We start from the raw sequence: 288,358 nt of genomic DNA on the forward strand, positions 1-288,358 counted from the left end.
GATGAACACATCAAGAACTTTGGACATGAAATGGTGGGTCTTTCCCTAATGAAACAAGAAGCACTCCTCTAAAAAAGCATCAACATCAGCATCAAGAAGATGGACATGTCCAAGGGCTCTCACAAGGAATATATGAAATATGAGATAAAAATGCTAGAATCTGTGGCCCTCATGATGCTCAAACTAGATGAACACATCAAGAACTTTGGACATGAAATGGTGGGTCTTTCCCTAATGAAACAAGAAGCACTCCTCTAAAAAAGAAAGCTAGTTCTACCAGTGTAGATGAATGTCAAAGGAAACTATGAATATGTTCCAACCATGGCTGAGAAAGTACTTCTCATTTTGGAGAGCCAGCTATTATGGAGAAAAAAATGGTTCAATAAATGACACCAAGATGAGAAGACCTACAGAAATGTGCCCCAACATCTCAAAATCGACCTGACATACTATCCGATCTCAAGACATCGATCTTGAAAGACATACTACACTTGGAGGAGCTGGCGGCCTTATGTTCTAAACTATCCAGCCATTGCCAAGCCACCACACAACCATAAAACATCAGAAGATTATATAGTGCATACTCTAAAAGCAGTAACCACTCTCATGCGGATGTGGCAAACCTCAGCTATCATATGTTGTGCAAAATTGCAAAGATGATTCTTACTTGCATTGAAGCTTTTGAAGATATAGAAAAGATTGAGCACCCTTGAGGGGTGTTCCTCGAAGGCACTGAGGGTATCAACTAGAACCTGGAAACTGAAGCCCCCTCCAAGAACATCATTACGGGGATGTACACGTGGTTGATGTTCCTCCCATCTCACTACATGCAAACCTTTGAGGAAGAATTCATGATAGGTTTTTTCGAGATGGACTCCACCATCTTTAACCCTCTTACCAAAGACCCGCAGGCTCGGTATGTTGCCTACCAAAGTACACTGTTAAACAATTCGTTTAAAGACCTATCTATCAAAGCTAACATTATTGCAAGAGCTGTGAAGTTCAACCAGATCACCAAGACACTAGAGAAAAGACAATTTGACTGTTGGAGAGTAGCAAAGACTTGCATGGGGATGTGCAACGACTAGGAAGGGGGGGGGGGGGGGGGAGTGTTTGGTTAATGCAGCTAACGAGCACCCTCCTAGATGACCACACCTTGTGCAAGCCCCAGCTTTTGATGTAATCTATCCTAATTCTTCTAAAAAGCCTTGTAAAAGAGTCCATAAAATTTTGGGCTGAATGATGTATACTCTGAGTTGTATTCTTTTGTCATGAGCCAAAGCCATATGAGCAAGCCATAGGCCATTTAAAAAGCCCTAGGTATAAAGCTCAAAAAACCCTTAGTTCGAACATCATTGTAACATTATCTCAAGTTTTGAAGAGATTTTGTATGTCCGACTATGGGCAGCTACTCAACAACAACTTATAATCAATTTTCCTCATGATCTAGTAATCTAAATTTGATTCTGTGAAGTGCATTGTGTTCCTTGTCTCTTTCTTCTTCAAGTAAATATAATCATTTTCAAATTTTTTGTGGTTTGTGACTATGTGTCTATGAGCTATATCTGCAGATTCGAGATCTTAACTGACTATTTTTTGACATTTTGACCGTAGGAAAGTGACCTTAAGGCGACGTATCTAGACTATTTTGTTGCGATTTTTGTGACCTGGACCATGATGGATTGGGATATTTTGTACCTCCTCGGATGATCTCCAGAATTACTAGCTTAGTTCCTTTAGACCTAGTATAGCTTTCCTTAAAGTTTCATGACGATCTGAGTACGTTTAGTCAACAAAATGGCTTGATGACGGAGTGGCGAGATAGAAAATAGATGGGTTTTCTGATTGAAGAGTGATGGGTTGCTTGTTGTGCTGATGCTATTGCTTGCTTCTTGACGTTGACACCCTCAAAGAGTCTCCATGCCCCATAGGTGTCACTTCCCTAAATATTGACATTATGTTAGTGCCAGATAGCTATGCTATAGAAGTCCATCACAGTGACCCACTAATAGAGATCAAGCTTTGAGGACACAATATTAATTGTGGCCTGCATCAAAAAGCAAAAAATGATGTGATTGTGTGAGCAAGATAGCAAGCATGTCTCAGAGTGGAAAAGGGAATTAAGGGCTTGGGGAAGGAGAAGCCAAGCATCATTGGATAGTTTTGTAAGAGAACATCCAATGGATTAATTATGAAGCTTGCCATTTGCAAGCTAGCCAAAGGAGGGGCATCAAGAGCATCAATGGTTTGAGAGGTTCTCATGAACTTCTTGGAGAATGTCATCCAAGACGCCCACCAAATTAAGCATGCTCTCGTTGCCTACAAACAATCAATCCTTTTGTACATGACTAAGTGCTCATGAATTGGCTGTGGTTGTAATCTGTTGTCCATATGTATGCGTGGTTTTGTGGGACTCTTAGCAATGAATGTACGTCTACGTAGCCAGTTGGAATAGAGTGTTGGGCTTCACCAAGAGCAAGAGTAGGAGTAGGAGCCTAGGGCTAGAGCAAAAGTGAGAGCGAGGGAGCAGTAGTGAGGGAGAAGAGTAGTTGGGGTTTCTTTATGTAGGTAGAGCATGAGACTTTTGTCAAGGGAAATAACACAAGGAGTTTCATTATATTTCCTACCCAAAGATTCCCATTATGGTAGGATTTTTCTAGATTTAGTCGTTTGACTTCTCCCGTGCTATTAGAGAATTCATTTTTCCTAGTTACTTATATGTCCAAAAAGATTTATTTTTTCCAAGTAATCATCTTGAAAGCGATGGGAAGTTTGAACCCCCCCCCCCCCCCCCCCCCCCCCCTTATTTTTTCCAAGTAATCATCTTGAAAGCGATGGGAAGTTTGAACACCCCCCCCCCCCCCCCCCCCCCCCCCCCCCCTCTCTCTCTCTTTCTTCTTGCAGCATGCACACTCACAAAAGATTAGATCATGATATCATGATCACCTCTTACTTGATTCTTACAGTTTCTTGCAGAATGCACACTCACAGTAGATCAAATTACGATATCATGATCACCTCCTACACCCACTTTAATAGCACTCGTCTACACTCACATTCATGACACTTGCATATGCCCACATTAGGCCTACCCACCTACACCAACAACAACAACTAATTACATGTTAATGTGCATCACTTGTAGGTGCACCTTCGACCTGCCCACTTGCTCCAATGGCAACAAATCATGTGGTTACATGCATCACCTATAGGTGCACCTCTTTCGACCCACATGGGCAAGTGCGTAGTAGCTCGACTTGTAATTTGTGTGGCTAGTTTGCAATCTTGCATTTAATAAAATATTAATAGGACACACTAAATTCAACTTGAGCTTATTGAATGTCAAAGACTCCTTGATTAAAGAAAGGACACAATACATTGAATGATGATATAAGAGATTGGGGACTAACACATGCAACTTACCACCCAACCATGCCCTATATAGGCCCTTGGCCATGCTATTTATAGGAGCCCCTTTTATTGCATGTCTATCATGTCCCTTGGCCTGCCCAGTCTTACCCTAAGCCTAACATTACTCCCCCCTTGGAGAAATGTCTTTGTCCTCGAGAATAAAAGTGGTGATATCTTCATAAGAACACTAATTATTTTCACAATGACATCCTTCATGGATCCAGCTGTCCATTCAACCGGAACATAGTTTAATAGGAGGTTCAATGAAATCAAGAAGAACATCTTGATTTTCCACACTGGTAAACATGAAACACAATTTCTTGCAACATTGCTGAGTAATCAACAATGTTATGAAGAACCAACTTGATTAACTTTAGAGATCGAAAAAGTGGATTAAATAAATTGTACAAAGTTTAGCCAACATACCTACAAGTACCCAAACCAAGCCATGACCTTTATTAGTGATTGGTAGACCCACAATTAATCTCATAGAGATACTACACATAGAGTGAAAAATGTTGTATCCATGAATCTGCATACCACTCCAAATCAGCCTTTGCTAAACACAAGGGCCATAATACCTAGTGTGCATGCATTTAGCAAAAATAGATATAAACATGTATATATATATGACCATACTTGCCAATGATTATGGCTAACATTGTGCATAGGAAAAGAACTAAGTACCTTCCATGTAAAATCCATGCTAGCATATTTGGACCATAATAGAATGTGCAAATCAATCACACCTAGGTACCAATCAATCATACATAGGTACCAAATGAAACATGTTTATTAACAAAACATGGTTTTGCTACATGTGTAAATAACCATCCATCAAATTTTTTTAAACAATACTTGTAACCTTAACAAGTTTTACTAAGTATCCAAAAAATTTTGGCCACTGAAATTGTTCCTGATACGATGTGCTCAAAATGGTGTAAGAAACGGATCCGACCAGCACCTAGAGACTATATCAAGACCCATAATTGAAATAACAGGCGCCAATGTCAGTCCCAAAGGCTCATATTCTCCACATGTGGAATATGTCTCATATAAGGATGTCCAAAAAATTACATCCATCAAGTACGAGATGTACTTATGTGTAGAGATAGCTGTAAACACTCAACGACATGAGTGAGAGGGACCCTCATAACTCTTGCTCCACACTCTCTAAACCAAAGACCATGTTTCTCCTCTTGTGAAAACATATGCCAAATAAAAACCCTACCATGTAGGTCCATAACTGCATAGTGCAAAAATATATTCGGGACATTACGACCCAAAATTCTTTGCTCCTATATGACCTTGTCACGTGTTTGAAGAGAAAAATGGATAAAAACATTCAAGTTTATACATCTTACAAGGAAAATTCAATCAAATCATTTGAAAAAATGAAATAAAACCAAATCATATGGGTACTTGGAGGTTGAACATAGCCTTCACTTACCCGCAGTCAAATGCATAGGACCAAAAATCCTACTTGAAAAGACCTAATATGTCTTTGACCTATGAAACACTAAATTAGAAATTAGTGAAAAAAAAGCAGTATTGAACTGGTAACCTTGGGTGTTGCCTTTGCAATCCAAACCCCTTGGTTAGAATCTACAATGTCAAGCCCCTTGGTTAGACTCTACATAAAAACTAATAGTCAACGGTGACCAACATAGTCTGTCGTGTCTAATAGTGATTGTCAACTTGGGAAGTTGAACTTGTCCATCACTCCTTAGCAGATTGAAAACTTCTTTCCTTGAAAGCACAACTTGGATGAGATCAAATTGTGACCCTTAGTACCTATGAAGTGATTGTGTATTAGCTGTGTTATACTCCTGAACATACTACTCCTAAAGACACAACCTCATACTGCAAAAGACGTACTCTCTTTCAGCTTACGAACAACCTCATGCATGTACCAATAAACCCGTCCAAATCTTGTTGAGTTAGAATCTTATTCAAAATTGGATTGTGAAAGAATCTTATATCTCCATGAATAGAAGTTGATCTACTAGCCTCAATTCTTCTTGAACATAGTAGCTAATGTAATAGCAAAAGAATGAACAAAGATTCAATGGAATGAATCCCATTATACTGGCATGACATGCATGTATATCATAAAAATAGTGTGATAAGCCCTTGGTTGTGATAAGCCCTTGGCTTCAATCAATTTGAGCCAATGCCATACGTGCCTTGCACGATTGCACATGCATGGATACATCATAGTTCGTCGTTTCCAAACATAAACTATGAGCTTATATCCTCTTATTGCCAAACTTGTGTGCCATTATCCTTGATCCTTAGTCAATGGATAGTACTTTGGTACAAAAAAGAAGCCTTGCTTCATGATAAGTCTGCCAAAGCACTATAATTTGCACAGTAGAGAAATATTTTTTCAAATGAAAAGTTAAAGATATAAAAACAAGTAGAACTAGAAATTGTCTAACCTTGTCGCCCCTCTAAGAGCAGTTGCCTTCGATTGAATCTTGCTTGTAGCCATGTATGCTAAAAAAGTTAGAGCTATCAATGTACCTTGCATGTCCTCATGGCTTGGTTTATACCAAACTCCAAAGAAAATTAGACAGGCATGTTGCCAAGTTTTCCCAAGTTCATATGCTAATAGCATATTCCAAACTTTGGAAGCTTATAGGCAATATGCTCTAAAGTGAAGCCTTGCTTTGCATAATTCCATTGAAAAGATGAGAGAGAACATAGTATGAGTGCTCATAGCTAACATGTGCTCCTATTGACACACAACATGTCAAAGAAAAATAGTATCGACCTTGTCAAGCTTTCATAGAGAATCGGCCTTTCCAAATGATCAAATGTCATCTAACTGTAAACTCTCTTGACGGAAGAAACATTTTCTTGTCAAGTTGGCACTGTAAAAATTTTGGCAGGAGTAAAGAAGCTCAAAATTTGAAACTTAAATTTAACGTATTACCAATTTTTTTAAATGACCACCCTTGGCATTGGAAGTTGTAGCACCCTGTAGTATGGTTGTTGTCGTTGGATTCAACTCATAGCTATTCCTACCGATGCACCCAATGCATTTATACAGATGGGGAGCCGTGCTCCTAGAAAGCTTGCTTTTTCCCTCCACTTGATAGTACAAAGAGGATATATCAAAGAGATATTGGCCGACTTAATACACAAGCCGGTTCTTGAGCATCCTTGTATGGATCCTTGCTCCCTATTTAAAAAATGACCAATGTACTGTGATGCATCTTATGGCATTCTCATACTCAACAAAGTTAAAACAAATTTAACCATGTTGATTGTCGACCTTGTCAAGTAAGATACCATGTTGGAAGCATGAAAATATCTATAGTAATTACAAAGAGAAAGCATACATGAGGTGCCCAATACTATTTGCATGCACCCATTGCCAATTACTGTTGAAAACCGGTCAGATTTGGCTTGCCAAAAATGGTATGATCATGATTGCATCGAGTTTGAAAAACTTGCCTAAGAGCCATGCCCTAGTAAATCTAAAACTCCAACTCGAAAGAAAGATGCATGTCAGCCTCTTGGAATTGTAATTAATGATTGGCCTTGCCGATTCCCTTTGTCGTACAAGACACAGGCCTTGCTTGTACTTGCCTTAATGCAACAAGATAACTTACCAATTGTTTTTTAAGACTCTTGATCCTTGTGGAAGAGCCTAAAATTATCAACTTTATGTTGATACTTACTTGCTTCCTGTGTCGAGGAAGTCCCCAATGTTGCAGAACTTGTCCTAGTCATTGCCCATTGTAAATTCTTGTAATTAAGTCTCAATTCCCACGGGTTTTTTTTTGATTTTAGGTCAAACTCTGGACTCTGGTGAGACTTACAACTCAATTTTTTAGTTTCTTTTCAAAATTTGCTAATCTTAACCCTAATTCGCAAATTTTATCGCGTGAATAGTGTCCTAACAGCCAAATCTTACTTAAAATTTAGTTTCGAATTGAGTTTCTTAATGGTCTGTTGGGTTTTCATGATTTTTTATCATTCGATTTCTCAAGGTTTCACATGTTTCGTTTTTTGCTCTTTCCTGCAATTTCTGATTCGTTTGTGCATGTTGTGTGACTCCGTTAGATTTTTTGCTTTTTTCTTTACGCCTCCCTTTTTATTTTTATTATTTTTTGTGAGATTTTTAATTTTCTAAATTTTTTGATATTATTAAAGTTTTTTGTTTTTTAATGGATTTGTTTGTAACTTTTATGTTTTTTATGGATTTTTTAAAAAGGTTAAATGGATTTTATGTTTTTTTTTGTGATTTATCTATCCAAATTTTGATTTTTTAATGAGTTCTCTATGAAGTTTTTGATTTTTTTTGTGAATTTTTAAAGTTTTTTGGTGATTGATTTTTTTAATGACTTTTTGATGACTTTTTTTGTGAATTTTAAAATCTTTGTTTTTTATTTTTCTATGAATTTTCTATCTATTCTTTATTTTTGGGTTTTTGCATTTTTATTATTATTATTTAATTATCTTAAAAATCTTTTTCTTTAAATTATTTAAATGAATTTTCTCCTTTTTTTAAATTAATTTTTTAATTATTCTTTTTTTGTGTATTATTTATTTTCTAAACTTTTAAAAAAATTCTTTTTTAATTTTATTAAATAAAACCATTACTAAATATTAAACAAAAAAAATTACCAAGTAACTAAATTAAATGAAATTTAAACTAAGGCTATTTTTACTTGCTCCACTGTCAGCGAGGATGGCGATGTGGATGGTGACGACTTACTTCCTTATCAATCTTTATCTTCAATGAATGTATTCAACTCAATCTTTAACTGCAACTTCCTTGATTTTGTGTTGATCACATTCAACAACGCCAGTAAAGTGTCTTGTAAGTGCCCAAACATAGAGTCTTACATACTCACAAAAAGCCAATACATGACCTTCCAAGCTCCTTGGTTCCAATCTTGTCCAACTTCTCGCTAACAATCTGGTTAAGTTTATCATTGTTGAACGACATTTTTTAACGCTTCACCAAGTCTCTAAGTAGCCTGCTAAAAATAGTTAATTACCATCAGTAACCACAATTTGCGTACTTACACATGTTTCACAATACTAAATAGTATTTGTGAACATTGCAACCAAAACGAAACCCTCTGCACCACCAAAATGTAGATCTACAGTATCTCAAACCTTAGCGTTTTTGCATTCAAATGCACTTTGATTCCAAAAGGAGGACCGAATGGAAATTTGGTTGCACTGGACGAGTCCTTAGAATTGAGACAAACCCAAGACACACAATCTCCAAAAAGGAACACCTCAATCATAGATCGTTTGATGATGGTTCCCGAAAATCAAACACGACTTCTTCTGTTGCTTTTGCTTGTTGTTCCAACCTCCTTATACACAACCAGGCTCTGATACCATGTTAAAAGATAGAGAAGGAGAGATCTCAAGCTCTTGCAAGCAAACGCGCACACACACACACACACACACACACACGGAGTCAAACCTTCTACTTTTTCACTTACTCAAAATAAGAGGTCTACAAAGCATAAAAGGAAAAATAAAACCAAAGGGAAAACTAGTACAACTATTTAGTGTGAACCGCTAGTGAGTGAGCCAGATGGATAAGTGTGCCATCACTCCAGTATAGGTAGATCAAGTTGATGTAACTATAATATCGCTGGCAAAGATATGTGTATCAACCAAGGCGCGTTAGTGATGAAGATTATAAGTGATATTCATCTAAGAATAGTACATGTCGAGTTTGACATCTCAACATGAATGGTGACTATGTTTTTAGTAAAGTTTTATAGATTTTTTCTTTGAATTTTGGTATTTTTAATAAGGTGAAAATTCTTGTTAAGTTTTCTAATAATAATTATGCAATTTTTGCATGGCATTATTGAACATATTAGTGCTAAGCTTCGAGAGTCTTGCTATGTCTAAGCATGTAAACCAATCCTCCTAACAAGCTAAAGAAGAAGATTAAAGTAGTATCTAAAATTGACTTCGTGTGTGAAGTAATCCAATTTGATAGTACTAAATTTGTTTATTGAATTATTTGGGCTGTGCAATGCATTAGAGATGACACATCCATTGTGTATATTCCTTTGTTATAGCAAGCAATTGTGTATTTATGTAGGTATGCCCTTTAAATGTGGTGGAGGAGGAGACCATCTTACTTAAATACTTCGACTTGGAGATAATTGGGATATGTATTCACTTTTAAAAGCTAGTTACTAAAAGATTAAGAGAAAAGAGAGCTCATTTGTTGACCAAAAGAGAAGCTTGAGCGTAGACAAAATGAGTGAGGTGGTTGGTTGATAGTGGGAGGGTTACCATTGAAAGAAACTCGATAATGAGTTGACTTTCAATCAAGTGAAAATTGTTTCAATGTAAGGGCTGAAGTGTAGTTGAAACTATATCGAACCTTATTTTATGCTATTTGTTCTTTGATTGATGATTAAACATTTGATTATTGTGGATCAATTCATCTATTATCTCTTTTGAAATGATGGCATCTTTTTTCATTTGCAAAAGACTTTGGTTCAATGCATTATTGCAGTCACCCTAGAGCATGAGGTTGTGACAATAATTTCAAAGAGAAATTTACTTGATTATGAGTAGTTTACTATTATTGGTGAATACATGCGATGCATGCGACAATAATTTTAAAGAGAAATTTTCTTGATTATGAGTAGTCTATTGTTATTGGTGATTACATGTGACACGTATCATGAAAAGGGTCCAATGTTTCTTCCAATAAGGCTGTTGACTATATTGATTAGCGTAATGTGTACTCTAATGGATGATCCATAAGAGATGTAAAAATGATACATTGATTGGTTAAAAAGCTAAAAATTTGTTCATAGTGATATATAGATGAATTTCTATTTCAATATATACAAAATTTTTATATGTATTAAATTTTTATGGACGGTCATCTAATTCTCTATATTAAAATTTATTGGACTCTCATCTAATTTACTAGATATACTACGTAGAAATTGTTCCATTTTTTCTACATATCACTTTCTCTACTTATGTTAGTGTCTATTTAGAAAAGAATGTAGAAAATTCTTTTTTTTTTGTAATATATAGAGTACCCATAGAGAAGGTTCCAAAAGTCCTTGTTTGATTAGAGGTGGCCCATAGATCAAGGGAGGTAAAGGCCAATCAAAATATCTTGAGTATATGATTTGATTGTAACAAAAGAAATCGAGCTCTACCCTTCACCTAGAGAGATGTATACGAAGTCTGGTAAAGTGTGATCATAAAATCTTGAGTATCTGATTTGAATGTAACAAAAGAAATTGAGCTCTACCCTTCACCCAGAGAGAGAGAGAGAGAGAGAGAGAGAGAGAGAGAGAGAGAGAGAGAGGTCTTTTTGTCTGAAATAGAGAGACATTGTTTGTTTGTTGCCTAATGCAAGCTCATCAAATTTAGCATAAGAGGTCCTTTAAACGGGATTTACAGTGTTAATTAGAGGTGGGCGTCTAGGTATCCAAAAGGCTACCTTTTTTTGAAGTCTGGACATATGTATAGGTCATTATTCCTTGCCCAAACGCCCTAAAAATCTTATGGGGGTGTGGAGCATAGATGAGTTACTTTTCTTAGTTAGTGCATTTTGTAAGGATACTCCATTTATCTTTTCTTCTAAATAAGTATGCTTCATCATGGATCGGGGGTTGATCCCAATCGCTTGATCACTCAACTAGGACTGGCCTAGTTGATCGATCAGGTACCCTTCAACTTTATTTGCCACGGGATGTTGTCAACAATCCCAGTTGAGAGAGGGGCCATTACGCAATCGAGGTGATCGATCAATAGAACCTATTACCAGGATGTCAAGATTAGTGGGATAAAAGCTAATCTTGAGATGCCACAACTAATTTCGGAACCCCCCCCCCCCCCCCCCCCCCCAAAGTGTGATTCATGCCCTCAGCCCTAGGCCGAGGGCCCAAGGCCCTAACCAACATGCCTCCATACTTTCACTCGAGGGATGTGAATCGAAAAATAACTAACTTAACTCGGGATCTTGACATTAGTTTTTATCCAGACAGATCACCACTCATAGATTAAGCGACTTAGCTCCTTTGGCATGGGGACCATTGATTGCACGAGAGAGAGAGAGAGAGAGAGAGAGAGAGAGAGTTTAAATAAAAGGTGTATGAGGTCAAGTAAAAGAACTTGTTTTAAGTAAATTTTAGACAAAAACTATGTAGGACAACGTTTCTTTTTCTTTTAGGAAGTAGGTTTGATCTACTCTTCGGAATAACAATTAAACACATTAATAAAAACGACTAGAAGGAACAATAAATTCTTGAAATTAGGGTGACAAAAATAACAATAGAGAATCTTTTGATGCTTACAAAGGCATAAAGGACTAATGAATAGTTGCCTACTAAAGGCCTTAGTATTCATATGGATGGAGGTCATTTAATTTTGCTTGTTTGACATGTGTCCCTCAAAAAAGCTTAAAACTCTCTCTCTCTCTCTCTCTCTCTCTCTTATGTCCTTTCAAATGCTATTTCCCAATGCTCCATTCAGTTGTTTGGAAATTGGCATGCCTAAAAAGAAAAAAGCTTAGAGAACAAAAAATTAAAGAGCATGTCTAGTTCATGATGTAAAGTATTGATTCCAATTTTTTTTTTGATATTTTGATTTATAAAATGTCTTTTCATTTAAGGACTTAACAAAGATTCATCTCATTAAATTGTTTTATTAATTTTTTGTTTGTTAAGTTTATCTTTTTTTTGAAAGCATTAAAATTAAATCTATCTTTTTTGTGTGCAAAAATCACAATTGTGAGTGGATTATATTAACATAACCAAAAAATTACAAATTTTTGCCATGCTTGTGACGAGCCATGACAATTGCAAAGGGTCTAAATGCACCGATTATAAGGGAAGCCACCCCTAAAATAGGAAAGAGCTCACACGTTTATCCAAGGAAGTCCACTTTGACACCCAAGGCCTTGCTCCACTCAACAGAGTTTATATGTTTCCCAAAGGCAATGATTGTCCCCCTGCTTTCTTTTGTTTTAGTTTTTCAATGTATTTTTATATTTTTATATTTCTTTTTCATTTTGTTTAGTTTTTAAATAATAATGTGCAATGTGTACCTTTCACCTTATTATTTAAGTGGAGTCTTTTCTAATATATAAACCATTTGTAATTTTGTATGCATAATGAATAAAATAATTTATGTTTTTATTTTATTTTTTTCATTTTAGTTTGTTTTTGAATGATAATGAGTAATGTGTTCCTTTCATCTTTTTATTTAAGTGGAGCATTTCCTAATATATAAACCATTTGTGATAATGTATAATAGATAATATAACTTTATATTAAAACACAATAAAAATTCCATGTGATTGTAGGCACTAAGTTGAACTTACTTCCATAAATAAACCATTTGTGATTATGTATATAATATAGATAATATAATTTTATATTAAAACATAGGAAAAAAATCCATGTGGTTGTAGGCACTCAGTTAAACTAAACCTCATCCTTCCCTTAACTTAGCAGGCCTTAGTGCCTCCCCCACCTTGTTTCATATAGATGCAAGTAAGGATCTCTCTTTCTCTCTTTCCAACATGGCTATTGCTCAAGAAGATCCAACATCTTCAAATTAGAGATAAAATGCCTTTTTAGTAAAACTCTTGGAATAAAAAATAAAATAAAATTCAAGTAGGTTAAGGTGGATGTGGGGGTGTTCGATACCCAAGGGCATCTTTTCAAACTGCCTCGAGATTCTTAGCCGTCGATCCACCTAGCCTCGACATCTGCGCCCGCACCGTCGATTTGTCAAGTCGCGCAGTGCAGCACATTGCTGGCCACGTGGACGACGCTTTCCGATCCCGCCATCTTCACTACGACCTGCTAGCTATGGGAGAGGCAAGCGAGGCTGTGCTCAAACATGAGCAACTCTTTAATTATTTGCACCAGCTTCTCATTCAGGCAAGAACATATAAATACCTATATATTCCTTCTCTTACATGGAAAAACTTTAACAAAGTCGACGTCTGTTACTGCTGCCACTAGATCGAGGAGCAAACAGGTAAACCTGATCTGGAGTTGCGGGAGAAGCTTGAAGCTTTAAGCAGAGAGATCACACGGTCTCCTTCCTCTGCTGCTGCACAGCTGGGTGATGTATGATCCTTTTCTCTTCCTATATGCTTCTATCAGAAATGGAATTTTTGGACTCTGCACATACCTTGTTGTTTGCACAAGTGTGTATCTTGCTTCGGTGGAAGTTGTCAAAATTTGCAGTCATATATAGGAATCAATTTATAGGAGGTATACGTGCATGATGGAGCTGATGGATATATTGTCTTGTGGGTGAGCATGATGGAGCTGATGGTTATACTGTCTTGTGGGTGACTACCATGGGTCTATACCTTGCACTTTCCTATAAGGGTGGATTTGGGCTTATCCTCGATTCATCAAGGTATATCAATTTATAGGTATACGTGCGACGTCTTCGAAGTTATTACCTGGTGGAGGTTCAACCCAAAGACGATATATATAATAAAAAGGCAAGTTTTCCAATTTTAGAGCACCATATCCTTGCACTAGCTTGCGTTTTGTAGCAATATTCCATCAGCCAAGAGGGGGTAATCTTCTCAACCACAACCAGCCCCTCCGTGTGATGATTGCATTTCCAACTTAAGTCTTTTGTGCCTCTTTGCAGAAAGATAGAGTTTGCATGCCTATCTTACCTTTCACATTGGATGTTTGACGATAACTAAGACATAACGTATAATAACATAACCACTAACGTATTAAATGAGTTAGCTAAGGTGCAAAGATGTAGTCGTTAAACGCGTCATGTCAGCCAAGGTAAAGGGGCAAGCAACCGTGAGGAGAACTATTATGTGTTTGCTCTTTTATGTTTGTATAACATTCCCTGCTTCAAATAAATCAATGGTAGATGCCTGTGTCAAGCATAGAACAATCATTTCTCTATATGCTTGGTCCTACCATGAAACACTGGTTCCTTGCAATAGCTATACGATTCTGGCTGTCCAAATAAATTATGGTGACATGCTATAGAAAACTATCACCAAAAGTAACCTCAGAAGTCAAATACACTCGCATGCGGCACTACAAGCAGTGTGATACTTGGCCTCTGTGGAAGTCAAGGCAACTGTCACAAATTGCTGACCTGTTAAGCCATTGAAGAAGGGAGCCAAACTGCAGATCTTAGCTGAGGAACCTAAACCCTAGAAGAAGCAGCAGAAGAAGTTTTACCAACTTGCGGGACACGTCCGATGGGGCCAAAGTGACCTAAAGGGATTAAATAGAGCAGGACCACAACACACTATTGCGTAGCAATTGATGACGTGATAGGCGAGTACGGATGTCTGATGCCCAAATTTTGTGTTGATATGTTGACGTGACAGCTTGTACGGATTTTTTCGTTGACTGCGCTAACGTGACACTTGTATGGATTTTTGTGATTTTCGTTGGACAGCTTTTAGCGCCATATGCTTTTGAGCTTAAAGCTTTTCATGCCAAGGGCCTTCAAATATGAGCCAAGGGCTCATTCTCTGACACTCTTCCGTGTAAAGGTGCAGAGCGCGAGTACCGGCATTGTACTGAGTTCAAGCAATATAAAGAAATACCGAAAGGGGCGCCAAGGTTTGGGGCCAATGCTCTCTTGTGGTGGAACTCCGCGAGTCCCCGTGTCGTGTGTCGTGCATCTCTTTCAGTTCAGTTATTATTTGAAGTGCTTAAAGTTATTCAGTTTGTTCTTCTCCGTTGGCACGTGGTGCCGGTCCCTGTGACAGTGGTGTCAAAGCTTTAGGCGTGTGCTTTTATAAAGCATACTGGGCCCACCAAAGAGCAGACATAGCAATTTATTAAAGAATCTTCGTGTCCCGACCCTGGATTCAGTAGCCACTCTCAATTGATAAAGTGTATATCTGATGGCAGAAAGCCATCGATTCCCCACTAGAGTCAACCCTCAAGAAACCTTCTGTCCCACGGATGTTTATTGAAGATGAACTTGATGACGCCCTCGAAAGACGAGTCAACCAACTGTTGGGGGCGAAGAAGCAATGGAAGAAACGCAACAAGGGAACTGACTACCTTGGCTATTTGGGCCGTCAATCTTCTTTTGCGAATGCAAGAAAACAGAAGAAACATGTACGCTTTGAAGTATTGTCCAGTTCATCCTCATCTTCTTTTGATAGTTCAGATAGCTCTTCCTCTTTTGATATGAAGGATGAGGATAGAAAGAGCAAGAAACGACGAAAGAACCAGAGATTGGGAAAGAACAAGAAGAAGGCCAAGAAAAAAGCAGACCGTACCGTAGATCCAGATACTTTTTTGACAATTTTGACGAGGATTCATCGTCTTCTGAGAGTTCGGAGTCCGAGGACCAGATGTTTTATTGTTATAGAGCAAATTAATATGACTTTCTCGAAGACAAGAATAAGAAGACCAAAGAATTCAAGGAAGGTAGACAAGCAATCAAATTTGATACTTTTTCAGGGTTTAGAGATGCCCATAGAGCCCTTGCCTTCATTCAGCAATTTGACATAGCTTTTTCTGGAGGGTGCTACTCAAAGCACTCAAAAATTAGAAGGGTGGCATCTTATCTGAAAGGAAGTGCTCGGATGGTGGTCCACTCTTCTCTTACGAAAAGAAGCGCCGACCAAGTCCCTTAAATTCAAGTGACTTTTTATTTCCTCTTGACTCACTTAGGAGTACGAGCGCAGTGTGTGATTATAGCCTGGAATCATCTTTGGATGACTAAGTGATTATACACTTTGGATTCATTCTGCGAAAGGTTTTGGGGCGCTTTTCTACCTGCCTCTTTCTTCAAAAAGATCAGTTTTAAGCAGCAAATCGAGCGGTTTTGCTGTGGACTTCCATAACTTCGTTTGCATTGTCAAGGGTATTTAGGGCACGAGGACTTTTACATCATGCCTTTGGAAGGGTGTGACGTCCTCTTAGGAATCCCTTGGTTCCACAAGAACAATAGAGTGGTCGATTATAGGGCCATGAAAGCGACTTTGAAGAATGAGAAGGGCAAAGAAATTGTACTTATGTAAAATTGAAGGGCGAGTCTGTCCCACTTGTATTGGCTTTGACCATTTCCAAATTAATGACATCCAGTCTTTTTGTTTACTTGATTTTCTTGAAAGAACTTAATGATGAACAACGATCAAATGTCTGAATTGGAAAAGGAACGACAATAATTTCTGCACACTCAGGTTGATTGTGTCTCTGAAGGCCTAGTAGGCGAGTTACCTCCACCTCGTCCTGAGGACAATACAATTGTTTTGATTCCCGGAAGTACACCACCGAACCGGCCATCTTACCGAGTTAGCCGAGCCCAAAATGAAGAAATAATGAACCAAGTAAAAGAACTTGTAAAAAAGGGTCTCATCCAACCTAGCACTTCACCTTTCTGGTATTGCTAGTATTAAAGAAAGACGGATCTTGGAGGATGTGCATTGACTATAGAGCTCTCTATAAAATCACCATCAAGAACCAATTCTCTATTCCAAGGATCGATGATATACTTGACAGATTACAGGGATCTTCTTGTGTAGCAGAATTGATCTAACGAGTGAATATCATCAAATGCGAATTGCTCCAAGGGATGTCTACAAGACAGTTTTCCGAACAACATTTGGTTGGTAGGAATATTTGGTTATGCCTTTTGGACTTACGAATGCTCCAACAACATTCAACTGAATGATGGATATGATTTTTAGAGAATATCGATCTTTTGTGGATACTTTCTTTGCCAACATTATAGTTTGCAGAGCACAAACATCATCTGCTTACAGGTCTTTCAAGCATTGTGGAAGCATAGATTGGTTATCAACGCGAAGAAGAGTGAATTTTTCTTGCCCGAGATTTTCTTGGGGCACATCGTCTCAGCTGAAGGAGTACAGATGGACCTGGCCAAAATTGAGACTATTCGCGATTGGCTTGACTTGAAGAATGTTCATGAAGTTTGAAGCTTTCTGGGCTTGTGCTCTTATTATTGGTGGTTCATTCGAAAATTTGTAGAGATAGCCTCTCGTTTGCATTTACTGACTCAGAAAGGAGTCCCTTTCACGTGGGGGCCGACAGAGATTACTGCTTTTTAGACTCTAAAAAAGAACTTGACTACCGGACTAGTGTCGGCCTTTCCAGACTTGCAAAAGCCATTTGAAGTTTGCTTGTGGGTGTAGTCTGGGACCAGTTTTGATGCAAGAAGGCCATGTCATTTGTCACAAGATGGGCACCACGTGCCAATAGAAAAGAACAGACTGAACAGACTTTTAACACTTCACTGACAACTAAACTGAAAGAGAGAGACGACACGCGACACGGAGTGGCGGAACTCCACCCCAAAGAGTATTGTCCCTAAACCTTGGCGCCCCTTTCGGTATTTCTTTTATATTGCATCAACACTGCACAAGCCGGTAATCTAGACTCTGCACCTTCTCCAGGAAGCATGCCAGAGAATGAGCCCTAACCTCCTATTTAAGGGCCTTAGGCCCCAAAAGCAGTTTACAGTAAAAAGCCTTCGAACTCAAAAGCTTCTGGTCCAAAAAGCAATGCCAAAAGGTGCCAGCGTAATTTACTGCAATCCGTACAGCTTGCCACGTCATCAGCCAGTGCAAAACTCGGGAATCCGTACAGCCTACCACGTCATCATGCCAGCGCAATTTTCAAAAATCTGCCACGTCATCAGCAGCTACGCAATTTTCAAAAATTTGTTGTTGCTTTTGCTTATTCTAGGGTTTAGGCTCCTCGGCCGATAGCTCCGTTCTTCAATAGGTTGACATGTCAGCAGTTTGTTACATCTCCCCTTCTTGAAAGAGTAATCGTCCGCGATTACAACATATCTGCAAAACAGCTCAAGTTAGCTCAAAAAAAATTCCGAGGGATATTCAATTTGCTCTATTTGTTAAGGAGTTAGCTTCTCCTTTCGGCTCTTTTGATGAAGGAGTTAGCTTCTCCTTTCAGCTCTTTTGATCAAGGAGTGAGCTTCTCCTTTCGTCCAGATCGGAACTCTTGATATTCCGGCGTAGTAAAATTAGCCATCACACCCAGACCGTACTGATCTTCCACGGGTGTCTTGATGCACTAAAATTACATACCCAGGCAATCTCATCCAATTAGGAATATTCAGTGGTTGGCACATCACAATGCAACACAAATGCTCACATATGCATATTACAAGACATAGAAACATAAAGCCGCCGATGAACACTCCTCCTGCATAACCTAACAAGGTCCAGGCCGGGAGATATTCAACGACTCCCTCGTCACTCCTCCCGCATAACCTAAAAAGGTCCGGGCCAGGAGATATAGAGGCCTTTTAAAACCAAACGTCCCCCAGACCGCAGCCTGCGTTTTTTGGAGGTGGTGAGAGTAACTACGCTTAGACTTCTTAATACCTCTCCTGCATAACCATCCAGGTCCGGGCTGGGAGTCAACAACAATTATTTTACAAGCATACAACCAAACGTTCCCCAGACATCGCGTCTGCGTCGTTCGGAGGTTCAAACAATAGCAAAACAACATTTCTCACTACTCCACCCGGGAGTAAAATCACGAATCATTAAAACCAGTATTAAAACCAATGTCGAACATTTTAAATCGGCACCAAGACAAGTTCAAAACAGATACCATCCATTTCAAACAAATTTTAAACAGGATCACCAAACAAGTTCTCAAACAGGTTTCAAACTTAAAAAGCAATCTTGACATCAGTCGAGCTCGAAAGTTCGACTGACTTTTCATCCTGGAACCTGCACCAAAAATTAGGGCTAGGTTCATTCCATAAGGTCGTAGCCGAGCACAGCATGGTCCATCAGCTCTTGGGCAAACAATGTTTCTTTGGCGGCGATGGTAGTCCCAAGATAACAATCGCACTGAACCTCTGAGGTTATCAACAAGAGACACCTGTTGAGAGATGTCTAGAAATTTCAAGTTATAATCTGCTAGGGTTCCCATGGCAAGCATTTCAAAATACCCCACTCTGCAAGAAGTTGCACTCCGAAGGAAAATGTTAGAAACCATATAACTTAGGGCAAAATTTTTCTTGAAAGCTTGCCAAATACTTGGAGTATACTGCTTGGTAGCTATCAACATTTGCATGGTACTTTCTCTGAGAAAAACAGCAGCTTGAAATAAATCTTGAATCCTTCTCTTGCAAGTGATCTTAATGGCTTATGCCCTGTAAGACATGAGCGCGCACGATGCGCGATGAAGTAAGGGTGGGAGTGGCTAATAAGCCCGGGGTCTGAGCACGAAGCTCAATTCCAGAGTTAGATTCCAGAAGTCTCTGGTTTGCTCTGTCCGCTCGAAATAAATCTTGAATCCTTCTCTTGCAAGTGATCTTAATGGCTTATGCCCTGTAAGACATGAGCGGAGAAGACGCGAGCGCGCACGATGCGCGATGAAGTAAGGGTGGGAGTGGCTAATAAGCCCGGGGTCTGAGCACGAAGCTAAATTCCAGAGATAGATTCCAGAAGTCTCTGGTTTGCTCTGTCTGCTCTTTTGTGGGACTCGTATGCTTTCAGAAAAGCACACGCCTGATGCTCTGATACCATTGTCCACAAGACAGGCACCATGTGCCAATAGAAAAGAACCGGCTGAACAGACTTTTAACACTTCAATGACAACTGAACTGAAAGAGCGAGACGACACGCGACACGGAGTGGCGGAAATCCACCCCAGAGAGTATTGGCCCAAAACCTTGGTGCCCCTTTCGGTATTTCTTTATATTGCATCAACACAGTACAAGCCGGTACTCCAGACTATGCACCTTCTCCAGGAAGCATGCCAGAGAATGAGCCCTAACCTCATATTTAGAGGCCCTAGGCCCCAAAAGCAGTTAACAGTAAAAAGCCTTCAAACTCAAAAGCTTCTGGTCCAAAAAGCAATGCCAAAAGCTGCTAGCGTAATTTACGGAAATCCGTACAGCCTGCCACATTATCAGCCAGTGCAAAACTCGGAAATCCGTACAGCCTGCCACGTCATCATGCTAGCGCAATTTTCCGAAATCTGTCACGTCATCAGCAGCTACGCAATTTTCGAAAATCTGTTGCTGCTTTTGCTTATTCTAGGGTTTAGGCCCTTCGGCCGATAGCTCCGTTCTTTAGTAGGTTGACACGTCAGCAGTTTATTACATCATTGCTTATGAGAGCAGATGTTTTCACGTTGTAGCACAGATTTATGAGAAAGAGCTATTGGCAGTTATCCATGCTCTTACACAGTGGCGACACTATTTACTTGAAGCTGATTTTACAGTCTTTACAGATCATCAAAGTTTACGCGACTTCTTGTCGTAGAAGCAGCTTTGAGAAAAGCAGATGAGGTGGGCTAACATATTGTCACAGTTTCATTTCCAGATAGTCCATGTATAGAGACAAAAGAACTTAGTGGCATATGTGTTGTCTCGGAAGCCCTTGGTTCTGGTAATTCCGTGATCCATCTTCGAATTTTTGAGGGCATTGTAGAACAGTATGCAAGCGATCCTGACTTTGCCGACATTGGATACAAAGTGGGGAGACAGTTACATGCTATTCTATACGAGACGGCTACTTGATGCGGAAAACGATGTTGTGTGTTACACAGCCGTTGAGGGAAAAGTTTTGATAGAGTGCCACTGTCCACCCTTTTCAGGCCACCGCGGCATAGATACCTACTGCTATTGGCCGAGGCTTCAAAAGGGTGTGGACAACTTTGTTCGCAGTTGCTTAGTATGCCAAAAGGTCAAATTTGACAGGCATAAGGCACCAGGACTTCTACAGCCTTTACCCGTTCCCTCTCGCCCTTAGGAAAGCATTGCTATGGATTTCATTTTTGATCTTCCCAAGACTCAAAGTGGGCATGATGGGCTTGGGAAGATCATTTTTGATCTTCCCAAGACTCAAAGTGGGTATGATGGCATTTGGACAGTCATTAACAGATTTAGCAAGCAAGCTCACTTTATTCCAGTAAAGAAGACGGTCAAGCCCGATCATTTGGCGAGACTGTTCACAGTTTTTTCGGTCACATGGCATGCCCGAGTCGATAGTCTCGGATAGAGATCCCCAATTCTTAAGTTTGTTTTGAAGGGAAATCTGGGAGAACATTGGCACGCGGTTGCAATTCTCATCCTCATTCCACCCACAGACAGATGGGAATCTGAGATAGCCAATTCAGTGATTTTGGATTTATTGAAGTCTTACATTTTAGATCAAAAGAATCAATGGGAAAAGTACTTGCCTTTGGTGGAATTTGCCTACAACAACACGGTTCACTCTTCGATAGGGAAGGCGCCATTTGAGGTAATCGAAGGTGCTAAGAAGGTTCCTCCCTTGCTAAGCACCAAAGACAATATTTTTGAAGCGGATCAATACACAAGGGATTTGGACAGTGCTTTTGCCAAGGTTCGCGAGGCTCTAGAGAAGTCTCAAGCACGGCATAAGAAGACAACAGATAAACATAGATGCAACTTGAAGTTGAAGGAGGATGATTGGGTGCTCTTACGCTTTGAGAAGGCATGCCTAAGGAAACGACAGGGAAAGGAGCGGCTTTTTCCAAAGCTCAACATGAGGTATTATGGCCCTTTCTAGATTCAAGAAAAGATAAATGATGTATCCTTTAGACTAAAGTTGCCAGACACTTGGAAGATTCACAATGCTTTTCATGTGTCTCTTGAAACCTTTTAAGGGTGAGGTGCCAATTGACAGGGAGCTTGATGAGCATCCTGAAGTGGAAGAGAGCGAGGAGATACTTGTTCCAGCATAGATATTGGCTCACAACGAAAGGAAAGTGAAAGGTAAAGTGATTCGGCGGTTCTTAGTGAAATTCAAGAACTATCCCGCATTGGATGGGAAGTGGATAAAGGAGGAGGACCTAACAGATTCTCCTAAGATATTGAAACTTTACCTTGAGGCTTTTGGCTTAGCTGCATCTTTTCCGAAAGACCCCGCAGATAAGCAGGGTTGAATCTGGTGCAGACGAGACTGCACAGAGGGGAGTCACTCCGCTCCTTTGTCACAGATTACCTAGATGGAATAAAGTCACTGATTTTCCTATGGATTTCAGGAATAATGATGTGCTGACAATATTCTGCTGTATGAATTTATGAATAAAGAAATTGAAAACAAATGCGATTACTAAATACGTTGCTAGGAATCATGGTCTTAGATCTGGATGGAATTTTATGAGATTTGATTTGGATATGATCAGAATGTGCATTGATTGAGTCGTCTTTGTGCAAGTGCTAGATTTGTGTCGTCTAGTGCGTCTGTCACAAGACGGGCACCACGTGCCAATAGAAAGGAACGGACTGAACAACTTTAAGCACTTCGAATAACAACTGAACTGAAAGAGAGATAGACGACACGCGACACGGAGTGACGGAATTCCACCCCAGAGAGTATTGGCCCCAAACCTTGGCGCCCCTTTCGGTATTTCTTTATATTGCATCAACACAGTACAAGCCGGTACTCTAGACTCTGCACCTTTGCCAGGAAGCATGCCAGAGAATGAGCCCTAACCTCATATTTAAAGGCCCTAGGCCCCAAAAGCAGTTTATAGTAAAAAGCCTTCAAACTCAAAAGCATCTAGTCCAAAAGCAAAGCCAAAAAGCTGCCATTGTAAATCACGATAATCCATACAACCTGCCACGTCATCAGCCAGTCCAAAACGCGGAAATCCGTACAGCCTGCCACGTCATCATGTCAGCGCAATTTTTGGAAATCTGCCACGTCATCAGTTTTTGCGTGTGTGCGGGTCCTGCTTTATTTTAGTCCTTTATGTTACTTGGGGCCCCATCGGACGGGGTCCCCATAAGTTGGTAGGACTTCTTCTTCTGTTACTTGTTCTTCTTAGGGTTTAGGCCCCTCGGCCAACATCTGCAAGTTGGCTCCATTCTTTAGGCTTTGACACGTCAGCAATTTGTGATAGCGTCGATACTTAGAGTCGGTGTCTACAGAACTGGTTTATGGTCTCTGTCTGTTTGTGATCAGACCCAAAGTTATAAGTTGTTTAACTTATAGGATCTCATCCGATGGGGCCCTAGGGACACTAGAGAAATAAAGAGAGAAAATCGAGTGGAACCCGCTAACGTGCCAGCTGTACGGACGCTCCGCAAATCGCGATGGCTGACGTGGCAGGCCGTAGGACGCTTTGCATTTTATGGGACTGTACGGAAATTCCGCAATTAACGCTGGCAGCTTTTGGGGCCAATTGCTTTTGAGTTTGACCATTTTCATGTAATTGCTTTTGAGAGCCCTCAGGGCCTTTAAATAAAAACCCAGGGTCACTCTCTTGCTCAGTTTTGGCTGATGAGTTGTAGAGCAGAGAGGACCCACGGGCATTGTAACTTTGCTCAAGCATTAATATAAAAATAAATACCGAAAGGGGCTCCAGTCTTTGGGGCCAATCTCTCTGGGCACGGAACTACGTTGGGCCGTGTCGACTCTATTGAACTGTGATTAAAGTGAGGTATTTTTAAGTGATCCTCTCGTGTGTCGTGCTAGATTCTCGACTTGGGGCGCCCAAGTCTGTTACATAATTCTCTCTTTTCTGGGTTTTTGACTCTTTTTTCTCTTTAAATGGTTGTGGTCTTTTAGTCTAATGACCACCCTAACTCCCTTGGTCCGTCCTCTCTCCCTATCTCTCACTACGGAACCCCTTTCTTTTAAACCCTGATCCCTTTTTCTCTTTATCCCCAATCCTACTTGCTCCATCTCGCGCACCATGGCGCTTGATGTCATCATAGATTTGCGCATATTTGATTGCTTCATATAAGTCTTTTAGATGAAGAGGCTCAACGCACTCAAGATAATCATTTGTGAGGCCTCTCTTGAAGCCTCGCAATGTCTTGAATGCATCGATTCCTTTCAACTTGAGTACTAGCTCTCTATAGTCAGAAATGTATTGAGTTAGGGGTTTGTTCTCCATCGAGCACTTGTGCCATAACTCCCAGTTTCTCTCTTCTTTGTTGCCTTGCAAGAATTCCTTTCGAAAGATTATTTTGCGGCAATGCCACGTGCCCGGCCTCTTCATTGGGTGGTGTCCCTTCGGGATTGCACTCGAACCTCTTCATGTGAAAGGATGGTACCTCTTCATGGCACCCTTCGCATACGGGTGTGTCGCTTCGCGTGTGTGCCCATTCACTCAGCAAGGGGCTGAATTCCCTTGGTTGGTTGCTGCATATCCAAAGGGCACCTCTTCGTGAGAGGGCATCAAGGAAGCCACCCCTTCCCAAAGGATCGCACAGGCTGAAATTCTGAAACGCTGGCTGCATGCACCCTTTTGCTGGAGACTTATAGCATCTCATGCTCTCCCAAGCATCACAATTCCCAAGTGGCAGCAATTCCCAAGCGGCAGCAGTGTTTGACAATTTCTTGCGCTGGCTGAATATTCCATGCTGCTGAGTTCTTACGCTGTTGTGTTGTTTTTTACGCTGGCTGAACATTAAGCTTTATAAGTTATTATAAGTGACCAGCCCGTCCCAAATTTGGGGTGACCGGCCAAAAGAGGTGACTTATTAACAAAAATAACAACATAACGTAAGCATGGCTGAATTTTACTCGTGGGCCCCCTTGCTGAATTCTTACGCTGCCTCTCCTGTGTGCACCTTCTCTGCGCAAGACATTTTGCACACATGGCCGATGCGAACCAGTACACGGGATTCCCCGATGAAATTTTGCGATTGAATTTTCCCTACACATGAAGTGTTCGTGATTCTAGATTCTCTAGAGCAAAGATCATAATTATTCTAGATTATTACCCGACCCTAGAGCCGGAACCTGTTCTAAACATAATTTTCGCTCTCGGAGTACCCGTCCCAAAACCTGTTCCCAGAACGTGCTCCTGCACGTGTTCGTTATTCCCTTTGAGGCGTAACCATGCCGAATTCTCAGGACGGAGGTGGTCTGACGATGCCCTTACTCTTATCAAGGAGCAGATGGCCACACTTTCCACAAGCCTCGCATCACTTCACACTCGCTTGGATCAGATGCAGACGCAAAACAATTCCCGGAATCGTCCTACAACTTCTCGGACTACACATGCTGATTCAACACCTTCTTCCGAAGCTTCGGTGGACGAACCAAACAAACCAGATCCAACTGAGGAGGTAGACAATCGCGAACTTCAATTACTTCATAAAATTTTTAATGCTGCATAGGATGTTGAACCATATAATGGTCACCGCGACAAGCGCGTGTTGGACCAATGGCTGTTCAAAATGGAGGTTTACTTATCAAACACAGATTTAGTAGAGAGTAAAAAAGTTGCACTTGTTAGTTCTCTACTTAAGGACACAACATTTCTTTGGTGGCAATGACGGGTTGCTGATGGTCAACACACACCTTCTTGGGATAAATTCCGGCGTGCTATTCGCAAGGTGTTCGAGCTTGCCAATTTGGATTTTCATGCCTGGTCCTCTCTTCGCCGCCTGAGCCAGACAGGTTCTTTGGCTGCGTACATCACAGAGTTCCAAAGGCTAACTCTAGAGATAGAGACCCTTAGTCCCTCTGATAAACTTCACAGCTTTGTCGACGGACTCGAACCCAACCTGAAGGAAGATGTGCACAAATACAACCCTACCACCTTGGATGCTGCAATTGCCTATGTGGAGCGTCTTAGCGATAATCGGCGCCCTACACGGAAATTTCTCCTTGATGACATATCTTCAAATAGCGCTCACTTTTAACAGCACGAGCGCAGAGAAAGCATGAATCTCAATTCAGACAACAAGCCACAACACCTTATTCAATTTCAAGGTTCTATTCTCAAGATCGACAATCTCAAACCAGATCTTCTTGAAATGTTCCTCCACTTGATTGTGGTAAAGGACTTGATTTTTCTCAAGATCGGCATTCCAATACTCAGCAAGGCTCTTCGTTAAATGTCCAAAGAAACTAAATCCGTCTAATTTGAAAAGAAATTCCAACGCGAAAACATCATCGAATTCTGAACAACCAGATTTTGCCAAGCATAAAGGAAAATGTGTGGTCAATACGATTCGTGTCTCAGAGGATACGACTATTCTTATGAAGCATGCTCAGTGCAATTCTTCAGTTTAGGAGCCTCTCTCAAAGCAAGTTTTGAGTTTTGTTGGAACTCTCAACGGTCGTTCCATCAATGTTTTGGTGGACAGCGGATGTTCGAATAATTTCGTCAGTACTCAGATAGTGCAACAGCTTGGCTTACCAACTCAAAAGACATCTCACTTATATGATGTGGAATTAGGAGATGGATCAATTTTGACTTGTAATCAGACAGTTTGACAATTGCAGTTCGGTATTCAAGATTATGCTAATCAATTGGATTTCGAAGTCATGCCTTTATCTTATTACGACATGATTCTTGGTTAGCATTGGTTATTCCAGTATGATCCCGCAATTAGCTTCCGAGGACATACTATCAATTTGTTCAAAGATGGACATGCGGAACGAGTGATTCAAGCCTCACGTGTATAAGTCAAACAACATGATACAGTGGATTATGAAACGAATATGTTTTCCGATGCGGACACAGACATTATTATTGATGAATTTTTGAATTCATTAACTTCTCATGAATCAATTGATGAAGACAAATATGATCTCAAGCAAAAAGTTTTTCCAAGTGATACTTCGTTACCAGACAAAGATAAGGACATAGTTGCAGATTCTGAGTCTAAAGACGACTAAGCTTTCTTTGATTCTTTGTTGGATGATGATATGTCAATTGCAAGTCATGAAGTGACAGTTATTGGAAGATGATTACAGTCTCAAGCCAAAATCCTCTCCAATGATTACTAAAGTTGAAGTTATCCCATCTGAAGAGTGCCTTGGAAATATTTCCTCTTCACCAACTATTTCGCAGTTATTGGAAGGTCTTAAACCAGAAGTCGTACATCACGCAAAGGATTTTGAAGATCAACCTCTTGTTGCAGTGAATAATGCAATGACATGGGATTTAGCAGTCAAAGCAAAAAGGTTTCGCAAGAAGTTAAGGTTCAAGTCCGATAAACCAAAAATTTAAAATTTTCGAAGATTCAATGCTTTTCTAGAGTTCTATCAATATCAAAAGTAATTTCTTTGACACGGGCTCTCATTTTAAATGGGAGGGAATGTCACGATTGTGACTATGTTAACAGTATTACATCTACTCCTAGTTGCAGATACGTGAAGTGCCATGCCAAGGAGGACCCCTACGCTTGGATGGTCACACCCCTTCGCCCAAAAGATGTCTCTTCGCTAAAAGCCACACTCCTTCGACGACTGGTCACACCCCTTCGCTCTACGGGTGCGACTCTTCGCCCAATGGTTGTAGCTCTTCGCCGAAAGGATGTGTCTTTACGTCTAAAGTCACGTCTCTTCACTAGGAGACATGTCTTTTCATTTTTGTCTCTTCTTCTCCTATATAAGGAGCCCTTGTATCACACATTCAATGAATCAACACAAAGTCTTGTAAGTCATGTTTCTTAGTACAATTCAAGTTTATTAAGTCTTAATCATGAGTTTAAGTACTTAATTAAGGATTAGTACCTAGAATCCTTACACTCTTGGCGTTTCAATTTTTTTTTGACCGACGACGTTGGAGATACCTCCCTCCCCCCTTGCCGGCATTAACTTCCCCATCCTCTGCCTCTAGCGTTTTGGAATGCTATCTCGGTAGCCCTTGGCGACGTCGTCCTGTTATTCTCGTGCACTCGCCTGCAATGATAGGTGCTTACTCCCTTGGCTGCGCTGTCCTCCTAGCATTTTAGAACATTGCCTTGGCAGCCCCTTTGCGACGTTGTCCTACTGTTCCTCAGCGTTTTGGAACGCACTTGCAGGTAGCACTAGGATCCAAAGCTTCCTTTGACGACGAGGATCCCTCATTTGCCATGCCCATTGTCGCTCATTATCTCATGGTGTACTAGCGTTTTAAAACGTTGTTACCAGAGGAGTGGTTGGGACCTTATGGCAACAAAGAGGGACTTGCTGCCATTGTCTTGGATCAAATTGGACGGGCAGTGCCGAGCTTTGAGCGGCCAATCAATGGGATTTTGGAGCGGTTTGGAATTTTGAACTTAAGAGAGGGTTTCAGAGTTTGCAGAGCCCACGTCATTTGGAGCTCTCTGTGCAGAGGAGTGGAACGGCTTGGAGGTTTATTTTGCGGCTTGGTTAGTGTGGCCATCTCTTGGAGTGCGAGAAGGTTTCCCAGATTTCCAGATCTTGCAACTCCAACATGGCCCCCCCTTGCTCGAGCGCCAGCGATAAATTGAACGGCAATAACTACGCTCATTGGAATTTGATCATGCGACTTTCGTTTTCACGGAAAGGCCTATGGGAAATTGTCGACGGCTCGGAGCCCCGTCCTACGAGGGTTCCCAAAAACAGGTACACCCGCCTTCAAGATGACGAATATCTCAAACCGTGTGTCGATTGGGATGCTGCTAATGCGAAGGCAATGTCGGCCATTGTGGAATCTCTTACAAAGGACATTTCTCCAGCCATTCAGACTTTGAAAACTGCCAACGATATGTGGTTCAAGCTTGTCGGAATGTTCGATCGGGATTCTACGATGTGAGCAGTCACCCTTTTTGGACAATTATTTGCCATCCAGTTTCCATGAGGAAGTTCCATGCAATCATTTCTTATAAAGGCTAAAGTTATTCACGATCAACTATCGGCTATGAGAAGTGCATTGACGAGTACTCAGTTAGCTGCTTTCGTTCTCACGAAGTTGCCTGAGGCGTGTGAAACGGTGTTTAGGACACGTTGGCTGCAAATTCCGAAGGAAAAGCTGGAATTTGATGATCTCAGCTCTTTTCTTATTGAGGAGGAAGCCGTGTTGATAACTCAAGGCAAAATTCAGATTTCCAAGATAGGTGGGGAAGCATTTGTTGCTTCGGGTTCCAGAAAGAAGACCAAGAAGCGTTGTTACAATTGTGGAAAACATGGTCATTTGGCTCAATTGTGGAAGGCAAAGACATAGATTCTACAAAGGACAAAGGTAAAAGCAAGCATGAGGAGGAAAGCAGTGATAGTGGCTCAAGGAAGGACAACAAAGTGGCTTCTACACTGGCACGGACTCACGCCTTCTAGTCACATGGAGCTTGGTGTTGCCACCAGCTTCAGCCAGAGAGAGGCTTGTGAGTGGCAAAGAGGGGCAAACAATGCTTAGTATAATTAATCTGGACCCTTGTGTTGGAGTTCAAGTTATCGGTGTTTGAACCTGTGGGTCGGAGTTCACATGCATCTGGCAGGGAATCAATCAGATGTATCTAAAACACTATTGATGGGTGCACCAATCCATTGTTGTTGGTCTGATCATGGACAGGATGTGTTCCACAGTTCATTATCTTGGAGTTTTTTTTTTTTTTTTTGTACGTGATGTGTTTACAGTTCACGAACGAGGATTCTTGGACATACTGTGGTCTATAGTTCAGATTTTCTGAAAAGGCAACTGATGCTCAAGATGGCATTCTTCTAAGGTACAAAGTTGAGGGTAGAAAATCCGAAGTGTATCTAGCAAGGACCTGTTGCTGGGGTGTCCATGGTAGCTTCTTCATCGACTTTGTTCACTATGAGTTGCAGAGAGGGAATTTTGGCATCTCAAGTGAACTGCCTAATGTGAACCCATTATTTATTTTGGCTTTTTAGGTAGTTATTTTACTTATTTGTCAAAGAATAGGTAGGGCAATTTACCGAGGTTGGTAAATATGCAACCCCTTGCCTCCATTGTATTACACATTCAGTTATTCATTGCCAAGTTTGATTGGTTCAGGAGACTCTCTCTCTCTCTCTCTCTCTCTCTCTCTCTCTCTCTCTCGCGTGCTCACTCTCCTCGGTCTATACGCTTCCATGTCATCGACTTTGACAGCCTCAACCCTAAAATAAAGCAGATCACACACTCAAACACAACTTGTGTAAAAGTTGATGACGTGGCAATTTGTACGAAATCTGCGAACTACGCTGGCTGCTGATAATGTGGCAACGCTGTACGGATAGCCCTCTGGGCGCTAGCTTTTGGACCATATGCTTTTAAAGTACTTCTTTTCATGTAGCTGCTCTTGTACATGACAAGGGCCTTCAAATATGTTTTGTGGGCTCTCTCTCTGGCAATCTATTGTGTGGATAAGTAGAGCAGAGTTCCTAGAGCTGGTACTTTGTGGAAGCAATATAAGAAATACCGAAAGAGGTGCCAAGGTTTGGGCCAATGCCTTCTGGGAGTAGAACTCCGCCGCTCCGTGTCGTGTGGATTCTGTGTGTGTGTGTGTGTGTGTGTTTAGTTGTTTTGAATTGCTAAACATCCGTTTTAGTATGCCACGTGGGAGGTCAGTGCAAAATGCTGAATCTATTGTTTAGCTCTTATGCTTTTGCTAGTTAGGGTTTAGGCTCCTCAGCCATGCTCTTCAAGTCGGGTAGGGTTAGGTTTTTATTTAAAAACCCTAACCCCTTCAGTTTAGGCCCCTCGGCCACACTTTCTGGGTTCAATTCTTCTTGTCCTCTCAGCCAGTTCCTTATAGTTGGGCACGCCCAGTCACCAACTTGTGACATCATGTTGCTATCCTAGCACGAAATGACCACCATGATGTCGTCAACTGCTATGTTCTGTTGCCACCTTTAAGTGCACTTCAATAGTGCCATGTTAGCAAGTAGTTGTCCACTTAGTGGCAACTTCCTAGCTGCCATGTATCGTCTGTCTACTATGTCATCTCTACCATAGCCCACGCCACCAACCGCTGAGGATTATTTACAAAGTATGACAAGTAATTCTCATGCATTTTAACTATGAGCACCTTATAATGCTTTGATACCATGTAAGAATTCAGGGTAGAGAGTAGATAGAAAGAGAGTTCAAAGTAGAGAGTAGATAGAAAAGACATTAGAGAAACAATGGCAAATTGCACAATATAGGGAACTCAAAACCTCTTCTCCATTGGGAAGTAAGGTACAATACGATGATGCTGTCCACCGTGCGCTCTTAAAATCACGATGGAAGAATCAGGATCCAAAGGATATCACGCATTGAGCATTAGTAGTCAATGGATGTTGATTGGTTGTTGGTAATGGCCTGAGTTGGGTGCTCACCAAAGTTAGTGATTGATGGTGATTGCTCAGGATAGTGCTCAATGCGTACTCAAGGCTCCTAATACTTCATGAGAGAACTGTGGAATAGACTAGAGATAGAAGAGAATGATACTGTGAGTGAAGGTTTTGTGAGTGATAAAGAGAGAAAGGAGGCTAAGACCAGATGGGGTCCCAACCCCCCTCTCTAGAGAGGTATTTGCTTTAGAGTGCACTACTAGAGCTTGAGATGCTGATGGGATCTTCCGGTAGATGTTGGATCTGAGAGGCTAAGGGCTGAAATCTGAAAATGCTAGGGGAATTGATGGGATGTGCAACTGACGACGAGGCTATGGGCTGATCTACTATTGTCGATATCAAGGGTGCTGATGATAGGTGCAGAGGATGGCTGGAAACTGAAAAACGTTGGCTGTTCTGAGGGCTGAATCTGAAGTGACTGGTTGGATCGGTGATGGCTTGATGAGGTTAGGGTTGAAAACTGCTAATGCTAGGCCTGATCTGGTGTTGTGGGGCTAATTGGGAGCTGTGAGCTAATGCTGGGCGAAAACGACATGGGTGCTGGATGTGCTAGTGAAAAACACCAAGTGGTACCTGTGCTGCTGGGTACTGGTATTGCAGGTACTGGGATATGAGTGGAGAGGTGACGCCCAAGGTCACCTATATAGGTAAAAGTAGCTAGGTCGAGTAGGCTCATAATAAAACCCACGACTTGCTAAAATGCTGCTATATGTCACTTATGATAATAAGCTATTAAACTCTCTTATAAGCGGTGCTTTTTGTATGCAGATACTACCTAGGCTGGGTACTAATGATCTGTATGGGAACACCCTCCAATGCCTACACCTAGCAAATACTGGTGGTGCTCATGTGCAATCAGAGGGTATGCAACGATGTTTAACTGCCTGGGCATCATGCAACTCCTGTGTACAGGCTCACAAGGGTGTCGGAACACTTCCTAGGCTATCTTAAACCCTAGAAATAGGAGTTACAACTTGTCCACATGCACATAGGGTTAGATGTGCATGTGACAGTGACATGCACAATGGCTTCATATGGGGACCTTGCAATGTACACAACACATAACATTGTAGGCAAAGCTGAGAGGTGGGCAGTGTACACAAACATACCACTTGCACTATTTGCCTTGAAAGGTGAATCTTTGTTCTTCACTTTTGTTATATAGGATTACAACTTGAAAAATTTGGGCTAAGAGCCGTGTTTGAGCCATAGATCCTTTCTGCTGTACTTTCCACATAGTCACAAGGGTGCATGAGGCAAATCCACTACCTTTTTCTAGATAACAAAGAAAGTGCTCAGCTGAGCTACATGAAGCCCCGCGGTAACTGTTTTCGTTTAAAATCTTGAAGTGTCATCGTTTCCCTCCAATTGTTAGCTGCTAGCTTCAAACTTTTTAGGGACCAAGAAATGTTAAAAAGTATGGACTATCTTAGTCCATTAGCTTTTCTAGGTAGCAAAGGAAGTTTCTGACACAATGCCATTGATGCTCGATTTTATTGTTTCTTTTCATTATTTTACCAGATAGAAATTGCACAAGAGCTTGACAAGCTATCAGCAAAGCTCGACTTCGTAGAAGAACGAATTGCTCCAGCTGTAGTTGACCCAGAAGTTCAAAACCTTTTGAGTGCAACAGCGGAGCTATGGATACCCACAATTACAGCTTCTTCACAAGACAGAGTTTCCATTGCTGCTGCCTCATCAAACATCAATTCAAGTGACAGAAGCAGCTAGGAACTTGGAAGGAGTCCTATTTTTTTAATGCTTCATCAATTAGAAATTCTGGTTATTTAAATAGAGCTTCACAATTTGAGGTTGGAGCTGTCAAATATCAATGAGAAATTCCGGTTATGTAAAGAGAGCTTCATAATTTGAGGTTATAGCTGCTTGAAATGTCAGAAGAACTCTGTTGAAATTTCATACTTTATTTGAGGTGGGAATCATCAAACATTGGTGTGTTGCTATTGAAAGACCCTGAAACCAATTATCTTCTTGTTGTATTAGTTCTTTCCATCGAATGCTGCTATTTAGTGCTAGGTGTCATTGTGGCGGAGTTTGTTCTACCTCTCTGGAGTTTTGACAGAAACTCGGTACGCAGATCTTTGTATTTATGTATGCTCGTGTGTGTATGTGAGTGGGGCGTGTGTAGGCATTTGTTTGTAGTTAGTTGTAGTCTCCCATGTGGTCAATGATGTACATTAGGGGGAATGTTGTACTGGTCATAGCATCTTGTGATGGGGTCGATTTATTGAGGCCGACCCTCGTTGTAAAGTATTTGTATTAACCCTTGAGGAGGGAGACTCCTCCACCTCAACTGAATGCTAGCATTCATTCATTGGAGGTAAATTGCATTGTGAAGGTCGTGCATAGACTGCTGAACATTCATCAAGTTTGTTTTCAATTTGAAGTTATATATGCAAGTGACTAGCTGAAATACACCAAATTATGGGAATATACCAGATTCCCTCTCATAAGCCTCAATAGATGAAGTTGCAATATACCAAATCACCAGGCTGTTTTACAAGTATGTTAGTCTCGTTTTCTGTGTGTGTGTAACAATGTACGCTTCTAGTTTTATGATGAGAAAACAATGTGAACATCAATTCAATCTACAAGCATGCATAGTTTTTTCCATGCTCGTCTTAATTAGTTTATTATACTTTCATACTCGTATGGATTGCCTATGATATGATCAAACATGCTTACCATGCATCATTTATTCGATGAGTTGAGAAATTGTCTAATTTCAACCAGAAACAATTGCCAATGGCATGTGCTAGCTTTTAAAGCAATTGCTATCATTATTTTTGCACTGCAACCAATATATAATTGCCGTAAATGCGACATTCTTTTGCCCCGGCTGCAAATGCATGCAGCCACAAGAGCTAGCCTCTCGCCAACACGCCTCCACGGCTGCACACTAGCAACACTTCTCCCGTGTCAAGGCAAGCCACGCCAGATGGTAATCCACATATCGAGAGGGGTTGGCGAATTCCTCGGCTTGCTCTTCAAAAGTGGGTGCAGCGGGCCCATTGGCGCTCTCACCTTGAGCAAGACACACACAACAGCCTTGAGTTGTGGCTTCAAGCGGCACTATTCAATGAGCGAGACTAAAATTCTTGAGGTTACTTACTCGCCAGTGGTTTTCTAGCATCCACATCCTCGTAGCCCTAGTAGGAATTCACAAAGCATTTCAGGTTTATGTGCCTACAAAAATGCTTCAGGACATTGTAAAGCCCTAGTGGTATGTGATGGAGGGCTCACAAGTGCGGTGCACTTCTTAGAGCGCAAGAGGTCCTTGATGAGCTTTATGTTTGCAATGTTGTCTCATGGAGTGCATTGTTTGCATGATATGTCCAAAATAGGGTCAGGGTCAAGAAGCTCTAGGTTGTTTTTAGCACGTATAGAGATAGGCGGCGCACTTCTCAAGACGCAATAGGTCCTCGATGAGCTTCGTGTCCGCAATGTTGTCTCATGGAGTTCATTGATTGCAAGATGGGTAGTATGCATGTCAAGTGTGGTGCACTTCTCAGAGCGCCATAGAGAGCATCACCAAGAAAACAATAATATTTGCTACACAAGCAAACATAGAGGGGAAGAGAATAAGTATTTCTTTTGTGAGCTCACTTAAAGACTGTGCTAAGAAGAAGGATTTATACCAAGGTAGTAGGATACATGCTGGTATTTGTGATAGTGGGTTACTTGAAAAGAACACATAATTAGGCAACATGGTAGCCAATATATATGTTAAGTGTGGTGCACTTCTCAGAGCGCAATAGGTCCTTCAAGAGCTTCCTGTTCGCAATGTTGTCTCATGGAGTGCATTGATTGCACGATATGTCCAATCGATGCAAGATATGTCCAATAGGGTTAGGGTCAGGGAGCTCTGGGTTGTTTTTAGCAGATGCAGAGAGAGGGCGGTGCACTTTTGAGAGCGCAATAGGTCCTCGAGAAGCTTCCGGTACGCATTGTTGTGTCATGGAGTGGACTGATTGTAGGATAGATGGTATGTATGTCAAGTGTGGTGCACTTCTCAAAGGGCATTATGTATGTCAAGTGTGACGCACTTCTCAAGTGTGGTGAGGGTCAGGAAGCTCTGCGTCGTTTTCAACAAATGCAAAGAGGGAATCTCTCCAAATGCAATCACATACACTTGCACCTTGAAGGAATGTGGCATTACACAAGATGTTGATATGGGCAAAAGAATTCACGATGATATTGTTAGTCAGGGGTTGTTGAAAGAAAACATCGTGCTTGGCACTGCCTTGGTCGCAAGGGTGTCTCTCAAGATGCATCTGCATAGAACACTAGTGAAGGCGATGCCGTTGTAATAGATACATGATGGTGCTTCAGAGCGTAAGAAATAGACATGTGAATAGCAAAGAAATAATACCCATTCCATTTGCTCACGAGTCCTCTTTTATAATGGTGTGTGGGGACAATGATCTTGGCATGGTCCATGCTTCCATCCTAAGAGGTTCAAAGTGGACTTGACGTTGGGTGAACGGTATAAGAGAAAATGCAACTTTTTTTATTTAATTATGTGATCTTTATGATATTGTGGTGTGAGGAAGAATAGACCAAAACATGCTTGCCTTAGGCAGCCCTTAATATTGATAGGAGGTGAGAAATACAATCGAATATAAATACAATCGAATATTGATAGGAGGTGAGAAATACAATCGAGTGCCATCTTCTTGGCTTACACTTGGCTTGTCCGCCCAAGCACCCACACGCTACAGTATTAGGATAGAATTTGAAGCTCTAGCATTACCCAGTTGCCATGCTTTAAATCAAGGGCGACCTTCCATTAGCAACTAACGGTGGGTATGCTTTTCCATGCTTGAGGGTGATCGATCATGCTGTAGGGCTGGACGCAACAATCCTTCCGCAGCCTGGAGGAACTAGGGCTCTACGCTCTTGAACTCCCGAAAGCCTGCATTTTCGTCCACCTTCACACGCTTCACTTACCCATCGTGCGTGAGTAGTCCAACGCCAAAAATCGTTTTCTGTGGATTCCATTGGGAAAGCTAAAAACCGAGATAACAACTAGACTAATGAGATAGCTTGCAAATGAGATAGAATTAGCACATGAGGTCGGACGGCCGCCGTACGACGGTTCCTTTATTCCAAGAATATACTCCGACCGACCGACGATATTGAGCACATGATAGTCGGTCGGCGCCCTTTTGGTGCCCGGCCGTCAAGCCGCCGGAGGATTTGAGCACATGGATAGTGGCCGGACGGAGACAATAAGCCCATAGTCTCTAAAAAATATTTAGAGTTTTTTTTTTTTTTTTGTAGTTGCGTAGACGCGTGCTAAGGGGGAGATCCACTCCGTCAAAGTCACCTGGTATTTGAACCCAACCCCTCCGCAGGCCATGCACACATTCTCCTCGAAGGTTGCCCATGCCTTTCAAGGATGTAGGGTAAGGGAGCCAATTTAGAGACGAAATTTTTTGACCCCCAGGTTAGATACATATCCACCCCCAATTTAGAGGCAAGAAATTTGGCATATTCCAAGAATCTTACTTATGTGTCTTGTTGTGATTTGCTGAAAAGTGTACCATTACTGGGTCTTGAGTGTCTCTAATGCTTCAAAATGCCTCAAAAGCTGAATTGTTTCAAATGGAGCATTCAAATAAAATCTAAAAAATATTAATTTTGGTATCATTTGATTCACCTTTTCATGAAGAATCTCGTGCAATGCGTAAATAATGAAAATGATGAGATTTGCAAAATCCCCCCCAAAAACATCACGTTTCCACAAAACGCCTCTAAACTGGCTCCCTTATCCTAATGCTTTTTTTTTTATATAAATGGCATGCAAGCATACGTCAATCAAACAGCACACACAAACAAACAAACAGTGTAACACATGAAGCCATAAAACACGCAAAACAAGCATGTGAAACAAGAATATGAAACAAGCACATGATACAATATGCACACACGTAGAAACATGCAACAATGCAAAAAATAAAAAAGTGTACCGTCAGATCCAGCTTCCTGCAGAACACAAAAAAAACAAGTCAGTTTGATTCATCCAATGAAACAAGCACATGATACAGTATGCACATACGTAGAAACATGCAACAATGCAAAAAATAAAAAGTGTACCGTCAGATCCAGCTTCCTGCAGAACACACAAAAAAAACAAGTCAGTTTGATTCATCCAATCAATGCACACATAAAGATTTTCACTCTTAATTTTGCGCAATTCGCCTATTGAAATCCGTATATACTGTTGTGCGCATTCTTAGGCTTGCTGCGCGCTGACGCGTCATCGCACGCCACCTCAAGGCCTCCTCCGCATTGGGGTGTGAGTCGATTTGCTCCATAGGCTCCGATTCACCCTTCAATTGCACAAAATTGTGCAATACGTAGCAAGCGCTAATAACCAAGGGAGCTTAACCCTACCCTTCGCAATATGTCTATCAAAAACATTCATTTGTGGCAGGTCTTGCCCACCTTTGGATTTATAAGCATTGAGAAGAAAACTCGTTGGCTTATGCGCTGAATTCCCCACAATATACGGCCTCACTCTTAAGCCGCTCACTTCTAGAAGAGGCATATTTAAAACCTCGTTCCGCTTCATTTGAGCCTATATTGTAGATCCCTTGAAGACTGTGGAGTCGTGTGTTCCTCCTGGTGCACTACAAACCACATTCCAAAATATTTTTTTGGAGTCAACAATGCCCTGAAGAAGAATGCTGTGGAATCCATGGCGACTAACATACTGTGCAGGAAAAAATTCGCCCTGAGGCTTACGTGCAAGCTTTTTGTGAGTGCCATCAACTGCACCACACATGTTCGGTAGATCCGTAATGTCCTGAAAATATTCTATGATCTTTGCTAATCGCCTTCCCGAAGGCGTCTCTAAGTGGGTCCGGACAAGCATCTCTTGAGTGGTGAGTGCTCTAATGATAAGGTTGGTGTACTTTCTAATGGTAGAATCTCCCATCCCAAATAATTGACATAATGTTCTTGCGGAATGGCCATGTGAAAGTCTCCATAGCACGCAACCAAGTGCTTGATCAGCCTAGATGGGAACCCTAGACCATCCATGCACATCACGACACGTGAGATGGGGCAAGATCAATTCTTTCAGCTCATGAAATGCCTCGTAAGATATCCTATAATACATCCTAAAAGTAGCTTGACAGTTTAGTCGCCCTGATGTCCAAATAGCTGAGTGGATGACATTCCAAAATGTCACCTGCCTAGGGAAGCACCACCACATCCGTGGCTCCATCCCAACCAAACCCTCCTCTATCAAACCAAACATGGATGCAATGGAATAGACTACACAACCAATCAAACAAAAATACATAGACTGCATTCTATGCCTCCTACGATCCTGCCCTGGGTCTTCCTCACTAGGGGAAACAAGATGCAATTTTAGCAACAACAAAAGAAGCAGTTCAGCTTCATCAATATCATCCATCCTACATTTCCCAAAAACAAAATAACGCATTAAAAAATAATACCAAGCAAAACTGTGATTCCATTTAATTCCTCCCTCCCTCAAAAACAATTTTACGGCGATTAGTAAAGTACCTTAAGTTTGGTGAAAATCTTTGCGAGGTCCAGTTGAAATTTTATGTACATCTCCATTCGTCGAGCCTCCTCGTCCATCTTGAGCTTCAACAATATTTCCTCTTGGGCAGCCCGCTCCTTCTCGCACTCTTTCATTGTTTTGGCCATCCCTTTCATCCCCTCCTCGAGCACTTTGGCAATAGATCCTAGTGATGTGCGTTTGGGCTCTTTCACTTTTTGCGCTTTAACTCCAGGAAGGTCATCGACCTGAGGGATTCGTGTTGTATCCCCTGCATCCACTGCGCCTGCCACACTCGCAGTCTCCTCTACAATAGTCTCACCCTCGCCTCGACCCTCGCCCCCTGTCTCCCCACCAATCTCTCCCTCCCCCTCATCCTCTCCATCATTGCACCCATCTCCCTGTTGAGTGCCCTGACTCCCTTCTTGAGTGCTTTGCGAGCTAGCACTATCAAAGGCTCCGGAATCCCCACACATCGTGGAGTGGATGACCACAAAGTGTCGACCACCTCGAAGTATTCCCATGCGGACCTTACCCCCCCAGTGGTTGTTGTTTTATATTTTTCTTTTTTATATTTTTTTCCAAGAGTGTCTATGTGGTTCCTGACCTGCTCTGGTGTAAAGGTGCCAATTACCTCATTGTTTAATTGCAATGTAACTTCGTCCCAGTCTTTCGGTCTCAAATTGCCTTTGTTCACATGAGACCATTGATCTTCGTAGTGTTTAAGCAAGGTCGATGTTGCGGTCTCGTCCCACACTAGTATCGCCACACGAGGGCGTTTAGCCCCCTTGGTCGACTCACTAGATGAGGTCACAGGAGGACACAATGGAACAATAGATGGAACAGTGGACAGAAGAGAAGGCCTAACATTCAATATGGGCATGGTCATAGAAGCCCCCATGCGAGGAGGCCTGAAGCCTTGGGGAATCAATAGGGAAACTGATGTAGGTTGGGGTCTTGGGCGTATGAAGGAAACACTCGGAACAACACTCGGCTGGAAAAGGGGGTCGGCTGTCTCAATCCTATGTTCTCAATTGACTGACCCTCATTCAATGAGCCCCCCCAACTATCCTCTTGAAGAAACTGCATAAACCCTAGGTCTTCGTTCAATTGGGTTTCAGACATTGTTTCGTTACCACCCAACCCACTAGTCTCTCTCGAAGGAACACTCTCTTGGCTGTCTAACCCTCCCTCGTTAACTCTAGCCATTCGTTGACCACCCCTAGGTCGCTTCAGGATGCGTGCATTGTAGTGACTCATTGGATTTTGGCCTGCAAATATCCATTCATAGACTCAAGAAGGAATAGATGCAAGCATCTTATTGGGAGACCCTCTTCTTAAACCAAAAGACAATCTATTGGAATACATGCTGTCTATTTAGTTCTTTTTTTTTCTAGAAATGCATAACAGAGTACTCTTAAACTAAACATTAAGCTTGAGGTGCAATACTCCTTAGCAATAGTTTTTTTTCTGGATATGCAGTACTAAACTAAACGTTAAGCTTGAGGTGCAATACTCCTTAGCAATAGTTTTTTCTGGATAATTTATTTGTTAGCAGAAGTTAGTGACTCTGTGTGTAAGAAATGCACAAAAGACACTTACTTTCTGGAAAAGCATAAGTGTGTGTGTAATCCCGAAGCAAAGCGTGTGTTTGGGGGTGGGGGTCAAATAAAGTACCTTGTTAATTGGCTGAAGCGAGCTCGTGAAGCTATAGAAAATGTTGCACGCATGTGTGGAGAACCGAAACCCATAGCTGCATATGAGCGCTTTAGCCGGCACAGGGATGAGGAACCGTTGCGCAAGATTGCTTTTGATTGGCCAGCCAAATATGGCATGGTTGGTTGGAGTGGGAGAGGCCTAACTCCTCTCGGCGAGCGGCCAGCAAAAAAGGGCCTGCCACGTCATAAAAACTGAAGCCGGCCGGAGCTTGAGAGAGAGATTACTTGAAATTCTTATTAGAGAAAACTTGGATTCTCAAATGGGTCCTATAAAGAGGTTTGACTTTGCCTCTTTTGTCCAAAGTGGATAACCCGGTGAAGTACATAAACACTTTGTCAAAACCCTATCAACTAACATATCATTGGAAAGTTCTTAAAAAGTAGGTTCTAAATCTTCAAACTCCGACAAATTTGGAGTTGATTTGTAAAAGTTATGGCCTTCTCACTCAAGCTGAAATATGAGAAGAGATTTTATTTATAAGACGAAATTGTCACATCAAAAAATGAAATCTTCTACAATATAAGAGATTGGATGGCATGCTATATGTTAATAGATAGATCTCGATGAATACATTTTAAATCCAAAAGGTCCGACAAGTTTTGATTTTATTTGTAAAATTTTTACCGTGTACCCGTTTTGGACAAGAAAGAGAAAATCAAAGTCTTTATAGGGTCCATTTGAGAGTCCAAAATTTCCCTAATGGTAGTGTGGACGTATTTTATAGAGAGAGAGAGAGAGAGAGAGAGAGAGAGAGAGAGAGAGAGAGAGAGAGAGAAATGAAATTAAATGATATACTAACGTCTTCAAGAGGCCAAAATGACCTATAAGACCAAACCGTTACAAACTAGCGAATCTGATACCATGTCTAGGTTCAAAAAAGAATGAAACTAGAAGTGCTACTAGCTAGAACTGTTTGGGGGTATATGTGCTCATTGAATCCATCCTCATATGCATTTTGGATGTGAAGACAGTATGGCTCGAATCCTCTACTGTAGTCTCCATCTGTGAAGCTCCTCTCCTCAGTCATGGACGTCTCGATCTCCCTAACTCCAATGCTCAGTCGATGAGCGTACCGCGTGTGTGAGTCTGGGCTAAGTTTTGCAGTAGTGACATCTCCTCTATCTATCTAGTGTCTGGTGTGAATAAATCAGTAATCTGTCTTTGGGATTGTCTCTCTCCAGATATCCTCTATAAATTGTCTTTGTGTCTATGTAACTCAAGCAAATACAATTCAAGACATCTCTTGTCCTGGTAGCTCATGATTCTGTAGAAAGGTCCAAAGCCTTCTTTGAATAGACAGTGAAAGCGACCCCGTATCTCGTAATACACTATGCATTGACATACATAATACATCTTCGTCTTTGGTTGTGTGTGGCATAGGCGGCATATATTGTTGGATGTTGGTATCCCTCTGAATCTATCAGTCTCAATCTCGAGTTGGTGAGAAGATGTCCGTATTTGACCAATGGCACACCGTAACCCATGAGATAGATGTGTATCCATGTAGCTAGGTTGAATCACAAATCTATCCCTTCAGAGTTGGAGAACATGCTCTCTATAGAAAACCATCTTTGTGACCAACTCTTGTGCTGCCTCTATTCATGTCCTCCTAGTATCCAACTGGATCAGGTCCTGGCAGATGAGTCTAGTAACCTCCATCCAAGTAAGAGAGTGTGATGGTGCATCAAGGGAGTACTAAAAGGGCCATAAGTTGTCCATGCTGAAGCATGTATCTAGAACCATGCTGACATTTGTGCATACCAGCATGATGTGTCTCCCTACGATCCTAACTTTTTGAAGTACTCAAGGGCTAATCCGGCATATTTGTCTCTCGCAATATCCCATAGGCTGTGTATGAAGGAGACTAATCTAGTAAGCGTCTCTATCTCCATAAGAGGGGTTGCTAACTCCGCTCTAATGATCTCATGTGGAACGGAGGCCTTGGCTCTTACCACTTTAAAAATCATAGATACCAAGGGCCTCTCCATGCCTCTCCACCCATCCTGACCCATAGAGGGTCCCCAAACCTGAACCCCGTAGAGTATAGTTGAAGCTACCAAGGTATCAAAGAGCCAAAGTTTTGTTTGGGGTTCCTCTAATTGAACATGCAAACACATCCTCTCCAATCCTTTTAAGGCCGCATACACTCTGGTCAATCTAGTCTTGATGCTCTCTTTAAAGAAAACCTTAGCCTAGTGAAGGCTACCCTAAGATAGGTGTATTCTCTTGACAATAAGTGAATGTAGGTGTTGATCTCCTGATCCACTAGGTGTGGTGTTAAACACCATAAAGTTGGTTTTACCAAGTTTTACAAACAATCCGCTATCCTCCGCAAAGCTATATAATGCATCCAAATGTGCTGCATACCCTCTGATGAGCCAGAAATCAACACAATATCATCAGCATATAACAACAGTGGAATCCATGTCCCTGCTAGCTGGGCACCTCTATCACCCTCTCTGTCAATGTAATTCGAAACCTCATCTATATACATAACAAATAGAGTAGGGGACAATGGACAACCTTGTTTCACTCCAATAGTGGAGTGAACTAAGTCATATATCCCCTCTGGAGTACGTACATGTCCCATCATTGATTTGTATGAGCCATGATTCCCCAAATCAACTCATTGGACACTCCAATCTCATGTAGTGTGCGCATCAATCTGGCTCTGGGCACATGTCAAATGCTTTTGCAAAAATCTACAAAGCTACAATATATCCGGCTCCCATGTGCCCTACCCTCCTCAAGAGTGGAGAAGCCTCTCCTGAAATTGGCCTATCCCGTTGACTGTATGCCCTCACTCTTTGCCCATCTGTTCAACTGCTGCTTAAGGATAGATGCATAGAATCATGTCAATGTGTGTCCAATCATAATAGTACGGTAGCTTCTAGGCACAATAGGATCCCTTGCCTTGAAGATAGGCAAAATAGTAGACGCGAGAGAGAGAGAGAGAGAGAGAGAGAGAGAGAGAGATTTGTATGCATATCTTTTGATCATGTCAATCCTTTATGCTTGAGAAAATGAATTTTCTTCTTGGCATGATATGATCATACATAACATGAGAGGAGCAATCATTTTTGGGTTTGAGGGATTTCAAGAATCCTCAATTTAAGCAACAGTATGAGAATGCCTTACAACTAATAAATATGTTTTCTCTTTGTCATAAATATGCGTATGTTTTTTCCTTCTTGCTTGATCTTTTTAGCTGAAGCAACGAACTTTGTTCTATAGTTATGTCAAAGGTACGATTGTAGGAAAGATAAGTGATCAGACAAGTTCACCACTAGTGAAGTTATGAAGGAGATTATTGGTTCTTGGTTTCTCAAGCCCTTGTTAAGAGTTAGTCACAGAGATGGAGAATTTTGATGCCATATTGCAGGAACATCAAACTTTTGGGTACGGAATTTGACGTTGTGGTTTGAAATGCATGATGTAAACGAGAAGAAAAAAGAGAAAATAAAAAAAACCTAAGCATGAGTGGTGGCATAAGTTCAATTTTTCAAAACATGTTATGTGTGGTAAGGGAGACTACATGAAATGTTTATGGTGTGAGAAATATAATCATAAGGATCCATGGATAAGTGAAAAGGTTGTAAGGCTATACAAATGAGTGTATATGCAAGCATAAAAAATGGCAGCAGTCTAAATTTATAGCCTTGAAATTTTTTAACAAAGAAGAAAGATAGATTAATAGGATTAATATAGCTTAGAAGAGGGTGATCACATGTATGAAGTCGATATACTTCAGTGTAAAAGAGGATATAAGGTTATATAATTTTGCTTTTGCATTAGATGTACCATGTATGCCTATGTGAAACAATTATTCTTTTTATTTGAATGTAATAGTTAAGAAAAAAAGCTTCACTTTTGCATTTTCAAAAAAATTATGAGGTTGTGGATGCAAGCGAAGTCTATTTTATTTGTTTATGGTTTATCAATTAACAAATAGGACCCTTGAAAAGCATTTAATCATCTATGTGTTTTTGGACTACATAAGTAGTTCTTAGATTTTGGGTGCATCTATGGACCATTGGATAAAGCTTGCGGATTAGTGCCACACGGCAAGCTAATGACAATAAACTTTTTTTAATTATTGCTTTAAGGCCCTTGTGAGAGGGTGTTGACATTTGTGTACCTCTCTCTTTAAAGAGAGGCATTGAGTATTGTGTCAAACATTATTTTTTATGCTTTTGGAATATATTGTAATCTAATATGTTCACATATGAAGTTCATCATCCATGAACAAGGTCGGCCACCAAATTCCTATGACAAGAATTGCTTTTGCGTTTTATTAGCAGAAAAATGTCAACTTGCTTGTCCAGCATGAGCTTGCTCAAGAATCAAAGTGTATTCGTTTTTTGTGGTGCACGTTTGCAATTGGTTGTCCTTTGCTCTTTTGTAGAGGTGATCCTCAATCAACATATAGCTTTCAACTTGTGTTTGAGTGGATTTCATTCTCGATCTAGTCAACCCCTATGGTAAAGTTCCATTGGTCAAGTAATCCACAATATACGAGCTCCACTTAGGTGCAACTGCAACTCTAAACAATGTTGCATGTCTTGTAGGTGCCTGAGTTACACAAACATTACATAAATTAATGTAGTCATGTACACTTCTCTGCATTCTCAACTAGTAAACACCAAGTCGCATCAAAACTTTAAACTGTTTCCCACTTTGTCATTATGAATTCCCGTGGTTTGCACATGAGATTGACTCAAGCACACGCCTTTCTGTGTTGGATATATGCATAGCCTCGGTATACCATCATCATCTCTCTGCTTGTGTAGTCTCTTCCAACTAATGAGCATTAGCGATCGTGTTTGCTCAATGATTGATGGCTATCACTCAATTTGTAGTGAACCAATGGTGAGCAAAGGTATAACATGTTTATGCCACCTTAGCACAATTTTAATATTGAAAAGATAAGAGTCTTGTAGGTCATTTTCAACTCCCTTGGGTGCTTCTCCATGAGTCAATCTTGACAAATGGTCAACCCTCTGATGTGTGATTCCCTTTTTGACCACTCCGATAAAATCAAACTCAAGTAATACGATAAACCATCAAACAATACGTCTTATATTGCAAGGTTTTTTCACCAAGTATAAAAGTTCTTGATGATCCACAAAGAACAGAAACTTGTTCGTGAGAAGGTAGTGTCTGAACTTTTTTACAGCATAAATAATTCCTAATCCTTCTCTCTCTATGGTCGTATAATTCTTTTCTGCACTATTAAGTTGTATGTTGGAGTAACAGATGGGAAAATCTATATTTTTTTCTCTAAGTTGTGCTAAAATGCATTCTATAACATATGTTGATACATCAACGTGGACATAAAAGATCTTTGTCCAATCAAGAGCTTTCAGAATTGGAGCAGAAAGAAATCTCTGCTTCAATAACTGGAATGCTTTCTCACATTCGTTGGTCCACTCAAATTTTGTGATCAGAGGGTGAAGAGGTTTAACAATGATTGCATACATATAAATGAATCTTTTATAGTAACCGCAATGGCCCATGAAGGCTTGTACCTCCCTGAATTTTGTCAGTCTTGGTAGAGAAACAATCACTTGAATTTTTTCAAGATGAGTGGAAATGCCAGGGGGACACATGTCAGAAGGCTATCACTTATGCTTCCTAAATCCTATTGGCTAAGCGTGGAGAGGTCCAATGAGGTGCGAGCAAGAGGATTTAGCAAGAGGGGTTGGCCAAGAGAGAGAGGGGGCTGATTTTTCAAAGGCATTATTCCACACACACTCACACTAACTCATGTGTGAAGCAAGAAGACTCTCTCTCTCTCTCTCTCTCTCTCTCTCTCTCTCTCTCTCTCTCTCTCCTTCTCAAGCTTTAATGGAAAGCTTATCACCTGATCCAAGCTTGTGAGAAGGGAGGCCTACACCAACAACTCTTGGCTTTGTGATGCAAATCCAACCAAGAGCCAAGCTTCAATGCATTCTCATTCCCTCTACCATGCTAATTACTAAGCTATGCTATGCTAATATGAGTGATTACGTGAGGAGATGTACTTCTTTCTTGTAAGACTACCCTTCTTCCTCTCAATCTATCTCATACCCCACTAGCTCTCACCATCTTCGAAGGTGTGTGAGGTCTTGGGTCTGAGACCGTGAGGGAATTGATGTTGCATTTTATAAGTGTTTTCTTAGTGCTTGAAGCTTCCATATTCATTACACTAGCTAGTTATTGAAGGAACACAAAGAATTGTATTGTAAAATGTCTCTCTTGATGGGGGAAACCTATGATACAAAGCCTTTTGGAGGGGGGACCGGCTCCATGAAAATTCGGTCCTCAACTGTTGTCAATAGCTTAATTTCTCTCTCTTTTGAAGTATTGTTCATCCCTATCTAACTAGGTGTTATGCTTTTTGTTGCTCTCTCCAACCAAGCACTCTTGCTATTCTCATTAGGAATCTATTCTAATGAAATGCTCACTATATCTATGCTATTTTCCGCTACATGCAAGTTACTAGGCCATTAAATGTTACATGCAAGATCACTAGCATCATGTAGAGTCAATTTCAAACCTGCTTCCATGGGAGTGGCAATAGGTTTGCAATCCTCAAGTCCAAACTTACATAGCAATATCTCTATGTACCTTTTCTGACACAAGGCAATACCACCATCACACTGCTTAAACTGTATACCCAAGAAATGATGCAATAGCCCCAAATATTTCATCTTGAACATAGCATTCAAATCAGCCTTAAGTTTATCAATATGTCTCTCATTTGGTCCAATGATCAGTAAATCATCTACATAAAGAACCACAATAAGAAGTACATCACCCTCATGCTTTACATACAATGTGCTTTCTATTGGACTATTACAAAAGCCTCATTTGAACAAATGAGTGTCAGTCTTCTCATACCAAGCACGAGGAAATTGCTTCAACCCATACAAAGCTTTGTTACATTTGCACACCTTATCCTCTTGCCCTTTCTTGAAAACCGCGAGGTTGCGTTACATAAACTTCCTCAAATATTTCACCATTTAAGAAAGCAGTAACAATGTTTGACTGATGTACATCTCAACCAAAATGAGATGCCAATGCACGTAGAAAATGCACAATAATCATACGGAAAGTGGGAGAAAAAGTGTCTTCATAATCTATGCCTTTTTGTTGTGTGTAACCCTTTGCAACAAGTCGAGCCTTATAGAAGCGATCAATCTCACCATCCGGCTTGTAATTCAACTTGTAAACCCTTTGTACCAATGGCCTTTTTGCCAGGAGGCAAATCACATAAAGTCCATGTCTCATTTTCTATAAGTGCATCATATTTTGATTGCATTGCAGCCATCCAATTTTTTGAATTTTGTGCTTTATCAAAAGACAGAGGTCATCAACATCATGTAAGCTAGACACAACCAAAGCATAACAATCTGATGCATAAGATGCATGGCGAGATCCTGAACGAGTACAACTAGACAAAGGTGAATCCACTTTACTATCATGCAAGGTATGCACCAGCCATTTAGGAATACCTCTAGCTTGCTCATTCTCAGCCCTTTCCTCATCAAGTACATCATGTATATCTGCATCAATAATAGGCTGATCTCTAACATTTTTAGAAACCCCCATAAGCTATACATTTTCCTCATTGGAATTTACGTTCGTACTTCCACCACTGTAAAGAGGCAACAAAGTGTCATAAATGTCTTGTGAGCTTACATTACTATCTCTAGTAAATGACAGCAAGGGCTGAACAGAATCTTCCACAAACACAACATCCCATGAAACCAGAATACGCTTTGTTTGTGGATGATACGACCTATAACCTTTGCTTTTAGCACTATAACCAACAAAATTACATTTGACAGCCTTATCATCCAATTTTTTGCGATTGTTTGTGGCACCAAAGCATATGCCAAATAGCCAAAAACACGCATGTGCTAAATGGAGGGTGCCCATAGTACATTTCGAAACATTTTCAGAAATTGTTTGAAGCATATAAATACTTTGGACTTCGCTTTAAGTGGAAATACCCATGCATGCCTGGAGTAATCATCAATGAAAGTCACAAAGTAAAGGTAATTGCCCAAGGACGGAGTTTGCATGGGTCCACAAACATCACTATGCACAAGTTGCAACCTGCATCCATGTGGCCCTAATTGAACCATCCTTTGGAAACTTTGAACGCTACATCTTACCCAAAATGCAGCCTTCACAAACGTATTTAACAGGTGCTTGCAACCATATCAAATTTTTGCAAACGCAACAAACTTGCAAAATTCAGATGACCAAAACGTGCATGCGAAAGTTTTTCATTTGAAATAGCCTTTGAATCCACAATTGTATTTTCAAAATTCTACCCACACTTGTCATATAAAGTGAGCTTATACAGCCCACGGTATAAAATGCCAGATGCAACAATTTCATCAATGAAATTGAGATTATGTATTGTACATCTATCACCCACAAATTTGACTACAAGACCAAGTCTAGCAAGTGCAGATACAGATAAAAGATTCTTCTTGATCCCAGGTACATAAAGTGCATTAACAAGTGTGAAAGAACTACCATTTGTAGCAGTAAGCACAATCTTTCCAACTCTCTGAACCGGATAAGAGCCATTGTTGGCACAAGTAACTGAATTCCCATAAGGGACAGACTCAAGAGAGGTGAAAAAATCACGATGTGAGGTAGTGCTTTGTAGCACCACTGTCAGAATACCACTCATGTGAATCTGCAGCAACTGACATGCATGCATCATGGACAGCAACAAGATTATAGATACACTCTGCACAAAAAGCCCATTCTGCATCAAGATCATCATCACAGTCTCCTTTCACCATCACAGTCTCCTTTCACAAAAGACTCAACAATAGTTGCATTTGTAGTGGAACCACCCTCTTTCTTCTTAGCCTCTTTGGCCTTCAACTTAGGACACTGCTTGATCAAGTGATCACTAGCTTTACAATAATGGCAATGCATCTTCTTTTTGGCCTTATCACCAAAATTTCCAGAATAATTGCTGCCAGCAGAAGCATTAGAAATAGACGATTTTCCACTCGCAGAAGAAACATGAGACGTGGTTGCAATACTGTTACCACCTTTTCTTTGAGCAACAATAAAGGCATGTTCAATTGCACGTTGTCTAGTCCTATTTTTTCTGGAAAGTAACTCTTGCAACAGCAATGTGCATAATGCATCAAACTTGAAAACTTTAGGATTTCCTTGGGTCATAAGTCTCCAAGTACTAGCAAAAGTCTGGTAAGAGTTTGGCAAGGCATCAAGAACAGTCTGCACAAGGGAACTGTCTGAAATGACTTCACTTGCAAAAATAAGTTGCTAATTGATATCCTTGACACCAGCAAGGAAAGTGTCCATGTCATCTTCCTCATTCATAATCTTCAATTCCAACTCTTTACGCAACAATGCAATTTTAGCCTCATTTGCGACTTGCATAAAGACTAGCCAGAATATCCCAAGCCTATTTAGCAAATTTTAATGGTGCACGTCACAGATAACACAATCAACACATGAGCATGCACATCCTTTACATCCCCACGAGCTTGTTCTACCGTAGGCAAAACAACTCTAACAGCAGCAATCCTTGCAGCAAGACCTGCAACATCCTCAACATCGCCTACATCCTCAGAACCAGGGCATACATCAATGCCTTGCACAATATTCTAGACGCCCTTTGACACAAGAACATGTTGCATCATGTAAGCCCACATATGGTAATCGTCCCCATCTAATATGTCCTCAGCAGCAAACATACATTTTGAACACATTAGTGTTGTTGTCGGCCATGTCGAATGCCTGCACCTGATGTGAAAACTGCCCAAAAAGAGGAGAAACAAAGTGGAAACAACACGTCCTATACAACACAAACCATAGAAGATTGTAAGGGACATGTTATGCAAAAAACAACATTGATAAAAATTCTGCACAAAATGACAAAATAGCCTGTGCAATACTGCATGTAATGGAAACGGAGGCTGAAATGATCCCCAATCAAAAATCTGAGCAGACTAAGCTCTTTAAGCTTACCCAAAATTTTTGTCAACCTGCAAACGCTCGCCAAAGCTCACAAAAATTAGAGAAAGTGAGCAAGCGTGTGCTATAGCTGCTGGCGACGACTAAGCCCGGGAGGATACAACCTGCTCTGATACAAATTTTTTGAATTAGGGTTTCAAGAAAACACACATAGCTTGGAGAAGATGAAGGAATCTCAAGGCACACAACAAAGTGTTTTCTTAGTGTGCAATAATGTAAAGATAAGTTAGCCCTAGAGTGATGGGCGTATATACAATGTACAGAGGAAAAAACCTCCTAGAGAGGGTAAAATGCCCCGGCAGTCCTAAGTGTGTTCACACACATCACTACCACATGTATATGGTAACAGACTCCAAAGAGAAGGCAATGCAGAATTGTATGAAAGATAGAAGCTAGCCAAGGTTGACTATCACCACATAACTTGCATTGTTTTGAGAAGTATGCGAGTTGCATACGAGGATTCAAAAGATGTGGCACTAGCTTCGGCTTATTTACGTCGACTGCAGCAGCAATGGGACACAATATGGAATGTGCAAAAGGTGAAGAGATAACACATGAAGGCATTGGATGCAGAGTCACTTCTAAAAAGAGTGCACAACCACTGCATCGTTTGGGCAGCCAAATGTTACACAGATAGTGGCAATTATGCGCACTGTTTACAACTCCATGTGTGCACATCTCATCAGCATCACACACGAGGCATTAATTGAAGGAAAAATGATTGGTTTAGGGAACTTTGGTGAATTAAAAGAGTACAAAACAGGAGGATTTCTTTTCTTCCTGAGCACATAACATATTGTGGGAGGTTGTACGAGGGAAATAGTAGCTTCAATTTTGAGAGCTTTTCAACAGAGTAGGGCATGCAAGTATTTCACTCAAGCATCAAGTGCATTGCTTTCACGAATGAGTCACCTTGGACTACAATATTTATTTACTGTATTGGTGGCTCGCTTGGCAACATGCTCTTGAAGGTGCCCTTCAAATATAGTGAATTTTCCAAAGCGATGTATCGCTTGGATCAAGGGTGGAAAAAGCCCCCCAGCTTGACATGTGACTAAGTCAGGAGCATCTTGCCAAGGTCAAGGAGGTAGTGATGAATATGTCCTAGATTATGCATGCTCTAGTGGATGGCATGGAAGTTGCACATATGGTGGGCATTTTTCACACTGACCTACGTCCATTTAATGCAGTGTTGGACTTCACTAAATATTTGAAGGCATGCATCGACATCATTTGCTTAATTTTGTGTATGAGGTAGAAAAAAACCCAGGAAAAGGTGCCACATGCTCAATCTACTGCGATCAAGAGAGACAGAAGTGAGGATGGCTGGTGCGCGAGTGATACGATTCCCTTCTTGAAGATGCTTATACTCCGGCAAGTGATGTTTTTGCTCTAATATATTTACCGCAAGTGCTATAGGATATTTACTGCAAGTGCTATATGACTTTTGGAAGGCTGTGCAGGATATTTTGGAAGGTTGTGCAAGATCTGTGGATGGGCAGTAGTATCCATGAAAAAGCCACCATGGAACCTATACTTTATAGCGCCAAAAATTGGATGTCCCTACCCGCATTGTGAAGAGAGAAAATGTATGATGCAAGTGGCAGAGTTTCTTAGATCAATGAAGACTGAGTCAGCAAGGGTACAATGTCCGCTAGTCGAACTCTCTCTGTCGTTTAATTAATTTTGTAATTGAACATGGTTTTTATGTTTGAAATATGTGGTCAAGATAATTTTAAATGTGGTTAAGATAATTTGTTTGGTCTCATCTTTGAGGTGTACTTGTCTTTACTGGATGCTTTCCACTGATTATTGCATTCTATCTTACAATCTTTGAGGCCAAGGATCAATTTGTCTTATGTATTAGTCTTTCATTCATTGAGATCCTTATATCATCTATATTTTTGTAGATATGGCAGATGAACAAGATAACGAGCATCGTGAGTTGGCTAGAAAGGCATATGAGCAACTTTAAACTCTCGCACAGGGTTTGACTGCACGTCAGGCAACTAGAACGGATTGCAGATTGTCAAAATGGGCAAATCCCAGGCCCAATAGAGTGACATAAACAAACAGGTCACAAAGGTTATGATCAAAGAGACATGGCCGCGCCCAAAAGGTGAGATCAAGAAGGGAAGATGGAACGTGTCAAGGTGCCAAAATAATGACATCAAACTTAACGTTGAGCCAATCTTCCTGGAGGTGTACGGCCATCCACTCCATAATGCAGATGCAACACTCTACTTCGCTAAAATGCTTTATATGCATTTTACCTTGGATAGTCCAATGGACTTTGCGTTCAGAGATGTCACCGTTAGCACCCATGATAAATGACATTCACAAGACAAGAGTTTGCTCTTATGGTGGAAGGGGTTGGAATGGAATTGAGCAAGGTCAAGGAAAGTATGGGGTCAAAGCTTGTAGAGAAAGAGCACGAAGTAGTGAGACTATCGTAAGCACAACCCCCCCCCCACCCCCGACCTACCACAACGTTTGAAGTGCAACTTAACAAGCTTAGTTAAGATGTGCAAGGCCTATCTCAACATTTAAATCCTATACGCCAAGGCAATCACATCTCCCAATTTCTAACGCATCTTGAGATTGTGGGAGTCTCAAATGTGGCTAGCAATTCCTCCACCAACCAATGTCCCCTATGCTACAAAGTCTTCGACGGTTGGAGCAGCCATTATATGTTGCCATGTGGACACTATTACCATCTTTATATGCTTGGTGAGGCAAATGCAAAATATGTCCACATGCGCATTGTGCGGTGCAACAATTAATGAAAGCCTTTATACCATACTTGGCATGGCCAATGAATACAAACCATCGGGGTCACAAGAGGCAACTCCTAATGTACTTCAAAAATCTATTCCAAGACAAAAACTAATTGCAATCTTTTACTAATATGACACTCTTTTGCAAATTCAATGAAATTGTTGCTTAATCTTCATTGTCATCATTTTCCAAGATTCTGTCATCTATGTCTACTTTGTTGCATGCTTGATTGAGCTCGTATGAGTCAATATCAAGATTTTCATCTATAGCTCAAGGCTTGTGCATAGCACATGTCCAACGTCAATGTGTTTGTCTTATATATCATTGCAATATAAATAGAAATCTCATTTACCTAATATTCTTAGAGTTTAAGTGAAAAGCAACCACTTCTATTTTTGGGTACATGCATGAAAATCGCGTCTTCGGGCGCGCCACACCTCTTCAGTAGGAATTAGCTTCTTGACTCTTCACGAGGAAGACGATGCTACTTGATGCTAAGTTTGCAGAAAAATCAGCTTTGTACTTGGAGGGCCAGGAGGCCAACCTACACAGGTGTGAGCAGGCTCTTGAGACTTTTTGTTGTGCATCAGGCGCACTGATCGACTAGAGAAAGCTAGTGGCTTTCTCGGTTGGCAGTGCTCCTACGCATGATTGGCTGCCAAGTGAGGGTTTTAGATGGATCCCCCCAGGGATTTAAGTTTTCTATTTGGGCTCTCATGCTGTCTTGGACTTGTCTTCTAAGCAGCAGATTGCTCCCCTCCTTCTGTCCATCAGGAGGAAGCGGTTACATTGGAGCTCAACACGACTTTCTTTGGCAGGCAGAGTTGTTGTGGCCAACCAAGTGTTCTTGGCTACTATGCAGTCCACTACATCTTGTTTGATCTTTTTGAGTTCCTGTATCAGCCACATAGAGAGGCTTATCAGGAATTTCCTTTGGTCAGGACGCAACACTAAGATAGCCCGGGCCAAAGTGGCCTGGTAGGTCATCACTCTACCTTGTTCTCAGGGGGGGGGGAGGGGGGGGGGGGGGGATCATAGACCCAACACAGCAGAGCAAAGCCCTTCTTGGGAAGTTTGTTGTAAGAGGATTGCTTTTAGGGGAGGAGCTGTGGAAGGAGTTTTTGCTTCAGTGGCTTAGAGCTAGAGTGCCTCAGGCTGGAGGCCCTTGGAGACCTTCCATCAAATGGATTCTCACATAGATGTGCAGTAGGCTTGAGAAGGAGATTGGAGGACCATTTTGCTATGATCCTGCTGTCACTCCTGGGAGCAAGGGAGCAGCTGCGAAGAGGCCTGGATCAGCACCAGCCTACTTGCATGGAGGAGTGCCTGAGACAACCCCTTGTTTGGAACCCCATGGTCAACACTTAGAGAGGCCACTTGGTTGGTAGTAGGCTCATGTTTCTTGGGGTCCCATGGCAGAGGGGCATGCACTTTAGGTGACTGGCTACAGTTCTCAAGTTTGTCAGAGGTGCTTCAGAGCATCCAGCTACTACAGGGCAGGAGAGGGGTGCAGAGCATGTGTTAGGACATCATAGAGGTAGTACCAGTTGAGTGGCATGCACTTTAGGTGACTGGCTATAGTTCTCAAGTTTGTCAGAGGTGCTTCAGAGCATCCAGCTACTACAGGGCATGAGAGGGGTGCAGAACATGTGTTAGGACATCATAGAGGTAGTACCAGTTGAGTGGCTTACACCTCTCGAGTCATCACAACACCCATGCGATTGGAGGTCCTCATCGTATTTTGGGCTTGCTCAGAGATTGTATCCTCCATGTTTTTTGAGCTCCACAGTCTTAGTAGAGGCGCCATTCTCCTCAGTTGACCATCCAGGTGTCCATTTCTTCCACTACACTGTTCTACTAGGACGTCACATATTGGCAGCACGGAGAGTAGCACGAAGAGAGGCTCATCCTACTGTAGCACCTCATTGGCAGGAGGAGGGTCTCACAGCTGAGTTCTTGTCAGCTTTTTGGGCAAGGTTGTGGAACACTAGACAACTGTGGTGAGTCACGTTGTTCCAATGGTTGGTTGTATATAAAGCTACATCAGTGGGGAGTTGGATTGTACATAGTGGACTCTCGGCAACATGTGCAGCTTGTGACCATCCTTTGGAGAGTCAGTGTCACTCTCTTTGGGACTTCCCTATGGCACATTAGGTTTGGCTTCGGGTCCTTCGTCTGATGCCAGCTCTTTCCACAACACGACAGTACACTTGGGGGGTGACTGCTTGGTCCACTCTCATGGGCGCTACATTACAGTTTGATCTATCTTCCACCAGCAGGTTGATAGTGATACAGGGGGGTTGACCTACACTCCAGCGTGCTACAGAGCTTACTCCACATGAGTGGTGCAGTGAGAGAGAGATGTGTTGGGAGCTCGTCTGTGGCTTGACACTCTGATTCATCTGGCGAGCCCGCTGCTTCCGCATCTTTGAGGCTCACCTTGTACCACCACGTGTTCCTTTGACTCTGGTGCCCTGGGCCTTTCTTCACCATGGTCCAGGGTGTGCTTAGATGGCACTACCATCCACCAGGGTGGCTTTTCCCTCCTCCCATCTCTTGATTTAGCCTCATTGTACATATGTTGTTTTTTCATTGGGAGAGTCTCCCCTTATGATTGTTGTAGCCCTCTCTAGTAGAGGTGGTTGTAGCCCTATGGGAAGTTTCATTATCTAATAGAAGGATCTTTTTCTAAAAATAAAAAAAAGAGCCCGGCAATGCAATCCAAACGCACTATTGTCCGCCAAATTTGAAGTTAAAATGCTCAAGTTATGCCATTCAAAAAAAAGCAAAAGCTGGTGGGACTGTGGCCACAAGCCCATTCTCGTTGGTGTAGAGAGTATATTCCAAAAGCATCTTTGACTCTAAGGGGCCCTTTTGGGGTTCATATTTTCCCTAATGAAGCCGCTCATTGCAAAAGTTGTGTGAGTATAGATGTGATCACAACATAAATTATGTTATTGACACGTTTTATTAATGTGTTCGCGCATTTGTGAACACGTTAATGAAATCCATGAAGGCATACCAAGCTCGGGCATCTCTTGGCATCGGTCTGCATCGTTTGATAGCTTCGGTATAGAGCGAGGAAGGGAGAGAGAGCATATCGGCTCTCCTCTGGTGTGCATACAACATCGACTACTGCATTGATTCAGCTTTCAACATTCTTCTCGGTAGCCTTCACATCGACTTGGCGATTTGGTGTCTATAGCATTGGTGCCCTTGTGTCTGGTAGTGAAAGACGACATCAATGTTTTTTATCTACTTTGACTTACCTAGAGATAGATCGAGCGCTTATGTCCGGTAGTGAAAGACAACATCAATGTTTTTATCTACTTTGACTTACCTAGAGATAGATCGAGCAAGAGTGGCATCAGCTCGTCTCCAGTCTACATTCGGAGTGACTCAGATCCTAGTATCTTCTCGGCAATTTGGCTTTGACATTTCTCCATTTTCCAGCCTTAACAAAACACTTTAGACAGATACGGCTTTGATGGACCATTCCAAAGCAAATTTCCCACAAGTGCATTCAGCTTGGACAATGTTTTTGACCATGGGCGCCTAGTTGTTCTGCATGTCTAGGTTTTGGTCGACAAGTTTATCAAGCGATGAGGTAGTGTACACCAGCTTCTATGCATTTTTCTCATAGGTTGCACATTCTTTCCAGTGCATATTATGGAGCACACTTGGTATTGCTCATGTATGACAGTGTGGATCACTCTAGAGACTAGTTTCAACATGGTTTTGTGCAGTTTTATTCTATGTTTGCTTATGCAAATATAGCATGAGCTAGGTATATCTTGCAAGTGGAAAATCTGTAGGTTTACAAGGTTTTTTTGGAAGATCCAATTGTCCATAGAGATACTCATTTAGGAGTGAGCTAGTTTGCTAGGGTTTTGACAAGTTATGTATACCACAAGTGGATTTGTTTACTAAAACATTGAGTGTCTATTCATGCTTTATGTAGTTTTGATGAGATGAGCGGTCATTAGTTATCAGCTTGACTATTCCCCACAACCCTTTCTTCATTGATTAATCCTTTATTTTGGTCCATCATGTGTGAAACCCAACCTCATTGAATTTCTTAACTCCCTTCTCCTCCACTCTGCAAATGTAGAGGGTTCTTACCTTAGGAGACTCTCCCAAAGCTAGTGTCTATAGCCTCTTACAAAAGAACAATTACAAAGTCATCCCCAAATGTGATAAATATGAAAGCACACATTTCAATGTTATTGTGCTTGGTTGAAAATTTTGGATTTTAATCGGTTTGGAGAGAGAGAGAGAGAGAGAGAGAGAGAGAGAGAGAGAGAGAGAGAGAGAGAGAGAGAGAGAGAGAGAGAGAGAGAGAGAGGACATTCCCCTTCTATGTGAAGAGCCTCTTCACCTTGAGGTATAGTCATCCATTATGATAGATGAAGCCTTTTGCTTTGGGGTTTGCTTTGAATCCTCGTTGAAGTTCCTTTTGCACTTCGGTGTTGTTGAGAATTGACCCTCCACCTTTGTGGGAACTACATCTACGTAGGAGATGGCGCTTTTGGTCTTTGAGAATAAATCCCTAAGAAAGCTTGGGTTTGCCAAGAGACGTTGTGGGAAATGGCCCTTAGGCAAAGGAACTAGGGAGCTTGAGACTTTGTTGAGGGTGCTATGCACAAGGGAGTGTTACCATATAGACCCAAACGGGGAATAAAGGCTTTTGAAGATTGACTTCATGTCCGATTACTACCCAAAAATTCCTATGCGCATGAACGCCCCTAGAGGATTTGAATCTCCTCTTCAATTTGGTTTGGCACTAATCTATAGGTTTGTCCATGCTTGCCAGTCTAAAATCACAGTGTTGAGGCTTGAGCACATGACCTCACACCACAAATGGCCAACTTACATAAACCAAGCCGCCAAGCCCGTTTCCTTGGCGTGGAATCATGCCCACACACTGTTGTATTAACCTCATGTACTCCAAAGAGAATAAAGCATTCAAATAAGTAATCTAATGGGATCAAGTGAATGGTTCGCAAAAGGGAGAGTACACACACATAAGAAATTGTGGAAGCCAAGTGATGAAATTCACAATTATGGTGGCATTGAATGTGAGAGAATCAATCCTTTATTCACTAATTAGATGCAAATCCTAAATTCAAGTGTTAAGAGATTTGAGTAGCAATCATCAAAGAAAAAGAAAGAGAGGTGTTGGATAATCTAGCAAGGAGATTTAGGCATCTACATACACAAATCCAAGATCTAAATGAACTAGGGGATCCTATGCTAGAGAGAGATTAATCTAGTAATTAATTAGGAGGAATTTATCATGGGTTTGATACCATTTTTAGACATCATGGAGGATAAAATGGAGAACTATTCATTGCATTAGCACAATAATCAACACTTAATCACACACGTAGAGTAGAGTGTATATGCAAACTCGATAACTAGATTGATTCAGAGTGAGTACAAAGAGGCTCATTATATAGAGCTAGTGTAGGCCTCTCATTGCCATCATAGATGACATCATAAAGAGCTCCAAATCAGCTCAATTCCACTTGTGAACTCGTGGGTGCCCTTGAAGGCCTCTTTAGGGACCCTTTTACTAATTCTAGATGAGTCCAAACACTCTAGAATGCACCTCATGGGTACCTACACACTATAGGTATCTTTTCCACATGCTACCACATGATCCCATGCCACCTAAGCATCCAATAGACAAGAGGTGCTCCACACATAGGATAAATTCTGTAAACTGTAAAGTGCATTCTAGGAGACAACATTCAAGACAATAAAAACATCAACTATGCAAGTGCACAATTCCTTTTTTTAATGCAATTATGTATATTATTTGATGTTATAAAAGAATATTTTCATTTTATCTAGTTGGAATGAGTGACTACATGCATGGAGAGTTACTAAACAATAGGGATTGCATGTGACATCGTATCACATCCATTGAAAACAGTCTAGAGCTTTCTTTGTGAGCTCTTGCTGGATATATCTTCCTATAAGTGCATTTCAAGAGACTAAGTTTGGAGAGAAACCTTGCTCCACACTTTCTAAAAATAACCACATGGTTCAAAGACCTTCCTATCCAACACATTTTCTTTGGGATTTTATTTTTGCAAGATATGTCAACAATTACTTGTGCAAGAGTTGTTGACTCAGCAGTTGTTGACGAACCATCTCATCATGAGCTTTCTAGATCATGTCAAGTTCTTGCATCATGCCATGTGCCTTCAAGATGCAAGCATATTTAATCCTGTGAGGATAACCCAAATCTTCCTCACTCTTGCCATGTTGACCAATATGTGTAGTATGAGCATTCCAAAAGACATTTAGAATTAAATGATCAGCAAGATCTTGTTGTGCCTTCTTAATATAAGCTACACTTGGTGTACATGTGGTACATCTTTTCACCAAAGTTGATCTAACAATTCTATTATGAATTTGATTGCTACATGCATTCAAGTGAAAACGGCATCCCAACTTGTCATGGTTTTGTAAATACATTTTTGTTGGTGTACATATGAACAACGTTACCCAACATGACCTTTCTTTTCAAGAGCCATTGAATACTATATGCTTTCAAGATGTAGGATTTGGTGATCGTGAAGGCATGCAAGGTACTGTTCTTTGTTCAATGTAATTGAATATTTTTCCCTCATCATATCAAAGCATATTTTGACCCTTACCCAATAGATGGGCACGGTTTTGAAAAATTTGTGAGAGAGGAGAATATACTAATATTTTCTCTCTCTCTCTCTCTCTCTCTCTCTCTCTCTCTCTCTCTCTCACACACACACACACACACACACACACACACACACACACGGGGTGTCCACTAGGAAATACTCTCTCTCTCTCTCTCTCTCTCTCTCTCTCTCTCTCACACACACACACACACACACACACACACACACACACACATACACACAGGGTGTCCACTAGGAAATACTCTCTCTCTCTCTCTCTCTCTCTCTCTCTCTCTCTCACACACACACACACACACACACACACACACACACGGGGCGTCCACTAGGAAATATGTAAGAGCACGTACAAACAAAATAAAGGATTTATAATTAGGTACATTTACAATAAAATGTACTTCCCATAAAGGGTTTTTTAATAGAGAAAGTGAAGATTTTCATACATAAGGGTTAGTTTTTTACAAAAATGCATACATAAGGGGTACATATAATACTTGAAAATATATAGAGAAGAGATTATTTAAATACCTCTTGTTTGCACGTGCTATATGCATGTTTTACATAGTGGACACCCCAGTCACACACATTTGTAAATATAGTTGTCATTCTATACTCCTAACCAATACTTACCTCAAGTGACCTTCTCATAAATCTTGGACTTCTTCTGGATCTTGGGCTCATAAAACTTTAAGAGTTGAGGAAACCGATGAGCTCAGATTATGAAAGAAGTACTCTTTTGATACTCTAAAGAGGTTATTTGTATTCCATGTTTATTTAAAAAACTGTTACTTTTTGGTTAACTTTTAGACTACTAAAGTTTTATTAAAGATATTTGTAGTCAAGCTAATAATTTTTAAGTTTTGACATGGATAACAAATGATAGGCTATTTGGCACCTATAGTATGTATTTAATTAAGGCTAACAAAATCTATTGTTTGTATATAGATGCAAGTGAGAGTCATATCCTTGCTTACAAATGTTTACGCTTGCTGCAATCCAACCTTGAAGATGAAGACCTCATTCATCCACATACTTAATTCTTGTCTTTATGTATAAGATAATTGGAATGATTCTTCATTTTGACTAAATTGTGCAAAAATGATTTGAGTACAAATTTTTTTGTGCAAGTTCAATCCTGTTGTTTTGAGCCAACTGTGTTTTGAACATGGTGGTCTTTTGTGTCTAAATAATCTAGTTAAAACCACACACACACACACACACACACACACACACACTCTGTGGTACTTTAGAACTCCTAGCTTAATTTTAAAATTTCTCACTTTCAAAAAAAGTCCACACATGGTACTTAGCCCATCTAAAGAGACCTCTTGGGGTAGGGTTTTTTTTTCCCGTGATGAGTATCACACACACACACACACACACATACACACATACACACACACGTACTTTTAAAAACTGCCCTTTTTAACAAATCCCGAGTTTGCTTAAACGCTTGGGATTCTATTGAAATCTATTGCCTAATATCTCCACCATGGGACATAGCCCTTGTAAATAACTTGAGTACTGCATCGTGTTACTACCTCGGGCTTACCCGACCGTGAATGCATTTGGGTTGCCTCTTCATTACACCTCGCAGGCAGCCCCACCATCCCTGCTGTGGATCTCCCCACTCATGGAAATCTACACGCAACATGGTGACTGCCCTCCTTCCTCTATTTAAAAGGTGAGGGCACATCTCTACCCCTCACTTAGCTTTGTTTGTGCTCTGTTTTTTTGCATAAGGAAAAGTGATTGCGTGACTGTATCTCTACTGCATCAAAGCATGGAGCCCTCAACTCAAATAACAGAGGTCGGCATCTCTTTTTCACACCTACTGTATGGCAACATGTTTTTTGCTCCATCAGAAGGCACGGTACATTGTGGGGGATTTTTTGACATCACAGTAAGTTACAATGGGTTATATTTTTTTGCAATGATTTAACCCCAATATTGGGGTTCTTATCTGTGTTGTGTTTTTTTCTGTTGATGATGCCGTATTGGGAGGTCTTTTTGATACAGCGTACTATCTACTATTGTGGTTTAAAAACTGGCTTCTGTATCATAGTGTAAACCTTCCTTTTTGGAGTTTGGACCACTTGTTTAGTTATGGTTTTTTACCCTGGCTATTGGTACAAACATACATGCGCACTAATTTATTTGCAGACCGCTGGCTAACTGGTGCCTCATTACACGGGTTATGGCTCTATGACTGGTTAAACCATGGTTGTTCATTGATGGTAAAAGTGGAAAATTGAGCAGAAAAGAGAGGGGCTGCTTTACGTTTACATTGGCTTTTGGAAGGGACTTTGCTGCCGCTTTACTGAGCTTGGCAAATACGCTGTTGGCAGTAAAACCGAGCCTACCTTGGAGGCTCACTGAGAATCAAAATATTGTGGGTTTTACTTGATACTGTCGTTTTCTTTACATAATTTTTAGAGCACCATCAATAAGATGCCTTGACTAGCCTTGATTATTGGATAGCTATGGGTACTTACATGAGTTGGAGGTGTTTATTGCGCACTAATTGTGATTGGGTGGTTACATACATGGGTGGTGATGTTTCTTGTGTCTTACTGTGCACTGTTTTTTGCACACTATGGCAGTTCTTGGTCTCAACACTAGTAAGGTGAGGTTTTACATTACACTTTTTTGTATTCACTCAAGCAGATGTTGCTCCAGTTATAGCTTTGGATATTGTTATGATACTAGTACTTTAAACATGGTATATCTTTTTCCTTAAAAGACTTCTTGGTTCGAAGTAAAGCCTGGCTTTTATCAGCACTCCTTGTTACTTGGATTGCTTAGAGAAGTATGTGGTAAATGATGTACAAATTGAGTGATGAATTGGAGTCCATTCACAAAGATGGGTATCTAACCTTAAAACAAGTTTTAACAAGCTTGATACTTTATAAACACCATAAATGGAAAAAAAATTAACTTCATTTAGTGGAGCTTTCATAACTGATAAAACTATTGAAGGGGGTGATTCAGACACTTGGATTACAAGGGGTGATGGCCTTCTAATCAAAATGATACTCTTTTATTAGAAACTTTGGGATTCTTTTAAAGAAAATGAGAGGAAAATATTTTTTCAAAAAAATACTATGGACTAAAAAGGTTTGTAAGATGGACATGGATAACAACTGGTATACTCCATTGATACCTGTAAAACACATCCAAGGCTAACTGAATTGTTGTTTTGTTTGGATGGATGCAGGTAAGGACTCTATCTTATCGTGGAAGGTTTTTTTTAACTTTGGCAAAGCTGTCCTACATTGGATTACACACTCACTTACTATTCGGGAAGTTCATCTACTATCTGTTTACTGGAATGGGACCTCATTCTTACAAACATTGTACAAAAATAATTCTAAGATTGAGTTGTTTTTGTACTTATCTTTTTGTTTTTCCAAAGCTAGCTGTCTTTTGAATGTAAAAGTTCAATTATGTCTTATTATTTATGATTGAAACAGCTACACACACACACACGCACACACACACAGTTTTTTTAATCAATTTTAGTGATTGTTAAATAGTGAAATGTCTATAGATAGATTTAGGGAAGTCAAAGTAAGAAGCTCTTTGTTACTTTAAAACAGATGAGACGAGAAGGGCTATGCCTTGTTTTTAGTCCATGCTTTTACTTTCAAAGCATATGCCTTATGCAAGACATTCCCATAGGTGAGATAATTCACAAAGAGAAAACTAGTCAGGGTGGTTGTAGGAAGGTGCCATGCTTGTGCAAAGGAGGCACAAAGGGCAGAAGGGGGCATAGAGGTTGTTTTGGCAGATGAAGGAACCTTAAAACTAATGAATTTTCTTAAAATAATACCAATAGTATACCTTAAATAGACCTAAGTGATTGATGTCTAGTGCACATTAAACAACCATGGTTTTTCCCTCCTATCTCATCAATTGAAAAATTGAAAAACCTCTCTTGGACATCTCTTGTTGAGTATATCCTTCTATAAGTGCATTCCAAGGGACTACATATTGTGATGAAAAATTTCGTTCCCACTCTCTAAAAATAGCACAATCCCTCCCAAACTTGCTATTGAAGAACATATCCCGGAGACAACGTATTTAAAGAGAGAAAATTTTGGATGGTAAAGAGTACACGAGGAATTTAAATTTATGTCACAAATTTGTTTAGATAAACTACAAAGAGTGAAATTTAGAATGAAGGAATCTTTAAGGATTAAGATTTATGGTTCACCCAAGTGTGTTGGAGCTAGTTACCCTAGTGATTCCGAGAAGACCGAGCCACTTTTGTAGGTGTGCCACTGCTATGAGTTTACAAATGAGGTTATTTGCCTTATCCACTTGCCCTCATGCATATTTACATTTAGTGCTTTAGTTTACAAATGAGGTGATTTGCATTGTCCACTTGCCCCCATGCATATTTACATTTAGTGCTTTAAATCTTTCCCTCTATACTACCTCTCACTTTAGCTTCCCCGTGCCTCGTGGCTCTAATGCTTCAAAAAGAAGGAGATGTTCAGAGGGCCAAAGGCTGCTACATTTGTAGTCAAATTCCCTCAAAATTCCTTTCTCCTTAACAGAGAAAATATATAGTAGAATAGAGTTGATAGATTGCTAGTTAGGATAGCAGTTTGTCAGTTGACCTTGGGAAGATCGAGGTAATGGCATCCAATCTGTGTTTGGGAAAAGTGTGTCTCATCTTAGCATTGCACTGGGAGGAGAATGAAAAGAAAAAATTCCTTTTAGATTTTGAAAGAAAATAGTGTATATATAGCCAATAGTGTAGTTTAATTTGCACAATTTTTTTCATGGAAAGTGGCTTGAAGAGTTTTGTATGTTTGGGATAAAGGTTTTTTTAAGACATTGTATCCAATACCACTTTCTCAATCATCAATACCTCAATCCACTTATGGGCACAATATGAAGAAGCATGTGGACTGTTATACCAACTTAGTTGAAGTATTTTTCGCAAGCCCATATTTGATCTTAGAGAACCATCTTATGTATGATTTCCACATGAATAAGCCACCTTGGGTGGTTTAGAGAGGATGTGCTTGCACATGCAAATTCAAGAGCCTTACACAAAAGCTCTGGTTATTTAATATGCTAGTCACATCCTCCCTGCTATATGGGCTACAAATTTGGGGAACTAGCATCGATCACCAAAGTAGGATGGGATGAACCTTTGATGGTTGAAGGTTGATGGAGAGAAATTTGGTTAGTATGATAATTTAGATGATTCAAAGCAAAACTATAATTCCCCATGAGATTGTCAAAGCATCAAATTGGAACCAGTCATACCATAGGTAAGTCCACTCAATGGATCACGCTCATTATTCATGACTTGTGCAAAATTTCTAGACACATTTGTTGCATGGGTTGAAATGTCATATTGACTAGATACACATCTCCTCACATCAACTATAAATAGAGACTTGTAGATACAATGAATTACAACCAGACTATTGTCCATGCCGGATATGTCAGCTAGCACCAAATTTCTAGGAGCACATGAGTCTCTCTCACGAGGAGATCAAAGAGGATTTTCATAATCTATTTGGGAGGTATTCGGACCTCTTTCCATAGTTATGGAATATCAAATGCAGATTTGTCTTGTTTTGCCTTTGGTAGAGATCCAACAACCCAAAGGGATCCTTTTGAGTAGGTGCAACATAGAGTCATATGAAAAAAAAATTATACCTCATCTAGATTTTTCTTTAGCACAAAGTGATATCCCATGAGATACCCTTATTGGTGACACAGCTAAGCACTTACTTACATTGAAAAGCCCCAAGCTAGCATGAAATCTAGCACATTATTATGAGTGACTTTGCGAGCCCACTCAATGTCTTCTTCCAAAGTAGTTTGATGCTATTGATATAGATACCACATACATTGACAACTTACAAGTTCAACACATTCTTATTAGGGATCGCATGATGCCAACTAAAATTTTTACCCCTCCAAAGGAAGTTATTGTTGTACTTAAGAGACCTCGCGGTTGTTCATTGGTGGATGATTATCTCTACATAGTATTACCTTTAATTCCTTTTGACATATAGATTTCAATGTTGAATGGTGGTTTGCATGCAGGAGTGTATGTAGCATAGCCTCTTGGTTTTGTAGAAAAAAATATATGCAAAATGAGAAAGTCTTTATGGTTTGAAGCAAGCTCCACATGCTTTGCATGAAAAGATACATGCTTAATTGGTTGCACATGGTTTTTAAAATAGTCAAATCGAGCACTTTGTATGTCTAGCATGCAACTATATCATTTCTAATCATTGTGCTCTATGTTGATGACATGTTTCTCACTCGATCAAGTGAGGGACTTATTGCTAATTTTAAGGTTGATTCAAATACCTCTATTGAAATGTCAAATTTGGGTCTTTTGCATCATTATTTGAGCATAGACTTTAACAAAGTTGATGAAGATATTTCTTTGTGTCAAAACAGTATATATTGAGACATTGGTGCATAGGTTCAGTCTTAAAGTCTACAGCCTCTTGTTACTTTTATGCAGACACGTTTGAAGCTTATTAGTCTTGACAATGTTTGAATGGTGAATCCCCCCAGGGTTGAGCAAGAAGTAGCCTACAATGCCTAGGAAAGACAATCTACAAGAGAGGTCAAATTGGCATATGAGCCTACACATGACAACCCTACTACACTTTTCACACAGGATATGTCTCATGAGAAATTGAAGCCTTTCACCACCTTTGGCTTGAGAAGGACCTTAGGAGGACTCCCATAGATTCCACAATGTGTGACGTCAAAGACAAGGCCATGCAAACATGTTTTAAGTGGAGGAAGGTTGTGTCCATAGAAGCAAGAATGTTGCACCTTCCAAATCTAGTAGGAAAATGTGCTAGCTATAACATGAAGTGTTATTTCACAGCCTTATCATTTAATTTTCCTCATTGTTTCTTAGGCACCAAATCATAATCCAAGCAACCAAAGATAGGCAAATAAACAATACATGTCTTCTTGTTGCCTCATATGGAGTGACAAACTACAATACCTTCGTGGGACACATGTTTACTATAGATGTATCACAGGTGATAGCCTCAAGCCAAAATGCATATGGCAAAGCTTGCTTTTGATAATACATTGGGCCCATCTCCATAAGTGACCTATTTTTCCTCTATGCATTGCCATTTTGTTGTTGAGGGTTCTATGCATGGGCGTAAGTGTAGGGAGATCTCCATGAAGTCTATCAGCAATATACATTGATATCGACATATATAGATAGATAGTTTGATGAATACATCAAAGGACTACATTGCTAGCATACTTTTTGTAATTCTCATGTTATATCACTTGAAATCCAATCTTTAATATTTCAAAACCTAGACCCTTTTGATATAAATCACCTTGAGTTTATTTGTACTCACATGTTGTCGTTGAGGAGCACCTAATGAGTACTTCTTGATTTTCATTGTCTCTTATGGTGCTAGGTTTACTTGAAGCTTAAGAATAAGGATAATTCCATGAAGGTATATTGAAATAACTTGATGCTTAAAAACACAAAAAAGAGTTTTATTACACAATAGATTTAGCCGTTGTTTCCAAAGAAGCATACAAAGCCTTATATGTAAATAGGGGGTATATTAATTTGTTTCACTAAAACTCTCATAAGTGTAAGTAGGGGGGTCATAATTACCTTATACTACTTATAAATAGGGGATTCTACATGGATGTCTTATCCCACGACTTGCCACAAATGCATTGAACTCTTTTGATACATACTTTTCCCCTCAATCACAATAGAGGTTTCTCACAGTACAAGCAAATATGTTGTCAACCATAAGCAAAAATTACTCGAAGCAAAAAAATACTTTGGACTATGCCTTAAGTTGATATACCCATGCATACCTAGAATAGTCACTATTAACAGTCATGATGTACAATTGATTCCCAAAAAATAGAGTATGCATCGAATTACTACTTTGAATATTGGTAAGTGTCAATTTGCAAGTAGCCCACACAAAACCATCCTTAGGAAGCTTGGACTAATGCAATTTTCCCAAATAAAATATTCACATACATGCTTCAATGGTGCCTTAAGAGGGGGCAATGAAGCAACCATATTAGGTTTCCACAAAAAAAAAAAAAAACTGGTAAAGCTCAAATGACCAAAACTTTCATGCCAAGTTTTGTATTCAAAGTAGCCTTCAAATAGAAACATAAAAATGTGAAATCTTCCATACATTGCATACAAACATTGAGCTTATACAACCCATGTAACAAAATGCTAGTTGCCACGATAATAACACCAAATTGAGAACATGCACACAAATTTGACTACTAGATCATTATCAAAGTACCACATTGGATCCACAAATCACGCAATACATGCATCATGAATAGAGTCTATACTTGAAGAAGTGTCTGCAATAACAACATTGTCTCCTTCTTGTGTGTGTCTTTAGCTTCAAGCTTAATACATTGCTTGATGAGATTATCATTTTCCTGATATAGTAATGGAATTTTATCTTCTTCTTGCCTTTATCACTAGACCTCATACCATTGCTATTTGAAGGAAGCAACACTTACTGCAAGAGCATGCCTACTACTCAAAGAAGTATTGGAGGTGGGAACAATGCTATTCTTCTCTTGTTGATTAGCCACAAATTACTTTTCCACGACATGCTGCTTAGACTTGTTTTTTCTAAACTAGGCCTCTTGTAGCAATACAAGACCATCAAACTTCACATCATCAAGCTTATATTTACCACAAGTCTCTAGGTGGAGACAAAAGTCTGACAATGTGGGAAAGACAACTACAAGATTTCATGAAAAAATAAAGAAGATGAACGAGAAGCTCGAGAGCACACAACACAGAAAGTAGCACTGAATGCATTAATACAAATATAAGGTTTGCCCTAGAGTGGTGAGTGTATATCAAATAGTAAAAGAAGACATTCAAGCAAGGGAAAAATGTATCGACAATCCTAAGTGTGCTCACACACATCACTACCATAGTATGGTCACAAATCATGTCCAAGGGATGCGGTGAACATGAGTGTCTAGGGAAGTGCCAAACCCTAAGTGATCATTCCACAAAAATAAGTAAGCTCACAGCATTGCAAAAAGCTTTGAATTTCTCAAGAGATAGAGCCTTTGTGAAAAGATCAACAAGGTTGTTCTATGTAGCACATAAGCAAAGCTAACCTCTGCTACAAAGCGTCTCCCCTTGACATAATGCTAATGCACCTTTACCTGCTTTGGGAAAGGATGGAACATTGGGTTCCTCCCAACTACCAGAGGACTTTGAGTATCGGTGAAGATTGTAGTGGTAGAGCATTATCCAACAGCAATGTCATTCAAAAGGCATTTAAGCCAAACACACTTAACAATAACTATGAAAGTCATGTTGTGCTCAGCCTCACATTTAGAAGTAGCCATCGTAAGCTACTTCTTGCTCAACTAAGATATGCATGAGCTATCGAGCATGAAACAAAATGCACTAGTGGACACTCCTACGTCATAGTAACTAGCCTAATCCCAGTTTGGAAAAGCATGTAGATATGGTGACAATGATCCCTCCTTGAGATATATAGTGCCACTTAAGTAGTGGAAGGTATGCTTAGCTATCTTCCTATGTGTAGATCCTTGGCTATGCTCAAAGGCGAGAGTGCATATTGAAGATCTAGCCTCGTAATGCATACATGAACCATGCAACCAGCGGGTGCTCATAAAGAGTGATATCAAATTAGTCTCTAACATTAGGAAGACTAAGCTTCAAACCTGCCTCCATAGGAGTAGCAATAGGCTTATAATTTTCGGGGCCAAGTCTATGCAACAATATTTGAAGTTTTCCTTTCGCTCCTCCTCTCCATACATTGCTTAAGTGTGACTTGTGATCTTTCCACTCTAACCGATTTCTCCCTCTCTATCCTCGTTGCTCTACAGCTTTCATTTGAGCAAAGCGGGTTCACAACATATTCCCATCCACTTGACGAATTCCCTTTGCACTTGAATAGACTTAGAAACTAAGTCTTGACCGCAAATTAATTTTGAAATTCTCCCTACCTTATAACTAAGAAATTATTCAACGAAGTCTTCAATTTAATACATGCAAGCCTCGTTGGTAACTTCCGCTCCTCCTTCACAACCAAGAAAATCAAACATTCCTTTTTTCAATAAAAAAGGTAAAAACCCCTTGTACAATATCTTATATGGGCTATCACCCCACTAGGAGATGCTTTATTATGATAAATGATCTGAATTCCAAAGGAGCTAGCTTGGTTGGTTGAGTACTTGTCCGCCGTGACTCATGGATTTGAGTGCAGCCAAGCAACCTTGGTAGTGCTCATGGACGATTTGTGAGACATCGCGCGGGAAATTGAGATTTGCTACAAAGAGATAAACGATGTCAAATTGGGCCATTGCTTTGCTGATTCATTCTTGTTTGGAGTCCAATATCGTATTATCAATATGAAAATTATTTCTTTGTATTTTGTTGCTTCTCAATGCCAATGCACAATTATGGATGTATTTGTGAATGCCATCATCTATCGTTGTTATTACACGTGTGTGTGTGTGTGTGTGTGTGTGTGTGTGTGTGTTTGGATGATAGCCACGATCTTCGTTTTCTTGCTCTAGTTCTCCTAGCATGTGTGTTCTTTTGTATTGATCTCGCTCTTTCTCTCTCTTCCATGTATTGCTCACTTTTATGCTCGAGAGAGAGTTGGCTTGCAAACAAATCTTGAATACCTACCCCTTACATGCTTGATGCAACATTTTTGGGTGATTTTTCAAACAATCAAAAATGATTTGCAAAATGAACACAAAATTAGCAGTATAGGTTGATGATGTTATTAACATTGAATGCCTCATCATGGACTAAGTAGCTCAAGTTAGCAAGTTGTCTTGTTGTACTGCTCCAAAGGAAGGGGGGGGGGGGGACCCTCTAGACTTTGTGGAAAGACTCTCGTGTAGGTCATGCTAGTCCGTACCTAAGCAATCATACTCATTTCAATAAATGCTGTGTGCGCATGTTTGTGTTTGTGTCAGAGAGAGGAAGGAAAAGAAGAAGAGAAGTCATAGGAACAATTCCAAGAGCCCTTATAGATCCATCCATGCAAAGAGAGAGAGAAGAAGAAGAAGAAGAGAGTTTTAACGTCGTAGGAAACTATCCCAAGAGACCTTAAAGATCTAGCCAATGAGGAGAGTTGAACTAAAGACCTGTTATTCAAGAGAGAGAGAGAGAGAGAGAGAGTCCAGCATTCCAACAACTCAAAAGAGAGGCTCATCCATCCAATGAAGTCTTCCTTCCATGAGAACCAATGACAAGAGTTAATACTGAAGTGTTCTAGGTTATTGCATCTCATGAAGTAATCAGGGCTTTTTCTGAGAGAAAATTAGATACAAAAAGGTAGATCTTCCACAATTGGGGTCCTGGTAACTGGCATTGTTTGCTCTTTGCTCTTAGTCTTAAAATTGTTGGACAGTCTTTAATTTCGTTTCATCCGGCCGGTTGACTGCATGTTGATGTCTGTAACGTTCTAACGTTTGATGTGGACATTTCTGTATGACAAGCAACTTTTAAGATCCGATCTGAAAACCTCGTCCTTGCCACTAAAGGTACGATCTGCAACATCCTTCTTCCAGCCATTCATGGGAGGAAACTGCTGCACACGCTTTCACGTCTGAAGTGATCAGAAAGCAATCCATTGACGATCACTGCATTGGCCCAGACTGAAATTGCTTCTTGGCATCTAGAACTCTCACTACGCCACCAATGCCTAGACATGAAGCCCACATGACCATCATCCAGCATCACATTTGCATTCTGTAAATCTTTCTTGTAGTGCAGGTTTCATTGATATCATCCACAGTGGGCCCTCTGAATTGTGAAACAAGAAAATCGTGCTTCTCCTTGGTCGCCCGTTCTTCAGTATCCAGACTTCACGAGTTCTTTGGTTGTGACTGTTTGTACAGTCGAGTATAGGTCTTCTCCAGGTCTTCCATTGTCCAGGCATCATTTATGCTCAGTCCACCTGTACACGGCAAAAGAAACCACTCACCCTTGAACGAACTATCATGAAAGAGACATCAGACCTGGTCTAATGCCAAAAGAACATAGTGATCATACCTATTTTCTCACGTCGTAAGCTTGTTAGATGCGCACAGCTGAAATACAAAATTCAACATCTCTCTCTCATAGGTTTATATCGTTTCATTTCATCTCTCTCTCTCTCTCTCTCTCTCTCTTCCTTCGTAGCTCAAGTTTCTTGCATCCCTCACTATTTTGTACCTTTGTATTGACTAGAGAGTCTCTAGTCTTTCCCCCACTTTCACTTTCACTGCAGCATTTTGTTTAGGATGTTAGTCTCTCTCTCATAGGTTTATATCGTTTCATTTCATCTCTCTCTCTCTCTCTCTCTCTTCCTTCGTAGCTCAAGTTTCTTGCATCCCTCACTATTTTGTACCTTTGTATTGACTAGAGAGTCTCTAGTCTTTCCCCCACTTTCACTTTCACTGCAGCATTTTGTTTAGGATGTTAGTCTTTCCGGCACACAGACTTTGTATTAGATTCACCAGTTTGTAACTTGTTGGTCTCATAGGTCATTTTGGCCTTTTGTAGACGCTAATATATCATTTCACTCTCTCTCTCTCTCTCTCTCTCTCTCTCTCTCTCTCTCTCTCTCTCTCTCTCTCTCTCTCTGCAAAAGTTGGGCTTTTATCCCTTGCATCACATAAAATTCGACCTTAGGTCAATATACAAGAATATGGAAAACCCGTAAAAGATATACGGCGACATCATGGGGAAAACACCCATACAACCACAGGATATATTGATGATAGGAAACAATCAATCATGAGGATAGTATAGAAGGTCAAACTGGCCTAGGGAAGCCTACACAAATGTGCCAAAAGCTCTATCCACCTCTTGCATGTAGCGAAACCGTTTTGTCCAGTAGTAAATAAAATGATATGAAGTACCTGCAGGAAGAACCCTTCTGATCAAACTAGGATGAGAAAGTGAAAGCTCGACTGCTGCTTTGTGGATTTCCGCAAAGCCTTCGATACAGTGCAATGAGACGGGCATTTCCAACGTTTGCACTCACTTGGTATACCATTAGATAAGACATGGGGCATTTATGCACTATATCAGCAGATATTTGGGAGAGCTTGATGCCCAGGACTCGGGAGGTATGTCAGAGATCGTTGCTAGGACTATTGGGGTTAAGCAAGGATGCCCACTCTCTCCCACATTGTTTGGATACACCTAGATGAGGGTAGCCAACTTCATTACATGTGGTGGAGGCCACGGAGTTGACTTGGCAGGCCCTCCAGTCCATATTATGTTGTATGCTGATGATATTATATTGGTTTCGGAGTCTCTAGGAGTATTACAGCAGCACCTGCATGCATCGATGACTTTTGTGCACAGAGAGGCCTCACAGTAAACCTTGCAAAGACCAAGGCCATGATCTCACACACCTCGAGACAGGGTAGGAGCCAGGCTACCTTCGCTCTTGTCGGAGGTCAGGTGGAGGTGGCCACCCCAGATGTATATATTGGGGCACTTTTTCTACGGCCGCCACACGATTCACTATGGGATCGGCAGCTAGGGCCAGGTTGATCCTGGGAAATGCTGCATTGGCTATGTTATAGAGACAGTGCCCCTAGGCCAGCATAACAGCGAAACGCGTTTCAGCAGGCCTGAAACGCGAAACGGGTGAAACGGCCGAAACGTTTCACCTGCAAGGTGAAACGCCTGGAGTGAAACGCCTGAAATAAAAAATTTCCTTTAGAGAATTTGGCCATTAAATATTTATTTATTTATTATGTATTTGCTATTTCAAGGTTAACATAGTATGTGTTTCTATTCACTGCACTATGAACACCTATTTTGTCGATACATAACTCTATATATACACAAAATTGGCGTTTCGGTCAAACGTTTCAGTGAGGCCTTAGCCTAGAGTGAAACGTTTCGGAGGCCCAGACAAAAGGGTGGCTTTTTGACACTAGTCACACCTACTCTGATGTACGGAGCCACTGTATGGGTGCCAAGCCTAGCCACACACTAGTGGACACAGATAGAGCCACCCCAAGTACTCATGATGGCACGTATGATAAACAGTATTCCTCCAAAGATACTATATTTCAGACAGCACTTCATGAGCATTTCCGAGGATGAGACCCAGATACATTGAGGTTTCCAAACCACATGGGTCGAGGGTGGCGATTGGCCACCTCAAGGTTTTGTTAGATCGCCTTGAGATAGAGACTGGCAGAGCATTTCGGATCCCTAGAGACGAGAGAATATGCAGACTATGCAAAAAGGAGGTGGGTGGTGAGCAGCGGGGGGAGGCGGAGGATGAGGAGCACTATGTATGCAGCTGCAGGGCCTACATTGCCATTAGAGAGACATACCCCACCCTTCTTCGGCGAGCAGCACTCCCTCCACCGTCTCGAGTCAGAAGACCAGCGCGTGCTAGGGAGGTTTATACCGGAGATTCAACGATCGCACAGAGAAATGTCTTTGCAGGTCCAAACGGTACTAGGCGGGGGCGTCAGACACAAATCACTGCATGACCACCGCACCTCCAGCATTCGCACAGCAGGGAGCTACCCTCCAAAGATCAGAGACAAGCAGAGCCAGCAAGAGACAGAGAGCACCTGGATTTCGGACATCTCGTCTCTACCAGCGAGAGATGACAGAGATCAGAGACCAATTCCAATTGCACAGCGCCTGCCTCAACTCAAATCAAGCCCATGCATATTCTTCAGGGAGTTGCTGACACCCCCATCTTTGATGTATACCATACTTCACACCCCTAGTGCAGTACAGGATGGACCTAGCTAGAGTGCACACGATACTTGTATACCCTTTGCATATAGTCACACATTCTGAGCTCCAAGTAGTAAAGCACCATCCTCCCTCTACGTCAGAGTTACCACAAAACAGGTTTCTAGGGGGGAGGAACGCCGGAACGGCGTTCCGGGGGTGGGGGATCCTCTAGAACGACTCGGAACGGCTGGCCATTTCGGACAGCCTGGCCAAACCGGAACGGGGCTACCGGAACAACTCGGAACGGGTCCAGACGGCTTGGCAGTAGTCAAAAATGGGCAAAATTTCGGGGCAGAATTTTCAGCTCCCCCTTATAAAATGCATCCCGCCCCCCTTACCTTCATAAGTGACAATGCACACAAGGTCGCCACAAGCTCTAGCCTCCAAGTATTATGTATCTCCTCTCTCTCTCTCTCTCTCTCTCTCTCTCTCTCTCTCTCTCTCTCTCACGCAACAGATTGGTCTCATAGGTCATTTTGGCCTTTTGAAGACGTTAATATGACATTTCATTTCATTTCATCTCTCTCTCTCTCTCTCTCTCTCTCTCTCTCTCTCTCTCTCTCTCTCTCTCTCTCTCTCTCTCTCTCTCTCTCTCTCTCTCTCTCTATGCGGGCTCTACATGTGAGGGTATGTCACCAGCGTGTGACTACTATCTATCCTTTTTGTTGATTTCTTTCTTATTATTTATATTCTTTCACTTTTTGGAAACACCCCTCGGGAAATCTAACTGCCCTGCATTGCATAGCTAGTGTGGAACTGTCCAGAGGAAGTCCAGGCCTGAGGGCAAGAGAGCACTAAGGTTGGACAAGGACTATGGTTAGCCAAACTGGGGTCATTGACTAGCCAAAGTGGAATCCTTTGCTATAGAGCCTACATTTCAGTTATGGGTGTGGTTGCAGTGTACAAAGGGGGTCAGATGACCTAGAAAGATACAATGGCAGCATCTCCTAAAATTTAGAGAACTGCTATTTTGGGACCTGAAAATGTCTTCGCGTCATTACGTGCAGTTTGACATGGGGATCATTTTGTTACTCTGTGGCCAAGTCAACAGAGGCTGCAGGTGAGATATTTTTAGACCCGAGGGTCTAAAGCGGGAAAATGCACAAATAAGTGACACTTGGCACTCTGAGGCCAGTTTACTACTTATAGAGAAGGCATAAACGTGATTTTCAGCTGTGAGCTCATTTTCAAGTTTCCTGTAACAGGTTAAGAGCTATGGAGTGCTTGCTTTCCCTCCTATGTACAGTGCGGTGCCAGGAGTGATGCCCTGCACGCTACGCACTGCCCTCTCTCTCCCCTATGGCAGTATGTTATGCCCCTCTAGTGGGCTTTTCAATTGACCAATGTACAGTTGTGTGGGTTCATGCGCGATTGCCGAGGCAAGAGCCTCTTGCACAGGTACTGGATTAGCTAGCGGCTAATCCCCCACAGGTACAGGTGAATTCGGAGAGGTTTCACGCCAGAAATCTCGTCCGATTCAAAGGGCAAGTAGCCCTACAGGTGCGGGAGCTCGAGGACTTGCTACGGATGCGACCAGCACGCGAAACGGAGCCCGAAACAGTAAATTACAGCCTGCTGTGTATTTTTGCAGGTTTAGGGTTTTGCCCCTAAACGGTCTCTAATACCCCCAGGAGGTTTGGGGACGCGAGGGGACTGCTGTGCAAGTGATCTGGCGCATTTTCGGGGCCGAAAACAGAGAATTCAGCGTGCTGCAGATTCTCGCCAGGTTTTGCAAAGTGCCCGTATGCGTCGGGAAAGTCGTTCAATGAGTGGGAATACTGACTGTGAAGGGTCCTAGTACAGTTATGCTGCCGAAATCGGGCTGGAACAGTTGAAATTCGGCCAAGCTTGTGCGGGGCAGCTTATAGGGAACCACAGCGTTTATTCCCTGTTTTAAGCAATAAAGAAATACCAAAAGGGGTGCCTAAGTTAGGGGCCAATCTGTGTTGGTCTTCTCATACAGGTGCAATCTAGCAGCCTGTATCCCTTTCCCCTTTGTTGTGTCTTGAAAGTACAGGTAGAATAGACGACTAATAATGGGTGAAAGCTAAATCAAGGTTTGAAGTAAAGTCTACCGCCCTTTTTGAAGTTAACAAGCCGCTTTTAGGGTAACTGGCCTCAAGGACATAAACAATGTGGAAAAAGAGGTCACAATCCTCACATCCATGATGGGGGTGGACAAGCCTTCACACACAAAGGCACGGAGAGTGGGCAAGAAGAGTGGTGGCCCGGGAGAATCTTCAAAAGAGAGAGCTCTCATACTACGCTTTCCCTCCTTGGAAGAGAAGAAGAAATTCCTGAAAAAGAGGCCTACTCTCAACAAGACGGGTATTTTCCACGGTGATGATCTCTCTCTCTCACAGCTTGTGCATATGAGAGAGGTAATGCCAGAGATTACGGCGGCAAGGGAGAAGGGAAAGACCGCCTTTTACAGAAATGGTTGGGTGGTGATTGTAGAGCGGCACTCTACATGACGGTGTGAGACCTATGGGACCACACTGAAGATGGCTACTTGGCAAGAAGAGTGGTGGCCCGGGAGAATCTTCAAAAGAGAGAGCTCTCATACTACGCTTTCCCTCCTTGGAAGAGAAGAAGAAATTCCTGAAAAAGAGGCCTACTCTCAACAAGACGGGTATTTTCCTCGGTGATGATCTCTCTCTCTCACAGCTTGCGCATATAAGAGGTAATGCCAGAGATTACGGCGGCAAGGGAGAAGGGAAAGACGGCCTTTTACAGAGATGGTCGGGTGGTGATTGTAGAGAGGCACTCTACACAACGGTGTGAGACCTATGGGACCACACTGAAGATGGCTACTTGGCAAGAAGAGTGGTGGCCCCGGAGAATCTTCAAAAGAGAGAGCTCTCATTCTACGCTTTCCCTCCTTGGAAGAGAAGAAGAAATCCCTGAAGAAGAGGCCTACTCTCAACAAGACGGGTATTTTCCTCGGTGATGATCTCTCTCTCTCACAGCTTGCGCATAAGAGAGATGTAATGCCAGAGATTACGGCGACAAGGGAGAAGGGAAAGACGGCCTTTTACAGAGATGGTCGGGTGGTGATTGTAGAGCGGCACTCTACATGACGGTGTGAGACCTATGGGACCACACTGAAGATGGCTACTTGGAATGTAATGAATCTATGAGGTTGGACGTTGGTGCCTTTGAGGATAGTTTCAGAGAGGGACATTGTGTTCTTCTTAGAGACTCATCAAGCCCCTCGACAGCTTATGCCACACGTGGTGGGATACAACGGGAGACAATCCACAAGACAGTCGCGAGATCTAAGCATGGGAGTAGAGGTTCAGGAGGAGTAGCATTGCTATTTAGGGAGGAGTTACAACCACTACTACATATTGTACGGAGAGATGATCATGCTAGATACATGTGGGTGAGGCTATGAGCTGACACATGCCAATTTCTATAGATTGCCATATGTTACTTCCCCCCTAGTACATCATCATATCCTGCACCCAGAGGACAGTCGCCTTTCTCTATACTAGATGATGATATATGGGAGTTTTCTAGGGATGGTGATATCATCCTCCTAGGGGACTTCAATGCCCGAACGGGCAACTCTCAGACAATCTTCTACGACACTTCAGATGAGATGCTTAGAGAGCTGGATGTAGGTGACTTGGGGCTTCATAGATGCTTACCTTAACGATAGAGAGCAGACGGAGTATGGGAGATACCTCACGGAGATGACGACCACACATGGGTTAGCCATACTTAATGGCTTACAGCGATTTGCTGGAGCAGCCGGTTTCACATGCTTTCCACACAGACACGGGGCAAGTACAGTGGACTATGTTATGAAACATCTGAGCTTTGTTCCTTCTATTCAAGATTTCATAGCGGGAGCCAGACTAGGGGTGTAGCAGTGGATCACGTTCTTTTCACATTGTCCGTTTCATTTCAGTATAGTACAGCCCAGACATCACGAGGCACGTCACATACCCGTTATACATTTACACCAGAGACTGACTCGGTTTATATAGAGGAGATCTATAGCCTCTATGCACAGCTAGTCCTGGTCTCTCAGTGGAGGAGTGCACCACTTTACTGACTGAGACACTGCATGGTGCAGCATCAGAGGCATACCCACACACTCAGCCGGGTTGGAGGCGACATTCTCGGAGCATGCCCCAGAATAGTTGGTATGATGAGGAGTGCAAAGAGATGAGAGCCCAGCTCCAGAGAGATCTTCTTTTAAGAGTCATCACTTACACACAGTCTCGAATTGCTTCCCGACGCCTCGTGTGACGGAAGGAACGAGCTTATTTACCCAGATGGAGCGAGACTTGTATCAGTTGTTCTTGAGTAGAGACTCAAGAGAGGCATGGCGATTCTTTCATGAGCACTCTCCTCCCCCAGTGATTACTTCTCCTGATGTGTGGGGTCAGTATACGACATCGTTATATACAGTTCTTGGACAGGACCCCCTTCCAGATCCTACAGAGCCATGCCCACCTACCAGCACCTTCTTTACCACTGAGATGGTAAAGAGAGTCATTGACAGGATGAGGACCAGCAAGGCATATGATCATGATGGTCTAGTAGCAGAGCACTTTATACATGATAGAGATATGCTGGTAGAGGTTCTTGCAGTGTTGTTCAATCGTGCCATGTGTGAGGGGTTACCTGAGACTTGGAGGTTGTCTACTAATGTGCCTATCTTCAAGGCAGGTGATCCTACAGAGCCTGGGAATTACCGCACTATTATGGTTGGACACACATTGGCACGGTTGTATGCATCCATTCTTGAGCAGCAGGTGAGTAATTGGGCAGAGGGTGAGGGTGTACGAGCAAAGGGCCAGGCCGGTTTTAGGAGGGGTTTCTCCACTCTTGATCATATTCTGACACTCAGAGCCATCATTGAGGAGGGCAGGTCACATGTGAGACGGATTTATTGTAGCTTTGTGGATTTCCGCAAAGCATTTGACATGGTACCGAGAGCTTGACTGATGCACAGATTGCAGGAGATGGGAGTCCCCATAGTGTTCATTTGGGGGATTATGGCTCTATACAAGTGATAGGACATGTACGCACCCCAGAGGGGATATCTGATTTAGTTCACTCCACCATTGGGGTGAAACAAGGTTGCCCATTGTCTCCTACTATATTTGGTATGTATGTTGATGAGGTGTCAGATTACATTGACAAAGAGGGTGATAGAGGTGCCCAGCTGGCAGGGACGTGGATCCCATTGTTGTTATATGCTGATAATATTGTGTTGATCTCTGACTCACCAGAGGGTATGCAGCGATAGTTGGTGGATGCATTACACAATTTTGCAAAGGATAGTGGATTGTCTGTAAACCTTAGTAAAACCAAGCTTATGGTGTTTAACACCACACCACAATGGATCAGGAGATCAGCACTGACTTTCACATATGGTCAGGAGATTGTAGAGTATACAGATGCATACACTTACCTTGGGGTTGTCTTCACTGGATCCAGGTTTTCTCTGAGGAGAGCAGCAGAGACTAGACTGACTAGAGCTTATGCGGCCTTGGGAGGCTTGGAGAGGATGTGTTCGCAGGTCCAGTTCCAAGAACCTTGGACAAAGTTATCGCTCTTTGATACTTTAGTAGCCTCAGCTATGATGTATGTGGTGCAGATATGGAGACCCTTTGTAGGCCAAGATGGTTGGAGACGCATGGAGAAGCCCTTGGAATCTATGATCTCTCGACTGATCAGAGCCAAGGCCTCCGTACCCCACGCTATCATTCGAGCACACCCAGCTGCCCCTCCTATGGAGATTGAGACGCTTACCAGATCAGTCTCCTTTGTGCACAGCTTGTGGGATACTACTAGAGATAGATATGCTAGACTGGCCCTTGAGTCTTCCAGACAGTTAGCTCTTCAAGGGGACACTTCATGCTGGTATGCACAGATGACATCATGGTTTCAGATGCATGGCTTCACCATGGATAGGCTACCCCCTTTCCAATACTCTCTTCAGACACCCTCGATGTCTCTTACACGAGTGGAGATTACTAGACTCATTCGTCAGGACCTGATCCAACTGGATACCAAGAGGGCATGGATAGAGCCGCCACAGGAGATGGGCACGAAGATGGCTTTCTATAGAGAGCATCTTCTCCACCTCACTGGAGATGGGTTTGGGATTCGACCCAGCTACATGGATACACATATGTCTCATGGTTTGCATTGTGCCATTGGTCAGATACACACATCCTCACATCAGCTCGAGATTGAGACTGGTAGATTAAGAGGGATACCAGCAGACAATAGGATATGCCGCTGATGCCAGCTAGAGCCAGAGACAGAGCTAAATTACATATGTCATTGCACAGTACTATAAGATTCGGGACCGTTTCCACTGCTTATTTAGAGAGGGTTTTGGTCCTCTCTAGGGTCATGACTTATGAGGATCAGAGATGTCTTGGGCTATATCTACTAGAGTTACACAGATATAGAGACACTTTACTGGGGAGAGCTAGAGAGAGAGAATCCCAGAGACGGATTACATATTTCTTTTCACTAGATATGGGACACCTAGAGGAGCAGCCATCACTGCACAACTCGGCTCACACTCATTCGACCACTACTCGCACTCTCATCGACCGAGCACTAGAGCTACGGAAATCCAGATGGCCATGATTGAGGAGAGAGGCTACAGAACATTGACGGAGACTACAGCAGAGGATTCGAGCCATACTCTCTCGACATCCAGAGTGCAGATGAGGATGGATTCTAGTAGTAGTAGTATTTTTGCTCTAGTCTTTTAGTACCCAGACATGGTATCAGATTCACAATTTTGTAACAGTTTGGTCTCATAGGTCATTTTGACCTTTTGAAGCCGTTAAAATAACATTTCATTTCATTTCTCTCTCTCAAGCTCTCTCTCTCTCTCTCTCTCTCTCTCTCTCTCTCTCTCTCTCTCTCTCTCTCTCAAGCCTACATGAACCACATTTGCCATTGAAGATTCAAGAATCTCTCGGGTCGTCACAAGGCTCAAGCTCTCTTCCTCTCCCTCTCCCACTCTCTTTCTTACATAATCCATGCCTCATACTACTTGTATTCAAACATAGAGCTAAACATTGCATTATTTGGATCTTTTTTATGCCTCCCATTCCGCGCCATTCCCATTCTGGACCCCTTGAGCGTTCCCCTGTTCCGCAGGGACCCGGTTGCTTTTCCTCTTCCACGTTTCAGATAACTTTGCTCTACGTACCATCATGGTACCACTCATTGTACACCCCAGATCCCTAGTTTATCTATTAGCTTTAGCTACAGTCTTTACTTTTAGTTCAGCTTTTCCTTTTTTAGGATGACAGAGAATATGTCACATATGTACATTGATTTGTCTCATAGGCCATCCTCGGCGGCTTGGCCTTTTGAAGTCACTAATAAAATACTATAGATGCCTAGATGAATCCAGGATGAGCCCAGATTCACCCTTGAAGGAAAGTGCAAGGTGTGGACCCATGGTAGTCACCCGCAAGATGTTGGGTTAAAGGCCCAAATGACCCCTTTTATGTACATTTTTAAAGGTTACTAACCTTTGGCCAAGTTCACATTGAACTTGGCCACTAACTTAAAAATGGTCCTATACTTTAATAAAGGGAATGTGAGCCCAATTTAGTTACTCACTTATTCCCCTCACAATCGTGTAGCGCTCTCTCCCTCTCCTTCTTCGATTCCTAGTGCTCCATCTCTGCAGAAGAGTGCCTTCTCTCCAAGCCTCAAGCCCTGCACTTCTCCTTGTGCTCTATCACTTGCACCCATTGCTCTGCGCTCATCAACTCGTATCAAAGCCAAATTACGGTTTGCTTCCAAACCTGCAAACGTTGATTTACAGCCAAGGAGGTCAACTTTCACGCGACATTTTGCAATTTTATCGCCAGAGGACTCGTCCCCGGACACTAGAGGGCTCCCGACTAGTCAAATTGACCTAAAACAGGCTGAAATTGATCAAAATCAGCAAATTACAGATTAAGACAGCAAAATACAAGTTTTGTAAATCATGTATTAAGGTGTGGGAACATCTTTACTAGGTCCCTGCTACCCGAAAACAAAGAAATTACCGAAAAACAGGTCCCAAAATAGGTGTTTTCAACAAATTTCAGATTTACGCAGGTTTTTGCAAGTGTATTTTTTATGCATCTACATTGAGGAAAGTGCAAATTGATGCAATTTATGCACATTTGACAAGTTTTGGCTATGTATGACTATTTGTGGCTCAATTTTCTGCAATTTGATGCTACAAATTGGGGCTTTTGCTCATAATGCTTCTAAAGGCTGTGCATTAGCCTTATGTATGTTCTGTGAGGCTAAAAACAACTGAAATTGTTGTTTTTGAGCACAAATTCACTCGCTGAAATTTCATGCGCATAAATTTCAGAAATTGTTTTGGTGCTTAAATCGACCCATTTTGCTCCAAATTGCTCCTATGACCATTTGGAGCTGTAGTGCACACTTCTGTGAGGGTATACTCCGGTTTTGGTACATTTTGCCCAAAAATTCAGCATATAATCCCTCTTATTCGTGCAACTATGGCCTCATCTTCTTCGGATGTGAAGAATCTCTTTGAGATTAAGAGGTTTGATGAAACAGGTTTCGACCTTTGGAAAGACAGGATCCAGGGAATCCTATTTCTTAAGGATTGTGAAGGGACACTTGAACAGGTAAAGACGCAGAATATGTCGAATGAAGCATGGGTTAGCCTGGATAGGAAGGCAGTTACATACATTAAAATGGCCATGACCGATGAGACAGTCATTGATTTGAAAGGTCTCACAAATGCTTTTGATGTGTGGGAGAAGTTAAAGGCTATGTATGAGAATACAACACCTGTCAACCAAGTGCATTTGATGCGAAAACTTGTTTGCATGTAGCTAAATGAGTCCAAGAGCTGCAGAGCATTTGTGGTTGTTTACAAGTACTTCGTTGCAGTTCCAGGATTTAGATTTGCCTCCTTTTGATGACAAGATGAAAGCTATCTTCTTGCTTATGACCTTACCTGATTCATAGGAAACATTGGTGGTTTCATTGTCGAATAACCCCAATTTGACCTTTGATGGTGTTAGGAGTTCTATCTTGAATGAGAAAATCAGGAGGAAAGGAGGTGGTGGGGGAGGCAACTCTGCCAACATGGTTAGAGGCAAGACAGAGAAGAAGAATGTCTATGCACAAAGGAGTTAGAGTAAGAGTAAGGAAAGGGGAAATGCCAGCAAAGGCAAGGGTGATGTGACTTGCTATCAGTGTGGCAGGAAAGGTCACAAGAAACCCGATTGCAGGTACTACAAAGCCGAGTTAGAACGGAAAAAGAATGGCGGAGACAAAAAGAAAGAGAAGAAAGAACTCAAGACAGATGCACAGGATAGCTCAAAAGACAAAGAGAAGGCCAATGTGGCTTCTAGTGTTGTGATTGAGGAGTTGTCAGATATAGAGGACATCTTGTGTGCCACTATGTCAGATGATGATGCTTATGACCTTGATGTCTCTCTTAATGTTCATTCACAGGACATGCAGATCACAAAGAGTGATCTTATTGATGCTTTGTTGACTGTCTATGATGCATTATCCCAGACTTGGATAGTTGATTCTGGTGCTTCGTTTCATGTGACTCCTATCAAGGAGTGTTTCTCTACTTTTGATACAGGCAAGCATGGCCATGTATACCTTGGAAATAATCATGCATGTTCCATTCAGGGTATTGGCACTGTGCATCTCTCCATAGATGGCACAAATGAGCTTGTCTTGCATGATGTTAGATATGTGCCGGGAATCAAGAAGAGTTTGCTTTCTGTTGGTCAGATGGATATGCATGGTTACATCATCTTGTTTGAGAGAGGATCATGGAAAATGACTAAAGGCTCAAGGCTGATTGTAAAGGGCACAAAGAAAGAAACACTTTACTGCATGCATGGAAAGGCTGTGTTGGGCAAGTTTATTGCATTGGCTGAAATTAACTCTCACATGGAGTTATGGCACAAGAGGCTTGGCCATATGAGCCAAAAGGGTCTTTCTAAGCTTTGTACTTTGAACAAGCTTGATGCCAAAAGCACAAAGCTTGACTTTTGTAATGAATGTAAATATGGCAAGCAAGTAAAGCGTTCTTATTACTCCGGTGTCTCTCGTAAATCTTGTGTGATTGATCTTGTACATTCTGATGTATGTAGCATGCCTACTAAGTCTATGGGAGGTGCATGCTATTTTGTCTCCTTTGTTGATGATCATTCTAGGAAAATTTGGGTTTATTTACTTAAATCTAAGGATGAAGCCTTTGCTGCGTTTAAGAAATTTCATGCATTTGTGACCACCCAAACAGGTAGAAAGCTGAAATGCTTGCGTACGGACAATGGGGGGGAGTTCACAAGTGCTGAATTTAACAAATTTTGTGAGAATTTGGGTATTAAGAGGGAGCTTACTGTGCCATACAGCCCCTCTTCTAATGGTGTGGCTGAAAGATTCAATAGGACATTTTGTGAGAGGGTGAGATGCATGCTGTCCACAGCTAATCTCTCTCATGGATTTTGGGGAGAAGCTTTGAAAACTTCAATGCATATATGCAATCGATCCCCTCACATGTCTTTGATAGGTGACATCCCTGGAGAGGTTTGGTCTGGCAAGCCTGCTTCATATGATCACTTACGCATTTTTGGTTGCGAAGCTTTTGTGCATGTTAGACCTGTGTTGAGGAGCAAACTAGATGCCAAGTCCATTAAAGGCCTTTTCATGGAATATGGTGAAGAAGGTGAAATGGGTTACAGGATTTGGTTACCTCAACTCAAAAGCGTTGTGCGCAGCCGAGATGTTGTTTTTAATGAGGCAAGGCTGCTTCAAAACAATTGTGCCTCAAAACATGACCATAAAAGGATCAAATTTCAGCATGAGCAGCCACATGTTAGGCCTATTATTGACCCTCAGGATGCACCACATATGGCTGAAAATGTAGATGATCCAGTGGTGTTTGAGCCAGAAGATGTTGGGTAGCAAATTGAGGCTCCTGAAGGGCATTTGCAGCAACGAAACAATGCTGAAAATGGTGCTGAAAATGATGTACAGTAGCCCATTGTTGATGATTTTATCATGCCACCTGATGCAGACCCATTACCGGATAATGTGAATCATTGGGTGAGGCGGTCTATCGTCCAAGACGGACTGTGAGTACATATGATCCCTCTTTGCATTACATTATGTTGACAGATGAGGGAGAGCCTCTTACGTATAAAGAGGCAAAGACATGTGAGCACAGCGACAAGTAGGAGCTTGCTATGCAGGAGGAGATTAAAGCTTTGCATGCTAATCATACTTGGGATTTGGTGGAATTGACCAAAGGAAGGAAGGCTATTCCTAACAAATGGGTGTATTGATGCAAAACCCAAGTATAAGGCAAGGCTAGTTGCAAAGGGATATGTTCAAACCAAGGGCATAGACTTTCAGGAAGTGTTCTCTCCCGTTGTGAAGATGACCACTTTGCGTGTATTGTTTGCCATAGCGGCTGCCCTTGATTTGGAAATGGACCAAATGGATGTACATACCGCTTTCTTGCACGGTGATGTGGAGGAAGAGCTTTACATGAAGCAACCCGAGGGTTTTGTTATTCCTGGCAAGGAACATTTGGTATGTATGCTCAATAGAAGCTTGTATGGGCTAATACAATCATGTAGACAATGGTACAAGAAGTTTGACCGCTTCATGCTCAAACATGGTTACAAAAGAAGCCATGCAGACCATTGTTTGTATACCAAACGTAATGAGGATGGCAGCCCTATCATTCTTGTGCTCTATGTGGATGATATGTTGATAGCTGCAAAGAAAAAAAAGCATTGTTGATGCTCTTAAAGGGCAGCTGAAATCTGCATTTTCAATGAAAGACCTTGGGGCAGCTGAACATATACTTGGAGTGCGAGTTAGAAGGCAAAGTGACCAGCGCATGTTGTATTTGTCGCAAGAAAAGTACATTGAAAAAGTGCTGGACAGATTTAACATGGCTGAAGCAAAGCCTCTTGGCGTGCCATTACAGCCATATGTCAAAATCTCCAAGGATGATTGCCCCAAGTCAAAGGAAGAAGCCAATGACATGCAAAGTGTGCCTTACGCTTCAGCTTGTGGTTCACTTATGTATGCTATGGTTGCTACTAGTCCTGACATAGCCCATGCAGTGGGAGTTGTAAGCCGGTTTATGGCTAATCCAGCCACGTTGCATTGGGATGCAGTGAAGTCCATTATGAGGTACTTGAAAGGGACTAAAAACAAATGCCTCTGCTATGGTAAAGGACCATTGGAGTTGAAGGGATTTTGTGACTCTGACATGGTTGGTGATGTGGATACACGGAAATCCACAAGTGGCTATGTGTTTACTCTTGCAAGAGGTGTTGTTTCATGGTGTTCTAGATTGCAAAAGATCGTTGCATTGTCTACTACAGAGGCTGAATATATTTCAACCACTGAGGCTTCCAAAGAAGCCATTTGGTTAGAACTTCTATGCAGCGAGTTTGGCTTGCCTAACAAGGCACCTATGCTTGGTTGTGATAGCCAGAGTGCCATATGTCTTGCAAAGAATGCCATGTTTCATGCACGCACAAAGCATATTCATGTGCGGTATCACTTCATTCGAGAAGTGCTTGAGGATGGCCTTATCACATTGGTTAAGATCCATACATCACAAAATCGAGCAGATGCTCTCACTAAGTGCTTACCCAAAGCACAACATCAGCTATGCATACACATGGTGGGAGTCACGTAGCTTAAAGGCGTCATTTATGCCTTTAAGTGGGAGGTTGTTGGGTTAAAGGCCCAAATGACCCCTTTTATGTATATTTTTAAAGGTTACTAACCTTTGGCAAAGTTCACATTGAACTTGGCCACTAACTTAAAAATGGTCCTATACTTCAATAAAGGGATGTGAGCCCAATTTACTTACTTATTCCCCTCACAACCGTGTAGCGCTCTCTCCCTCTCCTTCTTCGATTCCTAGCGCTCCATCTCTGTAGAAGAGTGCCTTCTCTCCAAGCCTCAAGCCCTGCACTTCTCCTCGTGCTCTATCACTTGCACCCATTGCTCCGCGCTCATCACAAGACAATATAACCATCAGCTCCATCATGCATAGTATTGACTAAATACCACAACATCCCCACTAACGTCGTCAGTGCCCAATAGTGGGTGTAGAACTAGGTACTAACATATGCTCCACAACACAACACCTCTCTCTCTCTCTCTCTCTCTCTCTCTCTCTCTCTCTCTCTCTCTCTCTCTCTCTCTCTCTCTCTAGCGCTGCCCCCCTGCTCTTGCTCCTGCCCCCCCTCGCGCTGCCCCCCTGCTCTCGCTCCCACTACTACCCCCGCCTCCCCATGCGCTCTCTCGCTTTCCCCCCCCCTGCAGCCCCACCCCTTCCCTCCTTCGCGCTCTCCCTACAACCCCAACCCTAAGCGCTCCAACCCCGGTATCGGCCCGAGTGTAGAGAGAGAGTGGGGAGGGATTATAGATGTAGAGAGAGAGAGAGAGGGCCCGTGCGTAGAGTGGAAAAAGTAGCATAGAGAGAGAGAGATGAATAGCGTAAAGAGAGAAAGTGCAGAGAGAGAACGCATAGAGAGAGAATCCGCGCCCGCGTAGAGAGAGAGAGAGAGGGAGAAAAAAAAAAACCCTGCACGCGTAGAGAGGGAAAGCCTGCGCGCGTAGAGTGAGGGGAAAAAAAGAGGGATTCTTCTCTTCTCCCCCCCCCCCCCCCCCCCCCCCCCCTTTTGTGGCCTTCAGGTATGAGGAAACAAAATGGCAAGGAGGACCCTATGGAGGATGCCATTCAAAAATGGAAAGAAGAAATGAGTGATTCCATCAACAAGATCAATCGCCACCTCCTAGGTACTATTAACACGCTCGACGAGCGTGTGGCAGCACAAGAAAGCACGATAAATACACTTGAGGATCGTGTAAAGGTCCAAGATGAGGAAATGACACTACTCAAGAAAGAGCTTGCAGAGGTGCGATCGCAAAATGTCTTTGAAGATGGAGAGCTTCAACCCTCAGTAATTGAAGAGCTTAACACGATTAAAGAACAAGTGTGGGCCATCAAAGAAGGTGAGGAGCAACAAAAAGAAATGACGACCTCGTGGGTAGATGTCATCCATCACAAAGACCCAACAAAAAGCAAAAAAGGCCGAAAAATGGATCGAGATTGTCAAGAAAGGAAAGGGCAAGGAAACAATCCCCACCCGCACCCCCACCCCCACACCAACCATCATTAACCTGACACTAGAAGAGGAGCAAAGGAGACGTGTGCGTGCCTTACACGTAAGGATACGTGGCCTCAGAGACCAAGATAATGTGGATGAAGAGGTGAAAGAACTCATGACTCTGGTGGGGGTTAACGAGCAGACGCATACGAGGGCTTGGAGAGTGGGCAATAAGAAAAGTGGGAGCAGCAGAAAAACCTTGAAAGAAAGGGCACTTATCCTCCGCTTCCCCTCCATGGAAGCGAAGAAGGACTTCTTGAAGAAGAGACCAACTCTAAAGAAGACTGGAATCTTTCTTGGAGATGACCTCACCCTCTCGCAAATCGCTCATATGCAACGAGTAATGCCGAAAACTAGAGCAGAAAGGGAAAAAGGGAAGATTGCTTTTTACAGGGATGGAAGGGTGGTGATATTGGAGCGACACTCCGCATGATGGTGCGAGACCTATGGGACCACACTAAAGATGGCAACCTGGAATTGTAATGGTCACTCCGTCTTAATGTAGGTGCCTTTGAGGATAGCTGCACAGGGAGAGACATCATTTTCTATTCTCAGACGCATCAAGCCCCTCGGCAATCCATGCCACAAGTGAGCGGATATAGATGGGAGACAGCCTGTAGACATGAGACCACATCGGAGCATCGAGGACGGGGCTCAGGGGGAGTGGCATTTTTTCAAGGAGGTGTTGCAGCCATTGATATATATAGCGCGCTAGGATGAACAGGATAGGTACATGTGGGTGAGGCTCAGGACAGAGATGAGCAGATACCTCTACATTGCTATCTGTTACTTTCTTCCTAGTACGTCAGTATAAGCATCACCTAGAGGACGGTCCCACTTTGCTATTTTGGATAATGACATATGAGAGTTTTCCAAGGATGGTGACATTATCATAGTAGGGGACTTCAATGCTAGGACTGCCCATCACCAGACAATATTTTAAGATACTTCCGAAAAGATGCTTAGGGAGCTGGACGTTACAGAGATGGGCCTATCTAGACTATCACAAGATGAGGAATACACTTGAGTATGGCAGATACTTGATAGATATGGGAACGGCACATAGATTGGCCTTTGAATGGCCTACAAATATTTTTGACAGCTGGATGTTTTACTTGCTTTCCACACCGGCATCAGTGAATTATGTTATGGCCCAGCCAGGTCTCATTCCATTCTTTCAGGATTTCATGGTGGGCACTAGGCCAGTTGGAGTAGCAATTGATCATGCTATCTTGTCTTTCACCCTGACGTTTCAGTTCAGCACAGCTTCATTAGGAGAGGTCCCCACGCACACTCGGTATACCTTCATGAGGGAGACGGATTCAATGTATATGGATGAGATATACAGGCAGCTATGCACTCAAGAGCCGAGACGGCCACTAGCTGAACTCACCTAGATACTGACAGAGACGCTCCATGATGCAGCATCAGAGGCATACCCCCAAAGCCAGCCTACATGGAGACGATCTAGCAGCATGCCCCAGAACAATTGGTATGGAGGATCAAATTACAGAGGGAAGTGCTCATGGGTATTACCAAACATAGACAGTCACGGATTATCTTTCACCGCCTAGTGCGACAAAAGAAAAGGGCTTATCTATCTCAGCTAGAGCGGGATTTGTATCAGCTATCTATGAGTCACGACTCAGGCAAAGCATGGAGGCTATTCCACGAGCATTCACCACCACCAACGGTCACCTCCGCAGAGACATGGGGGGAATATGCCACATCTCTCTATACAGCATCAGGGCAACCGCCTTTGTCGGACCCACTAGAGACGTGCCCAGAGACATGTTCTTTCTTTACTGCCGAGAGGGTAAGGAAAGTCATTGACAGGATGAAGAGAAGGAGAGCACATGATCATGATGGTCTGGTAAGCAGACCACTTCATCCATGCCAAAGATATGCTTGCAGCATAGTTACAGGGGACGGAGGGGACGGACCCTAGGGACGGGGGACGCCCATTTCCGGGACGGGGACGGGTGGGGACGGCAGGGGACGGACGGAAAAATGGTTGCCAAGTGGGAACGTAGGCAAAACGTCCCGGGGACGGCAGGGGATGGCAGGGGACGGAGGGGACGGCAGGGGATGGGAGGGGACTTTTTTTTTAATTTGAAAACCTGATCATTTCTAGAGACTAGTTTCTCTCTAATAGACATATGTTTGAACTTTGAAGCACCCCAATGGCTATAAAAGCCACCCTTTGGGTCCTCATTTCTCGATGTTTTATTAGCACATTTGCATCTATATGACTCATGTTCTTTGGTCTATTTAGTGTAAATTTGTGGTCAAAGTGATGCTCTATGTGTGTGGCATGTGTATAGGTCAAAAAATGCCAAAAAAATTCTAAATTTTTTTTTGCCGTCCCGACCCCCGTCCCCGTTTCCTGACTCTTGCCGTCCCGTCCCCGTTCTCGACCCCGACCCGCCGTCCCATGTAACTATGGCTTGTAGAGCTCCTTGCTTTAATGTTTAATCAAGCCATGTATGAAGGCTTCCCTGAGACTTGGAGTATGTCTACGATTGTGCCTATTTTCAAGTCAGGAGATCCCATGATTCCCGGGAATTATCGCACCATCATGGTTGGTCACACATTAGCTAGGCTGTATGCATTTGTTCTTGAGCAGGAGCTGAGTAGATGGGCAGAGCGAGAGGGCATACGTGCACCAAGGCAAGCAAGATTTAGGAGAGGTTTCTCCACTCTTGACCAGATTCTGACACTCAGAGCTATTATTGAGGAGGGTAGACACCATGGCAAGAGGATCTATTGTAGCTTTGTGGATTTCCGCAAAGCTTTTGACACAGTGCCAAGAGCAGGACTTATACGCAGACTACAAGACATGGGTGTGCCTACAGAGCTGATATGGGGTATTCTGGCTTTATACAGGACAATCATGGGGCGGGTACGCACTACTGAGGGAATGTCTGACACGGTCCACTCCACTATTGGAGTAAAGCAGGGATGCCCCCTATCTCCGGCTCTTTTTGGGATGTATGTGGATGAGTTTTCACACTATGTAGAGCGTCAGGGAGACACAGTGGCTTAGCTAGCAGGGACATGGATTCCGTTGTTACTATATGCTAATGATATTGTGTTGATTTCTGACTCTCCAGAGGGGATGCAACGCCATTTGGATGCTTTGCATACATTTGCTCATGATCGTGGATTGGCTGTCAACCTGGGGAAAACCAAGGTTATGGTGTTCAACACCACACCACAATGGGTCACGAGGTCAACACCCACATTTACGTATGGCCAGGAGACTGTGGAGTACACAGATGCATATACTTATCTTGGGGTAGTCTTCTGTGGACCAGTGTTTTCATTGAGAAGGGCATCAGAGACTAGACTACAAGAGCATATGCAACCTTGGGAGGACTGGAGAGGATGTGTTCGCAGGTTCAGTTTCAGGAACCGGGAACAAAGCTCTAGCTTTTTGACACTAGAGACTTCAACTATGCTCTATGGAGTTCAGGTATGGGGACCCTTAGTAGACCACCATGGGAGATCTGGCAACACAGATGGATGGAGACGTATGGAGAGGCCTCTGGTCTCTATGATCGCTCGGATGATTCGGGCTAAGGCCTCACTGCCGCATGAGATTATCCGAGCCGAGCTATCCGCCCCCCCCCCTCTCTCGGTGGAGGCATTGACTAGATCAGTATCCTTTATACACGGTTTATGGGATCTCTCCAGGGACAGATACGCTCGGCTTGCCCTTGAGTCATCTCGACAACTAGCGCTACAAGGCGATACAACATGTTGGTATGGATAGATGACAGCATGGTTTCAGTCCCATGGTTTCAACATGGATAGATTGCCTCCGTTTCAATACTCCCTGGATGCACCCTCCCTGTCTCTCAGATGGACAGAGATCACCAGACTCATACGCCAGGATCTGATTCAGCTAGATACCAGGAGCACATGGATACAGCCGACACAAGAGTTGGGCACGAAGATGGCCTTCTACAGAGAGCATCTTCTCCAACTCACGGAGGACGGTTTTGTGACTAGGCCTGCATACATGGATACGCACTTAACTCATGGGATACGATGCGCTATTGGGCAGATAAGCACATCCTCACATTAGCTCCAGATCAAGACTGGCCGATTTCGAGGGGTGCCAACAGGGGCCAGGATATGTCACCTATGTAACTTAGAGCCAGAGACAGAGCTGCACTACACATGTCATTGCCCGGCGTACTATGAGATACGTGGCCGCTTCCACTACCTGTTCAGAGAAGGTTTCGTACCATTTTCTAGAGTCATGAAATACAAGGATCGAGATGTCTCGGATTGTTCCCGCTAGAGCTGCGCAGACTTAGGGAGAGCTTGTTGAGGACATCAGGGGAAAGACAGTCTCAGAGACGAACTCACAGATTTCTTTACACCAGCCAGGGGAGAGCCAGAGGAGCAAACCTCAAAGCCCACCCACACTAGAGGTACGTTGCTTGACCGAGCTAATGAGCTAGGCAGATCCAAACACCCGCAACCTCGGGGGGTCTCCCACCATCGACGAAGGCTACAGCAGAAGATACAGATCACTCTAGCTCGACATGCAAGACACCCAACCAGATTACTGACCATGGAGGAGGTTGATGAGATTCGACAACGACTAATGAGGGATTTCATTTGAACCCCTACCCCCCCTTTTATCTCGTCTCAATTCCGAATCAGCTTTAGATTCATTTCCTATTTCCTTTTTCCTTAGTGTTTTAGTGTTAGTTCTTTGTAATTTCCGTACTCATACATGATATTAGATTCACGAATTGTAACTTTTTGGTCTTATAGGTCATTTTGGCCTTTTGAAGACGTTAATATAACATTTCATTTCATCTCATCTCATCTCATCTCTCTCTCTCTCTCTCTCTCTCTCTCTCTCTCTCTCTCTCTCTCTCTCTCTCTCTCTCTCGGGTTCCAAGCTTCAGCAGAGACAGGCCGCCTGAGGGGCTGGTTATCGCACGCTCAGCAAAGAGCAGTGCCACCTGCGGTCTCCTTACACGGGGGGGGGGGGGGGGGGGGGGGGGGGGGGGGGGGGGGGGGGGGGGGGGGGTCTTCGGGCCTTATTGTTACAGTCAGACAGAGGGGCAGCGAGGGGCTGTTCCCTGCTATCAGTGGCGCCGTACTGGGCTGTGGTGCAGGTCCTCTTCGCGAGTACACAAGGGGGCAGCGGGTTAGGTACACAGGGAGCCAACGGGGCTCTGGCAGAGGCGAAGTTGTTGCCGCGAGCTAACCCAGCAGGGGGCTGCGAGCTTTCGATTCCATCAACAGGTGCAGGTGACCGTAGCATAATAGCAAGGGGCTGAGCCTGTGGGCTTTTGGCTGAATATTGTTTGCGTGCCCGCAGTGGGCTGTGGATGTGAAGATACCCGCATTGGGTTGTGGGGTTTTTGCTTGAGCGCCCGGAGTGGGCTGTGGATGTGAAGTTACCCGCATCGGGTTGTGGGGTTTTTGCCTCTCCGCCTGGACTCAGCCGAGCCAGAGCGTTGAGTTGTCTTCGAGGTCTCTCTTGATCTCTCGAGTGGGTCACTAGCCAAAATCTTGGTATGTCATCAGAGGGGTGAGCCACCGTGCTCCGATCCCTCACCATTTTGTATTGTAAACCGTGAGCATCGAGCTATACGCGCATCGCCAGGAGGCCATGAGCGCTTCGCCAGTGGAGGCCATGATCATTTCACCAGTAGGTAAGCCCCATACGAAGGCAACTTTTGTGCTTACAAACAAGCGGATAACACAAATGGAAGGGGAGATGAAAGAATGGAAAGCAGAGACGGAGGGATGGTGGAAAGAGAAGGCTAACCTTCTTCAAACGTTTCTCAATGAAGGCGCGCAATGGAAGAAGGAGAAAGAGGACTTGCACGCAGAGCTACAACCATTTAAGGCGGATCCACAAGCACTTAGAGAAGAGGTCACAGCCCTCAAGCGAGAGCTTGCGGATAGAGTAAGCAACGGACTGGAAGAAGGGGAATTTCAGCCCTCTGTGATAGACGAGATCAAGGTCATCAAGGAGCAGGTACGGATGATCACAGAGGAGGAGAAACAGAAGGTGGTAAAAGACGTCTTCGTGGATGGATGTGATCATGAAGACGCAGAAGAAGGCGGATGAGGCCGAGAAATGATAGAAGTCGCTGAGAAAGGGAAAGGGAAAGAAACCGCATCAGTCCCCACTCCTACAATCATCAACATGACTCTAGAAGAAGAGCAGCGAAGGAAAACTAGAGCCTTGCATATAAGAGTAACCGGTCTAAAAGAACTTCTCCGCATGATGGGTAGTGAGGCTACTCATACAAAGGCATGGTGGGTAGGGAAGAAGACACAAGGCAATGGGGAGACTTCCAAAGGGAGAGCTTTAATCATCCATTTCCCATCCATGGAGGCAAAGAAGGACTTCTTGAAGAAGCGCCCTGCACTAAAGAAAACGGGCATATTCCTTGGAGATGACCTCACTCTCACACAACTTGCGCATATGAGAGAGGTAATGCCAGAGATTCAAGCAGCAAGGGAGAAGGGAAAGACGGCCTTCTACAGAAATGGTCGGGTGGTGATTGTAGAGTGGTGCTCCACATGACAGTGCGAGACCTATGGGACCACACTCAAAGTTGCCACCTGGAATTGTAATGGATCTATGCGCCTTGATATGGGTGCTTTTGAGGATAGTTTTACGGGAAGAGACATCGTCTTCTACTCTGAGACACATCAGGCCCCGGGGCAATCTATACCTCACATTAGTGGATATAGATGGGAGACAACCTGTAGACAGGAGACACAATCAGAGCACAGAGGGTGGGGCTCAGGAGGAGTGGCAGTGTTATTCAGGGAGGAGTTGCAGCCATTGATACATATAGCCCGCAGGCATGAGCAAGCTAGGTACATGTGGGTGAGATTGAGGGCAGAGACAGGCAGATATCTTTACATTGCTATTTGCTACTTTCCCCCGAGTACGTCAGTTTATGCACCACCGAGAGGACAAACGCCTGTGCACAGAGGAGCCAAGGCGACCTGTGGAGGAGGTTACTACTATACTGACACAGACACTACATGATGCAGCACCAGAGGCATACCCACATACCAAGACACAGACACTACATGATGCAGCACCAGAGGCATACCCACATACCCAGCCTGAGCAAAGACGCCGTTCGGGGAGCATGCCCCAGAACAGTTGGTATGATGAGGAATCCCAAGACACTAGAGCTAGACATCAGAGGGAGGTGCTTTTGGGGGACATCACTCACAAGCAGTCACAGATTGACTTCCGACGCCTAGTGCGGCGGAAGAAGAGGGCATTTTTGGCTCGCCTAGAGCAGGATCTATATTAGCTATTCTTGAGTCAGGACTCACGTGAGGCATGGAGGCTCTTTCATGAGCACTTCCCCCCCCCCCCCCCGTGCCATCACTTCTACAAAGGCTTGGGGCCAGTATGCATCATCTTTGTACATAGTTCCTGAGCAGCCCCCCCTTCCCGACCTACACATGTGCTTTTTTCACCGCTAAGACGGTGAGGAAGGCCATTGACAGGATGCCGACTGGGGAGAGCATATGATCACGATGGCTTAGTGGCTGAGCATTTCATGCATGCCAGAGATTTATTAGCTGAGCTTCTAGCAGTTATGTTTAACCGTGCCATGTGTGAGGGCTTGCCTAATACTTGGAGCCTATCTACTAATGTACCTATCTTCAAGTCAGGAGACCCTATGGAGCCTGGGAATTATCGCACTATCATGATTGGACACACATTGGCACGCTTGTACGCATCTATTCTTGAGCAGCAGCTGAGTAGATGGGAAGAGAGGGAGGGGATACGCGCAGCTGGGCAAGCAGGCTTCAGGAGGGGTTTTTCTACTCTTGACCATATCTTGACACTCAGAGCCATCATTGAGAAGGGGAGATCGTGTGGGAGACGGATCTATTGTAGCTTTGTGGATTTCCGCAAAGCATTTGACACAGTGCCTAGAGCTAGATTGATGCGCAGATTACAGCAGATGGGAGTACCCACAGAGCTCATTTGGGGGGTCATGGCATTACACAGGTCAGTAGTGGGGCATGTACACACCCAGAGGGTCTATCCACACCGGTTTACTCCACTATTGGGGTAAAGCAGGGCTGTCCGCTCTCTCCTACTCTATTTGGTATGTATGTGGATGAGGTTTCTGACTACATTGAGAGAGATGGTGATAGAGGTCACAACTGGCAGGGACATGGATTCCTATATGCTGATGATATTGTGTTGATCTCCGGCTCTCCGGAGGGGATGCAACGTCACTTGGATGCTTTGAATAGGTTTGCTCAGGAAAGTGGTTTGTCCGTCAACCTTGGTAAAACCAAGGTCATGGTATTTAATACCACCCCACATTGGATCAAGAGGTCAGCGCCAGCATTCACATACGGCGAGGAGACTGTGGAGTATACAGATGCGTACACTACCTCGGAGTGGTTTTTAGTGGGCCAGCATTTTCATTGAGGAGGGCAGCAGAGACTAGACTGACCAAAGCCCATGCAGCATTGGGTAGATTGGAAAGGATGTGTTCACAAGTTCGATTTCAGGAGCCTCGGACGAAGCTCTGGCTCTTTGACACTCTGGTGGCTTCTGCATTGCTTTATGGAGCTGAGATTTGGGGACCTTCATTGGATCATCACGGGAGGACAGGCCGCAGTGACGGATGGGGGGACATGGAGAAGCCTCTGGTCTCTATGATCTCACGGCTCATTAGAGCCAAGGCCTCAGTACCACGTGCTATTGTTCGAGCAGAGCTAGCTGCCCCCCCACTAGTGGTTGAGGCGCTCACTAGATCTGTCTCTTTCATACACCGCATGTGGGAACTTCCCAGAGACAGATATGCCCGCCTTGCACTTGAGTCCTCTCGACAGTTAGCCATGCAAGGAGATACAGCATGCTGGTATGGGGAGATGACATCATGGTTTCAGGCGCATGGGTTCAGCATAGACAGATCGCCTCCCTTCCAGTACTCACTGGATGCACCCTCTCTGACTCTTACACAGTCCGAGATCACCGGGCTCATCCACCAAGACTTGACTCGGCTAGACACCAGGAGGACATGGATACACCAGCACAGGAGCTGGGCACGAAGATGGCTTTCTACAGAGAGCATCTCCTCCAGCTTACGGTTGATGGTTTTGTGATGGGGCCCAAATACATGGACACCCACTTGTCTCATGGGATACGATGTGCTATCGGCCGGATACGCACATCTTCACACCAGCTGCGGATCGAAACTGGGAGATACAGCGGAGTACCAGCAGAGGCCAGGACATGCCCCCTGTGTGACATCGAGCCTGAGACAGAGTTGCACTACACATGCCACTACCCCGTCTACTACGAGATACGAGGCCGCTTCCATTGCTTGTTCAAAGAGGGTTTTGGACCATTCTCTAGAGTCATGCGGTACGAGGATCAGAGATGCCTGGGTTTGTTTTTGCTCGAGCTGCGCAGACACAGAGAGAGCCTGATGAGAGGAGAGACTAGCGAGTCTCAGAGACAGACCACAGACTTCTTTAGAGCTGCCACTAGACACCCGACGGAGTTACTACCACAGCAGAGCTCGTCGCCTTACACCAGAGGCATACTGATCGATCGAGCAACTAAGCTGGGGAGATCCAGACGCCCACGACTGCGGAGGTCTACATAGGATCGACAGAGGCTGCATCAGAGGATTCGGGTCACTTTGGCTCGACATGCACAACGCGCGGTCGGACTATTGACCATGGAGGAGATTGATGAGATCCGCCAACGACCGATGCTAGATCTCCTGTGATCTAGCTATCCCAGCTAGCTGTTTAGCTGCTTAGTCCACACCTAGCAGCAATAGCAGTTTAGGATTCCAAGTATTTTATTTTGTCATTCTGTCATCTTGTTACTCAGACTCTGTATCAGATCCACCACATTGTCACTTTCTAGTCTCATAGGTCACTTTGGCCTTTTACAGACGTTAATATAACATTTCATTTTTCATTTCTCTCTCTCCGCCCCAAAAAAAAGAAGTGACCACATCCCCATTAGATATTGCTCTTTTTTTTTTTCCGAGAAAGAGATCCTTCTATTAGTTAATGAAAACTGCCCATAGGGCTACATCCACCTCTGCAAGATAGGGCTACAACAAGCATGATGGGGAGACTCTCCCAATGAAAAAACAGCATATATACAATGAGGCTAAATCAAGAGATGGGAGGAGGCAAGAGCCACACAGCTGGACAATAGTGCAATCTGAGCACCCCCTGGACTATGGTGTAGAAAGGCCCATGGCGCCAGAGTCGAAGGAAAGCCTCGCGGCGCTCCCGCATGCGGTCAGAGCTACCTTGTAGTCCCTCAAGCTGTCCTCTGAGAGTATGGATCAGCTCTAGCCAAAAGTCACGAATAGTCTCTGCTGGTGGCACAGGGCGAGCCTCAAAGAAGCGGAAACAGCGGGCCCGCCAGATGAACCAAAGTGTCAGGCCACTGATGAGCTCCCAGCACTCCTCTCTCTCACTGCACCACACCTGTGGAGTAAGCTCTGTAGCAGGCTGGAGTGTAGGTCGCCCCCCCCCCCTGCATCACTATCATCCTGCTGGTGGAAGATACCTCAAACTGAAGTGCCGGGCCGGTGAGTGTGGACCAGGCTGCTGCCCCCCAAGTGTACTGTCGAGCCGTGGAGAGAGCAGGCATCAGCCGAAGAACTCGTAGCCACACCTGCTGGGCCGAGGGACAGTCCCAAAGACAATGACACTGACTCTCCACCAACTGGTCACAGGCTGCACATGCGGCCGATAGACCACAATGCACAAGCCAACTCCCTACTGCCGTGGCTCTGTGTGCAACCAACCACTGAAACAAAGTGACGCGCCTCGGCTGTCTGGAGTCCCACAGCCTCTGCCAAAAGTCTGCCAAGAACTCGCCTGTGAGGCCCTCCTCCTACCAATGACGTGCTGCAGCGGGGCGGGCCTCTCTCTGTGCTGCAAGTATATGACGTCCAAGCCGAACAGTGTACTGAAAGAAGGGGACTCCTGGGCGGTCTGCAGAAGAGAGGGGGTCCCTCCATAGCCACTCACCAGGATCCCACTGTACTCGTGCCAATGGACAACACTCCCAAGCCCATAGCCTCCAGTGTCCAATCTCAAGAGCTGCTGGGTCAAGGTCTATGATGCAAGTCCTCCCACAGATGCCCACAACTCGGATCCTCTGGAAACAGCACTCTGCTACCTGCGGGGCAACTCGTTGTAGTCGTCCCCCACCCTGAAGCTCGAAGAACAGGGCTGGGACAGTCTCTGAGCAGGCCCTGACTGAAATGAGAACCTCCAATCATGTGAAGGCTCCCATCCACCGGGGTGCTACTGGCTCGAGAGGCGTGAGCAACTCAGCTGGAACTGACTCTGAGATGTCCTAACACATACTCTGCACCCCTCTCATGCCCTGCAGCTGTAAACCCTGCACCTCCTTTGACAAACATGTGAACTCTAGCCAGTCACCTAGAGAGCGCGCTGGACCTGCTGCCATGGGACCCCAAGAAACATGAGGCCGACTCCCAACCAAGTGACCTCTCTGAGTGCTAACCATGGAGTTCCAGACGAGGGGCTGCCGTAGGCGCTCCTCCGTGCACGTCGGCTGTCTGCTCTAGGCCACGCCGTAAGAGCTCCCAAGATCGAAGCAAACTCACAGCGAAGCGGTCCTCCAGTCTCTTGCTCAAACCAACTCGGCGCAACTCTGTAAAGATCCATCTGGTCGAAGGTTGCCAAGGGCCTCCTGACTGAGGCACCCTAGCACGAAGCCTCTGCAGCAAGAACTCCTTCCAAGGCTCCTCGCCTGGAAGAAGTCCTCTGACAACGAACTTCCCAAGAAGGGCTCTGCTCTGCTGTGCTGGATCAATGATCCCAAGCCCTCCCTGAGAACAAGGAAGTGTGATGACCGACCAAGCCACCTTGGCTCGGGCAATTTGAGTGTCACGACCTGACCAAAGGAAGTTCCTGATCAACCTCTCAACCTGACTGATACAAGAACTCGAGAAGATCCAACAAGAAGTGATGTACCACATAGTCGCCAACAACACCTTGTTGGCAACTACTACTCTACCAGCCAGCGAAAGTCGTGTTGAGCTCCAATGTAACAGCTTTCTCCTGATGGACAGGAGAAGAGGAGCAATCTGCTGCTCGGGGGACAAGTCCAAACCAACCTGACAACCCAAGTACCGAACTGCAATCCCTGGGGGAATCCACCTGAAACCCTCTCCTGGCATCCAATCTGGCTCAGGAGCACTGCCGACCAAGAAAGCCACTGTCTTTATCTAGTTGATTAGTGCGCCCGACGCACAACAGAAGGTCTCCAAAGCCTGCACACATCTGTGTAGATTGGCCTCCTGGCCCTCTAAGTACAAGGCTGAGTCGTCGGCAAACTCATCGTCCAGAAGCTCATCCCCCCGTATAGGGAGTGCTAAGCCCCTCAGACCAACCTGTTGTGACACCAAAAATCTGTTCATCGGCTCCGCATAGAACAGAAAGAGAAAGGGGGCAAGACGACAACCCTGTCGACCGATCGTGTGAGCATGAATCGCTCACCTCTACCTCCTGCCAAAAGCACCTGACTGTGAGCCTGTCTGTACAAAGCTGACACCCCTCTGATCCAAGCATCTGAGAAGCCCATCCTGCGTAGAGTGCCCTCTAGAGAGTCCCAGTCAACTCTGTCGTATGCCTTCTCAAAATCGAGAAGAAGAATCACAAGGTCTTCCCCACGGAGCCGTGCAAGGGCAGAAGCCTCCCAGAAAGTGAAGATGTTGTCAAGGATACTGCGTTACTTGACAAAACCTCTCTCAGTCCCATGTATAAGGCTCTCCAAAAGTGGTTGAATCCTCAAACTCAGAGCCTTGGCAAGAATTTTGTAGGCTGAGTTGAGGATGGTGATGGGGCACCACTGTCGAATCTCATCCAAGGAGCCACCCTCCTTTGGAATGAGGTAAATCAAGCCCTCACTCATGCTATCCGGCATCACTCCTGTGTGCAGAATGTACCGAAAGGCACTACAAAGATCTGGGCCAAGCAGGTCCCAGTACTCCAAGAAGAAGCTTGGAGTCAGCCCATCGTCACCTGGATAGCTACGACGAGGGAGGGCGAGAAGAGCCATGTGCAGCTCCTCAAGCTGAAGAGGCATCTCTAGCCTCTGGCGCATCTCCTCAGTCACAAGACAAGGCATCTGTGCCCAAACCTGCTCCCTGCATGTATCCTGCCGCTCTGACTGGGGCTCAGCCGACAGTAATGCACGGTAAAAGTCAATAGCAACTGCACGCATATCCTCGGGCTCACAAACAACTGACCAATCGGGTCTCCTCAACTGATTCACCTTGGCATGCGAGTGCCGAGGTCCCATTGTCTCAAAAAAAGCACCTATCACTCTGTCACCCACCTGGGTCCACTGAGATACCTGTCGGTGGAAGGCAAACTCATGACGCCTCTCCTCTGTGCAAGCAAGCTCCTGTAGAGCCTGCTGTAACTGCTCCTCCAACCATGGACTGTCTGGATGCTGCTCCTGCATCCTCTGTAGTGAAGCAATGCCTCGTCTGAGACGCTGCTCCTGCTCTCTCGCTGCAGCCCGTCGAGCCAGAGACTCTTGGAGAAAAAAGTGGCTAAGCTGAGCTAGGCCTAAGACCACTCTGTCTGCAGGTAGAGCCTGGCTGTCCATGCCCTCTGTCCATAGAGCCTCAACCCTCTCTCTGAGTGCTGAGTCCAACAAGACCGGCTCTCGGATGCGAAGCATCGTGCTCCCACTCCTCTGCCTGTCTGCCACTGTGAGGATCACTGGTGCATGGTCCGAGAAGGATGTCCCTGCCAGGATACCCACTGATCCCCCCAAGTCACTGAAGTGGTCACTAGTGTAGAAGCGATCTATCCGCGATAGATTCACTCCTCCCACTCTGCGGTCCGATCTAGAGAAGGCAAGACTCTCTGGAGGCCTCACAAAGCCAGAATGCTGCCATGTATCCGAGACCCTCAAAGTCATACACAACCTCTCCCAAGCTGCTAACTCGACTCCATGCATAGTAGCATGGCTGCCTCCGATCATGTCAGAAGGGTCCTCCAACATGTTGAAGTCCCCTCCTACACACCAATGGTCAACCTGTGGCAAAGACTCAACAATCTGTGACCAAAACTCTGCACGAGCACTCGCCACATTGGGCGCATAGATGTTCAGGAAGCCCACGATGAAGGAGTACGAGCGGAAGTGCGACGCGAGAGAGAGTGCGAGAAGAAGAGCACGACGATATGGTGAACTCGCTCTACTGTAATGTGTAGAGCATAGTGAGTTCTTATTAGGTTTTTACAAAAGAATATGTGTACATACCTGGCGGCCCGCCCACTTACCTGGGCGACCACATTGGGCTTTATACCCCAACAACCTCCCACTTAAAGTCCAATGTAGTACTTTAAGTGTGAGAGAAGCTACTATACAAGCTAATATACAAGAGATGTAGAGAAGTGATGTACTACCCTACACCTAACTGCTTGCGAAAATGCGCAAAGCTCTCTCAGGGAAGTCCTTTTGTAAGTAGATCAACAGGATTTTCTGTGGTGTGAACTTTGACAAGCTGAAGTTGCTTATCCTCGAGCTTTTCCCTGATGAAATGATACTTCACATCCACATGCTTTGTCTTTGAGTGATAAACTGGATTGCGAGCCAATTGTATAGCACTTTGACTATCACAATATAACACAGGCATCTCTTCTTTGATTCCCAAATCTGTTACTAGTCGATTAAGCCAAATTGATTCTTTGCATGCCTCTGATGCTGCAACATATTCAGCCTCTGTAGTAGACTGAGTAACACAATCTTGTAATCTAGAACGCCATGATACTGCTCCACCAGCCAATGTAAAGACATACCCTGACGTAGACCTTCGGTTATCTAAGTCACCTACATAATCTGAGTCTGTAAAACCCTTTACACTTAGCTCCTGACTCCCATAGCATATACGCATACTCTTTGTAGCTTTCAGGTATCTCAATATTCCTTTCACTGCCTCCCAATGTTTCTTGCCTGGGTTTGACATGTATCGACTTACTACTCCCACTGCAAATGCAATGTCTGGGCGAGTAGCAATCATTGCATACATCAAACTACCCACTGCAGACGCATATGGAATCTTATCCATTTCAGCCTGTTCTTCCTCAGACACAGGACAATCTTGTTTGCTAAGTTTCACATATGGTGGCAATGGAACACTCAGTGCCTTTCCCTTCTCCATATTGAAACGTTGCAAAACCTTGTCAATATACTCTGTTTGAGATAACCAAATCAACTTCTTTGATCTGTCTCTCTCAATGCGCATACCAAGTATATGACTTGCCTCACCCATGTCTTTCATGTCAAACGATTTTGCCATCTTTGACTTCAAAGCTGAAATTTCTTCCAAGTGCTTGCCAGCAATCAACATGTCATCCACATACAAAATAAGGATCAGCCAACTACCATCCTTAGCCTTCTTTGTATATAGACAGTGATCTAACTCACTACGTTTGTAGCCTTGAGAAAGCATAAACTTGTGGAATTTATGGTACCATGCCCTCGGTGATTGTTTTAAGCCATAAAGACTCTTTAACAACTGGCATACCCAATCTTCCTTGCCTTTCTCAACAAACCATTCTGGCTGCTGCATGTAAATTTCCATATCTAAATCACAATGCAAGAACGTTGTCTTATCATCCATTTGGTGCAACACCAAATCTAATATGGCAACCAATGCAAGAAACCATCTCAATGTAGTCATCTTGACCACCGGAGAGAAGACTTCATCAAAGTCAATGCCTTGTTCTCGCTTAAAGCCCTTGGCAACAAGCCTTGCTTTGTACTTTGGCTGACTATCATGAGCGGTGATCTTATACCTGTAAACCCATTTACAAGGTAGAGCCTTTTTGCCCTGTGGTAATTTAACTAGCTTCCATGTCTTGTTTTTATGCAGAGCTGTCATCTCTGACTGCATGGCCAATTGCCAATTCCCGGAGTCCTTCATTTGCACTGCTTCCTTGTAACATGAAGGCTCATTGCAATCAGTCAACATGACATAGTTCATAGATAGAACAAACCTATCAGGAGGTCGCGTGACACGTCCAGATCTACGCACAATAGGTGGCTCAGGCTCAGCCACAACCTATGGTTCCACTCTATCCTGCCCTTGCTCCTCTTGAGCCCTGACATTTTGTCTTGCACGTGTAGGTCCATCTTCTTGGAAGACAACTCTTCTAATCTCCTCAACCCTCTCTGGTTTAAAATGATATTTGGATTCATTAAAGTGAACATCATTGCTGCGGACAACCTTTCTGGATTCGGGATCCCAAAGTTTGTACCCCATCTCACCAGAATTACCATAGCCTAGAAAGATGCACTTTCTACTCTTTGGCTCAAGTTTGTTCCTAAATTCCTTTGGAACGTGAGTATATGCCTCACAGCCAAAGACTCTGAGATGCTTGTATGAGGGCATTTTGCCTGACCATACCATCTCTGGCACTGAATCCTTCTGCAAAACCTTGCTAGGAGATCTATTTACAAGATGAACAGCTGTTGATACAGCTTCAGCCCAAAACCCATTTGGCAGCTGTGCATTAGACAACATACTTCTGACCTTCTCTTGTATGGTCCTATTCATCCTCTCAGCAACACCATTTTGAGGAGGATTGTAAGGAGCAGTAAGTTCACGTTTTATACCTTTTGACTCACAAAAGTCCTGAAAGGCCTTTGAAACATACTCTCCACCATTGTCAGTGCGTAAGCATTTAAGCTTCTTGCCACTCTGATTCTCCACAAGTGTCACAAACGTTTTGAAAACACTAAACGCTTCATCCTTGTGCTTGAGAAAGTAAACCCATACTTTCCTTGAGTAATCATCTATAAATGTCATAAAGTAAGAAGCTCCCCCTAGAGATAGGTTAGGCATAGGTCCACACAAATCACTATGAACAAGTGCCAACTGTGTATCTCTTCTACTGCTTCTATGCTTATGTGGCTGCTGTGTTTGCTTACCATACAGACAATGTTCACAGAATTCAAAATCATTAAATGAAAAGCTAGGCAAATAACCAGAACGAGACAAGATTTCCATTCCCTTCTTGGACATATGTCCTAACCGGCTATGCCACAAAGAAACGTTCGGCTGCTCGGTTACATTGATTACATTTTTAGAGACATTTGATACATAAATCATGTAAAGTCCTCCAGACTTTACTCCATGTGCTACTGTCATAGAACCCTTGGATATCTTCCACATGTTCTGTCCAAAAGTGGTGACGTAGCCAGCATCATCAAGTAAACCTGTGCTGATCAAGCTCTTTATAATTGCGGGAACATGTCTCACATTCTTCAGCGTGAAAGAAGAGCCATTCTGAAACTTCAATTGAACATCTCCAACACCTAAGATCTCACATGTCTGCCAATTGCCTAGCCGAACATGATCTTTAGTGGTCACATAAGAAGTAAACCACTCCTTGTTTGGAGACACATGAAGTGATGCCCCTGAGTCTATAATCCAGTCACTCAGTGCATTTCCATCAGATGCTATAAGAAGAGCTGAGTCCATTGTATTCTTCAAGAAGTAGATGTCTCCTAACAATAGACTGTCATTCTCTGCAACAGTGTTTGTCACATTTATTTCTTGAATCTTCACTGAGGACTTGTTCTTCTCACCATGGTCTTCAGCTTTCTCTTTGCCTTTTTCTGCTTTCCATTCTCTGCAGTCTCTTTTCATGTGACCCTTCTTGCCACAATGGTAGCATTCTATGTCACTCTTGCCTTTAGCACTGCGGGACTTGCTACGAGACTGATTCCTCTTTCCACCTTTGTACTTTTCTTTGGTCCTTCCCCTGACAACTAAGGTTGTTCCTTTGCCTTTGTCCATTGTCTTTCTATTGGTTTCTTCAGTAAGCAGACTTCCTTCTACACCTGCTATGTTCAAACCATCTGGAGGTTCAGAATTACTCAAAGCTGTGCGAAAAGTGTCCCAACTTTCCGGCAATGTGATCAACAGGAACATAGCTCTAACAGGTTCATCAAACTTGACACCTTGAGCTGACAACTGACTGTAGATTGTGTTGAATTCATTCAGATGATTGGACATAGGTGTCCCTTCTTTCATCTTCAAGTCAACAAGCTTCTTAAGCCAGTATACCTGTGAAGCTGCACTCTGCTTCTCATAAAGATCACTCAGCTTTAACCATGCTTGATAAGCCGACATCTCGTCTGCTACATTGAAGTAAACGCTTTCTGCCAAAGTCAGCATAATGGTAGAAAGTGCCAATTCATCCATTTCGCTCCATTCATCTTCGTCCATATCTTCTGGTTTTATCCCCTTGAGCTTTATAGGTTTTATCTGCTTCTTTTGTACCAACACGTGCCAAATCTGCTTCTTCCACAATGGGAAATTGGTTCCATCCAGCTTCTTGATATTGTAAAGAGCAGTGTCCTGTGATCCAGCCATAGCTACGCTTCACAGTAGTTTACTTTTCTGGGAAAAATTCGGCACAGTTTCCCCTGTAAACTGACCTCTGAACCAATATCAACCTGTCAAATGAACCAAGAAAGCTTCAGATTCTGCATAAATTTTGGCAGAGTCTCCTTTGTAAAATGGCTCTGGTGTACTACAAACAGACCAAAAAACAGCTCAAAAAACACTGTCTCTCTGACACTGTAAGCTGCGGGTAAACCTGTCCTGCACCTGTACTGTCTCTCACTGTCCTGTCACTGTCCTATAAGCATAGACTACGACAATGCCTCAACGGCAGTAAAGCAAAGATGCAATCCCAACTGTCTAACTCACAGTCAATACATCCTAGCTACCTATCTAAGGGTGCTCAAGGGATCGCTCCAAGACCTGTATCACCGAAAGGATCTCAACATTCGAGAATCCCCCAGCTCAATAAAACCTCACTCGACCCTCAACAAAGGCTGCACTAAATCTGACAGTACATAAACTTCCCACAAAGTCATACATCCACAAATTTTCCACTATATGCTGTAACCGCTGCGGCGGTTGTTTGCTGTGTGACTCACAGCCAGCAAACCCTCAACAAACATACATCATCTCTGAAAATACATCCCATGTGGAAGTACCTGCAATGTCAGGATGAAATCTGGAATATCAAGCAGCAAACACAAGCTACCTGATGAACTAGTGGATGTCGCCTATAGTCTGTGTGTAGATGCGTCCGTGTCGTATGTGACACGTCTCCAAGAACTGTGAGCCGTCCTTCGATGTGTAGACAGCCACAAATCAACACTCTAGGAGTGTCGATATCCTCAGCACCTGCAGTCGTAGGCCGAAAACCCCAAATTTGCAGAGTCGGATCTGCACCCGTCGAGACCACGTAGTCGAAAATGGCCTGCGCAGACCTTTGTCGAAGCCGAACGGTGGCCGAGATGACCTCAGAATGAAATTCTGACAACACCAAACCCTTCGGGCCCTCCCACGAGATTTGGGGCCGTGTCTTCGCCTGTCGAATTTCACTCCAATCTGAGCTGGTGACTCTAGCCTCCTGCAGTGCTGCCCCGAGCCTCGATCTGAGCTCTGATACCAGTTAAAGGAGTACGAGCGGAAGTGCGACGCGAGAGAGAGTGCGAGAAGAAGAGCACGACGATATGGTGAACTCGCTCTACTGTAATGTGTAGAGCATAGTGAGTTCTTATTAGGTTTTTACAAAAGAATATGTGCACATACCTGGCGGCCCGCCCACTTACCTAGGCGACCACATTGGGCTTTATACCCCAACACACAAGGCCACCCTGAACCTGCATAGTAATCCACTGAGCCGTGCCTGGCACAATAATCCCTCTGCCACAATGGCCTACTGCAGTGAGTCTGCAATAGTCATACATACCCCACCCTGGATGCTTCCAGGTCCAAAAGCAGCTGACCAAAAGGTATCATATCGTCCACGCAAAATCTGACCACATCGTCGAATGCGGCTCTCAGACAAATAGTGCTCCTGAAGCATAAGGAGATCAATCTCTCCTCCCACAAGGCAACGCTGAAGCTCCTGACGCAATCGGCCCCGCTGTCGCTGAAACTAGGGCCCACCTAGTCCTTGCACGTTCCACGAGACAATCCTCATGGGGAGCGAGAGAGAACAGATGCTATCACAGCAGCAAGACGGGCTATCTTCGAGGCTGGCTTGGATGGGGAGTAATCCGCATCTTCGCGTCCTCTAGATAGGCGAGACTGCAGTGAGTGCCTAGCCCAAGCCCAAGCAGAGCGAGCCGTGCGTAGAGCAACCTCCTCTGTCCAGGAGTCCTCATGAATGTATACATAGCAACGCAAACACTGCGTATCAGCAAAAAAGTACACCACAATGTGCCTACATCCTGTTGAGTCTGGGGGTGTCACCGCAAACTTGCCCAGTGGCCACACAGTCTGCAGCAAATCTGTAGCTCCAAGTTCTCCCATGTGGTGAGAGAACTCGAGAACCTGTGTATGCAACCATCCCACCACTGAGTCGAGGGACCAATCTGTCTCGGTCCTACCACAGAGAGGGAAGAAGAAACCAACTGCTAAGTCCATGGCCTCTGTCCCGAGGAACAAAGCATGGACCCTGAAGCAGGCTGCCTCGTGGTCTGCTGCGGAATCACCGAGAAAGCGAGTGAACCCGTAATCGAAGAAATCCCAGCGGCGTCAGAGGTCAATGCTCGTCAGACCACGAGGGATAGTTGCAAGGGAAGATGTCTGAATCTGCAGAGGGGGCCGCAAAAAGGGTTGACCCTCTCTCGATAGGCGACTCGTGGCAAAGGCGCTGCCAAGAGATCTCCTAGCCGCCGGCGAGGGACCAGTCTCCTGAGTCGACTGTGGTACTGAAGCAGGAGGAGGGGGAGAAGGAGCTTGGGGGGCGGAGGGGAAGAGAAGCGGGGTGGGGCGACAGAGGCAGGGGGGCGAGGTGGGGAGTGGACGAGAGCAGAGGGCGGGGGGGAGGATGAGGAGGAGGAGGGGAACTCTGAAGGTGGGGCGGCTGGCGAGGGTGAAGCGGAGGTGGAGGCTGGCGTAGGGGGCTCCTCCTGCTCAAGAGGACCAAAGCGGTTCCCCGTGGGAACCCACTGCTGCTGAGTAGGCACCTGAGGGCCACTCTAAGTGCCAGGCTGTTGCTGTGGCCCCTGGCGACGACGGCCACGGGCCTGCTGCCACCCCTCCTCCGCTGGAGCCCCAAGCTCGGAGGGTGGCTCTGAATCTGTGCGATGTGCCGCTGGCTGTGGCTACGGCCCAACCTTGGCAGGCTGGGGCTGGGGCTGGGGCTGGGGCTGGGGCTGAGGCTGAGGTGCAGGTCCTGGCCTCCTCTGTGGACAGGCCTTCGCTAGGTGGTCCATCTGTCTGCAAATGAAGCACTGGTTCGGGAGACCCGAGTACTCACACTCTGTCTAAACCAACCCCCACTCACCCGAGGCAAAAGGATGACCTTCGGGAGCGTGTGGGTATCTTTGACCAAAACTCGAACTGAAGGGATGCCAGCCGCCTTGGCAGCTACTGCTGCTGCCGTACGAGGTGTCTCCAGGACAGTCCGGATGGCAGAGCCAATCCTGGAGAGAAGTGGAAGGTACTCCCTTCGTAAACCAGGAAAGCAGACTGAGATGGGGATGTCTGCCTCCTCTACTAGCACATCCGAAGTCTGGTCAAAACCATGTCGCCACTGTCGAAAGTGGGCGCGTGATGCTCGGATGGCCAGTGGACTCATAGCAATGACCTTGGAGGCCATCTCGAAGGTCTCGAACTCGATCTGGTAGTACCCCCGTCCAAGAATCTGGACATCCAGGATCTTGCCCACCTCTACGAGAAGGCGGGCCTGGAGAAGGTCTCGCAGCTCTCCTCTGCTAGGTCGGGTGCCGAGAACCTTGCAGATGACCGAAGTCGCCTGCAAACGCTCTACCTCTGCGGCAAGGCTCGCTTTCTCTGTCGGCGAAAGAGCAAGTCGAATGGTGGGCTCAGCGGGGTCGGGCGAGGGGGCTTCAGGCGAGTCCCTCTGTGGCGAAGCTGGAGCCTCCATCTGTGTCTACTGCTGTGGTGTAAGAAGAGGATGGGGGGCGGAATCTGCAACTTGGCACACAAAGCACTGCCCCGAAATGAAGTCAATGTTGTATGTACCGATTTGAAGGATGCAACTGGGAGGAAAAAGAACAGGCGGGCCAGGGGGGGGCCAACGGGCTGGGATGGCTAATGCGGGAGCGCTAGCAGCAGCGGGCGGGGGCGGCAATGGTGGGAGTGGCTGCAACAGGGGGTCGGCAGCGGATGGCAGTGGCGGCAGGGGCGGCAGTGGCGGGCGGGGCTGCAGCAGCGGCAGTGTCGCGAGCTGCTACAGCAGGGGTGGGGCAGCGTGCGGACAAGCAGGGCAGCAAGGGGGGCAGCGAGGGCTGGTGGGGGGGCAGAGAGGGCAGGCGGGCAGCGCTGGGGGGGGGGGGGGGGGGGGGGGGGGGGGGAGGGGCGATGGCGCAGCGAAAAGGAAACAGCAGCAGAGAGCGGGCTCTCCACATGGAAATCAATGCTTTGCTTTATTTTTATCATTAGATATTGCTCTTGTCATCAGTTTGTTATGAAACCCCTTCAAATAAAACCTCTTAGTCCTAAGTGGTTTCCCAAAAGCACTGTAGTTTCATTTCTGTTTTCTCACGTCTGTAACCAAGATGTATTTGGTATCTTCTTTAGGTCAAGTTGGCCTCTAAACGACATCTCTCTCTCTCTCTCTCTCTCTCTCTCTCTCTCTCTCTCTCATGCACGCACAGGCAGAAGCATGCCAACCTTTTCAAAGCTCTTGCAAAATCAGCACATAAGGAGCGTATGTAAGTGCCCTTTGAGCAGCGTACAAAGAACTCTAGTTCTTGCCTGCAACTCATCCACAGAAAGAGACCCGTTATATCTACCTTCATTAGGTCAGACTTACAAGCTAAAAGAAAGGCTAAAACACTTTGCCGAAAACACAGAAAGAGAAAACGCTAATTCAAAACTCATCTTATCCGACGTACAAAGATAAAAGCTATAAAATGACTTAAGACTCAGAACAAGATTCTAGGCCAACATGTTAGAATACACATGAAACATAGAATCTGAATTGAAGGGACGGTAAGTTTCCATCATAAACGATAACCTAATGCACGATTAGCAAGCAAAAACTATAGCAAGAATTAATTCCAAATCTTAAGTATCATACAAGCCAGTAGGTTAAGACTTAAAAAGACCGAAGGATCAAACTAACAATAGGGGATGTACATTTCTCTATCACAAAACAAAAAAACCCTTCCAGATTGTACTCTTATTTCAAAATAGAACCTTAAAATAACCAATACAAACCGAGAAAAAAACAAAAATCTTTGGAAAATATAACAATAAACAAACTTGGACTATTCCCATTTTAGAGTCTTGCTATCAAAACTTCACACATACAATCAAACAAGTTTCAGAAACTAAAACGAAGACATTAATCACTTCAGGCTTCTATTGAAGTTGCCTTAAATCTTGACTAACACAAATAATCAGCAAACACAACAAAGTTCATCCTAAGGTCCCTGATTTTGGGTACTTGCAAGCGTATAAGGTCCATCTCCCTACATCAGAATCATATAGCACTAATAATTTCCACGATGAACAAAACTACAAACTGACCTGTCCTTCTCGCTCCTTGATATCAAAAATTCGTATACTACAACCTTCCTAGCTGGAAGATCAAGATGCTCACCTCGCCTTGCCTTCTCATAAAGTCGTTCACCAGAAACCTGAAATTTTTGTGTTAGTGCCCTGAAACCTAATCTCTCTCTCTCTCTCTCTCTCTCTCTCTCTCTCTCTCTCACCAAGAAAGGGAAAGGTAAAGGGGCTTCTTCTACACTTGCCATCATTAACATGACGCTCGAAGAAGAGCAAAGAAGGCGGGTACGTGCCTTACACGTAACGGTCACCGGCCTCAAGGATGTCAACAATGTTGAAAAAGAGGTCAATAGCCTCATGTCCATGATGGAAACGGAGAAGCCTTTACACACAAAGGCATGGAGGGTGGGCAAGAGGGGTGAAGGCCTGGGAGAGTCCTCAGAGCACAAAGCACTCATACTACGTTTCCCCTCCTTGGAGGAGGAGTTCTTGAAGAAGAGGCCAACCCTCAAGAAGACGGGTATTTTTCTCGGTGATGATCTCATCCTCTCACAACTAGCTCACATGAGAGAGGTGATGCCAGAGATTACAGTTGCAAGGGAGAAGGGAAAGACTGCCTTCTATAGAGAAGAGCGACGCTCTACATGACGGTGTGAGACCTATGGGACCATATTGAAGGTGGCAGCCTGGAATTGTAATGGATCTTACAGGTTGGATGTGGGCGCCTTTGAGGATAGCTTTTGGGACAGGGACATTATATTTTTCTCAGAGATTCATCAGACCCTTGGACAGATGATGCCACATGTGACAGGATATAGATGGGAGACAGCTTGCAAGACTGACACAAGATCTGAGTATGGGAGCATAGGATCGGATTGAGTAGTAGTATTATTCAAAGACGATCATGCTAGATACGGCTGAGGGCCGACACAGGCCAATTTTTATACATTGCCATATGCTACTTTCCCCAGTACATCAGTCTATGTTGGGCCTAGAGGCCAGCCACCTTTCTCAATCCTAGACAAAGACATATGGGACTTTTCCAAGGATGGTGACATCATCCTCCTAGGGGACTTCAATGCCCGGACGAGCAATGCTCAAACAGTCTTCTATCACACTTCAAAGGAGATGCTTAGAGAGCTGGATGTAGGAGATTTGGGGCTTGATAGACATTCACAAGATAGAGAGCAGACAAAGTATGGGAGACATCTCTCACGGAGATGGCGACTACACATGGTCTGGCAATAATGGCCTACAACGTTTTCCTAGAACGGCTGGTTTCACATGCTTTCCACACAGGCATGGGGCCAGCAGAGTGGACTATGTCATGGCACATCCAAGCTTCATCCCCTGCATTCAGGATGTCAAAGTAGGACCAAGACCAATGGGTGCAGCAGTGGATCATGCTCTCTTGACGCTTTTCGTCTCCTTTCAATACAGTACAGCCCAAGTGTCAGGAGGAAGGACACATACCCGCTATACATTTACACCATAAACTGACTGTGTTTATACAGAGGAGATCTGTAGTCATATATGTACAGCAGCCAGGCCAGAATTCTCAGTGGAAGAGATCACCACTTTCCTGAATGAGACATTGCATGATGCAATAGCAGAGGCATACCCACACACTCAGCCTAATCAGAGACGTCGTTCTGGGACCATGCCTCAGAACAGTTGGTATGACAAGGAGTGTAGAGAGACGAGAGCACAACTGCAGAGGGACCTTCTCCTAGGGGTCATCAGTCACAGACAATCTCGGATAGCCTTCAGCGCCCAGGCGCCTTGTGCGACAGAAGAAGCGAGCATTCCCATCTCAAATGAAACGAGACTTATACCAGTTGTTCTTGAGTAGAGACTCAAGAACGCCATGGCGTTTCTTTGATGAGCACTCCGCAACCCCAGTAAATACTTCTCCTCATGTGTGGGGTCAGTATGCAACATCCTTATATACGGTCCCTGGACAGACACCCCTTCCGGATCCTCTTGAGCCATGCCCATCTACGAGTACCTTCTTTACCATTGAGATGGTAAAGACGGCCATTGATAGGATGAGGTCTAGGAGGGCATATGATCATGATGGTCTAGTAGCAGAGCACTTTATACATGCTAGAGATATGATGGAAGAGGTTCTTGTAGTCCTCTTCAATCATGTCATGTGTGAGGGTCTACCTGAGACTTCGAGACTGTCTACTATTGTGCCTATCTTCCAGGCAGGTGATCCTACAGAGCCCGGAAAGTTGGAAACTACCGTACTATTATGATTGGACACACATTTGCACGGTTGTATGCATCTATCCTTGAGCAGCAGTTGAGTAGATGGGCAGAGAGTGAGGGCATACGAGCAGCGAGACAGGCCAGTTTTAGGAGAGGCTTCACCACTCTTGACCATATTCTGACACTCAGAGCCATCATTGAGGAGGGTAGGGCACACGGGAGACGGATTTATTGTAGCTTTGTGAAATTTCGCAAAGCATTTGACATGGTGCCCTGAACCAGATTGATGTGCAGACTAATGAGATGGAAGTGCCCATTGAGTTGATTTGGGGGATCATGGCTCTATACAGATCAGTGGTAGGACATGTACACACTCCAAAGGGGATATCTCATTTAGTTCACTCCACTATTGGAGTGAAACAAGGCTGTCCACTGTCTCCTACTCTATTTGCTATGTATATAGATGAGGTTTCTCATGACATTGATAGAGAGGGCGACAGAGGTGCCCAGCTGACAGGGACATGGATTCCATTGTTGTTATATGTTGATGATATTGTGTTGATCTCTGAATCACCGGAGGGTATGCAGCGACACTTGGATGCATACATAGCTCTGCGGAGGATAGTGGATTGTGTGTAAACATAAACCAAGGTTATGGTGTTTAACACCACACTGCTTTGGATCAGGAGATCAGCACCTACATTCACTTATGGTCCGGAGACTCTGGAGTACACAGATGAATACACTATCTTGGGGTAGTCTTCACTGGGCTAAAAGATTTTCTTTGAAGAGAGCAGGAGAGACTAGACTGACCAGAGCGTATGCGGTCTTGGGAGGATTGGAGAGGATGTGTTCGCAGGTTCACCTCAAGGAACAAAGCTCTGCTCTTAGATAACTTGGTAGCTTTAGCTATGTTCTATGGGGTTCAGGTTTGGGGACCCTCAGTGGGTCAGGGTGGGTGGAGAGGTATGGAGAGGCCCTTGGTCTCTATAATCTCTCGGCTGATTAGAGCCAAGGCCTTCGTGCCGCACGAGATCATTTGAGCGGAGTTAGCAGCCCCCCCCTATGGAGATAGAGGCGCTTACTAGATCAGTCTCCTTTATGCACAGCTTATGGGATACTACTAGAGACACATATGCTAGATTGGCCCTTGAGTCCTCCAGACAATTAGCTTTACAGGGGGACACATCATGCTGGTATGCACAGACGTCATCATGGTTCTAGATACATGGCTTCAACAAGGACAGCTTGCCTCCCTTCCAGTACTTCCTTGATACACCATCGTTGTCTCTTACACACGTGGAGATTACTAGATACATTCGCCAAGACCTGACCTAGTTGGACACCAAGAGGACATGAATAGAGCCGACACAGGAGTTAGGCACGAAGATGTCTTTCTATAGAGAGCATCTTCTCCAACTCACAGGGGATGGGTTTGTGATTCGACCCAGCTATATGGATACACCTCTATCTCAAAGGTTACGGTGTGCCATTGGTCAGATACGAACATATTCACACCAGCTTGAGATTGAGACTAGTAGATTCAAAGGGATATCAGCAACCAGCAAGATACGCCGCCTAATCCATACAGAGCCAGAGACGAAGACATATTATATATGTCAGTGAACAGTGTATTACGAGATACGGGGTCGCTTCCACTGTCTATTCAGAGAAGGCTTCAGAACCCTTCTCGAGAGTCATGAGCTATCAGGACCAAAGATGTGTTGGCATGTATCTACTTCAGTTACACAGACACAGAGATTAGTTTATTGAGGAGATCTAGAGAGAGCCAATCCCAGAGACAAATTACTGATTTCTGCACACCAAACACTGCACAGATAGAGGAGCAACCACCACTTCAAAGCTCAGCTCATACTCACACCCGTGGTACTCTCATTGACCAAGCATTGTAGCTAGGGAGATCGAGACGCCCACGACTGAGGAGAGGGGCTTCACAGCTTCAACGGAGACTACAACAGAGGATTCGAGCCATGCAAGTTGGTGAAGCTCTAGGCTGAGAAAGGGTGTGGATAGGAGTGTGTAAGGTGTGCCAACTAGTGGCACTAGTTGAGCGCTGGCGTGAGTGTGTGTGCGCATGTAGTTGCACGTTGCGCCAGCGTGGAGTTTTCGGCAAAGAGCGATATTAAGCTTGTGGGCTTTTTTAAGTTGGAATAAAAGCATTTGAAACCCTGTTCACACTATAAAGTGAATGTGTGTTGACCTTAGTGGTCATTCGATAGGTAATGCAAGGTGGGTTTGGGGTGGCAAGGTTGCAAGGCATTACCCAAACCCGCCTTGCATTACCTATCCAATGACCACTAAGGTCAACACACATTCACTTCATAATGTGAACAGGGTCTCAAATGCTTTTATTCCAATTTCAAAGCCCACAAGCTTAATATCGCTCTGTCGAAAAATCCACACTGGTGCAACCTGCAACTACACGCGCGCGCACACACACTCACGCCAACGCTCACCTCCACTCACCAACTAGCGCCACTAGTTGACAACACCTTACACACTCCCATCCACACCCTTTCTCAGCCCAAAGCTTCACCAACTCGCATGGCTCAACCTCAATTTTAGCCTACTCAGAAATCAAGCACTCTTCTTTATGAACGCCACCTTGAGCATTCTCATGCGCCTCCGTTACCTACACACACGCTCAGCCCCATAGCCATCCACACCTCGCCTCCACAACATACTCAAAACAGCCCGCAAGCTCCCACTTCATCATCTCCATGCATGGCAAATACACCCCTTCTACTCTCATCATCCTTCTCACCAACACCTTCTTCTACTCCTGGTAGAAACTCCCATAATCCTATCAAAATTTCATCTTCCTCCTCAGCCCTCAATGCCTCCAACATTCCCTCCGATTCCATTCCAGTGGATGACGAAAGATATTTCGCCACCCCTTCGCCCTCCGCAACCCTCTCTTGAAGAGCTCTATGAAGCTACATCGTTTTCCTCCTCCTTGATCCAGGAAGAAGAGGACATCTTCATCGACATTCCCGACCTACTAGAGGAGAACACTCTCTCGGTTGAGGATGCCATTGCATCTACCGAAGGCAAGCATTGGATTCAAGCAATGAAAGAACTTCAAGCACATAAAGACGCTCAAACATGGACGACTATGCCTAGGCCTGACGATGTCAATGTCATCGGATGCCGATGGATACTCAAGAAGAAGCACCGCCCCGATCATTCTATCGAATGCTACAATGCAAGGCTTGTCGCCAAAGGGCTATACACAACAACATGGTACGGATTACAATGATACATATTCTCCTCTCATGGGCATCCCCTCCTTTCGCATCCTTGTTGCAATAGCCGTATTCTTTGATATTTGTCGTCATCATATTGACATTCGCATTGTTTTTCTTCACGGTTTGCTAGATGAAGTCATTTACATGTCTCAACCACCCTATTTCTTTTGTGATGATCCCAATATCTAAGTGTGTAAGCTCAATAAGCCCGTATATGGTCTTAAACAATCTGCACGGAAATGGTTTATGCGCTTGCATGCTTTCCTAGTCCGATGGGGGTGGGTTCAATGCACGTCATACCCCTATTTGTTCTATCATACTATTTTTAATGGGAGGGCAATCATTGGTTTGTATGTTGATGACATCCAGATTGTGGCAAGTGATGAGACATATGTCTTGCACGTTGTCGAAATGTTTAAAGAGGAATTCCCTTTGCATAACAATGGCCCTATGACCTACTTCTTGGGCATTGAAGTCAACAGGGATCCCAACGATCGATTTATCAAGCTTTCGCAAAGGAAATATATTCAAGATATCTTGGGTGAGTATGGCCTTTTATCTTCTAATGCACAACTCACAACACCTCTCCTTGTCAAGCATAAGCTCTTCACATCTCTACCACCATCTGTCGATGACACTTACACCATGTCAAGTTTTCCCTATGTTCGTTTAATAGGCCAGCAAAGATATCTCATTTCATGCACAAGGCTTGACATAAGCTTCATTGTTCATGTACTATCCCGTCATATGCGTGCACCTCACAAATGCCATGGTCTAGCTGCCAAAAGATCATTATGCTATCTACATCACACTCGCCATCATTCTCTCACCTACTATCATCAAGGGCACTCATCACCAATGCAACTTCAAGGCTTTGTTGATGCAGATTGGGGCGGCCAAGACCCAAATATGCATAGCATTTATGGCATGTTTTTCTTCTCGCAGGTGGTGCTATATCTTGGCAAACAAAGCACCAAACCTCTCTTGCTTTATCATCTGCTGAGGCAGAGTGTGTCGCAACATCTCTCGCCGCTCATGAAGCTTTATGGCTTCATCAACTAACTGAGAGACCTACCAATTCCATCTGTCATTCCTCCAGTCATTTTGCACTGTGACAATCAGTCAGCAATTGCCATGGCGAAGAGTTCTCAACTTACCGAGCGCACAAAGCACATCAAACTGGCATATCACTTCATCAAAGAGCTAGTCGAGGATAACTTTATCCACCTAGAGTATATCTCTACCAATGAGAATGTTACAAATTTTCTTACAAAGGCAATTCCTCCTGAGAAGCATGTCCTTTGTTCAGCAAATGCTGGTTTGGAAGGTCCCTAAGCTTCATCTTCATTCACCATTGATTGTATTTTTCAGCATTGTTTTATTTGTATGTCCTATTCCCATTTGAGGGAGGATCTCATAGCAAATGCTTTATGGTCTCACTTATGGTTTCGGTTTGAGGGGGAATGTGAAAAGTGCATAGCACTTTACAGGTGGCAAAGTGATTCAAACCACACCAATAGTTTGTTATCCTTGCAAAAACTATATCCCTTGTACACACCTATAACTTATTGTAATGTTCCCCAAGCAGTTCAAATTCAAGTTTCCACCTCTACGTGGTGTCATCTCCCCTTTCCCCTCTCTCCTATACTTCTCTCCCTCCTCTACATCTTACTCTCTGTCTACTCTCCCTTTCTCTCCTTCCTCACTCTATCTTCAGAGCTCTTCCAAGCCACATCACAACTCTTCTATTTGGTATCTAGACACTGGAGCTACACATCACATGACATATCATTTTGATTGGCTTGCACGCTACACTCCTCTTCAACGCCCACTTGAGGTTCCCAAGGGGGATAGCAACATACAACATGCTCGTGGATATGGCACTGTTGCCATTACACTGTCCCTAGACAAGGTACACTATGTCCCTGGTCTAAAGCAAAATCTCATCTCAGTAGGAGAACTCACTTCAAAGGGCATTACTGTCCCATTCACACATGATAAGTGCATCTTGCAAAGACTTGACACCAATCACAAGCCTTTCTTTATACCTTGTCCTAACGAAGGACGATTATATCCTCTCGGCTCCAGCAAGGTCGAAGCCAAGGCACTTGCCTCTGTCATCAATACTCCTAAGCAAGAGGAAACTCTTACTTGGCACTGTAGACAAGTTCATGCCTTGCAACAAGTGCTTAAAGATATGTAGCAGAAGGAGCTAGTGGTGGGTCTGCCAAAAACCATTACTTATAGAAAATTACGGATCTCGAAAAAAGAAACTTTTTGGTTGTCGAATTATAGAGGCCATATGCCTTGACACCATGTGGTTCGCCGTATCCGCAAAAGATGGTGTTGATGCTGTTCGGCGAAAATTTTGGATGAGAACCAATAAGCAGAGGGTATGCCGGGGACTTGAACATTCTGAGATGCGATATGTTGGCCGCGTGATTATACCACAGTTGATAATGCGCTTTGTGTGGATTCTCCCTTTTACAAGTGTGTACAAGAGATATAGTTGTTGCAAGGATAACAAACTATTGGTGAGATTTGAATCGCTTTGCCATCTGTAAAGTGTTATCCGCTTTTCACATCCTACCTCAATCCGAAACCATAACTAAGACTATAAAGCATTTGCTACAAGATTCCCCCTCAAATGCAAATAGGACATATAAATAAAACAATGCTGAAAAATACAATTACTGGTGAATGAAGATGAAGCTTAGGGAGCTTACAAATCAACATTTGTGGAACAAAGAACAAGCTTCTCGGGAGGAACTGACTTTGTAAGAAAATCTGTGACATTCTCATTGGTAGAGATATACTTTAGGTGGATGAAGTTATCCTCGACTAGCTCTTTGATAAAGTGATACGCTAGTTTGATGTGCTTTATACGCTCGGTAAGTTGAGGACTTTTCGCCATGGCAATCACCAATTGATTGTCACAATGGAAAATGACTGGAGCAATGGCACATGGAATAGGTAGCTCTCCTAGTAGTTAATAAAGCCATAAAGCTTCACGAGCGGCCAGGGATGTTGTGACATACTCTGCCTTGGCCGATGATAGACCAAGAGAGGTTTGGCACTTGGTTCGCCAAGATATAGCACCACCTGCGAGAAGAAAAACATGCCATAAATGCTATGCATATTTGGGTCTTGGCCGCCCCAATCTGCATCAACAAAGCCTTGAAGTTGCATTGGTGATGAGTGCCCTTGATGATAGTAGGTGAGAGAATGATGGCGAGTGTGATGTAGATAGCATAATGATCTTTTGGCAGCTAGACCATGGCATTTGTGAGGTGCACGCATATGACGGGATAGTACATGAACAATGAAGCTTATGTCAAGCCTTGTGCATGAAATGAGATATCTTTGCTGGCCTATTAAACGAACATAGGGAAAACTTGACATGGTGTAAGTGTCATCGACAGATGGTGGTAGAGATGTGAAGAGCTTATGCTTGACAAGGAGAGGTGTTGTGAGTTGTGCATTAGAAGATAAAAGGCCATACTCACCCAAGATATCTTGAATATATTTCCTTTGCGAAAGCTTGATAAATCGACCGTTGGGATCCCTGTTGACTTCAATGCCCAAGAAGTAAGTCATAGGCCCATTGTTATGCACAGGGAATTCCTCTTTAAATATTTCGACAACGTGCAAGACATATGTCTCATCACTTGCCACAATCTGGATGTCATCAACCTAAACACCAATGATTGCCCTCCCATGAAATTTAGTATGATAGAACAAATTACGGTCTGACATGCATTGAACCCACTCCCATCGCACTGGGAAAGCATGCAAGCACTTGAATCACTACCGTGCAGAATGTTTAAGACCATATATGGGCTTATTGAGCTTACACACATAGATATTGGGGTCGTCCCAAAAGAAATAGGGCGGTTGAGACATGTAAATGACTTTATCTAGCCATCCATGAAGAAAACTTAGAAAAGCATTGTGAATGTCAATATGATGAAGAGGAATATCAAAGAATGCAGCTATTGCAACAAGAATGCGAAATGAGGTGAAGCCCATGAGAGGAGAATATATATCAGTGTAATCCGTACCATGTTGTTGTGTATAGCCCTTGGTGACGAGCCTTGCTTTGTAGCATTGGACAGAACCATGGGAACGGTGCTTCTTGAGTATCCATTGACAGCCGAATTCCGATGACATTGATCGTCCATGTCTGAGTGTCTTCGTGTGCTTGAAGCTCTTCTCTCATTGCTTGAATCCAATGCTCGCCTTCGGAAGATGGAATGTCATCCTCGACCAAGAGAGTGTTCTCCTCTAGTGGGTTGCGAATGTCAATGAAGATGTCCTCTTCTTCTTGGATCAAGGCGGAGGAAAATGATGTAGCTTCAGAGCTCTTCAAAAGAGCGTTGTCGAGGGCGAAGAAGTGGTGAAATACCTTCGTCATCCATTGAAATGGAATCGGAAAGAATGTTGCACGCATTGAGGGCCGAGGAGGAAGATGAAATTTTGATAGGAATATGGGAGTTTCTACCAGGAGTAGAAGGTGTTGCTGAGAAGGATGATGAGAGGAGAAGGGGTGTATTGGCCATGCCTGGAGATGATGAAGTGGGAGCTTGCGGGCTGTTTTGAGTATATTGTTAAGGCGAGGTTTGGATGGCTATGGGACTGAGCGTGGGCGCATGAGATAGCTGGAGATGGCGTTCATGAGGAACAGCGCTGGCTTGTAGAGTGGGCTGAGAATGAGGTTGAGCTTGGCGAGTTGGTGAAGCTCTAGGCTGAGAAAGGGTGTGGATGGGAGTGTGTAAGGTGTTGCCAACTAGTGGCACTGGTTGCTGAGTGGAGGTGACCGCTAGCGTGAGTATGTGTGTGCGTGTAGTTGCAGGTTGCACCAGCGTGGAGTTTTCGGCAGAGAACGATATTAAGCTTTTGGGCTTTGAAGTTTGAATTAATTCATTTGAGACCATGTTCATACTATGAAGTGAATGTGTGTTGACCTTAGTGGTTATTGGGTAGGTAATGCAAGGTGGGTTTGGTGTGGGAAGAAGAGGTGTGTTTTTGGATGGCGACGGCGAAAAACGTGTGGCTTGAGAATGATTTTCTACAGAGTGACCAGAAAATTACGAAGCTCAAGAAAAGAAACTTTTTGGTTGTCAAATCATAGAGGCGATATGCTTTGACACCATGTAGTTCGCCGTATCCGCAGAAAATGGTGTTGATGCTCTCTGGCGAGAATTTTGGATGAGAACCAGTGAGCAGAGGGTATGCCGGGGAACCAAAGATCCTAAGATGTAATATGTTGAGCGGGTGGTTATACCACAGTTGATAGGGCATTTTGTGTGGATTTGATGATGAGAGGACTCGATTTTGGAGGTAAGCCGCAGTGGCTATAGCTTCTTCCCAATATGTGAGTGGAGGTCGAGCGAGTGCTAGCATTGAGCGGGCGGCTTCGACCAAGGTGCAGCATCAGGGGCATATCCCCACGATCAGCCTACACGCAGACGATCTGGGAGCATGCCTCAGAATAATTGGTATGATGAGAAGTGTAGAGAGACGAGGATCAGACAAAGACAGGTGCTCATGGGTACTACTACACATAGACAGTCACGGATTATCTTTTTCCGCCTAGTGCGACGAAAGAAGAGGGCTTACCTATCTTAGTTAGAGCGTGATCTGTATCAACTGTTTATGAGTCAGGACTCTAGTGAGGCATGGAGGCTTTTCTATGAGCGCTCTCCCTCGCCAGCCATCACTTCCACAGAGACATGGAAGGAATATGCTACATCTCTCTATACAACATAGGCAGCCACCTTTGCCTGACCCTCCAGAGGCATGCCCAGAGACATGTACTTTCTTTACTACTGAGAGGGTAAGGAAAGCCATTGACAGGATGAAGACAGGAAGACAACATGATCATGATGGTCTGGTAGCAGAGCATTTCATCCATGCAAGAGATATGCTTGCAAAGCCTCTTGCTATGATGTTTAATAGAGCCATGTATGAGGGTTTTCCCAATACTTGGAGTATGTCCACGATTGTGCCCATCTTCAAGTCGGGAGATCCTATGCTTCCCGGGAATTACCGCCCCATCATGGTTGGTCACACTCTGGCTAGGCTATTTGCATCAATTCTTGAGCATGAGTTGAGTAGATGGGCACAGAGAGAGGGCATACGGGCGGCAAGACGAGCAAGGTTCAAGAGAGGTTTCTCCACTCTTGACTAGATTTGACGCTCAAAGCCATGATTGAGGAGGGTAGACACCATGGCAGGAGGATTTATTATAGATTTGTGGATTTCCGCAAAGCCTTTCATACAGAGCCACGAGACAGACTCATACGCAAATTGCAGGATATGGGGTGCCCACAGAGCTAATTTTGTTAGATTCTTCATCTCCATATGCTTCGCACCCTGCCTACAGACTTCACACACATCACGTGCACTGGCCCTTGGTTGTGGGTTGGACACCCGTACACCTGCTGGACTTATTGGGGCTTGCCAACCTTTTCCATTTGTCTCTTGTGTGTCCATCGCCATTGTCTCTCTCTCTCTCTCTCTCTACCTTCCGCTGCTCAATCTGAGATGGTATCAGAGCTCTAGGCTTGGATCTTCCATCGCCTACACCTGGGAGGACTCTGCAGAGATTTCCATCGCGAACAACTGCTTCTTCCCCATCAGCGTTTTTGGGATCTAGCGTTTCTTGTTCTCAGCCCTTGCGTTTTTGGTGGACAGCATTATCTTCTGCACCCTTTGCTAGCGCTCCTCCCTCCCTCTGCCTCATCGCCACCACCTGCCCTCTCCTCTGCCTAGCGTTTTTCAGCCAGATCTGGACTAGCGTTTTTTGCAGGACGGCAGCCCACTGATCTACGTTTTTCAGCCCTAATCCCTAGCGTTTTTGGGCTGGACAGCAGCCAGCATTACTAGCGTTTTTTTGTGGCAGTCAGGACACCGTTGGACCAGCGTTTTTTTAACCTTCACTTCAGCATTTTCTTCTTGCAGATCTTGGACAGCCGGAGCCCGCTCCTTGCCCCTTGGTCTTCCCGCTTGGAAGCTGAACAGTTGTGACTATTGCCGGTGATTTCCGATCACTTACCTGCAGATTTTCAGCCTGTTTTGGTGCATTTACAGACCTCACCTTACCTTCTCGGCATCCAATGTTCATCTCCTGGCGTTCTCGTTCAAACCCCTGCGTTCTCGTGGTGTTTCAAGCTCCCTTTCGCTGCGATTTCAGGTTTGGACAGCACCTCGACTTTGCTTCATCGGCATCCCTTCGGGTTTCCCTTGCCTCTCCCGTCACTTACCTTCTACTTCACGGTCTTCTGGCGTTCTATCCGGCGTGGTTTTCCGGTCCTATCCTCACCTTTGCTTCTAATTTTACACACGAGACTTCTCTACTGATTTTTTGTCTGTATCTATGGCAACACTCCCAGCCATGCCCATCTTTCCTCCCGGCGAAAAGCTTGACGGTTCCAACTTTGTCGTCTGGAAGATGAAGATCATGGTGATGCTTATGCAGTTTGACCTTTGGGACTGGCTTAGTGATCTTGCCAATGCCGTGTGTCCCGGCCTTGCTCTTGCATCTGGTGCTCCTACATCGACATCATCAGCTACCACTTCTTCTGTAGTTACACGTGCTGGCTTCTCATCTACTTCTTCTCATGGTACTCCTAGCAGATCAGGTACTGTGGTTACACAGGCTATGCTGGATCAGTGGAATCTGAACCATTGCAGAGTTTACTCTTTCTTACTCATCAACTGTGCGGATAGCGTGTTGACGTTGTTGGGAAACAAGCAAACTGAAACACCTCTATAGCGATGTCACCCAAGAGCATTGAAAGAGAACTACAAGACACCAAAAGCTTTGCAAAATCCTTTTGAAACACCACAAGTCCAATAGGAGTAGACCCTTGGGAATTTACTAGCCATCGCCCACCCAAGAGACTATGTCACATAGGAGCAAAACCCTGTCAAAGCACGGATTTACAGCACACGCCGACCAATGCATATGAAGACAAGAGCCTCTCCTTTCACAATTGAACATCACAAACCCACAACTTCAACATCAATTCCACAATTCATACATACATGCCCTCCAATTCAGTCAGCACACAATTTGCCACTAGGCTGCCATAGCCATAACCCTGCACAGAACTAGTTGTAACCTGATGAGCACAACTCCAATTGGAGCACTTTAAAGCTTGAAAAAAAGATTGAAAAATGACTGGCGAGAAAGCTGAAGATGACCAAAATTGATTCTGTATGCCTCCATGAGCAAAATTGACGCGAAAAGAAGGCTATCCCAACACGACTACACGTAGAGAAGGCTAATCGGGGCAAAAAACTGCATCAAAAAGCACCAAGGAGGCACAACAAGCTAAAACCTGCAAATTTTTTATGTTTTGCTTAACTTTTTTTAAGTTTGTACATGAGTTTAAGTTATATACAAGTCTCCCTTCAAAAAACTCACTCACGGGCACTTATAGTGGCCCGACAACTGTCACTAGACTAGCGACTTGCAGTGCATGTACATGTGCTTGCTAAAGCAAGCTTAAAAACCCACAAAAAGAAAGCCCACACGCCCTTCTGACATCAGGCGTCATGTCCGTATGTACAAATTTACAAAAAACGGGGTGTCAGAAATGCGCCCAACATAGTTTGCCACACCCCAGCCTGCTAGATCATTCATGATCAGCAGCACAAAAGAGATCATGTAAACCACATGAGGAAGTCTTCACTTCATCTTCATCATTAACCACATGATCAGCAAATTCTTCAAAAGAAGGCTCATCCTCAATCACAATCATCAACCTTGCAATATACTTCTTCAACCTGTAGCCATTCACACGTGCTTTATGTGGGGTACCATCCAAGTCGGCAAGCTGATATGTGCCATTTGGAAACCTGTTTAAGACCAAGAAAGGACCTTGCCACTTGATTTGAAATTTCTTTTGAAAAGTGCTATCAAGCTTACTATTGTAACGAAGCACCATGTCACCCTTCGTGATGTCCTTGTCCTTTACCTTCTCATTTGCGTTTGCTTGATTTTTCTTCAAGACTTGCTCATAATGCTCAAAAGCTAACACCCTATCCAATTGTACACATTGCAAATATAAAAGTCTTTCCTTGAATGCATCATTGGGCTCTTCTTCAAGCTTTAGCATCATCTTCAAGGCTGGTATCTCCACCTCAATAGGAAGTAAAGCCTCTTTGCCAAAAACTAGATGGAAGGAAGAAAAACCAGTACCTGATTTGATGGCAGTCCTGTAAGCCCATAGAGCACAAGGTAGCTCTAAATCCCAAGTCTTCACATTGTTTCTTGTCATCTTTGTAAGCATCCTTATAAGCTCTCCATTAAATCTTTCATTCATGCCATTGCATTGGGGATAATATGGAGTAGTAAACTTGCGATGCACATGAAGCTTCTCACATAGATAATCCACCAACTCTCCCCTGAAACCTGGACCCTTGTCAAAAAGTAACTCCAATGGCATGCCAAATTTGCAGCAAATATCTTCGTATATAAATAAGGAAACATCTTTACTCGTGATGTGCTTGACAGCTTTGGCTTCCGCCCACCTGGATAGATAGTCAACAGCAGTAAGTATGTAACATTTGCCTCTAGATGTCATAGGTAGAGGACCTATTGCATCAATACCCCACTTCTCAAACACATCATAAGCCACCATGGTGCCTCTAATTTTTGATTTGAGAACCCTATTTGCCATGCTTTGACACTCTTTACAAGACTTGCACTTGGCACTATGTAGGAAGGCATACTTTTTTGGCTTCTCCAACTCTGATGGAAGCATACCTGTTTGTAGAAACTCTTCCTCCCTCTCCAAGGCTTCCCTTTCCAAATAAAGAGGAGAATCAGCCCTTATCACATACAATTGCCCAATTGAAGCTTGCGCTGCACCATGTGCTTCTTCATTTTGAGACCTGTCCACATGCCTTAAGCTCCAAGCTTCAAAATTCTTAAGCAGATTCTTCACTTGAAAACACATATTTTTCAGCCTTGGATTCTTACTTTGCCACACCCCAAGTACTTGCTTAACCACCAAAAGAGCATCACCTCTTACCCTCACACGACGGATGCCAAGCTCAAGGCAAAGGTTGAGGCCTTTCTCCAAAGTAGCATACTCAGCTTCATTGTTGCTTTGTGCTGTAAGCTTCAAACTCCTTTTAGTTACCAAAGCACCTTGAGGATCATAAACTACCACACCTCCTGAAGCTTCACCATGCGCTTTCCTGTAAGAGCCATCAAAAAACAATAGATACGCATTGTCTATGTCAGGAGCTTCCATGTGTTGCTTCTTCACTGCATCCTCCTTAAGAAGAAGAGGGCTTTCCTTATAGGTAAGCAAATCAGCCAATGTAGCCCTTGTACTCTCCTCAACAAGAAAAGAGAATTGGAATTCCTGTAGCTCCACAATCCACTTCATAAGCCTCTTTGACAAAGTAGGGCTATTCACCAATTGAGGTAGAAGAGTGTAGCTAGTGAGGAATGTGAATGGTTTAGGGAGAAGGTAATGCCTAAACCTTCTACATGCATAAATCACACTTACCATAATGAGCTCCACCTCAGTATAGCCTCTTTCCACCTCTAGCTTCACCCTGCTAGCACAATAGATAGGCTTCATGTAGTGGGAATTGTTACCTCTTTGAAGAAGCATAGCTCCAATAGCATCCTCACCTACTGATGGATTCACATAAAACTCCTATCCCAATTAGGAGCTTGCATAGTAGAAAGAGAACCAAGAACCTCTTTGATACCTTGAAAAACCTCTTCACATTCATTTGTCCATTGTAGAGGATCCAACCTTGCTACTTGTTGTAGAGGATAAAGAAGTTGAGAGGACAAAGGAATGAACCTTGCCATATACTTCACCTTTTGAATGAAAGTAGAAAGTTGCTTTGTATCTTTAGGTGATGGGAGGAGCACCAAAGCCTTCACTTTGTCAGGATCCGCTTCAATCCCATTCTCTGAGATCATATGCCCCAAAAACTTCACTCTTGGTTGAGCAAGATGACATTTCTTTGGGTTGAGTTGACCTCCACTTTCATCATATTGCTTCAATGCCATGCCAAGCTTTGCACAATGATCCTTTCTAGAGCTATAAACACAAAAGTCATCAATAAGATCCTTCACAAACTTGCCAAGAAAGGGAGAGAACACCTTGTTGACGCGCTTTTGATACCACGCACAGCCATTCATAAAACCAAAAGGAAGCACACAATAACAAAAACATCCCCATGGTGTGATAAATGTGGTCTTCTTTCGATCTTCTAAAGCCAAGGTGGGCTGAAAATATCCAGAGAATCCATCACATATGCTATACCTCTCATGCCTTGCATAGAATCAAGTATGTCATCTATGAAAGGAAGAGGGTATGGATCCCTCTCCATGGCTACGTTTAGAGGCTTAAAATCAACACATATCCTCCACTTTCCATCCTTCTTGGGTGTAACAACAACAAGACTCACCCATTCTGCAGTATTCACAGGACATATGAAACCTGCTTCAAGAAGCTTGTCTACCTCTTCCTTTAAAGCATTAAGTTGAACCTACCCCATTCTCCTTAGCTTTTGGCGTACGGGCTGAGCTCCTTCCTTGATTGGAATGTGGATTTCCTCTCCCTTAAAGCCTCTAATTTCGTCATAAGAAGTGATGAATAAATGGGGAAATTGTTGTATCATATGTAGGTACTCACCCTTCTCATGACTAGTCAAGTCGGGAGACAACATACCTTGTATCAGCTCCTGTTTGACATTAGGTTGAACTTTGAGTTGCATCAGCTCTTCAATTTGCTCATAAGACCCAGAGATATCCTCATTCTCCATAAGGCCAAGAAATCTTTGTTTCTCATCATGCTCTTCTTCAAGAAACAAAGAGGAAACATCTAGATCTCTATCGCTGCTATCTTCCACTTCACTGCCATCATCCCCATTGTCTTCTTCTTCACTTGAGGACTCTTCTTCATCACTTTTCTCATCAAAATCAGCATCCAAAGATTGCTTGCTAGCCATGTCAAACCTCTTTTTATCACCCCTTCTATTGTAGAGAGTGATGGTACCATGTCCCCAATCCTGTATAGCTTTGGTTGCCTGTAACCATGGTCTTCCAAGGATAAGAGGGAAAGCACCAATACCTGCAGGCATAACATGGCAATTGACCAACACTTTAACATCAAATACATCCACCTCCAAGTCCTTTATAACTCCCAAGCACCTCACCCTTGATTGGTTGGCAAGCTTTATGCGAAAACCTGAATTCTTCACCATGTTGAGTCCCAAATTTGATACACAAGCTTGAGTAATAACACATACCTGTGCACCTCCCTCAATTTTAGCCTCTCCAATGCACTTCCTCTTATGCCATGCATCCATAGTAGGGCATATATCAGGTAACTCATTCAAAGATAGGACTCTCACTGGCCCTCTTGTAGGCTCCTTCTTCATGGGGTTGACTACGTGTTTCCATTGCCTCTTTAACTTGGGACACATCTCCATGAGTTGCCCAAAGGTAACATCAACCTTTCTACCCACCAAATCAACCCTTAAACTATAATTTGGTTGCCCTTCTCCCAAAGAAAAGTCAGATGCATTGTAATGTTTCCTGGACTTTCTCTTCTTCTTCTCTTTACGTGTACCTGTTTCAACCTATTTCCCTCTTTTATGGCTAGCACTTGCATCACTCATGTCATGATCTCTTGTAACCCTCTTACCTACAGGCATGACCATAGCTCCCAAATCATCCTCTTTCTTCTCCAAACGGATTATGCTTACCACTTTTGTTTTGCCCTTCTCTTCAGCTGTCAAACCACTTAGACCTGCTTCCCCCTTAATCTCAATACCATAATCTTGAGCTCGACAAGGAATTTGTGGAGGAAGAGGAAACATGTCGCCACCCATTCTCTTTGGCTTGTCACATTGAGGGCTTTTGTGACCCCATTCACCACAATTATAACATTGAAACATATCCCCTCTTCCAACCATGCCTCTTCCTCTACCACCTGTATAACCCTCATTGCTTCCATAACCACGTCCATATCCATAGCTTTGACCTCTTCCACCTCCCATCATATGCACACTAAGATTCTTCATAAGACCTACAACCTCTTGCATCTCCTTGTGAAAGGCATTCACATCATGAGAAGCTTGTTGATCATAACCTGGCTCCCTGATGAGGACCCTTGGTTGCTCTACCGCTTTCACTTCAAGCTTTCGCTCGACATTGATTCCAAGTTGATGAAGACGCTCTGCTTTCCACTCTTTATTCTTTGCAATTTCAACTGCCTCCTCAAAGGTCCTTGGCTGCTTAAGTTGTACCTTCAAGCGTAGGTTACTCCTCAAGCTTGCAAGAAACCTGTCCTTCTTCAACATGGCTGGAGGAATTTCAGCCCCCAAAGATGTACACCACTTTGCCCATAACGCATTGAATGCCTTCACAAAGTCTTCTATGGTCTGGCCTTCACCCTGTACCAAGCCTTGAATAGACTGCCATACCTTTTGTGGGTCTTCCACCTGTTGAAAGTGTGTAAGAAAAGCATGCCTTACCATTTCATAAGTCATAACTTGAGGAGGTTGGGCTGATTGTAGCTCCTTTTCGTAGCCTTCCAACCATTCCCTAGCATCTCCCTTCAAACAGAAATAGAAGATTTGCAGCACCAACGCTGGGTCTTGCTTGTCAGCAAGAAGGCAAGCAAACTCCATTCTCTCAATGAAACCTTTAGAACTTTCATTTGATTTCCCACTAAACTCTAGAAAATTAAACGCCATGTCTTCTAAAACCTGTAAGCTGAAGGTAACTTGAAGCGATTCCTCGATGGCGGACACCAAAACACTGTTGGGAAACAAGCAAACTGAAACACCTCTATAGCGATGTCACCCAAGAGCGTTGAAAGAGAACTACAAGACACCAAAAGCTTTTAGGAGTAGACCCTTGGGAATTTACTAGCCGTTGCCCACCCAAGAGACTATGTCACATAGGAGCAAAACCCTGTCAAAGCACGGATTTACAGCACACGTCGACCAATGCATATGAAGACAAGAGCCTCTCCTTTCACAATTAAACATCACAAACCCACAACTTCAACATCAATTCCACAATTCATACATACATGCCCTCCAATTCTGTCAGCACACAATTTGCCACTAGGCTGCCATAGCCATAACCCTGCAGAGAACTAGTTGTAACCTGATGAGCACAACTTCAATTGGGGCACTTTAAAGCTTGAAAAAAAGATTGAAAAATGACTAGCGAGAAAGCTGAAGATGACCAAAATTGATTCCATATGCCTCCATGAGCAAAATTAATGCGAACAGAAGGTTGTCCCAATATGACTACTCGTAGAGAAGGCTAGTCGGGGCAAAAAACTGCATCAAAAAGCACCAAGGAGGCACAACAAGCTAAAACCTGCAAATTTCTGATGTTTTGCTGAATTTTTTTTAAGTTTATACATGAGTTTAAGTTATATACGAGTCTCCCTTCAAAAAACTCACTCACGGGCACTTAAAATGGCTCGACAACTGTCACTAGACTAGCGACTTGCAGTGCATGTACATGTGCTTGCTAAAGCAAGCTTAAAAACCCACAAAAAGAAAGCTCACACGCCCTTTTGACATCGGGCGTCATGTCCGTATGTACAAATTTACAAAAAACGGGGTGTCAGAAATGCGCCCAACAACGTCTTTACGCTCACACCACTGCACATGAGGTATGGGGTTTCCTTTGCAACATGTACGAGGCGAAGACACCCGGAAGGATCCTCGCTCTGGAAAAGACTTTGATGGACTTACAAGTCTCGTCATTTTCGACTATCCAGGACTTCATATCCCGCATGCTTCTGCTCCGTGATGAGCTAGAAACTTGTGGACACCAGATCTCTTCCGAGGGCATGGAAACTCGGTTGCTGCTCAAGCTTCCCCACACTTATGATTCCTTGTTCCAGTCACTTACTACCTCCACACGCCCTACTCCTATCACTTGGGAGAAGCTCTTACCCGCTATGCACAAGATAGCTTCGCGCATTCAGGACAGAGCCATCTCAGGCGCCTCTGCGGGTTCTATTGCATTGGTCTCTACATCCAGTAGGGGTGGTATCCCCTCGGACAGTCTGGACCTGGTTGTACACCTTCTCGCTCTGACAATACTTGTACCTATTGTGGAAAGAAAGTCCATTTTGCAGCAAATGTTATAAACGACGGCGGGACCGCAAGAAGGATTCAGATCCTGAGGATGCGACGGCTTCTTGACAGACGTCTGCCACCGCCATCTCTAGCCCTTCACAGGCTGATGGCTTCACCCTCTAGTTTCATCCATCTCCTTCTTCCCTCTTATGATCGAGATAACTTTTTGGCTTGGAGTTTGCCGGTTTACCACCTTAGCCTTCTATCCTTTTGTGTCAGAGTGCTCTCCTTCAAGGGGGTTCTCTTTCTTCCGTCTATCTCTCTCTTCTGCTGACCTCCACCGATGAGCTCCCTACTCGTCTTCCATCTTTCCCTCATATATATCCTCTTCAGCGACTTGTTCTGTTGTTAGCCTCTCCATCACCTTCCTTGTGCGACTTGATCAGCCTTACCTAGCTTCGGTCATCATCACATTGGTGTTGGACGGTTCGTTGTTTTTTGTTTGGCTGGCGCTTCTTCTTTTCACACTCCAGATTTGCCAGGCGTGTTGCATCTTCTTCCTCAGCGACTCCGCATCTGTCATTAAGGGGGGGTGTTAGATTCTTCTACTCCAGATGCTTCGCACCCTGCTGACATGCTTCACACATCACGTGCACTGGCCCTTGGTTGTGGGTTGGCCACCCGTACACCTGCTAGACAGGGATCTTCAGGCACATTTAGGGTTTTGCTCAGCACTTTGCGTGGCCGACCTATTCTGGTCCTTTTCCATTTTTTCCTCATTTATGGGTTTTTGGTGCATGGTCGTTGGGGCTTCTAGTCTGCCCTACCTACTCCCTATTCTCCTATATATAGGAGGGGGGGATGCACTCTCCTATTCATCTTGCCATCTTGTACACAACAGTTTTTTGCCATCTGGAGTTATTGGGGCTTGCCAACCTTTTCCATCTGTCTCTTGTATGTCCATCGCCATTGCCTCTCTCTCTCTCCACCTTCCGTTGCTCACTCTGACAAATTTGGGGGATCTTAGCTTTATACAGGACAGTGGTAAGGCGGGTACACAATACTCAGGGCATGTCCGACACGGTTCACTCCACCATTGGGGTGAAGCACGGCTGTCCCCTATCTCCGACTCTCTTTAGGATATATGTAGATGAGTTTTCAGATAATGTACAGACAGAGGGTGATAGAGGTTCTCAGCTTGCAGGGACGTGGATTCAGTTGCTATTATATGCTGATGATATTGTGCTGCTCTCAGATTCTCAAGAGGGGATGCAACATCATTCGGATGCATTGCATGTATTTGCACAGGACAGTGGATTGTCTGTTTACCTTGATAAGACCAAGGTAATGGTGTTTAACATTACGGCGCAGTGGGTAAGGAGGTCCGCCCCCACTTTTACACATGGTCAAGAGACTGTGGAGTATGCAGATGCATATACTTATCTTGGGGCGGTTTTCAGTGGTCCAGTATTTTCCCTAAGGCGTGCAACAGATACGAGATTGACTAGAGCCTATGCAGCATTGGGGAGAATTGAGAGGATATGTTCGCAGGTTCACTTCCAAGAACCTCAAACAAAGCTTTGGCTCTTTGACACTTTGGTCACTTCGGCCATGCTGTACGGAGTGGAGATATGGGGCCCCTCAGTTGATCATCATAGCAGAGCTGGCAGTACTAATGGATGGAGATATATGGAGAGGCCCTTGGTGTTCAAGGCCTCGATACCACATGACATTGTTAGCGCGGAGCTCGCTGCTTCAGCCTCCTCCACTGGTAGTGGAGGCACTCACTCGATCGCTTTCATTTATGCATAGCACCTCGGCTCTCCCTAGACACAAATATGCTCGATTAGCACTAGAGTCTTCGCGACAACTAGCATTGCAGGGAGATAGATCATGTTGGTATGCAGAGATGGCATCTTGGTTTTACTTACATGGCTTTAGTATGGATCGGCTACCGCCATTTCAGTTATCTCTGAATGCACCCTCCATCTCCCTCACTAGGGCAGAGATTACCAAGCTCATCAGTGAGGACTTGATTCAGTTGGATACGAGGAGGACATGGATACAGCATACACATGACTTGGGTACGAAGATAGCTTTCTATAGAGAGCATCTTCTCCAACTAACGGAGGATGGTTTTGTGCTCAAACCAGGATACATGGATACTCATCTATCCCACCGGATACGATGTGCTATTGGTCAGTACGCACATTCTCGCATCAGCTAGAGATCGAGACACGCCAATTTAGAGGAGTACCCGCTGAATCCAGGATTTCTAAGGTGTGCCAGATAGAGCCCCAGACAGAGCTACATTACATATGTCACTGCCCAGTATACTATCAGATACGAGGCCGCGTCACTATCTATTCAGAGAGGGTTTTGGACCACTTTCTAGAGTCATGAGATACCAGGATCAGAGATGCCTCGGATTATACTTACTGGAGATTTGCAGACACAGAGAGGATCTCTTGAAGAGGGGCATAATGAGAGAGATCCAACGATAGCGGCAGCTTACAGATTTCTTTCAGTCACAGACAGAGGAGTTCGAGCAGCCCGGCAAGCACAGGCACCAAAAGGCATACAGCTTGATCGGGCGATAGAGTTGGAGCGGTCCCGTTGCCCATGGATGAGGGGGCCCTCTTGACATCGACGTAGATTGCGACAAAGGATCCATATCATACTAACGCGACATACGAGCCGTCCGGGCAGAGTGCTTACCTTGGAGGACATTGAACCTCTACAACCTTTTGGATACTGATGTATATGTCTATGATGCCTCTACTGTCAAAGAGCTCCATTGTATCAGCTCACCCTTTGTATCCCCTTTGTATCAGCTTTCACCCCACCCCTACCCACTATTTGCTTTTCAGTTCTTTGCACTTTGTGTACCCAGACCTGGTATTAGATTCACCACATGTAACCTTTTGGTCTAGAGTGTATTGGTGGAGATGTAGAGGGAACCATTGCAGGGTGCTTCGTATTGAGCCGCTGTCTGAGCTCGAAAAGCCTTGTTGTAGTAAGCGCCAATTGCTTGGGCTGTTTTTGCGTGACGTGCTCCCTCTTGGTTGCAACTCAAAGGCTGCCTCATCCCCTTCTCCGGCCTCCCCTTGCTATCCCATAGCCGCTCATGTCATTACCACCATTGTGCTGGATATGTTGAGGCCTCAGGTCAGCACAGAGAGAGAGATAGATAGATAGATAGATAGATAGATAGATAGTTCTATTATCGTCCTGGGAGGTCAAATATAACCTATGGGACCAAATGAACATGTCACGTGGTGTGAGTGGAGTTCATAAGTGACTCTCGATGCTCAAAAATGGCTGAAATGAACGTCGCAATAGAGAGTCCACATCGTGGTTGGGAGAGGAAGGTATGTAGGGAGAGATCATGGCTGAATATATGGGGAAAAGAGGACCTAATGTGGTCAAAAGCTGAGCACTCAAGTAGTGTGTGGTACTCACTCTCTCGCACTTGACGAGGGCATAAGGTGCAAAGTCGATGACACTCCTCGCCAGTGCCCCAACGTCCTGTCTCGCAGCATAGAGAATGGGAGCTAAGACGAATGGAGGCAATGGTGCGGATCGCACTCAACGGGATGGGCTCAAGGATGTAGGAATGGGTTCGGTTACCTCGTTCCGAGAAGAAGAGAGATTTGTAGTTTGGGGCAACGTGTGTGGTGTAATGGCTGAAGCGAGAACCTCCGGATTTCTCCCAAGCCGTGATACATTGGCGTTGTAAGAAGGCCTCATTAACTTGGGAGTCGATCGACGCATCCTTGACCAAGTGACATGCATCCCATCTTCCAAACCATTTCTTGATATCAAGCATCCACCCCGAACTTAGTATTTTGCTCTTGCATGTCTTTTGAACCATTTGACTTGCTTCATATGCGATTCTATGAAGTCGATGCAAAGGGCTACGTTGTGTCTTACGCATGTACTCCACAACCCTTTGCATGCCCAAGACCTCAATGGGAAGCAATCCGGACTCAAGAAGTAAGAGCATGTAGGGTGTTTGTGTCTTGACTTGGAGAAGAAGAAGAAGAACAGAGTTTTAACGTCGTAGGAAACCATCCCAAGAGACCTTAAAGATCTGGCCGACGAGGAGTTGAACGAGAGAGAGAGAGAGAGAGAGAGAGAGAGAGAGAGAGAGAGAGAGAGAGAATTGGCAGCATTCAGGGCCGCGTTAGTGACGAGGCCAAGTCTTACTTGCTCTCAGTCGGTGGCCAATACTCTCTCGTAGCATCTTCGTCACAAGAACGACTCTGTCCACTCATCAACAACCCTGTCGCAGCATCTTCTTCACAGAAAACATTAGTGGCAAGGGTAGGTCCATTGTAAGGGGTCCCTAGACCTTGTTCATGGCCAAGAAGGGACTCCTTTTACTCCACCCCTCTACACCATTGCCCATGCTCACCTCCCACATCACATCTGTCCTTCAGACATCGGCCATTAGCTCTTTCCCGCACACCACCACACAGGCCACACTCCCCCTCCAGGGACCGTGCCACAGAACAGCTGGTATGATGATGAGTGCAAAGACCTTTATCAGCGCAGCGGACCCTTGCAGTGATCAAAAAGCCAGACACTAGATGAAGATACTCACACGCCGAAAGCATAGGAGCTAGAGCCATACCGCTTATTCATGAGCATGGACAATGCCACAACATGGCGCACCCTTCGAGAGCCACACCCAACTACTCCTATTGAGGACCAACAAGTATGGGAAAATTGTGCAGAGAGACTCTATGAGGTACCAGACCAGCCTCAGATTCCATAGCCACCGGGACCTCGACCCACGAACTCTTCTTTCTTCATAGCAAAGATGGTCAAGAAGGCCATCAACCGCCTACAGCACCGCCGGTCTTCAAATCATACAAGATTACGGAGTGAGTACTTCATCTACGCAGCCGCCACTATAGCCTTGTTGATTGCACATGTATTGAATCGGGTGATAGGGGAGGCCTTCCTAGAGGAGGGACTCGGATCACCATTGTGCCAATCCACACATCGAGCTGCTGAGAAAAGACGAGCCCAGAGAATGGCTCACCCAGCTACATTCATCCGAGCAGCCCTTGCTCCTGATCCTCCCACATACCACATTTTACACCCCCTTATTAGCACAGAGGATGGAGCTAGCTAGCTTGATGCATCTGCATGGTTGCACTACCTTAAGTATATAGGCATGAAAACATCCCTAGTACTAGAGCTCCATCCCCCCCACCCCCCATAGATCCCATCATACACCAAGGTTTTCTCTTTATTTGGTGCCAGGTTGGATTGTTTTGTCTTTTTTGATAGATGGAAGACATACACACATGTATACTTGATTTTCTCATAGGCTGCCTTCGGCCTCACATAGACGTTAAAATCTCTCTCTCTCTCTCTCTCTCTCTCTCTCTCTCTCTCTCTCTCTCTCTCTCTCTCTCTCTCTCTCTCTCTCTCTCTCTCTCTCTCTCTCTCTCATCAAAACTTGGTTGTTCGAGACGCCCAAGGCCTCAAAAATCTATGCATAGGCGGCGTTCACACCAATGCTCCAACCCTTCCTTAGGGGTCTAGCTTTGCACATGCCAAGCACTTTTGTGATAGGCCCTCCCTAGGAAGAGCAAGCTAGTTAGAGATCCATTCCCACTCGACGGGTCCTTTAAAAATAAACCTTCACTAAGAAGGGCAACTTTTGAAAATGCTCTTTAAAAACAAATTTTACAAAATATCAAAATATAAGGTTCTTTGGTTAAAACCTAAGCTAAGTTCTAAAAGGTGCTAAAATATAAGCTTATATTCATTAAAATTTGAGTTCTACCTCCAAGTGGTAACACTTCTACCTTGAAAAATCAAAGTACAACACGAGTGGGGAGTCGCAGGCTTGTGCCTTTCTCTACAAATGTAGTCATTGTGCAATGCAAAATTTGAGGCAAACACTCTCATGATGCTTACCAGTTCCAGAATCCAACGACATCTAGGCTCCTCCTCTAACGACCTAACCTCTAGCGCACGTGTGATTACAAACTACTGTGCGAGCAATCTATAAAAGGTTGAGTTTGGGCACCAATTCTTTGACGAATTGAGGAGATGGCGCTTGAGCCTTGAGAAGACGGGCCATAACCATGAATAGAGTTGCGGCATAGATGGGACATCGGTTGAGGATTCAAGAGACATCAGCAGCTAGTGCTTTAATGTTTTTGGAATCCAAGGATGTCTCATGCCTTAATGGTCTAATAAACTATTAAGTTGCGGATCTGGACATTTACTTGATGTGGTCATGTAGAGATTGAAAGGTGATATAAAAAGCACAAGACAGAGTTCCAAATTTTTTGCAGCTTTGCAAGAACTTAACGCACTTTCAAGATTGGGAGTCTAGACTCGACGTTTCAAGGATCACTTAGGTATACTTCTATCTTTTTGTTTTTGGCATTACGATAGACATTTGTGTTATAACGCAAGTATATGCAACATGTTATCTTCTACATAAATCTATGTGTATGTATACATGCATGCACACACGCACGCACGCACACGCACACACACACACAAAAAAAAAAAACCTATGCATGAGAGAGAGAGAGAGAGAGAGAGAGAGAGAGAGAGAGAGAGTAATTGTCTCAAGTTGCGAGTAATTACCATTATTAGCACTGCCTGCTTGCAGGTAGTGATATAGGCGTGGTGCCTACCAAATCTTGTACACATCTGTTAGGCTTTCTTTCAGGCTTTTTTAGGCTATTTTCTAGGCTTCGTAATAAAAATAGCTTGCGTAAAAAAGGCTTTGCCAATCTTTCTCTCTCTTATTTGCGTTGTCGTTCAAAGCTCTCTCTCTCTCTCTCTCTCTCAGAGCCTGATGAGAGGAGAGGCTAGCCAGTCTCAGAGACACATCACAAACTTCTTTAGAGCAGACATTGGACACCTGGAGGAGCTTACGCGAGAGGCGAAGGCAGGGCAACAACTGGTGGGAGCAAGGCCAGGGCTGAGCAGCAGGTGCAAGAAGGGCATCGTCAGCTACTCAACATGACAGTTTCTCCTCATTGTTCCTGAGTTTCAGCAGTGAGGACATCAGAAAATTCAGAAATTCAGAATTCAGAGCAGAAAACTCAGAAATTCACAGAAACTGTAGGGGGGGGAATTTGTATGCGAAATGTATGCTTGATGCGGGAGAAAATGTATGCATAAGTGTGGAAAGTTTTGGAAACAACTGTGTGTTTAGGGTGGCCGTCTTGTGATGGAGGTCATGAGCGCAAACCCAGCACTTCCCGAGAGCTCTAGCCCCTCCCCCTTGAGTGGTCTGCACGCAGGCATCACCAACAATGAAGAAATCAACTTTTATGGCTACCAGCAAGAGGTTAGCAAACATGGAAAAGGAGATGAAGACGTACAAGACAGAGATGGAAGAGTGGAAGATGGAGAAGGTGGTCTTTCTTCAGTGAAAAATCAGCGAGGCCGACCTTTGAACTTTGGAGAAAATGGAGCATCGGGCCGAAATTGAAGACCTCAACAATCAGATTTCAGCCCTCAAGAGAGACCTAGCCGAGGCAAGAGCAAATGGTGGACTAGAAGAGGGAGAAATCCAACCCTCGGTGATAGAAGAACTTAAGGTAATAAAAGAGCAAATGCAAGCCATTAAGGAAGAGGAGAAACAACAGGAAGCAAAAACGTCTTCATGGACAGATTTGATTACGAAAACCCATAAGAAAGTGGAGGAAGCTGAGAAGTGGATTTCGGTCGCAAAGAAGGGCAAAGGCAAGGAGGTATCAACCCCCCCCTCCCACCATCATCAACATGACACTTGAGGAGGAACAACGAAGACGTATGAGGGCTTTGCCTGTGAGGGTTACCGACCTCAACGATCGGGACAAAATTGATGAGGAAGTACAGGAGCTCATGGTACTAATGGGGATGCAAAAACCGACACACACAAGAGCATGGAGAGTTGGTAAGAAAAGTGGAGGCACGGGGGAAACATCGAGAGGAAGAGCTCTCATATTCCCCTTCCCCTCTATTGAGGAGAAGGACTTCTTGAGAAGGAAGCCCACTCTCAAAAAGACTGGTATCTTCCTTGGTGACGATCTCACCCTCTCACAGCTTGCCCACATGCAAGAAGTCATGCCAGAGATTAGGGCCGCAAGAGAAAAAGGGAAGACAACTTTTTACAGAGAAGGAAGAGTGGTCATTATGGAGAGACGCCCTACATGATGGTGCGAGACCTATGGGACCACACTGAAGATGGCTACTTGGAATTGTAATGGGTGTATGAGGTTGGATGTCGGGGCCTTTGAGGACAGTTTCAGAGACAGGGACATTGTATTCTTCTCGGAGACTCACCAGGCGCCTAGAGAGGTGATGCCACATGTGGGGGGATATAGATGGGAGACAGCACACGAGACAGTCATGAGATCTGAGCATGGGAGTAGAGGTTCAGGAGGAGCAGTGCTATTTAGAGAGGAGCTACAACCACTACTACATATTGTACGGAGAGATGAGCATGCTAGATACATGTGGGTGAGGTTGAGAGCTGACACAAGTCGATTTCTATACATTGCCATATGTTACTTCCCTCCCAGTACGTCACTATATGCTGCATCCAAAGGGCAGTCGCCTTTCTCTATACTGGACGATGATATATGGGAGTTTTCTAGGGATGGTAATATCATCCTCCTAGGGGACTTCAATGCCCGAAAGGGCAACTCTCAGACAGTCTTCTACGACACTTCAGATGAGATGCTTAGAGAGCTGGATGTGGGGGGGTTGGGGCTTGACAGACGCTCACATGACATAGAGTAGACGGAGTATGGGAGATACCTCACAGAGATGACGACTACACATGGATTAGCCATACTTAACGGCTTACAGCGATTTCCTGGAGCAGCCAGCTTCACATGTTTTCCACACAGACATGGTGCCAGTGCAGTGGACTATGTTATGACACAGCCGAGCTTTATCCCTTGCATGCAGGATTTCACAATGGGAGCAAGGCCAGTGGGCGTAGCAGTAGATCATGCTCTCTTGACACTATATGTTTCATTCCAGTATAGTACAGCCCACACTGGGAGCAAGGCCAGTGGGCGTAGCAGTAGATCATGCTCTCTTGATACTACATGTTTCATTCCAGTATAGTACAGCCCAGACATCAAGAGGCAGATCACACACTCGTTATACATTTACATCAGAGACTGATCTGTTTATACAAAGGAGATCTGGGACCGTCTATGAAAAGGCAGAGGTGGCACAACTGGTACAGGCCTCTCAGTAGAGGAGTGCACCACTTTACTGACTGAGACACTGCATGGTGCTACATCAGTGGCATACCCACACACCCAGCCGGGCAGGAGACCACATTTTGGGAGCATGCCCCAGAATAGTTGGTATGATGAGGAGTGCAAAGAGATGAGAGCCCAGCTTCAGAGGGATCGCTTCAGAGGGATCTTTTTTTAGGAGTCATCACTTACAGACAGTCTCGGATTGCTTCCCGGCGCCTTGTACGACGGAAGAAGCGAGCTTACATGGCTCAGATAGAACGAGAATTATATCAGATGTTCTTGAGTAGGGATTCAAGAGAGGCATGGTGACTCTTTCATGAGCACTCCCCTCCCCCAGTGATTACTTCACCTGATGTGTGGGGCCAGTATGCAACATAGTTATATACGGTTCCTGGACAGGAACCCCTTCCAGACCCTACAGAGCCATGCCCAGCTACGAGCACCTTCTTTACCACTGGGATGGTACAGAGGGCCATTGACAGGATGAGGACCGAGAGCGCATATGATCATGACGGTCTAGTAGCGGAGCACTTTATACATGCTAGGGATATGCTGATGGAGGTTCTTGCAGTGTTGTTCAATCGTGCCATGTGTGAGGGGTTACCTGAGACTTGGAGGTTGTCTACTACTGTGCCTATCTTCAAAGTAGGGGATCCTAGAGAGCCTGGGAATTACCGCACTATTATGGTTGGACACATATTGGCACGGTTGTACGCATCCATTCTTGAGCAGCGCTTGAGTATTTGAGCAGAGGATGAGGCGGTACGAGCAAAGGGTCAGGCCGGTTTCAGGAGGGGTTTCTCCACTCTTGATCATATTTTGACACTCAGAGCAATCATTGAGGAGGGCAGGTCACATGGGAGACGGATTTATTGTAGCTTTGTGGATTTCCACAAAGCATTTGACATGGTATCGAGAGCTCGATTGATGCGCAGACTACAGGAGATGGGGGTGCCCATAGAGTTGATCTGGCGGATTATGGCTTTGTACAGATCAGTGGTGGGACATGTACGCACTCCGGAAGGGGTATCTGATTTAGTTCTCTACTATTGGGGTGAAATAGGGCTGCCCATTGTCTCCTACTCTATTTGGTATGTATGTTGATGAGGTGTCTGATTACATTGACAGAGAGGGTGAAAGAGGTGCCCAGCTGGCAGGGACGTGGATCTCATTGTTGTTATATGCTGATGATATAATGTTGATATCTGACTCACCAAAGGGTATGCAGCAACATTTGGATGCACTACACAGTTTTTCAGAGGATAGTGGATTGTGTGAAACCAAGGTTATGGTGTTTAACACCACACCACAGTGGATCAGAGGAAATCAACACATATGGTCAGGAGATTGTGGAGTATACAGATGCGTACACTTACCTAGGGGCAGTCTTCACTGGGCCGAGATTTTCTTTGAGAAGAGCAGCAGAGACTAGACTGACTAGAGCTTACGCGGCTTTGGGAGGACTAGAGAGGATGTGTTCGCAGGTTCAGTTTCAAGAACCTGGGACAAAGCTATGGCTCTTTGATACTTTGGTTGCATCTACTATGCTATATGGGTTGCAGGTTTGGGGACCTTCTGTAGGTCAGGATGGTTGGAGACGTATGGAGAGGCCCTTGGTATCTATGATCTCTCAATTGATTAGAGCCAAGGCGTCCGTACCACATGATATCATTCAAGCGGAGTTAGCTGCCCCCCTAATGGAGATTGAGGTGCTTACCAGATCAATCTCCTTTGTACACAGCCTATGGGATACTACCAGAGACAGATATGCAAGGCTGGCCCTAGAGTCCTCCAGACAGCTAGCTCTACAGGGGGATACATCATGCTAGTATGCACAGATGACATCATGGTTTGAGACACATGGCTTCACCATGGACAGGTTGCATCCTTTTCAGTACTCTCTACAAGCACCCTTGATGTCTCTGCCACACGGGTGGAGATTACTAGTGTCATTCGTCAGGATCTGATCCAGCTGGACACGAGGAGGACATGGATAGAGCCGGTACAGGAGTTGGGCACGAAGATGGCTTTCTATAGAGAGCATCTTCTCCACCTCACAGGGGATGGGTTTGTGATTCAACCTAGCCATATGGACACACATCTTTCTCATGGCTTGCGTTGTGCCATAGGCCAGATACGCACATCCTCACATCAGCTCGAGATTGAGACTGGCAGATTCAAAGGGATACCAGCAGATAGCAGGATATGCTGCTTATGTCATCCAGGGCCAAAGACAGAGTTACATTACATATGTCATTGCACAGTGTACTATGAGATACGAGGCCGTTTTCATTGTCTATTCAGAGAGGGTTTTGGGCCTCTATCTAGGGTCATGAGCTATGAGGATCAGAGATGTATTGGACTGTATCTACTTGAGTTACACAGGCACAGAGACACTTTACTGAGGAGAGCTGGAGAGAGACAGTCCCAGCGACAGATTACAAATTTCTTTACACTAGATATTGGACCCCCAGAGGAGAGCTCTACCCGCACTCATACTACCGCTACTGGCATTCTCATAGACCGAGCATTGGAGCTAGGGAGATCTAGACACCTGGGATTGAGGAGAGGACCTACACAACATTGACAGAGACTACAACAGAGGATTCGAGCCATACTCTCTCGACCTCCAGAGTGCAGATGAGGATGGATCTCCACCATATCTTCCCCCCTTCTTTCATTGTATTACACATTGTATTTTGTTTCAGTTCTTTTTTATTCCGGACATGGTATCAGATTCACTACATTGTAACAGCTTGGTCTCATAGGTCATTTTGGCCCTTTGAAGACGTTAATATATCATTTAATCTCTCTCTCTCTCTCTCTCTCTCTCTCTCTCTCTCTCTCTCTCTCTCTCTCTCTCTCTCTCTCTCTCTCTCCCCCCTAGCGTAACCTCTGCCCTGTGTCACCATGTCCCCCCTTGGGCGAGGGCAGCCCTTGGGAGGGCGTTAAGCCCTGAGCCCTGCCCCCCCCACCCCTTGCCTCAGCTCGACCGCCCCCCCTTGCCTCAGCTCGACCGCTGACCTTGCCCCTTCATCCTCAAACAACAGACGCCAACGGCGCAACCAGCCTGAGCTCTCGACCTCCCGACCTGCCCAGTGCAGGGTGCGCAGTCAGCCCCCTCGACATCCCGACCCGACCCTCTCGACCTCAGTGAGCAGGCTTGAGCGGCTTTCTGAAGAGAGCTCATCATATTTTATTTTTTTACACTAAGGTCACTGTCAAAAGTCACAAGAGCAGGTTCCCACAGCAGGCTTACCCATAGACAAAGGCTCTCGCACAGCAGATCGAAGATTTCTCAATCATGGCTTCTTTCAACACACCGACCTCTGACACACGCAAGAGTTTTCTTGCTGTAGCAGCTGCGCCCAGGAAAGATCTCGCTGCTTGCCAAGACGCACGGATCACGGCCCTAGAGGCTCAGATCCAAGAACTTGCTTTGGAGAATGTTGAACTGAAAAAACGTTTGTGTAAGCTTGAGGATACAAAAGCAACGGAGAGTGAAACTTTGCTCGCAAAGAAACTCGAAGTTGAAGCTTCTCTCATCGAGACTGTCAAGACAACTCAGAAAGAAGCCAATGAGGCATCACATAAGAAGATTGAGAACGACATACAAGCAGCCTTACAAGAATGCCGGATACAAGAATCCCTTGCCCTCAAAATTAGGATTGGAGGACTCTCCTCACCATGGTGCACCGACGAGGATTCCCTCGAAGAATCCATCGTCAAGCTCAACGACATTCTTCAACCAATCAACATCGAGCCGGACACTGTCTCTTGGATCAACGACACACATAGGCATGTGCCTCTTGGACAGTGCATCCTCACTTTCAAGAACAAAGAAGAACGGACAAGGTTGCTGCGCCAATCGTATCACCTCAAAGGGACAAAGCTTTGGATTTCCGAGGAATTGACTACAAACCAACTCAAGCACAAAGCAAGCCAGCTCAAAAAGATGCATGAAGCTCGTAAACAAGGTAAATGGGCAGTCTATCGTGGCGGTAAAGCCATCATTCAAGAGTTTCGAACTCCCAAGCCAGCTCCCCCTCTGCCTGACCCCCCCTGGGTTTTGTTTTTTGTCTTGTATCCTTTCGTTTTCCTTTACCCCTGATGGACCCTCAGTCCCTAACTAATACGTATCTAACGCTTCCACCCCGAAAACACAAATGTAATGTTTTTGTTTTGGTCCCATGGGTCATATCTGACCTCCGTGGACGATAATTAAATCTCTCTCTCTCTCTCTCTCTCTCTCTCTCTCTCTCTCTCTCTCTCTCTCTCTCTCTCTCTCATGTGTACGTCAAGGTCGCCTGTACGAAGAACGCAAAATGAACCACTGCGGAGGTCCGTAATGCCATGTGATAAGTCCATGGTCCAGACTGAAAAGTACTAAAGATCTTGCCCATGTCCGGAGAAAAGAGTACTGACATCTCTCTGCTGCCCTGGAAGACACTTGGCCCACATTGACAATCGCGAAAAACGTGCACATTGTGCATGTTGAAAATGGGCAAAAACAGAAGCCACTAATCATTTGAACTTGGGGAAAAATATATGTCTCTCCCTAAATTTCAAGCCTAAAGTACGTTAGAATATTTCCTAGCCAAACTTACCAACAAACCCACCCCCCACCCCCCCCCCCCCCCCCCCCCCCCCCCCCCCCCCCGCGTGTTTGCTTCTTATTGCATAGAAAGTCCTGTTGTGAGAAACAGAATGCAACCTTGGCGGTGGACACATAACGTGGGCTCAAGCACTAGCCCTAGCTCCCACTATCTTCCCTCACCTTATCCAGCCCACATCCCATAACAACAGGCTCTTTCTCTAGTCTCCAGCACAAACAATATAAAATACTGACAAGTCGCTCCACAACCCAGCAACTGTACCCCTTCAAGTAGGAAAGGGTAACACTCTAGCACGATGAGCTTTTGGTCTGACCCGAAAGTTTACTTTACTGCTTTTGACATGCGTTGCCATAGAATGCAACGGACGCAGAAGTGCTATCTAATGACATGTCAGTAAAAGCTCAAAGCATGTACCTTCAAGAAGAAAAGGAATTACACAAAGGAGTTGAGACCTTGCATGAGGGAGTATGATGAAATCAAAGGTTTCTGAACTTCCTCTACTCTGGCAAATACAGTAAGACAAAACGAATTGAAACTAAAAATAAACCAAGTTGTTCAAAACATAGTCTTACGATGCAACACGGCCAATGCAGGTGAAACTGAGAAGGGGTAGATGCACTTCTTGCTACAGAAGCCAATAGTCTTTGCAATGCCATGCAGGCTGTCTTTGAAATACTAGAAATTCAAGCAACCCATACAACCTCACCCAGAGCAAAGCAATCATGGATTGCATGAGGTCATAATGTAAAATTAAGCATTTAGAAAAACCTTCCCGACCTCTATTGGAAGATTCTTATCGCAGATTACAAAGTATTTTGACGTCATTCATAGCCCCTCGCATAGGATTGCAACAAGTGACCACCTTCAAAACATTAGTAAACGCCAGATCTCTCTGATTGCATCTCCTTGTGCACACTTTTGTAAATTATTGCGCCAATTTCATTCTCTTCATGAATTGAAAGGCTGCTTCTACGATTAAAGGTTAGAGAAAAACTCGAACTGATGCAACTACATTACACAAAGATGGTTAATCATTATTCCTTTTTTAAAAACAAAAGTTGACCTTGATGGCAGAAAACATAGGTGGAATCTGCATGATTTCACCCATAAAGTCTTCCCTGACAGCTTCAATCTGGGTATCAGTTATGTGGTCCCATGGCTTTCGCTCATTCACCTGAAAGTAGAAAAATTGCTCGTTACCAGAATATATTCAAGCATATTGCTTTGTGCTTCATGACAGTCTCAGAAAGTTAGTTGATATCCCAAAATCTTGGTAGAAAAGTCAGCCTTACTTGTGAATCAGCATCACATGAGGAAGTGGCTTCTCCAAGCCGAAAAGTCCCTGTGTAAACTTTTGTAAGTGCCTGATACCTGCATTGAAACTCACCACTAAAGTTTACTGCCACACAAATCTCATCAAAAACCGGATAACTATCCATTTCTTTAAAGAATTGAAGACATTCAACTGCTGAAACAAACTTCTATCCACTTCTTTAACGAATAAAAAGAAACCCTTATCATGCAAAAGATATATCTCTAACCCCCAAAGTGTTCATTGAAGTACAAATATGGCATATACTTTTCAAGCTCTTCTCTTGTTCTAGGCAACTATAGAGGTCTCATAGGTGATTACCTTGATGAGACTGGAAACAAGAGGACCTCAGCAGACACAGCAATACCCACAACCAATGGACCACACATACTCAGATTGGGATCACAGCATCTTCTCATTATTTATAGTGCGATGGCAAGGTGGCCAGATTCAGAAGAGCTCACATATATCCCACCATCAGTCTCAGAGGGACGTTGCCCAGTGGACTATATTATTGCATCCTGGAAGGTAGCACATCATTTGTCAGCAAGGCTGTCCATGTGGATCGAAAGAGCACTAAGAAGGCATCCTCCCGATTTAAAACTCTGCCTCTGCCTAGGGATATGAACCTTCTCAGATGATCATCAATATCCTCAGTTGAAGTGCCTTGAGAGTAGAAAACTTGATATTGACTTGGGCAATGCTGGTTAAATCCTCAGCCATGCTTGCCTGCTCTACGTGCTGTAGGGGTGGGTGACTGCAGAGTAGAAGAGGGCTTAGGTGACAAGGTTGGTGAAGTTATAGGGGCGCCCAACCACTGTGTTGCAGCGAAGATGTAGAGGCTTGTGGAGGTACCTGGTAGGAATGGTTGTCGCCTTCTTTAATAGGATTTTAAAGGGCTCCTAAGAGGACTAATATGGGTGTCCCTAGACTGCCTGGTGTGGGTCATACAGGAGCACTGTAGACCCATCACTTAGCCGGCCTGACTGAATCAGACTAATTGACCCAAATGGGCTGAGCCCACCAAGTAGAAACTCTTGGAGCTAAGTCCACCACTGGGACTAGTCAACCTAGTCAAGCTTAACCGACAAGTAGGCCTAGAAGCTAAGCCCAATGTGACTAGTTGACTTGCTGAAGCTGACCCCGGACTAGTCGATTAAAGCTAAACCAACAAGTACGAACCTTCAACCAGTCCACACAGTCAGAGCTGAGATGGTGTGTTGGGCAAAGCTGTGCACAACCAGTCCTGTCCAAGACTCCTCGGCAAACTAAAGGTAGAAAGAAATCATAGGACGCTAACGACTGTCCACCAACCAGACAGAGGGACGAGACATATTGAACAAGGGCAAGACCATCACCATTCATCTCGGCACGATAAAAAGCCCAGATCAAGAGGAGCCCCAACTCTATATGGGGTAGAAAACTTGGAGGTGGTTTTGGTTTTTTTTTTTTTTTTTGGAAAGGGGGGGTGGGGTGGGGGGGGGGTGGGGGGGGGGGGGGGGGGGGGGGGGGGGGGGGGGGGGGGGGGGGGGATGGTGGGGGCAAGCTCCTGAAATGGTACCAGGGGAGCAATGAGAAGGGGGATAAGGTGGGGTAGCTGACACTTGTGAACGTTATAACGAACCAGCCTGTGAAGGGACGTGAGGGGAAGCAGGACTCTGCTGAGGAACAGATTGCAGACGACGAAAAGCATGACGGTGTAGAACAAGCTGCCAACCATCAATCAGGCCCTTGAGGGGGTGGATGTCACAAACTGCTGACGTGTCAAGCCACTGAAGAACGGAGCCGACATGCAGATCCCGGCCAAGGGGCCTAAACCCTAGAAGAAGCAGAAGCAGAAGCAGAAGCAGCAAAAGAAGAAGAAGAAGCCGAAGAAGTTGTACCAACTTATGGATCCCCGCCTGATGGGGCCCAAGAAACTAGAAGCAAAACCCACAAAAGATCTAGCGTAAACAAAGTTGATGACATGGCTGTTGTACGGAACCCCCACAAATCACGTTGACATGCTGATGTGGCAGGTTGTACGAACAGTTCCGCGGTTCGCGCTCACAGTGCCACGTGGCACCTGTACGGATTTTCGTAGATTGCCTGGCAGCTTTTCACGCCAGTTTTTGGGACCAGATGCTTTTGAGTTTGAAGCTTTTCATGTAAACTCCTTTTCATTGGCCAAGGGCCTTTAAATATGTGCAAAGGGCTCAGTCTCTAGCACTCTTCCGAGTGAAGGTGCAAAGCGCCAGTACCGGCATTGAACTAAGTTCAAGCAATATAAAGAAATACCGAAAGAAGTGCTCTCTTGGGGTGGAGCTCCGCCACTCCTCGTCTCATGTCATGCATCTCTTTTAGTTCAGTTGTTATTTGGAGTGCTTAGAGTTGTTCAATCTGTTCTTTTTTCGTTGGCATGTGGTGCCCGTCCCCGTGACGATGGACGTGGGCGACTGAGGACCAGCACGATGTGGCTACTGCCGAGGACGAGCTAAAGTGTGGTGGGTACTCATGTACCATGTGTCCAAAGTGGTGGCATCAAAGACACTGATCCAGATGACCAGTCACCTATAATCTCCGAGTAACAACTTGTATGTCTAACACCACCTCCCAGGAATTTGGGAACTTTGGAAAGCCTGTGGTAAAGCCTAGGATGACCAAGCTATTCGAGCTTTACGTTCACCTTCTACATGCTTTCACTCTTGCTTACGACTTCTCTCACCCGCACTCAAACCTTTGGTTGTGGGTTGGCCACCCTTTAACCCTTCTAGTGGGGATTCTAGGAACGTATAGGGTTTGCACTAGATATTTTGCCCATGTTATAATTAATTCCAAGTTATATGGATTTTCTGTGCTGGGTATTGTTAGAGGGTTTTCCCGACCAAGATGTGGCACACTATATCAATGTTGCCAGGCTCCATGTACACTCATCTTCTATCATTTTGCCTCTCGAGTTATTGAGTTGCCCCCCCCCCCTTCCTCTCTCTCTCTCTCTCTCTCTCTCTCTCTCTCTCGCCCGGGAGCGCCGTGCCACTGAGGAGCGAGTGGCTCAGATGAGGGCCGACCCGACAGCTTTCATCCGGGTAGCCTTGGCACCAGACCCGCCCATGTACCACATCTTACATCCCCCCATTAGTACAGGATGGAGCTCGATAGCTTGATGCATTCTCATGATTGTACTACCTTGAGCATATAGACATGCATATACCCCTAGAGATAGAGCTCCATCCCTCCTCAGATACTCCACTACCTACATTCAGTTCAGTTTTGTATCAGTTTTGTTTCATTTGTCTTTCCGATAGACGGATGACATACACACCATGTACATTTGATTTGTCTCATAGGCCGATTTCGGCCTGACATAGACGTTAAAAGTCTTTCTTTCTTTCTCTCTCTCTCTCTCTCTCTCTCTCTCTCTCTCTCTCTCTCTCTCTCTCTCTCTCTCTCTCTCTCTCTCTCTCTCTCTCTCTCTCAAAAAAGCACATCATTGATTCTCTATTACTTTGGCACCCTGTAGGGGCCCAAATGGTGCCTACCTACAAGGAAGTAAAGTTGATACAACCGCCCCAAGGAAAAGTACAAGGTTGCTTTAAAGCATAGAACTATGAGCCCCTGTTGGAAGCCTTTGGACTTGGTGAGCCGATAAAGAATCATAGAAGGGGAAAGAAATCTACTTTACAGGAGTTCACCCACACCTCAACCTCAGCCCCATCTATGTCGGACTCTCCGACCAAGCCAAAAATCTCCTCTGTGTCTGGTGAAATACCCTTCACCAAGCTTCCTCAAGGAGGGTTACAACAAAAAGATGTTGATTTCAATATTGATGAGACACCAGCTCATGACGTCTCTATGCTCGTAGATGCGGTAACTTCTTCACCTTCAGCAAAATCTTTAGCAGTGCGAGTTAAGGGAGACAACTTCGGTGACTTTGAGGCACACCTGGCTCTACTAGACCAGATGCAGAGCAGACATCAATTTGTTGTGGTCTACGTCACAGAAGATGAGATTAGCCCCTTTCAAAGTTACAGAGGAGTCAAGCACTATTGATTTTCGTTTGGGAAAACTAGTGAGCGTACGGCTATCTTATCCTCCGGTCTCGAATCAGCATTCCACAGAGGACATGTTTATTTCAAACCCTGGAACAAGTCAGCTTCAGCTTCCTCCACCAAATGTTCTCTGTCAATTCAGTGAAGTATCTTGTGAACTACCAGAAGAGATATCGGATGTTGTAGCGCGGATAATGTGTCATGCTCTCTACAGTGGGTGCTCCTCAGTGCAATGTGCGCGACAATCTCACTCAAAACAGACTGAAAACAAAGGAACAATAGATAACAACAGATCTCACAAAGACACAACAGTAGACCAGAACATATGACTTGACTATCTCAAAGAACCGATACAGACTCTGGCATGGCAGCACACTCAGCTCCAGCCCAGGACTCACAGGTACAATGGGGGTGTCGAGGCACAGATGTGCAAGGATGGTGAAGACGTGCTGTGTGTATAGACTCGCTACTTAAGACGACGACGCTGGACCATATATGAAGAAGATGATCCACCAACAGCTCATAAATAAGCCTATCTCCAAACTGAGTGGTGGTGGTGACCTAGCCACGATGTCCACTAGACCACCGTCCGTATCCCCACGTGTCACTGCCCAGCCCAGAGAGTCCGTGCAATGTGGACCAAACCAAACCAACTGTACTAACTGTGTGTCCCGTGAAAGTGACATTGTAGCCTGCTACAGGTTGCCCGCCACAAGACCGCTCACCGTCCCAGTGAGAGGAGATACTAAAACCACTAGGTACCGCATCTGTACATCTTTCTTGAAGCAGGTGCTAGGCCCAATCATGACCTTACATGCCTCAAAAGCGGAGTTAAAAACACCGCACTGCTTGCAAACGCCTCAAGCCTTTGAATAGACAAGAACCCAGTATGATTGCATAGTCCAAGAATCCCAATTGGCAAAACAGACTGAGGCTCCACAGCAAAGAGATATGCTCCGTTTGGATCCAGTGCATCTTTATCCTCCATAACCATAGTGAGAGGAAAATGACCTAGTCCATGCTTGCAGATGGCAGAACGAAAAGCATTTACTGCAACGGGATGGCAACCAGGTCCCATGGCTGGGAGGGGTGGGGAGGGCTAGGTAGGGGCGAGGGCAGGGAGGGGGTCAAGTAGGGGCGAGGGCAAGAGAGGGGGTGGGTAGGGGCGAGGGCAAGGAGGGGGTGGGTAGGGGCGAGGGCAAGAGAGGGGATGGGTAGGGGCAAGTAGGGGCAAGGGCAGGGAGGGGGTTGGTAGGGGCGAGTAGGGGTGGGGTGGGTACGGGGGAGGGTAAGAGGGGGGTGGGTAGGGGCGAGGGCAAAGGGAGGGGGTGGGTAGGGGGGGCGAGGGGTGAGTAGGGGGCGAGGGAAAGGAGGGGGTGGGTAGGGGCGAGTAGGGGGAGGGTAGGGGCAAGGGTAAGAGAGGGATGGGTAGGGGCGAGGGGCAAGTAGGGGGTGGGTAGGGGCGAGTAGGGGGTGGGGCTGGAATGACTCTGCACCTTCTACAAGAAGCATGCCCGAGAATGAGCCCATGGCCTCATATTTAAAGGCCCTAGGTCCCAAAAGCAGTTTTACATGAAAGCCTTTAAACTCAAAAGCATCTGGTCCAAAAGAAATGCCAAAAAGCTGCCAGCTTAAATCAGGGAATTCCATACAACTACCACGTTAGCACTGTCAACGCGTTTTGCGGATATCTACCACGTCAACACTGTCAGCGGAAAATCCGAAAACTGCCATGTCATCAGCTGCTACGCATGTGTGCGGGTCCTGCTTTATTTTAATCCTTTATATCACTTGGGGCCCCATCAGACGGGGTCCCCATAAGTTGATAGGACTTCTTCTTCTGTTACTTGTTCTTCTTAGGGTTTAGGCCCCTCGGCCGGCATCTGCAAGTTGGCTCCTGTCTTGACATGTCAGCAGTTTGTGACAAACTCCAGCATCGAAAAGAGCAAACGTACACCACTAAAGCGAAGCAAGAACACATAGCACACGAACACAATGACAAACACAGACACACACCCAAACCTACACACACAGATAGACATTCCTCCGAAACACACATGAAGACACGAACCGGCAAGTAGACAAGTACAAACCAAAACCCGACCGCGAAATTGAGCACACACATGCACAAAAAGCAAGCTCACGAAAACATACATAGACACACACCCAAACGCACATGCTCACACCAACACACCCAACTACATGTTGCGGCTCCGAGCGCAGCAAGGCAGGGTCGTAAAATGTGGTTGTGCGAAGGGCGGGTGGCATGCCGAGGCTCATGAGGGCGACAGGTTGTGGGAAGAAGCAAGAACAGCACCAGCAGGGGAGGGGAAATGGTGTGGACAAACAGCAACTAGTTGACGAGGCTGGGGCTCGAGGGAAAGGTCTAGATGACCGGCGAGGGCAAACACAGCAAGGTAGCACGGGCAAAAACAGGGTCGAAACCCTCGCGCGTAGGAACAAGCAGGGTAAGGAGCAGTGTTGCGGATCAGCTTGAGGCAGGGAACGGTGCCGCCAGGTACAAGTTCTGCACAAATGCCGACGCCCATGTAAGGTTGCAGGGTATGAGTTCTGCAGAAGGCCACAAAATCTCTCTCTCTCTCTCTCTCTCTCTCTCTCTCTCTCTCTCTCTCTCTCTCTCTCTCTGGCTTGGCAGCGTGGAGAAGGCCATCGCTAGGGCTCTGCTGAAACTACTGCTCGCGCTGCTGCTGAAACTATTGCTGCTTCTGCGCGCGCTGCTGCTGCCTGCATTGCCCCCCCCCCCAAAGCAGGTACAGGGTTTTGCCCGTCAGTTTTTGCCCGTCAAAAATTACACCCCCTCCCCCCACAGCCAGAAAATCAGAGTTACAGGGAAATAAAAAACAGGAAAATCCTCCAATTTCAGTTGGAGATTTTTGAAAAAAGGCAAAACAACTCTGACAAAAACTCTGCAGAAAATCAGAAAAGCAAACATCAAGAATGTATGATTGATTTGAGGAAACCCTATGTATACATTATGCGGGACAGGGATGTATGTGTGATGTGGACATAGTGGGTTGACTTGGCAGAAGTGCAGATTGTATTTTTGATGGAGGTCATGACTGCGTCACCGGTGTGTAAGCCCCATCCGAAGGCAACCTTTGTGCTTACAAACAAGCGGATTACACAAATGCAGAGGGAGATGAAAGACTCGAAAGCAGATATGGAGGGATGGTGGAAAGAGAAGGCCAACCTTCTTCAAATGTTTCTCAACGAAGGCGCGCAGTGGAAGAAAGAGAAAGAGGACCTGCACGCAGAGCTACAAGCACTTAAGGCGGACTCCAAAGCACATAAAGAAGAGGTCTCAGCTCTCAAGCGAGAACTTGCTGATAGAGCGAGCAGTGGACTAGAGGAGGGGGAATTCCAACCTTCGGTAGTAGAGGAAATCAAGGTCATCAAAGAGCAGGTACGGATGATCAAAGAGGAGGAGAAACAAAAGATGGTAAAGACGTCTTCGTGGATGGATGTGATCACGAAGACGCAAAAGAAGGCGGATGAGGCCGAGAAGTGGATAGAAGTCGCTAAGAAAGGCAAAGGGAAAGAAACCACATCTGTCCCCACTCCTACAATCATCAAAATAACTCTAGAAGAAGAACAGCGAAGGAAAACTAGAGCTTTGCATATAAGAGTAACCGGTCTAAAAGACCGAGATGATGTGGAAGGGGAAGTTGAAGAACTTCTCCGCATGATGGGTAGTGAGGCTACTCATACAAAGGCATGGAGGGTGGGGAAGAAGACACAAGGAATTGGGGAGACTTCAGAAGGGAGAGCTTTAATCATCCGTTTCCCATCCATGGAGGCAAAGAAGGACTTCTTGAAGAAGCGTCCTACAATAAAGAAAACGGGCATATTCCTTGAGATGACCTCACTCTCACACAGCTTGCACATATGAGGGAGGTAATGCCAGAGATTCAAGCGGCAAGGGAGAAGGGAAAGACGGCCTTCTACAGAGATGGCCGGGTTGTGATTGTAGAGCGGCGCTCCACATGACAATGCGAGACCCATGGGACCACCCTCAAAGTTGCCACGTGGAATTGTAATGGATCTATGCGACTTGATGTGGGCGCCTTTGAGGATAGTTTCAGGGGAATAGACATCGTCTTCTACTCTAAGACACATCAGGCCCCTGGGCAGTCTGTCACAAAGTGATGACGTGGCGGACAGCAAAAACCCTAATTCTGCCAAAAACCCTAAAATTCCTGCAAACCCTAATTTCTGCCAGAAACCCTAATTTCCGGAAATCGCGGAGGCGGATTATTAAAAAAAAAAAAAAAAGAGAAAGAAAGAGAAAAAGAGAACTTGCTTTTTACTGACTCTCATTGAGAGAAAGAGAGAATCTGATTTTGCTTTCAAGCTTTTGGGGCTCTGCTTTTGGGCATCGCTTGTAACCTTTAAATTAGTGGTGAGGGCCTCACTTCTCAGAGCATCTGGACGCAGAGTCTGAGAGTGGAACCCTAACCGCTCTCTTGTACTTTGATTTGATTAATATAAAAAGAAATACCGAAAGGGGCGCCAGTCTTTGGGGCCAATATCTCTAGGCACGGAACTCCGCCGGGCCAGTGCAAATCTATTGTGATCTGTGAATTGTTTTGAAGTGGTTATTTGGTGCTGTCGCGGTTGATTCTTGACTTGGACTGTCCAAGTCTGTTACAGTGGTATCAGAGCACGGTCGATTTCTTTTCTACGGGAAATCCGATCCCCGAAAAAAAATTTCCGCGGCACCTATGGCTTCAGGCAATGATCAGTCGACTCCCTCTGCATCTGGAGATGCGGGCTGGGATCACAACGAACATTCAGACAGAGTATGGCCCGCCTCGGCCTACTCAGGCGGAGCAAAGAGAGATGGAGCGTCGTCAATTGATTGGCGATGCAACAAAGATGATGCTCAATTTTGCCAAGGACCCGAAGATGGCAAAATATATGCCTCTTTGAAAGGTACAGATGGAGTGGCAAAGAACCACAACACCACTCCCGGACCCCGCTCTCAAGAAACCTTCTGCCTCCAAGAAATATACGGAGAAGGAACTAGAGACCGTGGTTGATGCACGGATTGCTCAGCTTTTCGACGTGCAAAAGAAAGGCAAAAAGCATGGCAAAAAGCAGAAGAAACTTCCCGGGATATTTGGGTCGTCGGTTGACATTTGACAAGGCAAAGAAACGGAAGAAGCGTGTTCCATTTGAAGGAGTACCCAGTTCTTCTTCTTCTTCTTCTGACAGTTCTTCTAGCTCCTCGGATTAGAGCGAAGAAGACAGAAAAAGCCAAAAAGCGAAGCAAGACACAAAGCTTCGGAAAGGGCAAGAAAAAGGGCAAAGAAGGCTACATCTCGCCCAGAGACTGACAGTTCTACTGAGGACTCGTCTACAGACAGCTCAGATTCCGATGACGGAAAGTTTTATGCGAACAAGAAGAATTTTTACAAAGCCAACCAGTATGACTTTCTCGAAGATAAAAGCAAGAAGGTCCGAGAGTTTAAGGAAGGTGGCCACTCGATCAAGTTTGATACTTTTTCAGGATACTCTCATGCTTCGAAGGCTTTGTCTTTTATACAGCAGTTTGACATCGCTTTCGCGGGAGGACGCTATTCAGAGCACTCCAAGATTCGGAGAGCTGCCTCTTACTTTAAGGGGAATGCTCGTACTTGGTGGTCCACGCTTCTATTAAGCAAGACTGTGCCAGTTACATGGCTGAAATTCAAGCGGCTTTTTATTTCTTCTTGGTTGACTCAAGAGTTTGAGCGAGATATACGAGCTGCTTGGAACCATCTCCGGATGACCAAGAGCGATACAATGAATTCTTATTGTGAAAGATTTTGGAGCTCTTTTCTACCCGCCTCTTCATTCAAGAAGATCTCGTTCAGAGAACAGATTGAGCGGTTTACCTTGGGTCTACCTACAGAGATCCGAGATCACTGCTTGGAACAGAAGTCAGCTTCTATTCAGGACTTGATGAGTCATGCGAAGCGGGGCTTTGCCATTCACTATGGCAGTCTGACCTACCCCACAGATGAGGCCATGACACAACGAGCCGAACAGACTTTTGGGAATGAAAGTAGAAAGAAAAAAGAGCAACCCAGGGAAAAAAAGGATGCACGACCCAAGCTTACTCCCGAGGAGAGAGCTCGCTTCATCAGAGAAGGGAAGTGCTTTGGATGCGGGGAACAGGGACATATCTCCGCGAAGTGCCCTAATAAGGCACAGAAAGAATAGAATGATAAAGACGACGACAGGCCTGAGAGTTCGAGAGCAGTTGAGGAATGTGGCAGAAAAGGCAAATAGAAAAGCAGAACTGGTACCACATGGCGTGGGACCTGCACCGAATCTAATGAATGAAAGTACTAACTTTGCCGCTTTTGCGGCAAAGTGAAGAATCAAGAAGCTCTTTTGAAGGAGCCAAGGCCAACTTCTTTTCACTTGGAATTGGCGGCTCGATTTGGAATTACGCCCAACAGACTGACGCCATAGGCGGAGGTAGTTCGATTGGCACCTGGATGGGATGTTGCCATTACACCGAGCATTGGCAAACTTCGTTTGCAATGACAGGGGTGTTCGGGGCAAGCGAGTGACGTTCTACTCAGGATCCCTTGGTACCACAAGAACTACGCCGTGGTTGACTACCGGGCCGAGAAAGCGACATTGATAAATGAAGGGCTTAGAGATTGTACTTGATGAACTTCAGTTTCTTACTCATTCTTTTGGAAGACAACTGAACGCTGGATAAAGGTTGAATATGTTTTGACCTGATCAAAAGAACGCCAAGATTTTTCTCCACACTCATGCCGATTGCTTTTCAAAGGGCCTGAAGATCAAACCATTGATCTGATACCTGGAAGCACGCCACCGAATCGGCCACCTTATTGTGTGAGCTGGGTACAAAATGAAAAGATTATGAACCCAGTGAAAGACCTCTTGGAAAAGGGTCTTGTCCAGCCTAGTACTTCACCGTATTGCTCTCCAGTGTTGTTGGTTTTGAAGAAAGACGGATCTTGGAGAATGTGCATCGATTATAGAGCTCTCAACAAATCACCATCAAGAACAGATTTCCGATTCCTAGGATCGATGATATACTCGACAGGTTACAGGGATCCTCGTGCTTTTGCAGGATTGACTTGAAGAGTGGATATCATCAGATCAGGATAGCGCCAGGAGATGTCTACAAGACAGCTTTTCGGACGACTTTTGGGTTATTTGAGTTTTTGGTGATGCCTTTTGGCCTAACCAATGCTCCTGCGACATTTAACCGGATGATGGATAGGATTTTTCGAGAGTACAGGCTATTTGTTGGCACTTTCTTTGACGACATCATTGTTTTCTCCAAAAATAAGGCAGAACACAGAGATCATCTGCTTCAAGTCTTTCAGGCATTACAAGATCACACGTTAGTGATTAATGCAAAGAAAAGTGAATTTTTCCTACCAGAGATACACTTTTTGGGACACATTGTGTCAGAGCAGGAGTGCAAATGGACCCGGCTAAGATAGAGACTATCCGTGATTGGCCCGATTTGAGGAATGTCCATGAAGTTAGAAGCTTCTTGGGAATGTGTTCGTACTACAGGCAATTCATACGAAAGTTTGCAGAGATTGCTTCCCCTTTGCATACCTTGACTCAGAAAGGAGTACCTTTTTCGTGGGGATCCACAAAGGTGACTGTCTTTCGGACATTGAAAGAGAAATTGACTACGAGACCCATTTTGAGTTTGCCGGACTTGCACAAGTCATTTGAAGTATATTGTGATGCTTGTGGTCGTAGTCTGGGTGCGGTCTTGATGCAAGAAGGCCATGTCATAGCTTACGAGAGCCGTTTGTTCTCTAGGCCGGAGATGACAGCACAGATCTATGAGAAAGAACTTTTGGCGGTTATCCATGCTCTTACTCAGTGGCGGCATTACCTACTCGGAGCGGATTTTACTGTCTTTCCAGACCATCAGAGTTTGCGCTACTTCTTGTCACAGAAGCAGCTTTCGGAAAAGCAGATGCGGTGGGCGAACATCTTGTCACAGTTCCACTTCCAGATTGTCCATGTGCAGGGACAGAAGAATGTGGTGGCAGATGCTTTGTCTCGGAAACCGTTGGTTCTGGCTATTTCCGCGATACATCATAGGAGCTTCGAGGATATGGTCGATCAGTATGCCACAGATACAGATTTTGCAGATATTTTCACACGGATACGGGATGGGGAGACAGTAGCAGGATACTCCCTTCGGGAAGGCTACTTGATGAAAAAGACTATGTTGTGCGTTACACAGCCGTTGGGGGAAAAGGTTATGATTCAATGCCACTGTCCACCTTTTACGGGTCACCGCGGCATTGCTAACACCATGAAAGGGGTAGAGAGATACTTCTTTGGGCCGAGACTCAAAAAGGATGTGGAAGAGTGTGCAGTTGCTTGGTATGCCAGAAGGTCAAGTTTGACAGGCATAAGGCACAGGGATTGTTACAGCCTTTACCCGTACCCACCCACCCCTGGGAAAGTATTGCAATGGATTTCATTTTTGATCTCCCGAGAAGACAGAATGATCACGATGATTTTTCGATTACATGGCATGTTTGAGACGATTGTCTCCGACAGAAACCCCCGATTTATGAGTTTGTTTTGGAAGGCAATTTGGGAGAACATTGGCACGCAGTTGCAGTTCTCGTCATCGTTCCACTTGCAGACTGACGGGCAATTTGAGATTGCCAATTCAGTGATTTTAGATTTATTGAAGTCTTGTATCTCGGATCAGAAGACTCAATGGGAAAAGAACCTATCTTTGGTGGAATTCGCCTACAGTAACACGATACACTCTTCGACGGGAAGACGCCATGTGAGATTGTTGAAAGTGCAGCGAAGGTTCCATCCTTCCTGAACACGAAAGATTAGATATTTGAAGCGGATGAGTATTCGCGAGATTTGGATACGGCTTTTGCCAAGGTTCGCGAGACTTTGCAGAAGTCTCAAGAACGACAGAAAAAGGCAACGGATCGCCATCGTCGCGACTTGAAATTGAAGGAGGATGATTGGGTGCTCTTACTTTTCAGAAGGCACGCCTAAGAAAGAAAAAGGGAAAGGAGAGGCTTTTTCCAAAGCTTAGTATGTGATACTACGAACCTTTCCAGATTACTGAAAAGATATTGGATGTCTCCTTTCGATTAAAACTGCCAGATACTTGGAGGATTCACAATGCATTGCACGTGAGTCTCTTGAACCCTGTTAAGGGTGATGTGCCTGATGATGGGGAGCCTGATGAGCAACCCAAAGTGGAAGAAAACGAGGAGATCCTTGTTCCTGAACAGATTTTGGCACATAACGATACGAAGAAAGGTAAAGTCCGAAGGCGGTTCTTGGTTTAGTTCAAGAACTTTCCTGCATTTGATGCGAAGTGGATGGAGGAGGAGGACCTAGCAGATACTCCTCGGATTGTGAAATTTTATCTCGATGTTTTGGTTTAGCATAGTCTACTCCAAACGGAACCCAGAAACTCAGCTTGGCCGAAGATCTGGTGCAGTGGGATGCACAAGAGGGGAGTTAATCCGCTCCTTTGTCAACAGATGCCTCGATTTTGATACTAAAGTCACTGATGTCTCTTTGAGCTTTAGGGATACTTAGAACTGACAGTATTCTGCTGGATGACTTTATGAAATGGAATTCCTGATTATGATACTGATTTGTTCTTGACTTCTTGTGAGTGCAGGAACTGATAGACGAAATGACTGCAGCATTTTGGTCTACTTGATCTCAAATAGACATGGTTGCAATAGGGGTTAGTCAATCGGACATCGATGAGGTCCCGATTGGACCTAGATGTGATTGCTAGCTACATTGCCGATAAATCATGGTCTAAGATCCGAATGAATGTTGAATGTCATGTGATGTCTGGTGATGTCCTGTGATGTCGTGTGATGTGACTGTCGATTTTGTACATGTGCTAGATGTGTGTTCCTAGTACGTAGGTACTAACAGTCAGTGTCTGCTAAGATGGTTTATGGCTTTTGTCGGTTTTGCAGGCGTAATCGCGGTCGATTACAATGCTTTCAAGAGGGGGGTATGTCACAAAGTGATGACGTGGCGGACAGCAGAAACCCTAATTTCTGCCAGAAACCCTAAAATTCCTGCAAACCCTAATTTCTGCCAGAAACCCTAATTTCCGGAAATAGCCGAGGCGGATTATTTTATTTTTTTTTAAAAACGACGCAAATCTCAGCTTTTCGCTTTGATTTGGGAGAAACAAAGAGAAAAAGAGTACTTGCTTTTTACTGACTCTCATTGAGAGAGAGAGAGAATCTGCTTTTGCTTTCAAGCTTTTGGGGCTCTGCTTTTGGGCATCCCTTGTAACCTTTAAATTAGTGGTGAGGGCCTCACTTCTCAGAGCATCTGGACGCAGAGTCTGAGAGTGAAACCCTAACCGCTCGCTTGTACTTTGATTTGATTAATATAAAAAGAAATACTGAAAGGGGCGCCAGTCTTTGGGGCCAATATCTCTAGGCACGGAACTCCGCCGGGCCAGTGCAAATCTATTGTGATCTGTGAATTGTTTTGAAGTGGTTATTTGGTGTTGTCGCGGTTGATTCTTGACTTGGAGTGTCCAAGTCTGTTACACAGTCTATGCTCACATTAGTGGATATAGATGGGAGATTGCCTATAGACAGGAGACATGATCAGAGCGCAAAAGGCGGGGATCAGGAGGAGTGACAGTGTTATTCAGGGAGGAGTTGCAGCCATTGATACATATAGCCCGCAGAGATGAGCAAGCTAGGTACATGTGGGTGAGACTGAGAGCAGAGACAGACACATATCTTTACATTGCTATTTGCTACTTTCCCCCGAGCACGTCAGTGTATGCACCACCCAGAGGACAATCCCCTTTCTCTATTTTGGATGATGACTTATGGGAGTTCTCTAGAGATGGTGACATCATCATTCTAGGGGATTTCAATGCTAGGACTGCCCATCATCAGACAGTATTTTATGATACTTCAGAGGAGATGCTGAGAGAGTTGGATGCTACAAAGACAGGCCTATCTAGACTATCACAAGATGGAGAACACACTGAGTATGGACGACACTTGATAGACGTGGGGACTGCACATGGATTCGCCATCCTGAATGGCCTGCAGAGATTTCCCGCTTCAGGGGGTTTTACATGCTTTCCACACAGACATGGAGCCAGCACAGTGGATTATGTCATGGCACAACCGAGCCTCATCTCTAGTATTGAGGATCTCACGGTTGGACCCAGACCTGTTGGTGTGGCAGTGGATCATGCTCTTGTGTCATTGACCATCTCTTTTCAGTTTAGTGTAGCACACAGGCTACGGACAGCAGCCCCTAATCGCTACACCTTCACGCGAGAGACAGACTCTGTATACATAGATGGGATCTACAGATGCCTATGCACAGAGGAGCCAGGGCCACCTCTGGAGGAGCTTACTACTGTATTGACACAGACACTACATGATGCAGCAGTAGAGGCATACCCACATACCCAGCCTGAGCAGAGACGCCGTTCGGGGAGCATGCCCCAAAACAGTTGGTATGATGAGGAATGCCGGGATACTAGAGCTAGACTTCAGAGGGAGGTGCTTTTGGGGGACATCACTCACAAACAGTCACAGATTGACTTCCGACGCCTAGTGCGGCGGAAGAAGAGGGCATTTTTGGCTCGCCTAGAGCAGGATCTATACCAGCTATTCTTGAGTCAGGACTCACGTGAGGCATGGAGGCTCTTTCATGAGCACTCCCCCCCCCCCTGCCATCACTTCTACAGAGGCTTGGGGCCGGTATGCATCATCTTTGTGCACAGTTCCTGAGCAGCCCCCCTTCCCGACCCCCCCGATCCATGGCCATACACATGTGCTTTTTTCACCGCTGAGACGGTGAGGAAGGCCATTGACAGGATGAGGACTGGGAGAGCATATGATCACGATGGCTTAGTGGCTAAGCAGGATCTATATCAGCTATTCTTGAGTCAGGACACAGGTGAGGCATGGCGGCTCTTTCAGGAGCACTCTCTCCCCCCCCCCGCCATCTCTTCTACAGAGGATTGGGGCCAGTACGCATCATCTCTGTACACAGTTCCTACACAGCCCCCCCTTCCCGACGCTCCCGATCCATGCCCCCACACACGTGCTTTTCTCACCGCAGAGATGGTGAGGAAGGCCATTGACAGGATGAGGACTGGGAGAGCATACGATCATGATGGTTTAGTGGCTGAGCATTTCACGCATGCCAGAGATCTACTAGCAGAGCATCTAGCAGTGATGTTTAACCGTGCCATGTGTGAGGGCTTGCCTCATATTTGGAGCCTATCTACTATTGTACCTATCTTCAAGTCGGGAGACCCTATGGAGCTTCGGAATTATCGCACTATCATGATTGGACACACATTGGCACGGTTGTACGCATCTATTCTAGAGCAGAAGCTGAGTAGATGGGCAGAGAGGGAGGGGATACGCGCAGCCGGGCAGGCAGGGTTCAGGAGGGGTTTTTCTACTCTTGACCATATCTTGACACTCAGAGCCATCATTGAGGAGGGTAGATCGCATGGGAGACGGATCTATTGTAGCTTTGTGGATTTCCGCAAAGCATTTGACACAGTGCCTAGAGCTAGATTGATGCGCAAATTACAGCAGATGGGAGTACCCACACAGCTCATTTGGGGGGTCATGGCATTATACAGGTCCGTAGTGGGGCAGGTACGCACCTGAGAGGGTCTATCCACACCGATTCACTCCACTATTGGCGTGAAGCACGGCTGCCCGCTCTCTCCTACTCTATTTGGTATGTATGTGGATGAGGTTTCTGACTGCATTGAGAGAGATGGTGATAGAGGTCACAGCTGGCAAGGACATGGATTCCATTATTGTTATATGCTGATGATATTGTGTTGATCTCCGGCTCTCCGGAGGGGATGCAATGTCACTTGGATGCTTTGAATAGGTTTGCTAAGAAGAGTGGTTTGTCCGTCAACCTTGGTAAAACCAAGGTCATGGTATTTAATACCACCCCACAGTGGATCAGGAGGTCAGCGCCAGCATTCACATACGGTCAGGAGACTGTGGAGTATACAGATGCGTACACTTACCTCGGAGTGGTTTTTAGTGGGCCAGCATTTTCATTGAGGAGGGCAGCAGAGACTAGACTGACCAAAGCCCATGCAGCATTGGGTAGATTGGAAAGGATGTGTTCACAAGTTCAGTTTCAGGAGCCTCGGACGAAGCTCTGACACTTGGATGCTTTGAATAGGTTTGCTAAGGAAAGTGGTTTGTCCGTCAACCTTGGTAAAACCAAGGTCATGGTATTTAATACCACCCCACAGTGGATCAGGAGGTCAGCGCCAGCATTCACATACGGTCAGGAGACTGTGGAGTATACAGATGCGTACACTTACCTCGGAGTGGTTTTTAGTGGGCCAGCATTTTCATGGAGGAGGGCAGCAGAGACTAGACTGACCAAAGCCCATGCAGCATTGGGTAGATTGGAAAGGATGTGTTCACAAATTCGATTTCAGGAGCCTCGGACGAAGCTCTGGCTCTTTGACACTCTGGTGGCTTCTGCATTGCTTTATGGAGCTAAGATTTGGGGACCTTCATTGGATCATCACGGGAGGACAGGCCGCAGTGACGGATGGGGGGGCATGGAGAAGCCTCTGGTCTCTATGATCTCGCGGCTCATTAGAGCCAAGGCCTCAGTACCACGTGCTATTGTTCGAGCAGAGCTAGCTGCCCCCCCACTAGTGGTTGAGGCGCTCACTAGATCTGTCTCTTTCATACACCGCATGTGGGAACTTCCCAGAGACAGATATGCCTGCCTTGCACTTGAGTCCTCTCGACAGTTAGCCATGCAAGGAGATACAGCATGCTGGTATGGGGAGATGACATCATGGTTTCAGGCGCATGGGTTCAGCATAGACAGATTGCCTCCCTTCCAGTACTCACTGGATGCACCCTCTCTGACTCTTACACAGTTCGAGATCACCGGGCTCATCCGCCAGGACTTGACTCGGCTAGACACCAGGAGGACATGGATACACCAGCACAGGAGCTGGGCACGAAGATGGCTTTCTACAGAGAGCATCTCCTCCAGCTTACGGTTGATGGTTTTGTGACGGGGCCCAGATACATGGACACCCACTTGTCTCATGGGATACAATGTGCTATCGGCCAGATACGCACATCTTCACACCAGCTGCGGATCGAAACTGGGAGATACAGCGGAGTACCAGCAGAGGCCAGGACATGCCCCCTGTGTGACATTGAGCCTGAGATAGGGTTGCACTGCACATGCCACTACCCCGTCTACTACGAGATACGAGGCCGCTTCCATTGCTTGTTCAGAGAGGGCTTTGGACCATTCTCCAGAGTCATGCAGTACGAGGATCAGAGATGCTTGGGTTTCTTTTTTCTCGAGCTACGCAGACACAGAGAGACCCTGATGAGAGGAGAGGCTAGCCAGTCTCAGAGACAAATCACAGATTTCTTTAGAGCTGCCACTGGACACCGGAGGAGTTACTACCACAGCAGAGCTCGTCGTCTCATACCAGAGGCACACTAATCGACCGAGCAATTGAGCTGGGGAGATCCAGACACCCACGACTGCAGAGGACTACACAGCATCGGCGGAGGCTGCATCAGAGGATTCGGATCACTTTGGCTCGACATGCACGACGCCCGGTCAGACTACTGACCATGGAGGAGATTGATGAGATCCGCTAGCGAGACCGATGCTGGATCTCTTGTGATCTAGCTATCCCAGCTAGCTGCTTAGTTCACACCTAGTAGTTTAGGATTCCATAGTATTTTATTGTGACATTTGTCATTTCATTTTCATTTTCGTCATCTTGTTACTCTGACTCTGACTTTGTATGAGATCCACCACATTGTAACTTTCTGGTCTCATAGGTCACTTTGGTCTTTTGAAGACGTTAATATAACATTTCATTTCATTTCATTTCTCTCTCTCGCATGTTCCCCTGTTCAAGTTTCTCTTCCACAACACACTCTGACAGGGTACAAGAGCTCCAAGACTTCTTCATGCAATCGTGCGATGGTGCCATCTCCCACCTGCGCAGGCCAACGTGCGTAAGTAGTGGGTGATCACAGCTTTCATAGTTTTTCCATACGTCAACCACATGTTGGACGCACACGGGTACGGAAGTACGGAATAAGTACGGATCAAACTACCCGAAAATTCCACACGTCAGATAGCCTACTACATAGCATGCTTAAAAGCCTACATACTACACCACCATGTTTAAAACTTTATACACAAACACAAAATCATAGAAACTTTTTAAATTAGAATTTAGAGACTAGCTTGTGGACGCGGGAGAAGCCTGAAGGTGAGCAAGAGAGGGTGAGAGGATGGGCTGGCCGCTGATTCGCACCTCGGAGCTCGCTAATGTGCCGAAATCTCACGCTCCTTGCAATGCCTGCATAACAAAGTCAACAGCCCAACTCGCGCGGCCAAAAAATTGCAGGCGAAAAGTTTTTGCCCCAACAGTCAACAGTTTCACCCGCAATCGGGAAGGGCAAGTGACCTCGAGATGTCGGCCAGCTGGCACTAAAATCCGAGCAGTAAAAGGATATTTAGGCTCAGTTCACAGTCATTTAGGCCCCTTGCTACACTTTATAAGTCGGTGGGTACTAGGAATTTAACTCAAAAGAGGCAAACTGGACACATGGCGGTTCCAAGTCAATTTTCCAGGTTTGCATGAAGAGGGGGCGCCCAATTTGAAAGTGGAGGCTGATTTTTTCTTCACAAGTGAACTCCAGTGTATGTAAGTAGTCGTGCAGGTGATCACAGCTTTCATGAAAAGCTTGCCTTCTCCCTTGTCTCATGTAGCACGACGATTCCACTATCGTGCACCTCTCTCCCCCTTTGAATACAGAATTGTAATGCCCAGCTCAAGGGATTTCCATTTGTATGTACAGTTGTGTGGGTTCATACACCTATGCCAAGGCACGAGCCTCTTGTCCAAGTACTGGATTAGCTAATTGCTAATCCCCCGCACGAACAGGTGAACTTGGAGGGATTTCACACAAGAAATCTCGTCCCATTCGAAGGGCAAGTAGCCCTACATGTGCGCGAGCTCGAGGGCTTGCTACAGATGCGACCGGCACGCGAAACAGAGCCCGAAACAGTAAATTACAGCCTGTTGTGTATCTTTGCAAGTTTAGGGTTTTGACCCTAATTGATCCCTAATACCCCAACGAGCTTCGGGGAAGCGAGGGGAACACTGTACAGGTGATATGGTGCATTTTTGGGGCAGAAAACAGAGAATTCAGCGTGCTGCAGATTCTCGCCATGTTGGGGAAAGGGTTTGTATGCGCCAGGAAAGTCACCTTGTACATGGGGATTTTGTCTGCGAAGCCTCCTACTGCCGTTATACTATCAAAATCCGGCTAGAGTAGGTCTTCAGTTTGGTATAAGCGGGACAGCTTGCAGGAACTTGAAGGTTTTTTCCCCAGTTTTATAAGAATTAAGTTTCCTCGCATCACCTTTTATTGCTTCATCAAGCGCGGCTTTTTAGATCTCCTTTGCTCCTGTGCTTTCTACTTCGCACTGGTTTCTTCTAGACCTCAACAACCTTTCTCCTTTGGTCAGAGTGCTATGCTTAAGGGAGGTATCACTTCTCCACCTCTCTACGCCTGCTTTACCATTAGCCAATGGGCTATGATATGCTCATCTTTACCACTTCCATTTCATCCTTTTCCACGACAACTACTATTTTTTGGCCATTATTTTCACCTTCCATGTTGATTTGATCAATGCAACCTCCACTAACTTGGCAGGGACCGTTCGTGAGGACTCCAGCATTTTCCTTTGTAGCTTCTCAACATTTGTTGTTGAGGGGGTATTAGACCTTTACGTTCACCTTCCAGACGCCTTCACTCCCGCTTATGGCTTTTCTCACATGCACTAAAACCCTTCTCGTAGGAATTCTAGGCACGTATTTGGTTTGCGCCAAACATTTTGCCCATTTTACGTTTTATTCCAAATTTTCTGGATTTTCTGAGTTGTGTATTTTGAAAAGTTTTGTCCGGGCCCCAGATCTGGCACACTACATCAATGTCACAAACTGAGGACGTGGCTGCCCAATGCACATACACACACCCTGGCCGGCTGCAATGCACCTGGCTGGCAGCGGTAGGCTGATGTGGCAGCAATACGTACAGCTGATGACGTGGCAGCATCTGTGGCAGCCCTCAGTTTTTTGACAGCGTTTGACGATGCTTTTGGGTCCACGCAATGCTATGATGAAGCTTTTTGATAAGTGCTTTACTCTGCGTAAGCTGTAGACAGAGAAAGGGCTTTAAATTTTTAAGTTGCTTTATTTGTAAGCCTTTTTTTTAGAGGCAGTTTATATGGCAGCTTTTTAAAGAAGCTTTTGGGGGCTCTGCTTTTGGCATCCCATGTAACCTTAAAATAAACGGGCAGCCTCTCACAACTCAGAGCATCTGGACGCAGAGTCCGAGTGTGAGCTAATGCCCGCACTCTTGTACCTTGAACTCAGATTACTACAAAAAGAAATACCGAAAGGGGCGCCAGCCTTTGGGGCCAATATCTCTAGGCACGGAACTCCGACGGGCAAGTGTTGAATCAATTGTAAACTATCAACTGTATTGAAGTGGTTATTTGGTGCTCTCGCGGTAGATTCTTGACTTGGAGTGTCCAAGTCTGTTACAGTGGTATCAGAGCACGGCTGATTTCTCTTCTACGGGAAATCCGATACCAAAAAAAAAAATCCGCGGCACCTATGGCTTCACGCAAGGATCAGTCGACTCCCTCTGCATCCGGAGATGCGGCAAGGGATCACAACGAAGATTCCAGTAAGGAGTATGGCCCGCCTCAACCTACTCAGGCGGAGCGACGAGTGGAGCGGCGTCAATTGATCGGCGATGCAACAAAGATGATGCTCAATTTTGTGAAGGACCCAAAATTTGTGCGAGACCTCTTTTCAAGAGACCTCTTTTCAGGAAGTGCACGCGCAGTGGCAAAAAACCACAACACCACGCCCAAAACCCGCTCTCAAGAAACCTTCTGCTCACAAGAAATATTCAGAGAAGGAATTAGAAGAGGTGGTTGATGCACGGATTGCTCAGCTTTTTGACGCGCAAAACAAAGCTAAAAAGCACCGCAAAAAGCAGAAGAAAGGCACTGACTTCCTGGGTTATTTGGGTCGTGAATCGACATCTGAAAAGGCAAAGAAACAAAAGAAGCGTGTTCGATTTGAAGAAGTACCCAATTCTTCTTCTTCTTCTTCTTTTTCTGACAGATCTTCTAGCTCATCTGACTCGAGCGAAGAAGACCGCAAAGGCAAAAAGCGAAGCGAAAAACAACACTTTGGAAAGGGCAAGAAAAAGGCAAAGAAGTCTAAATCTCGCCCTGCGAGTGACAGTTCTACAGAGGACTCCTCTACAGACAGTTCAGACTTTGACGACAGCAACTTTTATGCAAAGAAGAAGAATTTTTAGAAAGCCAACCAATATGACTTTCTGGAAGATAAAAGCAAAAAGGTTCGAGAGTTTAAGGAAGGTGGACAGTCAATTAAATTTGACACGTTTTCGGGATATACAGATTCTTCGAAGGCTTTGTCATTTGCACAGCAGTTTGACATCGCTTTTGCGGGGGGACACTACTCAGAGCACTCTAAGATTCGCAGAGTTGCCTCATACTTTAAGGGGAATGCTCGAACTTGGTGGTCCACGCTTCTTTTAAACAAGACTGCGCCAGTTAAATTAGCTGAAATTTAAGAAGCTTTTTACTTCTTCTTGGCTAACTCAAGAGTATGAACGCGATATACGAGCTGCTTGGAACCATCTTCGGATGACCAAGAAAGATACAGTGGACGCTTATTGCGAGAGATTCTGGAGCTCTTTTCTACCCGCCTCTTCATTCAAGAAGATCTCGTTCAGAGAACAGATTGAGCGGTTTACCTTGGGTATAACTACAAAGATCCGAGCTCACTGCTTCGAACAGAAGTCGGCTTCTACTCAGGAGTTGATGAGTCATGCGAAGCGGGGTTTTGCCATTCACTCTAGCAGTCTGACCTACCCCACTGATGAGGTCATGACACAACAAGCCGAACAAACTTCAGTCAATGAAAGTAGAAAGAGAAAGAGCAACTCAGAAAAGAAAGAGGCACGACCCAAGCTTACTCCTCAGGAGAGAGCTCGCTTCATCACGGTGGAGAAGTGCTTCGGATGCAGGCAATCTAGACATATCTCTGCAAAGTGCCCTAGAAAGGCACAGAAAGAACCGAAAGAACGGGACGACGAAAGGCATGGGAGTTCGAGAGTAGCTGAGGAACGTGGAAGAAAAGGGAAGATGAAAACAGGACTGGTTCCAGATTGCGTGGGTACCAATCCCAGCACGATGGACGAGAGTACACAACTTTGCCAAGCTTGGGGCAAAGTAAAAGACCAAGAGGCCCTGATCTTCTTTGATGGAGAGCCAAGGCAAACTTCATTTCACCGGAATGGGCGGCGTGGCTCGAGATCACTCCCGATCGGATGGGACCACTTGCGGAGGCTGTTCTAGCAGCACCCGGCAAGGACGTAGCCATTACACCTGTCATTGGCAAACTTCAGTTGCATTGTCAGGGGTATTTGGGGCATGAGGACTTTAAATACTGCCTTTGGAAGGTTGTGATGTTCTCTTGGGAATTCCCTGGTACCATAAGAACAACGCCATGGTCGACTATCAGGCGAGGAAAGCGACTTTGACTACAAAGAAGGGCAGAACCATTGTACTTGACATTAAATTGAAGGGCGACTCTGTCCCTATTGTATCGGCTTCGGCCATTTCTAAATTAATGAAATCCAGACTGTTTGTTTACTCGATCTTTATGAAAGAGTTGAGTGATGAGGATAGGACAAATATGTCTAAACTTGATAAAGAACGCCAAGATCTTCTCCACTCTCAGGCCGATTGCTTCTCAGAGGGCCTACCAGGCGAGTTACCACCTCCTCGTCCTGAAGATCATACCATTGATCTGAAACCTGGAAGCACACCACCGAACCGGCCACCTTATCGTGTGAGCTGAGCACAGAATGAAGAGATTATGAACCAAGTAAAAGACCTCTTGGAAAAGGGTCTTGTCCAGCCTAGTATTTCACCGTATTGCTCTCCAGTGTTGTTGGTTTTGAAGAAAGACGGGTCATGGAGAATGTGCATCGATTATAGAGCTCTCAATAAAATCACCATCAAGAACAGATTTCCGATTCCTAGGTTCTCGACAGATTACAAGGATCCTCGTGCTTTAGCAGGATTGATTTGAAGAGTGGATATCATCAGATCAGAATCGCGCCGCGAGACGTCTACAAGGCAGCATTTCAGACAACTTTTGGATTATTTGAGTTTTTGATGATGCCTTTTGGCTTAACCAATGCTTCTGCGACATTTAACGAGATGATGGACAGGATTTTTCGAGAGTACACGCTATTTGTTGGCACTTTCTTTGATGATATCATTGTTTTCTCCAAGAATGAAGCAGAACATAGAGATCATCTGCTTCAGGTCTTTCAGGCATTACGAGATCACAAGTTAGCGATTAATGCAAAGAAAAGTGAATTTTTCCTACCAGAGATACACTTTTTGGGACACATTGTGTCAGCAGCAGGAGTGCAAATGGATCCGGCCAAGATAGAGTCTATCCGAGATTGGCCCGATTTGAAGAATGTCCATGAAGTTAGAAGCTTCTTAGGACTCTGTTCGTACTACAGGCGGTTCATTCGAAAGTTTGTAGAGGTTGCTTCCCCTTTGCATATCTCGACACAGAAAGGAGTCCTTTCTCGTGGGGACCCACAGAGGTGACTGCCTTTCAGACATTGAAAGAGAAATTGACTACGGGACCAGTTTTGACTTTGTCGGACTTGGAGAAGTCATTTGAAGTATATTGTGATGCTTGTGGTCGTAGTCTGGGTGCGGTCTTAATGCAAGAAGGCCATGTCATTGCTTACGAGAGCCGACTGTTCTCAAGGCCGGAAATGACAAGACAGATTTATGAGAAAGAGCTTTTGGCAGTTATCCATGCTCTTACTCGGTGGCGGCACTACCTACTCGGAGCGAATTTTACTGTCTTCACAGACCATCAAAGTTTGCGCTACTTCTTGTCACACAAGGAGCTTTCGGAAAAGCAGATGCGGTGGGCGAACATCTTGTCACAGTTTCATTTCCAGATTGTCCATGTTCAGGGACACATCTTGTCACAGTTTCACTTCCAAATTGTCCATGTTCAGGGGCAGAAGAATGTGGTGGCAGATGCTTTGTCTTGGAAGCCGTTGGTTCTGGCTATTTCCACGATACATCATAGGAGCTTCGAGGATATGGTCGACCAGTATGCCACAGATACAGATTTTGCAGACGTTTACACACGGATACGGGATCGGGAGACAGTAGCGGATATTCCATATGGGATGGCTACTTGATGAGAAAAACCATGTTGTGCGTTACACAGCCGTTGAGGGAAAAGGTTATGACCGAATGCCACTGTCCACCTTTTACGGGTCATTGCGGCATTGCTACCACCATGAAAGGGGTGGAGAGATTTGGCCGACACTCAAGAAGGATGTGGAAGAGTTTGTGCGCAGTTGCTTGGTATGCCAGAAGGTCAAGTTTGACAGGCATAAAGCACAGGGATTGTTACACCCTTTGCCCATACCCACCCGCCCCTGGGAAAGTATTGCAATGGATTTCATTTTTGATCTCCTGAGAACACAGAGTGGTCACGATGGTATTTGGACTGTTATTGACAGATTTAGCAAGCAGGCTCATTTCATTCCAGTGAAGAAAACAGTCAAGCCGGATCACTTAGCGAGACTGTTTGTGGCCCAGATTTTCAAATTACATGGCATGCCTGAGACGATTGTCTCCAGATTTATGTGTTCATTTTGGAAGGTAATTCGGGAGAACATTGGCACGCGGTTTCAGTTCTCGTCATCGTTCCACCCGCAGACTCACGGGCAATCTGAGATTGCCAATTCAGTGGTTTTAGATTTTGAAGTCTTATATCTCGGATCAAAAGACTCAATGGGAAAAGTATCTACCTTTGGTGGAACTTGCCTACAATAACACGATATACTCTTCGACGGGGAAGGCGCCATTTGAAATTGTTGAAGGTGCTGCGGAGGTTCCACCCTTCCTAAGCACGAAAGATAAGATTTTTGAAGCGGATGAGTATACGCACGACTTAGACCGGGCTTTTGCCAAGGTCCGCGAGGCTTTGCAGAAATCTAAAGAACGATAGAAAAAGGCAGCGGATCGCCAGCGTCGCAATTTGAAATTGAAGGAGGATAATAAGGTGCTCTTACGTTTTGAGAAGGCACGCCTGAGAAAGAAGAAGGGAAAGGAGAGGCTTTTTCCAAAGCTTAGTATGAGATACTACGGACCTTTCCAGATCTCCGAAAAGATCAATTACGTCTCCTTCCGACTGAAACTGCCTGACACTTGGAGGATTCACAATGCATTTCATGTGAGTCTCTTGAAACCTTTCAAAGGTGATGTGCCTGAAGAGGGGGAGCTTGATGAGCAACCCGAAATGGAGAAAAACGAGGAGATCCTTGTTCCTGAGCAGATTTTGACACATAAGAACACAAAGAATAAATGTAAAATCCGAAGGCGGTTCTTGTTAAATTCAAGAACTATCCTGCATTAGATGCGAAGTGGATGGAGGAGGAGGACCTAGCAGATACTCCTCAGATTGTGAAACTTTACCTCGAAGCTTTTGCCTTAGCATAGTCTATTCCAAATGGAACCCAAAATTCCGCTTGGCCGGAGATCTGGTGCAGTGGGATGCACAAGAGGGGAGTTACTCCGCTCCTTTGTCGACAGATGCCTTGATTGTTAGAATACTAGAGTCGCTGATGTCTCTTTGAGCTTCAGGGATACTGAGAGCTGACAGTATTCTGTTGTACGACTTTATGAAATGGAATTCCTGAATATGAAACTGATTTGTTCTTGACTTGTTTTTTAATGCAGGAACTGATAAACGAAATGACTGCAGCATTTTGGTCTAATTGATCTCAAATAGACATGGTTGCAATAGGGGTTAGTCAATCGGGCATCGATAAGGTCCTGACTGGATCTAGATGCAATTGCTAGCTACATTGCTGATAAATCATGGTCTAAGATCCGAATGAATGTTGAATGTCATGTGATGTCCTGTGATGTCTAGTGATGTCCTGTGATCTCGTGTGATGTGACTGTCGATTGGTACATGTGCTAGATGTGTGTTCCTAGTACGTAGGTACTAACAGTCAGTGTCTGCTGAGACAGTTTATGGCTTCTGTCTGTTTTGCAGGCGTAATCCAGGGTGATTACAATACTTTCAAGAGGGGGGTATGTCACAAACTAAGGACGTGGCAGCCCAGTCCATGTACACACACCCTGGCGGGCTGCAATGCACCTGGCTGGCAGCGGCAGGCTGATGTGACAGCAGTACGTACAGCTGATGACGTGGCAGCATCTGCAGCAGCGCTCAGTTTTTTTTACAATGTTTGGCGATGGTTTTGGGTCCATGCAATGCTACGATGAAGCTTTTTTTGAAAGTGCTTTATTCTACGTAAGTTGTAGGGAGAGAAAGGGCTTTAAATTTTAAAGTTGCTTTAATTGAAAGCCTTTTTTTTTAGAGGCAGTTTATATGGCAGCTTTTTAAAGAAGCTTTTGGGGGCTCTGCTTTTGGCATCCCATGTAACCTTTAAATAAACGGACAGGCCTCTCACAACTCAAAGTATCTGGACGTAGAGTCGGAGTGTGAGCGCCAGCCCGCACTCTTGTACCTTGAACTCAAATTAATACAAAAAGAAATACCGAAAGAGGCGCTAGTCTTTGGAGCCAATATCTCTAGGCACGGAACTCCGCCGACGGGCCAGTGTTGAATCAATTGTAAACTGTGAACTGTAATTCAAGTGGTTATTTGGTGCTGTCGCGGTAGATTCTTGACTTGGAGTGTCCAAGTCTGTTACAATCAATGCTGCAAGGCTCCACCTACTGATCATCTTGTATTATTCTACCTCTGGAGTTATTGAGTTGCCGGCTTCTCTCTCTCTCTCTCTCTCTCTCTCTCTCTCTCTCTCTCTCTCTCTCTCTCTATATATATATATATATATATATATATATATATATATATATATATATGTCGCTGCCCCGTCTACTACGAGATACGAGGCCGCTTCCATTGCTTGTTTAGAGAAGGTTTTGGACCACTCTCAAGCGTCATGGGATACGAAGATCAGAGATGTCGGGGTTTGTTCTTGCTCGAGCTGCGCAGACACAGAGATAGCCTGATGAATGGCGAGTCTCAAAGACAGATCACAGACTTCTTCAGAGCAGACACGGGACAGCCGCAAGAGCCACTCCCACAACAGAGCTCCCCCTCGTCTCATACCAGAGGCACACTGATTGACCGAGCGATTGAACTGGGGAAATCCAGGCGCCCGCGACTCCGAAGAACTACAGAGCATTGACGGAGGCTACGACAGAAAATTCGGAGCACGCTGGCCAGCCATGCACGACGCCCGGTCAGACTACTAACCATGGAGGAAATTGATGAGATTCGCCAACGACCCATGCCAGATCTCTTGTGATTCAGCTATCCCAACAAGCCGCCCATTTTTTGCTTGGTCTTTTGCTTGTTTCACACCGATCAACTTAGGACCCCATAGTATATATCTTTGTTTTGTACTGTTGTTAGGTTATTTTGTTACTCTGACTTTGTATGAGATCCCACCACTTTGTAACTTTCGGGTCTCATAGGTCATTATGGCCTTTTGAAGACGTTAATATAACATTTCATTTCTCTCTCTCTCTCTCTCTCTCTCTCTCTCTCTCTCTCTCTCTCTCTCTCTCTCTCTCTCTCTCTCTCTCTCTCTCTCTGTGTGTGTGTGTGTGTGTGTGTGTGTGTGTGTGTGTGTGTGTGTGTGTGTGTGTGTGTGTATGCGGGGCATTCTAGAGTCACATGTGTCTCATCCTCAATCTTTTGTAAACTGCATTGGGTGCATTCTCTTTGGCTTGCATCAATTTTCAGCCATCCTCCTGTCTCTACTTTCAGCCTGTGAGCTCTCATACGCATCATAGTGATGGCTCTTCTTGCTCGGTGACACATAGGAGTTCTTATGTGAACTTGTGTTTCTGACATTTTATATGCCTCCCAATACTTTGTGTACATGTTTGCAGTAGTATTCAAATTTAGATCTGTGTGTAGCCGTCTTCCATTTGTTGTGGAGACTGTCTAGCGCTGATTTTCAGCAGCTTACAAGGGGATGCACTACTCTTGAGGAATTGCTCTCTAAAACCGACCCATCTCCTACAGGTCTAGGCATATACCTAGCCAGTATTCTAGAACATCACACACTACTCATGGAAAAGGCAAAGGGTGCTACACACCACACACCCCCGCAAGGGGAGTTTGCTTAGAGTTTTCGAGGGTCCCATGGGTCATTTTGGCCCCCAGAGGACGTAAATATCAAATCAATCAAATCTCTCTCTCTCTCTCTCTCTCTCTCTCTCTCTCTCTCTCTCTCTCTCTCTCTCTCTCTCTCTCTCTCTCTCTCTCTCTCTCTCTCTCTCTCTCTCTGTGTGAGTCATTTGGTGCCGAATTAAATGTTCACGGTGGTGGGCTGAGACAATTTAAAGGGTTTGCGTTGAGGTGTTGAAGCAGAAATTAGGGTTCTCTTTCTCGCGCAGGTTATGCAGGGATTTCCTAAGCACGTAGGTCATGCAGGGCTCTTCTGAGCACGCAGGTCGTGCAAGGGCTCTCTTGAGCGCGCAGGGGGAGAAGGTCGTGCAGGGCTCTGCTGAACGCGCAGGGGGAGCAGGTCATGCAAGCAGGTTGTGCAAGGCTGTACGCAGGGAAAGCAGGTCACGTAGGGCTGCACCTCTACAACAGCACGCCGTCAGCAGCAGGAGGGCAGAGCTGCAGGTTGCGAGCTCGGGTAGGGTAGAGCAGTGGTGCAGCTCACGAGGTCGCACAAGGGCAGAGCAGGTCACCGGAAACAGGTTGCACACAAGAGCTAGGGTTTGCAGCCCATTGCTCTCTCCTATACAACGTAGGAAGATAGTGCTCTTGATGGTGATCGTAGTTACGAGTTTATGATCTACCCTCAGACTTTCTGCCCACCCCTTGCTCTCGCTCTCGCTCTCTCTCTCAGCCTGATGGTGTGAACTTCTCCTACAATGTACTCGCGTTGCGCGCAGGTGGTAACTGGTGGCTGCGCTGAAGCCCCTACTGCTCGTGCGTGCTTCAAATAGGATGCATTGACCAGCACAGCAGACCAGCAACTGTGCAGCATGCCCTCACGGTAGAAGCAAAGGAAGGGGGACTCACGTAGATTTAGGCCTTGCAGGAATACAAAACAGGGGCCGTTAAGATGGAGGTCATGAGCGCTTCACCAATTTGCAAGTCACGTACGAAGGCAACCTTCATGCTTACAAACAAGCGGATAACACAAGTGGAAAGGGAGATGAAGGAGTGGAAAGCAGAGATGGAAGAATGGTGGAAGGAGAAGGCAAACCTTCTTCAAATGTTACTCAACGAAGGCGCGCAATGGAAGAAGGAGAAAGAGGACCTAAACGTAGAGATACAAGCACTTAAGGTGGGTTCACAAGCATTCAAAGAAGAGGTCTCAGCCCTCAAGCGAGAGCTTGCTGATAGAGCAAGCAACGGACTAGAGGAGGTGAATTCCAGCCCTCGGTGATCAAGGAAATCAAGGTCATCAAGGAACAGGTACGGATGATCAAAGAGGAAGAGAAACAGAATGGGGCAAAGACGTCTTCGTGGGTGGATGTAATCACGAAGACAAAGAAGAAGGCGGATGAGGCCGAGAAATGGATAGAAGTCGCTAAGAAAGGGAAAGGGAAAGAAACTACATCTATCCCCACTCCTACAATTATCAACATGACTTTAGAAGAAGAGAAGCGAAGGAAGACTAGAGCTCTGCACATACGAATAACCGGTCTAAAAGACCGAGATGATGTGGAAGGGGAAGTCAAGGAACTTCTCCGCATGATGGGTAGTGAGGCTACTCATACAAAGGCATGGAGGGTAGGGAAGAAGACACAAGGAAATGGGGAGACTTCAAAGGAAAGAGCTCTAATCATGCGCTTCCCATCCATGGACGCAAAGAAGGACTTCTTGAAGAAGAGTCCTACACTAAAGAAAACGGGCATATTTCTTGGAGATGACCTCACACTCACACAGCTTGCTCATATGAAAGAAGTTATGCCCGAGATGATGACAGCTCGAGAGAAGGGAAAAGTGGCCTTCTACAGGGATCGACGACTGGTTATTCTGGAGAAGCGTCCCACATGACGGTGCGAGACCTGTGGGACCGCACTCGGAGTGGCTACATGGAATTGTAATGGATCTTTGCGCCTTGATGTAGGTGCCTTTGAGGATAGTTTCACAGGGAGAGACGTCATTTTCTACTCTAAGACGCATCACGCCCCGGGGCAGTCCATGCCCCATATGAGTGGATAGAGATGGGAGACAACTTGCAGACAGGAGACTCGATCAGAGCACAGAGGACGAGGTTCAGGAGGAGTGGCAGTCTTATTCAGGGAGGAGCTACAGTTTCTGATACATATAGTTCGGAGGGATGAGCATGCTAGGTACATGTGGGTGAGACTAAAGTACAGACAGGCAGATATCTCTACATCGTAATTTGTTATTTCCCTCCTAGTACGTAGGACAGTCCCCCTTTTCTATTTTCGATGATGATATTGTAGCAGGCTACAGTGTCACTCTTTCACAGGACACACAGTTAGTACAGTTGGTCTAGGATGGTTCACACTGGACGGACTCTCTGGGCTGGGCAGTGACACGTGGCAGCAGAGATACGGACTGGTCTAGTGGACATCGTGGCCAGGTCACCACATGGCTAACATTTATGAGCCGTTGGTGGCTCTTTATGGTGGTACATATGAGTAGTAGCGGTTGGTCATCGGGATTATCATCTTCACCTTTGATCCAGCATCGTGGTCGAGAGCAGTGAGTCCATACACAAAGCACGTCTTCACCATCCCGACACATCTGAGCCTCGACACTTCCATTGTACCTGTGAGTCCTTGGCTAGAGCTGAGTGTGTTGCCACGCCAGAGTCTGTATCAGTTTTGAGGTAGTCGAGTCATATGTTCTGGTCCGCTGTTGTGTCTTTGTGAGCTCTGTTGATGTCTATTGTTTCCTTTCTGTTCAGTCTGTTTGAGTGAGATTGTCACACACATTGCACTGAGGACCACCCACTATAGAGAGCACGACACATTATCCGTGCTACAGATATATGGGAGTTTTCCAGAGATGGCAACATTATTATCTTGGGGGATTTCAATGCTAGGACTGCCCATCACCACACAGTATTTTATGATACCTCAGAGGAGTTGATGCGAGAGCTTGATATTACAAAAATGGGCCTGTCTAGATTATCACAGGATGAGGAGCACACTAAGTATGGCAGATACTTGATCGATATGGGGACTGCACATGGATTGGCCATTTTGAATGGCCTATAGAGATTCCCTGCAGCAGCAAGTGGTTTTACATGCTTTCCACATCGGCATGGCGCTAGTACAGTGGATTATGTTATGGCTCTGCCAAGACTCATTCTTTCCTTTCAGATTTCATGGTGGGAACTAGGCTAGTTGGGGTAGCAGTCGATCATGCTATCTTGTCTTTCACTATCGTTCGAGTGCAACACAGCTCCATGGGGAGAGGCCTCCACACATACTCAGTATACCTTCACAAGGGAGACGGATCCCGTGTACACTGATGAGATATATAGGAAGTTATGCACTCAGGAGCCAAGACGACCACTAGATGAGCTCACCCACATTCTGATACAGACGCTCCACGATGCAGCATCAGAGGCATATCCCCACAGCCAGCCTACACGCAGATGATATGGAAGCATGCCTCAGAACAGTTGGTATGATGAGGAGTGTAGAGAGACGAGGATCAGATTACAGAGAAAGGTGCTCGTGGTACTACTACACATAGACAATCACGGATTATCTTTTGCCGCCTAGTGCGACGAAAGAAGAGGGCTTACCTATCTCAACTAGAGCGTGATCTATATCAATTGTTTATGAGACCACCTTTCCTTTCTGTTCAGTCTGTTTGAGTGAGATTGTCACACACATTGCACTGAGGACCACCCACTATAGAGAGCACGACACATTATCCGTGCTACAGATATATGGGAGTTTTCCAGAGATGGCAACATTATTATCTTGGGGGATTTCAATGCTAGGACTGCCCATCACCACACAGTATTTTATGATACCTCAGAGGAGTTGATGCGAGAGCTTGATATTACAAAAATGGGCCTGTCTAGATTATCACAGGATGAGGAGCACACTAAGTATGGCAGATACTTGATCGATATGGGGACTGCACATGGATTGGCCATTTTGAATGGCCTATAGAGATTCCCTGCAGCAGCAAGTGGTTTTACATGCTTTCCACATCGGCATGGCGCTAGTACAGTGGATTATGTTATGGCTCTGCCAAGACTCATTCTTTCCTTTCAGATTTCATGGTGGGAACTAGGCTAGTTGGGGTAGCAGTCGATCATGCTATCTTGTCTTTCACTATCGTTCGAGTGCAACACAGCTCCATGGGGAGAGGCCTCCACACATACTCAGTATACCTTCACAAGGGAGACGGATCCCGTGTACACTGATGAGATATATAGGAAGTTATGCACTCAGGAGCCAAGACGACCACTAGATGAGCTCACCCACATTCTGATACAGACGCTCCACGATGCAGCATCAGAGGCATATCCCCACAGCCAGCCTACACGCAGATGATATGGAAGCATGCCTCAGAACAGTTGGTATGATGAGGAGTGTAGAGAGACGAGGATCAGATTACAGAGAAAGGTGCTCGTGGTACTACTACACATAGACAATCACGGATTATCTTTTGCCGCCTAGTGCGACGAAAGAAGAGGGCTTACCTATCTCAACTAGAGCGTGATCTATATCAATTGTTTATGAGACCACCGCTAGCCATCACTTCCACAGAGACATGGGGGGAATATGCTACATCTCTCTATACAGCATCGAGGCAGCCACCTTTGCCTGACCCTCCAGAGGCATGCCCAGAAACATGTACTTTCTTTACTTCTGAGAGGGTAAGGAAAGCCATTGACAAGATGAAGACATGAAGAGCACAAGATCATGATGGTCTGGTAGCAGAGCACTTTATCCATGCCCGAGATATGCTTGCAAAGCCTCTTGCTATGATGTTTAATAGAGCCATGTATGAGGATTTCCCTAAGACTTGGAGTCCACTATTGTGCCTATCTTCAAGTCGGGAGATCCTAAGCTTCCCAGGAATTACCGACCATCATGGTTGGTCACACTCTGGCTAGGCTATATGCATCAATTCTTGAGCATGAGTTGAGTGATGGGCAGAGAGAGAGGGCATACGGGTAGCAGGACAGGCAGGGTTCAGGAGAGGTTTCTCCACTCTTGACCAGATTTTGACACTCAGAGCCATTATTGAGGAGGGTAGACACCATGGCAGGGGGATATATTGTAACTTTGTGGATTTCCGCAAAGCCTTTAATACAGTGCCACGAGCCAGACTCATACGCAAATTGCAAGACATGCGGGTGCCCACAGAGCTGATCAGGGGGATCTTAGCTTTATACAGGACAGTGGTAGGACAGGTACGCACTACTCATGGCATGTCCAACATGGTTCACTCCACCATTGGGGTGAGGCAAGGTTGTCCCCTATTTGCGACTCTCTTTGGGGTATATGTAGATGAGTTTTCAGATTATGTACACGCAAAGGGTGATAGAGGTGCTCACCTTGCAGGGACATGGATTCTGTTGCTATTATATGCTGATGATATTGTGCTAATCTCAGATTCTCCAGAGGGGATCCAGCGTCATTTGGATGCATTGCATGTATTTGCACGAGACAATGGATTGTCTGTGAACCTTGGTAAGACCAAGGTAATGGTGTTTAACACCACGGCGGAGTGGATAAGGAGGTCCGCCCCCACTTTTACATATGGTCCAAAGACTGTGGAGTATGCAGATACATACACTTATCGTGGGGCGGTTTTCAGTGGTCCAGTATTTTCCCTGAGGCGTGCAGCAGATACGCGATTGACCAGAGCCTATGTAGCATTGGGGAGACTTGAGAGGATATGTTTGCAGGTTCAGTTCCAGGAACCTCGGACAAAGCTTTGGCTCTTTGACACTTTGGTCACTTCGGCCATGCTGTACAGAGTGGAGATATGGGGCCCCTCAGTTGACCATCAAAGCAGAGCTGGCAGTATTGATGGATGGAGATGTATGGAGAAGCCCTTGGTGTCTATGAGTTCTCGGATGATTAGGCCCAAGGCCTCAGTACCACATGACATTATTAAGGCGGAGCTCGCTACTCCTCCATTGGTAGTGGAGGCACTCACTCGATCAGTTTCATTTATGCATAGCACTTGGGCTCTGCCTACAGACAGATATGCTTGATTAGCACTAGAGTCTTCGCAACAGCTGGCATTGCAGGGAGATAGATCATGTTGGTATGCAGATGGCATCTTGGTTTCAGTTACATGGCTTTAGTATGGATCGGCTACCCCCATTTCAGTACTCTTTGGATGCACCCTCCATCTCCCTCACTAGGGCAGAGATTACCAGGCTCATCAGACAAGACCTGATTCAGCTGGATACGAAGAGGACATGGATACAACCTACACATGAGCTAGGTACAAAGATGACTTTCTATAGAGAGCATCTTCTCCAACTCACGGAGGATGGTTTTGTGATCAGACCAGAATACATGGACACTCATCTATCCCACGGGATACGATGCGCTATTGGTCAGATACGCACATCCTCACATCAGCTAGAGATCAAGACAGACAGATTTAGAGGAGTACCCGCTGAGTTTAGGATTTGTCAAGTGTGCCAGATAGAGCCAGAGACAGAGCCTAGTATACTATGAGATACGAGGCCGCTTTCACTGTCTATTCAGAGAGGTTTTGGGCCACTTTCTAGAGTCATGAGATACCAAGATTAGAGATGCCTCAAATTATACTTACTGGAGATTCGCAAACACAGAGAGGACCTCTCGAAGAGGGGCACAATGAGAGAGATCCAGCAACAGCAAAAGATTACAGATTTCTTTCAGTCACAGACAGAGGAATCCGAGCAACCCCAACAGCATAACAACACCAGAGGCACCAGAGGCATACTACTTGATCGAGCGATAGAGTTGGGGCGGTCCCGTCGCCCACGGATGAGGGGGGCCTCTCGACATCGACACAAACTGCGACAGAGGATCCATACCATACTAGCGCGACATGGGAGCCGTCCTGACAGAGTGCCTACCTTGGAGGACATTGAATCTATATAGCCTTCTAGATACTGATGTATACGTATATGATGCCTCGACTGTCAGAGAGCTCCATTGTATCAGCTCACCCTTTGTATTCCCCTTGTATCAGCTTTCACCCCACCCCTACCCACTATTTTCTTTTCAGTTCTTTGTACTTTTTGTACCCAGACCTGATATTAGATTCACCACATGTAACCTTTTGGTCTCATAGGTCATTTTGGCCTTTTGAAGACGTTAATATTACAATTCATTTCATCTCTCTCTCTCTCTCTCTCTCTCTCTCTCTCTCTCTCTCTCTCTCTCTCTCTCTCTCTCTCTCTCTCTCTCTCATGAAGATGGATCTCTACTTCCCTCCCATATTGTTTACACATTGTACTGCTTAGTTCACACATTTCACGCCTTTCACCTTTCACACCTATCAGCTTCGTTTAGGATTCCGCAGTAGTTATAATTTGTTATCCTAGTTGAATTTATTTTGTTAATCTGACTTTGTATCAGATACACCACATTGTAACTTTCTGGTCTCATAGGTCACTTTGGCCTTTTGAAGACGTTAATATAACATTTCATTTCATTTCTCTCTCTCTTTCAATCAGTGTGAAAATTTCTCCTGATACTGTTATTGGCACAGCAAAAGAATTATCATGGGTGACGAAGAAGCGGAAGCATCTGAAGAAGATGGAGTTCACATATACATGTACATAATCCAAGGTGCCTCTATCTGCCTTAGTCGTTTGCGTCTTCTTTTCTTGGCCTCTTTTCTCCTTGCTTTCTCTGCATTTGTTCTTTGTCAGATTTTACTAGCACACTTCAAAGAGTTCGAGGAGCATCTTGTCTCCCCTGGGCATTTGCCTACAGTCTCCACTTACTTCCAGAGCACTGACATACAAGTGCATCCAGCTGCTAAGTTCCACAAACAAAGCAGTGTCCTGAAAGCCAAATTAAGAGTGTCTCCTCCATAACAGTCAAGAGAGAGAAGCTCAGGAGCATACTTCACAAGAGAGGGATGAAAGTTAACTCTGATAATGGGGCTTTGGCCACCACTGGTGGATGATCCCTTGCCTGACAGTCTCAAGCCCTATGAGATCATCATATCTGCCATACACCTATCTAGAGCTTAAAATAAATCAGCGGAGATTACCTGAAACTAAGAAAGACGCCGTACATGCACAAGAGACACAAAGAGAGGAGGAAGGGGTGCCGGGGGGGGGGGGGGGGGGGGGGGGGGGGGGGGGGTGTTTGGTGGTGGTTAGATCCATCAACAGCAGCTTTTGCATATGGAAATGTTGTATGCAACCAAGCAAATAAATCCAAGTAAAGTACATTTCACTTCAACGTGTTTGTAGCATTTTAAGGACAAACAAACCAAAGCCTACTCACTAAAAATAAATTGAGTGAAATTACAAAAGCTTCTCTCAAAATGCATTCTTACTTGTCAGCCAATTTGGTTGCACGACCCACACACACAACCAAGAGGCCTGTTGCCATGGGATCCAAAGTGCCAGCATGCCCCACCTGCTTACATATAGATGATTCTTACTCTAAACATAATGCTACAGAATTTGGAAACTCCTTAGCTTTTGTTGCTCACCTTCCTCACTCTTACAAGCTTTCGTATCCTTTCACAAACGGTAAACGACGTCCATCCTAGAATTCAAGAAACCTCAAAATTAATCTTTTAGGAATAAAATGTGATCGCGTCAAACAAACAACATATCAAACAATAAGCCTCGTTGACATATGCAAGATAAATTTCATTGTTATATGATGAAAACTAATAACCACTACACTTGATGTTCAAGAAGTATTGTAATGGTTGTTTCAACCCCTACTATCCATTGTTAAGAACTAGATGAAAAATAGATGATTCTTATCTAATAAGTTTACTTCATGCATTTGCATCATAACACAACGTCATAAGCTGCTGAAAACAGCCCCTCGTTATTTTGTCTATATACCAAATGCATAAGTTTTCCATGTGTGCATCTTGCAAACAAGAAACCTCACAATCGACCAAGAAAAGAGCATAATTAAAAGGGAAGCCAGTGGGAACATAGATTCGCCTTCATAGACCTTGAGGTTGGCGAGTGCTGTCATTCCTCATGGGCGAGGATTTGAGTCGCATCCTGGAGACAGGGCGGTAAGGACGGTGGCTTTGAGGCAGCAAATCACCCCTTCCGGGTTTTCTTCTCTTGCCCTCCAAGAAGGCCGTTGTGCATGCATGAGCTGAGCTTGAGAGAGGATTGTACAACATGCTCTTTCAGCTCTTCCACCCGGGGGAGAGCACTAATTTTAACAGGAGGAGCCCAATGCACCACCTATTTGCAACATCCTATGCCACATCAGAGCGCTAACTACGGCTTGCTCCGAGAATGGCCAAGGGGCCACATCGCCAACTTAGGTGTGACCATGTGGAAATCAAGTTTTGGTCCACATGAGCTAGTGAAAATGCATGGGTTTGTAAATGGGAAAAGGGTTAGGGTCATGATAGATGACTTTGCCACACATAACTTTGCCCTTGTCAAGAACTTAAAACTTTCTCAACAACCAAGTGCTCACCAATATATCATCTCCATGATGCATGGTGAAGACAAGAGATAAGGTTTTACATTTCCACAATCCTTTACTTCTTTTACTTGCAATTGTGATTCCTTTTAGCTTGAATGAAGGGTCTTTTTACTTTTCCCCAGAGAGAGAGAGAGAGAGAGAGAGAGAGGGAGAGAGAGAGAGAGAGAGAAGAAGAAGAAGAAGAGAGTTTTAACGTCGTAGGAAACTATCCCGAGAGACCTTAAAGATCTAGCCAACGAGGAGAGAGACCCGATGGGGTCCCAACCAACCCTCTCAAGGGCCCCCCACACCGTTGCCGATGTGGTATTTGCTTTTGATTGCATAAATGGAACGTATACACATGCAATACCTCGAGTGCAGACTCTACCGATTCGAATGGTGAATGTCATGCGATAACTCCTCAAGACGAGGCACCATTGGGGCAGATTTGATGCACCTTTGGACCCTTCTTGATTTGGGATTGTGGATGGCCACCAAGGGGAAGATCTGGGGCTGAATTGCGCTCCCGATTTTAGAGGAATGAAGGGCTGAAAGTTGGCTGCAAAAACGGAGGTCTGTGACGTAAAACGCAGCAGATCTCTTGCGTGAAGCAGGGCTAAAAACGCAAATCTCAATGACAACGATGATGGGCAGCAATGGAGCACTTGATGCAGGCGAGGGAATGGCCGAGGGGAGGCTCGATGGGCTGCCGAAGTACTGGACCGCATATAGGAAAAGCTAGCATTCGCAGATCTCGCATTATCCGGCGACTGAAGGGGCTGAAAGTGAAAGGTGCTGGCTGATCTGCTACTGTGGAGGGCTGCCAATTGAAAACGCTGGCTGCTCTTGCTGAAAACGCTGGGCATCCTCCACAAAACGCAAGGCTTTGCAATGCACTAGCGCTTGTTGACTTGCCCTAATCGATGGGCTGAGGTGTTCCCTTTATAGGCTAGGAATTGGGCTTATGAACTTATTTAGACTTAGGTAGGGCAATCCGTCCACCACACCCAACATATAAATCATTAAAATGATTTATTAATAAGGTTGGCGAGGGCGTTCAGTTTCTGTCCACCAGTAATTTGATCGACGCGAGGAATGGCTCGTTGGATTCCTCTAACCTAAAACTGCATGCTCATCATGCCAGATGCGCACCGTAGTGTAATAACGTCTGTCAAAATGCGTGTACAAACCATTCATGCAAAACTGGAAAACCTAATCTAATGGACTTGTCTGGACATGCAGGTCCTGCGAACACACTCACAAAATTGCCGGTTTTAATTCGCCTAGGATTCTAGACACTCCTATCTAGGAAGAAGGGGAAAATGGGCTAAAAAATCGATGAAGCATGTCCACGTGGCACAAAGAGCCATGTGCATGTGACATCCCCTCTTGCTTAAGGTGAGATACGAGTACCGATCTGCATGGCCTCCTTGTATGAGCTAGCAAATTCAGGTAGTCGGTGAAAAATTCCTCATCCACCCAAGCCGCTTCATGCGATCCCCGAGCCTTGCTTGCTTGCTTGTTCTCTGCTTGAACTTCAGGAAGTATTGCCTTGCTTGCTTGTTGTTCCATGCTTGAATCGATGTAAAAGGATCTGTTCCGGCTCCATAACTTCGGCTCCATCAATTATCTTCGGTTGCTCCTCGTTTGGGATGCTCTGTGGAGGTTCACCTGTCACGAGATTAGCACCACGTGCCAATGGAAAAGAACAGTATGAACAACTTTAAGCACTTCAAATAACAAATGAACAGAAAGAGATGCACGACACGAGATGGGGAGTGGCAGAGTTCCACCCAGAGAGAGCACTGTCCCCAAATCTTCGCGCCCCTTTCGGTATTTCTTTATATTGCTTGAACTCGGTACAATGCCGGTACTCATTCTCTGCATCTTCACCCGAAAGAGTGCCTAAGAATGAGCCCTTTGCACATATTTAAAGGCCCTTGGCCTTGAAAGTAGTTACATGAAAAGCTTGAAACTCAAAAGCGTATGGCCCAAAAGCTAGCGCTGAAAATTTAGCCAACATAAATCACGGAAATCCGTACATGCTGCCACATCAACAAGTCAACGCGATTGCGGACATCCGTACAGCAGCTGCCACGTCATCAATTCTCCACGCTAGAGTTTCAGTGTGTGTGTGTGGTCCTGCTTTATTTAAATGTCTTTAGGTCACTTGGGCCCCATCGGACGGGGTCCCATAAGTTGGTGGGACTTCTTCCACTTCTTCTTCTGCTTTTGCTTCTTAGGGTTTAGGCCTCTGATCCAGGATCTGCAGGTTGGCTCCATTCTTCAATGGCTTGACACGTCAACAATTTGTGACATCCCCCCTTCTTGAAAGTAAGTAATCGTGCACAATTCCATAATACCTGCAAAACAACTCGAGTTAGCTCAAAAAATTTTGAGGGTCGTTCTGAGGGACAATCAGTTTTCTCATTCCAAATCGGAGATCTTGATTTCCTGGGTCATTGGCTTCCCAGAAGAACCTCATCCAATAAGGAGTCTCATTCCAGATCGGAACTCTTGATTTTTTGGTTCGTTGGCTTCCCAGAAAAATCTCATCCAATAAGGAGTCTCATTCCAGATTGGAACTCATGATATCCTGGGTCGTTGACTTGCCAGAAGTATCTCATCCAAAAAGGAATATTCAATGGTTGGCATATCACAATGCAACACGAATGCTCACATATGCATGTTACAAGACATAGAAACATAAAGCTGCCGATTAACTCCCCTGTAAATAACCATCCACGTCTCACCCATGAGCTTCAACGACTCCCGCATCACTCCTCCCGCATAACCTAAAAAGATCCGGGCCAGGAGATATAGAGGCCTTTTACAACTAAATGCCCCCCGGATTGCAGTCTGCCTTGTTTGGAGGTGCTGAGAGTAACCACTCCTCAAACTTCTTAATACCCCCCCCCGTAAATAACCACAAGGGTCAAACATTCAATACTCCCCCCGGGAGTAAAATCACCAATCATTGAAACCAATATTAAAACCAAAGTCAAATAATTCAAATCGGCACCAAGACAAGTTCAAAACACATACCATCCATTTCAAACAAATTCCAAATAGGATCATCAAAGAAGTTCTCAAAGAGATTCAAAATTAAAAACCTGGAGCTCGAAAAGTAGACTGATTTTCCATCCTGAAACCTGCACCAAAAGTTAGGGTTAGGTTCCTTCCATAAGTGTAGCCGACCGCGGTATGATCCATAAACTCTTGAATAGTCGAAACAAGCTTCGCCAAGCAATGTTCTTGTGGCGGTGATGGTAGTCCCAAGACCTAGCAATCACACTAGACCTCCAAGGTTTTTAGCTCAGGGAGACATACCTGATGAGAGATGTCAAGAAATTTCAAGTTGTATTCTGCAAGGGTTTCCGTGGCAAGCAATTCAGAATACCCCACTCTGCCATAAGCTGCCAGAAATCATATAACTTCGGTCAAAAAAATTCTTGAAAGCTTGCCGAGTCCTTGGAGTGTGCGGCTTGGCAGTTATAGACATCCACCACTGCGTAGCACTACCTCTGAGAAAAACGACAGCTCCAAAAAAAAAGTTTTGAACCTTCTCTAAAAGTGATCTTTATGGCATATGCCCTGTAAGACAAAGCAATGAAGTAAGGGTGGGAGTGACTAATAACTCCGAGGTCGGGACACGAAGATACTTTGATAAACTCCCTATAAAACTTGGAAGCGCCATCTGCTCTTTGGTAGGGGACCGGTATGCTTTCAAAAAAGCACACACCTCAAGTTCTGATACCACTGTCACGAGACTGGCGCCACGTGCCAATGGAAAAGAACATACCAAACAACTTTAAGCGCTTCAAATAACAATTGAACAAAAAGAGATGCACGACACGAGACGAGGAGTGGCGGAGTTCCACCTCGAGAGAGCACTGGCCCCAAACCTTGGCGTCCCTTTCAGTATTTCTTTATATTACTTGAACTCGGTACAATGTCGGTACTCACCCTCTGCACCTTCACCCGGAAGAGTACTAGAGAATGAGCCCTATGCACATATTTGAAGGCCCTTGGTCTTGAAAAGCAGTTACATGAAAAGCTTGAAACTCGAAAGCATCTAGCCCAAAAGCTGGTGCTAAAAACTTAGCCAACATAAATTATGGAAATCCGTACAGGCTACCACGTCACCAAGTCAGCGCAAATTGCGAAAATCCCTACAGCAGCTGCCACGTCATTAATTCTCCACGCTAGAGTTTCAGTGTGTGTGTGTGTGTGTGTGGTCCTGCTTTATTAAAATGTTTTTAGGTCACTTGGGCCCCACCGGACAGGGTTCCATAAGTTGGTGGGAACTTCTTCCGCTTCTTTTTCTTCTGCTGCTGCTTCTTCTTAGGGTTTAGGCCTTTGAGCCGGGATCTGCAGGTTGACTCCATTCTTCAGTAGCTCGACACGTCAGCAATTCGTGACATCACCCTGAAACAATTTAAGCCAAGAAACATGGTAAACATTATGTATTGCCCAAAAAGGTGGCAATTGTAATTGCATGGAAACATCATTTATCTTTTTGACGATCAAAAACAGACCATACAGACGAAATGAGAGTTTAGGACACCTCTTACCAACTTGCTAGAGACATTGCTTCCTAATCCTAAAAAACATCCAGTCACCCTCCTTGAATGAGACATCCTGTAGATGCTATTAGCATGCCTAGAATAGGACTCTTAAGCCTTGCTGAGCCAAAGCTTAACACTCTCGAGTACCTCCGTATAGGTTTGACTAACACACTTAACATCATTAAATTTGGAAATAGACCTAGTCAACAAACATAGAAAAGATCGGCCAAACGCCGCCTTATAAGGAGTACGACCAATTGCACTTGAGAACGAATCATTGAGGATAGCCTAAACTAGCGTAAATATTGTTCCCACGTAGATTGTTGATCATGAACATACGATTTGAGAACATTAAAATGCCAACAAGTTGTAAATTTCAGTTTGCCCATCAGACTGTGGATGAAATGTAGACAAAAAGTTTAACTTAGTGCCAAAAAATTTAAACAAAGCACACGAAAAATGGGATGTGAACTTGGTATCACAATCCGACACAATAGACTAAGGTAGACCACACAATGGATACCAGTGCTTTATGAACAACCGTGCAATATCATGCGCAGTAACATTGGCCTTGCAAGGGATTAACATATAAAATTTTCTAAATCTATCAACGATAGTTAGACATTGCGTGTTTGGTGCAAATAGAGAAGGAAGTAAATTTGTTACAAAATCCATACTTATAATGGTCCATCAGGGATAGGCAACGACATGACTAGCCTTTGTTGCTTGCCATTAGAGACTTTAACTTTTTGACATACAGCACACTTGGTAACATAGTTGTACACATCCTTATGCATCTTTTGCCAATAGAAAAATCGTTGAACTTTTTCCAATGTAGCATTAATACCCCTATGACCACTATCATGTGCGTCATGCAAAATTGGTGTTGTGTGAGAGGATAGCACACACAAACGGTTTCTAAAGAAAAGCAAACTGTCTCACGAATGACATAATTGCATGGACCTTGTGCATTTAGTACTTATAACCATTGCTTGTCAAATTCAGAACCCATGTAATTGTCTTTGAGATCATCAAAACCAACACCTTGAATAGAGAGAAAAGAATGAGACTCTAAAGAGAGAAGTTGATCATTCCTACTCAATGCATTTGCCACAGGGTTAGCTTTGCTAGGGAGATACTAAATCATACCACCACATTGTTCAAAAAATTGAGATCATCATGCTTGCCTATAACTCCAAGTTGCACTAGGCATAAATTGAAGCCATTTAAGTGCTTGGTGATCTATGCGAACGACAAACTCACGCCCATAAATGAAATGCTTCCAATGCTTCAATGCATGAATGACAGAGAGAAGTTCCTTATCATAGACATAATAATTTTTCTCACCACTATTTATGTTACGAGAGAGATGTCACTAGATGATTGTTTTGCAGTAACACTGCGCCAATGGCAATGTTACTAGCGTCAGTCCAAACCTCAAAAGGCTCATTCCAAGAGGCAAGGACGAGGCATGGTGCCTCAATGTTTGCTACTTTGAGTGCGTCAAAAGCACTCTTAGCGGCATCGGTCATGACAACGCGCTGACAGCGACTCTTGACACCCTTTGACAAATCAGACAATGGTACGACAATATGTGCAAAGCGCTTGATGTGAGGATTGTATGCTTGACACAAACCCAAAAATGAGCGAACATCATATGCCGTCGCAAGCATAGGCCACTCTCTTACCTCACTTACCTTCGCGGGATCAAGTCGAAAGAGATGATGTAGCCCAAATAGCACACAATAGTCAAAAAAAAATCCGACTTCTTTGCTGCAATATAAAGACGATTAGTATCCAATAGGGCCAAAACTCTCTCTACATCAATAGTATGTTGCTCTCAAGAAGAGGAGAAAATGAGAATGTCATCCAGAAAAATAAACACGCACTTACCGACCAAGTTAATGAAGATACGCATCATCATTCGATTAAACATACCTGGTGTACGTGTCAGACCAAACGGCATAAGAATCAACTCGTAGTGCCCGTGTTTGGTCCTAAAGGCGGTCTTGTAGACGTCTCGCTTTTTGATTCTTACCTGGTGGTAGCCACTCTTCAAATCGACTTTCAAAAACATTGTCAGCTCGTTGAGACGCTCCAAAATGTACTCGATGCAAGGCATAGGAAACTTGTTCTTGACCATCATCTTATTAAGGGCCTTGTAATCCACACATAACTGCGATGAGCTATCTTTCTTACGAACAAAAAGAATTGAAGCAATAAAAGGACTTACACTGGGACATATAAAACCCCTATTCAACAACTCACCTAGTTGGCGCTCTAGCTCCTCTTCATTAGCCTTGTTCATACAATATGAAAACTTACTTACAGACTATGCTCCGTCCACTAGGTCGATGACATGATTTTCAGTCGCTTGGGTGGAAGTGTAGGAGGAAGATCATCCTGGAGAAACAAGTGCTCGAACTTTTCAAACAACTCACGATACCTGTCAGGAATACCCAAATTCTGTGATGTGGGGTTGACATAAATAACCGCCGCTTGGGCTTCTCGACGTAGCTCTCTTTTAGCTTGGACATGAGGAGAGAGAGAGAGAGAGAGAGAGAGAGAGAGAGAGAGAGAGAGAGAGAGAGAGAGAGAGAGAGAGAGAGAGAGAGACGCTCTCACCTCGAATGAGGACTGGTTGCGACACATTATCGTTGATGAGAAGCGTGAACTTCTTTCTCCCAATCTATAATAGGCTAAAACATGCGAAACCACTCAATGACTAAAATGATCACATTTCGCAAGTTTAGAGACTACCAAACAATGAGTAAATTGAGTTTGTTGAATGGCCAATTTGACGCCATTAACTTCTTGAGAGATCGAAGCATCCATGTTTTTAGAAAACCCTTGCACCGGGAGGGTTGGGATGGGAGAAGTCGGAAGACGTGCACGTTTCACAAGAGATTTATGTATGACATCATGAGAACTTTCAAAATCAAACAACACAATGACCCATTGACCATTCACATGTCTACAACATTTTATGAGCTCATCCTCTTCAAAAGTCCCCTCATGCTTAGCTTCTTTCTCTACCACACCCATAGCATTTACTTGAGAGGTAGAGTCAGAAGTATACGCAGTAGAGTTTTTCTTTTAGATTCTTTCTAAGGAAATTCCTTTTTCATGTGACCTACAATTGAACAATGAAAGCACCTACGTTTCTTTGCATACAATGCATGTCCTTCTCTACTTAATTGTCTACCTACAACTCCTTGGGCAATCTTTTCATGAGGTGTGAGTTCAAGTTTATTAGATTTTCGATACCCTTATCCTTAGATTTATCGCTCTTTGCTTCAGATTGAGATGGAGAATTAGATTGAGAAGAAGAGCTGGAAGAGTTCTTTTTATTGTTGCCATCCGCATTAGAATTCTTGTCCTTAGACGAGTCATGAGAGGAAGAGTTACCATTACCTGAGACCGTCTTGAGCTTACCCTTATTAGGCTTCATCTCTTGGAGTTGAGCCAAGCATATAGCTTCTTGCAATGTCTTTGGATCATCGGCTTCTACATCAAACTTGATCAAGTGGTCCAATCCAAAGAGAGAGGCCTCCAACCGTTCCTCATCCGATTTCTGCAATCGTCCACCTAACTGAGACACGTTTAGCATACGACATGACATGTTTACCTTGTTGAGACAAAACCCAAAAATCCTCTTTCAATCGCTTCAAGTATTGTGGAGGTAAGAAGCGAGTCTTTAGATCCTCCTCAAACTCCTCCCAACTAAGCCCGAGAGGGAGAACGAGGAGAGACTCGGAGTTGGCCCCCTTGTGGGTTTCCTCCTTCTCTATCCGCTCATCCTTCCAAGTGATGGCATCACCCATGAGATGCATGGAAGCCAAGAGAACTTTGTTATTATGGGACTTTTTAACAACAGCAAAATAGGATGTAAATAGATGCAACCAAGAATAAATGACAATATCATTCACCTTACCGTCATACTTACTGAACGTGATCTTCTCGGGAATCGGTTCATTGGTCGTCCGTGTAGCATTGATCGCCTCCGCAATGGTCTTGGCAAGCTCCAAAGAAGAGTATCGGATTGCACTGCCAAAGTGGTGATGAGATCACGCATGACTGCCCTCTCCAGCCTACGAGCCTCGGCTTCGGCCGCCAATCAACGTTCCTCACGCTCCACCGCTTCCACCCACTCTTGTTGACGTGTCTCTTCTTGCTGTATCATCATCTCCATCACAGGAGGATTCGTTGGTGGGACTTGCTCGCTTTCTTGATTGGTGGAGGTTTCCATATCACTACGAGTCTTGACCATGCAAAGATTTCCGCTCTTGGTTCAAGGAAGGTGCAGACTAATCTTTGGGAGACTATCTACCCGTTCGTCGGCGCACCATGCATGCAACACCTGGTACACAATTGGTTGCTATTCTCCGACGCTCAAGGCGCACAGTCCTACACGCAATGGTAGGGTTGTCGTTCCAAGAGAGGGAGGAGTACACACCAAAGGGTTGCCAACACAACCAAAAACACGAGAGGAAAAAAAACCTTTTGGGGATTAGCGTATTAGTGCAAAATCTTCAAAGCTCTCATACCAATGTCAGGTGCAACGGAATTGAAATGGTGAATATCTACGTTTTACACTTCCACAATCCTTTACTTCTTTTCCTTGCATTAGTGATTTCTTTTAGCTTGAATAATGGTTCTTTTTACTTTTCCCTAAAGAGAGGGAATGAGAGAGTGCGGTAGAGATGTGGAGAGAGAGAGAGAGAGAGAGAGGAGAATGACACCCGATAGGGTCCCAACCAACCCTCTCAAGGGCCCCCCACAATGTTGCCGATGTGCTGTTTGCTTTTGATTGGGTAAATAAAATGTATACACATGCAATACCTCAAGTGCAGATCTACTGACTTGAATGGTGAATGTTGTCGCGGTAACTCCCCAAGACGAGGCACCTCCGAGGCTGATTTGATACACTTTTGAATCCTTCTTGATGTGGTATTGTGGATGGCCACCAAGGGGAAGATCTAGGGCTGAATTGTGCTCCTGATGTGAGAGGAATGAAGGGATAAGTTGGCTGCAGAAATGTAGAACTGCGACGTAAAAAAAAGCAGATCTCTCGCGTAAAGCTCGACTGAAAACGCAGATCTCGATGACAGCGATGTTAGGCAGCAATGGAGCACTCGATGCCGGCGAGGGAATGACCGAGGGGAGGCTCATGGGCTGCCGAAGTATTGGACTGCATCTGGAAAAGCTTGTGTTCCCAAATCTCACACAATGCAGCGATGGAAGGGGCTGAAAGTGAGAACGCTGGCCGAACAGCTACTATGGAGAGAGCGCTAGGGCTGCAAATTGAAAACGCTGGCTGCTCTTGCTGAAAACGCTTGGCTGAATCTGCATCCTCCACAAAACGCAAGGCTTTACAATGCACTAGTGCTTCCTGACTTGCTCCAATCGATGGGCCGAGGTGTTCCCTTTATAGGCTAGGAATTGGGCATATGAACTTATTTAGGCTTAGGTAGGGCAATCCGTCCACGACACCCAACAAATAAATCATTAGTATGATTTATTAATAAGTTTGGCCAAGGGGTTTAGTTATGGGTGAAACTGTTGCACATCTGCCACTTGGGAATCCGATCAATGTGGGGAATGGCTCGTTGGATTCCTCTAACCTAAACCTACATGCTCGTTATGCCAGATGCCCACCGTAGTGTAATAACATCTGTCAAAACGCTTGTATAAACCATTTATGCAAGAGGGTTTCAAAACTGGAAAACCTAATGGACTTGGGCGGACATGCAGGTCCTACGAACAGGCTCATAAAATTGCCGGTACTAATCCTCCTAGGATTCTAGACATTCCTATGTAGGAAGAAGGGGAAGACTAGCTCTAGAAGTTGATGAAGCATGTACACGTGGCACACAGAGCCATGCGCACGTGACAGGTAGTTTACAGACAGGCTTTGCAATTTGATTAAATCAATAGCATGGTCTACTTCACCTCTTTTAGGAGGTAAACCCTTTGGCAAATCAATAGGAAAAACATTTTTAAATTCTTCTAGCAATACGTTCAAATTACTTTCACAATCACTACAAGAAGACAAAGACGAGTAGGAAACCTAATCTTACATTTCCACATCAAAGTTCTTATTTACAATAGATCAACACCAAAGCATATATACATCACAAGACCTTTATTTACAAGCTTTTGCAACTCAAAAGAACATATTAAAGGACCCTTATGTACATCATCTAACATGCTCACCTTGTATAACAAACTTCTTACCTTCTTTTCAAATTCTAGTGAGTTTTGTTGGTAACTCCGTTTTAAAGAAGGTCCTAGTTCCCACGGGCGTTCCCTTCCCAAAACCAACTCCGCACAATCCATATTCATAATTTGGAAGTCAAGCATGTCTTTATACCCTTGTATCTCAACTTTCAAATTGGATACCAGTGTATCCCAAGATATTCACCGTTTCAGTTTCGTTGCACCTGGCACCACCTTATAGATTAGGCCTTGCGCAACAATTAGAAGTAAAAAAACAATTGCAAGACTCTGTACATAAAGGTTTTATTAAACCCAATAATTCTCCATGGGCTTCGCCAATCACATTGGTGAAGAAAAAAGATGGTTTTATGCGACTTTGTGTTGATTGTAGTGCATTAAACAATCTCACAATCAAGAATAGGTTCTTTATGCCTAGAATGGAAGATCTTTTTGATTACTTAGAGGGGGTTATCATCAAGTTAGAATAAAGGCTCAAGATGTTGCAAAAACAGCCTTTACGACGAAACATGGGCATTATGAATTTTTGGTTATGCATTTTGGGCTTACCAATGCACCTACTTTTATGAAGCTAATGATTAGTGTTCTACGACATATCTAGGCAAATCTGTAGTAGTCTTTCTTGATGATATCTGATATCTTCATCTATAGTCGTACTCGAGAGGAGCATTTAGAACAACTCAGAAAAGTGTTCCAATTGCTCATAGAAAATTCCCTTTATGCAAAGGAATTCAAATGTGAATTCTTTCTTGAAGAAGTGAAATATCTTGGTCATATCATTTCTAAAGATGGAATCAGGATGGATCCGGAGAAGATTCAAGCTATTTTGCAATGGCTTGAACCTAAGAACCTAGAAGAGTTGCCAATCTTCTTAGGAATGTTTACAATTTATCGTAGATTCATTAAAGATTATGCCAAGATAGCAGTTCCCATGACACACCAACTCAAAGAAAAAGAAAAATCCTTTGAGTGGGGGCAAAATCAAAAGAAAAGTATGCAAAAATTAAAGGTAGCAATAGCCACAGGTCCAATTTATTCATAGTGCATCCCAATAAACCTTTTGTGGTTGAGACAGATTGTAGCAAGGCTGCAGTGTCACTAGCATGGGACGGGCAGTTTGTACGGTTGGGCTGGAGTTCACACTCGCCAAGGCAATGACACGTGGCAGGGATACGGATGGTGGTCTGGTCGACACCGTGGCCGGACCACCCGGACCACCACCGCCACAGTTTGGAGAGACTTAGCTGGACCGGATATTTGTTAGCCGTTGGTGGCTTCTTATGGTGGTACATATGTGTGGTTGGTTCCAATTGTCGGGGATCATCATCATCATCTACTATGTGTGGTCATTGGTCTAGGGTCTAGCATCGTGAGTTCATACACAACACGTCTGCACCATCCTTGCACAGTTGAGCCTCGACACCCCCATTGTAGCCATGAGTTCAGGGCTGGAGCTGAGTGTGCTGCCATGCGAGAGTCTGTGTTGGCTTCTTTGAGTTAGTAGATGTTCATGTTGTTCAGGTTCCACTGCTGAGATTTGTTGTTGTTGCTCTATTATTCATTGTCTTCTGTGTTTCATTTTGTGGAGTGAGATCTCACGCACATTGCACTGAGGAGCACCCACTATAGAGAGCACGACAGATTATCTCCCCTACAGGTGCTCTCATTTTTGGCACGCCCGGTGGGACATCAACTGAAGTCTCACTCCGTGGAAAGTCAAGTCAAGGAGCTACTGGGTTTAAGCTCTCTGTATTGGTCTGTTGGTTTCGACTAGGTTAGGCTGCTTTAGCTTGGTCCAGTCTAGTTTCACCCTGACCTACTTAGTTCTAGACCTACTTGTCTAGTCTCTCGTCCTGGTCTAGTAGTCTCTCGGCCTGGTCTAGTCCTCTCTCGTCCAGGTCTAGCCAAGTGGTCCAGTCACTCGCCTTGGTCTAGTGGGGTCTGGACCAGTGTTCAGTAAGTTACAGGTCTTCGTGCCCAAAGCTTGGGTGGGCTTCTGGTTACTGCATGACACATACAAGGCAGTCAAAAGAGCGACAAAGCCCACTATTAAGTCCTTTGAAGTACTACCACAGGAAGCGTCAACCCTTCTTGCCAAGCAGAAGTCCACCAGCCCCATTACCCCTACCTTCCCCCGCAGCTACCTCCATTCCCTCAACCAGTTCTTCACCTCTTAGGTCACCTTCCCCTGTAAAGTTCTCGCCCACTGTGTTACAGCAAGCTCTTGAGCAGCAAGCTCCTGAAAAACAGCCATGGAGGAGCTCACTAGCGTTCTGGCTAAGGTGAATATCAATTTTCCGACTTTCAAGGGTCTCTCCACCGAGGATGCCAACAACCATGCCAAAAGATTTGTTTCCCTCTACAGGGGTCGTGGCCTCAACTGAGAAGACACCTACTTAGTACTTTTCCCATCCACCTTGGATGGCTTAGCAGACAAATGGTACAGTCAGTTTGCGAAAAACCACTTTACTACTTGGGCCACATTAAGACAACAATTATGTGAATCTTTCAGACCAGGGGGCTTCCAAGAGAAGGTTCTCGATGAGTTGGCCAACCTGATGCTCCAGCCCAAAGAGAATTTTGCAGAGCTCATGACCAGAACAAAGTCTTTGGTCGCCAAGCTTCCTCAGCAACCACGTGAATTCATGGTTAAGAAGTGGGTGGAGAAGGCTCTTCCCAAAACTTCTCAGCAAAAACTCCGAGAGAGTCTCCGACCTGACACCACTCTAGAGGAGTTTGTCGCGGCTGCTACTAGGATAGAAGGAGCTAGGAAGTTGTTCACCGACTCCCCTCAGGTAGAGATCCCCTCAGTTTTTTTGGAATGTCCTTCTGACCCTTTAACTTCTTTACACAGGGAACTCGAAGCCCTGAAGTTACAACGAGCTCTTCATCAAGAGGAGAGATCATTCTTTCTTCGACAGGAGAAGCCTCCTCATCAAGAGGCCCTAGACCAAATCAAGCACGAGCTAGAAGAGCTTCGGATTCAGCAGGAGTCTAAGGCTGTGGTCTGGTGTAGCTCATGCCACTCGCCAGGGCACCCTCCACATGAACCCCTTCGAGCTTATTGCCATTTCTGTGAAAAGTCTGGACATGAGGACAAGGATTGCTACTATCTCAAGGGATTGCAACAAATACAACAAAGTCTTGGTCCTGCTCTTCAACAAGGGCCAGCACCTGCATCCAACATGGTTTCCCCCTATGGCAATCCAAACCACATGCCACCTTTTCTCACAGCCCTTCCTATGCAAGGTATGCAGAGTACTTTTCCCTCTCAGAGCTTTTATCATGCCCATGCTCCCTCATCCCCTCAAAGCTTCTACGCCTCCACCTCCATCTCCATGCACCAGGAGCAAGGACCACCTCGCCCTCCAACTCGCCCATTGAATTGGCCCATTTTGTGCTACAGATGCGTGGAATATGAACATTACAAAAGCAAATGCCCCCTGCCACAAGGGTCCCCTCCCTGCCGTCATTGCCTTGAAGTGAAGGATCACTACAATAAGGATTGTCCCAGACTTCGCGCATCCACGGCTTCGAGCCCAAATCAAAGCCACAATGAGTTTACCTTTTCCAAGATCAATCCGATAGCACTTAGCACCGTCCCTCAACCATCACCTTCTACTCATGTAGTGGCCCCTAATGACAAGTTCAAGCATGTACAGGAGTCCACTGGTGTTCTCACTCGGGCCCAAATGGCATCCTTGGTCTCAGCCTTCCAACCAATTCCCCTCTTCCGCCCACAATCCCACCTATGGATACCCTGCTTCCAACTGTCGACAAGCAATCCCCTCGTGCCCGGCAAGATCCTTGTCTCTGTTCTCAAATGTTGAAGAGGCTTTCTTAGAAGCAGTAGCCGACCTACAGCAAATTAAGGTGCCTGAGAAACCACTGGTAGAAAAAGAAAAGTTTACAGCAGCGACAATCTTGAAGAACACCTTCCAACAAGTGTCGCTCTATGACATGCTGCGGCTAGATGCGAGTTTTAGAAGTGACACCCTTGCAGTTATTCAGTCACTTTACCTCGGAGCAGGTCCTAGTGGCGGGCACCTCCCAGTGCAACCATCAGAGTCCTATATGATATCCCATCCCGCTTCATTGATTATAGAAGCCCTCGTCTCACCGTGTCCGTCTTGGGGCAGCAAGTCTCAGAAGTGATAGTGGATGGTGGATCTGGCATCAACCTGATGCCCGAGTTCACTATGTTGGCTTTAATGTTGGCTTTAGGTCTATAGCCTACCCGCCCTGCTCCCTTCATAGCTACATTGGCCGACCAGAGGATAGTCTACCCAGTGGGCATAGTGGACAAAGTGCCTCTACAGGTACAAGACTTCACCTTTAACTTGAATTTTGTTGTGGTTCGTCTTCCCCAGGTTGAGGGCGCATTTCCTTTGCTCATCCGTAGACCATGGCTACGCCACACTAAACCGCTTCATGATTGGGGAAACGACGCCATGTGGATACATACGCCTGGCTCCCCAATGCAACCCATTCGCCTAGCAGGAGGCATGGATCCCTTAGTGCAACAAAGTTCTTTGTCAATGGAAACCAACCCTGAACAAGAACAGCCTACTCCACCTGACGGGTGAGACGAAGATCTGCTGCTACCAAGTCTATGCCTTGTTATGGGGTCTCTATTCAATCTCTGCCTAAAGATACATTCTCCTCCAACGTTTATATTGTCACTGACCCAGTAGCAAGTGTGCCACCCAAGCTAGTAGCCAGTGTGGCGGTCATAGAGGCAGTGCAAGCCTTCACCTCAGCCTCCTCGATGTCTGACTCTCCCAAACAAACCAAAGCCCTCCTTTGTATACGACAAACTTCCCTTTGACGAGCTTCCAAAAGGACGGTTACAAGAAGAATATGTTGTCTTTATCTCTATTGCCAATCTAGTCATCCTCTGCAGCCTACACCGCTTTAGAACTGAGAAGGTGGTGGTTGTCTTTTCCCTGTGTGTCCTTGTCTAGTTTTTTGTTATAGCCCAGACCATGCCCTCACCCCTCGCCCCTCACCACCCTCCCTCCCCTCTCGCCCCTACCCTCACATGTAGCAGGCCTACAGTGTCACTGGCATGGGACAGGCAGTTAGTACAGAAGGTCACACTAGACAGACAGTATAGTTGGGCTGGAGTTCGCACTGGACGGACTCACCTGGGCAATGACATGTGGCAGGGATACGGGTGGAGGTCTGGTCCACACTATAGTCGTACCACCAGCACCACAGTTTGGAGAGACTTAGCTGGACCGGATATTTGTTAGCCGTTGGTGGCTCCTTATGGTGGTACATATGTGTGGTTGGTTCCAATTGTCTGACAAGCTGCTGTTTTTCTCTGTTTTCAGCCCATAAACGTCGTAGACAGGGCTGATTTACGAGAAGGAACACGAGAAGACACCTCTTTTGTGTGTAGGATTGGAAGAGAGTATTCTCTATGTAGAAATCTCTTCCGGGAAATTGCTTTTCGAGAACCGAGTTGCGTTTCAAGCGTCGAGACTTTGAAGGTAACGATTTTCATGTTATCAACTCTGAGTATTTGTTTGCAGGTGTACTTCCTCTTAGTGAGGGAGTAGGAGCAGAGGAAGGCATGAGCCTCTGCAGGAGAAAGCGCCCTGAGGAACTAGAGCCAGATCAACCCAAGGGTTTCGTATCCAAGTTTGCAAAGTAGATCCACGGATCAAAGAGAGTAGTCTCTCGAGTTGTGAACCGAAAGTTGAGATTCTCAAGGAAGGACTTCGCGTCCGGGAAAGCAGAGTTGTTCTGCGGGAAGAGGACTTTGGAAACAGAGTTGGAAAAGAGAGTTGCAGGGATGTCATGCCCTGAGTCTGGAAGGTGAGATCCAGAGGCGAGAACCTTGGTTCTCAAGGATTTGGAATAAGGAACGGAAGTTCCTTGGAATAGGGTTTACCCTAGGAATCGGAAGCTGAGGCTTCTGGGAACCAACAAGTCTTATTCTAGAACAAACGTGGTAATACGTTCGGTTCAAGTGCTTGTATAGACTTCTCCTCAGTAATAAAGATACTATTACGGGGAGGGGACCAGACCATCTTCTGGTCCCCAGTACCGTGTCGATCTTCTCACTCTCTATCTCTCTTTCTCTATCTATTTCTCTCTATATCCTCTGGCTTCAGTAATAAGTGATAAATCCTATTTATCCAAATGTACTTTATATTGTTATGTGCTCCCGTTTGTGACAAAGGGTGGAACCTTCGCAGCACCTTCAACAATCTCAAATGGCGCCTTCCCCGTCGAAGAGTGTATCGTGTTATTGTAGGCAAATTCCACCAAAGGTAAGTACTTTTCCCATTGAGTCTTCTGATCCGAGATATAAGACTTCAATAAATCTAAAACTGTAGCGCGGATAATGTGTCGTGCTCTCTCGAGTGTGGGTGCCCCTCAATGCAATGTGCGTGACAATCTCACTCAAACAAATGAAAACTCTCTCAAACAGAATGAAACACAGAAACAATGGATAACAACAGAGACACAACAGTGGACCAGAACATGTGGACTCGACTAGCTCAAAGAACCATGTACAGACTCTGGCGTGGCAGCACACTCAGCTCTAGCCCAAGACTCACTGGTACAAATGGGGTGTCGAGGCTCGGATGTGCAGGGATGGTGAAGCAGTGCTCTGTGTAAGACTCCTTACCTCCCAAACGATGCTGGACCAAAGGTGAAGAAGAAGATGATGATCACCAACCGCTACTACTCATATGTACCACCGTAAAGAGCCACCAACGGCTCATAAATGTCAGCCATGTGGTGACCTGGCCACGAGGTCCACTAGACCACCGTCGGTCGTAGGTAGGTACCCTACCACGTGTCACTCCCAGACCAAGGTCCGTCCAGTGTAACCCCCTCTCCAACTGTATGTCCTGTGAAGTGACTGTAGCCCTGCTACAGGTTGCCCGCCACAAGACCGCTCACCGTCTCGGTGAGAGGAATACTAAAAAAACTGTGACGGAAAACCACTAGCTACTACATCCGTACATTTTTCTTGATTGCAATCGCCTTAAGCTTGTAACTAAGCAGGAACCACTAGCTACTGCATCCATACATCTTTTCTTAATTGCAATCGTCTTAAGCTTGTAACTAAGCAGGAACCAGTATGTATGATTGCATAGCCTGGTCCATGCTTGCAGTTGCCATACTTTTCTGCAACAACACTCTTCTCGAAAAGATGGATTACCATAAGCCCGAGTAACACAGCAAATAGGGTTAAGCTCCATCATGATGGCAGAATGAAAGGGCCTTCACAACAAACACGATGGCAACCAAGTGAATGGAGCCGCTCATGCAAGGTGAGGGAAACTTGCTGAACCTGAGAGGGGTGGGGAGGGCTAGATAGGGGCGAGGGGGAGGGGGAGGGGGAGTGGATAGGGGCGAGGGTGGGAAGGGCTAGATAGGGGCAAGGGGGGGGGGGGGGGGGGGGGGAGAGGGTGGGTAGGGGCGAGAGGGAAGGGCTAGATAGGGGCGAGAGGGGGTGAGGGGGTGGGTAGGGGCGAGAGGAGGAGGGTAGGGGCGAGGGGGGGTGAGGGGGTGGGTAGGGGCGAGGGGAAGGGAGAGGGTGGGTAGGGGCGAGAGGGGGAGGGTAGGGGCGAGGGTGTGTGAGGGGGTGGGTAGGGGCGAGTAGGGTTAGGGTAGGGGCGAGGGTATGTGAGGGGGTGGGTAGGGGCGAGGGGAAGGGAGAGGGTGGGTAGGGGCGAGAGGGGGAGGGTAGGGGCGAGGGGAAGGGGGAGGGTGGGTAGGGGCGAGGGGGAGGGTAGGGGCGAGGGTGTGTGAGGGGGTGGGTAGGGGCGAGTAGGGATAGGGTAGGGGCGAGGGGGGGTGGGTAGGGGCGAGTAGGGTTAGGGTAGGGGCGAGGGTATGTGAGGGGGTGGGTAGGGACGAGGGTGTGTTGGTAAGGGTGAGGAAGGAAGGTCAGAGCATTATGAAAGTGCAGGTTGAGGACAGAACCAACTATTCTCAGCAAGACAACGAGCAGGAGTAGGGAATTCATCCAGCACATCAAGCAGGACCTGCTCTGTGAAGGGAGTTGGCTAGACACAGAGGTTAGCTTCGTTCTGGTTGGAGAAGCAGACACCAATGGGGCTGATGTTTGAAGGGGGTTGAACTCCTGTAGGGGAGATTTCTTTTTGCTTATATACTTTTTCCTCGGCTTTCCAAATTCAACGGCTTTTATCAAGAGGGCTTTCACCGAGAGCACATCAGGAGTATCTTCTGTGACCTTCAACTCTTGAGCTGGCTCATGTGGCTCATAAGGTTTAGTTACCTTGGAAACATTGGAAGAGGGTGTACCTTCAAGCAAAGAGTGAATTGAAACTCCAAAACAGGGCATAGATTTGGTAGCATCCAACCATTCCAACAGATCCTCATCTGACCCGTCAGGTGGAGTAGGTTGTTCCAATTCGAGGCTGGTTGCTAAGGACAAAGAACTATGTTGCACCACGGGATCCATACCACCTTCTAAGAGAATGGGTTGCATCGAGGAGCCAGAATTATGTATCCACATTGCATCATTTCCCCAATCGTGGAGTGCTTTAGTGTGTCGCAGCCATGGTCTTCCAATAAGCAAGGGAAATCCGCCCTCAACCTGGGGAAGACGAACCACCACAAAATCCAAGTTAAAAGTAAAGTCTTGTACCTGCAGAGGCACATTATCCACTATGCCCACTGGGTAGACTGTCCGCTGGTTGGCCAATGTAACTGTGAAGGGAGCAGGGCGAGTAGGCTGTAGACCTAGAGCTAGCATAGTGAACTCGGGCATCAGGTTGATGCCAGATCCACCATCCACTATCACTCCTGAGAATTGCCGACCTAAAACGGACACTGTCAGGCGAGGGCTTCTATAATCAGTGAGTGGAGCAGTAGGATTGGATATCATATAGGACTCTGACTGTCGCACTGGGAGGTGCCCGCCACTAGGACCTGCTCCAGGGTAAAGTGACTGAATAACTGCAAGGGTGTCACTTCTGAAACTCGCATCTAGTCGAAGCATGTCATAGAGGGACACTTGTTGGAAAGTGTTCTTCAAGACAGTCTCTGTTGTATGCTTCTCTTTTTCTACCTGTTGTTGTTCCTCTGGTACTTTGATCTTTTGTAAGTCAGCAACTGCTTCTAAGAAAGCCCCATCAATATCGGAGAGCATAGTAAAAGATCCTTTCTTAGCACTAGGGGATGGCATGTCAGCTGCTGGAGGAGGTGTAGGCATTGGGGAGGAAAGGGCTGTACCTGCTGGAAGATTGAGGCCGAGGGCTGCCCTCTGAGCTCGTGTGAGGACACCAGCTGGCTCCTCTACCAGCTGCAACTTGTCTTGAGAGGCAATCATATGGGCAGAAAGGGGTGGCTTGGGGTTGGTACTAACTGCTATCAAATTGATCTTGGGAAAGGTGAATTCAGGTTGGCTCTGACTTGGGCTCGCAGAGGTAGAGGCGCGTTGTTTTGGACAATCCTTAGTGTAGTGATCCTGAGCCTCAGGGCAAAGTTGGCACGGAGAAGAGCCTTCTGGCAGAGGGCATTTGCTCTGATAATGCCCATACTCTCCGCATCTGTAGCAGAGTATGGGCCGATTGGAAGGACGAAACGGGGGACAAGGTGGTTGCTGCATGGAGTTGGAGACTGAAGTGTAGAAGCTCTGAGGGGTTGAGGTGGCATTAGCATTATAAAAACTTTGAGTCGAGAAAGTACTTGACATACCTTGGACAGCAGGGGTATTGAGCAAAGGCGGCATGTAGTTGGGATGGCCGTAGTGGGAAACCATGTTGGATGATGGTGCTAACCCTTGTTGGAGAGAAGGACCAAGACTTTGCTGTATTTTGTGCAATCCCTTTAGGTAGTAACAATCCTTGTCCTCCTGTCCAGATTTTTCACAGAAGTGGCAGTAAACCCGAAGGGGGCATTCCTGCGGAGGGTGCCCTGGAGAGCGGCATGAGCTACACCAAACTGTAGCCTTAGTCTCTTGCTGACACTTGAGCTCTTCTAGCTCGCGCTTAATCTGTTCCAATGCCTCATTATGTGTAGGCTTCTCTTGTCTAAGAGAGAAGGACCTCTCCTCTTGAAGAGCTCGTTGTAGCTTTAGGGCTTCCAGTTCCCTACGTAAAGAAGTTAAAGGATCAGTAGGACTACCTTCCGAGAACACAGAGGGAGTATCTATTTGAGGAGAGTTGTTGAAGAGCTTCCTAGCTCCCTCTATTCTAGTAGCAGCTGCGATGAACTCGTCGAGAGTGGCGTCGGGTCGGAGACTCTCTCGGAGTTTTTGTTGAGAAGTTTTGGGAAGCGCCTTCTCCACCCACTTTTTAACCATGAATTCACCGGGTTGTTGGGGGAGCTTGGCCACCAGCGACTTAGTTTTAGTCATAAGCTCTGCAAAAGTCTCCTCGGGCTTGAGCACCATGTTGGCCAACTCATCCAACACCTTCTCCTGGTAGTCACCCGGCCTGAAAGCTGCACAGAACTGCTATCTTAAGGCTGCCCAAGTTGCAAAATGGTTCTCTGCAAATTGGCTGTACCATTTATCTGCTAGGCCATCCAGGGTGGATGGAAATAGTACCAAATAAGCATCTTCTCTGTTCAGACCACGTCCCCTACAGAGAGATACAAATCTTCTTGCATGGTCGTCAGCATCTTCTGAAGAAAGCCCTTTGAAGGTAGGGAACTTGATGTTTACCTTGGCCAAAACACTAGCTAGTGGCTCCATGATTCCTTGCTGAGCCTGTTGCTCTATAGCTTGTTGTATCAGAATAGGAGAGAGCTTTACTGGAGAAGGTGATCGGGAAGATGGGGAACCTGATGAAGGAATGGGTGATGTGGTATGTGGAGGTATAGGTGATGAGGTTGAAGGATTTCTACAAGGTGTCAAAGGTCGTCTTCTATGATAGTACTTCAGAGGGCTCAGTAGTGCGTTTTGACACTCGACTGACCTCCTTGTATGTGTCATGCAGTGACCACCAGTCCAACCAAGCTTGGGGCAAGAAAACTTGTGACAGGTCTAGACTCCACCAGACCAGACCAGGTAAGTGACTAGACCCGGCTGGACCAGGGACGAGACCAGGCACGAGGAGGACTAGACCAGGGTCGAGGAGGTCTAGACCAGGGACGAGGACAGGTTGGACCAGGGCGGGAGAGGACTAGACCAGTTGGACCAGGCGAGAGGAGAACAGTGAAAGGCAAGGTTGGCGAAGGTAGGCGAAGCTAGATAAACCTAACTAGCTTCAAGATTTGCACCTCACAGAGTGAGATTTCAATTGAGGTCCCACCGTGATCGCCAAAATGAGAGCACCTGTAGCGCGGATAATGTGTCGTGCTCTCTCCAGTGTGGGTGCCCCTCAGTGCAATGTGCGTTACAATCTCACTCAAACAAATGAAAACTCTCTCAAACAGAATGAAACACAGAAACAATGGATAACAACAGAGACACAACAGTGGACCAGAACATGTGGACTCGACTAGCTCAAAGAACCATGTACAGACTCTGGCGTGGCAGCACACTCAGCTCCAGCCCAAGACTCACTGGTACAAATGGGGTGTCGAGGCTCGGATGTGCAGGGATGGTGAAGCAGTGCTCTGTGTAAGACTCCTTACCTCCCAAACGATGCTGGACCAAAGGTGAAGAAGAAGATGATGATCACCAACCGCTACTACTCATATGTACCACCGTAAAGAGCCACCAACGGCTCATAAATGTCAGCCATGTGGTGACCTGGCCACGAGGTCCACTAGACCACCGTCGGTCGTAGGTAGGTACCCTACCACGTGTCACTCCCAAACCAAGGTCCGTCCAGTGTAACCCCCTGTCCAACTGTATGTCCTGTGAAGTGACTGTAGCCCTGCTACAAAAACCACTAAATTAGCAATCTCAGATTGCCCATCAGTCTGTGGGTGGAACGATGACGAGAACTGCAACCGCGTGCCAATGTTCTCCCAAGTTGCCTTCCAAAACAAACTCGTAAATCTAGGGTCCATGTCGGAGACAATCGTCTCAAGCATGCCATGTAATATGAAGATCTGGGCCACAAACAGTCTCGCTAAGTGATCCGGTTTGACTGTTTTCTTTACTGGAATGAAATGAGCCTACTTGCTAAATCTGTCAATAACAGTCCAGATACCGTCGTGATCACTCTGTATTCTCGGGAGATCAAAAATGAAATCCATTGCAATACTTTCCAAGGGGCAAGTGGGTATGGGCAAAGGCTGTAACAATCCTTGTGCTTTATGCCTATCAAACTTGACCTTCTGGCATACCAAGCAACTGCGCACAAACTCTTCCACATCCTTCTTGAGTCTCGGCCAAAAGAAGTATCTCTCTACCCCTTTCATGGTGGTAGCGATGCCGCGGTGACCCGTAAAAGGTGGACAGTGGCATTCAGTCATAACCTTTTCCCTCAATGGTTGTGACAAGATGTTCGCCCACCGCATCTGCTTTTCTAAAAGCTGCTTCTGTGACAAGAAGTAGCGCAAACTCTAATGGTCTGTAAAGACGATAAAATCCGCTCCGAGTAGGTAATGTCACCACTGAGTAAGAGCATGGATAACCGCCAAAAGCTCCTTCTCATAAATCTGTGTTGTCATTTCCGGCCTTGACAACAGTCGGCTCGCGTAAGCAATGACATTGCCTTCTTGCATTAAGACCGCACCTAGACTACGACCACAAGCATCACAATATACTTCAAATGACTTCTGCAAGTCCGGCAAAGTCAAAACTGGTCCCGTAGTCAATTTATCTTTCAATGTCTGAAAGGCAATCACCTCTGTGCGTCCCCACGAGAAAAGGACTCCTTTCTGTGTCAAGATATGCAAAGGGGAAGCAACCTCCGCAAACTTTCGAATGAACCGCCTGTAGTACGAACACAGTTCCAAGAAGCTTCTAACTTCATGGACATTCTTTAAATCGGGCCAATCACGGATAGTTTCTATCTTGGCCGAATCCGTTTGCACTCCCGCTGCTCAGACAATGTGTCCCAAAAAGTGTATCTCTGGTAGGAAAAATTCACTTTTCTTTGCATTAATCACTAACTTGTGATCTCGTAATGCCTAAAAGACCTGAAGCAGATGATCTCTATGTTCTGCCTCATTCTTGGAGAAAACAATGATATCGTCAAAGAAAGTGCCAACAAATAGCCTGTACTCTCAAAAAATCATGTCCATCATCCAGGAGCATTGGTTAAGCCAAAAGGCATCACCAAAAACTCAAATAACCCAAAAGTCGTCCGAAAAGCTGTCTTGTAGACGTCTCCCGGCGCGATTCTGATCAAATAATATCCACTCTTCAAATCAATCCTGCTAAAGCACGAGGATCCCTGTAATCTGTCGAGTATATCATCGATCCTAGGAATCCGAAATCTGTTCTTGATGGTGATTTTGTTGAGAGCTCTATAATCGATGCACATTCTCCAAGATCCATCTTTCTCCAAAACCTACAACATTGGAGAGCAATACGGTGAAGTATGAGGCTGGACAAGACCCTTTCCAAGAGGTCTTTCACTTGGTTCATAATCTCTTCATTCTGTACTCGGCTCACACGGTAAGGTGGCCAATTCGGTGGTGTGCTTCCAGGTATCAGATCAATGGTATGATCTTCAGGACGAGCAAGTGGTAGCTCGCCTGGTAGGCCCTCTGAGAAGCAATCGGCGTGAGAGGGAGAAAATCTTGGCGTTCTTTATCAAGTTTAGACATATTTATCCTATCCTTATCACTCAATTCTTTCATAAAGATCGAGTAAACAAACAGACTCGATTTCATTAATTTAGAAATGGCCGAAGCCGATACAATAGGGACAGACTCGCCCTTCAGTTTCATGTCAAGTACAATGGTTCTGCCCTTCTCTGTAGTCAATGTCGCTTTCCTCGCCCGATAATCGACCACGGCGTTGTTCTTGTGGTACCAGGGAATTCCCAAGAGAACATCACAACCTTCCAAAGGCAGTATGTAAAAGTCCTCATGCCCCAAATACCCCTGACAATGCAACCAAAGTTTGCCAATGACAGGTGTAATGGCTATGTCCCTGCTGAGTGCCGCTAGAACAGCCTCTGCAAGTGGTCCCATCCGATCGGGAGTAATCTTGAGCCGCGCCGCCAATTCCGGTGAAATGAAGTTGGCCTTGGCTCCTCCATCAAAGAAGATCAAGGCCTCTTGGTCTTTCACTTTGCCCCAAGCTCGGCAAAGTTCTGTACTCTCGTCCATGGTGTTGGGATCGGTACCCACACAATCTAGAACCAGTCCTGTTTTCATCTTGCCTTTTCTTCCACGTTCCTCAGCTGCTCTCGAACTCTCAGGCCTTTCGTCGTCCTTGTCATTTTGTTCTTTCTGTGCCTTTTTAGGGCACTTCGCGGAGATATGTCAATGTTCCCCGCATCCAAAGCACTTCCCCTCCCTAATGAAGCAAGCTCTCTCTTGAGGAGTAAGCTTGGGTCGTGCATCCTTCTTTTCTGGGTTGCTCTTTCTCTTTCTACTTTCATTCGCTGAAGTCTGTTCGGCTCATCGTGTCATGACCTCATCGGTGGGGTAGGTCAGACTGCCAGAGTGAATGGCAAAACCCCGTTTCACATGACTCATCAACTCCTGAATAGAAGCTGATTTCTGTTCCAAGCAGTGATCTCGGACCTCTGTAGGTAGACCGAAGGTAAACCGGTCAATCTGTTCACTGAACGAGATCTTCTTGAATGAAGAGGCGGGTAGAAAAGAGCTCTAGAATCTCTCGCAATAAGCGTCCACTGTATCTCTCTTAGTCATCCGAAGATGGTTCCAAGCAGCTCGTATATCGCGTTCATACTCTTGAGTTAGCCAAGAAGAAATAAAAAGCTTCTTAAATTTCAGCCATTTAACTGGCGCAGTCTTGTTTAAAAGAAGCGTGGACCACCAAGTTCGAGCATTCCCCTTAAAATAAGAGGCAGCTCTCCGAATCTTGGAGTGCTCTGAGTAGCGTCCTCCCACGAAAGCGATGTCAAACTGCTGTATAAAAGACAAAGCCTCGAAGCATCTTTATATCCTGAACGTGTCAAATTTAATTGATTGTCCTAAACTCTTGGACTTTCTTGCTTTTATCTTCTAGAAAGTCATACTGGTTGGCTTTATAAAAATTCTTCTTGTTTGCATAAAAGTTGCCGTCATCAGAGTTTGAACTGTCTATAGACGAGTCCTCTGTAGAATTGTCACTCACTAGGCGAGATTTAGACTTCTTTGCCTTTTTCTTGCCCTTTCCAAAGCGTTGTTTCTTGCTTCGCTTTTTGCCTTTTCTGTCTTCTTCGCTCGAGTCAGAAGAGCTAGAAGAACTGTCAGAAGCAGAAGAAGAAGAAGAAGAACTGGGTACTCCTTCAAATCGAACACGCTTCTTCTGTTTCTTTGCCTTATCAAATGTCGACTGACGACCCAAATAACCTGGGAAGTCAGTGCCTTTCTTCTGCTTTTTGGCGTGCTTTTTGGCTTTGTTCTGCACGTCAAAAAGCTGAGCACTCCGTGCATCAACCACCTCTTCTAATTCCTTCTCTGAATATTTCTTGTGAGCAGAAGGTTTCTTGAGAGCAGGTTTCAGGGGTGGTGTTGTGGTTTTCTGCCACTGCTTGTGCACTTCCTGAAAAGAAGTCTCGCTCATATATTTTGCAAATTTTGGGTCCTTCGCAAAATTGAGCATCATCTTTGTTGCATCACCGATCAATTGACGACGCTCCATCTCTCGTCGCTCCGCCTGAGTAGGCCGAGGCGGGCCAGACTCTCTGCCGGAATCTTCGTTGTGATCCCTTGCCGCATCTCCGGATGCAAAGGGAGTCGAATGATCCTTGCGTGAAGCCATAGGTGCGACGGAAAAAAAAAAATTGGGATCGGATTTCCCGTAGAAGAGAAATCGGTCGTGCTCTGATACCACTGTAACAGACTTGGACACTCCAAGTCAAGAATCTACCGCGACAACACCAAATAACCACTTCAAAACAGTTCACAGTTCACAATAGATTTGCACTCGCCCGGCGGAGTTCCGTGCCTAGAGATATTGGCCCCAAAGACTGGCGCCCCTTTCGATATTTCTTTTTGTATTAATCTGAGTTCAAAGTACAAGAGTGGTTGGGTCTCATTCTCAGACTCTACGTCCAAATGCTCTGCATAGTGGGAGCCCAATCCACTTATTTATTTACAAGGGATGCCAAAAGCAGAGCCCCAAAAGCTTAAAGTCAAAAGCCTAAAAATAAAAGCAAAGGCTCTTTCTCTCACAAGCTTGACTAAAAACAGAAAAGCTTCTCTCTCTTGCTGAAATTTGCGTCGCCAATAAAGCAACAAAAATCTCCGCAAAATACGCCGTAAAACGCAGGTGTCTGTACAGCCGCGTGGCAAGCACAGTTTTCACAATTTCCAGGGGCTGCCGTACAGCCTTGCCACGTCAGCATTTTCAGCCTACCCAGGGTTAGGGTTTCTGAAGATTAGGGTTAGGTTTCAGCAGATTAGGGTTAGGGTTTCTGCTCTCGAGCAGCCACGTCATCACTTTGTGACAGAGGGTGGGGCCCTTCGAGGAGGGTTAGACAACATTCTGGTGTCTTATTCTTCTCTCTCTATCTCTCAGTCTCAGCACCTTCATTCAATGTGTTTACCACTTTGTTTGTGATCATTTGCACTCTCTCACTAAAGGAACGGAAGGCTCTCCCTTCCGTAAGTAAAAGGAAACCTTGAGCACATTTCGGAGCACTCATCTTGAGCAAAGTTCAACATTCACTTCCGCTGCACCTTACAGTTATGATAGTGTTTGATCAAGAAAGCATGAAGTGGCCTTCCAATCAAACGGGATCAAAAGGTCGTAAGGCCAGATGGGCTGAACTCTTATAAGAATTTGATTATGAGCTTAGGTATTGCAAAGGGAAATATAATGTTGTAGCAAATTCCCTTAGCAGGATGCCTATGATAAATAAATTGAGTTTTACTGTTACAAGCTTGGACACCCCAAGTGAGAAATTACTAGCAACACACGAACAGAAACTGCGAACTCACTGAACTTTACGAGAGAGAGAGAAAGAGAGAGAGTTGACACGGCACGACAGAGTTCCACGCCCAAATGCACTGGCCCTAAAGACTGACGCCCCTTCCGGTACTTCTATATTATGTCGCAACAAGAACAACTAGCGAGGGTCCTTTGCTCTCAAACTCTATGTCCAAATGCTCTACAGAGTGAGGCCCTAGGATCCTTTTAAACAATACATTGCCTAAGAGCAGAGCGCCAAAAGCACTTCACCCAAAAGCACTTAATCCCCAAAAGCATCTACCCCCAAAAGCTAGCGCTAGAAACTACAAAAGCAGCCAGAAGAAATTGGAAAATCCGTACAACCTGCCACGTCAACACTACAGCGCAAATTGCTAAATTCCGTACAGCCTTGCCATGTCAACAGTCCGTACATCTGCCACGTTAGCAGTTTACGCGTTTTACGAAAATCAGCCTCAGACTTCAAGCTTTGGGTTTTGAGGGTTTTGGGCACCTCAACCGGTGCTCCATGAGTTGGGTGGGAACTTAGAGTTAAAAATCTTATTTTTAGGCCCCTCGGCCAATCCTACTGAGTTCAGAACTTTCTCTGGCTCTTTAGCTTTAGTTTCTCTTGTCCACTCGGCCATTTCAGTTGCACATGCCACATCATCACTTTGTGACATTACCCCCTCTTGAAAGAATTGTAACCGCCGCCCTAGATTACACCTGCAAAAACAGCCAAAGGACAAAAACTTTCTTCTGTAGACACTGACTCTATGTACTCAAGCACCAAACTCCACCAATCGAGCACTTCTACAAAGACATCAATCATTGATCAATCACATTTTTGTCGAGGGTCTCACATACAAATCCTAATCATTGTAACCATTTAGCAATCACATCCAAACCACGCACACGCTGATCTTTTCACGACTGTCTTGATCTACTAATCTTGTTACTATCAGATTCACATCCTTTCATTTCACATTTCAATCAAGCAAACCATGCCCATGACCATCCCCACAAGACAATACATCCATATAGCATGCAATCCACAAAATCAGACACTAAGTTCACATTGTACACTGTGTTTCAATCAATTAATCTAGCCATCTCATTCCGTCCAAAACCCTTGATGCACGTAGATCACTATGCAACCATCTCATCCTTTAGGAACTCTTGATGCACTCACATGAGTATCCAGTCATCTCATCTAGATAGACATCTTGATGCACTAGAATCTCATTCAGTTCACATTTAGTACTTAGCCATCACATCCACATATCGCTGATCTCCAACAGATGTCTAGATGCACTAAGTTCAAATCATTCATCAGACCAAATGTTACAGACATTTCATCTGTCTCTACATGTCTCTAGCAATACACACATGAAAGAGCACATGTTTTCAATTCGATTAAGGAAATTTTTAATTCAATTAAGGCAATTTTCAATTCAATTAAGGAAATTTCCAATTCAATGCACATTTGTTCATAAAGTCGTTCCGCAAAATAATGTCAACCTATCAGTACCCTAAAATCTCAACAAAAAATTGGTGATTTTATTCAATCTAGGCAATCTGTGACAAAGGAGTGGAGTGGCTCCCCTCTCGTGCGGTCAACACTGCACCATATTCAACCTGCTGATTTATTGGTAACTTTTGGCATAGACAGTGCTAATAGCCCAAAAGCTCCAAGCTATAGCTCTCTCTAAAGAGAAGTTGCATGTTCTCCTCCTCCATCTACTTTGCATCGAGGGTCAAAAAGTACCCCTGACCAAATTATCCAGTGGACCTAGCTTACCTTTCTCTTTCCTTCCCTTATGAGCCCGAACTTTTCTTCCAGACAATATTGTCAAAGTATTCCAAGACTTCTGGCAATAGTCATCCAATGTGTCTTTCTTGGTCATCCTCAGATAATGCCACGGCATGATGACATCTCCTTCATATTCGTTTGATACCCGAGGTGACATGAAATTTTTCTTGAATTTTACCTACGTCGTAGGTACTTCTCTACAAAGTAAAAAAGTAGACCACAATGTTTGTGCATTTCCTTTCAAGTAAGATGCCACCCTTCGCACCTTGGAGTGTTCCAAGACCTCCAGAGAAGGCAACGTCAAACTGCTGTATAAACTCAAGGGCTCGATGGGTGTCCTGGTATACTGAAAACATCTCAAACCTGACCGCTTGACCCCTTCCTTGAACTCCTTGGTCTTCTTGCTCATTTGTTCACTGTCAAAAGAGGACGAGTTCTCCTCCTCTAAACTGCTAGATGGCTTCCCATGCCTTCTAGACTTTTTCAGAAATCTGCTTTTCTTACTTTTTCTCCGCTTCTTCCGCTTTTTCTCATCCTCGTTGGAACTAGAGGAAGACGAACAGTCAGAACTCTCTCAAGACGAAGAAAGCACGCTTGTTAGATCTGCTTGCCACCTCGAAAGTTGACTTCCTACCCAAATAACCGGGGAAATGCACCGATTTCCTCTTCTTCTAAGAGCACTTCAAGTCTTTCAATGTTTAGCTCGTCTTCTTTTCAAGAGCTTTGTCCAACTCTATTGGCAGGTACAGTTTTCTCTTTTCTGCACTTGTTTGTCCTTTCAGCTTTCTTCCCCACCTGAGAGGAGAATCAATGGCCTCACACCATCTCAAGTGAATCTCATCAATCGAGTAATCCTTCAGGTGTTTCGCAAATTTCGGGTTGGAGTAGATCAATCTTTTCACACACGTGTCAACTTGCAGTGGACGTTTGTACTCCGCTCTTGCAAATTGCCCTATTAGAAATTTGTATGTGGCTGGCATTTTAGGGTCCCCCCACTCTTGGGCTTTTTATGGCTTATGCCCCTTAAGACAGAGCGATGAAGACGGGAGGGTGCCCGATGCACGATGGACTAAGCATGGGAGTGGCTAGTAAGTTCGGAGCAGGGACATGATGATTCTTTGACAAACAAAATCTTGCCTTCTCTGTAAGAACTTGAAGGACCGGTATGCTTTCAGAAAAGCACACAACCGAAGCTCTAATACCAATGTTACAAGCTTGGACACTCCAAGTGAGAAATCAATAGCAACACACGAACTACAACAGCAAACTCGCTGAACTTTACGAGAGAGTGAGACAGAGTCGACACAGCAGGGCCGAGTAATGCGCCCAGATGCACTGGCCCCAAAGACTTGCACCTTCCGGTATTTCTTTATTGTCATGTCACAAGTAGTACAACTCTCGAGGACCCTCTGCTCTCAGACTACTTTGCGTCCAGATGCTCTGCAAAGTGAGGCCCTTGGATCCTTTTAAACAGTAAAAGGGTTGCCTAAAAGCTGAGCCCCAAAAGCACGTAATCCCCAAAAGTTAGCGCTAGAAACTACAAAAACCAATCAACAGAAATTGCGAAAATCCGTACATCCTACCACTTGAAGCACTGCAGCGCAAATTGCGGAATTTCGTATAGCTTTGCCACGTTAGCAATATGTACACTTGCCACGTCAATAGTTAGCGTGTTTTACGAAAATCGGTCTTAGACTTCAAGTTTTGGGTTTTTAGGGTTTTGGGCCCCTCGATCGATGCTCCACAAGTTGGGTGGGAACTTAGAGTTAAAAATCTTTATTTTTAAGCGCCTCAGCCAATCCTTTTGAGTTCAGAACTTCTCTAGTTCTTCAGCTTTAGTTTCTCGTCGACTCGATCGTTTCTCTTCCGGTTGGGCATGCCATGTCATCACTCTGACATTTACTCAATTCAATAGTGATCTGCTTGAATCATTAAGAGGAAAATGTCAAGTTGATCCTGCATATTCCAAGATATGGGAAACCCTTCAGAAAGGGGATCCAAAACAAGAGGTTTCCAATGAGAATGAAGCATCAACGGGTGCTTTAGGAGGAGTCAAGTGGAAAATTTTTCCATACATGATGGCTATTTACTCTACAAAAATAGGTTATGTGTCCCAAAAGATGAAGAGGTTAGGCGCCACATACTCTATGAGTATCATGATAGTCCAAGTGCAAGATACCAAGGTGTAAACAAGATTTGTAGTCTTGTTGAGAGACTATTTTATTAGTCTAGAATGTATAAGGACTTCTTAGAATATGTGGTTAAATGTGGTAAATGCAAGATCAATAAGGTTGAAAGGCTTAAGACGGGAGGACTACTCCATCCATTAGACATTCCTTCAGGCAAATGGGAGGTTTCTCCATGGATTTTATAGTTGGATTACCTAGAATACAAAGGGGACATGACTTTGTCTGGGTAATAGTGAATAGATTAACCAAAGTGGCTAGGTTTATTCCAACTAAATCTGATGTTAAAACTCCTAAAATGGCTACGTTATTTATAGAAAATCGTTATCAACTACATGGTTTACTAGCAGACATTGTGTCAAATAGAAACAGGAAGTTTAATAGCCATTTTTGGAGAGTTGTGTTTAAGGTTGGACACTAAACTAAGCATGAGCATAGCTGAGCAACCTTAAAATGGATGGTCAAACTAAAAGGGTTAATCAAATCCTAGAAGATATGCTACGAGCATACGTAAGTAAACCTATAGTAGAGTTTGCATATAGTAGTTCCAAGCACTCTTCCACTAAATATAGTCCATTTATGTTAATGTATGGGTTTCAGCCTAGAGCTCCTGATTGCAAGAGGAAAAGGTTCAGGCAACTAAAGATTTTTTAGAAGATATGAATGAAATGCTTAAACTTGTTAAAGACAGCATTAAAAAGGCTTAAAATAGAGCAAAGGCATAGACTAATTTGCATAGAAGGCCTCTTGCCTTTGAGGAAGGGGAGCAAGTCTTTGAAAGTGCCTAAAAGGTTTGAAACCATGAAGACAAGACCATGTCCAAAATTATCACCAAGGTAATGTGGACCTTTCACAATACTAAAGAGAGTTGGAGATATGGCTTACAAACTCCAATTACCAGAGATAAGTGGCACATATGCAGTATTTCACATAAGCATACTCAAAAAGAAATTGGTTCAATCTGATAATCTTGTTCAAGAGGATCAAATAGTGGAGCTCGTAGATACTCAGTCTCTTCTACATGAATCAGAAAAAATACTAAACGCTAGAGAGAAAAGAACTAGAAATGCAATTTATAAAGAATGTTTAGTTAAGTGGAAAGATTGTACCGAAGAGAGTTCAACATGGGAGCGAGTAAGCACTCTCCGAAAAAGGTTCCCCAACTTTAGGATTACTCCTTCCAATGAAATTTTAGAGGACAAAAATTCTTCTGGAGGGGGATGGTGTAACAAACTGCTGACGTGTCAAAGCCTAAAGAATAGAGTCAACTTACAGATGTGGCCGAGGGGCCTAAACCCTAAGAAGAACAAGTAACAGAAGAAGTGTCACAAAGTGATGACGTGGTTGCCCGAGAGCAGAAACCCTAACCCTGATTTCTACCAGAAACCCTAATTCTGGAAACCCTAACCCTAAAACTGCAAAAACCCTAACCCTAACTCAAGGGCAGCAGGAAGATTTCCGAAAATTGCGCTGGCTGATGACGTGGCAGGCTGTACGGATTTCCGTGATTTACGCTGGCAGCTTTTTGGCATTGCTTTTGCACCAGATGCTTTTGAGTTAAAAGGCTTTTCATGGAAAACTGCTTTTCAAGCCAAGGGCCTTTAAATATGAGGTTAGGGCTCATTCTCTGGCATGCTTCCTGGAGAAGGTGCAAGAGTCTGGAGTACCGGCTTGTATTGTGTTGATGCAATATAAAGAAATACCGAAAGGGGCGCCAAGGTTTGGGGCCAATACACTCTAGGGTGGAATTCCGCCACTCCGAGTCGCTCTCTCTCTCTCTCTCTCTCTCTCTCTCTCTCTCTCTCTCTCTCTCTCTCAGTTCAGTTGTTATTTGAAGTGCTTAAAGTTGTTCAATCTGTTCTTTTCTATTGGCACGTGGTACCCGTCTTGTGACAGATGGAATGTAATATAGCCTATAGCTGGGAGGACATGCACGCCTACACTTGGAGCTAAGGGGTCATGGTCAGGTGTGAGCTACCCCTTAAAGATTAACATAAGGGATAAGGCTTAGCTGCCAAGTGGCAAGTGGGGAAAATAAACCCCCATGCATGGTCGGCGCCGCACGGGACTCGTGAGAGGGGAGTGGAGGAGCTCCAAGTGCGCGCGCGCGCGCGTGTGTGTGTGTGTGTGTGTGTGTGTGTGTGTGTGTAGCTCTAGAGCAGAGCACAAGTAGAGCACGCCATAGCTAAAGCATGCAATACATGCCCTCGTGTCAATCTTGCCTGAGCTTCCTGTCATGAAGAAGCGACCACTTGGTGTAATGAAAGTCATTCCTAAATAGACATATGAAGTCGCTACTTCTACCACCTTCCCCCATACATTATGTGGCTCGCTCATCTCCTAGCTCCTAATGTTTTTACCAGGGTTAACAATAAGCCCTCTCTCCCTACAAAAATCCCCGACATATTCCACCATAGCCCCTCCACCGAATCTGACACTAAAACAATGTCGCGGGCATACACCAAAATAAATATTAATATCCTTGCAAACGATATACCTCTGCCATCTCCATCCATGAAAGTCTCAATCTCATCAATGTATAGTCTAAATAGTGTGGGCAAGAGCAGGCAGCCCTACTTCACCCCTATAGTACGGTACACCTCTGCTGACCAACCTCTTAGACAATACTCATCCAACCAAACTCTCATACAATGCAATGATGATACATATCATGTCCACTCTAATTTCCGAAGCAATGGATCTCGCAACAAAGATGCAAATGCTTTGTGGAAATGCATAAAGCAGCAATATAAGCAATGACCCCGAGCTTGTGCCTGCTCTATGATTGTCCAGAAGGTACAAATGTAATCCATAGTGCAAAACTGTTGCCAAAACCCTATCTGTCCTTGGCTCTGAGGCCACCTACTTCTGCTAGAAAACTCAACTCCACCTCTAATAATGATCCATAAACCTTGGCAAACGAGTGGCCAGCCACCATCAGCGTTCTCTAGTTACTTGGATCCATGATGACACCCTCCCTCCCTCCCCCCCCGGGAAAAGAACAGGATTGGTGGATCTAGGTAATGGTGTTGATGATCCAAGTAGTTGGGAACCCCTCAACCAAGGCCTATTGAATATGTGTGCAAGGAAAGGAGCAAGCTGTGGGTATGCATGTATGAAATGATCACCTCGTATACATGTGTCATCAGCTGCTTTACCCCTTTTAAACTTCCATACAGCTTGTTAAGTTGTTCTACCATGGATGGTGCGAGGAAACTACAATGTTTGGGTCTCAGCTCAAGTGGTGTAGGAAGAGGTGGCCGATTGAGTGTATCATATAATTCACAAGAAGTTTTGGACAAATTCTCACAATAATTCCCACGTTATGACTCACCTCAACATCATGAGCTTCTGCTCGGGGGGCACGGCATACCTAGCTAGGTACGCCCAATCGTACCTAGCTAGGTATGCCGTGCCTCCCGAGCAGAAGCTCATGAATGATGATGATGTTATGCATTGTATGAAAAACGCTGAAAAAGGCTCCCTTTTCCTACATGAGAAAATTTCTAAATCTTCTTGTGTAAAAAGGTGGCCAAAATATGCCATGTATTGGAGTCTGTGATAGGAGTAGGAGATGTTTTCTCGCGGTACCTCTGCCAAGCCTCAACACATAGTCTGCTTCTAAAGTGTGTGTGTGTGTGTGTGCGCACGCGCATGCGCAAATGCTTGCATGCCCCCAATCCACCAGATGACTTGTCATTTCCTCTATGCCAATCAATGGAATGTGTTAAAAACCAAGGGTTCCCAAGGAGCAAGATACGTTTGATAAGAAGCGCAACAAAGAAGTCTCAAATAAGTTCTACATGCAAACTCAAGATGTGATTTTATCAATTGCACCCTTCAATTTGCGTGCAAGTTGCAAGGAACTCATACGCTTTGTACTACTTTGGTCAAATAAAACCGTTGGCTCAAGTGAAGTGCCAAGGGCACGACAAGTTACATACTCTCTTGCATAACTCCAAGCTCCGTAAGGGTTCATTGCATTTGATGTTTGCATTGTTTGCTGAGGGGAATACCTTGCGTTTGGTAACTCTCGATAGCCTCAAGCTCCTTACTCTTATATTCTTCTTTCAATAACCCTTTATAAGCCAAAAACCTTCTAAGTGACAAAATGGCTCAATACTACTATCAAAGATTCAAAAGCATAGAACCTTAAACAAACACTATTTCCTTCTTGGCATGACATGATTTCGTCGTTTGAGGATCAAATGCATTAAGCCCTACAAGAGAGAACGTGTGCTACATGTCAAGTGCACCAATTTATCATGTTGGGAATGACCAAAGATGCTAACTTATACAAACAAATCCACAATGCAAAATCTAAAACACACCCAACTATGCTAGAATTCACTTTATGCAGCAACTAAGGATTACATTCCTCCCTTTTTTGTAAGTATCAATTTCCACCTTGACTAATCTTACATAAACACCAATCTGCAAGATGAGTTCAATGAGCGTGATAAAAAAGTTGCATCGTAGGAGGTTCTTACCTTTCGGCTTGTCAATTAAAATTACAGTACCAACAGGTGTGTCCCACATCTCAGGAAGGTCCATTCCATGCTGTAGAACTGGAGGCTTGGAAGAATTATCTATATCTATATCATCTTTGTGGCCATCCAATTTTTTTGTTTGGAACTCCAAATCTTCCTCTGTAGGCAAGACTACCCCTCTTTCAGACGTCCTTGCCATATTGTCTTCCATATTTGTGCCCTCTTCTATACCACTTTCACCATCTGCAAGAGCTGACGGAGCTTCAGACGTTGGCAATTTGAAGGTTCTGATGCTCGGTGAAGTGTCGAAGTGCAACCCTTCATTGTTGGCATTGATTTTGTTCCAGGCAGAGCTAGGTCTGGATCGTTGGCTGCGAAAGCTCTCTTGGCCCTCAGCTCCGGGTGTCAAAGCCTTTGCGATAGTAGGGTAGTCAAGTTGCTTATACACTACATCATCAGGAAATCCCGTGCTAGATCTTGGTGGGGATGAATCGTTTGATGATGTGTATGTAGACTTTCTAGAAGCAGCAGCATCCCTTTGGATTACGGCTTCAACATATTTCTCTCTGTATCCAGGCAAGAGCATGGAGTCAAGCCCATGTTTAGGGAAAAACTTTCGTTCGTATCTGCGCCGAGAGCGTTCTACGCGGCCACGTTCCCAAGGAAAAGCAAGCAGCTCATCCCAGAATTTCTCATGTTCCATGGCAGCATAAGAGGGGAACTCAACAACATAGGGTTCATAGACTTTGTAAGCTTTGCCACGGGGGATCTTATCTCCATCATCATCCTCAGAAGCCTCAGAGCCGTCTTTCAATTTTTTCTTCAAAAGGGCACAACTAGCTGATATGTTTGCAGCGAATTGGAGACAGTAGTAGTATCTTGCATAGGACGGTTTTGGGCTGAGCAAGCACCCGAAGGTCCTACTCATTTGGGCCCTGCTCGAGTGCACTCTGTTTGCGGGAGTTGCCCTTATAAGAAGCGTGTCTTGCATCCTGAATGCTTCAGCCATCTCTCTTTTAGCTGTGCTCATTCGGCAGTTAAATTTCAAAAAACACCTCTCACACACACACTCAAATGAAATAAAATGTGCTCCAAAAGGTCAAATTTCCTTGTGTGTGTGTGTGTGTGTGTGTGTGTGTGTGTGTGTGTGTGTGTGTGTGTGAGAGAGAGAGAGAGAGACCCCTAAAATGAAATAAAATATTCTCCCAAAGGTCAAATTTCCTTGTGTGTGTGTGTGTGTGTGTGTGTGTGTGTGTGTGTGTGAGAGAGAGAGAGAGAGAGATTTTATTATCGTCCTTCGAAAAATACGATGTATGAGACCAAAGATACATGTGATTTATTATGTGTGGGGTTGATAAGTGATTCTCAATGCTCAAGGATCATGGTGTTGAGAATCGCAATGGAGAGCCCACAATGTGGCTACTATCTAAGTCTAGGTCATGGTTGAAAATGTGAGGGTAGCAATTGGATGTGAGCAAAAACTAAGCACTCTATTAGAGTGTGTTGCTTACACTCTCAATCTTGCAATGAGCATTATGAGCATAGTCGATGGGACTCTTCTCACAGTGGCCCCAAAGCCTCGCCTCACATCAACAGCACCAAAAGCTAAGCCGAATGGTTGTCATAGCGATGAATGTCTCGATACAAAGATAAGGCTTGCCTAGAGTGATGGGTGTATATCCAAGACGAGGGGGAAAAAGCTTGCTATAGAGGGATTAAAGTGCCTCAACGGTCTAAGTGTGTTCACATACGTCACCATCATGATATGCTAACAAATCTCCACTAGGAGTGATGCAATGAACATGAGGCGACACTTAAGTATAAGAAAGGGCCACACCTTATGTGAGCAATCCACACATGAAAGTAAGTCCAAAGCTTTGCAGAAAGCTTTGAACTTCTCATGAGGCAAAGCCTTTGTGAAAAGATCCACAATGTTGTCATGCGTAGGCACGTGGCACGTAAGCCAAGTTGACATGTCCTATAGATAGTCTCCCCTTCACATAATAATAATGCACTTGTGTGTTCTGTGCGAGCAGGGAACATTGGGTTCCTCGCACTACCAAAGCACTCTACCTATCAGTAAAGATGGTGGCGGTAGTTAGTCAAAAGACGTATGAACCAAACGCACTCTATAGTTGATGTGAAAACTGCCCTCTACTCAGTCTCACAACTAGGTGTGGCCACTATAGGCACTTCTTCCTCAACCAAGATATGGATGAGCTACCAAGCATGAAACAAAAACCACTAGTGGACACTCACGTGTCATAGCAAACAACCCAATTCAAGTTTGCAAAAGCATGTAAATATGGTGGCAAATGATCCCCCTTTGGGATAAAATAGACCAAGATATATAGTGTCACTCAAGTAGCAAAAGATCCATTTTAACTACCTTCTAATGCATATACCGTGGGCTATCCAAAAATTTGCTCACCTATGAGACTACATATCGAACATCCGGCCTCATAATGCCTACAAAAATGAGGCAACCAATAGCTTGCTCATAGACCTCAAAGTAGTTGTGTGCTTGCAAGTGGACACAAGTGGATGTATGCCAAAGCCGCAAAGTAGTTGCTAAGGAAGTAAAGAATAGAAGACATGGATGAAGGGAATGCCAAGGTCCAACGAAGGTCGACTATTTTGTATTATTTTTCCCACACATCACTAAGTGTTTGTAACCATTCAAGCCCATTTATTTAGGCTTTTGTGATTACGGCTCTGTAAAAGCTGCCTAAATTTTGGTATAGACAGCCTTTGGAGTTGATCACAAAGCTTGGGGAATTTTTCTTGTATTTATCTAGAACTCTCAGAGCCCAAGACTAAGCACCTGGACTATAATTAACTAGTTCTAGTGTCAAATGTGAACCCTAGTTTTTAAATTCCATTATGTTGAATAACCACTTTTAGCTCATTCTGAGGGTTCCAAAGTTGGAGAGCTAGTCACTTTGAGCTTACTTTGTGAACACGAAAGAGTTTCCCTAGTTTCTTCATCCACTCCAAGGAGTTGCCCACTCCTTTATGCATGATTGTTGAGATAATGAATTGAACCAATGTTTTGTCCCTTTCTTTTGCTTAGTGCATGCTTACTTGAGGTTGGTAATCAAGTTTGTTTGATCATTTGGGTGTTTAATCATTGTGTGATGCTTCTGATGCAAATGGTGATGTCAAGAAAGACTATTGGTGGCACGCTTGTTTGCTCACTTATGCATACACATAGCTTGCTTGAGGCCTGCATGGAGTAGTTACATCAATTCATTTGCATTTGGCAAGGTTTCAGTGAGCATTCAATTGTTGAGATATCAAGCTCAACATGTACTACTCTTGGATGACTATCACAGACAGTCATCATTGTTGGCATGCCTTAGTGGATATGCATATAATCACTAGTGATACTACAGCTAGACTACACCAACTTGGTCTCCCTACTGGATGGCACACTTTTCCATCCAGCTCACTCACTAATGGTTCACATTAAATCAGTGTACTAGTTTCCCTTATGTTGTACTTTCCCTTTGATGCTTTGTAGACTTCTTATCTTGAGTAGAATTAGAAGGTTTGCCTCCGTGTGTGTGTGTGTGTGTGTGTGTGTGTGTGTGTGTGTGTGTGTGTGTGTGTGTGTGCACGCATGTGCTTGCAAGGTCTCAATCTCTCTCCTTCTCTTTCTCTTAACATGGTATCACAGCGTAGTTGTGTCTAAGGAGCTTGTAGCAGTAAGCAAGATCAAGAGCAGAAGTCGTATCAGGATTCCCAAGAGCCATCATCAAACGATCTCCAAGTGAGGTGCTTTTTATTAGAGATTATGCACCTCAAGTTTTTGTGTAGTCCTTTGGATTGATTTTGTGCAGTTAGATTTCCATTTCGACTCGTTTTGGCCCCCATTTTAGAGTAAGAATGTGTTCGCATATAGAAATGCTAAGGTTCGAGATTCTACAGGTCTACATTTTGGTGGTGCAAAAAGTTCTATTGTGGTTGCAGTGTTCACATATACTATTTAATATTGTGAAACAAATGTATGTACGCATAGTGTGGTTACATACTTACTACTTTTAGCAAGCTACTTAGAGACTTGGTGAAGTGTTGAAAACGGGTCGTCCAACAATGATGGACTTGAAGAGGATGCGATACAGGGTCATAAAGGTGGTTGAGGAAGAGTCAACCACCAAGCATGGTAGTAGAATAATGCTCAAAGACAGAACACAGGTGGTCGAGGAGATTTTTGAGGCAAGGGGAGTTCAAGAGGTTGTGGTAATGTGCAACATAACGATACAGATCAACATGGGAATGTTTTATGATGGGGTTGTGGGAGATATGTTCACTTTGAATGTGACTGCTCAGAGAAGAGACGGCAAAATAACTTTGCAACCACTAGCATGAATGTAGATGAGCCTAAGAGGCTATTTGTGGTGCAACACATGTTAAATAATATGTGTGACAAAATCTTGTGAGAAATTCTAGTATGTGGATGTGGGTGTATCAAATCACATGACTAGTCATGGTGAGTGGTTCAAGGTAATGCAAACTTTGAAGAGTCTTGTCTATATATAGACAAGGGATGATACTTCACATCCCATTATGCATATAAAAAATGTACCATTTTCTATGACAGATGGTAAAGTAAAGTACCTCACTGATGTACTACATGTTCCTAATATCACAGAGGATTTGATTTTTGTTGGTTGAGTGGGGTCTGCAGGTCAGGTTTAACTTTGATGGTCTCTTTGTTGAAGAGCGTGGATAATTGGTTACATATGGAAAGAAAGTGGGCAGAATGTTTACGTTGATTGTTCATGTGTCTGACGTGAATGTTGCCATGTTTGCACAAGGTGTGTGAGTTGTTGAATTGGCACAAATTTGCAACAACGACTAAAGATGATTCAAACTAAAGAGATGGTTATAGGTTTTCCTATCTTTAAAGCTATTGAAATGCAAAAAAGAAAAATGAGATTTGCCAATTTGGGAAGTAGGCAAAAGCATCATTTCCTCATGACAAGCATGTAGCTAGAAATACATTGAATTTCATACATATAAATGTATGGCAAAGACTATGTCTATGGGTGAAGGCAAGTACTATGTGGGCTTCATTGATGACTAGTGCAAGGAAGGTATGGGTCTATTGTATGAAGCAGAAAAAAGAGGTGTTTATGCACTTATAGCATTTCAAGGCTATGGTTGAAAAATAGATTGGGAAACATGTAAAGTGCCTAAGGTTTGATGGAGGGGGAGAATACTTCTCCAATGATCTTAGTGGTTTTTTGAAAAAACATGGAGTTCAAAGGCAATTTTCTTGCAGGTATACTCCATAACAAAATGGTATTGCTGAGGAGAAGAACAAGCACACAACAAAATTTGTTAGAGCATTGATGAATGAGAAGTAAGGGGATGGGAACGAAGCGAGCTTTTTTGGGGACTTCCTGCCAAATGTTGTTTACAGTGAAAAATGATTACTTAAGAGCCTACTGGAGAGAGCTTTTAAGAGGGAGATTTTTTTGTTTTTTCATTTATTTTAAGAGAGCCTCAAACAATACGATACTTAGCTTTGGTTGACAAAATTAAACTCTCTCTCTCTCTCTCTCTCTCTCTCTCTCTCTCTCTCTCTCTCTCTCTCTCTCTCTCTCTCTCTCTCTCTCTATCAATAAATATAAATATATATCCAAAAAATATGTCGACCATTGTCTCTATAAGCTCTCAACATAATGCCCACTATGTTTGGCAAACAAGACTTTCTTTAGTAGACACCATTTAGTTGAAAAACAAGCTAATACAAGCCACCAACATGTACACAAAATAATTTTTTTAAATTTCTCAAAAAGGAATAGAACCCACTTGTGTTGATAAGATGTTGTCAAAGATGGCAAGCTATGGATGAGGAGATGGCTTCCCTTGATGAAAATGGAACATAGGAATCTGTGCCATTATTAGAGGGAAAGAAGGCAGTTGGATGCAAATGGAGTTCACAAGATAAAACACAATTCTGATGGCAGTGTGAGAAAGTATATGGCAAGACTTGTGGCCAATGGTTATGCACAAATTTATGGGACACATTCAGCCCTACGGCCAAGATGGCTATCATTCACGTGTTTATTATAGTGGCTGCAACTTTAGGATGGGTGTTAAAATAGATAGATATATAGAATGCCTTCTTAAATGGAGACTTGGAAGATGTTGTGTATATGATACAACCATAGGGTTATGTGAATATGAAACTATGTGATCTTGTATGTAGGTTGAAGAAAACATTATCTGGGTTGAAGCAAGCACGTTAGGCTTGGTATGAGGGGATTGTGGCATTCCTTGTTTCTTTGGGTTTTAATATGTTAGATGTAGATCATTCATTGTATGTGCGAAAGAATGAAGCAGGAATTGTGATGATATGCATTTATGTGGATGACTTGATTGTTGGAGGTGACAATGTGGATAGAGGAGAGGGTGTACATGATCTACTTATGTAAATGAAAGACTTAGGAGACTTGGGGTATTTCTTGGGCATTGAAATTGTTCACGCAGAAGAGGGTGTATGGCTGTCACAAAGACAACATGCTTTAGACATGGTGAAAAAGTATGGTCTGGTTGATTGTAAGCCAATTTTAATGCCCTTAGATCAAAATTTGAAGTTGGGGGATGATGTAGGTCAAGTGCTCAAGAATGCTCCCATGTACATGGAGATGATTGATAGTTGATCTACTTGACTATCTAATGTCTAGACGTGAGCTACACAGTTGGATTGGTGAGTCAAATTATGTAGTACCCTAGGAATCACAGTTGGATGCAATGAGGCGTGCATTATGCTTTGTGATTGCTAACTTGGATCATGCACTCTTTTATGGGACTGATGTTGAGTTGCAACTTTATTGTTACGCAAATGCTGGTTGGGTTGGTAGCACATATAATTGCAAGTCTACCAATGGATTCATGTTTTCACTTGGGAGTGCTACTATCACATGGAGTAGCAAGAAGCAACCTACAATTACTCTATCAAGTACAAAGATAAAGGACAAGGGTCCTTTAGTGGCGGCATGTGAAGTAGCATGGTTGAGATTGCTACTTCAAGACTTTGTAGTACAGGTACATAAGCTAGTTGTCATCTACTGTAACAACCTCAGTAGCATACAATTGGCTTGGAACCCAATGTTTCATGCAAGGAAAAAGCACATTACCACTTCATTCAAAGAGAGCGTCTTGGCAAGAGACATTGATCTTTAGTAGGTGATGATTGATGAGCAGGTTGCGGATATCTTCACGAAGACCCTTGGAGTGGCAAAGCTACAACATAACGTTGAGCTTGAGGGGGAGTGTCGAGATGTCAAGCTCAACGTGTACTGCTCTTGGATGGCTATCATTGAGACTCATCATCCTTGGCATGCCTTGGTGGATACACATATCTTCGCCAGTGATACTACAACTAAACTTCATCGACTTGGTCTACCTACTCGAGTGATGGCACACTTATTCATCGAGATCACTCACTAGCAATTCACACTAGACCGTTATATTAGTTTCCCCTTATGTTGTACTTTCCCTTTTATGCTTTGTACAATTCTTATTTTGAGTTAGTGAAGAAGAAATAGAAGGTTTGCCTCCATCTATGTCTGTATGTGTGCACTTGCAAGCACTCAAGCTCTCTCCTTCTCTTTCTCTTAACCTCAATGGTGAGAGCATTACACAAGCAAGAAAGCGTAAGCGTAGAGTTCCAAGTGTGTAGATCTAAGGGTGGATTTGGTTGAGCTAGCAATGTGGATGGCATATACTTCTTGAGACCGCCAATGTAGGGTGGGAATGTAAATAGTTTCCACACTCTAAGTTAGGATTACTTCTTAACTTGAAGAAGAACAAAGCTTCAGATGATGCATTGTTGCTTGCATTGCATGCTTCTTGGGTTGCATCATCATTCATTATTTTAAGATTAAACTAAAATCAAAGTTTGATCATCATATTTGAGTTGTGAAAGGCTCAAAAACCCTCAAAAAGCCCTTGCAATTGAGATTTTCTCTCATTCATTGGGATTAGGTTAAGTAAGATTAGCTCAAGTTTAAAAGTAGATAGGGTTTTGAGTTGCCAAGTGTATACAAAGGAGTGTATAAACAATAGTTTTTTCTTTTTTTGGCACAAATGTTTTTCAAGAAAATGAAAAAAACTAACTTTGCGTTGTTTTTGCATCCCAAAATTCAAATTCTGGTGGTTACATATCTTAATCAACATAGGACTAGCCCTAGAGACGACTTTTTTCACCAAAAAGTAGGATAATTGCACCAAAATCAAATGTGTTTGCCAACTCGTTTTTGAGCACTCGGATCATTTTTTACAACATGAGAGATTTTAGACCAAAAGTGGGCCAATGTGGCCCTTGGACCCCTAGGGACAAATTGGTATGCTTAAAGTCTCATTTGAGCATCAGTTTGTACAAACTGATCCAAGCAAGATGTGGCATCAAAACTTATGTTTTCCTAGTGAATTAGTCCATTGAGGCCTTCAAGGTGCCCAATCTTAAATTATTTTGCAAAAAAAAAAGGCATGTACAAGATGGTATGAGCTCGGATCGTTTTGGATAGTTGAGGGTTTTTAGAAATATTTTCCTTTTTTGACCCTTTTGGGCTCTCCTCTCAAGGCCTAGGACTTACTGATGATGGAAAATGACTTTTTGCACCAACTGATGTGAGTTGAAAAAAAACAATATGAGCATCTATCTGGCAGTTCAAAACAATCTGAGTCATAGAAAACACAATTAACCTTTGGCCAAGAACAAGCATATTCTGACCCCCAAAGTACATACCCACCTAATTGCATCCACAAAAACCTATCTCCAAAAAAATAACAAAGTAACCAAGATCTTAAAAAGAACCATCAAAGTTTTAGACCTCAAGAGCTAGAAAAGAAGAGGAATAGGATTCCTTGAATCACTTCACGCATTTAAAGTCTGACACCACACTAGCTTTTGGATCTATAGTGCCATTTAGCACATTTACGTACAATATTCAGGTGGGGCCTTCTAAGGATCCTCTAAGTACCATCCTTGAGGAGGAAGTGATGTCCAAACTCAAAGGAAAACACCTCTTCTGACATGATATCCATGGCTTCTTTAACCGATACCTTGGACAAGAATAGGAACATCCACTATGAGCGCATTTATATTCTTGTACCAATGTTTTTGGGGTAGAGATCTATGCAATGAATGACTGGACTCACATAGTGAAAATAGGGAAAGGAGAACATTTTCTTCCTCCACCCATTAGTGGTAGTGGAAGATAAAAATGAACATTTAATAGAGAGTTGCCAAACGGTACAACTGTTGCTCACAGTGCTAGCAGAATGTTGTGGTGTGAAGTATATAGGAAAATGCACAACCATGATACGCAAAAGCGTTGCTTTAGGTCTATTGCTCTTAACAACCTTAGAAGAAGGACCGATCAACCCCCAACCCAAGGGCATAACGACCAACAAGCAGGGGGGAGATCAAAATATCAACCTACCCCAATTTTAGGAACATGACCAACTTTACTTGGACCTACTACCCTCAAGTACATAGATGTAGTACTTGAGAATAAGGACAATGATTACCAAAAACGCATTGAATTAACTTAGGCAAAATTAAATCCCATCCTTCCTTTTCATAAGCCAACACCCTATCCAAAAACTCTTAAGACCATTTTCAAAGGAAGAAAACTACAAACTTTGAATGATTTGGTGGTTCTAGATTCAAGAAGGAGCCCCAAGCTGAAAAGATAACTCTCAAGGTCTTCCTTGAGCCCCAAGAACCTTACGAGCAAATGTTTTCCCGACTTTGAAAGGAGATCAAGGATAAAAGCCACAATGAGGAAAGGGATAACACCCCTCCCCTTTCGACCATAGTACCCTTGGAGGAATGGGAGAATCAATCCAAGCTAGGGGCTTCTAACCAAAGATTTGGGAAAAAGAGAATAGTGAAGCTAGCAGACAAATAACTGTAAGAGCCTTGCCTAGCTATATCAAAGATTTTGAGGCCAAGTCTAAAATCATGTTTATCCCTACCTTAGCTTAATCTCAACCAACATCTTCACCTTGAGAGAAGAAACCTCATCACTCCCTAGCAATCTTGAAAGCTCATGCCACATATATCCTTCATATGTAGAACTTTTTGAAAATGCGACCCATGAGAGCAATCTAGGAAAGTTATGAGAGCTTTAAGATGGAGGCAGTGGGTTCTCACTCTCTAGCCTATTCCAATAGTTCCCTTATCGTACGTTTAACTTAGATTTTATACTTGATCACTTTGTTCACATTGGTTCGACATCCATTAATTAAGCTTTTAGTCTCATTTAATTACAAAATAGAATTTATAGGAAGCCCACGTAGTTTTATATAGTTTTGCTTTGTAGAAACCACATTAAGGTATTATTACTGAACGAGAACTAGGTTGTTTGCTTTGGTGACCACCTTGGCCAAATTCTTTGATTACTCGAATCTTCTAGCCATCTTCACATCATTGCTCTAATTTTATTCTCTTTATATTTGAAAAGTGTTCTATTTAATTGTTGAGTGGTGTAGTTGGATGCCATAGCACATAAACATGCATTAATTAAAAAACATTAGTTATAAAAGTGATCCTCAAGTGGTTACCAAAAAGCGTTAGTAAATAAATGAGAGATATGAATAAAGCAGATAAGAAATTAGTTACATATGGCTCATTCTTTAGCCCCATGAGGTTGAGCATTGTGCTATGTTTAAAGAGCATAAAAGGAAAATAATGCAAGGTAGGATTTTCCTCTATTGGAAAAATCTTAGAAGGGTAATAAGCATTGATGGAGAAATCAAATATATCAAAAAATTAGTTTCAATTATTTAGGCAAATATTGTATTATTTGAAAGGTAGTTTTTAAATGATGATAGTGGAGTTTACAATGAATGAAGAAGCCTTAATAGCAACCACATGTGAAAAGCTTTCAATACAGAAATGTATTACCAACACTTACCACCTTTTGCACCTTGGAAATGATGTGATTGTCGAATTCTAGCTATGTCAAGCTTTTTTGTTAGTGTTATAAGAAGATCAATTCCATGTTTTATTTTTTTGTGCCATGTGATGGTCTCCTTATCTAGTTTGTATAGTATAGGGGCTTGTACAAAGATAAGAATGATTATTCCTACATAAGGGACTAAAGCCTGGATGACCAAAGGGGGAAAACCCAATTTGAAAAAAGTGTCTTTGGTATATGCTCTCATTGAGGTGAGTAATTGACATTGAAGTAGCTATTCATGCTAGATAAGCACCTAGGTTGCATGAAACAAGTGTGCCAAATGCAATTGTCAATTATACAACAAGCTATATGAATTACAAGAATATTACAAGAACAACATGCAGTGCAGGAGTAGAATTGGAGGGGGGGGTTCAAGGAGAGAATGTAGAACATGTAACACTACCAATTCTATCTCAAGATCTTCCATTTTTTAAAGAAAGGCTTTGACGTGCAGAATTCTCCCCTCATACCTCACTTTACATTGTGCATAAGGGTCTCACACTCTTCTTGTACATACCACCATACTTATCATACATAGACTTCAACTCTTGAGCTCAACATGAATTACAGAACTTAAAACTGTTAAAATTTGCTAGCTTGACAAGTTCCTAAAATAGTTAAGACTATTTAACCACAAAAAAAAACCACATGAAAATAGGGGGCTAATGCTTCCTCATTAAGTGGCTTAGCTGCAATTCAAACTATGACAAGGGATCTCTTTTCTAATCTTTGTGGATTGACTCTTGCTAGCATCCTCAAAACTCGGATTGTTGAACGGCAAACTAGCAAGAGAGGCTTCTTCTGCCAAATTTGCTTCATTGTCTTTAATTCTCTCGACTTTAGGATGGCCTAAACCTTTCTAAAACTCAAAGGCTCCCTTCTTAACTTGACTCTTCTTAAGTTTTTTGGCATCTGAGTCTCTAACTTCTTGTGTAGATTTTGAGATAATTCACATCGGTAAAGATTTCCCAATACTTTTATGGCTAATTAAGGAGATTTAGTAGGTTAGGATTCAAGGAGCTTAAAAGTAGTAGAACATGAGAAGGTGGGGTCTCCTAGCTCATTTGTCTAGGCACCTACAAAGGCATCATTAAATGTAATTGCCAAAGTCCCAACCTAAGAGATGAATTCTACCAAAAAATTCAAAGGAGCTACTAATGAGGTCAACAATTGTGCAACTTCCAATGCAAATTTGGGTCAATCATTGGAGTTATAATAGAGAATCAAGCTTGAAAAGTCTCAATCCTATTGGAAATATGGCTACAAGAATGCACACAAAAGAGGGAGAAGATAAATTCGAAGCCTTTCAATTCACATTTTGGGATGATATCATTGCTTGAGCCATTACTTGAGCCTACCCATAGTCCATAAGAGAATCCTCTAGATTTGGCCGAGTAAATAGATAAGATATCTCCTCTTACTTGAGCCTAATCGTATTTCATAAGAGAATTTTCTAGATTTAGCCAAGTAAATAGATAAGATAGCTCTGCACTCCAATAGGATTTTAAAGCTTAAGTGATTTGACAATAAAGACAAGATTTACATCAAAATAAGGATTTAAATTATAAATCCAACTCTAATGCCATGTTGGGAATTGGGGAGAGAGAGAGAGAGAGAGAGAGAGAGAGAGAGAGAGAGAGAGAGAGAGAGCCATCTATTTCCCAATTAATGTATATTCTTTTTAGGAACAAATGAACTCACCTATGTACCTAATCAACACTTTGCATTATTGGTGGTACTATAGCTATGGGCCCATATGAAAGAATTTTTTTTTAGTAGCAAAAGGTTTTCACCTTTTTATTATTTAAGTATTCATACTCTAGCTCATAAGTATTTTTTAAATTTTACTCTTGTACAATTGACATAATAATTCATGAGTATCATTATAGCCATTTTTTTTGTTCATAATGCACTACTTTGGTTGGCTAACACTACTTCCCACATTGTTGAGGCCGAGCAACAACTGCTACAAGTTTTTAGATGTACACTTTGGCAGGAAGTAGTCAAGATATTCCACCCTCACCCTATATATCATTTTCTGCCTAACATCAGTTTTGGTGCCCGAGGGCAATGTAAATTCCCGAACCATCTTTTTGTAAAATCTACTTTGCAGTAAATCCAAGGACATGAATGAGTAAATAATGTCATTGGATTCACTACGAGCCCAAAATTTTTATAAACTCTCATATTTTTTATCCTCACCCCATTTCTATCCCTAGATATATGTGGAAAAGTCTCATTTTTGGGTATACAATCATAGTAAACCACTTAAGAGATCGTGGTGAAGAATGGCCTACGCTTGCACACTCACTACTCACTGTATGGGTAAGCATTGCTGATGAAATATCTTGTGATGCTTCCTCATACTCTTTGCATCATGTACATGCTCAATGTGTTATGTTTGAGTTTGTGTGTGTGACACAATGAGCGGCTGTAGCTCTAGGTTGCTTAGTGTGTTTATTTGCTCGTTTTGAGTTGTTAATGGTGTTTTAAGTGAAAGTAAACATAGAGAGAGGTAAGTAGGCCTTAGGAGGAGCCAAAGGACCCCTCATTTGTCATTTTTGGTGTAAGAGGTGGCAAAAATTGCGGTTGCTCACCTATGCGACAATGACTTTTACATATTGCCTATAGCTTAGAGAACCCTAATCTCAAGTTTCATGTCATTTAGAGTTCATTTGACACCTCTACAAACATTAGAGTGAAAGATAGACCGCACAAGACACTTATACATTTTTCCCTTTAGTTGCTTCTTGGCTTGAAAGTGACACCTTTCTCCTCATTGCATTATTGTTGGGGCGTTGCATTTGACATTTACATGCACTAGTCAGATTGGCTACATCTTTGAATTGACATATTTACATTGGCTTGAGTTCTCGATAGGCTACTTTGTCTGATCACGGTGGTCCACCAACATTGGCGGCGTTGTCGGGGACGTAGGTGAAGTCGCGGAGCGGAGCGTGGGTCGACTCTCTCTCTCACACACACACACACACACACACAGTGAGCTTACACAGTACAGTACGCAAAGAACTGTTACAAGGGTTATCTCCCAATACCTTAGTATTCACAAAGTATAAGTTAGTATATACAAAGAGTTAGAGGGAAGTGAGTTAGGCGGGCGGCCAACCATATCCGCATAAGAGGCCACTTGGGCTTTAATCCCAACAACCTCCCACTTAAAGTCCAATGTGGCACTTTAAGTAACTGTAAATCTATGAACATAAATGTACAAAGATTTACATGGCTGCCATCTATCCAATGCCCAATAACTCACGACAATGCACAAAGCCCTCTCCTGGAAGTCCCTTTGTGAGTAGATCAGCAGGATTGTCCTTGGTGTGGATCTTCAACAGTTGTATATGCTTGTCTTCAAGTACTTCCCTAATGAAGTGATATTTCACATCAATATGCTTAGTCTTCGAATGGAACACTGGATTCTTTGCCAATTGTATAGCACTTTGACTATCACAATATAACTCTGGCATATCTGCATTGATTCCCAAGTCTGCTACCAATCTACCAAGCCAAATAGCTTCTTTGCATGCCTCATTTGCTGCAACATACTCAGCTTCAGTAGTAGACTGTGTAACACAATCTTGTAATCGAGATTGCCATGATATGGCACCTCCAGCCAATGTAAAGACATAGCCTGATGTAGATCTCCTCTTATCCAAGTCTCCTGCATAATCTGAGTCAGTGTATCCTCTGACACTCAAATCCTGACTACCATAGCATATGCGCATACTCTTTGTATGTTTTAAGTATCTCATGATACCTTTCACTGCCTCCCAATGTTTCTTGCTGGGATTTGACATATATCTGCTAACCACTCCCACTGCAAATGCAATATCCGGACGTGTAGCAATCATTGCATACATCAAACTACCCACTGCAGACGCATATGGAATCTTATCCATTTCAGCCTTTTCGTCCTCAGACACAGGACAATCTTGTTTGCTAAGTTTCACATATGGTGGCAATGGAACACTCAATGCCTTTCCCTTCTCCATATTGAAACGTTGCAAAACCTTGTCAATATACTCTGTTTGAGATAACCAAATCAACTTCTTTGATCTGTCTCTCTCAATGCGCATACCAAGTATATGACTTGCCTCACCCATGTCTTTCATGTCAAACGATTTTTCCATCTTTGACTTCAAAGCTGAAATTTCTTCCAAGTGTTTGCCAGCAATCAACATGTCATCCACATACAAAATAAGGATCAGCCAACTGCCATCCTTAGCCTTCTTTGTATATAGACAGTGATCGAACTCACTACGTTTGTAGCCTTGAGAAAGCATAAACTGGTGGAACTTATGGTACCATGCCCTCGGTGATTGTTTTAAGCCATAAAGACTCTTTAACAACTGGCATACCAAATGTTCCATGCCTTTCTCAACAAACCCTTCTGGCTGCTGCATGTAAATTTCCACATCTAAATCACCATGCAAGAACGCTGTCTTGACATCCATTTGGTGCAACACCAAATCCAATATAGCAACCAATGCAAGAAAGCATTTCAATGTAGTCATCTTGACCACTGGAGAGAAGACTTCATCAAAGTCAATGCCTTGTTCTTGCTTAAAGCCCTTGGCAACAAGCCTTGCTTTGTACTTTGGCTGACTATCATGAGCGGTGATCTTATACCTGTAAACCCATTTACAAGGTAGAGCCTTTTTGCCCTGTGGTAATTTAACCAACTTCCATGTCTGGTTTTTATGCAGAGCTGTCATCTCTGACTGCATGGCCAACTGCCATTTTTTCGAGTCAACCACTTGTAATGCTTCCTTGTAACAAGATGGTTCTCCGCAATCTGTGAGCATGACATAATTTAGAGATGGCACATAACGATCAGGTGGTTTGGAGACACGCTCAGAACGTCTCACCACAACTGATTGTGCCTCTCTAGCCACTATAGGCTGTTCCTGAGCCTGACCATGCTGTCTTGATGTGCTAGCACTAGGTCCATCTTCCCTGAAGACAACTCTTCTGATCTCCTCTGTCTTCTCTGGCTTAGCGTGAAACTTGGCTTCATTGAAATGCACATCATTGCTACGAATAAGCTTTCTGGACTCAGGATCCCAAAGCCGGTAACCCATCTCGCCCGATTCTCCGTAGCCAAGAAATATACACTTCTTGCTCTTTGGTTCTAACTTATTTCTGAACTCCTTAGGAATATGGCTATAAGCTTCACAACCAAAGACTCTGAGATGCTTATACGAAGGTGCCTTGCCTGTCCATAGCATCTCGGCCACTGCACTCTTATCCAGAACCCTACTAGGAGACCTGTTGATCAAATGGACTGCTGTAGCCACTGCTTCCGCCCAAAATCCATCAGGCAACTCAGCATTTGACAACATGCTTCTGACCTTCTCTTGTATGGTCCTATTCATACGTTCTGCAACCCCATTCTGTGAAGGATTATATGGTGCAGTAAGTTCCCGCTTAATCCCTTTTGCTTCACAAAAGTCTTGAAAAGCTTTGGAAACGTACTCTCCACCATTGTCAGTTCTCAAGCACTTCAGCTTCTGACCACTCTGATTCTCCACCAGCTGCAAGAATGTCTTAAAGACCTTGAGCACCTCATCCTTGTGCTCCAAGAAGTAAACCCATATTTTGAGAGAATAGTCATCTATGAATGTACAAAAGTACGCTCCTCCCCCTAGTGACAAACTAGGCATTGGTCCGCATAGATCACTGTGTACAAGAGCTAATCGTTCGTCCCTACGATTCCTCTTTGATCTGTGCGGTTCCTGTGTTTGCTTACCATAAACACAATGCTCACAAAACTCGAAATCTTGAAATGAAAAGCCAGGCAAATAACCATAATGAGAAAGTATTTCCATTCCTCTTTTTGACATATGTCCCAACCTACGATGCCACAGTGACACACTTGGCTGCTCAATCACATTAATTACATGGTTTTTAACCTCTGAAACGTGTAAAGTGTATAGAGTTCTTGACTTGCTGCCATGTGCTACAGTCATCGAACCTTTGGAGATCTTCCAAGCGCTGTTCCCAAAAACTGTCACATAACCCGCATCATCCAACTTCCCTGTACTAATCAAGCTCTTTCGGATTGCTGGAACATGTCTGACATTCTTGAGCCATAAAGAAGAGCCATTCTGAAACTTCAACTGCACATCTCCCACTCCAAGTATGTTCCAAACTTGCTCATTGCCAAGTCTGACATAATCTTTAGTAGCCACATATGATGTAAACCACTCTTTGTGCGGAGAAACATGTAAAGATGCCCCTGAGTCGATAATCCAATCACTCATAGCATGTCCATCCTCTGCAGTCAAGAAAACAGAATCAAGATTGCTTGTAAGGAAGATGTCACCAGCTGCTATACCAGAATCACTATCTGAACCAGATCCTGTGACATTCACCTCTTCAATCTTCACTGAACTCTTCTTTTCATCTTGCTCAGAACTCTTTGTTTTTCCTTTTTCTTGTTTCCACTTCGTACAGTCTCGCTTCATGTGACCCTTCTTGCCACAATGGTAGCATTCTATGTCATCCTTTGACTTCGAATCACGAGACTTACTTCGGTTTTGTGCCTTCTTACCCTTCTTCTTTTTAAACTGTTGTCTCCCTCGAACGACCAAAGCACTATTGCCTTTGCCTTTGTCAATGTTCTTCCTGTTCACTTCCTCTGTGAGCAAGCTGCCTTCTACATTGGCACTTGTAAGACCTTCTGGCGCGACAGAATTACTTAACGCTGTACAAAAAGTATCCCAACTGTCTGGCAAAGTGATTAAGAGAAACATAGCCTTCACTGAAACTGGAAAGACTATCTCCTGTGCTGTTAACTGGCTGAAAATTTTGTGAAATTCATTCAGATGATTTGACATGGCTGTCCCTTCCTTCATCTTCAAATCCACCAATTTCTTGAGCCAGTAAATCTGAGAAGCAGCACTTTGTTTCTCGTACATACCACATAGCTTTTGCCATACGCCATACGCTGTAGTCTCTTCTGCTACGTTGAAGTAAACATTTTCTGCCAGTGTCAGCATGATTGTGGAACAAGCTAACTCGTCAAGCTCTTCCCACTCATCTTCAGCCATACCTTCTGGTCTCTCCCCTTTGAGCTTCAGTGGCTTCACTTGTTTTTTCTGCACCAAAACCTGCCAAATCTGCTTCTTCCAGAATGGAAAGTTTGTGCCATCCAGCTTCTTTATGTTGTAAAGAGTCTCACTTTGAGAAGATGCCATATCTGCCAAACTGCTTACTCCTGAGAAAAATCCGGCAGAGTTTCCCCTGTAAACTGGCCTCTGTACACAGTAAACAAGCTGTAATCAACAAGTTGAACACCTCTCCTCAGGAACTATCCGTATTTTGAAATTTTTTTGACAGAGTCTCCCCTGTAAACTGAGCTCTGAGAACCAAAAGATAGCTCAAAAAACAATCATAAATAGCTGACCAGTGACAAATCTAAAAAATCTCTGTAATATGTTGTCCTGTAAGCATACACTGTCTCCTCTCTGGGCGATGACAGAACCTGTATCTGTCTCAAGACTGAACCCTGAACAATACCTCAACGGCCTGACGCATAAGATGCAATCCAGTGTCTACACAAAGTCATACATCCTAAGGGATAAAAGTCGCCGAAGAGGATGCGTGTAGAGGGGAACTCCAGCAACCTAATCCACCTCACACTGGGTAACCCAGCCCCCAGTGCTTGGCTTCAAAAAACCTCACACACGACCCTCTCAGATGGCTCAACAAACTGCCCAAAACTAGCATACATCCTATAATAGACCAATCACTGTCCTACGACCGTTGCGGCGGTCTGTCTGCTAGCGTGACTCACAACTAGCAGACCCACAATCACAGTACATCAATCTACAATACATGCCAGTGGTGTCAAGCCGTCGTATGGCCACACCTCCCCTGGAACCTGGCAAGCACAAGAAGTAGCAATGCAGACTGCAATATATATATCTGATAATATATATGTGTACCTGGTCTATAGATGATGCTCTGAAGACTAATGAGTGATGTATGTCGATGCCGATATTGATGTCGGCCACCTCCTGCTTGCCAATCTACACAAGATGGATTTCTTTGCGGCTGAAATCTATCTTCTGTTGTAGTGCTCAGAACGAAATTCTGAGGGCATAAACGGCTTCGAAAGGGGGGTAAAACCACAGGTCACCTGCTGGAAACGCCCCCGGAACGCCGAGTGTGAATTTTCGAACTCCGGATCCAGAATCTGCCGGAAAAGTGCGCGCGCGCGATTGCGCAAAACCGCACTGAACCAAGGCTCTGATACCAATTGAAGTCGCGGAGCAGAGCGTGGGTCGACTCTCTCTCTCTCACACACACACACACACACACACACACACACACACACACACGATGAGCTTACACAGTACAGTACGCAGAGAACTGTTAGAAGGGTTATCTCCCAATACCTTAGTATTCACAAAGTATAAGTTAGTATATACAAAGAGTTAGAGGGAAGTGAGTTAGGCGGGCGGCCAGCCATATCCGCTTAAGAGGCCACTTGGGCTTTAATCCCAACAGTAGGACTTACGCTAGCTAAGGAGGTCGCGATGAAGTTCTTCTTTACCTAGTGCCTGAGTGTTACAGTTTTTGTGTTTTGCTTATATCTTACTTAGGGAGAGTCAATGAGACTTGCTGATTTCTCAGGTAGACCGAGGAGAGCCGTGCATTCTCCTTTGGCATGCCTTTAGGTTAGGAGACTCTAGTTGATTAGTTTTGTGATTTGGCATAGAGTCCATGCTTGAGTGTTATGGTTAGGTTTGTTGATTGCGGTAAGTTGGTGTTTGGTGGCTACGGACATCCTTCTATCGTGTCACTTTCTTCTCACCTTCATACTTGTTTTCATTTCAATTTTGTACATCATTTACTTTAATTTTTGTTTTAGGAGTAAGTAGAAAATCAGTCTTGCTGTTGCATACGAGCTCAAAAGTTGCCTTGGTGACCATATCGCATCTTTTGAGCATAGAGTCCAAATCCACCTACTTTGTCTCATTTGAGTAGGTGGAAGACCATAAGATTGCCCAAAAACTGAGGTTGAAAGCCAAATTGTGGTACTGGGAGAAACAGAGGCCAAAAAGTGTCAAAACACTTCATGCGGAGTGTATATAGAACTCAGTTTACAATGGCTAAATAGAAGGAAGTGACTTTACTAAAAAAAGATCATTAGCGGTAGCGATCGCAATCATTGTCACCTAGACCAGATTTGAGATTTGACCATACCTGCACATAGTTATCTTGCCAGGTTTCCATACATACCTTGATTGAGTCAAATAGGCTCTACAATCACTCTCCAAGACCTTATGGAAGTTAAGGATTGACTTTTCACATTTTTGACTTAAGTTTCAGATTTTTTTCTTGTACGTTTTGTAATTTCAGTGAAGATTTCTGAGGAGAAATTTTGTCTAAGCACTCAAAAGACCAAGAGGCAAAGTGCTTGATCTTGTATATATAGGCATCTAGGCTATCCAAAGAGCAAGACAACAAGCAAGGAAGGCCGCAAACAGACTTGTAAGGTATAAGGTTTGGATTAATTGTTAATTTTGTGATAAGTTGATGTATTTAAGATCAAGCAGTATCTTTAGAGGGATCATAGAGCAGGTATAGACCAAACCAGCCTAGTGTCAATAGAGGAGGGTGTGAATCAGGCAGGGATAGATCCCCTAGCTCCAATCATATAAGAGGTTAGTGAACGGACACCCCTTTGGACCAATCTGTTTACATTATGGCAAACCAAAACATTGTAGCTCATCAATCAAGCCACGTTGAAGAAGGTTGCACCTTGAGGAGTATGAATCAGGCACCTAGGTATATGACCAATTTTTTTAGAAGGATCGAATGCCCATGGAGCCTTGGTATACTCTGATGCAAGAGGACGTAAAAGTGTATGTATTGAAGAAAAGCCAACCAAAGGAGCGGACATAGTTATAGTATACGATGACGGAGAGAGGTTCGAAGATGACGGTGGAGTTCATTACCTCATTGTCAAAGATCCAAAAAACTATAACAAATATGGAGACAATGTCATAAAAGGGAAAATGATTTTGGAGATGGCAGACATGCCGCCTCGGGTAGATCTCCCTAATGCCGTCATGATATTTGACAAGAAGGTAGTGAAAGTTCCAACAAACCAAATCTATGAGTATATGAATGGTAGGGCCATATCATATTTCAGATGCCTAACGCCCTATGCATTAGAGCTAAGCATGGAAAAGATTCTATACTTGTATGTGTACAACTCAAACAAGGGAGTCACATAATGTATGTTGACAAGTATGGACATGAATATGAGCCAATCCTTCCTAGGGATGTAGAAAGATTAATAACTCCAAAAGTGATTACACATGCTTTTGAAGAGAGACAATGGCAAGACCAGCAAGCTACACTGCCATCATTGCAAGCATGGCTCCAATAGTATGCAACATTAGAATAGAACGCAAATAGAGGTGGTTATCAAGCCATGACAGGGCTAAGAGCACCACCACCACCACTCCATCAGTAGTACCAGGATGAGAGTAGAAAAAAAACGCAAAATTTGGCAGGAGCAGGAGGCCCACACCAAGAACGAGAGCGAAAAGAAAGGGTTCAAAGTGAAGAACAACCACCCCGAGACCAACCAGGAATTATGGATTAGGAGCACCCCTAGGGGAGGAACACTTACCATACCCTAGGCCAGAAAGAGCTCATAGAGAAGGACTGGGAGACCCTATGATTAGGTTTGTAGATCACCGTAGGATCAAGGTCCAAAAATAGGTAAACAAGAATTATTTCGAGAACACAAATCCCATGGATCACGTGGTAGCCTTTGTGCGTGTAATCAGAGCTGAGGAAGTCCTAGATTTTCCAACGCAATTTGCAAGATTTGGACTAACTCTCAAAGAGGATGCTGCCACCTGGTTTTATTCTGTAGAACATAGGGATTTCAAGGCGATTGAGGAGGTGTTTGATGAGTTTATTGAGGAATTCTCTCAAAGAGGGATAGCTCACAACACCGTCTCGCAAATCCATAAATTCATGCAGAAAGAAGGGGGATCCGTACAAAAAGCAGCCTTAGGGCTAAAGAGATATGTGAAGTTTTGTCCAATAGAAGAACTGTGAACCCAGTCAAGGTTAATGCTCATTTTTATCCAAGGACTAAGGAACACAAATCTCCAGAAAGACCTACACATAAAAAAGAGCACTACGTTAAATGAATTGACAAAAGAAGCTCTATACTTGGTAGATAATTGTGATGTCTCCAAGGAAGGAGAGTACAAGGATGTAGACGATGATTCCTCCTCCTAGACAATGATTCCTCATTACAACATATTGGATCCAAGTCTGCCAAGTCATTACAAAATTCCGAATCTTTGCTAAATCAAGAACAACTCATTGAAGAGGTGCTCAAGACTATTAATCCATTTGTTAAGCTGTAGGTTAAGCAACCTAAGTGGTGTGTGATAGAGCGAAATTGGACAAATCACACCACTAAAGAGTGGTATTACAACAAGGGATACGTAAAGGAATGACAGTATGCCCCACAAGCCCAGGTAGCACAAGCACAAGTCCCACCAGTGCCAATATGCATAGTAAGAATTCTTCCAGGACCATTGGGAGTTGAAAGACCACAACCAGTCTTAGCACAACAACCTCCACTACCAAGAAACATGTAGGAGTCAGATATACACCAATTGTAGAAGAACCTAAGGAGCAGGCACTTGTGCCGATGTCTGCATATTACGAGGAGCCTACTGGATATATGACCAGTACGAGATATTATCCACTTGAAGAGAGTCCCAAAGCGCCGAAACCATGGACCTCGATTGGATCGGTTGGACCATCAACTGTTGCACATGTTGCAGGAGAAGGTAGATACAATCTGGACGAATGTATATTACTATTTAAAGCTAATGGAGGATTAGTAAGATCAAGACTTTCTTATCAACAGAGAGTTGCTCAAGGATCACCTCAACAACCTAAAGGACCATGTTAGAAGTGTGATGATGACCACCTTATGAAAGACAGTCCTCACACAGAGATCATAAGAGTGAATGCATATTGTCATGATTGTGGATCACTCATTTGATTTGTGAATGCCCAAAGAACCCTAACAAAGGATCAAAACAAATGTTGAATATACTAGAAGCAATGCCACCTACTAGTGGATCAAAAAAAATATGTGATACCAATCCAAGTAATCACAAGAGCACAGGTTAAAAAAATGATAAACGAACCTATCTTAGATGAGCCAAAAATAGACACACCTAGTATTAAATGTAAGAGTCAGTGAAAGACATGGAAAGCTAGGATGAAATCTAGGAAGGAACATGAACAAACTTCCTTAGCTGAAGAATTGAAACAAACAAAGGAAAAATTTAGGAAACTGGAAGGAGAGACGAACAAAGAAAAGGAGACCCCTGAGGTAGTGCCAGAGACAAGCATAGTTGAGAAACCCAAGAGTGCTAGTTCATGTGGATCAATTTTGGTAGAGAAGATTAACGAACCATTAGACGCCCTCCTCAAAGCCTACGATGCACGGCTCAAAAACAACCAAACTCAAGAATAAATGTGGATGACATATCCATACGCAAAACTAGAGAAGCAAAGGCTTGAAATGTGTCAGAAAATGAATCAAATAGCCCAAGATTGACTAGAATCCCCAGTTGGGAAACAAAAAGATGTACTAACTGTCCCACCAGTACCAATAATCCCACCGAACTAGGAGCAAATAGAGCCATTTAAGTAATGTTTGCATAGACAAACACACTAAAAAACATAGCCTTGGATTAGACCCACTGTTTGAGAACATGTTTGGCATGCATGCATTTCTATGATAAGAACATCCAAGGCAAAAAAGACCCTTAAGAAAAAGTACATAAATGCTTTAATAAAAGTATTTGAGGAGTTTTAGGATGTATGTCCTGGTGAATTTTCGAATAGTTTGTCACCATCTCAAGAAGTAGATCATGGCATCGATGTTGTGCGAGGGTCAAAACCTGTACGCAAACCCGCTTATAGATTAAGCCACTCCAAAAGAAGGAGGGGGCAAGCAAAGCCACTTATAGATTAAGCCACTCCAAAAAGCAGGAGCTGGAAAAATAGTTAACCAATTAATCTAAAAGCAAAGCTGCTTATAGATTAAGCCACTCCAAAAAGCAAGAGGTGAAAAAATAGTTAATTGAGATTCATTATGTGGGTCACATTATATCCGCAGAGGGAGCGCACATGGAACTCGAGAAAGTGGAAGCTATTCTTAGGCGGCCAACACCAAAAAATCTCAAAAAACAACACTTTTTGGGTATGTCGAGCTTTTACCGATAATACATAAAGAACACTAAGATCACAAATTCGTTGATAGAACATCTGAGGCAAAAAAGTAAGAGTACAAGTTGGGGGAAAGCCCCCAACAGAAAAGCTTTGAAAAACTTAAGTGGCTATAACAACTACACCTCTATTGATTATAGTGGATCTGAATGAGCCGTTTGTCTTGGAGATAGATGCAAGTAATAAGGCCATTGGAGCTATGCTTATACAGAGGAGATGCCCAATTGCATTTGAAAGAGAAAAATTAGATTGTGCCCAGTGTAACTACTTGACCTATGAGTGAGAGCTATTGGCTATGGTACATGCACTTAAAAAGTGGAGACACTATTTCTATGGTGCCACTTTTGAGGTCCGGACGGACCATGAAAGTTTGAAATGGCTTTCATGTAGAATGAATTAAAGGGTAGAAAAGCTCGGTGGTTGGAGATTCTACAAGAGTTTGACCTTCAAATACGTTACCAGAGAGGTAAATATAACATAGTGGCAAATGCACTTAGTCACATGCCACAAATTAATGAATTAAGCTTCACAATCTTCACGAATGAGTTATTGGAGTCACTACATGGATTATGTGAGCATGATCCATCCTTTACAGAGGTCTAGCATGCTATACACGATCACACTACATTACAGATGTGACCACCTTCCTCGTCGGCATGTAGTGCTAGTCCAGAGAGGCAAGCCATATGTGTGACAAGTAGGGAAGTGAGAGGAGAGACTAACATGACTTGCAGATGTAGTTTGGATCCGAAGAGCTCTGAAGTACATATTTGAGAGCTACAACTTTAAAGGGGTTGATAAACTTTGTCGGGAGGAGAAGTATGCTAACTACTCCATTGATGACAGGTATTTACTCTACAAGGGTAGAGTGTGCATACCAACTACTGGTGACTTTTGGGCATGCATTCTTTAAAAATTCATGATAGTCCAAGTGCAAATCATCCTAGGATTCCTAAGACCTATGAGTAGCTAAAAGACAATTCTATTGGCCTAGTTTGTTTAAGGAAGTCCAGACTTATGTGTTGAAATGCAAAGAGCGTTAGGTCAATAAACATGAGCATCTCAAGGTTGGGGGAGTACTCCATCCTTGTAGATTCCTCAAGGGAAATGGTAAAGCATTTCCATGGATTTCATTACTAGTTTACTCAAGAAAAGTAGTCAAGGGAATGACTCACTGTGGGTGGTAGTGGACAAGTTACCCAAAATGGCAAAGTTTATTGCCACAAAGAAAAAAATTGAAAATTCCACAATGGACAAAACTCTTTATTGAATATCTCTACAAGCTATATAGCCTGCCCACATATATAATGTCAGATAGAGATAGAAATTTCAATAGTCATTTTTGGAGGAAAGTCATCAAAAAAGCTGGATACTACTCTGATATGAGTACATTCAATCATTTTGCACTTTGATGGTCAAATTGAAAGGGTTAACCAAATCCCAGAGGACGTGTTGTGTTCTTATGTAACTAAGAAGCAATCTAATTTGGAAGAATACTTACCCATTTTGGAATTTTCTTATATCAACAGCCGGATTTACACCATAAGTGTTGATGTATGATTTCCAACCAAGATCTCCTATGGCTGTAGGCCTAGAGAAGGAGAAGATTCTGTCAAGGATTTCCTTGAAGATATGAATGATATACTCAAAGCAGGAAGGAAAAAATTTGTAGTGCACAGGATCGTGCTAAGACGTCTGTTTGATAAAGGACAAAGGAAAGCTACCTTTGTAGAAGGTGACTTTGTATTCCTAAAGGTTCTTGCAAAGTCAAAAACCATGAAAATGAGAAAGAGTGACAAACTTTCTCCTGGGTACTATGGCCTCTTCAAAGTTATTAAAAAGATTGGTGACATAGCATATAAACTTGAGTTACTAGGGAGTTCTCAAGTTCACTGAGTCTTACACCACCTTAGGTAAACTAAAGAAATCAATTCATGATATGGAGAACATAGTTTCTCCAGAGATTTTGGTTGACTTGATAAAGCCCACCAAAGATAACTCATGACCTGGAAAGGATTCTGGGGTATCGAGATAGACAAACATGTCATAAAGTGTACCAAGAGGTACTAGTCAAGTGGATAGACTTAGACAAGTAAGCGTCAACTTAGGAATTCCATAGTACGTTTGCCAAGAGATCTCTCCATGTTGTTTTAGAGGAGGAAAACTCTATGGGGCGGGGGGGGGGGGGGGGGGGGGGGGGGGGGGGGGGCTAATGTTGCATAGCATGTAGTGGCTACATCTAGGTTGACCTCTTTCCTGTTGTTGAGTAAAAAAAGAGAGGGATTCAGGGAGAGACTTCCCGATCATAATGCTCGAGCAACCGCGGACCAATGTGGATAGGATAGGCACGCCATAATATAAGTAAGCATCTGAGGGTGAGGGGTACTCATTCTCTCATGGTTGGGTGGTGAGCCATCGACTAGAACCTCTCGTGGTAGAGTTCCCATAGCGACATTATAAGACTAAAATACCACACTTGTTTTACATATGCACGTCAAGGATTCACAACCAAAAAACTTTCAAATGATCATATCATTAAGGATTCACAACCAAAAGACTTTCAAATGATTATATAAAGATTTATAACCACTCCAAGCTTCTTCTTGAACACCACCATCTAGTGCTTTCTTAAATGATCTATTAATCACATATCAATTTTCATAAGTGCATTGCAAAATGATTTGGCAATTTAGCATGACACTAGGTACCACAAAATCTCTCTTTAATTGTGCTACTTATCCTCTCAACGACTCCATTTTGGGCACATGTATGGGGAACAACAAGCTCTCTCCTAATTCCATCTATATTATAAAAATTTTGTAATGCATGGGAGAGATATTTCCCACCATTATTCATCATCAAATGTAGAAAATCCACTTTTGAGTCATACAAATTGCATCATCCTTATGATGCCCAAACCTTATGATTTGCGTCATCTATAGAAGTAAAAAATAACTACTACCACCTTGTTACTTCTTGGTACGCTTAGGCTCACACACATCAAAATGCACTAGGCTAACTTCACAAGCTTTTTATTGCCTAACAAAGTGGTATGAATTGATCTAGCATGGTTGCCACAAACGGTGTTTGCACAATTCAAATTCTCAAAAGTTAAAGACTGTTTAAAGCATAAAAATGATTGACATGTGATTCGAATTTGTCTCAAATGGTCTAATAGATACCGCCACAAAGAATTCTTTGGTTGCTTGATTATGATTACAACATGATCATAAACTACAAATACATTTCAGGCATAAATACTTCACAGTTATCTCCTCTAGCCAAGACTAAAGATCCCTTCTAGATTTTCCTTAAGCCATTTTCAAAGCATGTGTAAAAGCCACAAGAATCTATGTGCCCAACAAAATTAAGACCCTTTGTGAGATTTGGTATATTTTGCACATTGCTAAGAACATAAAGAGACCATTGACAAGCATCAGTGTATCTCACCTACACCAATTGTCAAAACCAAAACCATTTTCCAAGTGTGAGTATCTACATCTACTACTATCATATGTAGAGAACTACTCTCAATGAGGAGTGACATGCAAGGATGCACGAGATTCAAGATTCAATCCTAGTTAAATGAGTATCTTTGTTCATCACCCATTGAGCATGCAAGTAACATATCAACAAACAGAATAGCTCCATCATCGCTTGTGACAACATTACTCTCTTCAACCTCAATGAAAACAAATATGTATAAATCAAGAAGATAAGTCTGGCAAAAAATTCCTATAAGTTTGTCAAAATTTTGTTTGTGTTTTGGCATATAACTCCAAAGTGACAACCACCATCAACACTGGAAAACAATGATGTATAAAAAACTGGGTATAGATAGAGTCTAACTTACTCAACACACTATCCAATATATGCAACTAACAAGAAAAGCATCTACACCCTATCTATACAAAGCGAGTAATCAAGACACAAGTCCTAATGGGTGTCCTATGATTGCTTAGGGGTTAGGAGCCTAGAGGCTACAAGCGTAACGGCTAGGATCTATCCTATAGGAGGATAGAGGGAAGCTAAAATACTAGGTGCACACATGGAAAGGGGTCCTAAAAGTAGAGGACAAGGATTGGCTATATAAGGAGTTGGTTTGGTGGAATTTTATTGTGCATATCCACCTCTCTCTTCATGCACATGGCTTTCACCTTGCATGATGGTGGTATCGGAGCTATTGACCTCTGCATGTAAGACATCAATTTTGATGTGATTTTTTGTGGTCGTAGAAGAAATATTTGCATTTTGAGAGCATCCTCAGTATGGTGATCTTGGCTTTTTTGCCTGTTATAAGTCATTCGTGCCTCATAATCTTATTATGATGAGCATCAATCCTAGGTTTTTCCAAAATATATGTAGTTGACTGTGCGATATATTTGCTACTCTTGATTCTAAACTACCCTTATTTTGATGCCTTATTAGCTCAAAGATGGCTCTAATAGGAGGCCTAAAACCTCATTCGTGCTTGATTGGTAGCTTCAAAAGAACCTAATGATGCATCCAATTACCACCTCATAGGGTGTGCATGTTTTTGCTACTCTTGATTCTAAGCTACCCTTATTTTGATGCCTTATTAGCTCCAAGATGGCTCTCATAGGAGGCCTACAACCTCATACCTGCTTGATTGGTAGCTTCAAAAGAACCTAGTGTTGCATCCAATTACTTATAAGGAGCACACACAACATGTAGCATGGTTTTTCTTTTTCACAAAATGAGATCATTATTGGCTGCCAACGATGCCTTGTTCAAAAGCCACTCACTTTCTCTTGACAATGCACACATTGTTGGAAATAGGGTTGCGGGGAAACACACGTAGCTTGGAGAAGATGAAGAAGCTCAAGCCACACACACAAAGAGTATTGCTTAGTTTACACTGGAACGATAAGTTAGCCCGGGACTGATGGGCGTATATACAAAGCACGGGGGAAGAAACCTCCTAGTGAGGGAAAAAAAGTCTCGGTGGTCCTAAGTGTGTTCACACACATCACTACCTCATATATGATAATGAATCCCCTCTGGAATGATGCGTTGAACGAGAGATAGCACATAGTGTATAGGGAATTGCCATGCCCTGAGGACATGATCAATCCACAAAGGGGAGTAAGCCTAAAGCTTTGTGGAAAGCTTTGAACTTCTCACAAGGCAATGCCTTTGTAAAAAGATTTGCAAGGTTGCACTAGGTTGATACATAAGCCAAGCTGGTCTCTCTTGTTGAGAGTCTCTCTCTGACATAGTGATAATGCACCTCAATGTGCTTTGTGCGAGCATGAAAAACTAGGTTCCTCACACCTTCCACTACGCTCTGACTACCAGTGTAGATGATGTTGGTAGTGTCCTATCCAACCCCCAAATCAGTCATAAAGGCGTCTAAGTCATACACACTCAACCGTAGCTATGAAGACTTCCCTATACTCATCTTCACAATTGGAAGTGGACATAGTAGGTTGCCTCTTGCTCAACCATGATATACATGAACTGTAGAGCATGAAACAAAAATAACTTGTGGACACTCGTGAGCCATAACAACCAATCTGAGTCTATCAAAAAAGCATACTCAAGTAGCAAAAAATCATCATGATAGTCTGCTAATGCTTAGACCCTGGACAATGCATAAATCTATTGACCTATGAGACCGCAAACTAAATATCGGGCCTCTATATTGCATACATAAATAAGGCATCCAATAGCTTGATAAAGAGTGACAACAAGATCACTAGAATCATGAAGACTCAATTTTAAACTTATTTCCATGGGCGTAGCAATAGGTTTGCAGTCCTCAAGTCCAAACTTACATAGTAATGTTTCTATGTAGCTTGTTTGACACAAGGCAATACCACCATCACACTATGTAAAGTGTATGCCCAAATAATGATGCAAAAGCCCCAAGTCTTTCATCTCGAAACGTTCATCTTGAAAGTAGCATTCAAATCAGCCTTGAATTCAACAAAGTGTCTCATTCGGACCAGTAATTAGCAAATCATCTAATATAGAACAACAATGAGAAATACATCACCCTCATGTTGCACAAACAAAGTGCTTTGGATTAGATTGTTACAAAAGCCTCGTTTAGCCAAATGAGTGTCAACTTTCTCATACCAAGCAGGAGGAGACTACTTCAACCCATACAAAGCTTTCTTACATTTGCACACTTTATCTTTTTTTTTTCTTGAGAAAATCGTGAGGGTGTGTTACATAAACTTTCTCAAAAATATCACAATTCAAGAAAGCGATAACAATATCTGATTGATGTCCATCCATTCAAAGTGAGCTACTGATGCACATCGAAAATGAACAACAATCATACGACAAGTGGGAGGAAAAGTCTCTTCATAATTTATGCCTTTTTGTTGTGCATAACGTTTTGCAACAAGTCGAGCCTTGTAGCAATCAAACTCACCATCCAGCTTACGTTTCAACTTGCAAACCCACTTTGTACCAATGAAGCTAAAATTGCATTGTTGTGTAAAGAGCTGGAGTTGAAGATTGTGCATGAGGAAGATGACATGGATACTTTCCTTGCTGGTATCAAGGATATTAATGAGCAACTCATTTCTGCAGGTGAAGTCAATTCTGGAAGTTCACTTGTGTAGACTGTTCTTGATGATACATTGCCAGATTCTTACCAAACTTTTGCTAGTACTTATAGACTCATGATTCAAGGAATTCTTGATGTTCTCAAGTTTGATGCATTATGTACATTGTTGTTGCAAGATTCGCTTTCAAGAAAGAACATGGCCAGACAACGTCGTGCAGTTGAATAGGCCTTTGTTGTTGCTCTAAGAAAAGGTGGTAACAAAAATGTAGCCACTTCTCATGGCCCTTCGGCAAGTGTCAAATCACCTATTCCTAATGGGGAATTTATGTGAAAAGGGCAAGAAGAAGATGTGTTGCCATTATTGCAAGGCTAATGATCACTTGATTAAGCAATGTCCTAAATTGAAGGCAAAAGAGGCCAAGAAGAAAGAGGTTGGTTTCAATACAAGTGTCCTAAATTGAAGGCAAAAGAGGCCAAGAAGAAAGAGGCTAGTTTCACTACAAGTGAAGCTATTGTAAAATCTTCTATGAAAAGAGATTGTGATGTTGATGTTGATGTAGATGCAGAGTGGGCATTTAGTGTAGAGTGCGCTTATGATCCTTCTGCCCATGATGCATGTATGTTAGTTGATGTAGATTCACATGTGTGGTACTTTGATAGTGGTGCATTACTTCACATCATGACTTGTTTACCTCTCTCGAGTTTGTCCCTCATAGGAATACAATATATTGTGCCAGCAATGCCTCCTATCTGGTAAAGGGAGTTGGAAAGATTTTGTTGATGACTGCTACGAATGGCAGTTCTTTCACACTTGTTGATGCACTTTCTGTACCTAGCATAAAAAGAACCTTTGTCTATATCTATACTTGCTAGACTTGGTCTTGTTGTCAAATTTGTGGATGACAGATATACAATTCATGGTCTAAATTTTAATGATGAAATGGTTGCATCTGGTATTTTGTGTCATGGGATGTATAAGCTCACTTTTATGACAAGTGTGGGTAGAATTTTGCAAGTGCAGTTGTGGATTCAATGACTGTTTCAGCTGCAAAACTTTGGCATGCACGTTTTGGGCATCTGAATTTTGCCAATCTGTTGTGCTTGCAGAAATCTATTGTGTTGGCTCTTGAAGCACCTTCGAAGCATGTTTGTGAAGTCTGCATTTTGGGTAAGATGCAACGTTCGAAGTTTCGAAAGGATGGATCAGTTAGGGCTCATGCACATTGCACCTTGTGCATAGTGATTTTTGTGGGCCTATGCAAACTCCACCCTTAGGCAATTACCTATACTTTGCGACTTTCATTGATGATTACTCCATGCATGCATGGGTGTATCCGCTTAAAAATAAGTACAAAGTGTTCATGTACTTCAAGAAATTTTTGGCTATGGCTAAAAATGTCTCTAAATATACTATGGACACTCTCCGTTCAGATCGAGGGGGGGAGTATATGTCTCATGAGTTTAATGCGTTTTTGGTTGATCGTGGGATAAACACCAATATATAGTGCCGACAGCATACACCTTAGCGCAAAATGGTGTTGTTGAAAGAAAAAACAGGTCGCTTACGGAGATGGCACGATGTATGGTCAAGAGTCAAGCTTTGCCACGTTTGTTTTGGCTTGAAGCTATCATGTGTGCAACTTATGTACGTAACAAATGTCCTACGAATGCTTTGCAGTCTATGAATTCTTATGAAGCATCACATGATAAGAAGCCATCTATTGATCACATGCGCGTTTTTGGTTGTTTGGCTTATGCTTGGGTGCCACAAATGCAGCGCAGATGGTAAGGCTGCTAAATGCATTTTTGTTGGTTACAATACTGAAAGAAAAGGTTACTAGTTATACCATTTGCAAATAGAACGTATCTTGGTTTCACGAGAATGTTGTTTTTTTGGAAGATTCTGTTCGGTCTTTGTTATCATGTACCACATATAGTAATGTGAGCTCACAGGACATTTATGACACTTTGTTGCCTCTTTTTAATGGCGGAGACTTGAATGTAAATTCTTATGAGGCAAATGTACAACCTATGGGAGTTTGTGAAAATGATACGGATCATCCTATTACTCATTAAGATGTACATGATGTACTTGACATGGAAAGGGCTGAGAATGAGTAGGCTGGAGGTATGCCAAAATGGCTAGTGCACACTCTGCCTGATAGTAAATTGGATGCACCTATGTCTGGTTGTACTCGTTCAAGTCCCCACCATGCATCTTATGCATCAAATTGTTATGCTTTGGTTGTTTCTAGTTTATGTGATGTGGAGACCTCTATCTTTTGATGAAGCACAAGATTCCAAAAAATGGATGGCTGACGTGCAATCAGAATATGATACACTTATAGAAAATGACACATGGACTTTATGTGATTTGCCTCCTGGAAAAAAGTCCATTGGCAACTTGCATAAAGACTAGCTAGAATATCCCAAACCCGTTTTGTTGATTTAGGTGAACCTACGCATCTCTAACATCCCAATGAGACTGCTCAACCATAGGCAAAATAGCTCTAGCAGCAACAGTTTTGCCACCAAAACTTGCAACATCCTCAACAGAGCTTGTACCACAGAAGGCCCGGGCTCATCAATGCCCTACAAAACATTCAAAATGCCCTTTGACACAAGAACAAGTTGCATCATGTAAGCCCACATTGGGTAGCTATCCTTGTCTAGCTTATCCTTAGTAGCAAACGTCTTAAAAACATTTGTGTTGTTGTCAGCCATGGCGAGTGATTGCACTTAATGTGAAAGCTGCTCGAAAATAGGTCAAACAAGGCAGGACCAACACGTGTTATATAGCACAACCCAACGAGGATTGTAAGGGACCTGTTTTGCAGAAAATTGCATTGGCAAAAATTCTACACGAAAGGATGAAATTGCATGCACAGTACCGTTTGTAGTGAAAACGGAGGCCGAAATGAGTGCGAATGAAAATTTTGAGCTCACAAAGCTCTTAAAGCTATCTTAAAGGATTTGTCAACCTACTGACACTCACCAAAGCTCACCCAAATCGAAGAAAGTGAGCAGACAAGTGCTGGCAACACTGATGACTATGCTCGGGAGGACACAACCTGCTCTGATACCAATTGTTGGAAATAGGGTTGCAGGGAAACACACACAACTTGGAGAAGATGAAGAATCTCAAGGCATGCACGGAGAGAGTATTACTTAGTGCACAATGGAAAGATAAGTTAACCCTTGAATGATGGGCGTATATACAATGCAGGAGGGAAAAAACTTGCTGGTGAGGGGAAAAATGCCCCGACGGTCTTAAGTGTTTTTCACACACACATCACTACCTCATATATGGTAACACACACCATGTTTTCTTCCATTGATGTCCAACACTACCAATGCCTATGAAGGCAACATTGCTTGCACAAAAAGTTGGAGTACTACTATGTACTTTGATTTCTATCTGTATTTTATGCATATCGATGGAGGCTCAAATTTTCATAAATGATGGCCCAATAGTTTTATAAAAAAATTGTTAGTGTTGTTGTTTCTTGATGTCGACATACTCTCTTAAATAGTTGATTGGATCTAGGCTTGTGCTAGGTCATCTCGATGAGAAGCTTATCCACTAATAGTCTTTAATTCAATCAACTTGTGACTTGTATGCTCTCTAGATAATTGCACACACTGTGCTATACACTCATTGTGTTGAGTTTCAAAGCCCCGAGAACTTAACCTTATTTATTACAAAAAATACATTTCACATTGCCTCAGTACTCTAAGGTCATCGTTCTCATGGCTCGAGCTGCGCATGATTACAACTTTGTGCCCAAATGTTGTTGAGCTCTTCTACCACTAGTTGTGCACGTGTGCACGGCCATGGAGAGTGAGAGGGAAAGAGGGGGGAAAGAAGAGAAGGCCACACTAAGATGCGTAGAGCACCAACTAACACAACAACATTGGTACAATTGTTTAGTATAAGGCTAGTTATGGGCATGCCGATTATGTTTGATCACATGCATAGTGGCCTTTGCCCAACAAGTTGAGCTCCCTCGTTGCCTTATGGATAGAAAGAATGGTACAACCATTAGTATAAGGTTAGTTATGGGCATGCCGATTATGTCCAACCACAAGCACAATGGCCTTTACCCAACAAGTCAAGCTTCAGAGCTAGTCTCCCCCCAAGGTCCCCCCTCCCCCATTTCCACTGTTAAATTTGTGGAAGATTGAAAAGTTGATAATTAGTGTATCAACCAACAAATAGAGGCCTTGTGGGTCGATTTCTCCAACATGAGTCTCACGTTCACACTCTTGCTGAAAAGTTGGCAGAGCATCGAAGCTCCCCTGTCGAAGATCCCTTTACTTTGACCTTGTGTTACTTATGGGGGGGGGGGGGGGGGGGGGGGGGGGGGGGGGGGGTTGCCCATCTCTTTGGTGGACCCTAAACCAAAGTGCTAGATGTGGGCAAGCAGAAAGGGATGCATGCCCCGACACCTCGCTTTCTTTTGCACAATTTGAACCTTGCCCTAGAGAGCTGTGTATTCCCTTATTGGGACGGGCACACAATGCTCGCCACATCATTTGCTTGTCCACCCCAGAGCCGGTTTCCAATCTGGAGGGAATCAATTATTGTTGGAGCGCTGTCAGGGCTGGTGGCCGAATGATAAAAAGAATGGTACAACCATTAGTATAAGGTTAGTTATGGGCATGTCGACTATGTCCAACCACAAACACAATGGCCTTTACCCAACAAGTCGAGCTTCAGAGCTAGTCGCCCCCCCAAGGTCCCCCCTCCCCCATTTCCACTATTAAATTTGTGAAAGATTAAAAAGTTGACAATTAGTGTGTCAACCAACAAATAGAGGCCTTGTGGGTCGATTTCTCCAACATGAGTCTCGCGTTTTCACTCTTGCTGAAAAGTTGGCAGAGCATCAAAGCTCCTGTGCCGAAGATCCCTTTACTTTGACCCCGTGTTACTTATGGGCTGCCCATCTCTTTGGCGGACCCTAAACCAAAGTGCTAGATGTGGGCAAGCAGAAAGGGATGCATGCCCCGACACCTGCTTTCTTTTGCGCAATTTGAACCATGCCCTAGAGAGCTGTCTATTCGCTTATTGGGACGCGCTTGCCACATAATCTTCGAAGCCGGTTTCCAATCTGGAGGGGATCAACGGTGGTTGGAGCGCCGTCAGGGTTGGTGGCCGAATGATCACTTGAGCGCAGCCTTCATATGCATGTGTGTGACGACCCGGGAGTTGGGCCGTCAATGCGGAGAAGCGTGGTGGGCGCGTTTGCGGAAGCTTGCGGAGGAAAGGGCCTGGCTCGGACGGGACCAGCTCGGAGCAAGGTGCGTTTGTCTTCAAGGGGCCTGGCTCGGACGGGACCGGCTCAGGGGAGTTGCCTTCAAGGGGGCCCAGCTCGGACGGGACCGGCTCAGGAGGAGTTGCCTTCAAGGGGGCCCGGCTCGGACGGGACCGGCTCGGGCGAGGTGCTTGTCTTCAAGGGGCCTAGCTCGGACGGGACCGGCTCGGGTCGAGGTGTTTGCCTTCAAGATGGCCTGGCTCGGACGGGACCGGCTCGGGCGTGGTTGCGTTCCGTGGGCCGGCGGCCGTGGTGCGTTTTCGCGGGTCTTGCGTTCCGGGTCCCTAGCCCCACGTAGCCTCAGGCTCCCCCGCACTCACGGAGGGTCATAGCGTGCCCTGGGGAACCTTGCGTGGAGTCCCCACGGTGCACGAGTGAGTGGAGTGAGGCTAGCGTGTCTAGGTGGGGGGTCCCCTCCCGTGGCCGTTTTCGGGAGGCTCATACCCCTTATATACACCCCCGGTTGAAGAGAGTTCGACGTCCTCGTCGAACGAAGGGAAAAGAGAGCTTGGCTATGCATGAGGCCAAAGGTCTAAGGGGTGCATATAGTGCAAAGTGCGTGAAAACTGTACCCGAAAATGCAAGTAGATAGCATGCTTTGTTTTTGTACTTTTTGAGAATAAGGTGTGTGTATTTTTGTGTTTTTGGCAGAAGGCTGAAAAATGTATGCTTTGAATACCCAAGTAGAATTCCCCATACTTGAGCATTCCCCAAAAGGTAACCCGGAGTGCGCGGAGCCACCTGCTGCGTTGGCCTGCGCGGAGACTTCTTGAAAGTCGAATTGGAGGTAAAGTCCGTCGCAATGCAGCCCTTGCGAAGTTGCAAGGAAACTTACCGTCATTTTGACGCGCGTTGTAGACTTGGGATGACACCAGCTTTGGTTTCCAATCGCTGAATCTTGAGTCGGGTAAGGTTACTTGGTTAGATGCAGTCTTTGGGTTGAAGTAGCTTTGGTCGTCATGACACCATGAAGGCTTTGGCTGAATCTTCAATCTTCAAACTGATCCCAGTTGTCCCTGTGTGGACGGCATTTGGAGAGCTAGCTCGGTGCCCTGTGGTCTCTTGTAGACTTGAATGGGTCTTCAGCTAAGCATGGGCCACAAAAGTGGCCGGGCGCAATGAACTAAGTTGAGTTAGTCCATCGCGTTTTTGGTCGTTCTGATTTTGATATAAAGAGCCCTGTCTGGCTCGCATCTTTCCTTTGTGTTTGCAGAAGTGGTGACGGCCCGGGGTTTGGGCGCGTCACGGGGACGGGGCCTGGAGCTCTTTTCCTGAAGCTCTGATACCAAGTGTGACGACCCGGAGGTTGGGCCGTCGCGGAAACGTGGCTCTGATACCAAGTGTGACGACCCGGGAGTTGGGCCGTCAATGCGGAGAAGCGTGGTGGGCGCGTTTGCGGAAGCTTGCGGAGGAAAGGGCCCGGCTCGGGGCAAGGTGCGTTTGTCTTCAAGGGGCCTGGCTCGGACGGGACCGGCTCAGGGGAGTTGCCTTCAAGGGGGCCCGGCTCGGACGGGACCGGCTCGGGCGAGGTGCTTGTCTTCAAGGGGCCTGGCTCGGACGGGACCGGCTCAGGAGGAGTTGCCTTCAAGGGGGCCCGGCTTGGACGGGACCGGCTCGGGCGAGGTGCTTGTCTTCAAGGGGCCTGGCTCGGACGGGACCGGCTCGGGTCGAGGTGTTTGCCTTCAAGAGGGCCTGGCTCGGACGGGACCGGCTCAGGCGAGTTGCCTTCAAAGGGTCCCGGCTCGGGCGTGGTTGCGTTTCGTGGGTCGGCGGCCGTGGTGCGTTTTCGCGGGTCTTGCGTTCCGGGTCCCTAGCCCCACGTAGCCTCAGACTCCCCCGCACTCACGGAGGGTCATAGCGTGCCTTGGGGAACCTTGCGTGGAGTCCCCACGGTGCACAAGTGCGTGGAATGAGGTTGGCGTGTTTAGGTGGGGGGTCCCCTCCCGTGGCCGTTTTCGGGAGGCTCATACCCCTTATAATGTGCTAGCTAGCCTCCAAGCGGGCTGCACATGGAGGCTCTGCCGTGCGTAGCCCCCCCCAAATCGCAGGCGTTGTGGGCGAGTAATGTAAGGCGATTGAGCTGGGGCTTAGGCACAAGAATTAAGCGAACATCGATCAGGGCCTTGAAGGAGGACTCTGTGGGTGGCCAGCGCAGGCGGCTTGTGGATGTGGTCCGTCTCATTCCCGCCGCTGTAGACAGCTACTTCAACAAAAGCCCCTTCAGACGTGCCCTCTGGGGGGGCATCTCTCTCCTAGGCGGCTTCTATGTGGCCCAAACTATCTCCCTCTCCTTTGGCGTACTTGGTGTCAACGATGTCATTGCTGCGGTTCTCTGTGTCCTCTTCACTGAGTATGTCACCCGCTACTACTACACTCGGCCCAGCCCTCCCTCCTTCTATGTTGCTCTCCTCAACAATTTCAAGATGGGCTTCTCATACGGTCTCTTCATAGATGCATTCAAGCTTGCCAGTTAGGGAGTTGGTTCTCAGGTGTTTTTCTTTCCGATCTCTCTCTTTTTGCATATACATGCATTTAGTAGTCTGTATCAGAAAATGAAGAATTTGGCCGACTTTCGATGATTCTTGCATCTGCATCGTCATAACAATGCCAGTGTGTGGCATTTGTAATGGTTTATAGCTCTTAAGGCTATAGTTTGGGTGGCTGCAAGTCTCCCTACCAGGTATATTGATGGGTAGGAAAAAGCCACCAGAAAGAGGAATTAAAGTACTTATGCTGGTTAAAGAGATCATGTAAGAAAATATGTACACAATGTATCTGTCGATTTACCCTTTACTGCATCAATCATTTGAATCAAAGCTTTTCTTTTACGACTGAGTCTGCCTTGCATCTCTAAAGCTATGGCACTGTTGAGTGAATCTCTGCTTGTTTATGTGCATGTGTGTGGGATTATATCTAGTGCTACAATCACAACCGGGTAATGATGGCATTAGTTGGGATGTCACAGTATCTTGTTGATACTACGCATGATGATGCTGCGTATACAGTCTAATAGATGTGGACATTCATTCCTAGATGCATGTAATTTAAATTATATTATTATATGTGTTTCGAAATTTGTTGTCAATCAAAAGGTATGTTTTGAACCACTTCATGCCATGCAACTTAACAATGCTGAAGGTTTTTTGGAAAGTCTGCTTCCCCGCATTGTCCAGTCTGATATCTGAATTTACAATTCATTGTGATTATCAACAACAAATAAGAATGGCTACCTATAGACTTGTTGAAATTAGTGTCTCAACTATGGGGACGCCAACTTATTTCATGAGCTCTGTTCTAACTATCCAGTATGGGGTCCCCATTTTCGGAAAAAAAAAATCAAAGGCAAATCTTGAACAGATGCCATGCTGAAGTTAACAAAAGGGCGAGCATCTGCAGTGGAGTGGGACGACGGAGCATAGCCATGCGGCAAGGTCTCCCCGATAGACACAGCTGCTGCAGGAGAGCGAGCTGACAGAACACAGGTTTGGGCTTGGGAGCGCAGGCCAGGAAAAGCACTTTTTTTAAACAGATGAGGTGCCTTACGGTGCCACAAAACGATTTGGTTGGGCTGGTTAGCGCATCGATCGGCGGCTGCTATCCAGCACTACGTACAAAGATCAATTCTTGCTATTTGTCGGGGGATTTTGCTCGCCATTCCACGAAGCATAAGGATTTGGAGGAATCTTTGTAGATAAAAATGAATACACTAAAGAACGTGCTCTTTGTAATCTTTCTAGGTGCTCTTTATTCGTTGAAAGAGAAAATTTGTTTGCTACTGATGCGCAGTGGGGTTACTCTTCCTTGCATTTTCATGCACCATCGAGAGTCTGAGCCATTGCTAGTATCAAAATGAGATTAGTGTAGGCCAGCTTCATTCGTGTGGGTTCATCTTTGTAGCAGTTGCACACATTTTGTTATGATTGGGCCGAGGCTCCACCATCGTCTACTTCCTCCCTTCTTGTGCATATGTGCTCTCCTCAGGTGGGCTGACCAAGAATGGCAGCTCCATCCATCAGAGGGTGTGCTATTTACATAGTAACATGGAACGACGGGTCAGGGTCGCAAATCGGGACGGGACAAGATGACAAAAGTTAGGGAACGGGGACGGGGTCGGAACGGCGGCATTTTTTACCTACACACATGCCACACACATAGAGCATCACTATGACCACAAATTTACACTAAATAGACCAAAGAACATGAGCCATATAGATGCAAATGTGCTAATAAAACATCGATGGCACGAGAATCGAGATGGATACAAAATGAAAAGTACATGCCACAAGGGTGGCTTTTGTAGCCATGAGGGTGTAGCCCCTTGAGGCTTGAAAGCTTCAAAGTTTAAAAGTGTTCAAAGATATGTCTGTTGGAGAGAAACTAACCGTCGGAAACGGTCAGTTTTTAAAATTTTGAAAAATCTTGACCGTTGACCGACCGTCCCTTGTCGTCCCCAAGACGTTCAGATTGTGACCCCAGTTGGCAGCCTGGGCTGTCGTCCGTCTCAGCACGTCCCCACCCGTCCCCGACCCAGTTACAGACGTCCATTGTCTCTAGGGGCCGTCCCCTCCATCCTGTGTTACTATGGCTATTTGGTTGCTGACACTTTGAAGCGTAGAGAGAGAGAGAGAGAGAGAGAGAGAGAGAGAGAGAGAGAGAGAGAGAGAGAGAGAGAGATTAACGTCTTCAAGAGACCAAACTGATCTATGAGACCAATCCGTTACAAATTGGAATCTGATACCATGTCTGGGTACAAAAAAAGAGTTACAAAAAGAAGATACTAAGATGAATCTAGAAGTGCTACTAGTTGGAACTGTGTGGGGTATGTGTGATCATTGATAGCATGGGTGATGAATCCATTCTCATCTGCACTTTGGATGTTGACAAAGTATGGCTCGAATCCTCCGTTGGAGTCTCTGTCGAGGTTGCGAAGCTCCTCTTCTGAGTCCTGGGCGTCTGGATCTCCCTAGTGCCAATGCTCTGTCAATGAGAGTACCGCGAGTGTGAGTATGAGGTGAGCTTTGCAGTGGTGGTTGCTCCTCTATTTGTTCGGTGTTTGGTGTGAAGAAATCAGTAATTTGTCTTTGGGATTCTCTCTCTCCAGATCTCCTCAATAAACTGCCTCTGAGTCTATGTAATTCATGTAGATATAGTCCAAGACATCTCTGGTCCTGATAGCTCATGACTTTGGAGAAAGGTCCGAAGTCTTCTATGAATAGACAGTGGAAGCGACCCTGTATCTTGTAATACAATGTGCACTGACATATGTAATGCATCTTCGTCTCTGGCTCTGTATGGCATAGATGGCATATCTTGCTGGCTGTTGGTATTCCTCTGAACCTACAAGTTTCAATGTCAAGTTGGCTTGAAGATGCCCATATCTGAACAGTGGTACACCGTAACCCATGAGAGAGTGGTGTATCCATATAGCTAGGTTGAATCACAAACCACCCATCGCCTTTGAGTTGGAGAAGATGCTCTCTATAGAAAGCTATCTTTGTGCCCAACTCCTGTGTCGGCTCTATCCATGCCCTCCTGGTGTCTAACTCAGGTCCTGGAGAACGAGTCTAGTAATCCGTACCCGTGTAAGAACAACGATGGTGCCAAGGAAGTTCTGGAAGGGAGGTAACGTGTTCATGCTGAAGCCATGTATCTGGGACCATGAAGATCATCTGTGTATACCAGCATGATGTTTCCCCATGTAAAGATAACTGTCTGGAGGACTCAAGGGCCAGTCTAGCATATTTGTCTTTGGTAGTATCCCATGAACCGTGCATGAAGGAGACTGATCTGGTAAGCGTTTCTATTTTAATCCTATATTTAAGATTAAAACTTCATACTTAAGATCAAACTGAGACTCAAGACACTGAATGTGTCTGCTTGAATAAATGACTGCTTGAAAACTGAGATAATAGTCTCCTTATATTGGAGATGAAGAGACACAAATGAAAAGACACGTCTTCTGGTGAAGAGACATGACTTTAGACGTAAAGACACATCCTTTCGGCGAAGAGCTGCAACCATTGGACGAAGAGTCGCAACCGTAGAGCGAAAGGGTGTGACCATTCGTCGAAGGAGTGTGGCTTTTTGCGAAGAGGCATGTCTTTTGGGAGAAGGGTCGCAACCATCCAAGCGTAGGGGTCCTCGGCATGGCACTTCGCCTATTTGCATTCATGAGTGTATGTATATTAGTCACAATCGTGACATTCCCTCCCTCTTTAAACCCAGGGTAGTTATAGAAATTTCAGGAGAAGGAAATGTATTGTTGTTGTGCTTCTGCATCCAAAGCTCGAACTGTTAAATCCCATGTCATGGCATTGTTATTGACCATGACTATTTTGCCAAACTGTAAATTGATCATATCTGCAACTTGTCTCATCTTTGTCAAAAGTATGAGTATCACATCTGCAACTTGATTAGTGCCTTTGTCAAAGTCATTTGTAACTTCGAGATTTATTCAAGAAAAGACTGAATCTTTATCTGCTTCGAGTGAAATTATTGTTAAACTGACTTGAGTTTTCTGTTGAGTGATGACCATTGGTTGGAAATCTGCAAGGTATTCCATTGGTTTGTTTGGAACAGTAAACTCCTCCTGAAGGGATGTCGTAGATTGAGACAAAGTAGTGTTTGGAGGTATAGGTTTATCAATGGAACAAGTTGTGTCCAAAGATTCAATTGCAGCGATTGAAGTCGTGCTGCAAGAGTCTGCATCTGATTTATTTTGCATTGTTGAAGGCAAGGAATGGAGTATTCAAGTTTGAAAAATTGTTATTCACCATTGCATTTGGTATTTGTTCAGAAACAAAGACTTTATTCTGCAAGGGCGGTGACCAGGCAACTTTTTCTGCTTAAATCACGGCCAAAGAAAGGGTTATGTGCTTGTTGGTTGTCACACAAGAACCAAAATCTTCTGAATCTTCAGAAGGGGGAGGTCGAGGGAGCTGTTGCCCTTAGACCTCTGAAGAATTCTCTTGCACAAGGAAAGGATCAATAAATCTTTAACGTTACCACCATCAGACAAGAAAGACTTAAATGTAGGGCATAGCTTGCGAGGGGAACTTGTCCAACGTCGTGGAGTTCACGATCGAGTACTCGACTAGGGTCGGATATATGTGCCACTAAGTCCGTCCATCTTGATATGGCTGTTTTCTTTTTAAGATGAGATCCTTTGGAAGCTTCATGTTGCTGCTTCTGGTGCTGATGATTGCGATAAGAAGTTGGTTGCTTAGAATTGTAGCATTTCCAAGAATATTCATGCCGAGACTTTTGCTGCTCGCACGAAGGTAGTTTGTGTCTAGTTGACTCTGAGAAACCATGCTTTGGGCGAGAAAATTTGAGTTCCGAAGGCTTTTGTTTGAGTGGTTCTTCCTGGTCAACAACTGAAGTGTCGGAAGAAGATGGCAGAGAAACTGCATGTGTAGTCCGAGAAGCAGTTGGGTGACTCCAAGAAGAGGTTTGTATCTGCATCTGATCCAAGGGAGTATGAATCGATGCGAGGCTTGTTGAAAGTGCTGCCATCTGCTCTTTGAAAACTACTATCGGGTCCTCAGGTGGAATAGAGTTCATGCCATCTTGTGATTCGGCCATGCCGATTGTTCAGCGAAAGTAAGTGTTTCTCCGAATAAGCTTAAGGGCTGATACTTCGGGAGCGGAAACTGCGTCTGGAACGGGTTTCGGCTTTGGAGTCGGGGAATCTGGGATAATTATCACTTCGGATGCAGAGAGTGTTCTGCAAAAAATGTGTACCGCGTTGATGAAGCAAGAGCAACTTGGGAAATCTGAACCCGCTGCTGGCTGAGTTTGTTTGAGGTCACGCTGCCTATGAAGAGCAGCCACGCTGGCTTTTAGTTTGTTGTTTTATGCCTTATACTAACGTAGTATAAGTTGATGGCATGGCAATTTTTTCCAATATTGTCGCAAAATATGCTGACGTGGCAGTAGAGAAACCATTCGGGCAGTGTATATGACGTTTAGGCTTGTTGTGCATCACAAAGGTCGCATAGGCACGTTTTTAATGCAAGGAGATAATGCAGTAGCGTTTGAAGAAAAGGTTACTACCCTTTGATGAAGAGGTGCAATCTTTTGTGAAGGGGTGCACTCAATGTTGAAGAGAGCACATTGGTCGTATGTTCTCTATGCTGGCTGTTTATGCAAAGGCTGGGCTACCCACATTGACCTAGTATGAAAAGAACCTCGTTTAACAAGAGGCCAATGATTTAACACCAGCGCAAAGGGTACGATGCTTCAGCCAACAAAAATCTGAGAGCAAGAAGGGGCACGCCACTTCATGTAGAAGCATCGAAAAGGGAGCAGAGTGGAGCGCCATGTGCGAAGAAGAGCCATTGGGTTGACACCAAAGGGCACGGGAGCATGCAAGGGGGAATCTACAACCACCACTCCATCTCCGCCCGGGTAAGGAATTGCTTTCAAATCAGCCACCAAAGGGTGTGTGCGTGTCTCGTGGAGGATGCGGGAGAGGGTTACATCAATGGGTTAAACACCGGCATCGCAATCTGCCATCCACCTTTCTTCAACTTCCATACAACTCCAGGAGAGGGGGGGAGAGGGTAGTGGCGAGGGTGAGGCTCACAACCTTCGGGCCCGGGGAAAATTTTTACTCTTATACCACTGAGGATTAGTGGTGCTAATCCTATATTACATCAAGGGGTTAAACACCGGCATCGCAATCTGCCATCCACCTTTCTTTAGCTTCCATACAACTCCGGGAGAGGGGGGGAGAGGGTAGTGGCGAGGGTGAAAGGCTCACAACCTTCGGGTGTTGGGAAATTTTTTGCTTTGATACCACTGTGAGGATTAGTGATGCTAATCCTCAATTTAAGATTAAAACTTCATACTTAAGATCAAATTGAGACTCAAGACACTGAATGTGTATTTGATTGCTTGAATAAATGAATGCTTGAAAACTGAGTTAAATAGGCTCCTTATATAGGAGACGAAGAGACACAAATGAAAGACACGTCTCCTGGTGAAGAGAAATGACTTTAGACATAAAGACACATCCTTTCGGCGAAGAGCTGCAACCATTGGACGAAGAGTCGCAACCGTAGAGAGAAGGGGTGTGACCAGTCGTCGAAGGAGTGTGGCTTTTGGCGAAGAGGCATGTCTTTTGGGCGAAGAATCGCAACCATCCAAGCGTAGGGGTCCTCCTTGGCATGGCACTTCGCCTATCTGCATTCATGAGTGTATGTATATGATTATTAGTCACAATCGTGACAAACTCCGCTCTAATGATCTCCTGTGGCATGGAGGCCTTGGCTCTAATCAATCGAGAGATCATAGATTTTAGATACCAGGGCCTCTTGTTAGGTGCAACGGAAGTGTTGGGTTCAGCTCGGATCTAGTACTCCGCACAAACACAAGGGACACTTTACTTCACTTGAAAGAGTTGAACTGAACTGAAAGAAAGAGAGAGACACAAGAGAGAGAGAAAAGAGAGGGCACCGAATGTCGAGTTTCAAACCCTCAAGGGCCCCCTTGCTCTGTTGCCAGAGAAAGTACTTGCCTCATTCTATAAAAGAAACCTAGTGCTAGCACTTTCTCGCAGAAGAGGCAGCATAAGTCCTACAACTTGCAGTGCACCTTCTCAGCAAGACCAACAGAATTCCCTAGCGTTTTCAGCCATCAAGACCACCCAACGTTTTCTGCAGCAGATCAGTCTTTTTGCTACAATTCACTTGGCGTTTCTAGTTTGCAGAGTGCCTAGCGTTTTTGCTTAGCGGATTCAATGTGGCGTTTTCAATCAGCAGTACCACATCAACCCTTGCATTTTTGCAGCCTGCAGATTGCTCTAGCGTTTTGCAGTTTCTTGGCGTCAGATCAGCCATTGCATCAGCGTTTCCAGATTTCAGCACTTAGACTTCGCAAGATCAGCCCCAAACCTCGTAGATCTCACCTACCTGCAATAGATCCTCGCCACACGGTCATATCAGCTAGCGTTTCCAGTTTCAGCCCGCTGTCTGCAGATTTCAGCATCGGCGTTTTCAGTGCATCGTCGTCGCATTGTCACCATTGCCGTTCTCGTCGACACAATGTCAGAATTCAGTAGTTACTAAATTTACAGATTTCAGCCCGTACGTCTTCAGATTTCAGCTCGTCTCGTCGTCGTCATCATTGCCGTCAACATCATCGGCAAGTCCATTGCATCTAGACCATTGTATCAGATTTGTGCAATCATTAGCATAGACCTCTCTCGCCATAGAGAGGGGGACCCTTGGAGGAGGGTTTGACAAGAGTGGTGTCATATTCTTCTCTCTCTCTCTCTCTCTCTCTCTCTCTCTCTCTCTCTCTCAGTCTCAACACCTTCATTCACAATGTTATTCACTTTGTTTTGTGATCATTTGCACTCTCTCACTAGAGGAACGGAAGGCTCTCCCTTCCGTTAGTAAAGGAACCCTTGAGCACAGTTCGGAGCACCCATCTTGAGCAAAGTTCAACATTCACTTCCGCTGCACCTTACGTTGGTATCAGAGCTTTGGCAGTGTTCTGTATCACTCAAGGAAAGAACCACATAAATTTTTTTGCTTGTTGTGGTCGCATGTAACCCAAGTCCACTTGGGAGTGTCGATTCCTAATCATGTTTTTGAAGAGTTACAGGTAACTCAAGAAAGAAGGGCTTGTCCGGCCTCCACTTGTTCCTCTTTTCACTCATCGAGAGCAGACCATGCACTTAGCGGCTGACCAATTGATGTGAGGTGGGAAAGAGCAACCTTGGTGTGAGCGCAAGGCCGCCAAGAGGTGCGCCCGCAGGGAAGAGTCGAGCTCGGGTAAGAGAAAAGCCTTCTTTAATATAGATTGCAAGCTAAAGAAAGAAGCTCAAGAACTCAAGAACCTCAAGAACCCAAGAACCACAAGAACCCAAGTTCCTCGTGAACTTAAGTACCCAAGATCTCAGTGTATGGTCATCACCCGAAGCGGAATAAATACTTTGCGCGGAGGTGATAAGCATGGAGGTGGCGAGGAAGAATTTTCCCCACCAGGAGGTTTTTCTGACCCTCCCCCTTCCCCATCTACTCCAAGGGTTGCACCGAATTCTATGGAGGCTTTGGTCAAGACGATGATGGACATAATGTTACAACAAGAAGCGCAACGCGCCGCCTTGGATTGCGAGCGCCGAGAAAGAAAGGTAGCCTTGGATCTCGAGCGTGAGCAAGCGCGCTTGGCGGCCGAGGGAAGAAAGTCAATCTTGGATTGCGAGCGCGAAGAAAGAAAGACAATCTTGGATCGCAAGCGCGAAGAAAGAAATGCAGAATTGGATTGCGAGCGCGAAGAAAGACGGTTAGCCTTGGAGCGTGAGCGCGCTTGGCAGCCGAAGACAAACGAGCGGCCTCGGAGTTAGAGCATGAGGCGCAGAGAGACCAACGCATGCAAGAGTTGGTCCCACATGTACTTACATCGAAACCCGAGCCGATCAAAGATGCTGGTAGTTCATCAAGTACCACAAGCAGAGACTCGGACTCCAACAACCCCGTCACAGAGAAGTTGACATTCAGTAAGTATGACGGAAAGATGGATGTTGGTGTTATTCATTCTTGGTTGCATCAATTTAATGCTTATTTAGCGACAACTAAGAAGACAAGGAATAGCAAGGTTTTGACGGCAGCCATGTATCTTGCCGGTGATGCCATTAATTGGTACCACGCATGGCAAGAAGCACAGTTGACCGCGCACCTAGAGGAAGCCGAAGAAGGCGTGCCCCTTTCCTTCAATTGGGCCGACTTCCAAGACAAGCTCAAGGCGCGGTTTATGCCACCTCAATACCTACCGCGGTTGAAAGAAGATTGACGCAATCTCAAGCAAAATGGTATGCCGGTCATGTCTTTTCCTAACCGTGTTTTGCAGCTCGGTACCCAATTATGCAAATCGGATGATGAGCACAAGGAGGCATTCCTTTATGGGTTGGACGAGTATATCAAGTATGATGTCGAAGTACTCGATCCAATAGATCTAAACAAGGCGGTAGCGACTGCTCTAGATGGAAGCCTAAGGAGAACAAGTCTTCTCAAAGTATCTCTCAGACTCATCAGAACCCTCAGAACGGTCAGAATGGTAACTCTTCTAACCAATCTTCCTCTAATCCTTCGGAAAAGAACTCTCACAATCAATCTAAGGGTAAAGCTAACACACCTGCTAAACCAAAGCTCACCCCATATGAAAAAGCCACACAAGGAATTTTAGGAGGCTACATAACGGCAGACGAATAAGTCATTTATTATAAGGAAGGTGGATGTTATCAATGTCACCTCAAAGATCATATAAAGAAAATATGTCCTAAGAATGAATCTAACGCATCTAAAGAACCCACATTCTGTGTTAATGCCATAAATGAGAACACTCGTGTGTCCTAAGTTTCTCATGATCCTCTCATTGATGAGTCTCTCATGAAGTGTTATGGTCATGTGAATGGTCAACACATGGTGGTCTTGTTTGATTCTGGTAGTATGCATGATGTGATTGGTGACACTCTTGTCGAAAGAGCCCGCTTGCAGGTTAGCAAGACATCTCCTCTTGAGGTGTCGGGCTTCACTCCCGATATGGAGACTCTCATTACACGAGAGTGCCTTGATGTGTTGTTTACAGTTCAACAAGCTGCCTTCCGTAGAAATATTGTAGTGTCTCCTCTTTCAGGATATGATATGATTCTAGGCATTCGATGGTTTCGTGAGCATAACCCTCTCATTGATTGGGCGGACAAGACTCTCACTTTCAATGCCAAAAGTGACTCTCCCATTGCTATTTGTGGAGAGGGAGTTGTTCATTCTTTACCTCTCATTTCTAATGTGCAGGTGAAGCTTGAAAAGAAACAAGAGGAGACTCTCTCAATCTTTTCTTCTCCAAAGCACGAAACACATGTTTTACATGTTATAGACTTGATTATTCACAAAGATGATGATTTGCATGATAAAGATGTGATTGTTTATAAATATGATGGTTTTTCCAGTGAAGCTAACCTCATTGCAGATACGATCAATCACGTAGAACCGATCTTGGCTCTCGAGTCGAGGTTCAAAGAACTCACTTAGGAAGTATTGTGCGTTCGCATGACGCATTGTTTGAATGTTTCATTCGTGACGGTTTCTTGTATTTTCGTTACCCTCTTTACGTGTTCCCTTTCCATAGGCATGCCGTATTATACGATGCGCATGATTCACTCACGGATGAGCACGGATGTATGCGGATCACTCTCGAAAAGACAAAAAGTTTGCATTTAAGGAATTCACATTCCATGTCTCTTCCTTGGCATGACACAGTCTTAGAAAGAGCACAAGAAAGATTGTCCATCAAGCATCGGCATTTCCATTTTGATTTGCCACAGTTGATAGATTTAGATCAGAAAGTCAAGTTTCGATCTCATTTTTTGCGTGTGTTTGGTGAACGGTTGGGCACTTCGTCACTTTGTTCATCTCAATTGCATGCACAGTCATTTAGGAAGCATAGTATTTTTCCAGTCACACTACATGGAATGGGTATGTTTATGATTTTATGTTGGAAGTGGTTTCAGGGATTTTCCTCCTCGGAGATTCTTGAAGAAGATGGACCTACGTCCATAGCCGAAGTTGGAGCATTGAAGCAGCCACAAATTCCTTTGTCGCTTTCGACGCGGCCCAGAGAAGCAAGCATTGCAGACCTTTATGAAGTTCAAGTATCGCACGACCCACGTATCAGAGTGGGCTGGCGAAGTGTCCTTCCCAAGATTCCAGACGTCGTTGGTCCTCTCCCTCGACGCTTTATAGTTCGGTACAAGTACTTCACTTGAAAGGGGGGGATGTCACGTGCACATCCAACCCTATGTGCATGTGGACAAGCTACTTCATGTCTAGGGTTCAAGTGAGCCTAGGAAGTGTTTTGGCACCTTTGTGAGCTTGTGCGGCGTGCGCAGGCCATGCATGTCCAACCACTTACTTAGAGTAGTTGCATATCCTCTGGTTGCACACAACATGATCATCATCATTACAGTCAGTACCCATCATGAGCATTTAATAGTGTACATAACCCATTTTCCTATTCTATCCATTTTTCACTTATTATTAGTAAGTGACTTTGTTGGGAAACTGGGTAGGGCAAATTTGCTAAGCTCTATAAAAGAAACCTAGCGCTAGCACTTTCTGGCAGAAGAGGCAGCATAAGTCCTACAACTTGCACCTTCTCAGCAAGACCGACAGAATTCCCTAGCGTTTTCAGCCATCAAGACCACCCAACGTTTTTTGCAGCAGATCAGCCCTGGTGTTTTTGCTATAGTTTACCTGGCGTTTCTAGTTTGCAGAGTGCCTAGCGTTTTTGCTTAGCAGATTCAGTTTGGCGTTTTCAGTTAGTAGTACCACATCAACCCTTGCGTTTTTGCAACCTGCAGATTGCTTTAGCATTTAAAGTTTCTAGGCGTCAGATCAGCCATTGCATCAACGTTTCCACATTTCAGCACTTAGACTCCGCAAGATCAGCCCCAAACCTCGCAGATCTCACCTACCTGCAGCAGATCCTCGCTACACGGTCAGATTAGCCAGCGCTTTCAATTTCAGCCGAGTGTCTGCAGATTTTAGCATCGGCGTTTTCAGTGCATCGTCGTCGCGTCGTTGCCATCGCCGTCCTCGGACACAGTGTCAGAATTCAGTAGTTAGTAGATTTGCAGATTTCAGCTCCTAGCGTCTTCAGATTTCAGCTCGTCTCGTCATCGTCATCATCATCGTTGACATCATCGGCAAGCTTATTGCATCTAGACCATTGTACCAGATTTGTGCAATCATTAGCATAGACCTCTCTCGCCATAGAGAGGGGGTCCCTTGGAGGAGGGTTTGACAAGAGTCTGGTATCGTATTCTTCTCTCTCTCTCTCTCTCTCTCTCAGTCTCAGCACCTTCATTCACAATGTTATTCACTTTGTTTTGTGATCATTTGCACTCTCTCACTAAAGGAACAGAAGGCTCTCCCTTCCGTAAGTAAAAGGAACCCTTGAGCACAGTTCGAGCACTCATCTTGAGCAAAGTTCAACATTCACTTCCGCTGCACCTTACACGATTCAACTGAGTACAATGCCGGTACTCCAAACCCTGCACCTTCGTACTTAAGATTGTCAGAGACTGAGCCCTTTGCACATATTTAAAGGCCCTTGGCCTTGAGAAGGAGTTACATGAAAAGTATGTGAGAGTGAGCAGCGGAAATAGTGTGAGCCACGCGCGTCGAAAACGCTGGATGGAGAGAGAGAGAGAGAGAAAACACAAGTGCTCTGCAAATGATGCTCTCAATACACAATTTGAATGACTACAAGACCCTAAGCATTCTATTTATAGAATCTTATGTTGAGGTACGACAAAAATGTGTAACTAGTGCAGAAAACATAAAAGCCCGAAAATGGCTAAAAATGTGTGCACCCAGCCAAGCTCAAAAAATGACCGGCCGGACACGTGCTAAAAAGTGTCCGTCCATGCAATCTACATGATGTGCGCATTGTAATGGGTGGCCAACCCGGGACAATCACTAGTGATTCAAAATGGCGAAGCAACGGTGGTGTATCTCTAACACCCCTCTGAGAACCGGATGTTGAGACAACACACAGGAGTCGAAGGTGAGAAGCCAAAGTCTGTTGAGGTACAACTTTCGTGAAGATGTCTGTTGCATTGTCCGCTGTAGGAACATACTCCAAATGAAGATCTCCAGCCAAAACCTGCTCCCGAACATAGTGGTACTGCACCTCAATGTGCTTTGTCCGAGCGTGAAAGATAGGGCTCTTGGCAATAGCAATGCAACTCTGATTGTTGCACAAAAGACGAGTTGTAGCACTGTGGGAAAAACACAACTCTCCCAGAAATCTCCGTAGCCATATGGACTCACAAGCAGCATAGCAAGCTGCTCTGTACTCCCCTCTGTAGAAGATAGCGCAACGGTGGGTTGCCGCTTACTGCTCCATGAAATGGGTCCGGAGCTGAGTGTAAAAACTACTCCTGTAGTAGAGCGCCGAGTATCTGGATTTCCTGCCCAATCTGAATCGCACCAACCAAGTAAGGTGCAACCCTTGGAGCGACCATAGAATATACCATGGTTCAAGGTGCCGCTGATGTACCGCAAAGTACGTTGGGCACACTTCTAATGTCGCCGACGAGGTCGGGTGTTGAAGGAACTGAGGACAGAAACTGTGTAACAGATGTCTGGTTGGGAATAAGTCAGCCATACGAGGCAGCCAACAACATTCCTGTACTGCTCCAAATCAATTCGTGGGGAAGGATCGTAAAGCGATACGTTCTCTTTGGGCTCAAGAGGAGTGACAATCGGTATGCAGCCTGTCATCTTGAATCTCTCCAAGATAGCATTCGCATACTTCCGCTGAGAAAAGAAGATGCCGTGTGGTGTTTGAAAAATCTGGAATCCAAGAAAATAGTGGCGAAGCCCAAGATCAGTAATCTCGAAACGCGTCTCCATAGCTTTCATGATCAACTTGATCGTGCTGGTCCAAGAACCTGTGAAGATGAGATCGTCCACATAGACAACCACTATCGCAACCAAAGAGCCATCAGAGACAACATAACAATTGGAATCTGATGAGGTACGCCGTAACCCCAGCTTCACGAGAAACTGGTCCAGTGTGAGGTACCACTGTCGTCTAGCCTGTTCAGTCCATACAATGCTTTCCACAATTGATAGACCTAATTCTCCTTACCTAGTATACAAAACCCAAGAGGATGCTCCACATAAACTTCTCTATCCAAATCTCCATTCAGAAACGAACTTTTGACATCCATCTGGAAGTTGGCTGCGAGAGCAAACACTGTGCGTATGGTAGTCATGCGAGCGGTGGGAGCAAAGGTCTCGTCAATGTCCACGCCTAGTCGCTGTGTGAAACCCCGTGCAACAAGTCTTGCCTTGTGTTTGTCGAGGGAACCATTGGCCTTGTACTTTGTCTTGAAAATCCATTCATAGAAACCACCTTCCGCTTGTTGGGCCTGGGAACCAAAGTCCAGGTTTTATTCCGCTCGATAGCGTCTATCTCTGTCTACATGGCACGCTTCCAGCAATCATGCTGGAGTGCTTCCTCCACCGAGGAAGGCTCAATTGGTGAAGCCTGAATTCTGAGATATGAGTGCAAAGTTCACGAACTTTGCGCCATCATAAACTTGCTTGTCCTTGAGGCATGTAGAGGCTCTCTAGGGTTTGGCGAGTCTGGTAACTTTGTGACGCCAGAGGAAGAAACAGTAGAGTAGAGCCAACCGAAAACTAACTTCTCCTTGCGAGGTGGACACCCAAGGAGAATCATCATCTACATCAAAATCGGAATCTTACATGGCATGATCGAGTGAAGTAACTGGCTGCGGTGTAGAGGGAACGGGAACAGGAACAGGGAATCGGGATAGGATCAGGTGTAGGAGGTGGACGTGGAGGAGATAGGGAAGGTATAGGCTTGGATGCTGCCCCCTCTGCAGGTGTGTTGAAGAGCTCCATGAAAGTCACCTCACGGCTAAATGTGGTGGTCTTGGCGTCAGGACCGTACAGGTCAACTGTTTAGAAGCCGAAGGGATGTTGCTAATTGGACTATTTTCTTGAATATTTTTAATGATTAATCTCTTTTTCTAGGATATTTTATTGTGTACACTAAGAACTGTTAAAAGATTGTAGCTACAGGAAGTGCCATCAAGAACGGACAACTCTGATGTGTCATTTGATGGGTGACGGTAAACATCGCGAAGGAGTTTCCGTAAGTTCGGTGGAAAGAGCCGGGTTACGAGTGCCCCTGATGTGTCACATGATGGGTGACGGGTGCATCAGAAAGGGGGCATTCCGTAGGCTAAGGAGGAAATCCGAACTGAGTAAGAAAATACGCGTAAGAATGCAAGCACAAGAATAAAGATGGGTTCAATGAAGCTTTTTACGAAAAGCAGGAACATTCGCGGGAGGGCAGATGCTTTCCCGCGAGGAGTCTGTGTCTGCATTGCATCTGTGCCCGTGTTTTGCAACCGGGGACGCCTGGAATGGGTTCGTGTAGCATTGTTTTCACTAACTGAGTGAGTTTTTAAAGCTTGAACAGGTTCACACTTTATTTTATAAAGTGGCCGGTCACTTTTAAGTGACCAGCCCTCTTATAATAAAATAAAGCAAGGCTCTTTAAAAAAAAAAAGCCTACGTTAAAAACCCAGCGCTAATAAGCTACGCAGCTCTCTCTCTCTCTCTCTCTCTCTCTCTCTCTCTCTAGAAGCGCCAGAGCTTCTGCTTTTTGTGCCCTATTTCCGCCGGGTGCCCGAGCCTAAAAAAAGGCAGCAAGCGATCCAGTTTTGGACACACGCCAGGAGCAGTAGAAGGAGTTAGCGTTGAGGATTCTGGAGCAAGTGTTGGCAACGGAAATCTGCAAGTGTTCGTGTGACGACTGAGTACGGAGGTCGCTTTTCCAAGCAAGGAGCGACATGTATAATGTGTTGATACGCATTGAGAGTTGTTGCTTTGTGTGGTTTGTTTTGCAGGAATCTCCCTTCTTACGGGAGAGCCCCTCACGGGAAAGTACGGCTTCGCGCCTAAGTCCCTTACGGGAAAGAACGGCCTTGTGCCCAAGCTCTTTACGGGAAAGCATGACCTTCGGGTCTAAGATTACAGAACGGAGGGGTTTCCTCGGGTTCTCGTGCTTGTATATGAATTCTCCTTGAATAAAGAATACTCTTGAGGGGGGGGGGGGGCAGCCCATCTTTTGGTCCCCAATACTGTGTCGATCTTCTCCCTTCTCTCACATTTGCAAAGTATTTTATTTTTCAGATTTCTAAGTGCCCCTGTACGCTCCCGTTTTGTGACAGTGGTATCACAGCTCGGACTCCTCTCTTTCTCTACAAAGAAGGACGATTCCGGGAAGAACGGGAAGAACCATGTCGAGCCAAGTGAGAAGCGTTGAGGAGCTTCAACAAGTGCAAGCTCAACTTGCGGATTTGCAACAAATCTTACTATTGCCAGATGTCCAAAAGCTCTTGGGCGGAATGAAGAGAACGAATGGAACCGATGCAGCCGGGCATCCAGACCACACTGTTGGCGTGAGACCACAGGAAGAAAGAGAAGAAGTACGTGCCGAGGTGCACAAAGGATCATCGGATCGGAATGAACGGCCTACTCCAAGGAAAGGCCAGGAAAAAGCGCTCTCTTTGCTAGACGAGAGCAAGGACATCTCTATCTCATCTCCATCTTACTCTCTTGATTATACTTCTACTTCTCGATCGTCTCGTCAGAAGAAGGAAGCCGCTACTACTACTACCCTACATCAACCTAAAGCCTCGATTCAAGAAGCATGGTCGCAAGTCTCAACATCGCATGAGAGTCTTCAAATCGGGCGACAAGGACATCAAGTTCGAAACCTACAACGGACAGAGAGATATCTCCAAAGCACTGTCCTTCATCAGACAGTTTGAAGTCGCCTTTACCAATGGGCACTTCACAGAAAGTTCCAAATTGCGCCATGTAGGGATGCACCTCAAGGAAACGGCCAGTAATTGGTGGTTAGCCAAGATTCTGGAAGGTTCTCAGGCCAGAACTTGGGAGAGATTCAAATCTGAATTTTATGAACAGTTTCTTCCGCCTGACTTCGAGTATGACATACGGAAGGAATGGGACTGGCTCGCCCAGAAGGAACATGAAAGAGTAACGACCTATGTGGACAAGTATTGGTTGGTTCTTCTGAAGGTCACTCCCTTCATGAAGATTGCCGACGAGGAAAAGAAACGAAAGTTCGAAGCGGGTCTCCAACCGCAGCTTCGAAAGAGTATGAAAGTGTATCCGCATGACACTCTTCAGAGGATGATGGAGTCAGCAATCATTGCTGAGGATTTGCACTCAACTGGGACGCCCAGAAAAATGGAGCATAGCACTTACCATGCGAGACAAAGAGGGGTCTACGATGACCAAGGGGGCCAAGGAAGAAAACGTCCTCCATCTAGGGACTATGATCATTCTAAGAAGCCAGAGGGCAATGGCAAGCGAACTAAGTATCTTTCTCCTACTCAACTTCAAACCTTCAGAGAGGAAGGAAGATGCTTCTACTGTGGCGAGAAAGGACATATGAAACCGGATTGCCCGCTAAAGCAGCAACGGCAAGAACAAGCCTCTACAAGGCAAGAGAAAACAAGGAAGGAACCCGCTCCACCAAGCTCGAACTCAATTGCAGATGTTCAAGGAAACACAGAAACGGAGAAAGGGAAGCGTCAACTTCTGAAGGGCTGGGGATCTTGAACAACCAGCGAGTACTGATTCTTTATGATCCAGGATCCACGGATAACTTCATCTCCCTGGATACTGCGGAACGTTTGTGCCTCACACCGGCTCAGCTTGGCACACCGGTTACATCCGGATCGGTATTCGAGGGGTTGACAACCAATGCGAGGACAACTCAATCTTCAGATTGGCGAGTACAAGGACCGCGAATCATTTTTGATGGCACCCATTGAGGGATGTGATATCATCTTGGGTATGCCATGGCACTTCCACATGACGCCTATCCCCGATTATGTGGAAAAGACCCTCACTTTTGATCATGGGGGTAAGAAAATAAAGATTCATGCTGATGTAGGAGATTGGCAGTTCCCAATTGTAAGTCATATCTCCATTAAGAAAGAAATGAAGAAGTGTGTTTCTGCTTACTTGATTTTTGCACGTGAGAAGGATAAAACTAGTGGGGATTCACTCTCTAATCTGGACATTAAGCGTTTTCAATTTATTGAAAAGTACAAAGATTGTTTCACGGAAACACTTCCTGATGAACTCCCTCCGGTACGCCCGGAAGATCACCGCATAGATCTCACACCGGGTAGCTCGCCTCCCAATCAACCCCCTTATCGGGTGAGTCTTGCTCAGCAAGAGGAAATTTTGAAGCAAGTCGACGAGCTTCTAGAGAAAGGGTTAGTACGGCCAAGTGCTTCACCCTACTGCTCTCCAGTTCTACTGGTGCAGAAGAAAGATGGCACGTTTCGAATGTGCATAGACTATAGGTCTTTAAACAAGATCACGGTCAAGAATCGCTTTCCGATCCCTCGGATTGATGATATACTTGATAAGTTGCAGGGTGCAAGTGTCTTTAGTCGCATAGACTTAAAGAGTGGGTATCATCAGATACGGATCGCCACTGAGGATGTCCATAAGACTGCTTTCCGCACAACCTTTGGACTATATGAATTTTTGGTAATGCCTTTCGGCTTGACCAATGCTCCTGCGACGTTCAATCGCATGATGGACCGCATTTTCAGCCCGTATCGAGCTTTTACGGGAGTATTCTTTGACGACATACTCATCTTCTCTAAGTCAGAAGAGGAACACCGGAAGCACTTGGACCTAGTGTTTCAAGAATTGCGAAAGCATGAGTTGCATGTGAATGCAAAGAAGAGCGAGTTCTTTCTCTCAGAGATACACTATCTCGGCCATATAGTCTCTCACAATCAAGTGAGTATGGATCCTGCCAAGATCCGAGTGGTAGAAGATTGGCCTATTCCCACTACGGTACATGATGTACGTAGCTTCCTGGGATTATGTTCGTATTATCGAAGGTTTGTCCGAGGATTTGCCCATGTAGCAGGACCACTTCATGATTTGACAAAGAAGAAGACTCCTTTCAGATGGGGATCGAGACAACAAGGAGCTTTTGATCAGCTCAAGTACTTGCTAAGCCATGGACCTATTTTGATAGTGCCTGACTTAAGGAAACCATTTGAGGTTCACTGCGATGCTTCGGGCGATTGCATCCGAGCAGTGTTAAACCAAGAAGGCCATGCAGTGGCCTACGAAAGCAGACGGCTTAAGGATGCAGAGTTGCATGCATCAATCTACGAAAAGGAACTTACGGCTATGATTCACGCCTTATCCAACTGGAAGCACTATCTTCTAGGAGCGGATTTTGTGATCAAGACTGATCACCAGAGTTTGCGGTATTTTCTTACGCAAAGGAAACTATCTGAGAAGTAGATGAGATAGGCTAACTTTTTGTCTATGTTTCACTTCTAGATCCTTCACACGGCTGGGAGTAAGAATGTGGTCGCGGACGCATTGTCTAGGCGGCCAAGGGTGAACGCTATCACTTCGGTGTATCATCAAGAATTAGAAGCACTACCAGATTTGTATCCGAATGATCCAGACTTCTCCACCGTTTGGGGTAAGCTACATCGTGGAGAGAATGAGTTTCCCTATTCCATTCGGGACGGTGATCTCTACCACCATCAGGCCATATGTGTGGCGGAACCATTAAGAAAGAAGATCATGGATGAAGCACACGCTTCGCCTTATGCGGGTCATCGGTATATTCTCCCTACGACCTTAGCAATGGAAAGATATTTCTTTTGGCCTAGCCTTAAAGCAAACATTGATAGGTATGTGAGGGAATGCTTGGTTTGCCAAAAAGTGAAGTATGATCGGCATAAGACGCCTGGGTTGCTACAACCATTGCCTGTGCCTAATGAACCTTGGGAAAGTATTGCCATGGACTTCATCATGGACCTCCCTAGAACTCAGACTGGAAATGACGCGATCTGGACCATTGTGGACATGTTTAGCAAGCAAGCATTTTTCTGGCACAGATCTTTAAGCATCATGGAATGCCTAAGTCTATTGTGAGTGATCGAGATCCTCGCATGAGAGGAAATTTTTGGCGTGCCTTGATGGATAATCTTGGTACGAAGTTGAATTTTTCATCTGCCTACCATCCTCAAACGGACAGGCAAAGTGAGATAGCCAATTCCACAGTATTGGATATGTTAAAATCTTATGTGTCAGACCGGCAATCTGACTGGGAGAAATATTTGCCCCTTGTCGAGTATGCGTATAACAATACCATACACTCATCGACGGGGAAAGCACCTTTTGAGATTCTCTATGGTAAGCCTTTGCTTCCACTGATCTTTTTAACTAAGGATAAGATCTTTGCAGCATATGAATTTGTCCGGGATTTGGACACAGCCTACGGGCAAGTTAGGAGAGCTATTCTACGCTCTCAGGAAAAGCATAAGAAAGCTGCAGACAAGCACATGAGGAATCTAGACATAACAGTCGGACAGTTAGTCTTACTCAAGTTTGAGAAGGCAAGACTTAAGAAACAAGCGTCTCATAAGGGGAAGGTGGTAAAACTTTCTACCCGTTATTATGGGCCGTTTAAGATCACTAAGCAAGTGAATGATGTCACATTCCGATTAGAGCTACCGCCTAATTGGAGGATCCATAATGCTTTCCATGTCAGTTCACTGTGGCCGTATGTGGGACCGCCTCCGAGTCAGCTTAGTGCTGAGGAACCTTCTGAGGTTGAGGAAACAGAAGAAATACTCCAACCGGAGCAGATAGTAAGTCATCAGGAGCGGCCCCTTAAGTCCGAAAAAATAACACGGAAGTATTTGGTTAAGTTTAAGAACTATTTGAATCTAGATGCTCACTGGATGACGCAGGAGGAATTAGTAGCTTATCCCGAGATACTGGAGGTATATGTTCAAGCACTACAGTTGAGGTCAACTGTTTAGAAGCCAAAGGGATGTTGCCAATTGGACTATTTTCTTGAATATTTTTAATGATTAATCTCTTTTTCTAGGATATTTTATTGTGTACACTAAGAACTGTTAAAAGATTGTAGCTACAGGAAGTGCCATCAAGAACGGACAACTCTGATGTGTCATTTGATGGGTGACGGTAAACATCGCGAAGGAGTTTCCGTAAGTTCGGTGGAAAGAGCCGGGTTACGAGTGCCCCTGATGTGTCACATGATGGGTGACGGGTGCATCAGAAAGGGGGCATTCCGTAGGCTAAGGAGGAAATTCGAACTGAGTAAGAAAATACGCGTAAGAACGCAAGCACAAGAATAAAGATGGGTTCAATGAAGCTTTTTACGAAAAGCAGGAACATTCGCGGGAGGGTAGATGCTTTCCCGCGAGGAGTCTGTGTCTGCATTGCATCTGTGCCCGTGTTTTGCAACCGGGGACGCCTGGAATGGGTTCGTGTAGCATTGTTTTCACTAACTGAGTGAGTTTTTAAAGCTTGAACAGGTTCACACTTTATTTTATAAAGTGGCCGGTCACTTTTAAGTGACCAGCCCTCTTATAATAAAATAAAGCAAGGCTCTTTAAAAAAAAAAAGCCTACGTTAAAAACCCAGCGCTAATAAGCTACGCAGCTCTCTCTCTCTCTCTCTCTCTCTCTCTCTCTCTCTCTCTCTCTCTCTCTCTAGAAGCGCCAGAGCTTCTGCTTTTTGTGCCCTATTTCCGCCGGGTGCCCGAGCCTAAAAAAAGGCAGCAAGCGATCCAGTTTTGGACACACGCCAGGAGCAGTAGAAGGAGTTAGCGTTGAGGATTCTGGAGCAAGTGTTGGCAACGGAAATCTGCAAGTGTTCGTGTGACGACTGAGTACGGAGGTCGCTTTTCCAAGCAAGGAGCGACATGTATAATGTGTTGATACGCATTGAGAGTTGTTGCTTTGTGTGGTTTGTTTTGCAGGAATCTCCCTTCTTACGGGAGAGCCCCTCACGGGAAAGTACGGCTTCGCGCCTAAGTCCCTTACGGGAAAGAACGGCCTTGTGCCCAAGCTCTTTACGGGAAAGCACGACCTTCGGGTCTAAGATTACAGAACGGAGGGGTTTCCTCGGGTTCTCGTGCTTGTATATGAATTCTCCTTGAATAAAGAATACTCTTGAGGGGGGGGGGGGGCAGCCCATCTTTTGGTCCCCAATACTGTGTCGATCTTCTCCCTTCTCTCACATTTGCAAAGTATTTTATTTTTCAGATTTCTAAGTGCCCCTGTACGCTCCCGTTTTGTGACAGTGGTATCACAGCTCGGACTCCTCTCTTTCTCTACAAAGAAGGACGATTCCGGGAAGAACGGGAAGAACCATGTCGAGCCAAGTGAGAAGCGTTGAGGAGCTTCAACAAGTGCAAGCTCAACTTGCGGATTTGCAACAAATCTTACTATTGCCAGATGTCCAAAAGCTCTTGGGCGGAATGAAGAGAACGAATGGAACCGATGCAGCCGGGCATCCAGACCACACTGTTGGCGTGAGACCACAGGAAGAAAGAGAAGAAGTACGTGCCGAGGTGCACAAAGGATCATCGGATCGGAATGAACGGCCTACTCCAAGGAAAGGCCAGGAAAAAGCGCTCTCTTTGCTAGACGAGAGCAAGGACATCTCTATCTCATCTCCATCTTACTCTCTTGATTATACTTCTACTTCTCGATCGTCTCGTCAGAAGAAGGAAGCCGCTACTACTACTACCCTACATCAACCTAAAGCCTCGATTCAAGAAGCATGGTCGCAAGTCTCAACATCGCATGAGAGTCTTCAAATCGGGCGACAAGGACATCAAGTTCGAAACCTACAACGGACGGAGAGATATCTCCAAAGCACTGTCCTTCATCAGACAGTTTGAAGTCGCCTTTACCAATGGGCACTTCACAGAAAGTTCCAAATTGCGCCATGTAGGGATGCACCTCAAGGAAACGGCCAGTAATTGGTGGTTAGCCAAGATTCTGGAAGGTTCTCAGGCCAGAACTTGGGAGAGATTCAAATCTGAATTTTATGAACAGTTTCTTCCGCCTGACTTCGAGTATGACATACGGAAGGAATGGGACTGGCTCGCCCAGAAGGAACATGAAAGAGTAACGACCTATGTGGACAAGTATTGGTTGGTTCTTCTGAAGGTCACTCCCTTCATGAAGATTGCCGACGAGGAAAAGAAACGAAAGTTCGAAGCGGGTCTCCAACCGCAGCTTCGAAAGAGTATGAAAGTGTATCCGCATGACACTCTTCAGAGGATGATGGAGTCAGCAATCATTGCTGAGGATTTGCACTCAACTGGGACGCCCAGAAAAATGGAGCATAGCACTTACCATGCGAGACAAAGAGGGGTCTACGATGACCAAGGGGGCCAAGGAAGAAAACGTCCTCCATCTAGGGACTATGATCATTCTAAGAAGCCAGAGGGCAATGGCAAGCGAACTAAGTATCTTTCTCCTACTCAACTTCAAACCTTCAGAGAGGAAGGAAGATGCTTCTACTGTGGCGAGAAAGGACATATGAAACCGGATTGCCCGCTAAAGCAGCAACGGCAAGAACAAGCCTCTACAAGGCAAGAGAAAACAAGGAAGGAACCCGCTCCACCAAGCTCGAACTCAATTGCAGATGTTCAAGGAAACACAGAAACGGAGAAAGGGAAGCGTCAACTTCTGAAGGGCTGGGGATCTTGAACAACCAGCGAGTACTGATTCTTTATGATCCAGGATCCACGGATAACTTCATCTCCCTGGATACTGCGGAACGTTTGTGCCTCACACCGGCTCAGCTTGGCACACCGGTTACATCCGGATCGGTATTCGAGGGGTTGACAACCAATGCGAGGACAACTCAATCTTCAGATTGGCGAGTACAAGGACCGCGAATCATTTTTGATGGCACCCATTGAGGGATGTGATATCATCTTGGGTATGCCATGGCACTTCCACATGACGCCTATCCCCGATTATGTGGAAAAGACCCTCACTTTTGATCATGGGGGTAAGAAAATAAAGATTCATGCTGATGTAGGAGATTGGCAGTTCCCAATTGTAAGTCATATCTCCATTAAGAAAGAAATGAAGAAGTGTGTTTCTGCTTACTTGATTTTTGCACGTGAGAAGGATAAAACTAGTGGGGATTCACTCTCTAATCTGGACATTAAGCGTTTTCAATTTATTGAAAAGTACAAAGATTGTTTCACGGAAACACTTCCTGATGAACTCCCTCCGGTACGCCCGGAAGATCACCGCATAGATCTCACACCGGGTAGCTCGCCTCCCAATCAACCCCCTTATCGGGTGAGTCTTGCTCAGCAAGAGGAAATTTTGAAGCAAGTCGACGAGCTTCTAGAGAAAGGGTTAGTACGGCCAAGTGCTTCACCCTACTGCTCTCCAGTTCTACTGGTGCAGAAGAAAGATGGCACGTTTCGAATGTGCATAGACTATAGGTCTTTAAACAAGATCACGGTCAAGAATCGCTTTCCGATCCCTCGGATTGATGATATACTTGATAAGTTGCAGGGTGCAAGTGTCTTTAGTCGCATAGACTTAAAGAGTGGGTATCATCAGATACGGATCGCCACTGAGGATGTCCATAAGACTGCTTTCCGCACAACCTTTGGACTATATGAATTTTTGGTAATGCCTTTCGGCTTGACCAATGCTCCTGCGACGTTCAATCGCATGATGGACCGCATTTTCAGCCCGTATCGAGCTTTTACGGGAGTATTCTTTGACGACATACTCATCTTCTCTAAGTCAGAAGAGGAACACCGGAAGCACTTGGACCTAGTGTTTCAAGAATTGCGAAAGCATGAGTTGCATGTGAATGCAAAGAAGAGCGAGTTCTTTCTCTCAGAGATACACTATCTCGGCCATATAGTCTCTCACAATCAAGTGAGTATGGATCCTGCCAAGATCCGAGTGGTAGAAGATTGGCCTATTCCCACTACGGTACATGATGTACGTAGCTTCCTGGGATTATGTTCGTATTATCGAAGGTTTGTCCGAGGATTTGCCCATGTAGCAGGACCACTTCATGATTTGACAAAGAAGAAGACTCCTTTCAGATGGGGATCGAGACAACAAGGAGCTTTTGATCAGCTCAAGTACTTGCTAAGCCATGGACCTATTTTGATAGTGCCTGACTTAAGGAAACCATTTGAGGTTCACTGCGATGCTTCGGGCGATTGCATCCGAGCAGTGTTAAACCAAGAAGGCCATGCAGTGGCCTACGAAAGCAGACGGCTTAAGGATGCAGAGTTGCATGCATCAATCTACGAAAAGGAACTTACGGCTATGATTCACGCCTTATCCAACTGGAAGCACTATCTTCTAGGAGCGGATTTTGTGATCAAGACTGATCACCAGAGTTTGCGGTATTTTCTTACGCAAAGGAAACTATCTGAGAAGTAGATGAGATAGGCTAACTTTTTGTCTATGTTTCACTTCTAGATCCTTCACACGGCTGGGAGTAAGAATGTGGTCGCGGACGCATTGTCTAGGCGGCCAAGGGTGAACGCTATCACTTCGGTGTATCATCAAGAATTAGAAGCACTACCAGATTTGTATCCGAATGATCCAGACTTCTCCACCGTTTGGGGTAAGCTACATCGTGGAGAGAATGAGTTTCCCTATTCCATTCGGGACGGTGATCTCTACCACCATCAGGCCATATGTGTGGCGGAACCATTAAGAAAGAAGATCATGGATGAAGCACACGCTTCGCCTTATGCGGGTCATCGGTATATTCTCCCTACGACCTTAGCAATGGAAAGATATTTCTTTTGGCCTAGCCTTAAAGCAAACATTGATAGGTATGTGAGGGAATGCTTGGTTTGCCAAAAAGTGAAGTATGATCGGCATAAGACGCCTGGGTTGCTACAACCATTGCCTGTGCCTAATGAACCTTGGGAAAGTATTGCCATGGACTTCATCATGGACCTCCCTAGAACTCAGACTGGAAATGACGCGATCTGGACCATTGTGGACATGTTTAGCAAGCAAGCATTTTTCTGGCACAGATCTTTAAGCATCATGGAATGCCTAAGTCTATTGTGAGTGATCGAGATCCTCGCATGAGAGGAAATTTTTGGCGTGCCTTG

The 288,358-nt window shown here is 44.4% G+C and overlaps 3 protein-coding genes and 1 pseudogene across 3 annotated transcripts; 2 read left to right on the forward strand and 2 right to left on the reverse strand.

Annotated features, from left to right (window-relative positions):
• The first annotated feature begins 13,103 nt into the window (after positions 1 to 13,103).
• Positions 13,104 to 33,326, forward strand: LOC147436298 (ecotropic viral integration site protein). Its single transcript, XM_086488133.1, has 3 exons — positions 13,104 to 13,325; positions 13,410 to 13,517; positions 32,933 to 33,326. The coding sequence occupies exons 1-3, from the start codon at positions 13,254 to 13,256 to the stop codon at positions 33,140 to 33,142; spliced, it is 390 nt and encodes a 129-aa protein (XP_086344259.1). The 5' UTR covers positions 13,104 to 13,253; the 3' UTR covers positions 33,143 to 33,326.
• A 5,630-nt stretch (positions 33,327 to 38,956) lies between these two features.
• Positions 38,957 to 39,867, reverse strand: LOC147436299 (uncharacterized; annotated as a pseudogene).
• A 31,538-nt stretch (positions 39,868 to 71,405) lies between these two features.
• LOC147436300 (Pseudouridine synthase family protein) lies at positions 71,406 to 224,695 on the reverse strand. Its single transcript, XM_086489233.1, has 9 exons — positions 223,629 to 224,695; positions 186,452 to 186,507; positions 186,293 to 186,375; positions 148,467 to 148,545; positions 148,238 to 148,348; positions 112,756 to 112,865; positions 111,895 to 111,978; positions 72,249 to 72,286; positions 71,406 to 72,153 (listed from the first exon to the last, which is right to left on the reverse strand). The coding sequence occupies exons 1-9, from the start codon at positions 224,656 to 224,658 to the stop codon at positions 72,062 to 72,064; spliced, it is 1,683 nt and encodes a 560-aa protein (XP_086345359.1). The 5' UTR covers positions 224,659 to 224,695; the 3' UTR covers positions 71,406 to 72,061.
• Positions 145,642 to 146,669, forward strand: LOC147436301 (uncharacterized). The gene has a single exon (XM_086488831.1). The coding sequence runs from the start codon at positions 145,863 to 145,865 to the stop codon at positions 146,667 to 146,669; it is 807 nt and encodes a 268-aa protein (XP_086344957.1). The 5' UTR covers positions 145,642 to 145,862.
• Positions 224,696 to 288,358: the final 63,663 nt, after the last annotated feature.

This window comes from Adiantum capillus-veneris, chromosome 18 (genome assembly GCF_014529385.1).
Source record: "Adiantum capillus-veneris isolate H3 chromosome 18, ASM1452938v2, whole genome shotgun sequence".
In the NCBI taxonomy this organism is placed as follows: Eukaryota; Viridiplantae; Streptophyta; class Polypodiopsida; order Polypodiales; family Pteridaceae; genus Adiantum; species Adiantum capillus-veneris.

Excerpts from the sequence above, each read along its gene's own strand:
- LOC147436298 (XM_086488133.1), top strand. The coding sequence starts at position 13,254 with ATGGGAGAGGCAAGCGAGGCTGTGCTCAAACATGAGCAACTCTTTAAT. Across the intron at positions 13,326-13,409 it reads TGCACCAGCTTCTCATTCAG|ATCGAGGAGCAAACAGGTAA; the intron begins GCAAGAACATAT and ends TGCTGCCACTAG. Across the intron at positions 13,518-32,932 it reads CTGCTGCACAGCTGGGTGAT|ATAGAAATTGCACAAGAGCT; the intron begins GTATGATCCTTT and ends TTATTTTACCAG.
- LOC147436301 (XM_086488831.1), top strand. The coding sequence starts at position 145,863 with ATGGCTTCTTTCAACACACCGACCTCTGACACACGCAAGAGTTTTCTT.
- LOC147436300 (XM_086489233.1), bottom strand. The coding sequence starts at position 224,658 with ATGAGCACAGCTAAAAGAGAGATGGCTGAAGCATTCAGGATGCAAGAC. Across the intron at positions 186,508-223,628 it reads TTTAATTGACAAGCCGAAAG|GATGGACGTCGTTTACCGTT; the intron begins GTAAGAACCTCC and ends CTTGAATTCTAG. Across the intron at positions 72,154-72,248 it reads CTTACGACGTGAGAAAATAG|GTGGACTGAGCATAAATGAT; the intron begins GTATGATCACTA and ends TGCCGTGTACAG.